The following is a 288,358-nucleotide window of genomic DNA, read 5'->3' as shown; positions in this document are numbered from 1 at the left end:
ACCCATAAATTCAAAGCTTAAACACAGGAAGAGAACACTGAATCAGATGTCCAGCAAATACTGATCTACATCATGGTGACTAAAAACTTGATTATATTCAATAAAACATCAACGACTAAATATCTGTTAATTCTCAACAAGAACTTTTGTACATGTATGAAAGAAATAATCATAAACTGGTTTGTAAACTGTTTTCACACTCTGTGGCTGGAAGTCAGTTGTAGTTCTTGTGTTTCTCTTTTTTTCTGTTCTTGTTTCTCTGTCCTTCAGTGATTCTGCTTATCAGGTGTTCATCAGTGTCTGAATTCACTCACTTCCTTTTATTCACTCTGTCAAGTGGACTATATTAATTAACTAATGTAGGGAATAGTGATTGAGGGTATAGGGTGTGATTGGGAAAACGTGTCGATTTTGAGCACTGTTGATTCACAGTATATTCCTGTAGGCTATTTTTGTTTTCTACGGTATATTACTGTTTTAATAGAAAATGGTATGAAATTGTCAGAATTAGGCCTTTTTTTTACAGCAAGGGTACGTGTGCGTAACCCGTACAGCAGTGTGCATAACACGAGAATGGACCTCATTGGTTCTTGCAGAAGATCAAACGTGCTCCGTAACACAAGAATAACTCTCACACATTCTCACACATCAAGCAAGCATGTCTAAGCTTCCGTTTAACATAACTGATGTGTGCGTAGATGAATTTAGAGTCAATTAAATCTGTCAATCATATAAAGTGATGTCTCTTCAGAATATCTGAATAAAACTAAATTCAAATAGATCAGTTTCACAATCTCTTTATGAACTTTTTGAAGCGTTGAAGTGGTAGCATTGTCAATGGAGGGACAGAAATATCTCAGATTTTATTAAAAATGTCTTCATTTCTGTTCTGAAAATGAATGAAAGTCTTACAGGTTTGGAATGATATGAGGGTGAGAAAATAATGAAAGAATTTTTTGTTCTAAAATAGTTATTGTTTGGTAACTAACCCTTTAAAAAAACAAAACCAATCACACTAAACAGGATTATTGTTATATTACTTAACATTAGGGGTGTAACGATTCATCAACTACATCGATGTATCGATTTATATTCCTACGATCCAACTGGATCGATCTGTGCTCGGCAAGTTGGCCTTCCGGACGACATATATCGATCTAATATCGTTTTAAAAGGTAATGAATCGATTATATCGATACTAGGAAATAGCGCATTGGATTTAAGCACGTCAGACTTTATATGGATGTTTTTTCTTTGCACTTTTAATGATAAAGGCGTTAAACGTGACTCGATTCAGTCTGCCTATCTTTGTCGTCGTCGCCATGCGTGACGCGCCAGCAGCAGCGCGAAGACAACAGTCAAGTGGCGCAAAGTCTCTCACTTCAGAAAAACAGATTTTCCTGTCCTCTCAGCCGCTGTACTGCAGGAGCGCGCAATCGCACGCGCAAATGCGCCGGCGCGCGCTGTATCACTTCACTAAAGTCATACGAGAATGCAACGTCGTAAATTAGTAAGTTAAGAAATAAAAGTAAAATACCAATAAATTGCGTTATTGGTACGTCTTGTGTTGCTATTTATCAGGAGCAGTTTCCATGTTTCTTTACCAGTTCTTCCGTTCTAAGTATTGTGTATCACCATGGTAGCCTAATTGTTGTTTGTTTCCATAACGAAATGCCACATACTGGTTATTTTGTATATTTTTATATGACTGTGGTGGCTCATACCAAGATTGTATTAACACAAACTAGTTTGGGACTGCTATTTAATAGCTTAACCTCGCAGTGCCTACTGTTTAGCAGTATTTGTCATATTCTTTTTTTTTTTTTTTTTTTTTTTTTGTTAAGTAAAGGGGGACAGAACTTGTGTGTCAACAATTTTTGTGTAAACAAATGTATTATAATAGGCCTATAAAATTCCTAAAAAGGTGGGTCGCGGCTTGATGACCATGGGGAAATGTGGGTCCCATAGCCAAACTATTCAAAACATCATTCAATGTTGTGATAATCGTAATTAATAATCACAATTACAATTTCAAGGGAATAATCAACAATTATCATTTTTGTCATAATTAGAGCCCGACCGATATATCGGCAGGCCGATATTATCGGCCGATATTAGGCATTTTCAAAACTATCGGTATCGGCATTTATAACGGCCGATAAATGAATATTTCAAAAATAAAATAAAAACGGACAAAACACCCTTCAACCATGTTATGAGTGTTGGTGTTGTATAGTTTGTCCACCAGAGGGCACTCTACACCGTCCCTGTTGGCAACACTCGTGTATAACGCGCCACACATTCTGCAACCTGCTGATCCAGCCCGAGTCGGCCAGAGAGAACCGCGAGTGAGATCAGCGGTGAAGTGTGTTCATGGTGAGTTGGTCACGACTCACGAGACATACATTGCTTGAATAACAATTAAAAGAACATCCCTATCAGTTCTCTTAACTCAAATAAGGATGACAAAATTCGTGACTATCATGTCCAGTTTTGCTGCGGTTAAATAAGCCGAGAGTGAAGCGGAACAACGTAGGCTATATTCACATAAAATGTTAACACTGCAGTTCACAAAAGTTCATAATGTGCATGTGCTTTAATGCTTTGTCGGTTAAACATTTAATTTTAAATGCTGATGTGCTGTTCTAACGTGTGCGTTTCTCAGGGCGTACATGTGAAGCTCACATGCACTAAAAGCCTTTCTACCAGCGCCTGGATACTGGAGTAAGTTATCTTTCGAGTATTATTGTGCTAATACTGTTAAATACACACAAGATTTACATAAACAAAGTCGGTTGTCTAAAGTAAAGGCAAAAATTGAGAGAAAATCTGCTTGTCAAATGCGTGTACATTAGACGTGTCGTGCTCAGCTCTTAAAGAGACAGTAGCAATTGTAAACACATTGCCGCTTGTCCTTAAAGGGATAGTTCACCCAATAATAAAAATGATCTCATTATTTACAGGCACTCTAATGTTGTTCCAACTGTATTAATTTCCTTCTAATATTTTTCTAATATTAATAGTTTGAAGAATGTGGGTAACCAAACAGTAGCTGGTCCCCATTGACTTCCAAAGGAGAAAAATATACTATGGAAGTCACTGGGGTACATCAACTGTTTTGTTACAAACAAAAAAACAACTTGAGAGAGTAAATTATGACAATTTGAATTTGTTGTCAATTTGAATGTGAAATTGTTGTTTTTGTTCAAAGGACTAAACGTTTAGTCTTAAAAAAAAAATCTTAAGTTTGTATTTTTATACATTTTATTTATCAGAACTTTAATATATTTTGATGTTCCTCTGTTCTGTTGTGACAATAAAAGAAACAAGTTTCTTTTTAAAATGCATTATCATATTATTTTAGTTAAAACTCATAAATAACTACAAATAACTAATGTTAGGGAAATTTGTTAATGTTTTGTTGCGCGTTTCTGAAAAATAAATAAAATAATTAAAACCAACAAATATTTGTACCGGTATCGGCCTTCAAAATCCTTTATCGGTCGGGCTCTAGTACCCATCAAAAGTTTGTACACACCAATTGTAAAGTGTGTCCAAACTTACTGTACTATAATACACATAAATAATATTGCTACTGTATTATAATATACACATAAATAATATCGGCCGATATATCGGTATCTGGCTTTTTTTTAATTGGTATCGGCATCGGCGCCCAAAAATCCATATCGGTCGGGCTCTAGTCATAATCGTTCAGTCCTACCTATTAAAATAAAATGTGAATGCATTTGACATTAATTTGTGTTTTACTTGTTTGTTTATATCCATAATTAATTGATACCTGATTACCTTACAAGAATTTTTGGCTAAAAAGTCACTGAATCGATTTCAAGTCAATGAATCGGATCGGATCGTATCGTTCTAAATTAACCAATATCGTCCTTGAATCGTATCGACAACCATGAATCGCGAATCGAATCGAATCGTTGTTAAAACGAATCGTTACACCCCTACTTAACATACTTGAGTTTGTCCAGATGGTTGAGAGTATCAGAGAGCAGCTTCAGTCCTGATTCTCCTGGGTGATTGTAGCTCAGATCCAGCTCTCTCAGGTGTGAAGGGTTTGAACTCAGAGCTGAAGCCAGAGCAGCACAACCTTCCTCTGTCACCAAACACTGAGATAATCTACAACAACAGTAAGGGTCCATGTTAGTGTGCTTCATCTACTGGTGGCATCCGACTGATTTTAATTAAATCACAGTGTTGTAAAATGTGCAAATTATCAGATACAAATTATCTAAAGGATCTAATTGTAAGTTATAATTTCAAAATAAAAAACTCTATTTTTACCCATAAAATCTAAAAGAATTAACCCTCTGGGGTCGACAGACATACCTGTACCTTTTGATAGATTTTTTCACATAATACAATACTAATTTATGTAATTTATGGTAATATGGTTATACAGCAATACATCATTCGAAACTGTAAAAAGTTTACTTTCAGTTGTGTCCACTTGCAATCAACACAAAACAAACAGGATGTTTTCTGCCGTCTCTGTGAACTTTTTTTCTGCAGTGCATCAAAAAAGGAAAACAAAATTCTGCTAATATTTGTCACACAGACAAGAGTAATATATCTGTAGATACATATAAGTGTCTACTTTTAAATGATCCTATTCAAAATGAAAACAAATATTCTCTGTTTATATAATCTGTATAAGAGAGAGAGATGTAACTGTCTCTCGTGTCAGCTTCCAGCAAATGTGAACATGCTAACAGAAAGCGCACGGTATTCATATGGTAATGATCTGAGGCAATTCATGCAAACAGAGTCAACACCCACATCAACTCAAACGCATCACATTTCATCAGAATGATCATATTCATTTACTTTAATTTTGGGATGCAGTGAGAAATAATTCTGGAATAAGAATAATTTCACAATAAGTTTGCCAGGATATGTCCTTGTGTGGTTATTTTTCACAGACCCTCAAATACCTCAGTATGTTGAGTAGACAGTTTAGACTCTTCAGTCCAGCACAGAGCAGATTCACTCCTGAATCCTGCAGGTCATTCTTACTCAGGTCCAGCTCTCTCAGAGAGGAGTTTGATGACTGTAGAACTGAAGACACAATTTCACAGCACTGATCGGTGAGCTTACAGCGTGCCAACCTAAACAGGGGACAAATAAGAAACAAATCATTACAAAAACAATAGTATTAATACAGACTGGTGTTTTAGAGCACTGTATGCATTGTCTGATGTTTTTGAGAAAGGTCTGCAAAGAACATGAATGTAAAGGCCCCGATATACTTCAATGGAAATCGTTCTCTTAAAAAAATATTTATTTAAATCAATAAAAATTTAAGTCACCACTACTTTTTTCTTAGTTCTCTTTCACACATACATAGAAATACATCAACAGTGAACCTGTGCAAATACGTCAGTTGGTAGTAACAGGGTTTCAGCAACAGTAGATTCACATGTCCACATTAACTCTAAAATTTGGAATGCGGTGAGAAATAATCCTGGAAGAATTTACCTCAGAAAAAGAGCAAAACTGTGGTGTCCGTTTCATTATGAGGGACTTGATACGTTTGAGGATATCATTTATGATGAGCAAGTTATTTATTTTTACATTAGAAAATATGCTATTTTTTTTTTACATAAACATGCACCATAAAAAAGAAAAGGGTAGTTGTTGCTTTAAGGAGGTATTTCTAACTGATTCTACCTATACATTGTAATTTTGTTGTTGTAACCTAATTCAATCAGGTTTATTTAACATAAAACAAGGGAATGCTGTTTTAACTAATGTAACTGAGTTACATTGACCCAATATACAATTTCCAATAAAGTTCAGGATGGGCACATTCGACACATGTGCACTATGACTGCACCAGACCTATAGAGGGCAGTATAGTCATGACTCGTTTCTGCAACAGGAAATCTGCTCTGAATGACAAAGAAGGAAAAAAGGTTTTGTTTGCTTTTCTTTGGAGTATTTGGCATTTGGAGTATAGATTGATGTGAAAAAAATAAAGCATTTCAGAATAAGTTTGCCACGATATGTCCCTCAAGTGACTTGACTTGACCTGCTCCTTGTAATCAGCAGATTTTGCTTCAATGAGAAATTGTGATTTGGGGTTATTATACACATTATGTTGCATCAAAGTGAAAATCACAACTGACATTATACAACAAACATACACTCAAAAAAAATTGTTTTGCCTCTTGTTCAGTTTAATTAAAATGAGCTAAAGTAAAACAATTTAACTTAAAGCATTGTAAGCCTAAATAGATCGTAGAGCCATTGCCGCCAACTTGGAAAAATATTTATTATTATTAATTATTAATATGATTAAAATATTTATTTATTTATAAAAATGTTTGCAACCTTATGCTGCCTGTAGTGTTTTAGGTTATTTTTTCGACATCAATCTACACTATATAATGACCAAAAAATTAAAAATAAAAAATAAACAGATTTGTGATACTGAAATATTTACTTTGCTTAAGTACACAGAGCCTTAACTAAGTACTTATTTAAAGCACCTAATCTGGTGCAGATTACAGTTTAAAGTCTTTTTGGGTATGATGTGGATTTTCTCCCATTCTTCTTTGCAGGTCCTCTCATGCTCTGTGAGGTTGGATGGGGACCGTCTCAGGCCACAGACAAGGGACACCCTGGACAGATGGCCAGTCCACCACAGGGCTCACACACAGACACATATATTCACACCTATGGGCAATTTACTGTCTCCAATTCACTTACTGTATTGTGGGGGAAAACCGGAGTGCAAGAAGGAAACCCACACCAACACAGAGAGAAAATGCAAACTCCAAACAGAAAGGCATTTAATTACATATGCATAATGGCATTTGGAGTATAGATTGATGTGAAAAAATAAAGCATTTCAGAATAAGTTTGCCAGGATATGTCCTTGTGTGGTTATTTTTCACAGACCCCCAAATACCTCAGTATGTTGAGTTGTTTAGTTCCAGTACAGAGCAGCTTCACTCCTGAATCCTGCAGGTCATTCTTACTAAGGTCCAGCTCTCTCAGGGACGAGTTTGATGACTGTAGAACTGAAGACACAATTTCACAGCACTGATTGGTGAGCTTACAGTGTGCCAACCTAAACAGGGGAGAAATAAGAAACAAATCATTACAAAAACAATATTAATACAGACTGGTGTTTTAGAGCACTGTATGCATTGTCTGATGTTTTTGAGAAAGGTCTGCAAAGAACATGAATGTAAAGACCCCGATATACTTCAATGGAAATCGTTCTCTTAAAAAAATGTTTTTATTTAAATCAATAATTTCAGTCACCACTACTTTTTTCTTAGTTCTCTTTTACACATACATAGAAATACATCAACAGTGAACCTGTGCAAATACGTCAGTTGGTAGTAACAGGGTTTATACAACAGTAGATTCACATGTCCACATTAACTCTAAAATTTGGAATGCGGTGAGAAATAATCCTGGAAGAATTTACCTCAGAAAAAAAACTGTGGTTTCCGTTTCATTATGAGGGACTTGACACATTTGAGGATATCATTTATGATGAGTTATTTATTTTTACATTAGAAAATATGCTTTTTTTTTTTTTACATAAACATGAAAGTGCAGTTGTTGCTTTAAGGAGGTATTTCTAACTGATTCTACCAATAAATTCTAATTTTGTTGTTGTAACCTAATTCAATCAAGTTTATTTAACAAAACAAAGGAATGCTGTTTTAACTTAACTGAGTTACATTGACCCAATATACAATTTCCAATAAAGTTCAGGATGTGCACATTCGACACATGTGCACTATGACTGCACCAGACCTATAGAGGGCAGTATAGTCATGACTCGTTTCTGCAACAGGAAATCTGCTCTGAATGACAAAGAAGGAAAAAAGGTTTTGTTTGCTTTTATTTGGAGTATTTGGCATTTGGAGTATAGATTGATGTGAAAAAATAAAGCATTTCAGAATAAGTTTGCCACGATATGTCCCTCAAGTGACTTGACTTGACTTTGCCTGCTCCTTGTAATCAGCAGATTTTGCTTCAATGAGAAATTGTGATTTGGGGTTATTATACACATTATGTTGCATCAAAGTGAAAATCACAACTGACATTATACAACAAACATACACTCAAAAAAATTTTTTTTGCCTCTTGTTCAGTTTAATTAATTAAAATGAGCTAAAGTAAAACAATTTAACTTAAAGCATTGTAAGCCTAAATAGATCGTAGAGCCATTGCCGCCAACTTGGAAAAATATTTATTATTATTAATATGATTAAAATATTTATTTATAAAAATGTTTGCAACCTTATGCTGCCTGTAGTGTTTTAGGTTATTTTTTTCGACATCAATCTACACTATATAATGACCAAAAAAAAAAATTTAAAAATAAACAGATTTGTGATACTGAAATATTTACTTTGCTTAAGTACACAGAGCCTTAACTCAGTACTTGTTTAAAGCACCTAATCTGGTGCAGATTACAGTCTTTTTGGGTATGATGTGTATTTTCTCCCATTCTTTTTTGCAGGTCCTCTCATGCTCTGTGAGGTTGGATGGGGACCGTCTAAGGCCACAGACAAGTGACACCCTGGAGAGATGGCCAGTCCACCACAGGGCTCACACACAGACACATATATTCACACCTATGGGCAATTTACTGTCTCCAATTCACTTATTGTATTGTGGGGGAAAACCGGAGTGCAAGAAGGAAACCCACACCAACACAGAGAGAAAATGCAAACTCCAAACAGAAAGGCATTTAATTACATATGCATAATGGCATTTGGAGTATAGATTGATGTGAAAAAATAAAGCATTTCAGAATAAGTTTGCCAGGATATGTCCTTGTGTGGTTATTTTTCACAGACCCTCAAATACCTCAGTATGCTGAGTTGACAGTTTAGACTCTTCAGTCCAGCACAGAGCAGATTCACTCCTGAATCCTGCAGATCATTGTTACTCAGGTCCAGCTCTCTCAGGGAGGAGTTTGATGACTGTAGAACTGAAGACACAATTTCACAGCACTGATTGGTGAGCTTACAGCGTGCCAACCTAAACAGGGGACAAATGAGAAACAAATCATTCAAAAAAGGTGTGTGACTGTTCAAGTCTCTCTTTTGAGATCAGTGTGCTCAATGTGCCTTTTTGTCCTTTGTTATGTATATTTGGATTGTGCTGTTCCAAAAAAAAAAAAAAGCCATTCTTTTAATCTCCCATTCAACTGATAGGGCTATTAAGGCCTTATTTCAGGGTCTTACATTTTTTGTTTTCACAAACCACACACAAACGTCATTTTCTGAAAACTACACACTTTTACAAACATGCTGCTCACATTTTATTGTAGCAGAGTTTGTGCTGAATACAGTGTAATCAGACTTTAGCCATGAAAATGTTATAAGTAACAGAAATAAGCACAAATGTCAGGGCATGTCAAAACACATCCAGGGCCCAGAGAGTTAAAATTACTCATATCTTAAAATAAGACTTTAATCATATTACCCACCAATAATCGTGTTAAATAATTGTGATTTCAATATTGACCAAAATATTCAGGATTATGATTTTTGCCATAGTCAAGCAGCCCTAATATATATATGTACAGGTGCGTCTCAAAAAATGTGAAAAAGTGCAATATTTTTCATCAGTTTTTTAAGAAAGTGAAAATGTAATATATTCTAGACTAATAGCATGTAAACCAAAATGTTTCAAACCTTTGTTTATGTAAATGTCAATAACTACAGACTACAGCTCAAAAAATAAAATAAAAACCCTTTTATCTCAAAATATTAAAATATTAAATTTCAAATGTGATTAAATTACCATTCATACAGTATAAATACAGGGTATCTCAATGTCTAGTTCAGTACTCTCAATCACAGTCATGGGATCACACCACTCACTCATAAGCTGAAAGCTGCTATCAAAACAACCTGGGCTTCAATAATGCCTCAGCAGTGCCACAGACTGATCGCATTTGTTTGTGGTCAAAATAAACGATGCACAGCAGGAAATGTGGAAGGAAGTGCTTTTGAGTACCAACATTTTTGGCATGTTTGGGGACACGGACACATTTAATTACTGAAGTAGGATTTTCTCCATCTCTGGAAAGATATTAATCATGATAATAAGTGTGTTCATTTTTTATTAGTTGTTAAATGTCTTTCTAGTTGGCTTTTTTCTAGGGCCCTATGATTTCTGCAATAAAGAAAACGCAGACAGAATGGTGGAACTATTCATAAAAATGGAATTTACTGTATAATGCGAAATTTCACAGAATTTGTAAAATTTTTGATGAATAAATAAAAAGCAGGTCAGTATACTTAAATCAAATCATGATATAGACTAGTGTCTGTGAATATTAAAATGCAAAAAGACCTGCACAGAATCCTGCATGTTCTGCGTGTCTCTGTGTGAATGAACGACAGAAGTTTTATTTACCACACACACACACACACGCTGAAGCACATGTGGTGCTTGCGGTGTTTTCAGCTTTTGCCGTCTCTCTATATGAGGACATGAATGCATGAACTTCATCTCCAGAGCCGCTCAGAGTCACTTCATGAGCATTTTACCGTTTCATTTGAGAAAAACTATCGTCATATCATAAACACACAGAAACAACCAGTCAAAATAAAAGTTTGGTTTAACTTGACAGAAATATATTACATTCACTTGTCTAAGATGACAACAGAGACTTTTGACCCAAACCAAGCTGTTTTTGGGCCACTTGTGGATGCAAACAGCAAATCGCAGGCTTAACCAGGGAGAAAGAAGCAGGCATACATCATTATCTACTATGTTATCTACTATTTCGGGAGAAAAGAAGATAGTGAGTGAGCAGTCAGGAGGAAAGTGATGATGACAGCTTGTAGGATAAGTGTGCCATAGGATAAGTGTAGGATCTATCATTTTTATTTTTCTATCTATCTGTTATTTTTCTTTTTTTGTAATTCCTATGTATGTCTGTACTTCCCTTCTGCACTGGAAGCTCCTGTCACCAAGACAATTCCTTGCGTGTGTAAACATACTTGGCAATAAAGCTCTTTCTGATTCTGATTCTAAAGAGATATATAAATTAACGTGACGTGATATGTGATTCTAAAGAGATATATAAATTAACGTGACGTGATATGACTTTACTGGAGTGCCGAACTGCAAAGCTTGTGCAAACATCCACATCACTGTGACCAAATGCTTTAACTACAGTTGCACTGCTGTCATTTTTGTTGTATGATTATTTTGTTATTGAGAGGAAAGTAAGCAGCACATATTTACATATTCATCTAAACACCACTCTCAGCAGTGTGGGCAGCGCCAGGATGTTGGCTAACAGTATTGCTGGACATGTATTTCAAACTTCTTTTTACCCCTAAATGAAGAACGGAAAAGAACTTTGCTGTGACTCGTGAGTATTTCAGGGGCTTAAAGGATTAGATCATGTTTTGATGCTCACAGCTATCTTGAATAAAGGTAATGATTACAACTTGTGGATGAAATAATGATGGATCATCGATAATGGCCACATTATCACTCTGTTTTCATCTTATTCATTCATTTTCATTAGCTTATGATCATAAATCTTTCATAAATCAGCATACTGTAACTAACTACAGGTGAAGGAAAATATCTATACACAGGACAATACATACAATTGTCTGCTTGTTATAATTATATGAGTTGAATATGTACATACATTATTATTACTCTTGTCTTCATCCGCCTCTTACCCTCATTCCTTCACTTAACTCTTGCTTCACTTTTTTCATTCAAAATGGCAAAAGGTCATCTTTGTCCTTTAACTGTGCTAAAGCTCTGATTTCTAAGTGAACAATTCGACAACTACTGTTTACAGCTGTGAGGAGTGGGTATTACTATTGGTGTAAAGAGCTTGGCATTTTGAAATAAGTTGCTTTCCAAAGAGACTAAAGAGATTTTATAGTAATTTTAAATGTTGTACTTCATGTAGAGAACTGTGTGGTTTTTTATATGATATACAACTGAAAACTGAGTGTAAAGCAGGAAATGTAGTGCCAATTTTGCAGCCTTGGTTTAAGGATTTGGTACATTAGAGTTTTTAAGTATTAGTAATTGTTCCAATTAAATATATCAACAATTGAGAAACTGTAATTAATAAATGTGAAACACAAACCTCAGTACATTGAGTTGACAGTGTGAACTCTTCAGTCCAATACAGAGCAGCTTCACTGAATCCTGCAGGTCATTGTTACTCAGGTCCAGCTCTCTCAGGGGGGAGTTTGATGATTGTAGAGCTGAAGACACAATTTCACAGTCCTGATCTGTGAGATTACAGTCTGCCAAACTGAAAAAAAGGAGAACTAATTAAAAGGCATGCTGGTGCCAAGACCAACTTCAACATATAACATCACACTGGTTGTCTTTTCAGCAGGATGATCCAGCAATTCTTCTACAAGAGGTAAAAGGAAACTGTTAATTTTAGGGGTGGAACGGATCACAGTTTATCCATGATCCGTACGGACCAGGCTCCACGGTTCGGCATGCATGTGATTTGTGGATTAACTGCTAAAATTTTACCATCATAGAGTAAGTTTATAATTTGAACGTGTTTTGTCTTGCCAGTTCACACATTCAACCAATTTTAAATGTGGAAGAAGAGGCGAAAATCGGGACTCGCGACTCGCACACGAAGTGTGCGCATGCAGAGAGAGAGAGAGAGAGAGGCGCGTTTCAGATAACGCTCGAACACCAAATTGATTCCTCTTACATGTTTCCTTGCCTTTGAACGGACAAAAAATGATGTCAAAATACCCGTCTAAATACCTGTCTCTGCAAGTATTCTGTCGGTTATGTCACAAGTGAACAGTCTAGAAAGAAACCAGCTGTTTTTCAGTTTTTTTCAGTCCATGCATTCGGTCTTAAAGGAATAGCACACACCTAATATTCCTACAGTTGTCTGTGTCATTAATGCTAATAAACTTTTACATTTGAACGAAATTGTCAATGTCAAAACACACTCACTCACTCTCTCACACATACTCCCTCACTCTCTCTCACACACTCTATCTCTCTCTCTCTCTCTCTCTCTCACACACACACATTCACACTCTCTCATACACACACTCTTTTGAACACATATTGATTTGAGAAGAAAAAAGCTTTATTGCCGTGACCCCAGCAATCTTGCCGGACTAATTTCATCTTGACCAAAACTGGACCGGAGCTCGGCTCACAGGACGCTGTCGGGGGTAAGTCATGGTCAATGCACCACACTGCTTATGGGGAAGCTATAGAGATTCATGTCTAAAATCCTGAACTATCCCTTTAAGCCTTCATCCATCTGTAACATTGGTGTTGTATTTGACTCAGCTCTTTTTGCTCTCATATTTCTTCTGTTGTTAAAAACTCTTTTTTCCATTTTCGTAATATTGCACATCTTTGAACTTCTCTATCTGATGCTGACACCTTAATTCATGCATCAATCGATTACAGTATGTTCTCACATCGACCAGACATTCTGCTCACGTTACTGCTCTGCTCAACACTGGATACCCGTGGCATTACGTATTCACTTTAAGATATTACTTCTACCATTTAAGGCATTAAATGGTCTTGCACCTCCATATCCATCTGATCTACTTTACTCCTACCACCCTGCCCGGTGATTATTTAAATGGTGATGAGTGTACTGTTCTGATGCATTTTAAAAAGATGAATGATATATATTCTTCAATCTTTATAATGTGAATTACAGTATGATCACTTAGATCAGCTGAACTTTTTTTTTTTTTGTCCACTGTAGGTGGAAGATCATTTAGTGTTAATGCTCCTAAATTATGGAATTCACTACCCCTTACACTTCGTTATATCTCATCTATGGCTACCTTCAAGACTCAGCTAAAAAACATATCTGTTTAACACGTACTTTGGATAATGTGGCTATATGTATCCTAATGGGTTTGCAGTGTGGATGTGTAAATGTATTGTAATGTACAATGTACAGCGACCTTGAGCTACAGAAAGGCGCTATATACATAAAACTTCTAAGTACCTCAAAATGTTGAGTTGACAGTTTGGATTCTTCAGTCCAGCAGAGAGCAGATTCACTCCTGAATCCTGCAGGTCATTGTTACTCAGGTCCAGCTCTCTCAGGGGTGAGTTTGATGATTGTAGAACTGAAGTCACAACTTCACAGTGCTGATCAGTTAGATTACAGGCTGCTAATCTGAAGAAAAAAAAGGAGTACTCTGGTTATAACCCTCATGGAATAAAAATATATTTTCATACATGTATGACCAATATATTAACTACTTCAAATATATTGAAAAATATATGAAATAATATATTGCGTTAATAAACTACAATATAGTATATACAATATATAAACTATATTTACTATGTTACACTAATGTGTATTCACCTGAGTTACTTTCACTCAGTTGAGTTGTTTCTGCCACACAAAGTAATGAGTTGAGTTTGTGTGTAAAGTTAATTACTTAAGGGTGCAATGCTGAAAACATGTAAAGTCTAATTGGTCAAAACAAATTGTTGAGTTCAAAACTCTAGGTTTGATTTTTTTCAACCACCCCTATTCATCAACCAATCAGATTCATGCATTCAACAGCCCCCCGTAGTGTACATTTATATAAAGCAGACATTATTATTAACATTAATTAATGAATGAAAGTCAAACTCAAACCTCAGTTTGTTGAGTTGACAGTTTGGACTCTTCAGTCCAGCACAAAGTAGCTTCTGTCCTGAATCCTGCAGGTCATTGTTACTCAGGTCCAGCTCTCTCAGGGAGTTTGATGATTGTAGAACTGAAGCCACAAATTCACAGTGCTGATCAGTTAGATTACAGGCTGCTAATCTGAAAAAAAAGGAGTACTCTGGTTATAACCCTCATGGAATAAAAATATATTTTCATACATTTATGATCAATATATTAACTAGTTTAAATCTGTTAATCTGAAAAAAGAGAGGACTCTTGTTAAAAGGTTATGATCAGTCAAGAGCTTGTTAATAATTGAGAAGCTTTTGCATACTGGAGAGACGTTAGAGAGCGGGAAGGCCTGGTTTGCACTTTTTGCACTTTTATTTTACATTACATGCACTTACATGTTCTTACAGTCTACTTACTTTAGAAAGTACTGGGTAATATAAGGTAACTGCATGGGTTAAGGTTAGGTTTAGGGGTAGGTTCATGGTTAGTACCTAGTTAGTACCCAGTTATTGTAATTACTATTATAACATAATAATTAGTTTATGTAATAAGTACATAGTACAAGAGGAAAAGGACTCTAAAATAAAGTGCTACCAAGGCCTGAAAACGGATGCCGAGGTTGCTTTGATTCCGCTCGATATGCAAATAACATTGTTTTTTAGCTGTTTTAAAGAAACAAGGTATGATGTTGTTGTTGCTGAAGCACAGCCGTTTCATCAATTTTTACTCAAACTGTCTCATGCACCAGCTGTTAGATGTTGCGTGTGTACGGTAACCAGATTTCTCTTGGCGGCATACAAGATGGGATGTTTTCTGGGCCCTGTAGGTGTTCTGACATGCTCTGACATTTGTGCTTATTTCTGTTACTTGTGACATTTTCATGGCTAAAGTCTGATTACACTGTATTCAGCACAAACTCTGTTACAATAATATGTCAGCAGCATGTATGTAAACGTTTGTAGTTCTGAGATAATGACGTTTATGTGTTGTTTGTGAAAAAATGTGGTTTGTGCAGACAACTTCAGTGTTTCTGACGAGAGTTTTAGTGAAAGTGCAGAACGCAGTAAGTAAGTGATGGCTTAAAGGGGAGCCCTATTGACGATCTAAATAATAGTTTTGTTTTTCATGCTTCTAGAGGACCAGTGGTTACGTTCACACTGTAAGTGATAACTGCATTTAAATGTGGGAGTGAATCCGCTAAATTTGAGTCCTGTGAGACATGAAATTGCGATGATTGACATAGTAACCATAGCAACAATATGGCTTCTAATAATGTTATGATTTTTGTTACATTTACACTTTAGTCATGTTTACAAAACACCTTGCAGAATGTAACAGAACGTTATAGAAATAGTTATTTTTATTTATTTTTTTAATAAGAAGGATCATAAAAACATTGATTCTATTTAGTACTGCCCTGAAAAAGCTTTTTCACATAACAGATGTTCAATAGCCTAGTCCACAAGACAAAATACAAATACAAAATACAAGACAAATTACATAGGCTTGATTTTTAATATTGTGTGTCATTACCTGAATGATCCACAACTGTTTTTTTTGTTTGTTGTTTTTTGTAATGGTTGTTCATGAGTCCCTTGTTTGTCCCGAACAGTTAAACTGCCCAATGGTCTTTAGAAAAAAATCCCCCAGTTCCTGCACATTCTTTGCTTTTCCAGCACCTTCTGCATATTTGACTCCTTAATAGCAGTGACTATGATTGTGAGATCCATTTTTTCACACTGGTGACAACTGAGGGACTCGTACACAACTATTACAAACGCTGCAGACATTTAGTGATGCTCAAGAAGGAAGCATCCGTTAAGAGCCAGGGGGTTCAACTTTTGAACTTTAGCGTTCGTGTAAATTGTTCTTATTTTGTTTAAAAGTTAATTAATTAATTTAGTCCTGCCCTTCAGAGGCTAAATAAGATATTAGCATGTAAAAAAATAAGAAAATTTAAACATCACCATCAAATTTAAACATCACCTTGCTCAAAAGTTTGCCCCTAGCTCTTAATGCATCGTGTTGCATTCTTCAGCATTACCTTGCAGATTCTGAAAGATGTATAATAGGTAAACGTATGACTGCAGCTATACACTGCAATCATTTTGTAAGGGTTAAAATATTAATTTAAGAGCTCAGTGTTGAGACCTTTCACCGGAATTTGATTGAGAGTCGACCTGACCAATCATAATGCAGATATCCGCCATTTTTGTCCAACAAACAAACCAAACCAGTTAGTAGATTAGTGGACTTGAACTTGAAAAATGGTGTATTGATTTCTTTTTGCAGTTTTGATGTTCATTCATGTTTAATTTGTGCTATAACTAGAAGAGATTATCAGTTCACGTGCTGCTTGAACTGAGGCGCTACATATTAAAGTGTCAGTCATGTTTGAAAGACTTTTTTTCACACCAAAAGTAACCTGCTCTGTCTTGTCTGTTGGCGCATTGTCAGTGTCCTCTTTTCTCTGCAATATATTTTTCACTGTGTGAGAACATGATGTGTGGCGTGAGTGCGGAATGGCTTGTCGGACGTAGCAACAGTAACTAAGAGGGGCGGGTCTTTGTTAAAGGTCAATTTCAAATTATTTAAATCTTTGTGGACTCGGCCGGACTCGACTCGGACGTTAAGGACTCGGACTCAAGTCCGACTTGGTCCTCTTTAGACTCGGACTTGGACTCGATTGTTAAGGACTTGGATTTGACTCGGACTCGACAAAGGTGGAATCGGACCCAATAAATTAACTACAATATAATTAAATATATAGAATGCGAAAAACTGTACGTTCAGAGCAGTATGTCTGAATACATAGTATTTGAAAAACAGTCTGCGAAAAAGTTGCCGGATAACCTAAAACTTCTGGCAAGATACTGAAGTGCGCATACGCTGGACACTTTACTATCCCATGAGACCAAGGAAGAGGTTTTATGAATGGCAGTGAAGCGACGTAACTGACGCTTGTAGGTCATATAATAATGACAACATGGCGGATGTAGTACGTCCAGATTCCATTCATACTAAACACATTCATACTAGGGCTACACAATGTATCGATTCAGCATCGATATTGCGATGTGCGCATCCGCGATAGTCATGGATTGATGGATAGCCTTGGATTATTTGCTAAATTTAACCATCATAGAGTAAAAGTTTATAATGTACAAGTTTTTTTAAGTCGAGTCAGGCATCAAGCGCAAGAGGACTTGCGTGCCATTTTCTTTGCGCACACACAAAGCAACGCAGACAGCATGTGAACACCGAATTCAGTTCCCTTTCTCTTTTTTCCAAGCTTAAACGGACACGTGCACGTAAAATTAGGTTAAAATGTCTGTCTCTGCGAGTATCCTCGTAAACACAGTCGGTTGTGTGCTGTAAACAATTGAGAAAGAAAACAGATGCGTGTCATTTATATTAGGTCTGGGCATTCGTCTTAAAGGGACAGCAGCTTAATGTACCCGCAGCTGTTTGTGATACCAATGGTGATCAAACAACAAAAAAGAAAGAGAAAATGACTTTTGTAGCTTTAACAAAAATAAATTGTATTAATTACGGTAATCAATTATATTAGTTATATTTTATTTATACATTGAAGACTGTTATTCAATTTCTGTACCTGAATACTGTTAGATTTACCTGAAAAACAAAGCTCATTTCAATTGTATCTTTCTTCTATTGTATTTTTCTATGCTCATAAATGATTATTTTCTATGCAGATTCACTTCCCTACAAAATCACCCGTATTATTCTAGACTGATTAATTCTATTCAAATAGAGCTATTCAAATCAACTGGTGAAATTGTTTATTTATACATTGCAATATCGGAGAAAAACTAAATATCGCGATGTAAGTTTTTTCCAATATCGTGCAGCCCTAATTCATACCATATATAACATAGATTTTTAACGGTCATGAAGGATGTTCTAATTCAAATGTAGTGCCTACTCGACAGTACGCAATTGCGGATGCACCATGAGCGTTGTAAAGTTATTTCAGCGTTTAACGGGAAACATTTTAAATGGCAACAGAAAACTCGTCAATTGGAGTGAAGAAGAGACCTTTTCGTTATTAACTTTACTGTCCAAAAAGTCCATAGAGAAAAAAAACTTGATAGTACTTAGCAATATAATATGAGGATGTGCAATGCAAGAGCCTTCATGTAAACAGGTTGCATGCAGCATTCGTCCAATCAATGGGTCTCATTCATGAAACACGAGCAGAACGAATTTTTGTGTAAATCGTGTGTAAAGTGGTTTTGGTGTAAATTTTCGGATTCATTAAAATGTTCGTATTTTCCAAATGTTAGTTGGTACGAAAGAAATCTACACCTGCTCCCAGCCACGCATAAATAGTGCGTTTAACATCCGAACGTTTTGCTCATTGTTAAGCCTGCATTTTAATTCACCTTAATCGGGTACATATTTACACAGCATTTTGAAAAAATATTATATATAGTAATTACATACGGTTTTTCTTTTTACTTTTATTACGAGAGCCAGTAATAGCATCTGCAAATGGAACACAAGTCCGCATTTTTTTTATTTTTTTTTTACAAGTCCGCAAGTCACAAGTGTTGCAGTCAAGCTTCATGTTGAACCATTTTATTTTCACTTCTGGGACTGTTCAATTAACAGATGAAACTCCATTAACTGCATCTGTAATATGCTGCCAAGCATTTTTACCTAAAGCATTTAGGTAAAAGCATTATTACCTAAAAAATCATTTTTTTAAGACCTGATACGCCACTACGCTTGAAAATAAAATGTGGCGTTTTGAATGAACTTCTGATAATAAAACTTTAATTTCTGCATCTGAGGAATTTATCTTCTTCATTCGCTTTTGAGAAGACATGTTAAAAACCTTCGTTTGGTGTCATAATATGATGCCCATATATAGTTCTCAGTCGGTTTTAATGGGCGGGATTTATGGTAATTGCGAATGAGCGTGCACGCGCCTCCCATTTACGACTGATTGGAATTCATTAACACACACACATTTCACTATCAAATCTGACGTTTACAAAGTATTTGTGAATCATGAGAAGAATTTTCGGGAATGTCTCTTTACGCGCAAATCACTCACATATTTACTCGTATATTTACGAATGTTTCATGAATGAGACCCAATGAATCTAACACCGCAAATACGCAAATAAGAACGTTAACCAAGGGTTTAGGAGTGTACAGCATGAAACATCAGTTTATAAATACCAAGGATTAATTGTTAACCCCGGGTAAATTATGATCAGTGTAAAGGTTTACAATGACCTCGGGTATATTTCAAGTGTGAAAAGCCCTCTAGTATGTCAATAAAACAGATAGTTCTGGACCTTGATTCTGAATGGTTGAGCCGTGTTCTAAGCCGTAGTAAATTACTCTACAAGGACTCAAGCCATCCAAGTCACATAACATTGTTTTATGCTCTTATCACGGTTACAGTACCATAGCATTAAGGCCCGGACTAGTAGGCTCAGAGACAGTTTCTGCTCAATCCTGTTCCTGGAGTACCCACAGCACTGCACATTTTCAAATTCAACTCATCAGCTAGTTAGTAACGACTCCAAGACCTCAAAAATGTGTGTTAGATAAGAGAGACATTAAAAATGTACAGTGCTGGTATTGAAAATCACTGACCTAAATCAAGATATTTCTTATTTTAATACATCATCATCGCAACTATGGAAGGCATTTTCTGCCAAATTTAAATAAATAAATTAAATGATTAAAATGAAAATGAAAACCAGATTAATGATTTCATTACAGAAAACTGTACGCAAAATATGTGACAAAATTGAGAATTAAAATTAAATGATTTAATTTTCACACCCGGCATTCAAACAGATTTTTTATTAAGATTATATAGGACTGACCTGAAGGAAAATGCTATATCTAGCCTAGTGTAAATGCAGGTACACTCACTTTCTCGCTTTTTCTTTTTTTTTCTTTTGGCTTTTAGTGATTTTACTTCATGAAAGTTGCATATATAGATACATATTTTTCAGGTTTAATTTGTATTGCGTGGTAACCGTTTTATAAAAGCAATAAGGTACTCTAGGCTAGTGCTGTATCTGAAAAAGTCACGGCTGAAGGGCGTTGTTAGGCACGATGCAAATATGAAACATTGGCTGAAGTCCTCGGTTAAAGCTAGCGGGTATTAATGTCTATATCTAGCTATAATTGTTGTAGAAATTGTGTTACTAAGACTTTTGTACACCCAAATAGTTGAACTTCCAAAACAGCCTAAGACATGAATGAACTTCATCGCAACTGAAGATGCCCGTGACTCAGGCCGAGGAACTGCAGTGTGCCGAGGGTTTGACGTATGCTGGTCCGGCTGGTTGTTTCCACTATGCTGCGGCAGCTTCCCGCAAAAGCTCACTAACAGATTTCGCCATATCTCATCGTCTCGATTACAATATAATCACATTTAAATAATTTCGTTTCACACATTCACTCATGCACACGGAACGTCGACGATTCCGCTTTACAAAAGGCGTGTCTCTAGCGCCGTTACTTGAATAAGCCACACCCACTCATTAACATAGAATTTGCATGCAGGTTGTGGTTGAAAATGAAAGCTGTGAAATAAAAGAGGAATTAAAATGACAACTAAAATTTACATTTGAATTTGAATTGTGTCACTATTATTGCGTGAGCATTAATAAAGAGCTTTGTAAAAACTGGATTTGTAGTTTCTTTTTCACGTTTGACTTTTCATTTTAATATTGGCAGTCTTGCCTCGAGACTGTGGTGAAAATGAAATGTGAAATCACTAGGGCTGTCACTTTTGAGAAAAATCAAATTCGAACGGATATCGAATATCAAGCAATGTATTCGAATATATTCGAATATCTACGAGTAGGCTAAAATGTAAAATGAAGTTAACGAACAACCTCGATCCATCAGGAAACGCCACATGGTCGCTGAATTTCACTGCGCTTCATGAAGAGTTTTTCTTTTGCGTGAAAAAGCCGTTCGTCGGAGATGTTAAAAGATAGCGGAGTGCAATCATGATTATTAGGCTACCGGTATAATAATCCTCATGGCGCCGGGTCTGAGTGAGTAATTTACTCTCTTACCTTTTTAATGACACTTTAAGACCAGCCGCTGCGACAGAGACGCGATCTGACATGCGTCGCATTTTCTCACATCTCTACGTTCATTTAAGACTTTATTTAAATAATTTAAAACTGCTCTTATGAGGACACTCGACAAAACGGACATTTGGCATAATTTGTGTGTTGTGGTTTGTTCAAGCCCGAAAGAGAACTCGATACTGTCACGCGTCTTTTCTGTGGGTCGTGTGTGTGTGTGTGTGTGTGTAATAGGCAGGAATTACAGCGCGGTCTCTTTAGTCTTGTCGTTATCTTCCATTTTCAAAACAAGCTGGCTATTGGCTATTATTCGCATGTTTTGGTCATAGGCCTACGCTACAATAGGTTTAGAGCGGCCGCTACTGGATGAGATGGCAAACAATAAAATAAAAAGCAAACCGGTCTAATAATAGACTGTAAAAGATGCGCAAAACATGGCACTTTAAAAACCGGATAATTTATTTATAGTTCGATTTCGGATATTTCACGTCATGTTCGAATGCATATTCGAATATCGAATAAAAAGTGACAGCCCTAGAAATCACCAATTGCATTTTATTTTTCAATTTGACAGGGATGATGCACTGTCACCGTGAAAATGAAATCATTTCATTTTAATTCTCAATTTTGTCACATATTTTGCGTACAGTTTTCTGTAATGAAATCGTTAATTTGGTTTTAATTTTAATCATTTAATTTATTTATTTAAATTTGGCAGAAAATGCCTTCCATACGCAACTAGATATAAGAGGTAGCCTAATTTTAAAAGTTTGATTTCTAGACCAGGAAAATGAATATATTTTTCTAAAAATACTTAATCCATATCCAGCAAATTATGAACAATGGAAAAGTCATGTAAATTCATTGGCTGAAAAGATATTCAGCTTTTAAAACTTCAGAAATGTAATTACTTGGATTTTGATTATAATTACAAATTAAAATAATTATTTTAAATATTTTAATCTGTAGATACTTCAAATTTATGTAAATAAAAAAGTAATTAAAGTGCATTTAGCTAAACTATTAGCCTACATGAGATGAAATATGTTCATATTTCAAATCAGTTGATATTATGTTCATATTTTCAGACTCACAGAGCTTTTCTGCAGTTCCTCAGAGCAGGTAACAGTCTCCTTCGACCCTCTTGTGATGATATGTTGTACTTTATAAGGTCAAACTCATCCATCACCTTTTCTGACATCAGGATCATGTTTGCCAAAGTTGAACATTGTGCAAGAGAAAGGTTTTGGTTACTTGTTCCAGATTGTAAAAATGCCTGCATTTCTTCAACAAGAGAACTATCCTTCATCTCAATCAAGCAGTGACACAGATTCATCCATCTTTCAGGGCTGACATTGTCTTCTGGACTTTCTGTGTTTTCGTGTTTTTTAAGGTTTTGGATTATTTTCTCTCTGCTCTTTGGGTTGTTCTCTGTGCGAATCAGCAGATCCTGTAAGAGCCTCTGATTGGACTTCAGTGAGATGCCATGAAGGAATCGAAGGAAAAGATCCAGGTGTCCATTTTTACTCTTCAAGGCTTTATTTACTGCTCCCTTCAGAAACACATCCAGAGAAACAGTCTTACTTGAGAGCAACTTGAAAGTTCTGGAAACATTCTTACACCAACTTCTGACCTTTCCAGATCGAGTTCTGGACTTTCCTGTCAGGAACATTTTCATAACTTCACTGTTCTTATGTAAATAGCAGAGAAACATATACAGTGCTGCAAAAAACTCCTGAAAGCTCAGATGTACAAAGCTGTAAACCTTCCTGTGATAAATCACAGATTCCTCCCTAAAGATCTCAGTGCAAATCCCAGAATACACTGAGGCGTCAGTGACGTCTATGCCGCTCTCAGTCAGGTCCTCCTTATAGAACATCACATTGCCCTTCATCAGCTGATTGAAAGCCAGTTCAGCAAGTTTCACAATCACTTCTCTGTTGGACTGCAGGAGATTCTCTGGATCTCTCTCTTCATACTTCTGGTTCCTCATGCTAGTCTGAATGAGGAGGAAGTGTATGTACATTTCAGTCAGAGTTTGAGGGATTTCTGCACTGAGATCTTGTTTCAGGATGTTTTGAAGCACAGTGGCTGAGATCCAGCAGAAGACGGGTATGTGGCACATGATGTGGAGGCTTTTTGCTCTTCTGATGTGTGAGATGATTCTGCTGGCTTGATCCACATCACTGATTCTCTTCCTGAAATATTCCTCCTTCTGAGGGTCATTGAATCCCTGAATTTCTGTCACACGGTTGATGTATTTGGAGGGGATCTGATTGGCTGCTGCTGGTCTGGTGGTGATCCAGATGAGAGCAGAGGGAAGCAGATCTCCTTTCATGAGGTTTGCCATCAACACACCCACTGATGAAGACTCAGTCACATCAGAAACTTTCTCACTGTCTGAAAACATCAGTGTAATTCTGCTCTCATCCAGACCATCAAAGATGAACACAACTGTACATTCATCATAAATCTTTGAATCCAGATCTTGAAGTTCAGGATGAAAGTCCAGCAGAAGTCTGTGAAGACTGTACCGATGATCTTTAATCAAGTTCAGCTCTCTAAATGGAAGCACAAACATGAAATCTACATCCTGATTGGCTTTTCCCTCGGCCCAGTCCAGAATGAACTTCTGCACAGAGACGGTTTTTCCGATTCCAGCGATGCCTTTAGTAAGAACAGTCTTGATTTTGTCCTTCTCTCTTCTCTTCTTCTCATATCCTAGTTCAGGTGAAGGATCAAAGATGTCATCGCAGTTGATTGGAGTGTCTTGGAGTGTCTTGTAACTTTTCTCCATCTGTAGCACCTCATGTTCTTCATTCACTCCTTCACTCTCTCCCTCTATGATGTACAGCTGTGTGTAAATCCTGTTCAGGAGGGTCTGATTCTCTTGTAGTTTGATTCCCTCAAATAAGCTCTCATACTTGTTCTTCATGCTGGTTTTGTGCTGGTCTTTGACTCTCTGCAGATCATCATGCACTGGCTGGTGAGAGTCGAGCTGCAGGGCTGCTTCTGTGTCATGATGACTGATGTGTTTCTGACAGGAGGAGGATGTGCTGGTCTGACAGGACACATCTCTGATCTGGTCAGCTCTCCCACCACTGAAAACACATTAAGATGAACAGAGACACAAAAACCTCTGTTAAAATAAATATACAAATCATACTACATGTAGAAACGGACTTCCTAATATCACACATGGAGATCCTCGCAAGTTCTCGCACAGATTTTATTTACCCATAAATCAGGCATTTGGGGGCAGATAATGACCTGCATAATTAAAAGTAATGAGACATCAATATTTCAGTAGTCAAAATGTACGAATAAAAGAGAAAGGTAGCTAAAATTCTTGACCAGATTTACCAGAAACCATTATTTTAAAATATCACAGAAACACTGACATGAAGAAAAAGCAGTGTTCATGTGAAATGATTACATGTAATTGATTTACTTAAAGGAGAACTTGGTAGCTTTTTTAACTTAATAAAACTGTCTAGAAATCATTTGGATGGTTAAACAACCTGTTCTGGTGAAATTAGTGACTTTCCCCGCTCCCCCCAGCGTTCCCAGGCGGAAAACCAACCTTGCAACTTGTTCACTACCGTCCCGGCAAGATAGAAATTGGAAGTCTCGTGAGAAGCGAAAGCGAGAACGAGAACGAGCGCGAAACACAAATTGCTTTACGGCAATTCGACATAAACACACACGCATGTATGATGTATTACCAGATTACCCACCTCGGTAGACATAGCTCCACACGATACAGTTGGCTTGCTCCGATCAAAACAAACGCACATGAGCAGCGGTAGAGAGGGGGAGGAGGCCGCCGCAAGTGAGTTTTTTACGACTGTGTTGTGAAATATACGCCCCACCACAGCTGTAGGGGGAGCTCGTGGGGAAAACATGCGACAACAAAAGGGAAAATCAGCGAAGAAGTGACTAGAGTTCGCTAGAGTTGCTGAGTTCGGCTTTAAATTGACAGTTCAGACAGGACCACTTGAGTCAAAAATAACAGACATTTGTCAAATATTCATATTTTATTGCATTATTGTTAAAGTTACATTTGGCGGTATGGCTCTGTTCTGAGTTACCCATCATTTTCATGAGCTCCATGAAAGCAAGTCAGGGAACAGCAGCAGCTTCTGGGGACATATCCCATTAACTGGGAAAGCAGCAAAAACAAATCCCCCATTGAGAACAGAGCATGCATCAATGACAACAGAATGACACTGATTAAGTTAAACAGAAGTTAAAGGAGGAGCTAGGGGAGGAGGTGGGTTGCAAGCATGCAGTGGAAGCAGCCAAGCAGGCACACTGAAAAATGACTTTAAATACGGCGCCCTGTTTGATAGGGACCAATTGAGTGCTTAGAAATCGGATCAGCTGTTAGGTCTGGATAGGTATCAGCTGATAGCTGAGCTTGACTACGCGGCCTGCCTGAACTGACGCTGAACGCTGTATTTCAGACAGGACCACTTGAGTCAAAAATAACAGACATTTGTCAAATATTCATATTTTATTGCATTATTGTTAAAGTTACATTTGGCGGTATGGCTCTGTTCTGAGTTACCCATCATTTTCATGAGCTCCATGAAAGCAAGTCAGGGAACAGCAGCAGCTTCTGGGGACATATCCCATTAACTGGGAAAGCAGCAAAAACAAATCCCCCCAAACAGACCATACCAGGCAATCATCCCTGGCTCTTCTGCTAATTGAAGAGCCAGTAGAGGATTAAACGAGCGTTTCAAAAAGCCAATCTTATTTAGTTGAAAAGAATGACCCAATAGATCTACGTGGAGCTAGCAAGAGGAAAGAAGCTAGAGCTAATAAGGCTGTAAAATTAAAAATAAGCCCATTAGTAATTGAAGCAGTGTTTATTTCAACTTCAGATCACAAGCATCACTCATAGCTTTCTGAGCCTCAAGAATGGCTCGAGTATCTGGCCGGAGGTACCGTTCATAAGCTGCCGAAGACCATCTCCCCATAGCTTTAAGGGTAGAAACGGGAGTAGAGGAAGCTGCAGTTGTAGCCGCCCCTATGCGCAATGAATGAGCCGAATAACGCTCTGGGGGAAGCCTGCAGTATTCACAAAGCAGGCGGAAACGGGATGCAAACCAAGCTCTAGACATAGACTTTCCCTCCTCCGTTGTAAATAATGGATCCTCCGGACGAGCTTGTGAACGACTCCTCAGATAAGCCAACATAGATGATAGAGGACAAAAAGCAGAGTTAGTTTCAGAAACATAAACAAAAGATCCTTCCTATTTCTATCGGTTTTTGAGTGTTTAAGAAATAGGGTGAAGTGGTGAGAAAAAATTGAAACATCAGATATAGTGAGGTCATGTGCCGGATTAAAGGAACCTGTGCGTGTTGAAAACTCGCCACCTCTGAGAAAGCCATAGAAAGCCGTAAGCAATACAGATTCTAATAACATGTCAGAATAAATCCCAAAACATCCCTCTCTCAGACGTGATATTAATTTTTTAAGAAGTGGAAGTGTGAGAGGGAGACGATGATCATTGCCTTTTGGTTTCTCTTTTTTGAGTCCATTAAGCAGGAGACGAATTGATGAATTTTCGAGCAAGCTGATGGTGGATGGATCCAAGCAGCGCAGGTGGAACTGAATGCCGGCGATTTTGCTTTTGATGGATGAAGGCTGCATTTTTTGGGACTCATAACAGTGTACTATAAAAGCACTAACATATGAAACATTGACAGGAAATACATCTACAGAGAAGGTGGCACAGAAAGAACTAAAATGAGACCAAGCAGTGTCGTACATTTTTAATGTTGATGTTGCTAAACCACTGCGCATGTACTTTGCTGCTGAATGTAAATAGGATTGAAAGGTCATGTCTAATCTATTACGGTTTGGCTGAAAGGAGGGCACACCAAGCTGGCTGACGCTGACCCTGGGCACAGGAGGTGGAATTTCTGAAATTCAAATCGAGAAAGAGAATCAGCAATTTGATTGTTTAAGCCTGGAATATGAGCAGCACGAAAAATGAAGTTATTCATGACCGATAACCAAGTAAGGCGCCTTACGAATCTGTTAATAAATGGAACTGATGAGCGACCTTTGTTAATGATATTAACAGTAGCTTCATTGTCGCAGAATTTGTTTTCTAGACCATTGTTTGCCCCACAGAATACAAGCTATCACTATGGGATATAATTCCAACAGAGCGGTGGACATGTTATTATCAGGCACTGATAGCAGCTCTTTTGGCCATTTACTAGCAAACCAATGACCATTAAAACCCCCCCCCCAAAACCGACGGAAGGCGCAGCATCTGTATACAATTTAAGGGCTGCAGAAGACTCAAGATCATCATAATGAAAAAAGGAAATGCCATTCCAATTTTCAAGGAGCAAAGACCAGAACCTGAGATCGGATCTGCAGCCTTCATCTAAGGTAACTATGTCCTTAAGATCTTTAACTGATTTGGATAGATCGAGGAGTCTGGCAATAAAAGACCTGCCTTGTGGAATTATACGCATCGCGAAATTAAGATGGCCTAGAAGAGAAAGCAAATCTCTTTTTGAAAAAGAAATTGACCTCTGAGCATTTCTCATGATTTCTCTAATGCGATTTAATTTCTCAAGGGGCAATGAGGCTTGCATTAGGTTAGAATCTAATGTAATGCCTAAAAACTCAATAACTTTAAGAGGGCCTAAAGTTTTTTCCTCCGAAAGGGGAACACCTAATTCGGTGAAAGTGTGTTTTAACACCGAAATGCATCTTTCTGGCTTTGCATTTTTATGATCCACAAGCAAAAAATTGTCTAAAAGATGGAGCACGTGCGGTAATTTGCAGTTATTAAGAAGAATCCAACATAGTGCCTCTGATAGTGTATCAAATATTTTTGGACTACTGCGACAACGAAAGTGAGCCTGACCGAAAAATATAATTTTTCCCTCCATTTAACGCCAAATAAATGCCACTGCGATGGATGTAAAGGCATGACTTTGAAGGCGTCTGAAATATCTGCCTTTGCGAGCCATGCACCCCTACCTGCTATTTTAATTAATTTAATAGCATCATCAACAGTTGCGTAAAACAGAGAGAACGGAGCTAGAGGAATAAGACTATTGATACTTTGAGCAGCGTCATTATGGGGGGCAGACAAGTCAATAATTAAGTGCTTCTTCCCTGAATATTTTCGGGTAGCAATCCCTATAGGATTAATCCGACAAGTTGAGAAAGGAGATTTATCAAAAGGCCCAATCATGAATCCTTTCTTAACTTTCTTTTCCAACAAAGAATCAACAATTTCAGGTTCCTTAACAGCAGAAAGCAAATTACTACAGAAAAAAGAATGATTAGGTAACCATAATAATCCTGCAAAAAAACCTTGAATAAGTCCCGTTAATAAATAATTGACGAAGCAGCGGTTAGGGTGATTTTTAGGATGATAGGATGATGAGGAGGAGGAGGAGGAAAATCTGCTGCTGGGACGTCAATTTTTTCACAGAGCAAAGCAAACAGTTCCTTATGCGTAGCTCCAGTCAGTGCCGGGATATCGTGTCTATACAAGGTTTCCAGTAACTTCGCCAGTGACCAGTCAATGATGCTGGGAGGACTATATGTTTTACTTGCCAGACGAGAGCTCCGACGGACAGAAGTGTTGCTTTCGTCTTGAAAGGCTTCCTCTGCTTGATTTATTTGTTGTTGGGTTTCTTCGATGGATTCAACTTGCCATTGGTCTTCCTCATTTGCGGCAGTAGTGTAATGGAAATTTTACATTTAGATGTGTTCTTTTACATTTAGGTGTGTGCAACTTGTTAACGTTGAACATTTATTTTTACTCATAAGCATTTAAAGAAATATAATCATATAGGCTTGCAGGGGCAAAATGTTCTGGGTAGCAAAGAGACTATGATTACTCAAAGTGACCTATTGTGTACTTCAAGTGTGAAAAGTATGTGCGCAGCTTTGATGAAAATAGAGATAGGCAAAATGTGTGAAATCGAGCAGCAGCTAATAACAGGAAACTTTTGCAGACATGGTATATTTTTGCAGACATGGTATTGTCCTGTCTAGATAGAATTTATGTTAGAAGAGATCTCGAACAAGACGTGTTGCCTTTTAAGGTAAACCAAGGCGATCTTTTGAGACAGACCAGGGTGTGTTAAGAGTATATAAGCTTGGCAAAAAGGAGAAGTCAGCGCCTTCTCATATCAGACTCTGACTGATGTGTGAACAGCCAATTTCTTGCAAGAAATAAAGATCTTTATAACTTTTGAAATCTCCAGCTGTCTTCCAATTATTATTTAAAGTTGAGAAAAGAATTTCCCCAACAGTAGACATGGTCAGCAGTTGGGTGAGTAACGTTTCAGCAAAATACACGAGTAATCGCATTTTTTATAGCAAGAAGTTGCGCTTTTGCAAGCATACAGTGGAAGCAGCCAAGCAGGCACACTGAAAAATGACTTTAAATACGGCGCCCTGATAGGGACCAATTGAGTGCTTAGAAATCGGATCAGCTGTTAGGTCTGGATAGGTATCAGCTGATAGCTGAGCTTGACTACGCGGCCTGCCTGAACTGACGCTGAACGCTGTATTTATTCTGCAGAATATGTAAAGTTTGCTGTTGAAGCTAAAGGCAAAATAATTAACATGATAATCAACAGCTGGCTTACTTTTCCATTTGTTTACATGACATGGTTTGATTCAGATGGTAAATATCATATTAAGTTGGGTGTCCAACTTAGAGATAATCACCATATTTATAATGAAACCATTATATTTAAAAAAATTATATTAATCATATAATAAAATATCACAATTATTGTTACTACTGTAAAGCCAATATAATTGTTTTATGGGATATCCTTCAAAGCTTTCAGAATCTTTTGTTTTGAAATATTTTTTTCTGTGTTTTTATAATGAACAGTTTAATTTTAATTACAGTATATTATTAAACAAATATGCATTTCCTTTATTTATTAAAATAAACAGAACTAAAGTGATTGTTTTGAACAAGTACTAACTTAGATATTATGCAAAACACATTACTTTATTGCTAATGTATTTGTATCAATACTGGGGGCCTTTTGCCCCATCCTGGTGAGTCTTTTAAATCTTATAAATGTATGAGGCGGCAATAAAGTTTTTTTTTTTTTACCCAGACTCTGGATAGTCGGCAGTAAAAGGTTTAAAGGTTATTGCTGCCTCATACATTTATACTATTTTTTTTATCAAAACAAACCACTTTAATGATTTATTTTCCCACAAAATGTGTTGATCCATTAATATTCAATAAAAACCTGTATTTTTTCTGCAATTATATACTATGCATAAAGAGCAAATGGCTCTGAATAGAGAGTGAGATTCCAGAGGCAGCCAGAAAAACATACTCCAGTTAATATTAGATCAATACTATTATTAAATCTACAACTGCAGACCTGAGTTCACCTTCACTGCACCACAGTTTGACAGTGTTCAGACCCTCAACATAACAATAATCTCAGACAGCAGCGTTTGATCAATATCATCAGCTCGGTCGGCCTAGAGAAGTTTTAGATGCTGCTCTGATCAGACTCTTCACTGATAGCAACATAATTTCTCTGAACCTCAAATAATATTGGCATTAATCAAAACAATTATACTGTTTTGTGCATAATGATACATACATTTTTTAAGTAGTAACTATTTAGATGGTTCACTTTAGACATGAAACTAACCTGAAGTAGTCTCGCGTAGCCAGACCTTCAGACTGACGGCTAAAGGTCTGGAATTCATAGCAGCTTTCTTTGGCCAAGGCCCGCCCATAAGGCCGTTTGACCGACATGTCAAACAACCAACTACAGTTCGTTTCGTTCAGCGTCACGTTTCGGGGCGTGGAAATGTCCCCACAACAACAGACCGGCGTGCAGCAAGACAGTCAGCATAGAAAATCAAAGAAGGATCTACTTCACTTGATCTTCCATAATAGATAGGAGGGGACACACAACTAGTAAAAATGGATCTGCTGGGAATCCTTCTAAATGCTGACAAAGGGTCGGCCAGGCTTGGAAAATAATACTCTTCCCAAATCCCGTCGGAAAACAGGCTAAAATATCTCTTTTTGTCTCCACTAAGTGCCTCAAAAAAAACTCCTGGACATCTCTTAAAGAGTCTATGCCGTGAACCTCGCATACTTTTGAGAATCCTACGTTTAGCTGATCTTGATAAATGCTTATTGTCACTCATGTAAACACAACAGTTTTTCTTCCGCAATCACACGTCTGCGCTTTGTTTCCCGGCGGACCGAAAATAAACGCGACACTCGCGCCCCCCGGAAATCCGATAAATTCAACCAATCAGATGATGACTTCGACATTCCTGAAGTGTTTCCAGTTAAGTGTACCATATGCATCAGACGTTTAGCCAACGTTCCGTGGGCGTGACGTCTGAGGCTGAGACTAAACCTGAAGTTACTTTGCAACTACATGTGAACTACAAATCATTAGAGTATGAGTAGACTGTTTAATATCTGCTAAGACTTTATTTTGATGATCCTCAACAGACATTTTACTGACTATAAGCAACTTTACAATTACTTCAACTTATTCTACTAACCCGAACCCTAACACCTCACCCAAAGACAAATGATCCTGCGGTGGCTGTTGATGACTATTTAAATCTGGCGGGTTTGGTGTCTCGTGTCGCAAATTCAAAGACGCTGCAGTGAAGATCCTCTCTGACCAAATTAGTGATCTGCAGTGTTTACACGTCACATTTTAGTCTCGGTGCGGCTCGCTTGGAACCTCAACCGAGGTGGTCCTAAAAAAAGTACCAGGTACTAGGAACTTTACACAGTGGAAACCCCCCAAAAGTGGGCCGTACTGAGCCGATCATGCAGTGGAAAAGCGGCATAAAGTGGACCATCAAAAAAAAGTGTAACCATAAACTTGACATGACTGGGTTCAGTAAAATTGAAGTTCAATCAACATTTGTGAGATAATGTTCATTACCACAAAAATGTATTAATACTCTTTTCAAAAAAAAAAAAAAAAAAAACCTTCAATTGTAAAGTGCCTCACCGTAACCTCGATTTTGCTTTTTGCAGAGAAAAAGAGTGACAGATCAAGAGTAATATTTGCTTTATGCTGAAAAATAACTGAATATGTTTAGATTTGGTTGACGGTAATTTGTCTGAGAAGTTTGAGAACCTCTGATGTTGTTTTTTAGGAGTGACAACTTATTATTGGAGCTTTTTGCAAATATTTTCCAGTTGCCGTTTCTCCTTTAGTCGAACTGACCTTCCTAGTTATAAGCTTTAATTTCAGAGGTCATACAGATGATTTTCAGCAGGCATCTGAAAGTTTAACTGGTTACGGCCCTCACAAGCACACTCAAACGAGTTGTTTTCTTATAGAAATGAAAATAATATAACTGGGTAAAGTTTACTAATTAAAAGTTGAGCAGAATAAAACCATTAATGCTTTTCAATGGTTTCTGAGATTAGTGGGTTTGTTGTTCAATAACAGAGCAGTTTACCAGTTATGAAGAGCTCAATTCAGCAACAGTTTAAGCAGATCAACAAAAGATAGTGTTGTTTTTCAGCTCAATTCAGTTCAATAACTGTGTCGATGTTCCAGAGATCATCAAATTCAGTTCACCTATAAAGCAGATTGTCAAAGACAAAGATTTCGGCTTCCAACGATTATGAAAACAAGATAATCAACGTGAATCGATTATTGTGAATCGAAAACGTGCAGTGTTGGGGGTCCTCCAGGACAGGTTTGAGAACCACTGCCCTAGACGGCCTCCTGTGCGCTCACTCTGAGACGGGGTTAAACATGCATAAGAAAAGTACACTGTGGCCTTCAGATACTCACCTAAATGTTCAAATAGCCTACACACAAATATCTCGAAATGGCATTTATGCAAGTATCCTTGTAAAGAGTCGGTAATGTCTTAGGGGCTGTTTACATGACACCGTTTTCAACTAAAATAGTAGCCTAAAACTTTTTATGCGTTTTGGCTGTTCATTTACACGACAACGGCGTTTTGGGTGGCTAAAAATGCAAACTTTTGAGAACGTGTTTCAAAATGCAAGTTTTTGAAAACTTTTCTATGTAAACAACAAAAACGCTAATCTCTGAAAATGATGAATGAATGAATGAATGAATTAGGCATTTATATAGCGCTTTCATATACAACTGTACATCCAAAGCACTTTACAATCATATCAGGGGATCTCTCCTCAACTACCGTTTGATAACGTCATGCACAAGCGTAGGCTATTACTCAGGGCTGCCAACTTTTGAGTTTAGTTTGTAGTGAGAATTATAGAAAAAAAACAACTTGTATCACAATAGAGGTGTAATTGGGATTGTCAAAACATTTGGTAACTAAACAGAATTGTATTAAGTTTAGTGACAACATGTTACAATGTTTATATGGTACAATGACTGGTAGGTACTGTTTGTATTATTGCTTAACACAATTTTCACGATTTCAGTTATATTCTTGGGATTTGATTTCAATTTTGATTCAATATTGACTAATCTGGATAAATATTAGGTAGGCAACAGTAGATGGCCTACATGTTAATTTTTCTCAAGAAACACATAATGCTGTAAACATACAGAGAGGCCTGATCTGGTATTATTAAAGGTTAAAAATAACAAATTAAATTATATATAATGTGGTTTTCATTATAATAACAATTATTTATTGACAAGTAATTGTTCTCCTGCTGTTTTATTGACCTCTTTCCGTGGTTGAAAAACACTGATTGATCGATATTATGTATGAGGCATATATACCTTTCGGTAAGTTGTACTGTATCTTTAAATAAAAAGTAACAGATGATCGGTTTACTTGAACTGAGGCGCTACAGCGATCGGTCACGTCACGTTTACAAGCGCCAAAAGCGTCGGTCTTCATGTCCTCTTTGCGCCACGATTTTTCTGTGCGTGAGAAAGTGGATGTGTGGCGTGAGAGCGTGTGAAAAGTGTCAATTGAGTGAGTCTCACGGTGAATGTGTGAGAGTTGGCAGCCCTGTATTACTTGATCAATAAATATCACAATTATCTTTACTACTGTAAAGCCAATATCATTTTTTATGGGATCTCCTTCAAAGCTTTACATCGCCATCTAGTGTTACATCACCATCTAATGGTCTGGCAGCAGAATACAGCGTTTTTAGTCGTTCTCGCGGATCCGTGTGAATGGCGATCATTTTGAAGATGTCATCAATATGTGAAAAACTCAAAGGAAAAACTTCTCTGCTTTAAGCATATCGTTTTCGTGTACACGTACCCTTAAGTGAATGTAAACACTGAGAAAGTGCGTGTGTGTAACAGTATATTGGATCCGTGCAGCTCTTAAAGTGACAGCAGCCTAATAAATCTGCTAAATCCAACAACAAAAGACAAAGATAAAATCACTCACTGCTCTTGAATTAATAAACTGTATAAAAGTATTAGTCTATATTTAATGTATACAGGAGTGTTATTTTATATTTGATTACTTTATTAGATTTCTGTTGTAGGCTATTACTTATCTGAATACCACAGTTAGCACATCTTCCTGTAAAACCTAAAGCAGTGTTTTTTAATTTGTATTTTTGTTCTGTTGTATTTTTTGTCGGTTTTGTTTATAATTTAGTTTCCCTCCAGGCTTATTCGTGGAATTGGTTATTTGTTAAATTTGTGAAAACAGAATAAACAAAACAGAATAAACCGACATATTGTTTAATTATAGTTTATGGGCTCTCACCTATACCACTCTCATTTGGCACGAATCCAAACGTTTCCATTGTCGCGATGTAACATTTGGTTGCCAACCTATCATTTATTTTGTAAACAAGGCTTTGTACTTCACTCGTGTCCTGATATCCAGGTAAAACAGCGTTCATGGGCACAAAAATGTGTTTTGGTTTAGCACTGCCGATGATACTCAGTTATCACACTGACCGACACAGCCCTTAACAAAAGTGGATAATTTTTAACTTAATTTACTATTCAGAGTAGATGCAGATAAATATCGAACATTTAATTTACATATTTTTAATTAAATGAATGTTCTAGAACTTCTGTGCCGCCCCCAGTCTGAGAGCCACTGACTTACATTAATTAACCTTGTATTAGTTTTTGCTGAAGTATTGATAATTGTGAAATTTCACTGACAAATTAAATTCTCATATCATGAAATAAGACTTTGATCATATCGCCCGCCTATAATCATGTTAAATAATCGTGATTTCAATATTGAGCAAAATAACTGTGATTATGATTTTTGCCATAATCAAGCAGCCCTAATAATACAATTAGAAACATTCTATAAACCCTCTGCACACAAAAGTATCATTTCTAAATTATAATTACAAACAGAGCATTAAATCTATGTATTAAAGGTGCATTGCGCAACATTTCATGTTAAAAATACCCGTTTTTCTAACCCATACATGCTTAAACAATTGCCTGATGGGCTGAATGAGCCCTTCTATGATCACTGCGATTGCCTCTATAATCCTGTACAGTAAAATAAATAAGAGGGATTCGGGACGGAATCGACTGGGCGTGACGTCATGCGCGTTCACGCTCACCTGGCTATGTCTGGCAGGTTTGTGTATTCGCCGCCATTATTCGCATCAGCGAAGACAACTCAAGCGACTTTTGCAAAAGTAGAAGATGGATTCAAAGAGACCGGCTTCTAGTTCATCCCAAACCCCAACGCAAACTCCACGTAACCGCGTGCATAACTCTGGTTGCAGTTTCGCGTGTCGCCAGAAGGGGGCATAGTTCTGCAAAAACTCAGAGACTTGCGCAATGCACCTTTAAAGTAAAATAGTAAAATAGACTTTCAATGTTGTTGCTTTATATATATATTTTTTTTCATATATGATGTAAGAATCATAACTACAATTTGTGTGAGTCGTTGATGTTTATTAAAGGGATACTTCACCTCTGGAAAACTGAATGTGTATTTAAAATAGGTCATTTATGTAGAAGAAATGTGAAGAAATTTTAGAATTTGGAGCTTTCTAGACTGAGAAAAGCCAGAAAATGTATTTTTGGCTTATGTGGATGAAAGACAACAACTCCCAGAATGCACTTGCTTCGCTGCCCTAGGAGGCCACTCCCAAGCCACGCCTACCGGTAAGAGAGCGCAGTTGAAAACAACAAGGTTAGGCTACTACTAGTGAGTCTCCGTGACGAGTTTGCCTGGGATTTCGAGATCGCTCAAAATGTCCGGGATTCGGCTTTTGTATTCTACAGTCGCCATTCATCATGTTTACTGTGGCGAGCAGGACGAGGCTGAGGGCCGCGGGAGAACGGCGCGAGGCCGGTGGCATCATTACAGAGACGCGCCGGGTCTCGCATCTCTCACGGAGGAGCGGGAATTTTTCTTAACAATGGTAAAACGCACATCAACCGATCACTTGTTTAGCGTTCATGTAAACACTACATTCAAATTCACCAATCGGAATGAATTCAGTTAGATTGAAACAAGAGGTGTGCATGTAAACAATGAATGGCGACCGCAGAAAGCAAAAGCCGAATCCCGGACATTTTGGACGATCTCGACGGCCGGACATGTCCGGGAAAAAGAGCATGGTAACCCCTAGTACTCAGCTTTCTCCTACTACTCAGCTTTCTCCACAGAACAAGAGCCTGCTAGCTTAGCTTACAAAGAAAGACGGCTGACACTGTGTACATTCTGTGAGTGAGATCCCTCTATGGGCGGGCTGAAAACATGCGGAACAACGCCTTCTACTGGCTGTAGTGTCTTTAGCCCAGACGTCAGCAACCTAAGGCACGCGTGCCAACACTGGCACGCGGAGGGTTAAGCGCTGTCACGCAAGCAAATGCGAGAGAAGTGTATGTATTTCATTCAGATAAAGTAGTCTACCTGCACACAGATCTACATTTTGATGTAATAATTCCTCATAGTAAAAAAAGTTTATTTTATTAAGTTAGAGATGCACCGATTGATCCGCTGGTGGCCGAAATCAGCCGATTTTCAGGTGATCGGCCATAACCGGCGACCGGCCGGTCAGTCTGACATATATGCCAATTTTATGCCGGTCAAATTGCACTCCGTCTCGGGCTCCCCATGATTAACGTTGCGCAACACCAGCTTCAAATGTGCACATGGAACGCACATGTAGGAAACCTCGTGAATTACGGCCATTTCACGCATATTTTTTTCGCCGTGCTTGTTAATCAATGAGTGCATTCACACCGGGAGCAGCGTGTGAGCGCCCAACAGGAGCGTCGCGTGAGCAGCAGTGAAGAGAGGGTTTCGCCGCCGCTTTTTTTGTCTGCGCTGCTCACGCTCAATTAAAGTGAAAGCACACATTTGATTGACAAAATAAATATGATTTCAAACAAAAGTGCCTAAAATGCACAGAATGTGCATCCTAGCGTGTTTTAAGAAGAACTGGATTAGGTTATGTCAGAAAAGAAAATGAAGACTCAAAAATATTTATATAAAATCTACCCATTTAAACTTGTTTTTATTATTCAGTTTGGGTAAAAGGATATGATATTTTATAAAAAAAATTATATATATATATATATATTCGGAAATCGGAATCGGCTAAAATCGGTATCGGCAGGTCAAACTCAATGAAAAATAGGAATCGGCCTAGAAAATTGTAATCGGTGCTGTCAGGCTTCTGGGGTGGATGAAGTAGGAGACGAACACGAAGATTATGAATTCCAAGATTTTAATTCTAAATATAAACAAATACAAACAAAAAGGGAGCGTGCGCTCAGAACAAAGATAAACCTAACATTAAACATTGACCGACAAGTGAAGACTGAAACACTCAGGGCTTAAATACAGGGGAGAACAGATCAGGGAACAAGACACAGCAGACAAGACTAACGAGGAACCACGTGATACAAATGAACTAATGAGGGTAACCATGGAAACCAAGGAGTGGCGGGAAAACAGAACAAAGGAAGACATGTGACCAGTGACAAAAACACTCAAACAGAACAGAACTGTGACAGGTGCATCTAGGAGTTATAAATACTATTAAATTGTCTATAGTCTAAATCTAAAACAAATTTCAAGAGAAATATTTACATTTCTGTACTATTTCTGTGTAAGACATTATGAAAATGTAAAATGTTTGTGTATTTATATGAGTGTGTATATGTATATGTATATATGCCTGTATTATATATATATTTATTACATGGCTTGGCTGAATTCCAATGTAGAATGCGGTCTGTTATTTCTTTATAACAGACCGCTGCGAAGTATAACAGACCGTTGCCATGAAAAACAGCGCGTTGCTATGGACGCGGAACGGACTATTTTCTTTGGCGGAAGCAATACAATCGTTTTTAAATCAATAAACTCCTTTTTAAATAAATAATTTGTGTCAAATTATTTATTTATTTTGTAGGTAGCCATGTAATAAGCGGGATAATGTATAGTGAGCCGGTTGTTATAGTGAATAACAACCCCTTCAGGCTGATTCAAGATCCCTCCGCTTCGCGTCGGGATCCCGTTCAGCCTGTCGGGGTTGTTATTCACTATAACAACCGGCTCACTATACATTATCCCTTACATATATGTGTATGTATGTATGTATGTATGTATGTATATATATATATATATATATATATATATATATATATATATAGGCTATGTGTGTGTTGTGGCACAGTGATGAACTCAGAAACTTAAAAATGGCACTTTATGACAAAAAGGTTGCCGACCCCTGCTTTAGAAAATCCTCCGATGGCGCAAAATGACGATTTTTGTGTCATCGGAGGATTTTTTCCAGACATAAAATACATAAATCTCTCGTCTCAGGGGGATATGAGGGTGGAAAGCACGGTAATTCGAAAATACTACAGGTTTTCTACTAATACAAAGCTTAATGCTAAATCCTGAAGTAACCCTTTAAATATTTTGAGTTACTTTAGAATATTTTAACTGGGACGGACCACTAGTGGAAACCTTTTCATTTTATCTACATTTAATGTAAGTTCGGTGTCAAACTTTATTTTTACTTCTGTTGGTGCTTGCTTTCACTTCAGCAATAAAACCCTATGTGTCTTTTATCAAAAGAGGCCAATGGTCCAAAGCATTCATGAAATTAAAACCCTTCAAGTTTTTAAATCACCAAATGGAGTTTGAATGTCACCTAGCGGCCATATTGGCTACTGCGCCTAAAACTCCCAGAGCATATTGATAGTTTGAGACAAATTTGAAAGACAACTTGGTTGGATTTACCGCTTTGACTTGCAGTTTTAGGTGCCCAGGCACAGGTTTTATATTAATAGAAAAGAAAAATAAATGTAAAGCAGCAGATTAAGTTCAGCATCCATTTAAGTTTGGATATGTCATTTTCCAGTCTATGTTTAAGAATAGGATCACCAGGTAAGAGGCGAATGAGGCTAACTAGTTATCTGGATTCCAAGACTATTTTCTATAAATATATACAATTTGGATATATATTTTATATAGTCTTTTTGCCCTTTATTTTAACAACTATTTGTGCAGCCATACACACACTTTTTTTTTTTTTTTTTTTTTGTCTGTCTGCATGGTAACATTTTTTAGAGGCGATGAACCAATATAATATCTTGACTGCCCAGACAGCCCTGAACTTCATGATACTCACACAGGGTCAGAGGTCACAGCAGGTCCATCACTGAGATCAGGGGGCTTATGCATGGAGATGTTACTCTTCATGGACACACAGCTGAATCCTGAAGATGGTCCATCACTGAGATCAGGGGGCTTATGCATGGAGATGTTACTCTTCATAGACACACAGCTGGATACTGGAGTGTGAACAGACGCCTCCTCCCCTCTCTCCTTACACACACTCATTTTACAGGCATGGTTCTCCTCTTCCTCCTTGATGTGACACTTTATTTAAAGGCCTGTATGTGGAGACAGAGGACATGCACAAAATACAACTGAATTTTGATACATTTTATTTAAATTGCATTTAATTCACTTTTTGTCTGTCTGTCACAGTTGTCTCAGTTTGTCTCATGTTGTTCTACAAGTGTGTGCTTGTAGAGCAACATGTCGGCCACACTTTCAAACACAGCGTTTAAACACTGGATTCACCTTCACTTTAATGACACTGCTGAACTCTTGCAGGTGTTTTTCACAATCCGTTTAGTCGTCTAGCATTCAGCAAATATTTTGTTTTTAAACGTAACCACACTTTCTTTCTCCAGCTGCGTCACTCAACACACATTATAATATAGATTATAAAAATAATAAAATACGTATTTAAAGCCAACCGAAGTTTTCAACATTAAACTAATATTCTCCTGTTAAAGGAAAAATAAAGTGTAAGTTTAACCATTTTATGAGTGTTACAGTTGACGTGTTGTGAAGTAGGCCTATAGCGAAAGTAACTTTCAACTTTATCATGTGTTTGAGTTGAGTTCGTCGTAAGGTCTGATTAGACGCAAATAGCCTACTCTATCGATATTACAGGTGTGAAAAGTTTAACGAACTTACTGTCACATATGAAGCGATTGCTGATTTTCTATCTTCCCAAATGGCGTCTTTACAGTCATCGACTGCTTTCGGTTTCACTTTAGGTGTGTTCGACATCGGCTGCGGCTGGATGCACCCGATCGGCGAGAGTAGCCGCGTGCAGGCGGGGAGGAGCTGCAAACGCTTTCTGGTTCCCGTAGTGACCGCTCACGTGGTGTTTGCATACTTTACCACAGCTGCAGTGAAATAAATGCAATATTTGCCAAATAATACACAGATGTTTCAGAGACATTTTCATTCAATACTTTTATGTACTGCTTCACACAGCGTCTGTTTGAACAAGAATAAAGTTCAACATAAGCTACTATCAATGAAGTGGAGTCTACGTTTTTTAAGCAGTTTTAATTTGATAAACATGACACAATATAACACGACAACGACATGAAAAGAGTGTTCACTGTTATAATAAACTGATTTGAGAGCTTTAGAGGAACAAAAGGCGTTCGAAAAAACATGAAACACACGTGATCGTTGTCATGTGGTGAATCCGGCCAATCGTGGAACAGCTGTGTCGTCATCAGCCCTCCTGCACATAGATATCAGGCTTGTTCGACTTCATGCAGCTCTGCGCAGACCGATCGGCGGCTGACTTAAAGCAGTGCATGCCGGTTAGAAATTTTGTCCGACTTGATACAGCGCCGACGCCACGTGACTGTGACGTATGCCATCAAAGTACCGCGAGAGCGATTTGAGAGTAGCCGGAGAACTCAGCCAGCGCAGCTTCTCAAGAGCGGCTGCACTGGGCTGCAGGAGGGCTGATGACGACACAGCTGTTCCACGATTGGCCGGATTCACTGCATGACAACGATCACGTGTGTTTCGTGTTTATTCGAACAGCTTTAGTTCCTCTAAAGCACCTATTCTTAACCATAGGGCCGCGGCCCACGCTTGGGCCGCGAGCGCCACCTGGAGGGCCGCAAAAAACTTTACGTTTTTCACCTGTGGGCCGCAAGGGCCGCGGGACCAAAAAGTTAGCAATTGAAGACACCAGAATGACCACTGTTATCTATGACTGTTATCCATGAGACAGTTACAATACACCATCCCACCACTAGTAGCAGTAATGCCTCAGTTAGTTGTTTAACAAGCGCTAATAAGCAGAAGAAGACACTCAGTCAACCGTAGCATGAACCGTAGCCTTAAGAAAAAGTTATGGAGAAATTTTTAAAGCGGAAAAGGGGAGACCAAAGTTGCGTCAACCTGCCCCAAAAGTCAAGATTTTGCCGCAAATACAATCCTGACTTCATTAAGTACGGATTTGTGAATGGAGGTGACGAGGCAGAGCCGAGAGCCCAGTGTGTGGAGTGTGGGCTAATGTTATCCAACGAAGCATTGAAGCCTTCGAAACTAAAGCGGCACCTAGAAACCAAACATCCATCGCTTGTGGGAAAGTCGGTGGAATTTTTCAAGAGAAAAGAAAATGGGCTTCAGATGCAGAAAAGGTCTGTTGTGTCACTGACTGGAAATTCTAAATGCGCTTTGAAAGCCAGCTACCTCGTAGCCAGACGAGTGGCACAGACTAAGAAAGCATTCACGATAGCGGAGGAGTTGGTTTTACCTGCCGCTGTGGATATGTGCCGTGAGATGATCGGAGAGACTGCTGCAAAAAAGCTGCTAACCATCCCACTCTCAAACGACACTGTTAGTCACCGTATCGCGGACATGGCCACAGACATACAGCATCAGTTGCTAGAAAGAATAAAAAGCAGCCCATTTTTCTCTTTGCAATTAGACGAATCTACTGACGTCACAAATGCTGCACTGCTACTGGTTTTTGTTCGGTATCGCTGGGACAGTAGTTTGCACGAAGACATACTGTTTTGTGGAGAGCTACCCACACGGACTACGGCTCAGGAATGTTTCCGCTGCATGGATAACTACTTCAAAGAGAACGGCCTAGACTGGCAGAACTGTGTTGGGGTGTGCAGCGATGGTGCCGCGTCAATGACAGGCAGGCATCACGGTGTCGTCAGGCAGATACTTGATCGTGCCCCAGAAGCTAAATGGACCCACTGTTTTCTTCACCGTGAAAGCCTTGCGGCAAAAAAAATGTCACCAGAGTTACATGAGGTGATGGATGTAAGTGTGAAAACCATAAACTTCATTAAAAATAATGCTGTGAACTCCAGATGTTTTTCCAAACTTTGTGAAGGCTTGGAAGCAGATCATGTCCAGCTGCTCTATCACAGTGAGGTGAGATGGCTCTCAAGAGGACTGGTCCTCAAGCGTTTGTTTGAACTGAGGAATGAAGTCCTATCTTTTCTCACTGAGAGAAATTCTCCTTTTGCACATTATTATGCCAATGCACAGTTCACAGCTAAACTTGCCTACCTCTGTGACATTTTTTCACTGCTGAACCAGCTGAATATCTCACTTCAAGGGAGAAATAGCAACATATTTTTTGTTGCAGATAAAGTTCAAGCTTTTAAGAGGAAACTTGCTTTGTGGATTAAGAGGGCTCAGGAAAAAAGGATGGACATGTTTCCCCTTTTGTCTGATATTTTGGAAAACTCCCCCCAGGTGAAGATTAGTGACTTAGTCTCACAGCACCTCTCACAACTGGCAGTGAAATTTGATGACTACTTTCCTGAGGATCCCAGAGAGGGACACATGTGGATTGCGGACCCATTTTCTGTGGATCCCACTAAAAATGATGTTGCTTTGCCCTCACATCTGGAATCCCAGCTTCTGGAAGTAGCCACTGACAGTACATTAAAGTTGCAGTGGGGCAAACTGGATCTTGGCTCCTTCTGGATTGCTGTCTCAAAAGAGTACCCATGTCTAGCACTGAGGGCTGTGAAACTACTCCTCGCATTCACAACTACATACCTGTGTGAATCAGGATTCTCCATTGTGGCCACAACTAAGACTAAGACCCGGAACAGACTCAAAGCAACACTGGAGGCTACTCTGAGAGTGAGCCTTTCCCCCATTCCACCCAGGCTGGATCTGATAATGTCTGCGATGCAGGCCCAAGTGTCTCATTAAGAGGGGAACATAAATAGGGAGTTGTAGCTTGTTCAAATTGGACTGTTGTGACTGTTATTGTTCATTTATAACAGATATGAAGAGCAACTTCAGGTTCTGCCATGCAAAAATGTAGACTGCTGAAACAATTATCAAATTATTTTGCAGATTATAAAGTTATATTTTTTTCATTTGCACTTTATTTCAATTTTCATTTACAACTAATTTAATTTGAAAAATATTATTTTGAATTTATTTATTTTAGCAACACATTTTGTTTTATTTTATTTATTATGTTTTGTAAGTAAGTATTTTGTCAAATCTAACTGTTTTTTGTTAATATACCTGACTTGAGCCTTTAAATTTGTTCTTGATGCAGATTGATTTGTTCCATGAATTGTTGTGTGTTTGGCATCTTGTTGTATGTGCAGGAAACTATATTTTTTCATTTGCACTTTATTTCACTTTTCATTTACAACTAATTTATTTAATTTGAAAAATATTATTTTGAATTTATTTATTTTAGCAACACATTTTATTGTTTTTATTTTATTTATTTTTATTTATATACATTTTCTATTTTTTTGTAAGTAAAATTTGTCAAATCTAACTGTTTTTTTGTGTTAATATGCCTGACTTGAGTCTTTAAATGTGTTCTTGATGCAGATTGATTTGTTCCATGAATTGTTGTATGTGCAGGTTTACATACACATTAATAAACTGTTAAACTGCAAGTGGATTTCATTTAGTTATTGAATACAAATCAAACCATGGGTGAGATCAATAAACCAATACAGTGCTAATATTTGAATGGGCCCTGGGCCACTTTGTACTGTAAAATTTGGGCCACGACATCAAAAAGGTTAAGAACCCCTGCTCTAAAGCTCTCAAATCAGTTTATTATAACAGTGAACACTCTTTTCATGTCGTTGTCATGTTATATTGTGTCATGTTTATCAAATTAAAACTGCTTAAAAAACGTAGACTCCACTTCATTGATAGTAGCTTATGTTGAACTTTATTCTTGTTCAAACAGACGCTGGATGAAGCAGTAGGCTACATAAAGTATTGAATGAAAATGTCTCTGAAACATCTGTGCATTATTTGGCAAATTACATTTATTTCACTGCAGCTGTGGTAAAGTATGCAAACACCACGTGAGCGGTCACTACGGGAACCAGAAAGTGTCCGACTTCACGTCTCCGTTTGCAGCTCCTCCCCGCCTGCATGCGGCTACTCTCGCCGATCGGTTGCATCCAGCCGCAGCCGATGTCGAACACACCTATCATCAGAGAATAGACGGGCTCTGATATCATATAAGGTGTGTTCGACATCGGCTGCGGCTGGATGCACCCGATCGGCGAGAGTAGCCGCGTGCAGGCGGGGAGGAGCTGCAAACGGAGACGTGAAGTCGGACACTTTCTGGTTCCCGTAGTGACCGCTCACGTGGTGTTTGCATACTTTACCACAGCTGAAGTGAAATAAATGCAATATTTGCCAAGTAATGCACAGATGTTTCAGAGACATTTTAATTCAATACTTTATGTAGCCTACTGCTTCATCCAGCGTCTGTTTGAACTGTTACCAATCAAATTAAATAAGTATCAACAAAATCTTTGCAATGGAGAGGAAACACAGAAGCTGCATTTGAAATGGCATTTAGATGCTTTTACACGACATAAATAATGTTTTGTTTAAAACATAAAAGGTTGAATATTGATATATAAAATGATTTAAAACATTAAATAATTTAAATTGTAAATTAAAACTGCCAGTAGGTGGCAGCAATTCATTGTTAATGAGTGAGTCATTGAGATTTAACTGATTCGTTCAAAAAGCTGATTCATAATTCAGTAAGGAAATACCTCGTGTGTTTCTCAGAGACATAAATACATGGCTTAGTTTTCAACTATTTTCGTTGCCGAAATAGAGTTAAAACAGGCAATATTGTCTAAAAGTAAACTTTTCATTTATCAATTTATTATATCACATTATCATGTTAATATCTGGTGAAAACTGCACTCTTTGTGTGATATTATATTAGATTAACTATATTAAATGAAATAAACTGACTAAATCACACAGTGAAAGTGTGAAAATAGAAATGCACACCTGCAGTTGTCAAAGTTCTACAAGACTACACATAGTGTATGCGTAGCCTACACTCTATGGGTGTGTGTGAGGGAACGGTCTTAAACAATCTAGGTAAACGCACATAAACAAGGTTATAATAATCGCCAACATAGCGTGGCTAACAAGTGGCTAAATGTGACTGTACAGAGTCTGTCGAGGAGATTAAACGTCATCACTCTGAACAGGTAAACTCAGTCCACTTTTACAGCATTGTTATGTGCTCTTACAAACTATTCTAACTGAAACAATCTGGGAAAATGTTTTTAGATAAAAACTGAAAGAGTTGATGGAAGTTTTGTGATGGTGACGTTAAAGTCGTAGGACTGTGGTGTAGAACGTTTACTATAGTCTACCGTTAGCTTTTTACTTCTGGCAGCTGCATTCAGGCTTCACAATTCATAACAATTGTATTCATCTGTGATAATTATCTTGATGGGCAATGATCTTGATTCTCTCCTTATAGCCTGCAGTGAGCAAGTTAATTTACTGCCTTCACCACGGGAGTTTATAATTAATATTATTATGCCACCATACATTTTGGCATACTTATAAAAAGAAATGCTTTAAAGACTCTCACGGTCAAGACTTGATGGCGGCATTTATCAAAATGTATAAAAAATATTACTTGTAATAAGTACGTCTGAACTAAGTATAATCTTACAAGATGCAGGCCCTGTCTGGTCAGGACTATGAAGATGAGATGCTTTTTCTTTGCACTGCATGTCTTTTGTACATTGGTTTCAAAAAGTGGTGGGGACATCATGAGGAAAAGTGTCCTTCTATTTCATTTAACTGAATAAACCTGTGTGGTATTTTTGATTTCTTTAGGTTGTAATGGTGGCGCAGTCATTTAACTTCTAACACATCGGGGAGATATGGAAGTCCATTTTTGCCATATAAGGAAAAAGACATGCTCTGGTAAGTCATAATTATAACATTGAAAGTTAAATTTATGAGATAAAAAGTTTAAATTATTACTTAAAATGTAAAAATGAAAATGAAAATTATGACATTAAAGGGATAGTTCACCCAAAAATGCAAATTAGCCCATGATTTACTCACCCTCAAGCCATCCTAGATGTATATAACATCATATAAGACATCGTCTTCTTTCAAATTAATACAATCGGAGTTATACAAAAAAATGTTCCAAGCTTTATTACAACAGTGAATGGCCGTTTCTGATTTGAAGACAATAAAAGTGCATCTGTTTGTCAAAAAAGTGCTCCAGGGGGTTAATAAAGGCCTTCTGAAGTGAAGCCATGTAAGAAAAATACCCATATTTAAATTTTTATCAACTAAAATAACTAGCTTCCGGCAGACGGTCTAGTAAATCGATGCATACGGCGTCTGCCGGAAACTAGAACATTTGTCAAAAGTACCATTTAATTCACAAGGTGCTAAAAATCTTGCCTCAATAGAGTACTTTAAAACTGCACAGTTTAACAGCCTCAATAACCAACCTTAGTTGTAACCGATCAAAGTGACAGGATTCAATGGCAGACAGGGGCGTAGAACCACTTATGTTATGGCTTGTTTCTGCTTCTTCTTTGCCTGTGTTTTGATCAGGAGATTTAGTACTCTTTCAGAAGAAGTGTCATAGCACCCCCTACCGTATAACAGTGGAAAGCCGGACAATTCTGTCAATGGAAAGAGTAAACCGAGTCCCTGATCGCATCCTTGGTATATTTGTTGGTTTTCAGTATTTTCCTGCGACTGCTTTGTAAACCAGGCCCAGTTTAATGCAGGTTGCGCTTGTTAAGGAATGAAGCAAAGCCAACTGTGTTGGATCCGACGACAAGCACTTCTCAAACCGTGAGGACTCAAAGGCTCATGAGTTTGAGGCACTTTTTTGTTTTTGTTAATCTTGTGTCGTGTTTTTGTTCATCCTGCTTTCCCACAACTTGTGTGCTTTTTCTGGGTGATTCGGAGTGAACTTCTACCTTTTCTACCTTTTTATATCCGACCAGATGAAGTCAAGCATAATAATGGCTGACTATATTCTTTTGTCCTGTGCTGTACAAATACTGGTCAAATAGTAAACACATGTTTGTTTTAAGGTCCACACAACCTGTGTCTGCCGTGTATAAGCTGTCCACTTTGTTCTTCCAGATGGACTCCTGGGATTAGAGACTTGCTTCAATACAGAGACTGGCCAGCAACCACCAGCTGCCAAATGCTGTTTAAGTTTGATCTGTCCACATCATTTGAGCAGATGAAATTAGCCAGCCCAGCTTTATCCCAACAAGCATTTCTCAGAACGCTTGAACATCGATGTCTTTGCACTGGTCGGGTAAGGGCTGGTTTTATTTCCAAAGTGTTTGAATTCCAGAATTCAAAATCTTTTATTAACCAAAATAATACCATCCTTCTTTCCAGACAGGTAGTGTTTGTGGTGATACCTTCTTCCACAGAGTCTTTCAGGAGTTTGCCTTCTGCAATTTTAAGAAAGAAGATCTGTGCCTGATGGAGCCTTTAAATGCCCAGCATGCACACCAGACACGCTGGCTATATCTGCAGACGCTAATAGAAAACATCACTTCAAGAAATCCAAAGGGGAAGTGTAATCTTTTCTTCTTTTCTTTTTTAATGTGGATATAGGGTGGTGCAGTGGTGTTTGTGTGTCCATGCTGCATCTCTCCTGTCACCCAGTGCTAGATGCGATGGGCTCTAGACCCCCCATGCCATGACCCTCTGAAGGAAAGGCAAGTATAGCTATTGGTTGAATGGACTGATAGTTATTTATAGAGAAACTGTACTTTACCTTATTTAGAACTCTTTTTAATTGAATGTTTTCTTGTCCTGGGATGACATGTAACATATTGTTTCTACTTTCAGAGGACAGGTCATGATGTCTGCGGACCGGCAACATTTGCAGCAGGCAGAGAAATAGCACAGAAGTCCAGGGCCAAGGTGGATGAAGAGGGCCTTGAAATAGCTGTGTGCAGACATGAGTCTCGCTGCAAGGCTTGAGCCTCTACCGTGGTGAAATATATGCCGACCCAATGTTCCTGCAGAAGGAGCGGCACACGCTGCAAATGACACACTCTTTTGTATGGACATTGCTTGCAGGGAGATAGCCATTGCCAAATGATAACTGAAGTTTTTACTGATGTTTTACCTTTATTAATATATGCCATGCATGGGAATAACACCATGACTAGCTAAAAATCACACATTTTTTATATTCTGGAATTAGAAAATGAATATGGCTACTACCTTATCAGTGCTGATATGATAAATTACCATACATATGACTACATACTGTAGTGTTACAGGAATTGTACTAGTCACTTAGATCCTGGTTTGTCTCCTTACCAGTTTTGGTAGTTTCCCCTTTACAGGCACTGGCCTTATTTGGAAAAGATGGCAGAAAAGTTATCCGAGCTCCAACCACTTCCCATGATGAAGCCTTTTCTATCTGTAATGCATGCCAAGGCAAATGTTAGGTACTGTGTGTGAGTTAAGTTTATGCTTTAATGTTTTAATGAAACATCCTTACAGCATCAGAAACATGTAGCTTGATTATTATCTCGGTAAATATGCATGTTTCATAAGTCAAAAGTAGTAAACATTATTGAAACACTTGAATGCAGTGGTTTTCAGACCTGTCCTGGAGGAGCCCAGCACTGCATTGTGTACAGTATGTCTCCCTTATCTCACACACACAATTCAGCTCTTGCAGTCTCTACTAATGAGCTGATGAGTTAATCAAGTGTGTCATATAAGTGAGATATACAACATGTGTAGTGCTGGGTATCCTCAAGGACAAGTTTAAAACCACTTATTTAGTGTCTGTGTGTGTTGGGTGTGTGTGTAGCCTATATATACAGTATATGCTTATGAACTTTTTAAACTAACTATTCTGTCAAGGCAAGGAAGAAACAGGTTTCTTTAAAGCTTCTCTGCATCACTGAGATCACTCACTGCTCCACAGCTAGATTCCACTAGATAAACCTCCATGTGTTTCTGCTTCTGCCTTTGTCTAGCAGCACATGGCTCTGGGATCTGATTTGCTGCACAAATGGTCCTGACAGCCTCATAAAGCATAGTAGCCTTTTCATCTGTGCGCATCTGCTTTAGAGAGTCACACACAGCTCTCTGTACTCAACAGCCTTAGCAAGGTCTACGGTTTCACACTGCAGATATTTGTGCAGGTTCTCAGTTACTGACAGAAAAGTCTTGAACATTACCAATAGGTATACTGTGGAGAATCTGCTAAGTTTGGCATGGAGTCCTACTGGAGTTGTTGATGCTGGAAAGACACTGAAGAACTGCAGGGAGATTCTCTAAGATGGCATTTACAGATCGCAACTGGCTTGACCAGCGGGTCTTTGAAAGCTGGACAAGTTCAGATGGCTGTAACCGCAGCTGACTTTGAACATCTCTAAATTTGTGATGGTTTACAAGTGAAAAATGAGTACACACTTTGCAGCAGGTCAAAGAGATCTCTGGCCTCCGGTAAGGCCTGACAGGTGTGACATAAGCTAGGTTGAGCTGATGTGCATTGCAGTGCACATAAATGGCCTCTGGATGGTTTGTTTTAGATCTGGCTTGTACACCACCTACAGCCCCACTCATACCTGCCGCGCCATCATATGATTGTGCTACACGCTTCAGCTTATCAATAGCATGATGAACTAGCTCTTCTATAGCAGCAGTTATGCTGTCTGCATCAAACTCTTTTAGTGTTGTCACTGCAAGCAAGCACTCCTTCACTGTATCTTCAGCAACATAGCGAACACACATGGCAAGCTGTTCAGTATTGCCGTCTCTGGCTTCATCTGCCAGAACTGAAAACATCCCTGCCTCTTTTAGCTCCCTGACAATATTAGCTGTAACTTCTTCAGCACAGACTCGATTATCTCACTCTGAGATGCAGGTGATCAGTAGGTGCTGTGTGAAGGGGCTGAATAGGGTTTCAGAAAAGGGTCAAACTGTTTTAGAAGATTCAGACACTCCAGAAAATCCCCCTGGTTGTGGCTGGAGCCGATCCCTCATCATGGCCACGGAAGGGAATATTTTGCTTGGCCAGGAATTGTGTCACAGCATCAATACGGGTAAGGTACTCCCGTCTGTACGATTGTTCAATTACACTGCCATGAACAGCACTTGTTTTACAGTTTTTCTCGATTGTTTACACACATTTTCTGGTACTTGAGACACAATGACCACAACATGTAACTCATTCACCAACCCCCTGAACCAATTCTGCTGAACTACAAGTACAATTCCTGCTTTACACTCAAATTGCAGATCTAAAACACACTTTTTTTACAGTAAAACACTACACACAATTCTCTGCTTTTGGCACAATTTTCATGCAGAAAATCTCTTGTTTTCACAAGGAACACACTGCCATTCAAATATGCACACTGACTCATCACATGGGCAAACACCCGTCACACAGTTTTACAATTAGCAATCAGAGCTTTAGCATAAAAGGGCAAAAGGTGAGCTTTTCACCTTTGAATTTTTGAATTTGAATTATTCAAATTATTAAAATTAAAAAATTAAAAAATTATTTGGTTTGAATTATTTGATATGCTATGTTTTAACTGTATGTGCATCCGTGTTGAGATTGTGAAGCACTTTGGTCAACATTCATGTTGTTTTAAGGTGCTATAGAAATAAACTTGACCTTGACCTTTTCAGCAATGGATGCCGACATTGGAATTTTTTTTTTTTTTTTACTGTAACTTTATACAGTAAATTCTTTTGTTGTTTTGTATGTAGACCACTGTATGAACAACTTTGTGTTGGTTGGGATGTACACTGTATACATTGTTTTTGTGGGAAAAATAAAATATATTTGTTACCGTGTATTTGTGTGTTCTGAGTATAAAACAATATTCTCAAATATTTTACAACACACTTATGTATGTACTGTCTGTAGTAAGTGTAACACTGAACAAAAAAAAGGCCTAAAGTCATTATGATGAATGGAGAAGAAGTGTTTTCCATTCATCATAGTGTTTTACATTGAGCACATCAGTGTTCAACTGGTTCTTATAAAAGTCTATTCATATGATGGTGTGTGTGTGTCATTTGAAAACAAAATACCATTTTGAGAAGAAATAACATTGTTTTGAATGTAAAGTTTCATTTTGCAGGAAAATTGAGGGGTTTTGCCCATTGTGTGTGTGTGTTTTTGGATTTGTGTGTAGAGTTCTGAGAATATGAGGCATGCTTTCAGAAAATGTGTGTAAACAATCGAGAAAAACTGTAAAGCTGTGCCAGGACAGCATGCTTGCTTTATGGGCCGGTGTTTTCTCCTGCTCTCTAAAGACATCTAGCGATTTTTTTCCAATTTGTTTGGCCAGTGCTAACAAAGGTGTCATGTTTCACATTTTTACCAAACATCCTACAGGAAAAACAAAAAGCTGCATCTCTAGATACAGAATATTCCAGCCAGGGAAAGTTTCCAAACCAATTAAAAGATCGCTTTTTTTAACCCAAAGTTGTGCTGGGGATATTGAGACAACTTAACCTGTTTTGGGCCACAATGGTCACTAATGTTTCCCTCTATATTGTGAGCAGTGGTTTTTGCCCTCGCCCCCTGTCTAATGTTCTCTGCTGCCACTGTGCTCATCTGTTCCTCAGTCTCCTCTCCATAGCTCTCCTGTCTTTGACCTGTCTCTCGCCTGTCCTTCTCCAATCTCTCACTTCGCCCTGCCTCCGACTGTTCATCCAGCTCCATCTCTCTTCCTTCTCCTGCACCTGCAGGGACATTTAGATTTAAGTTATATTATAATATTTTATTATTTTGTACTTTATAATTTTATACTATTCTATGTGTTCAAAGCTTTGGCAATATTGTAATATGTACAGTCATGCCAATAAAGCAATTTTGAATTGAATTGAGAGAGATAGAGAGAGAGAGCGAGAGAGAGAGAGAGAGAGAGAGAGAGAGAGAGAGAGAGAGAGAGATTGATCATATATTCATGTTGTTTCAATCCTGATGTAATTATGACTGTCGGAAAAAATAAACATAATGAGCATTTATTTGTATTTTTTTCTTATTTAAAATTATAATTGCAATATTTTTAACATAATTCAGATGTAGTCTCACATATAAAGGTGTTTAAGGACAATATGTACTATATTCTTTTAACTTAAACCAAATTACAGTTTTTAAACTTGTAGAAAATAATATAAAATTATTTTCGCTGCACTGTGGCGACCTGTGGAAGCAGTAGCGTCAAAGTAGTAACACGTTTGTTTGTTTGTTTGTTTGCTTGTTCGTCCTTTTTGGATTGGATTGTGTATACTGAACTATCATGATGATATATCGCACGTTTGTGAACCTGCTGATTATTTATCTATTCCTCGGCTATTTTGCGAGAGGACAGCGTGGGAACAGAGAGCGGCTTCAATACAGTCATGACTTCCTTGTGCAGTTCCGTGCTTCTGACTACGGCGTGTTGGATCAAATCCTCGACTGGCCTGCAGAAATCTTAAGGAGTGAGTTTCCCAGTGTGCGTACAGAAAAGACTGCTGGCCAGAAGGTGAGGAAACGGGGGAAGAAAGGGGGATTGCGGCAGAGATTACGTAAACAGCGATTGAATCGCATTCCACTCCCTTCAATAATCCTGGCCAACTGCCAGTCTCTCAGGAATAAACTGGACGAATTACAAGCAAATGTCCGGTTTCTTTCTGATTATAGAAATGCATGTGTTATTTCCCTGACTGAGACTTGGCTTAAAGAACATGACTTAGACTCTGATTTGGAAATCGATGGCTTCGGTGTTCCAGTGCGGTTGGACAGGGATGCCGCTGCAACGGGAAAATCCTTGGGTGGAGGGGTATGCATCTACGTTAACCAGCGTTGGTCAGGTCTGTGATTTTGAGAGAATCTGTGTGTACTCCCGATATTGAACTGTTGTCGATTTCACTCCGCCCCTTCTACTTGCCCCGGGAGTTTCCACAAATATTTATTTCTGTTGTATACATCCACCCAAAGGCTAATGTGGAAAATGCCTCGGACATTTTATGTAAAGTGGTACACCGGCTTCAAAGCATCTCCCCTGATGCACCTAATATTGTGATGGGAGATTTTAATCATTGTAAAATGAAGACATCACTTATACATTTTGAACAATATGTGGACTGTCCTACCAGATATGGAAAATGTTTGGATCTTTGTTATGGGTCTATTAAGGGGGCATATAAGTCGTCATTAAGAGCCCCTTTGGGCAAGTCTGACCATCATGTTGTTTATCTAGCCCCTACTTATAAACCTGTTTTAAAAAGGGAAAAAACAGAGAAGAAATTAGTTCCTATTTGGTCTGAAGACTCAATTCAAGAGTTGATGGGATGCTTTGAATGTACTGATTGGGACTTGTTCAAATCCGAATGTACTGACTTAGACGATCTTACTGAAACTGTGACTAGCTATATTGAATTTTGTGAAGACTTGGTAATTCATAAAAAAGCATGTATAGTTTTTCCAAACAATAAGCCTTGGATTACTAAACAAGTTAAAAATTCTATTAACTTAAGGAATATTTATTTTAAACAAGGCGATAGTATTCGGTACAAAGAGGCCAATAAACAAGTTAGAAATGAGGTGAAATTAGCAAAATTGCGGTACAAGGAAAAGATAGAAACTATGTTTACAAATGGAAAGTCTCATGTAGCTTGGGACGGAGTGAAGTCTATTATCGGAACTAAACAGAAGAGAAAATGTATTAGTTTTGGAGGGAAATCTGATTATGAATTAGCAGATGCTTTTAATTCGTTTTATGTACGTTTTGACAATCATGATTTTTCAAGAGAATTGTCTGAATATAGGGGGAATTCTGTGACTCAGAACACTCCTGTTAAAATTCAAATTAATGAGGCTGATGTACGTAGCTGTTTTAGTCAGGTCAAGGTTAGAAAGAGTCCAGGCCCTGACCACATTGGTGGTAGGTTGTTGAAAAACTGTGCAGAGCAGCTTTCAGGGATTTATTCATTTATTTTTAATGAATCATTAAAATTTTCTAAGGTCCCTCGTTTATGGAAAGATGCCATTGTGGTACCAATTGCGAAAAAAAGAAATTCTTCTTCTCTTAAAGACTACAGGCCTGTTGCATTAACCTCCTTGATTATGAAATCTTTTGAAAAAATAGTAAGGAAGGAGATTTTAACCCTAACACAGCCAGCACTTGATCCTATGCAGTTTGCATATAGATCTGGTAGAGGAGTTGATGATGCCACTTGTACCTTGTTGAATATGATTTTAGGACATTTAGAAGGCAAGAAAAGTCATGCACGTTTGCTTTTTATAGATTTTTCTTCTGCTTTTAATTGTGTTCAGCCTCACATTTTGGCAAATAAATTGATTGATACTTTTAAACTAGATCTAAATACTGTGTGCTGGTTGGTGGATTTTTTAACTAATAGATCCCAAAGAGTACGGGCCAATGGAGTGGTGTCGAATATTTTGATGTCCTCCACGGGTACGCCACAAGGTTGCGTTTTGTCTCCTCTTTTGTTTTCTTTATACACCGATGATTGTCGTAGTGTTTTTAATGGGAGACACATTGTTAAATTTGCGGACGACTCTGTGATTGTGTCTCTTCTCACTGAGTCTGAGCCAGATGTTGGGCCAGTGATCGATAAGTTTATTCAATGGTGTGATGATTCATTTTTAAATATTAATGCTTCAAAAACAAAAGAGATGCTTATCGACTTCCGTAAGAAGAGCTCTGCACCTGTGTTGCCTTCTATCATAAAGGGACAGCAGGTAGAAGTAGTCAAACAATATAAATATCTAGGGACTATAATTGACGATAAATTACAATTTGAGGAAAACACCGATATAATTAGAGGAAAAGCTCTTCAGCGTATGCATTTTTTAAGGAAACTTCGACTTTTTAACATGGATGTTTCTTTTATGAAAATGTTTTATTCATGCTTCATTGAAGCCATTTTAAGTTTTTCCATTGTCTGCTGGTATGGTAACCTTAATTTAAAGAACAGGAGGAAGCTGACAAGCATTGTGACAATGTGCAGTAAGATAGTGGGGACCGATTTAAGGACTATCTCACAGATTTATGAGTGCAGGACAATTAGGAAGGGCCAGGAAGTGCTTTCTGATGTTACTCATCCATTGTGTGCTGAATTTCAACTCCTTCCTTCAGGGCGGAGATTTAGACTCCCCTTGTGTAAATCAAATAGATATAGAAATTCTTTCATACCGGCGGCAATTAAGTTTTTAAACGATTTTTTGTAATTCAAGGTAATTGATGTGTTGTGTTGTGTTGTTAATATGTGTATGTGTATACTACTGCTCCTACTGCTGTCTATACAAAGAATTGCCTTTAAGGACAATAAAGTTTAACTAACTAAAAGTTTTCTAAAACTATATGAAACAAACACGAATACTGCGTACATTTATAAACACTGGATACATGTTTTGTTTTTACATGTTTTTGTTGGTAACACTATTTTACAGTGTCATTGTTACACGTTACATGTATTTACTATAGTAATAACTATAAATGAACCCTAACCCTATAGTACGTACATGTATATTACTCAGTACTTAAATATATAATTACACATTAAAATAAAGTGTTTTTTACTTTGACTTTGATTATTTGTCCCAGACTCATTTACTTTCCTGTTCAACAGTTCTTCTGTATTAGTCAAGTCAAGTCAAGTCATCTTCATTTATATAGCGCTTTTAACAATGTAGATTGTTTCAAAGCAGCTTTACAGAGATAAGCGTATAATGTAAGGTAACAGAGATTGTTTTGGCTTTATAGCAGAGTTAAGTTATTTTCAATCTAAAGTTAGTTTTGATTGATTTGCTTCCGTCGCAACGATCATATGTTATTAAATTAGGGGCCGCTAAGACGACACCATTCTCTCTACACAGACTTTAAACGCGAACCTGTGAGAAATGCTGATGGCGTTCACATGCGCATTTAGAATGGGTTCTATAGTTATGTGCGTTTGAATATACGCAGGTTTGGAATTCCCTACAAGCCAAGCCTAAACAAAGTACTTGTCTTTCCTTATAGATTTTGATAAAGAATTTTATTTTATTTTATTGCTTTGGGGTAGGAACGCGAAACGAATTTTCCCGACAACGCCTTATCTGTATAGTGGTAGAGGGATCCTCCATAGGGAGAGACTAGTTGGCACTTCAGCACTGCGTTGTCATCGGGTCCAGGCGCAGGTCCTTCGTCAGATCTGGATACGGCCTGGATCCGGCAGGCTGCAGGAAAACCTCGGGATAAACACAGACACTAAAATTAGCGTAGATGCCATTCTTCTCATGATGTAACTAGTACATCAGGATTTTATGGGAAGTGTTCCCGGTTCCAGCTGACCTAATCTATGCAGCCTAACATTAAATTATAGAAGTCTATAATGTATTATGTGAATGCTAGGTCAAAGAGATGTGTCTTTAATCTAACTTTGAACTGACAGAGTGTGTCTGCTTCCCGGACAATGGTAGGAAGACTGTTCCAGAGTTTTGGTGCTAAATAGGAGAAGGATCTACCGCCAGCAGTCGATTTTGATATTCTAGGTATTAGTAACTGGCCGGAATTTTGAGATCGCAATAGACGTGACGGACTATAATGCGTTAAGAGCTCGCTCAAGTACTGTGGAGCTAAACCATTTAGTGCTTTGTAAGTGATCAGCAATATTTTAAAATTTATGCGATGTTTAATAGGGAGCCAATGCAGTTTTGACAGAACCGGGCTAATATGGTCATACTTCCTGGTTCTGGTAAGAACTCGAGCTGCTGCGTTTTGAACTAGCTGTAGTTTGTTTATTAAGCGTGCATGGCAACCACCCAGTAGGGCATTACAATAATCTAGCCTTGAGGTCATGAACGCATGAACTAATTGTTCCGCATTTGTCAATGAGAGCATATGGCGTAATTTAGATATATTTTTAAGATGGAAAAATGCGGTTTTACAGATACTAGACACGTGACTTTCAAATGAAAGATTGGTATCAAAAAGCACACCCAGGTTCCTAACTGACGACGAAGACTTAACAGAGCAGCCATCAAGTGTTAGACAGTATTCTAGGTTATTACGTGAGGAAGTTTTTTGTCCAATAATTAGAAACTCTGTTTTTTCAGAATTTAGAAGTAGGAAATTACGAGTCATCCAATTTTTTATATCCGCTATGCATTCCGTTAATTTTGTGAATTGATAAGTTTCGTTAGGTTTTGAAGAAATATAGAGCTGAGTATCGTCAGCATAACAGTGAAAGCTAATTCCATGTTTCCTAATGATATCTCCTAATGGTAGCATGTACAGAGTGAACAGCAGCGGTCCTAGTACTGAGCCTTGTGGTACGCCATACTGAACTTGTGATCGATGAGACATCTCATCATTTACTGCTACAAACTGATAACGGTCAGATAAGTATGATTTAAACCATGCTAGTGCATTTCCCGTAATGCCAACATAATGTTCTAATCTATTTAAAAGAACGTTGTGGTCAATGGTGTCAAATGCAGCACTAAGATCGAGTAACACTAATAGCGAGACACAACCACGATCGGATGATAAGAGCAGATCATTTGTGACTCTAACGAGAGCTGTCTCGGTACTATGGTACGGTCTAAATCCGGACTGAAAATCCTCACAGATATCATTTCTTTCAAGAAAGGAACACAGTTGTGAAGATACTGCCTTTTCTAGTATCTTTGACAGAAAAGGTAGATTTGAGATCGGCCTGTAATTGACTAATTCTGTAGGATCAAGTTGCGTTTTTTTAACAAGCGGTTTAATCATAGCCAGCTTAAAGTTTTTTGGTACGTATCCTAGAGACAAAGATGAATTAATGATATAAAGAATAGGATCTGTGACCTCTGGAAGTATTTCTTTCAGTAGCTTAGTTGGTATAGGGTCTAACATACATGTTGTAGATTTAGATGATTTAATGAGTTTAGTCAATTCTTCCTCTCCTATAGCAACGAATGAATCAAATTTTTCCTCAGGGAGACTACAATGCACTGCCTGATGCGATACTGTAGCAGACGGTTGCATAGTTATAATTTTCTCCCTGATATTATCAATCTTATAAGTGAAGAAGTTCATAAAGTCATTACTGCTGTGTTGCTTGGAAACTTCGGTGCTTGAAGCTTTATTTTTCGTTAGTTTAGCCACCGTTTCAAATAAATACCTAGGATTATGTTTATTTTCTTCTAATAGTGTTGAAAAATAAGCAGATCTAGCAGCTTTTAAAGCTCTTTCCATGAAATCCGAAATACCTCTAGTTTTGTTTTCTTCCAGTTGCGCTCCATTTTTCTGGCTGCTCTCTTAAGGGCCCGAGTGTGCTCGTTGTACCACGGCGTTGGACTATTTTCTTTAATCTTCTTTAAGCGCAACGGAGCAACTGTGTCTAAAGTGCTGGAAAAGAGAGAGTTAAACATTTCTGTTGTAATATCTAGTTCTTCTAAGCTATCTGAGATGCTGAAACTGATCAGGAAGATTATTGATAAAGCAATCTTTAGTAGCAGAAGTGATAGGTCTCACATATTTGTAACACGGAGTCGGCTTTGCAGCTTTGGCTAAATGCAAATTACATGAGACTAGGTAATGATCTGAGATGTCGTCGCTCTGCTGCAGAATTTCAACGGCATCAACATCTATTCCGTGTGATAATATTAGATCTAGAGTATGATTACGACAATGAGTAAGTCCTGACACGTGTTGTCTAACTCCGATTGAATTTACAATGTCTTTAAATGCCAATCCCAATGCATCTTTTTCATTATCGATGTGTATATTAAAATCACCAACAATTAGTACTTTATCTGCAGTCAATATTAATTCTGATAGAAAGTCCGCAAATTCTTTGATAAAGTCTGTATGGTGCCCTGGTGGCCTGTATACAGTAGCCAACACAAATCTCAAACGTGATTTATCGTTTACACTATATATTTTTACTTTAAGCACCAATGCTTCAAAAGAATTATATTTAAAACTTGATTTCTTAGTGGTTTTGAAACTATTACTATAAATTACAGCAACACCTCCCCCTTTGCGTTTCAGACGAGGCTCATGTTTATAACAGTAATCTTGCGGCGTTGATTCATTTAAAGTAATGTAATCGTTTGGTTTTAGCCAGGTTTCTGTCAAACACAGCACATCTAGGTTATTATCTGAAATCATATCGTTAACAAAGAGTGCTTTTGAAGTAAGCGATCGAATATTCAGCAACCCAAGCTTTAGCATTTGCTCATCTGTAATATAGCTGTTTTTTATTTGTTGAACATCAATTAAATTTTTAACCTTAGATGGGTTTAAACGTTTTTTGGATTTCCAAATTCGGGGAACAGACACAGTCTCTATATGATGATAGCTAGGTGAAAGAGGCTCTATGTGATGGGATTTATCTGACCTGGGTGACATGAGGCCGCTAGCAGACGGTCGGTTTAGCCAGTCGGTCTGCTTCCTGACCTGAGCCCCAGATTGTCATGTTTGAGCTCTAAGACTATGTGCCATATTACTAGAGAGAAGAGCAGCACCATCCCAGGAGGGATGAATACCATCTCTTTTCAACAGGTCAGGTTTGCCCCAAAAACTTTTCCAATTGTCTATGAATTCTATATTATTAAGCGGACACCACTTCGACAGCCAACCGTTAAGCGAACACAATCTACTGACTATCTCATCACTCCTGCGAACAGGAAGGGGGCCAGAGCAAATTACAGTCCTTGACATCGTACTTGCAAGTTCACACACCTCTTTAATATTAATTTTGGTGATCTCCGACTGGCGGTATTAGATTCAGTCCAAACTCTCTTTTGATGAAGATTCATAAAGTGATTCAGTCAAAACTGGACATTAAAAAGCAAACGTGTAAAAACAGTGAAACTCAGGGTGACAAACGTTTATCATGAATGAAAATAACAGTCAAAGATCAACAACTGAAGAAACATGTTCAGACTGAAACAGGAACAAGCGTTTATTGACCATAAACTACAATAACATGATTAAACTGTAATAAAACATGTGAATTATTAAGTATTTATGTAATTTCACACTTCTGATAAAAATGAGAAAATGTTTTGAGACATTTTCTTTGTAATTTGTTTTACAGTCGTGTGTGTGTGTTTGTGTGTGTGTCAGTCAGTGTGTTTGTTGTTTAATGTGACACAGAGACACTGAAGAGTTAACACTATAAAATCTAAATCCAGCATAGAGGGGTTCAGTGAATGTGTGTGTGAATGTGTGTAAGTGTGTGAGTGTGTGTGTGTCAGAGACGCTGTAGAAGGACAGAGTGCCGGCCGACACGTCCACAAACACTCCTACTCTCTTACAGGATCCTGATCCAGCAGAAACATCAGTGAAGTTATTATTGTGACGGACAGTGAATCTGTGATCAGTGCAGCTCAGACTCCAGGACTTCTCATTATATCCAAACCCACAGTCAGAACTCCCTCCTTTCCTCTTGATTCTTTTATATGACACTGATATATCAGCATCTCCACTCCATTCAGCCTCCCAGTAACAGCGTCCAGTCAGACTCTCTCCACACAGAACCTGACACCACTCATCAAATCTCTCTGGATGATCAGGATACGACTGACTCTCAGACACACACATCACCTTTCTGTTCTCCTCAGACAGAGCGAGATGAGTGTATGCTGTGTTTGGATCCAGTGTGAGATCAACGGCATCTGAACACAAGAACACACACATTACAACAGCAACATTTACAACAACACACACTAAAACTGTGTTTGAGGACTTACATCTGTGTAGTCTTGATGTCATCATGAACTCTCCTCCGTGATCCACACTAGAAAACACACACACACACACACACAAATAATGAAACAAAACTTTAATTAAAGTACACCTATGAGTCGTATTCAATATTAATAAATTATAGATTTTCTTGTTGATCAAAATAAACTAAAATTCACACACTCTCACACACACACACACACACACACACACACACACACACACACACACTCCCTCACTCTCTCTCTCTCTCTCTCTCTCTCTCTCTCTCTGGCACGCGCATGCACACACACACACTCTCTCTCACACACACACTCTTTCTCTCTCTCTCTCTCTCTCTCTCTCTCTCTCTCTCTCTCTCTCTCTCGCTCTCTCACACACACACACACACACACACACACACACACACACACACATTTCACTCTCACACACACACACTTCCTCACTCACTCTCTCTCTCTCTCTCTCTCATACACACACACACACACACACAAAACACACTCACTCTCTCTCTCTCTCTCTCACACACACACACACACACACACACACACACACACACATACACACACACACTCTCTCTCGATGGCCAGGCTGTGCTCGCTGAGTCTGTACATCGTCAGGGTTTTCCTGAGCTTCACATCACTCACTGTGCTCAGGTAGCTCGCAACAGTGTACTCTCGATTTAGTGCTGAATAACATTCCAGTTTGTGTTGGTTTTGAATGGTGTTCGTCCAATGGGTGATGTACTTGTCTTGTTCTGTGCTGATAATTTGTGCAGGCCGAACGTGTGTGAGTGTGTGTGTGTGCTGAGGTGAGCTGATCTCTGCCGGAGAGAGCTCAGTCAGTCTCAGCACCAGCTGACACAGGGGACTCCTCTCTACGCTCAGCTCTTGGTGTGTGTGTGTGTGTGTGGCACAGGGGACTCCTCGCTACGCTCAGCTCTTGGTGTTTGAGGGCTTTGTAATGGTATGTGTTGGGGTCGCTTGTTTTCAGGTGTTTCCAGAATTTGATGGCTCTTTTTTGGATGTTTAGGAGGAGAGGGTATTGGCCTAATTCTGCCCTGCATCCGTTGTTTGGTGTTTTTCTTTGGACTTTGAGTATTCTTTTACAGAAATCTAATTGTAGAGTTTCAATCGGATGTTTTTCCCAATTTAAAAAGTCAAATTTTATAGAAGGACCCCACACTTCACTGCCATATAGAACAATTGGTTCAATTATTGATTTGAAACGTTTGAGCCAAATTTGGATTGGCATGTCAATTTTGATTGATCGTTTTTTGGCATAGAAAGCCCTTTGAGCTTTCTCTTTGAGTTCATTCACAGCCAAAGTAAAGTTACCAGTTGGAGTTATTTTCAGGCCGAGGTAAGTGTATGCTTTTGTGCTCTCAATGGTTCTGTGTGAGAGTGTGAATGTGTGTGTTGGTCCCTGAGATCTGGAGCGTTTCTGGAACATCATGACTCTAGTCTTCTGGAGGTTGACGCTCAGGGCCCAGGACTGACAGTAATCCTCCAGCAGATCCAGGCTGTCCTGAAGCCCCTCTTTAGTGGGCGACAGGAGCACCAGGTCGTCTGCGTAGAGAAGACACTTGATCTCTGTGTCGTGGAGAGTGAGACCTTGAAAGGGAGCGTGTTCTAACGTATTGGCCAATTGGTTGATGTAGATGTTGAAGAGGGTGGGGCTTAAACTGCATCCCTGTCTCACTCCGCGCCCCTGGGGGAAAAATTTGGTTCTTTGGTTTCCAATTTAAAAAAAGATTGGTTTAAAAAAGATTGATTAAGAAAAAAGGCTGGCTGTGTACATCGATTTGATCAAATCATAGAATTTCCCCCCTACTCCACTGTCGATAAGTTTTAGGTATAATCCTTCGTGCCAGATTGAATCAAATGCTTTCTTGAAATCAATGAAACAAGCAAAAATGTGTTCTTTGTTTTGATGTACATATTTGTCAATCAATGTGATCAGATGTGTGACATTTTGGAAGAAAGCCAATTTGGGATTTACTCAAGGCATTGTGCTTCATAAGGAAGTGTAGAAGTCTGGCATTTAAGATGCTGCAGAGAACCTTCCCCAGGTTACTGTTCACACAGATGCCTCGGTAGTTGTTGGGGTCTAGTTTGTCTCCGCTCTTGTGGATGGGGCTGATGAGGCCCTGGTTCCAGATCTCAGGGAAGAACCTGACACACAGAACATCATTGAACAGTTTGAGCATGGCCAGTCTGAAGCTTTGGTCTGTGTGTTTCAGCATCTCGTTCAGGATGCTGTCAACACCACAGGCTTTCTTGGACTCAAGGACTCCTAATTTTTCTTCCAATTCGGTCATTGTTATGGGGAAATCTAAAGGGTTTTGGTTTCTCTCTCTCTCTCTCTCTCAGTGCAGCTCGTCCTCTACAACTCCATCAGTGCAGTGTGAACACAGTCTGAGCTCTCTCTCTCTCTCTCTCTCTCTCTCTCTCTCTCTCTCTCTGTCTCTGTCTGTCTCAGTGCAGCTCGTCCTCTACGACTCCATCAGTGCAGTGTGAACACAGTCTGAGCTCTCTCTCTCTCTCTCTCTCTCTCTGTCTGTCTCAGTGCAGCTCGTCCTCTACGACTCCATCAGTGCAGTGTGAACACAGTCTGAGCTCTCTCTCTCTCTCTCTCTTTTTTTTTTTTTTTTTTTTTTTTTTTTTGGGCGCTGCCTTTTTAGGCTTGGTAGCTTTAGGTTTTGCCACCTTAGGTTTAGCAGTCTTTGCCTTTTTGGGACTCTTGGCTGCTTTCTTAGCGGCTGCTGGTTTCTTTGCCTTCTTGGGGCTCTTCGTCGCCTTCTTAGCGGCTGTGGCGGCGGGTTTCTTGGCCTTCTTGGGCGACTTCTTAGCGGCGGGTTTCTTAGGCGATTTCTTGGCGGCGGGCTTCTTTGCCGCAGCGCTCTTGGGCTTCTTGGCAGCAGCGGGTTTCTTGACCGCGGGCTTCTTCGCTTTAGGAGCCGCTTTCTTCTTGGTCTCGGCTTGCTGCTTGTTGAGCTTGAATGAGCCCGAGGCGCCGGTCCCTTTGACCTGCACCAGGGCGCCTTTGGTCACCAGGCTCTTGATGGCGATCTTGACGCGGGAGTTGTTCTTCTCCACATCGTAGCCGCCGGCAGCGAGCACTTTCTTCAGCGCGGCGAGGGACACGCCGCTCCTCTCCTTGGATGCGGACACAGCTTTGACGATGAGCTCGCCGACGCCTGGTCCTGCTTTCTTGGCTTTCGCAGCGGACTTCTTCTTGGGCACTTTGGCCAGGGCGACATCAGCGGGTGCGGGTGCGGTTTCTGCCATTTCTCTCTGTTCGGATCAACAGTGTTTCAAATGCTGTCTCTGGATTCTGCAATTCTCTCTCTCTCTCTCTCTCTCTCTCTGTCTCTCTTTGTCTCTCTCTGTCTCTCTCTGTCTCTCTCTGTCGCTCTCTGTCTCTGTCTCAGTGCAGCTCGTCCTCTACGACTCCATCAGTGCAGTGTGAACACAGTCCGAGATTGTGTCGGCCCGTCTCCACACACAGACTATGGTCACTAATGCGATACCTCGTCAGGAGCTTTCTCTGACCATAGTTACTGATATCGGTCAGGTATGGGGCCAATTTATAATCAGACTTTATTTTGTGGAAGTATTTTAATTTATTTACTTGTGTGACCTTTATCTGCCAATCTTGTATGTATTCTTCTTTGGTTATGTTCCCTATTTCTTTTACTTTTGCGTGTCTGAACTGAATTGTTGGATTAAGTTGGTGTTTTTCCACTAAATGTGTCATGGGGTCGCTCTCGGGGTGTCCTGCCCTGTGTCTGAGAGCGCAGTGATGGTAACTCTCTGTCTGCGCGTCTGATAGATGGAACCAGAACTTTGCGGCTCTCTTCTGGATCTCAGATAGGAGAGGGAATCTGCCTAATTCTGCCCGGCAACCCAGACTCTGAGCGTTTCTGTGAGTTCCCAGTATGTTCTTGCAGAACTCAAGGTGGAAAGTTTCCACAGGGGTTTTGTCCCAGGAATCGTAATTTAGTTTAAATTTGGGGCCCCAGATTTCACAGCCGTATAGGAGGATGGGTTTGATGATGCTGTCGAAGATTTTCAGCCACAGTTTAATGGGTGGGTTAAATTTGAACAGGGGTTTTCTTATACTATAATACGCCCTACGTGCTTTATCAGTCAGATCTTTCATTGCAGTGTCAAACTTTCCAGAAGCTGAGATTGTCAGACCCAAATAATTATAACAGGTGACATGATTAAGAATGGTTCCCCCAAGTGTAAATGTGTATTTGTTGTCAGTAAGGCGAGGTTTCTTCTGGAAGATCATGATTTTGGACTTCTCCATGTTTATGGGTACTCTCTCTCACACACACACACTTTACTCTCTCTCTCTCTCTCTCACACACACTCTCTCTCACACACACACTTTACTCTCTCTCCCTCTCTCACACACACACTCCCGCACTCACTCTCTTTCTCTCTCTCACGCACACACATACACACACTTGCTCTCTCATACACACACTCCCTCACTCACTCTCTCTCTCTCTCTCACACACACACACACACACACACACACACACACACACACCTTCACTAGTCCAGTTGGGTAGTGCACATATTAAATGATACCGTTACCGAGGTGATAAAAGCACCAAATTTGACATGAAGCTTCTTTAGGACCTCCTAATTGATTTCAGCCTAGGAGCCCAGCTGAAATATTGAAATTTAGTGTCAAATCACTTAAAAAACAATATTCATGAAAAACGTTTTTTATTTTTTTTCTCTCAAGTAAAACTTTCAGGGTAATGGCCTTTTAAGACCACTGAATAAGCTTCCTTTTGTTAATTTGTGCTCAGGCCAGTAGATCTTCCAAATTATAAGTGTAAAACAGAGTGCCAAGACACCTTATAAAAAAAAAAAACCCTCAAAAAGCCCTGTATAATATAGGCGGAATTATTAAAAAAGGCAGCAAAAATGCTTAAATGTTAAGAGATCTTGGTTTTCTCTTTTATTTTTCAATTAAACTAGGTCATTCATATAGCTGTCTACTGAGTTCATAGTTTGGTCATTAGTTTTATGTTAGGCTGCATCACATCACATTAAATCCTATTTGTGTGTGACAGTACATATCTAGATGTACTTTCAGTTATTTTGGTTGCCAATTGTAGACGTGTTGCAGGTCAGAATTTGTTTGTTCTTTTATGCTTAATATCCAACTAAGGAATACATTTGGAATACACTTGGCGACCTCTTAGAGTGCTCTGGTTGGACGACAGCACTCACTGACGCAGAAGTAGCATATTCTGGAAAGGCTGACTCATTTCTGAAAGCAGCACACCTAACTAGGCATGGTGCGAGTCATGGAGACCAAGTCACTCTACTGTCACTTCACAATCTACAGCAGGAAGCTTTTAGGCTTATTGCTGGCCCCAAAGATGAAGATACCTTTATCACTTGGAGAAATGACATGCTGAAGAAGAGTCCAACTTTCATGTATTGGGATCTAATACTAAGATATGAAACCCTCATTCTCATTTTTGTCAGAGCTCACACAGAGAAGAACTTCCTTCTATATGTAGAAGTTTTAGAAGAACTCATCCCACTATTTTTTTCCTTGGACCATACAAACTATGCAACATGGGTGTCTGTCCACATCAGGGACATGAAGGGCCCTATTTTAACGATCTGAAACGCAAGTATCAAGCGCAAAACGCAAGTAACTTTGTGGGCGGGTCTTGGGCGCTGTTGCTATTATACCGGCGGGATAAATGACTCTTGCGCCTGACGCAAATCTAAAATGGGTTGGTCTGAAGTAGCTTCATTATTCATAGGTGTGTTTTGGGCGTAACGTGAAATAAACCAATCAGAGCGTCATCTCACATTCCCTTTAAGAGCAGGCGCACTTGTTCTAAAGCGGATTCCTATTATAACGGCGGATTTGCCAGGCGAGCACCAGGAGCGGTTCACAGCCGAGGAGACCGACGTTCTCGCCAGGGACGTTGGGGATGGAGAAACACACCCAAATTAACTTTGGTTAAACAGGCGTATGATAATTTGGGTAAATGTGTAAGCTAGATGTATGCTTTTATAATAAACTATCTATCTATCTATCTATCTATCTATCTATCTATCTATCTATCTATCTTAATAATGTATGATTTGCAAAAATGAAAACTGCTGCGTCTGTGTGTATATGAGAGAATCAAAGTGTATGCGCGTTGTGCACACGCTACATTGATTAAGGCCAAGCATGCGCCCTTAAAATAGCATATGAATAACATGCGCAATGCGCCACTAACTTTAAACTGTTTTTTTTCCGGTCAGTGGCGGAATTGTTTTCTAAACCTGTAAAATAGCATGAGGGAACGTTTGTGCCAGAACACGCCTCCTCTTTGCGCTGAACCGCCCCGGGGAGCGCAAGTGTATTTCTTAGTTAACCGACGTGCGTCTGTGGAGGGAAAAGTCAGTTTTGCGCGGGTGCAAAATAGGAATGATACATGCGTCGGTGTACAAAGTCAATTGCGCTGGGTGCAAGATAGGGCCCGAAGTCTTTGCCCAGCACCATCAAGGAGGAGTTTAAAAAACATTCACACTGGGTTCTCTCAAAGACATACAACAAGTTCTCTGCAATACCTTTCGACCAAGCTCATGAACAAGAGAATAAGATTGTGAAAGGTTGCAGTGGTGCAGTTGGTCTCACAGAAAACCCAAATGCTTTCAGACGATGGATGATCTCTGGACCAGAGTTAGGAAGATTACTGAAAGAATTTGAAGAGGACTTTCTTCCTGAAAATGCCATAGATAATCCTAAGAACTTCCAGCATCATGAACAGTGTCTTTCCACACAGAAGACATTTCAAAGACATGTAGCCAACCTGTCTGAAACTATTAAAAGAATGGGCAACCCTTTCTTGGATGATTTTAAAGATCTAGTCACTCTTGACAGCCATAACTGTGCAGATGAATCTGTAGCTAAAACAGAGTTCATCTTAGAAGAGAGAATATCCTTTCTGGGCACAGACAGTCTATGACAGCACAGCTATCGCCACAGCGCAGACTGGACATTCAGCGCATGACGGAATCCTTCCGCTGCGGCACTATAGTCCCGCTCAGACAGTTTCAGAGAATGCTGGGTCTCATGGCCTCAGCGTCATCTGTACTCCAGTTGGGCCTGCTTCACATGCGCCCACTGCAGTTCTGGCTAAAAGCGCGAGTACCGCGCCGAGCATGGACTTCCGGTCTGTTCCGCCTCAAGGTCGATCAGAAATGCGTCTCGGCTCTGAAACCTTGGAGGGTGACCGATTGGTACCGGTCAGGTGTAAGCCTGGGGACTTCCTCGAGTGTGAAGGTGGTGTCTACTGCTTGGAAATGATGGCAGTCGACAATGTGCTGAGGCGATTTTGTCCCCAGATAAAAGGACACCACGTTCTGGTCCGTTCGGACAACACGTTGATGGCAGCCTATATAAATCACCAGGGAGGTATCAGAGACACAGACTGTCCAGGAACAATGTTCCGGCAGGAGAATGGTCTCTACACCCACAGACAGTCCAACTGCTGTGGAAGACATTCAGCAGAGAGAAGGTTGACCTGTTTGCGTCTCAGGAAAACGCTTACTGTCCGGAGTTTTTCTCCAAGAGCAGGGATGCGCTGGCCCATATCTGGCCCCGCTGCCCGCTCTATGCCTTTCCCCCCATCTCTCTCCTGCCTCAGGTATTAGAGCGAATCAGGGAAAACGGATGCTCGGAAAACTTGTGGCTCCGTTCTGGACGAACCAAGATTGGTTCCCGGTTCTGATGCAGCTGACGAGCACTGCCCCATGGCCAATACCAGTGAGGAAGGACCTCCTCTCTCAGGCCAAGGGCTCGATCTGGCATCCTCGCCCAGAGCTTTGGTCCCTACATGCGTGGGCCATCAACGGGTACCCGTTAACCTCCTGGTAGAAGTGTTAAACACGATCACGCAGGCTAGAGCCCCGTCTACTAGACGGCTCTACTCCTCGAATTGGTCTGTGTTCACTAGCTGGTGCACAGCTCATGGCTTTTCACCCTCAGACTGTGGGGTGACGGAGGTTCTCTCCTTCCTGCAAGAGCTACTGGATAAGGGCAGAACCCCATCCATGCTCAAGGTCTATGTGGCGGCCATAGCAGCGTTCACTAAACCGACGCTTGGCCAGTCACTGGGAAGGAACAATCTGGTCATTCGCTTCCTTAGAGGAGCTAAGAGGCTGAATCCTCCCAGACCTCCCTCAGTTCCCATGTGGGACCTTTCTACGGTCTTGGAAGCCATGAAAGGTGCCCCATTCGAGCCAATCCGATCAATAGATATCAAACACTTGTCTTTCAAGACAGCGTTTCTTCTGGCTCTCGCTTCAGTAAAGCGCGTAGGGGACTTGCATGCGCTCTCAGTAAGTGCGACGTTTATGGAGTTTGGGCCAAATGACTCAAAAGTCATACTCAAACCAAGGCACAGGTATGTTCCAAAATCCCTCAACACACCGATTAGGGCTCAGAAATCACTTCCCTGTCGGCCCTGCCGGTCTCCAACTAGGAGGAGGACGCAAGCTTCCTTTGCCCGGTCAGGGCAGTAAGGGCTTATCTGTCTCGCTCGACTGTCTTCAGACAGACGGAGCAGCTCTTTGTTTCGTTCAACGGACGTTCTAAGGGACTAGCTGCGTTGAAACAGAGCCTATCCAGGTGGATAGTTAATGCTATTGCGCTGGCTTACGTTTCTGCCTGCAGTGCCCGTTAGGTGTCAGAGCGCACTCCACAAGAGGCATGGCCTCTTCGTGGGCTTGGTCTAGTGGGTTTGCCTTGCAAGATATCTGTATGGCGGCAGGCTGGGCCTCCCCATCTACATTTATGAGGTTTTATAACCTAGAGGTTCCCGCCATCTGCCAGATGCTATCGGCTCGGAATACTGAAAATGGTTCGCTTCGGTGATGAAAAACCAGATTTCACAGCCTGTCGAGCTATATTTATAGGCCCAAGCCACGCCCGTTTCGGCAGGACGTGACTCATTGGATCTGACGTCACGAGGGGCCTCTTTCGATAGGCTGCTGCAGTTGCCGCAGGGCAGCCAATAGGCGCGCGAGCTGTCTCGCCTATGTCTGCATGCTGCTGCTGTTGCTGTAAGGGGGATTGTTCCACATGCAAATGTGGCAAAGCAAGTTTAGACTGCTCACCTCTTTGCAAATGCAACTGTAACGACTCATAATTATCAATTACAGGGCCAATAAAGGCCATATTGCTGATCCTTCAACATGTATTGAAGCTTTAGTTATGTAAAAGTTAATAAACATAAATAAACATATCAAAATGTTAACTTTGGGATTCATTTGAATACTTTATCTTGTGCAGGAAATTGAAAATCTCAGTGTTTTTAAGCATATTTCATTGATAATGATATACTTCTAATAAGACATGTTACAACATTTTTTTCCGAGGGCTCCTAGGCCAAAATTACACTATAGACCCTAAGGAAACACCATGCAAAATTTGGTGCTTTTATCACCTCGGTAACAGTATTTTCATTACGCCACCGGACTACACCTGGACTGTTCCTGCTGGGGAAATAACACACACACACACACACACACACACACTCTTCTCTCTCTCTCTCTCTCTCTCTCTCTCTCTCTCTCTCTCTCTCTCTCTCTCTCTCTCTCACACTCACTCTCTTGGTCTCTCTCTCTCTCTCTCTCTCTCTCATTTTAGAGCAGTGTTCTGGCATTCTCCACTTTGGAGGTAGGGAAGGGTTAATAAAATGTACATTTATTAACATCACATTTTAAAAACATAACATCAAATAACAGCATTACAAACTTTCAAATAGAGAAAATAAAAGTGCAATTATATTATCACTTTGCCTGAAATAAGATTTTGTTCAAAAGTAAATGATAATAATAAAGCAATTGTGTTTTGCCTATGATAACATCAAATTAAAATAAAATAGATAAGTGTGGACTAGTTGTGCTTTGCTTCATTTTGTCACTTTGCAAACTGCATGCAAAAAGAACAAACAAAATTGACAAAAAATCAATAATCTTATTCACTATTTTGTCAAAGGCGGCCGTTATTTAGAGCAGTGGGTCTCAGCCTTTTTTGGGCCAGCGCCCCCTATCCAATATCCAGGTCCCTTGCACTTAGCTTTTATTACGCATTTAGGAGAGTGCTGCAAGAAGCTGCTTACATTAACCTTACTTTAGGAAAAATAAATTAATACAGTTATGATTTTTCATGAAAATTATGTCAGAATTGTAGGCCTAAAATACCTTGGCATCAGCTTGTTTTCATCAATGGTATAATTAATACAATTACAATTAATTTGGTTTGTCGTGATTAATTTGTGTTCATAATCAGTAAAAAAAAAAAATCTTCCAACAAGAATAAACACATATGAACAATTCAGTTATTATTGTATTATTAATTATTTTTAGATCTTGAAACTACCCAAGCATGTTTCCGCTCAGATGTGACGGCGGGATGAATACATTACCAACATGTGACTGCAGGATATATTTAAATTATCCATCTAATTGTCATTTTCTCCTCACTGTCTTACTGCGAGTTAACAATAACTAAGTTAATGCCTAAAAATGTACCGGTAAAAGTTTTTAAAAGTTTGTAAAAGGCCCTTTTGAATAAGAAATAATATCAAGTCGTCAAGATACAACTCATCAAAACTCACAACAAGCGTATCGGTGAGAACACACATTTAAACAGCATACACACACACACCCGAACTCGACTGAACATCATATTTTTGACATTATTGACACTGCTTTCAATCGTAATGCAATAGAGATGAACACAGAAAACCTGCCTAGTGCCTCCAGCGCTGACGGTGGACTGCGGTCAGGAGTAGAGCGGCTGCGGACCAATGGTGTTTTTTTTAGCGCTTCTGACATATTCTTTCACGCGCACCATAGACGCGCGTGCACACACAATATGACATCACACTTTGCGCTAACACTTTGACATAGCCCTAACACTTTTTAAATAGCCCACTTAAAGTGTTTATTACAAATAAATTACTAACTGCTTGAATAAAAGTAAATGAACAAAAAATTGCGTTATATATTTAAACTCGTGAACATTAACACCTGAACGCCCCCCTTTCAAAACTCTTGCTTCCAACGCCCCCGTTGAGAACCACTAATTTAGAGCGCGTCACTTTATTGTTTCCATGGTGACGCATCATTGCTAGTCACGTGACCCACCGCAACCACAAACGCGCTGAATGACTGATGATCTGCTTTTCCCCCTTTTTTATTCAAAATATTCACAAATGTGTTAGCTATAGCATGACATATCTGATATTCCGATTGTCAAATATGTGCAGGTGGATGTGTTTTGTTGTTTAAACACCTCTACAACAATCGCGTTAGTTTGAGCTATAGCGTTATATGCAGTGGTGAAATGGGCAAAATTTACTGGGCCCAAAAAATTTGAATTTTTATATATATATATATATATATATATATAAAATAACTAAATTATATAAATAATTTATTTTATGTTTCATTTAACCCCTGGGGTCGGCTATTGCAAATGATAAAAACAAAACGTAAATATAAATAAACATGATGCGTTGTCCTGTCTCTCTGTCATAATATCATATAGGCTAGTGACAAATGGTCAAAAAGTGCTTTAGTTTTTGAGATACCCCTACCGGAGGTAGAACTAAACCCAACAATGTTTTTCCTCATCTCTAAGGTCTCCCATATATGAAATGGATTCTTGGCTCAAAATATTTTACTGCTAAGATTTTTAAATTAACAGATATTGTTATACACCCCAAAACTAAAAAAGGACTAAAATATTGCCTGTCCGTAATGGAGTTAAGGCATATAAACTAGTGCAGATCAGTCACACAAGCTCTGAGAGCTTTGAAACTTGCCATGTTTGTAGTCAGGAAGTTGCTTTACCTCCTAGAAAAGACTGGATGTGAATATCTTGATGTATGGAATAAATAGAGACATATAAACACATACCTAAAATAAGCGGAAATGCAAAAATTGAATATTTATGCAAAATGTTTTAATTTACTTTGTGGTTGGTTTGCCAGGGATTATCATAGAGACACATATGATGACTTGTTGGAAAGATGGGGTTGTGCTGAATCCAGCAATACCAAATATGTGAATATAGCACAACAAATCAGGGTGTTCTGTCACTCAATGTATGAGGTGTCTAAAATGAAGGAAAATGGAATGGAATGAAAACAAATGATATCGCTCAGTCTTTTTACAATTTAGTGGGCGTAACCACAGTCATTCCGGCCGACGGTGACATCACACGCATAACCTATTCTAGCATCTATGCTGTGAGTAAACCAGTTTTGTCAGTGGAATTATTTTTTTTCATTTTTTTTCACAGTTCGGCAGACAGAAGAGAACCTTTTGTAAAATAAATGATTTTTCAATAAATACTGTTAATAATTGCATCCTTTTCTTTCACCATTGCAACACACCAATGTCACTCATCCACATTATCATCAGTGACAAAGTGGATCATATTTGGACAGTCTGGGAAAGGGCAAGAGCAAAACTCTGTGCAGGTCAAGCCTACTGAAAGACACTGGCATTTGGTGGCATCGTTGCAGTTTCCATCTTTACAGTAGAGGTGGGTGATGTCTCTAACTTCTTTAGGTGCTGGTGCCTTCTGTAACATTACAGGTTCAATGCACCCATCTTCTCTGAGCCTCCATCCCCTACCAACTGGGTTCCAGAGAAGAGGTTTGACCAGGTGGCTGTGACGCTACACTGCTGTTTGGTACAAGGCTCTCAGCACATGTTGCTGGAAGGCATCTTCTGTTGGGGGTAGATTTGCTGCTGACAAATCTGTGGTAGACTCTAGTGTACCTCAGCTCATCCAGGTTGGTTCAAGGATGCCCATCCACCTTTTTCTTTTGGCCATACAGGAGGAGGGCACACCTTCTTGCCACAGGAAAAGCCTTTTCCATGCTACCAGAGAGTCCAAATTTGGTAATTTCCTGTAACTTACAAAGATGGGTCTTCAGTCTTGTGAAGTCAGTGGCCTTCCCAATTCTGTACAAACTGCTTGTGGTGTCACAACCCACGAGGGCGTGGCATGCAGGTAAACACTCACAAAGCACTGCTCCATGGTTCTGAGCAATCAAACAGATTGGGACAAATCTTTCCTTAAGGCAATGCCCAGAGTGCATAAATACTGCTGAGGATCCAAACATCCCTTTGCTTGAATAGTACAGAAGCAAAACTAGTACATCTGTATCCTTACATTTGACAATTAGACGAGAATGTGACTGTGCAAGATGTATTGCATGTAACACCAGCCCCGTGTCAGCCTCCTCCTGGTCACTGTAAAGATCTTTCAAGCAGTCAATGCCTGACTTGCTAACCCTCTTAACCTCCTGAGCATTTTCAAAGTCACCTGCCAAGATGAAAGTGTTCCCTGAAGAAATTCTCGTTGACCCAGTACTGACGATAAAAAAAAAAAAAAGAAAGAAAAAAAAGAAATGGCGCCGAGTATGGCTGCCGTGTCTCTCGCGCCTCCACGACCACGCAGCTTTTTAGTTATTTTATTATACTTTAGCTTAACATATGTATGTAAAGTTGTTAGCCTGCTAGCTTATGACAGAGACACTTTATTATAAATTCGAGACTCAGCGATCAACTGCCCCATTCCGGAGTATATTCATATTGACCCACTGGTTGCATTAACAGAGGAATACCCATATACCAACTCAGCGGAGAGACCAAGGCAAAGACGCAACAAACGGCGGAAAAGAGGACGCAGAGCCGGGATACTTGTGAGACTCAGGCGGCGAGCAACCTGACCTCCACTCCCCAGTATACTGCTGGCAAACGTTCAGTCTCTGGATAATAATCTGAGTGAACTCTGGGCTAGAACATCCTTTCAACGTGAGACAAGAGACTGTAATGTTATTTGCCTAACAGAAACCTGGCTATCACCGAGCGTGCCCGATCACGCAGTTGCCCCCCATGGCTTCTCTGTGTTTCGGGCGGAAAGATCAGCTGACCTCTCAGGTAAGAAGAAAGGCGGTGGAATCTGTTTCCTTACCAACAATGCGTGGTGTAATCCGGACAGTAGATGCATTATACGCTGAAACGTAGCAGGTGCGTTTCGCATCCCAAAAGCTAGAACCTGATATTGTAGGAAGCTGTCAGGCGTGACAAACGCTGAAACCTCAGAGGCACGTTGGCTGAGTGGCACTACCCCAAGGCTGTGTGCTTAGCCCTCTTCTTTACTCACTGTACACATATGACTGCACACCATTACACAAGTCAAACCTCATTATCAAGTTCGCTGATGACACCACGGTAGTGGGCCTGATTAGAGGTGACAACGAGTTGTTGTACAGGGAGGAAGTGGAGAATCTGGTACAATGGTGTCAGGATAACAATTTGTCACTAAATGTGGCAAAAACTAAAGAGCTGGTGGTGGACTTCAGGAAGCAGTGCAGTGTTAAGTTCCTTGGGATCAACATCACCAATAACCTCATCTGGGACCTACACATTACAGGAATAGTGGGGAAGGCCCAGCAACGCCTGTTCCACCTTAGGCGTCTGAGGAAATTTGGCATGGGCCCCAATGTTCTCTGTGCCTTCTATCGGGGCACAATTGAAAGTGTCCTCACAGGGGCCATAACCTCCTGGTATGGCAACTGCACTACAAACAGCTGCAGAGCAATACAAAGAGTGGTCAAAACTGCTCAGAAAATCTGTGGCTGTGAGCTTGCACCTATAGCAGACCTGTATCAGGAGAGGTGCAAGAAGAAGGCCCAAAGGATGGTCAAGGACCCATTCTCTTTCTCAGATGCAACCGGACCACTTGCAATGTTGATTAGTTCCTCAGGAATGCTATCAAGATCAGAGGGATTCTGCCTCTGCTCCACAGCTTCCATTATCTTCTGTATGTCTCTTTCATCTTGGTCCATTCTGGATGCTCCATGCTTTCGGGCTCTGATCATCAGTGTCACAAAGCTCTTTCATGACATCCACATATGCTGTGGTCACATGTCTTGTCATCAACCATCTTATCTGAGCTCCTTTTCATAATTTGAAGCCAACAACTCCACCCTGACTCTTGCCTTCTCGATTAATGGTTTGCTCCAGTGCCTGATCAGTAGCCAGACAGTTGAAGCTTCAATGCTCAGACCGGCGAATAACAAACCCACCTTGCTGCATGAATGTGTATGCTTCTGGTTGTTCATGTTCAAATGCTTTCATTTCTGCAACAAGCAGTTTGTACAGAATTGGGAAGACCACTGCCCCCACAAGAGGTTAAGAGGGTTAGCAAGTCAGGCATTGACTGCTTGAAAGATCTTTACAGTGACCAGGAGGAGGCTGACACAAGGCTGGTATCACTTGCAATACATCTTGCACAGTCACATTCTCGTCTAATTGTCAAATGTAAGGATACAGATGTACTAGTTTTGCTTCTGTACTATTCAAGCAAAGGGATGTTTGGATCATCAGCAGTGTTTTTGCCCTCTGGGCATTGCCTTAAGGAAAGATTCGTCCCAATCTGTTTGATTGCTCAGAAGCTTGGAGCAGTGCTTTGAGTGTTTACCTGCATGCCACGCCCTCACGGGTTGTGACACCACAAGCAGTTTGTACAGAATTGGGAAGGCCACTGACTTCACAAGACTTAAGACCCATCTTTGTAAGTTACAGGAAATTACCAAATTTGGACTCTCTGGTAGCCTGGAAAAGGCTTTGCATATGGCAAGAAGGTGTGCCCTCCTCCTGTATGGCCAAAAGAAAAAGGTGGATGGGCATCCTTGAACCAACCTGGATGAGCTGAGGTACACTAGAGTCTACCACAGATTTGTCAGCAGCAAATCTACCCCCAACAGAAGATGCCTTCCAGCAACATGTGCTGAGAGCCTTGTACCAAACAGCAGTGTAGCGTCACAGCCACCTGGTCAAACCTCTTCTCTGGAACCCAGTTGGTAGGGGATGGAGGCTCAGAGAAGATGGGTGCATTGAACCTGTAATGTTACAGAAGGCACCAGCACCTAAAGAAGTTAGAGACATCACCCACCTCTACTGTAAAGATGGAAACTGCAACGATGCCACCAAATGCCAGTGTCTTTCAGTAGGCTTGACCTGCACAGAGTTTTGCTCTTGCCCTTTCCCAGACTGTCCAAATATGACCCACTTTGTCATTGATGATAATGTGGATGAGTGACATTAGTCGCGTTTCCATTAAATATTTGCGCAAAACTTTCGCGATTTTTTTCTAAATATCGATACAAAACTATTGCGAAATGACGGCGTTTCCATTAACCGATGTTATGCGACTAAAATGTAATTTTTTCCTCTCGTGATATGTCATTCCAAAAATCATGGCAACAGACGTTGGTAAGTTTATATATATATCACAGCCACGTACCGCACTAAACATTATTATTAATGGAAGGAAACAGGCGTGTTATCCAAGCATTAATGGCAAGGAAAGTTATACTGTGTCTGTGAGCAGCACATATGAGGTGTTTCTCACTCATTTCTGCTCCGAGGTCTTGATTGTGGCATTTCTTTGAGGTTTAGAATCCAGTATTTCTGTCATTCTTTTGTCTTTTATGAATTCAGTAAAGAACTCTGTCTCGTATTCTGTCCAAACACACCGCGCCTTCTAAGTCAGATGACCTGTAAATGCGCAAAAACTGTCAAACTGCAATCCTGACTCCTGGTCTCCTGTTTGTGCTATGGTAAGGTGTTATCTTTCAATATCAATCTTTGTTTCCATATAGTGTGCCATATGAAATGTTTCATTATTAAATGTATCTTATATTAGAACTTCTCAACATTCTTCTCATCAGTGATAATGGGCTTTGGACTAAATTATGTCAGTGTTCCATTTTCCTTCATTTTAGACACCTCATACATTGAGTGACAGAACACCCTGATTTGTTGTGCTATATTCACATATTTGGTATTGCTGGATTCAGCACAACCCCATCTTTCCAACAAGTCATCATATGTGTTTCTATGATAATCCCTGGCAAACCAACCACAAAGTAAATTAAAACATTCTGCATAAATATTAAATTTTTGCATTTCCGCTTATTTTAGGTATGCGTTTATATGTCTCTATTTATTCCATACATCATGATATTCACATCCAGTCTTTTCTAGGAGGTAAAGCAACTTCCTGACTACAAACATGGCAAGTTTCAAAGCTCTCAGAGCTTGTGTGACTGATCTGCACTAGTTTATATGCCTTAACTCCATTACGGACAGGCAATATTTTAGTCCTTTTTTAGTTTTGGGGTGTATAACAATATCTGTTAATTTAACAATCTTAGCAGTAAAATATTTTGAGCCAAGAATCCATTTCATATATGGGAGACCTTAGAGATGAGGAAAAACATTGTTGGGTTTAGTTCTACCTCCGGTAGGGGTATCTCAAAAAATTTGGGGGCATTGTCACTAGCCTAATATACTGATTCTGATATTAATAATATGACAATATTTGCAGTCAATATTGATTAAATGGGAGGGGAAAACCCTGCCCATACCGCAGTTATGAAAAAATTATAAAAGCACTTATGTTCATCTACTTGAATAAATAAATTGAATAAAACAGCTAAATAACAACAACAACATTAAAGGGATACTTCACCTCTGGGAAGATGAATGTGTATTTAAAATAGGTCATTAAGTAGAAGAAATGTGAAGAAATTTTTGAATTTGGAGCTTTCTAGACTGAGAAAAGCCAGAAAATGTATTTTTGGCTTATGTGGATAAAAGACAACAACTCCCAGAATGCACTTGCTTCGCTGCCCTAGGAGGCCACGCCTACCGGTAAGAGTGTACAGTTGAAAACAAAAAGGCTAGCCTACGTGATGAGTTTGCCAGGGATTTAGAGATCGTTCAAAATGTCCGGGATTCGGCTTTTGCGTTCTACAGTCGCCATTCATCATGTTTACTGTGGCGAGCAGGAGCGAGGCCGGTGGCATGATTACTGAGATCTCTCACGGAGGAGCGGGAATTTTCTTAGCAATGGTAAAACGCACATCAACCGATCACTTGTTTAGCGTTCATGTAAACACTACATTCAGATTCACCGATCGGAATGAATTCAGTTAGATTGAAACAAAAGCGGTGTGCATGTAAACAATGAATAGCGACCGCAGAAAGCAAAAGCTGAATCCCGTACATTTTGAACGATCTCGCCCGCCGTACAAGTCCGGGAAAAGGAGGATGGTAACCCCTACTTACTCAGCTTTCTCCTAGTACTCAGCTTTCTCCTACTATTCAGTTTTCTCCACAGAACAAGATCCTGCTAGCTTAGCTTCCAAAGAAAGACAGCTGACACTGTGTACATTCTGAGTGAGATCCCACCCTCTATGGGCGGGCTGAAAACATGCGGAACAACGCCTTCTACTGGCTGTAGTCTTTAGCCTCTGGCCAGAAAATCCTCTGATGACGCAAAATGTAAAATGATTTTTGCGTCATCGGAGGATTTTTTTCCAGACAAAAAATGCATAAATCTCTCCTCTCAGGGGGATATGAGGGTGGAAAGCATGGTAATTTGAAAATACTACAGGTTTTCTACTAATACAAAGCTTAATGCTAAATCCTGAAGTATCCCTTTAAACATCTGTGATATTAATAATATGACAATAATATTTGCAGTCAATATTGATTAAATGGGAGGTGAAAACCCTGCCCATACCACAGCTATGAAAAAAATGATAAAAGCACTTATGTTCATCTACTTGAATAAATAAATTGAATAAAACAGCAAAATAACAACAACAACATTAAACATCTTCATAAAGCAAAAAAGAGATTACCTTAGATAAAGTTTGATTAATATGTACATACAGTACCGGTAAAAGTCTGGACCCATTACTATTTTTAATGTTTTTGAAAGAAGTTTCTTATTATGCTCTACAAGCCTGCATTTATTTGATCAAAAATACAGAAAGAAACAACTGTTAAATAATCAAAAAATCCTGAAAAAAAGTATCACAGGTTATAAAATAAATATTAAGCACCATTTCTAACATTTGATAATGAATCAGAATATTATAAAGTTTTCTGAAGGATCACGTGACACTAAATTCAGCTTTGCATCACAGAAATATATTTTAAAGTATAGAAAACCATTATTTTAAATTTTAATAATATTTCACTATATTATTTTTCTGTATGTTGATCAAATAAATCCAGGCTTGATGAGCATAAGAGACTTCTTTCAAAAACATAAAAAATAGTAATGTGTCCAAACTTATGCAGTGCTGTGTAAGTAAAAATATACTAAATTTAAAATTAAATGTTGTATAAATAAAAAGGTTAGGAATCATATTTTCTTCAAGTGTTTTTTATTGGGGGTGGGGGGCCTCCAACATGAGTTTTTATTGTTTCTATGGTGACGCGTCATTGCTAGTCACGTGACACTCGCAACCACAAACGCGATGAATGACTGATGACATGCTTTTTTCCCTTTTCTATTCAAAATATTCACAAATGTGTTAGCTATAGCATGACATATCTGATATTCCGACTGTTTAAACACCTTTACAGCAATCGCTGTATAGTCATTTTGAATGTACACAAATAAAAATATACATTTTACAGTTTCGAATGACAGAGTATGAAACTATAAAGTATTAAGTTATTTCCCCAACTGAGGAACAAATCCAAGTGATGGCGCCGGCGAATCGCGCTATTAACAACATCGGTTCACTTCTGGCATTAACTTGAAATCGCAGCCGTTTCATTATTAAATTATTATTAATTCCTGTTCAGTTTTAAACGTTGGACCGAACGAAAGATGCGCGAACCCAACTTTGCGGTATAGTTTCAGTTTCGATTCAAATAAATTCGTTTAGGCTTGGCGTTTAAAATAGGCTAAAAGTTGTTGGTAGGCTAATAAAGGGCACAATGTGCTATTTTTATAGACTACTATGCATTTATTATTATTATTATTATTATTATTATAAGTGGTTACTTATTTTTCATTTCTTGTTTTCTGATTCCATTCATTTAAGGATTTGGCTATGGGGAAGTAAAATACGCATATGTTATTAATAGTGTTTATAATGTTAATGTTATATTTTATTTACAAGTCTTTTACACTATTTCGGAATAGACTAGCCTAATAATATAATGCGTGTTTCCCTCTCAACATGACTGAGTGCGCCACGCACAAGCGCGCATCCTTGAGATATAAATTATAGGCCGATACATTTTAATAAAATAAGGCCTACATCATAAAACTCAGAAGAGTATGTATTTTAATATCTCTGATGTTCTCTGTTCTCTGGTTGTTAGACAGTAAGTCTGAATGACAGTTCATGAACGTTAGGATTATAGCCTACAGTCAATTATTACCTTTTTGTAGCTATTGTTTAAAATATTTAATTTACAACGAATTATATTGATTTAAATCTTAATTTATTATTATTATTATTATTTAAAACTTACTGGACGAGGGCGACCATGGTAGGCCAACAGTCGTCATTTACCCTGTATACAGTATATCTATACAGAAGAAAGACCTGTCTAGGCTCTTCGGTACCGGTTGTGTCGAACCATTCGTTAATCTGGTTGTTTGATGAGAAAAAGATGAAATGTAGTTGCAATAAACGCGTTAAGAATCCGTACAACTGCAGCAGAGGATGACTATTTTATTCTGCAGTGCGGAACTGAGGAAGAGCTGATGACGGAACAGTTTGATCAAGATAAATAGCAATCTTGTGAACTTTACTTCTTTAAAAAAAATTTTCCTTCATCTCAGTAGCAGAAGATTATTAGCCTGTTGTTTATTTTTTATCAATACACATACAAATACAAAGTTTATTAGCCTATATTCAAAGTTAATACAATTATTTGAATTGTGACTAAAATATGCCTCTAAGTCTTGTCTTTAATAGCACCTTGCTTGAGATTTTTGCTAAAATATACACTTCAAAACATGTCAAACAACAACATAAATGATATATACATCATCCATATTTCCACAATTGTATTAATGATGCTATAACGCAAACCGAAAGTTTCTCGTGCGCACGCGAAAGTTCTATTTTTTTTTTCACAGGTCCCCTCAGGGGCTCCGTACTTCTCTCCTTCAAAAACATTATTTTTTATCTGAATATTACTCTTCAGCTCACAGTCTGTAAATTCTACATTGTTATATGCTATTTGTTTGAATCCCTCTTTGTTTGTGTCTTTAACCTAACTTTGTTAGTGACCTCTGAATATTATGCCTACTTTCTGCCCTTGGTGTGTGTATCGTGCTTTGATGTTGATGTTTATTTTGTTCTATTCTTTAACCCAGTCCCAGTGGTTCTCAAACTTTTTAGAGTTGAACCCCATGAGGATTTTAACATCCTTCTGCGTACCCCACTCTTCACTCACACCTTTTTCAGTAAGGGACAATATATGCCCCCTTAAATCGATTTTTCCAGTGTATTTTTACCTTTACAAATACCTTTATAAAATAAATAATGCTTTAAATAATAAATGTTCATAATAAATGTTCAATGAAGAAATATGCAATGATGGTAAAAACAAAGTGATGCTTTTAAATAATAAATTAAAACCGCCAGTAGGTGGAGAGTCATCGAGTCATTCATTCAGAAATGAAGCAAGTGGCTGTATTTATGAATTAACATTGAATCATTGACTCTAATGATTCATTCACACACACTACTGTGTGCTGCAGTTCTGCTGTGGCTTTCGTTGGAGCTAATGGGGCGTCGCTAGACACCTTTTACTGGGGCACGTGCCCCAGTATAAATCTGCTGTGCCCCAGTAAATCTGAAGTTTGAGTTTAACAATTTATTTTATTTGTCAGTGTATTTAATAGAAATTATATTATAGGGTAATAGAAATTCTCTATTTGCAACGCAGTAATAAAACATGTATTTAATAGAAATTATATTATAGGGTAATAGAAATTCTCTATTTGCAACGCAGTAATAAAACAATCAACGCTTAAAAGCAACGCAGTTTAACCGAAAACAGAAACTGAACCGCGCGACAGAAATCCATATCCGCGTGCGTCTGTTTCCTAGCAACTGCAGTGAAGCGCGCACATATTTGAACACACTGAAGTCCGGTCAGGTGTTGGCACGCTACTAAGGTAGGCTATGAAAACATGACGAAACAAAAGTTTGTAAATAATACAAATAATCTTATTTTTATTCATTATTGGCTTCTGTAGATGGACATCAGATTTTTTTTTTTTTTGTACGAAGCAGGGACAGGGAAGCAGAAAGGAGAGATGATGATTGAGGGAGGTAAGACTTGATAAACAATTTACATCATCAGACATCAGATGCAAAAGCATCAAGCCATATGAAAAACCTCTGCCAAGAAATGGAATTGCACTTGGCAAAAAAACTTTTATACAGAAAAAGAGTGCACTAGTCTCGCATTAGCCTACAATGAATGAGAGAAAGTGCAACGAGCATTATGGCGGAATAAGTCCCGTATTGTTCCGATCAGACTCAGACTGTAAAAGAAGACGGCCGACGCCGTACTCTCTCTTCCATTGAAGAAAAGTGAAGCCGCCAAAGATTTCAGAGTCTGCGCAGTAGTGAGCGTGAAGTGAGAAACTTAGTTTTGAGAAAGAAAGAAATAATTTTTACCCCCTTGAATTTCTGTTTCTATGCATTCTGTTTACATACATACATACACACACACACACACGCACACACACACAGTGCTTTAGAAATAGAGTTGAGTTTCTGACTTGCCATTTTTGCATATTCAGTGTGTGTGTGTGTGTGTGTGTAGATCCGTATTTATATACATATATGAGCTACAATATATTGTTTCACAGCAGCTTCACAATAGTAACAAATTAAAACATCGCCTGAAAAGCAGCTTGGCCAACAAGCCAATAGTGTCAGTATTCAGTTAATGGTCACTTCAGTGTTGATTCAGTTCAGTTCAATAACTGTAACATTAATCAAACATCCTGTATAATATATACAGTGTTTTTGGGCACATACATGTACGTGTGACAAACTCTCATACACTTCCACTGCACACTGAACAAGCAAAAGACACAAGATAGTAGTGTTTTACATAATTCATGTGTGTATGTGGGCTAATCATTTTATGTTTGTGTGTAGAGTTACTACGCAAAAACAAAATTTTTGGAAGAGTTAAAATAGTTTTGAATGTTGACAATACACATTAACATTTTGTAGTGTGGATCATTCATTGCAACATTTATCCTTTGTTTAAGAATCTGTTATCTGCTTGATAAATAATTTATGCTATGCTGCCATTCTATTAAAGCTATTGTTATCCAATTTGTTTGCCTTTCAAACACCTTAAAATACACATATGTAGGTCTGAGAAATCCAAATTTTCTCGGGGGACCATACCCCCGAACCCCCCTAACTTACCCAACTACCCAGCCTGGTGTTTTTGGAAACAAACGCCCCTGCCTGCAGCACATATACAGAAAATACACACAATGTTGTGTTCTGTACTACTGTCTTTGATTGTTTGTGATAACAATGAATCATTCTTTCGGATATTAGATTTATATTTAATTGACCTATCGGTAAGCCACGGCCTCTTTAGTTACTTTTGCTATCTCAGACAAAAATGGGGGACCTGTGCCCCAGTAGAGCTTTATGTCTAGCAACGCCCCTATAATACTGACAACTGTGTTGAAAATAAACATCACTTAATATTAATATTTTGTTTGTTGAACTGTTGTATAAAATAAATGTCACATTTGCAATTGTGTGGATCTTCATATAATGTGATCAACATTAAACACAGGAACTCACACAGGGAATGTCTTTGTATCAAAGAGAGTTTGACTCTTATATGGATCTCCATGCACAGCCTGTGTCTATATTTGTTCTTCATGCTAGTAAGTGTTAAATACCTACTTTTACAAAGGTAATGTACATTGTCGAGAACGGTAGTATAGCGCGATCTGCACGAGACCTGTCATATTATAGCCTACACGCTGCTTAAACGCAGAAAGTTTTGACAGCAAAAGATGAGGTAATTTGATCGGATCGGATGTCATGTATTTACAGCATTTTACCTGATAGAAAAGCATGCTCAGTTTAAATCTCATTTTAAGGCAGTATTAAAGGAACGGCAAAATTCAGCATTTTGTTCCCGCACCCCCTTCTGTCACCTCACGTACCCCAGTTTGAGAACCACTGCATTTACTACATATCTTTGTAAAGCAACCTTGGGTGTTGGAAAGGCGCTATATAAATAAACATAATTATAATAATAATAATTATTAACCACCCAAACACAATTTACACCCATTTTTTTTTTTCTTTCAACTGGAATGCCGTTCCCACTCACTCGCCACACTCTCTTACACACACTCTGCCTCCTCTTTCAGTGAGAATTTAAAAACTATAGAACTTTATACACTATATATTTTCTTATTTTTGAAAAATTTAATGTATACATTTAATATACCTTGCGTTATTCTGCCCTGACATAAAATGACTAAATAAATAAATGACTAAATAAATAAAGTAACAGTAACTGGTGTTTCTAATAGTACTGCCAAGGGAGTGACAGTAAATTTGATGTTTCTCTATTCTGGCTGCCTTAATCCATTTCTCTATTTTTATTTTATATTGAAAAAATCATGGGAATTCAACAGTAGATTTGTTCTCTATTGGATAAAATGGTAAATTAATTTGCTCTGGCCTCCCATGCCACTAAGTTTACCCTGCTATTATTCCAATCAAGGAAATGTAAAAAGGCTTGTCACAGTTATGTGCTATTGGACAGCCCCAAACAAGGTTTGAATAAATAAATAAATAAATGCAATATCTGGCTGTATGTTGTTAAAGTCACACTCCGGATGTTCGGGGTCTTTTTTGACCCCATATAGGATCCATAATGCCCCACTAGACCATAAAACCGATAACTTGTCATGAAAATCACAAGGACAAGCTTCTCCACAGTTTTGAGATTCCACAAAGAATCTCAAGAGATCTCTCGCATATTGCCAGTGTTTTCTTGTTAGACTTGGTTGGACCAGAATGCACATTGCTGTGGAGAAACAGTTGTCGTACGTACGTTTAAGAACTTAAAAAAAAAAAAAATAATAATAATAATACACAGATATATAATTGTTTTGTTTACTTCTCATGTATACATTATTGCTGTGCTTTGGGAGATCTGAAGTACTTTTGTAGCCTACCTATTTACTGCAAAACCCCTCAGCTACACCATTAGCATGCATATGAAATATTACATTTTTAAGAAAGAAAAAAACACATTCATTAATAATGATCAAAATTAAATATGAGTTGTTTCTCGATCTATTTGTTAGATGCATAATTCTGCCATCTGGTCAGTTTGTTTAGCAGATAATATAGTTTTAGCCAGAAAGTGTAATTGCCCCATAGAGATCCACTCATTTTTCTGGATGTGACTAACTGCTCTTCTAACAGCTTTTGTTATGAATATATATTCAATCATTTTAAAATACATTAAATCAGTATTTTTGTCAAAGTTTTGATTTTTTTGTTTTTGTTTGAGGTCTTCTGAAGTGTCTTCTTATTGCAATAATGCCACATACATTTTGCCACTAAAATTGCCACTAAAAGAAAATACGTGATTGCAATTACATATTTCAATAATCCAAATGTATAAAATGATTAACTTTAGAATAAGAAAATTTTAGTAAATAAAACCAACAACAACAAAAAAACAGCAATATGCGGATAGGAACATGAGTGAAGTGTGTGTGTGTGTGTGTGTGTGTGTGTGTTCATTCCACACTGCATTAGTGCTCTAGTACCAGGCCTTCATTGAAGTCTGAATCTCTGTGGATTTTAAGAGATTTCAGCCCTGTTGCTCAGAGGTCTTTAAGAAGAGGAAGGTCTGTTTTAAGTCTCTGTTGTGTGATCAAACAACCTCTGGTGTTATCTTTGTGGGTTTCCTTGAGTGAATCACAATGTCTCGTACTTTCTTTGTTTTCCTCAGTCTTCTGTGTATGAACCTGGAACTATTCATCTTCACACTCCGGCTCTAAAATGCAGATCTCCTCTCATCTCTCTGCAGATTTCCCCTCTTAATGGACCTGCTTTAAAACTATTGCCTAGTTATTTCTTTTTTGTAAATGCTGTAACAAAACTGTGTGTTGTTCCATTTGTTCCTTTCTAAATACAACTTTTAAAGCCTGTTTTGTAATTGTATTGTCAGTCATTGTATTTAGTCTTGCCCAAAAGATTACAACTCAGAAATGTGTAATGGTAAAAACTAGACAAATCTTTCATATTTGCATAGTGTCTTATCTGACTGCCATGTGGTGCAGTGGTTTGAACACTGGGAACAGTTTCGTAATGTCTCGTCTCCAGGGTTTGGAAATTAACTTTTTCTCTCATCAGACAATTTGGCCACAAAATGTTTAAGTTACGGCCATTCAGAACTTCTACAGTGTTATCGCTAGTGTTGTCAAAGTACCGGCACTTCGGTACCAAGTCAGTGCTGAAAAATGTGTCGATACCAGCATTACTGTAGTACCGGGAATATTCGGTACCCACTAATAGGAGCTGCTTTAAGTCGCTTCTAGGGCTGCAACGATTCATCGAGTTACTCGATTTACTCGATTACAAAAGTTCCTCGAGGCAAAAACCCTGCCTCGAAGCCTCATTAAATTCCTATGACGCGCACTACACGGATCGTTGTTCAATGTTCAAGAAGCACACCATAGCGCGTGATACATTTTGAATTTAGTTGGCGCGATGGCGGAGAGTAAAGATGTACATATAAACGGCAGAGAATGTCTAAAGTTTGGGATCGCTTCCTTTCAGCGTTGCTGAAACAAGGTAATGATTCTGTCCCCCGCATTTTTTTTTTGACCCAGCGCCAATATTTCCGCCCGTGCCTAAGCCTATACAGGTTCGCTGATTTTAATCCCATACTGTAGTGATGTCGTGATGCGGTTTGACTAGATATGATGTTTAGCTTTGATGTTTTTAAGTAGTAACGTATTCACGTTCAATTGCAAGAGAGTATATAGCCCCTTCACACACACACACACGCACACGCACCCTCGTCTCTCTCACGCGCCAGTCAGACCAATTGCGGCAATGCATCACATATGCTTAAACTTTATGTAGCCACGCAACAATAATTTCAGCATGCATTACTGTATACACCGGGACGTGATGGAGGAACAAATATTGTATTGCAGTCTTTGCGAGACCTTGTTTGTAGGCTATGTCACGTCTGCCAAATAGTTACAGACAACTTCAAAAAAATGAAACTCCCCACCAGCCTGCTTCTCCAAATCCACTCGTACTTTTGGGGAAGACATAATCGGCTACCAAAGTAATTGAGCATAGAACATTTTCAATTAAAAAAAAAAAAATATATATATATATATATAATACTACAAAACGTGCTAATATACTTCGATAGCCTAAGTGAAAAACAAAATGCTGTTCTTTTTCTATTTAACAACATGCATATTTGCAATAAAACATTCCCCTTTTCAAAGCTACACTTATTTTTTTTTTATAAATTGTATACATTGTGTACCTGTTTGGCTTGATATTTTATATTCATTTTATTTATTTTTGTTCTCAGGTGGGTAATTTGCAGAGGGTGCATCCTTTTTTTGTAATGTTGTATTAAGAAGACAAAAAAACTAAGGCCAAATGGCCTTTACTATTTAAGTTTGTATTCATAGTTTTACATGTTATACATGTTTTACAATAAGTTGACTTAACTGTATTGTTATATAATTGTTGGCACTGGCACTTATAAACACTACATGGGTAAAAATTACAATAAATAGGCTTAGTTTTGGAACCAAATGTTGGAGATGGAATAAATTACTCCTTTTTTTCCCCTTTTCTTTTGAGAAATAAAAGCCAAATGCTTGATCATTTTACAGCCACATCATTTTCGTTATGCATTATTTGTTTTGGTTGTTTAAAAACACACTACATTTTTTATCCAATTACACGATTAATCGATCGATAAAGTGGTAGATTAATTGATTACAAAAAGAATCGATAGCTGCAGCCCTAGTCGCTTCTGTGTTTTTATCTAAGCGCAGGGCTCCAGACTAACTTTTTTACTTGGAGCACTGTCTGTAGTCGATATATACCACGTTATATAGTGTCTGTGTATATTAAACTGCAAAAAGACTATTTGAATATTAACCCTGCATGTTCTGCTTGTCTCTGTGTGAATGAATGGCACAGACGCGTGGTTTCATTTACCTCACACACACACACACACACACACACACACACACACACACACATGTGTGCACCGATACCAATACCGGTATCTGGTATCGGCCTCGATACCACATTTTCTAAAGTACTCGTTAAAAGTCCCTCGATACCGGGGACCGATACCACGCACGGTCTGAGAAATGTCTATGTTTGAACGGCGTGTAAGGGGTTAATCACAGGCACCGAGTGCCCGCCCCCCAGGCTCCGGCTGCAGCTCAGAGCGGGAAGAAGGCGAGGCGAGACATGTCGGCCGTGTGGAACTATTTCAAAGTGAATGAAGGCAACAAAACAAAGGCGGACTGCAAATTGTGCTCAGCAAAATTGTCCAGAGGAGGCTCAAAAGGTAGCGCATTTAACACAAGTAATTTAATCAAGCACCTAAAATCCCAACACGACAACGAGTACAAAGAGTTTACCCACGCTTCTAAATCAACACAACCCACGCTGCAGCAAACTCTTGCAAGACGAGAGAAAATGTCCAGAGACAATCCACGTGCTGTGAAAATAACACAGGCAATTATCGAGTACATTGCATTGAGTGACCAGCCACTCTCGGAGGTAGAAAATGTGGGATTCCTGCGTCTCCTCCATGTTCTGGAGCCCAGATATGATGTCCCAAGCCGCCGCTACATGACTGACACGGAGCTGCCTAAACTTCACGACTCCGTGAAAAAACATATCCACAGCCTACTGCAAGCCTCCTCTGCGTTTAGTTTCACCACGGATATTTGGACAAGCAGTGTTAGCCCCGTGTCGCTAATTAGCCTAACCTCCCAGAGGATAGACGAGAGTTTCACGCCGCAACGAGCCATATTACATGCAAAACAATTCCGTGGCTCGCACACCAGCCAGGCTATAGCGCATGTATTTGAGGAAATGCTCCAGACATGGGGTATACCTAAAACATCAGTACATGTTGTGCTTCGTGACAATGCCAAAAACATGATTAAAGCCATGAATGACGCAGGGCTCCCAAGTCTACTGTGTGTCGCGCACACGATCCAACTGGCTGTTCACGAGGGCTTATTAGCAAAGAGGAGCATAGCTGATGCTATAGCAGTGGGGCGGGAAAATATTTGGGCATTTTAAACATTCCGCCTTAGCCTACTCCCGCCTCGACGACATTCAGGGACAGCTCAACCAGCCAATAAAGAGACTGCAGCAGGACGTACAGACGCGCTGGAACAGCACGTATTACATGCTCCAGTCCCTCATTGAGCAAAAGCGAGTGCTGGGGGTGTATGTGTCCGAGCATGAACTCCCTGACTATCTCACCGCTCACCAATGGGCTCTTATGGAGAAGACTGTTGCCATCCTCACCCCCTTTGAGGAACTAACTAAAAAAGTGAGCAGCTACGACGCACTAGCCTCTGATGTCATCCCAGCTGTGACTGTGCTAGTGAGACTTCTAAACAGAGAAACAGATGAGGACCACGGCGTCAAGACAATGAAAGCAACCTTACTGGCAGCTGTCAAGAAGTGCTTCAGTGACGTCGAGACCAACCCCCTGTACTTCATCTCCACCATACTTGACCCAAGGTAAAGTCTGTGTGCTATAGGTATTCAATGATAGACTACAGTACTAAATGTAAGATTAATTTCCATCTGAAATATTATATTATATTCTTGTAACTAAAATACACAAATACAAATGTATGCAATATATTTAATAATATTAAATATATTTCCCTTATTACTACCAGAAAGCCAAATGGCTGGCATTTGTGACAGTGGTTTAGGGGAAACTAAAATCTGTCCTATTTTTCCACATATTAATACATTCATGAATTTTGTTCAGGTATAAAGATCGCTTCTTCTCCAACAACACTGCCCCGGAGGCCAAGCTGCACCTGAAGCAGGAGCTGCAGATGATGTCCAGAGCTGAGGCAGAGGGGAGTCGGGCAGAAGCTGCAGAACCTCCTGCTAAACTGTTCCCCAAGGCCCAGGCCAGCACTAGCAGCAGTCTGGACACTGTATTTGAAGAAATCGCTAAGGAGCAGCCATTGAGCTCGACACATACCTCGGAGAGGCCCCAAGCCCTCGTGAAGACAGTCCTCTGAAGTGCGGGGGTGTCAACAAAATCAGGTTCCCCACTTTGGCTAAAATGGCCCATAAATACCTCTCAGCCTCATGTAGCAGTGTGGAAAGTGAAAGTCACACATTATAGATGAAAACAGAAACAGGCTGACTGCTGATAATGCAGAAAAGCTACTTTTCTTAAAAAAAAAACCTGCCACTCACTTTTTCTAAATAGGCTCCATTAAGTGAGTCATCTTAGACTTGATGTTAATACCTACCTCAGTTGCACTGACTGCCACAGTTCTATGTTGGTGGATTCGGTGGATGTTGTTAGTTTATTCAAATATTGTACACTAAATAGCAAAGATGTTTATTAATGCCCCTTGTGTTGTCCAAAGCGGCAGAGTTTACAACAAACTGAAAAAAAATACTTGAGTTGCACTGTCACTGTTTAAATCTTTTTTATAATTATTTATTCTGTAATATGTTGCATACAACATGCTTTTCATTTTAAATAAATGTTCTTAATTCTAAACTAGTCCCTTATTTTTTTGTTAAATTATATGACTAAAGCTGTTACCTGTAAATTTAAATCATGTTTTTTTTTATTAAGTACTCGGTATCGGTATCGGCGAGTACTGAAATGCAAGTACTCATACTCGTTTTCCAAAAAAGTGTTATCGGTGCATCCCTAGTCAAAATAAAAGTTCGGTTTAACTTGAAGAAATTGACAGAAATAATTATATTAAGGTCCCATGACATGAAATTTTCACTTTCTGAGGTTTTTTAACATTAATATGAGTTCCCCTAGCCTGTATATGGTCCCCAATTTTCTAGAAATTTCAATCGGTGTAAATCGAGCTTTTGGTATCTTTCTCTGCCTTTGAGAAAATGGAAGCTCAATCGCGCTGATCTTGAATCTCCTCCTTGTGACGTTATAAGGAGGAATGTTACCTCCCCTTTCTCTGCTTTGCCCGCCCAGGCGCCCAGAGAATATTTCCTGCCCATGTGAAAATGTGATAGGAAGTAGGAACGCGCGCGCGATTTTAGTTTGTCTACGAGAGATATCATGGCTTTTGAGCGAGCGAAGCATAACAATTGCTCAATAATTGGATGTATAAATGAACACCGAAGGGTCAATACAGAGCTGGGCTTGCTGAATGTCTGAAACTAAAGTCTGGATCACTCTCTTTGGCTCAGCTACACACCTCGGACAAGTAAGTCAACTAATGATAAGTGTGTTGCTTTACTGTTTATGGTTACCTAGATTGTTACACGTAGAATGTGGCTGTAACATTAGCTATGCAGTTTATGTGTGTGAATACACACATTGTAACGCGAGTGTTTTACACTTCTTTGTTATTTGGATAACCGTTTTCCTGTAGGTTATGGCGCTCGCGATATCTGCATTTCAAGATCGCAGAGCTTGATGTAATTGTAATAAGATAAATACAGACGTTACAGATCTCTCATGAAAAGGCAACAGTAGGTTAGTGTTAGCTACATGATAATAACTATAAACCATCCGAATAAAGTACCGTATCCAGACTATCCATTTTAAACTAACCATTCGGAAACGTCCTGCTGGAGCCGCTGAGTTGCAACTTCTTCATCCGTTGCTTCTCCATCCGGATCAGATTCTGGGTCAAACTGAAATGCTTGAAAGACTGCTTGTCTTCGTGCCATTGCTATATCCAACGTAAACATCCACGCCATGCTACCGTTGCGCAAGATGGTCAAGGCCACACCCACCCACCACCTTGCGCCGCCTTTCTCCTCCTTATTAGTATTTAAAGCTACAGACACCGAAACGGCCTGTCTGAAGGAAGCTCATTCTGGGACTGGCTTGTAGTGGCTATAATTCTGCACCGAGGCTGAATTTTTGGAAAGAGATTTCAGATACAGTACTAGGGACCACTAAGGCCTATATTAAAGCCTACAAAAAGTAGCATGTCATGGGACCTTTAGGCTACTGTACAGTAGATTTAGCTACGTCTCCATGGGATTTTATTTTGTAAGCAATATTTACGTTTTAACAGCATGTAGCCTTTAATGCTTATGTATTATTTACTTATGATTAAAGTAATTGACGTCATAATGTAATTGAATTCTATTTAATATTTTTTTAAAATAGTTAAAATAGAAAAATAGTTCCAACAAATTTTGCTGTGGTACCGAAATTGGTACCGGGAACCGTAAAATTTTAATGGTATCGGTACCGCTCGACCTGCCACTCGTCCAGTCACTGTTATATGCACCTGCCGTTATATGCGCCTGCCACTCGACCAGTCACGGATATATGTGCCTGTCACCGCGCCTGTCACAGATGTAACCAGTCTTGCCACCTAAGAGCCACAAGATCTCTCACTGTTTTCATCTACCAGACACTCCGATTGATACACGAGAGCAAACAGTGCATTCCTGCTCTTATTTACCTATTTCTCATCTTATCTTATATTTTATTCGCTTTTTTTGCCCGTAGTTAGCCTTTCGCCGAGCCCCGCCCCCCTTAGTTACTGTTGCTACGTCCGACAAACAAATGGTCAAACACGACCAGCGCGACAAGAAGAGGTATACCCGTGCGTGTCAGTGACCTTTTTTGGAGCAATACCTCCGCGATATCCTCCAGATCGACGCAAAAGGGGTTACAGTATGCAGTGGAGGGATATATTCAAAATATAAAAATACGCAATGAAGGAGAGACAACTACTATCGAGGCTAATGCTTACCGGTCTCAAGCGAAATCTGAGAAACCCCATGACAATCGCAAAAAAATATCTAATACCCATGCAATCGACATAAACAACCAGCATCCGTAGGCATCGTAGACCTCTTCTTCTGTCTTGATTTTCTCCGATTTGTTGCAGACAATCGCAGTTATCTGAGCTGTTAGCTATGTTTTGCTCATTTTTATTAGCAAATTTGATTTTAATTTTTTTTGTTCCGGTTCAGCCCTGCTAACGTTGTGTGCTTTGTTCTTGGGGAAGGGGAAAAACTAACGTTAGGGTTGCCAAATGTCCCGTATTTGGGGCAATAATTTATTTGTCATAATTAATAATGCATAATTTATATCTCCCTTGTCCTGTTTTTTTGACTGCAAAGCTGATCTAACCACTGACTGATACAGCAGCAGTGCTGATCACGACACCAGTTATCATCCTATCAATAATAATAATAATATATCATTATTTAGAGACAAATCATTGTTTGATTTACCGCTCCGAGCGGGACTTTCAATGTCAGCATTTTGATTTCGGCAAATCAGTTTAGGCAAATGCAAACAACGTGATTATTGATTCCAACATCCACCCACGCAAGAAAATGTGCAACCTACCTGAGGGAATAATACGCTGATTTACTGCTCAATAAATATTTCTGATTATCAATGTAGAAAACTGTTTTTTTTTTTTTTTTTCAGGATTCTTTGATGAATAGAAAGTTTCAGAGTTTTCTGAAATAGAAAGCTTTTGTAACGTTATAAATGTCTATACTGTCACTTTTGATCAATTGAATGCATCCTTGCCTATTACTTTTCTTAATTTCTTAAAAAATCTTACTGACTGCAAATTACTTTTACCGGTTCTTTGTGGCAAGCTTTATGTGTGCAGTTGAGTGTGGCTATATTACGTAAACGGTCATTATCCTGTAGGCTATATAGCCTATTTAAGTAATTCAATTAATATAAAGGGACGATTTGTCCACTAATGGCTTAAATGAATAACTATAGTCGACTAGAAAATGTATTTTTTTTGTCGGAGGCAGCCCTTATTCCACATATTTACAAACGCCGTGGGCGCACCGCTTCACCATCTTGCTTGGAGAATGTTTGTCGGACCTGCTCACATAGTAACGGTTGCTATGATGTGTGATTGGACAATGGCCGTTTTGGGGGAGGGGCTGGCGAGAGGTCAATTGAGTGCATCTCGTGGCTCTTACTAAGTGTTACACCTGCCACAAGATCTTTCACTGTTTACATCTACCAGACACTCCGATTGATACACTAGAGCAGTGGTTCCCAAACCTGTCCTGAAGGCACCCCAACACTGCACATTTTCTTTGTCTCCCTAATCAAACACACCTGATTCAACTCAACAGCTCATTAACCCATGTGATAAAAAATCAACACCGGTACGGCAAATCCAACACAAATGGACTCGTATACTGAATTTAGAGTGTGAAACTGACAGTATTTTAATGATTAATCTAAAATATTAAAATAAAAGAGAGGACACGGCAATATTTTGCACTTAGTTGTTATTTTGCCAGTTTTTCACACAAACATCTAATGCGAAAGATGGGAGTTATGTAAGGGATAATGTATAGTGAGCCGGTTGTTATAGTGAATAACAACCCCGACATGCTGAACGGGATCCCGACTCGAAGCGGAGGGATCTTGAATCAGCCTGAAGGGGTTGTTATTCACTATAACAACCGGCTCACTATACATTATCCCGCTTATTACATGGCTACCTACAAAATAAAAAAATAATTTGACACAAATTATTTATTCAAAAAGGAGTTTATTGATTTAAAAACGATTGTATTGCTTCCGCTAAAGAAAATAGTCCGTTCCACGTCCATTGCAACGCGCTGTTTTTCATGGCAACGGTCTGTCTGTTATACTTCGCAGCGGTCTGTTATCAAGAAATAACAGACCACATTCTACATTGGAATTCAGCCAAGCCAATCCTATATTCATAAAAGAAAAAAAAAAGAACAGCGACGACAGATCTTGTGGTCTAGCCAGCAAACAAGGGTCTTTATATCTGTATTTTGTTTTTTTCTTTGTTAGTTGTTGTCTGTTTTGTTTAATTTCGATCCCTGGATGGTATGTTCGTTATTACTGTGACGTCTGTTGTGAGTGAGTGAATAAATAGATTTGAGCGATTTCGCCATTTACTCGTTCTTGTTTATGTTACGTAGATCTTCTCTTAGAGCTGATATTTTTTATGAGAAGTCTATTTGATCATATGCATCAGTGCCTGGTAGTAGCTGTAAGGCAGGTGAAAAGCATTTAGTTAATGTTGAATATTGGGTGAATATTGACCTATTGTGTGTACCGTTCTGGCTCCCGCTGGCTACAGGGGATCCGCGCTGCAGTTTGTTTAAAACACACCTTATATATTGTGTAAGATCCCGAGGCAGGCGCATATATCCATGACGGGTCCCGAGGCAGGCGCATATATCCATGACGGGTCGAGTGGCAGACACATATATCCATGACGTGTCCCGAGGCAGGCGCATATATCCATGACGGGTCCCGAGGCAGGCGCATATATCCATGACGGGTCGAGTGGCAGACACATATATCCATGACGGGTCCCGAGGCAGGCGCATATATCCATGACGAGTCGAGTGGTAGGCACATATATCTGTGGCAAGCCAAAGTATTCATAAACGCCTGGTCAGGCGTCTGATTGCACACTGACACGTCAAAAGCGTGTGTTTCGACAGCCAAACGCGCGTCCCTGATGGGCGATTTGGCATAAAAGCATGCATAAAAGCGTGCGTCAGGACGTGTGATCTGCCATTTAAAACGCACGTTCTCGACGTGCGCTTTGGGGTCACCGAAAACGCACGTTTTTGAAAATTTGACAGAGGAGAGGATTATAATTGGTGAGTTATTATAATCCAATAGTTATCATTTAGGTTAAAGGTCCCGTTTTTCCTGTGTTTTTGAAGCTTTGATTGTGTTTACAGTGTGCAATATAACATGTGTTCATGTTTCGCGTGTAAAAAAACTGTATTTTTCACACAATTTACTTATCTGTATACCGCTGTTTTCACTGTCCTAAGAACGGGTTGAACAACATCCTTGTTCTATGAAGTCCCTCCTTCAGAAATACGCAACGAGTTCTGATTGTGTCAGCGGTTCCTGTGTTGTGATTCAACAGCAGCTTAGCGCACATTGCCCGGAAAGGTCACGCCTCTTACCATAACGTGGAGATGCATGCACTCAGTGTTATTGTAAACATGTCTTTAATATTACCTTATCAATTCGAGCCGGAATCAGACCCGGAGAACATAGATGAAGAGGATCGAGTAAAGCCTTTTCAAGCACGACTTTTGCAGGATGTTTTACAATGGTAAGCTGTTTATTTAGTAGTTGTCATACCTTTACGTTTGACTGTTACCTTGAATTGGTTAAATTGTAATGTTAAATGTTACAAACTGTTATGAAAGCTTGTGGTATATGGTTTTGTCCGTCTGTCGAATTAACAATGGTGTTGTTGAATTTTTAAAATAAGTGCATTGTTTATTCCTACCTTAGTTACACGTGAGCATGAGTTTTGATTAGTAATATATGTTTTATAGGTGTACATGTGGTAACTGTGACAAAATGCCAACGGAGGTTGAAAATATCTGCTGCAAAGAAATACAAAAAGTACTGTACCACCTCCTAATTAAATAATTAAATAATGTATAGTTCTTTTGAAATTGTTTTCATCCAAACAACTTTATATAAATACACTTTATTTTCACCATGAATATAGCCTTAAAAGCTGCCATGTTGTGTAAAAGAAATCGTTGCCATGCATTATAATAATTATTTATTAAAAGTTGAATATTACGTGACTGCACATTAAATTATGGATGAAAATAACAGCGTCTCGACGACATGGCGACAAACACACTCTACAAACGCAACTCTTCCTCTTCTCCGTGGGAGCGCAACAAGACCACGCCCCCTGTTTTTGTGTATTCTTGTGGGCGGAGGTTAGTCAAAAAACTGTTCTAGTGACGTCATTAAAGCAGGAAGTAGAGGGATGTAGTCCAAACCGGCCGTTCGATGTAGGCTTTGAAAGGGGACTTCTGTTAAATAAAATATCTCGCTTGGCATTGAACTTTGAGCTTTATAATTTTACAGATATTATTTATGCTCTAACAGCAACATTACACACTAACTAAAGTTTGATAAATGGGATCACGAAGAACAGGACCTTTAAAAAAAAAATTCTAAAACTTAAACTTCATAACTTTTTTAAACTTTACTTTAACAACTTTGTTTAACTTCTTTACTAATCTGGGAAGTGTACCCTTTTAGTACCCTGATAGTTCGCAGTGCATTAATGTAAACAAATGCATCTTTTGATTTTAATAATTATTAGTCAAAAAAAAAAAAAAGATCAATAAATGCTGTAGAAGTGCAGTTCATTATTAGTTCATGTGAACTAATGTAGTTAAATAATGTATGAAACCTTGTTGTAAATTGCTACCGAAACTACAACTGTCCGAGGTGCTGAAATAAAAAACTGTCTGGTTTGTCTCTTTCTTCTTCTCCTTTTTTTTTTTTTTTTACCTAAATGATAACTATTGGATTATAATAACTCACCAATTATAATCCTCTGTCAAATTTGCAATCGACAATTCCATGCTGTTCTGCTTGGGTTTAATGATAATACAAGAGTCCTAAACCACATACAGGGACTAAAGCATGACAGACTCGAGCAATGACGCCTTCAGCGTGCGATTTCGAGAACACTATAGGGAACGAGCACGTTCTTTTCGCCTGTTTGGACACTTTACACACGTTTGCACTGCCTGTTTGGTTTACCTATTTACACGTTCATAACGTGCTTTTTGTCCTACTCAAAACATACGTTTTAGACGCCCATTTTTGTTAAGATAAACACACGTCAAAAACGTGCGTTTTCGGTGACCCCAAAGCACACGTTGAGAATGTGCGTTTTAAATAGCAGATCACACGTCGAGAATGTGCATTTTAAATAGCAGATCACACGTTGAGGATGCACGTTTTGATCCGTGACCACAAAGTGCATGTTAAGAACGCATGTGTTTATGGCAAATCGTGTGTTTGGCTGTCGAAACACACGCTTTTGACGTGTCAGTGTGTAACCAGACGCCTGACCAAGCGTTTATGAATACTTTGGCTTGCCATAGTGCACGGCTCGAGCACGCTCGTAACCGTGCACTCAGACAAAGACGAGACAAAACCGAGAGTGTCAGAGCTCTGTCACAAAACCAATAATTGAACTAGACAGAAGTGACAGAACCCTGACATTTTGTTGTTTATGATGGGATAATTCTCGAGTTTCAGTCAGAGAAAGCGTGCACTTCGGTTCAGCGATGACTAATCTGAACGCCACTGATTGGCCATCACACTCAAACTCAACAGAAACGTGTGTGATTGGTTATAAATGATTAAAAATGCTTCGTCACAGTTTTTAATAAATGTGATAAGTGATACTGTTCGAAGGCAAATGCTTGGATGGGTGAAAAAAAGAAGAAAAGTCTGAAAATTGCTTTCCAAAACAACAATTGTGGCTGTTCATGCGTTTATGTCTAGGATTGTTGTTGATCTTTAAAATTATAGTAATGAACAATATGACATATTTTGAAATGCAGTGCTGTTATAATAACATTTTCTCTGTACTTTTATGGGGGATTTAATTTTTGTATTTTATTTATTTGTAAATTGACTGTGAAATAAAGTTTTAAACATATATATAAAATAACCTCTCTCACACACATGCCGTGCCATAAATGGGTTCACAGACATGTTGGAGAAGGTTATCTGTTTGGGTGATCAGTATAAGATAGAGGTCTCTTAAAGAGTATGTTGGGAAATGAAGGAGGAAGTTCCAGTACTATGTCTTTGTGAGGTTTCTACAGCTTCTATAGTATCAGAGTCTATACATTATTTTCTCAACACATTCTCACTAACAACTCGTCTGGATGCTTTGTCAGGACTGCTTGGTGTCACTTTTTAACACACTGGGACCCCTTCAGTGTTCAAAAACTATTATAAACTCTCAGTCTCACATACACACCAGCCAGGATGATTCTTACTGATCCACTTACTTGAGTTTGTCCAGTGTGCAGTCTGGATGCTTCATTGCATCAGAGAGCAGCTTCAGTCCTGATTCTCCTGGGTGATTGTAGCTCAGATCCAGCTCTCTCAGGTGTGAAGGGTTTGAACTCAGAGCTGAAGCCAGAGCAGCACAACCTTCTTCTGTCACCAAACACTGAGATAATCTACAACAGGTAAGTAGTAAGTGTTCATATCAGTGTGCTTCATTTTTAGAGAATATACACTACAATAAACAACACGGCTCTTCAACCCATCAATTATCTTTACAAGGACCTCTGATTGATTGCAATTAGTGATGTTGAGATTACCAGATTTCAAAATTGGCCGTGATTACAATGGTCACGTTATTAAACAGTAAGAATTTGGAAGCTATGTTTAAAAAAATAAATAAATAAATAAAATAAAATAAATAAATAAATAAATAAATAAATAAATAAATTTGTCTTTCAGACTTGTGTGTGGCATGACTCTGCAGTGGCGGAGCCAGGAATTTGTCATAGGGGTGCAAGGGCCAGCAACCAAAGGGTGGGGTGGCACAGAAATCTTAATTATTAATCATCTCAGTATCTGTGCATCTCTGCACCTGAACTGATCATCTCTGTATCTGTGGATCTCTGGACCTGAACTGATCATCTTTTCATCTGTGCATCTCTGCACCTGAACTGATCATCTCTGCATCTGTGCATCTCTGCACCTGAACTGATCATCTCTGCATCTGTACATCTCTGCACCTGAACTGATCATCTCTGCATCTGTACATCTCTGCACATGAACTGATCATCTCTGTATCTGTGCATATCTGCACCTGAACTGATCATCTCTGTATCTGTGCATCTCTGCACCTGAACTGATCATCTCTGTATCTGTGCATCTCTGCACCTGAACTGATCGCTGTACTTCTAGATTGTTACAAACACTACCTTTGAAAATCCTCCCGTCTGCCACAGGAGGTCTCCCTCATCTGAGTATTAACAGTATTAACTGAGTATTGACTACAAATCCCAGAACTCGCATACCTGGACTGATTGCAAAAACACCTGATCCCTGTTTCATGGACTATTTAAGAACTGAGCACATTAGGCTCAGTGCAAAGTCTTGTTTTGCCATGACTAACATTTCTGAGCATTTTTCTCACAACTGATCAATTCATCGATTTAGTGATCCGTATTGACTATCTCATTCACTTTCGGAGAACAAACAGATTCTCTAACCCTCTGCACTAAGCAAACTTCTCTATGGATGACACTGAACCCATGCAGGATGAACTCGTCTGTCCACAGAGGAGCAAGAACGCTGCATCAGGGAACATCTATGTCTGTATTGCAGTCAAGCAGGACATCTGAGAGCAAACTGCCCAATTTGATCACAACAGTATACTCTGAGGATGAGTACTAGGGATGGAGAAACAAAGCTTCTTGAATCTTTGAAGCTTTTCTTTGATTGTTTCGGAAAAAGATTCGAAGAAAATCTATTACAGAAATGATAAGATGTTCAGGCAGAATTTGTAGCAGAATGATCATTTAAATGTTATTTCTCTTAATTGCATTTACACTCGTAGGTAAGACACTTGCGATTGCATTTTCATTAAATGTCAATGAATGTAGAAAAATTCAATGTGCAAACTGAAAATGCATTCCGAGCCAATCACGTCCCCACCCCGTCCCGCCCTGTCAATCACTGCATCAAGGGCTCGGCAACAGGTAAACATAGGCAAATGTTCATGTGGGAGCGCGCAGATGTTAGTGCAGAGAGGAGACCCTGAAGCGGAATGAATGATCATCGTCAGAAGAGCCGAGTGGTGCTGTGAAAGAGGTTTGTTTTAAAGAAAAGCGTCCATTGGACAAGCTAGATATTGTGGGGAGCATGCAAATGCCTGTATGGAGCAGAAATGAAACAATGCTGTGCTGTTGTTGTCTGATGCTGGACTGTGTAAATGATGGTTTCGTTTTTATATAAAATATTCTCATTGTTTGATGTATGCTTATCTTTATTTAGGCCAAATTAAGGACATTTAGGCCAAAGTGGGCAAAGATAAAAATCTTAAATCAGTCAAGAGTAGTGAGTGATTTTCTCTTTTGTTGTTTTATTAACATTAAAGGGATGACATTAATGTAGAAATGTTTACCCGGCAAAGCTTTAAAGCACGAGCAAATAATTTGAGACAACTTTTGTGATTGCGAATAAGTGCAGTGTCCTGTGAGTGTAACTCTACCGCTGCATTAACATGTGATGTGAATGTATGTTGAGTTTTACAGTATTGGGACTGAGGCGCCAGAATTGCAGCTGATAGAATGTGCGCTGTAGCACGATACTATCATATTTCTTCAAAAGCAGATCGTGGAGACATTATGTCGTATGACATGTCACTGTCATGTGGCATATGTCGCACTATAGGCCTACAGCCCTGCTTATGCTAATGCAAAGCCTCATTGATGTAATATTTATTTATTGCAATATTTTATGCCTCATTCTCTCACAACTTTTTATGTTCATTTAAGACTTTATTTAACTCATTTATGACTCATTTATGACTGCTCAGTCTGCTCTTATGAGGATACTCGACAAAACGGACATTTTGGCATAATTGCACGTGTTAGTGTTCGTTCAATTTCAAGCCGAAAGAGAACTCGATTCTGGTCTTTCTGTTTGTCGTGTGCGTGTCTTGAATGGTTTAAAAGCATTTGCATGAATAAGAGCGCATCATATAATGTGACGCCAACCAAAGGATGACTGAAAAAAAAATGGATGCTGCGTTAACTGCGTTAAACATTTACCACTGAGTCTTCTCCTCCCATTTCTACCAGTGACGCTTATCCTACTTCCCAACTACTACCTGCGCAGACGTCAACAGCGCAACTGGGTTGTAGGTTGCCAGGCTGAGCTCACAAATGGGTTGAAATGTGTATGAAGTGTTGATTGTGTGAGTAGGATACGTTTAATAAAAGATCTGGCAATCAGACAACCTTGGAATAATAAATTGATGTGGTTATTCATATAACGAGGTTTGGGCCATACAAATTATGGGAGTTTGACGGGAGAAATAACAAAACGGGAGGGGGGTGGGAGATGGGTATGAAATACAGGAGACTCCAGGGGGAAACAGGAGTGTTGATAGGTATGCACGTTAGCTTGTTTGAATTGGAAACTGTTTACCTGCCGCCTGCTTTCTGCGCATGTTGCTAGCGCGTGGTCACACACTTGCGCACATCATAGAATTACCGCGAGAGCGTTTAGAGAACAGACTGCTTTGTAAGCTTTCGAATCGCTCTTGCTGTAATTTGATGCCCCTATGGATCGGGCCCATTGTTACCGATGCCCAATCTAAAATGTTATTCCATATCGGAGCCGATACCCGAAACAAATATCAGATCGGAGCATCCCTACTATTGACATGCACTGCCTTTAGAAAAATTGGGCACACAATGTTAACATTTAGTAGCCTGACTTCGTCATACTCATATTCTAGTCAGAATGTGAGTCTGATACTGCTCCATAGAGATTTGATTATGGGGCGTGTCTCAACCGAACCAGAAAAAAAAAAAAACCCTGCACTCAATTGGATAGACCTATTTTCAACCAACAAAATGTCGCGGCTCACTGTTCCTCTTTTAAAATGAATGCACTGTGGATATCTTCAATAACGGACGCGATGGCGGAATCTACACATGATGTTTCATAAACAAAGTTCGGGAGGAGCACGTACAAATAATCAATCCAATATCAACTTGTCATCAAACAATACCATGTCTAACGTTACCCTATATCAGCATGAGGAAGCATATTCACTCTGTCAACTTACCTAACACTCCTTGACAGTTTTTCAGCATCCCTCCACCACCCCGAATCCTCACTCTTGTCTTGTTCTCTCACAACCAGGAACACGGGGGGAGTATGGCTACCGAGCCCACAGCCTTAGGACAGCACGTCATATACGCATTTAGTCTATCTGACTTATTTGTGTGAACTCGTGAAATCTTATACGCATTTATTCTATCTGACTTGTTTGTAAATGTGAACTCGTGAAATCTCAATTCTCCAGCTGCACTCGTCTTTGTTGTAAACTAATTCAAATCAAGCGCTCTTTGGTGACGTGGGTGATTACGTTACCGTTGCTCATCTGTCAATCATCGTATAAAGCCCGCCCTGACATTGTGATTGGTCCGAACAATTTTTGTTCGGGCATAATAGATCCTCAACGGAGCGAGTCCAGACCGAACTTCCCGACCAAAAAATATTGTGGGCGGGGTTCGGGCTGGCACCCAGGCTAAACATTTAGCCTACTTTGCTTAAATCTGATGCAATAATAGAAGCCTACATTTGTTTCAGTTCTAAAGTTTCAATGTAATTTCAGTTTTGTGATTATGAATTTGTTTAACTACAATGTTTTACTTGAATTTATCTGCTACCAGCTCTCAATCGCTCTCAATGAGCCGCAGTGCAGCGTCAGATTACGTAATAGAGATAATAAACTGACACTTTTCAAAGTCTGTGATTATAGTGTCACTTAGAGGTAAAAGGCAGCAAATACACATCCCCAATTTTACCGCTGCGGGAATGGCGTATTATTCTGGTTGAGTAACAACTGTACTTTTAAGAATTCCTTGTGCACGCCCAAATCACTCTTTGCTATAGTTAACAATCTCACTAATCCACCACAACATGTTATTTCTGGCTCTGCAGTGCTTGTGAATAGCTTTTCTCAATTCTTTTCAGACAAATTGAAGTCAACTGAATCCATTACCAAAGACATCAAAGTGACTCAAATGTTCATTTGATGTAAGCTGATTCAGCTCATTCAACAAACTCTCTCTGCTTTCACTCTGACTACCTCTGCTGCCACAAGGGATCTAATTATGAAGTCTAATTCCACATCCTGCCAGCTTATATCTAATATCTAATTTACCATTCTTAAGCAAAATACTTGAAAAAGTTGTGGCTTCACAACTGAGATCATACTTAGATCCTAATGGTCTTTTTGAACCTTTTCAGTCAGGATTTCGCCCATCTCATAGCACTGAAACTGATCTCCTTGGGGTGGTTAATGACATTCTTCTGTCCATGGATTCAGGGTTAATTAAAGGGATACTTCACCTCTGGGAAGATGAATGTGTATTTAAAATAGGTCATTTAAGTAGAAGAAATGTGAAGAAAATTTTGAATTTGGAGCTTTCTAGACTGAGAAAAGACAGAAAATGTATTTTTGGCTTATGTGGATGAAAGAAAAGCAACTCCCAGAATGCACTTGCTTTACTGCCTTAGGAGGCCACGCCTACCGGTAAGAGTGCGCAGTTTAAAACAACAAAGCTAGCCTACGTGATGAGTTTGCAAGGGATTTAGAGATCGTCCAAAATGTGCGGGATTCAGTCGCCATTCATCATGTTTACTGTGGCGAGCAGGACGAGGCTGACGGCCGCGGGAGAACAGCGCGAGGCCGGTGGCATGATTACTGAGACGCGCCGGGTCTCGCATCTCTCACGGAGGAGCGGGAATTTTTCTTAGCAATGGTAAAACGCACATCAACCGATCACTTGTTTAGCGTTCATGTAAACACTATATTCAAATTCACCGATCGGAATGAATTCAGTTAGATTGAAACAAAAGGTGTGCATGTAAACAATGAATAGCGACCGCAGAAAGCAAAAGCTGAATCCCGTACATTTTGAACGATCATTCTGCTCACATTACTCCTCTGCTCATCACTGGTTACCCGTGGCATCACGTATTCACTTTAACCCCCAATTTCCACCAGATGCAGAACGGCTGCGGAACGGCTCCGCTGCGTGACAGCTCCGTGTTCCGTAGTCCGTCAATACCCACCAGGTCCGTATTTGTTGCGGAACGGCTGCGGCCATGACTGACAGCTGAAAGCACGAGGACCCACGAGATCTCGCGAATTCACGTAAGATCGCGCGATATAAGTGCTGAATTGCTGCGGAGCTCTCCGGCATCCGGCAAAAATAGAAGCTCTGCGTATCTGCTCCGGAGGGCTGCGGATCGCCGGAGTCGGAACGCAGCTGTACCGCATTCAGTGGAAATACACTCATTGACTTTAATGGAAACCTATTGACTCCGCCGCCGTGCCGGAGCTGTAACGCAACCGTTACGCATCTGGTGGAAATTGGGGGTAAGATATTACTTCTAACATTTAAGGCATTAAATGGTCTTGCACCTCCATATCCATCTGAACTACTTTACTCCTACCACCCTCCCCCTGGTCCCTTAGATCAGCTGAACTTGTTTTTTTTTTTTTGTCCACTGTAGGTGGAAATTCATTTAGTGTTAATGCTCCTAAATTATGGAATTCACTACCCCTTACACTTCATTATATCTCATCTATGGCTACCTTCAAGACTCAGCTAAAAACATATCTATTTAACATAATGTTGGATAATGTGGCTATATGTATCCTTATGTGTTTGGAATGTGTGTGTGTGTGTGTGTGTGTGTGTGTGTGTGTGTGTGTGTGTGTGTGTGTGTGTGTGTGTGTGTAAATGTATTGTAATGCACAATGTAAAGCGACCTTGAGCTACGGAAAGGCACTGTATACAGTACCAGTCAAAAGTTTGGAAACATTACTATTTTTAATGTTTTTGAAAGAAGTCTCTTATGCTCATCAAGCCTGCAGTTTAAAAAAACAAAAAAAAACAAAAAAAAAACAGTAATATTATGAAATATTATTACAATTTAAAATAATGGTTGTCTTTTTTAATATACTTTAAAATGTAATTTATTTTTGTGATGCAAAGCTGAATTTTCATCAGCAAGTACTCCAGTCTTTGGTGTCTTATGATCCTTCAGAAATCATTCTAATATGCTGATTTATGATCAATGTTGGAAACAGTTGTGCTGCTAAATATTTTTTTTATAACCTGAGATACTTTTTTCAGGATTATTTGATGAATAAAAAGTTAAAAAGAACTGTATTTATTTCAGGGCTTAAAGTGAAAAAAAAATCCTGAGCCTGAACTTTCTGTGGCTCAACCAGGACTTTTACCAAGCCGGTTTTTTCTATTAACCAATTCTATGAGCAACAGCACAGTCATATTTTCAACGCATTAACAACTATTGTGCCAAAATAACAAACTTTTGCAGTACTAGGCTTACTGTGTCAAGAAAATAACAACTCCAAAAAAATTTAGTAACTAAACTGAATTTTATTAGGCTTAGTGACAACATGTTACAATGTTTAGCCTAGGCTACATGGTACAATTTCTGGTTTTCAATTCAATTCAATTATTGTGATTTGATTTAATATTGACTCAATTAAATAAATATTAGGTAGGCTAAACAAGATAGGCATTAATTTTTAGAAAAAAAACATCTCACCTAATGATGTAAACATGGAGAGAGATGTATAATGCGTTTTTTAATTATAATAACAACTATATTTAATGATATAAGTAAAAATATAATAAATATGTAATATAGTACACATATTTAGCAAAATACTCTCTATAGCTCTTTTTTTCTAGCCAACTAACGTGCTATAGCCTATATTATGGTCATTAAATGGCTTTCCTGAGGTAAATGTTATGTGACATACTTGTTCTCCAGTTGTTTTATTGACCCCTTTGTTTGATTGATTGGTCGATATTATGTTTGAGGAATATACATTTCGGTAAGTTTTACAGTATCTTTCAACATTGTTCATTCGTGTTTATTTACTAGCTAGAGATGATCGGTTCACCTGCCGCTAGGGATCTGTCGTGTCCACTGATCTATATAATGTCATTCATCAGATAGATCACACATAGAGCAGTGGTCGCATCACATTTACAAGCGCCAAAACGGTATTTATTGTTTGAGTTTCGTAATAAAAGTGACAGAATCTGAGAGCTGAGATTTTTTTATATCATAACTAACCTGCTCTGTCTAGTCTGTCGGTCTCCGTGTCCTCTTTGCTTCGCGATTTTTCTGTGCATGAGAAAATGGATGTGTGTCATGAGAGCGTGTGAAGTGTCAATTGCGTGTGTCTCACGGTGAATGCGTGAGAGTTGGCAGCTCTAGCTAACAGCGAACTAGTTCCTACACAAGACCCGCCCTCCTCTCTAGCAATTGGCTAAGACAACCTAATATCATGCTCCCATTGGCTGTGACAACTGTGCGCGCTGACTCTTGAATCAAGGTGGTAGGTTGAAGGGGACCGGTGTGTTATTCAAGTCAGATTAGGGCCTGTTCAAATATCGCGTCTTTTACGCGCTCAAGTTCGTTATTTCAAATGTAGCCGCGCGGTATGCGCGCTCATAATGGAAGCGACGCGCTCGTTTTTTTACAAGCGAAAGTGCCTCCGCTCGACTGTAATTTGCAGCCTGATAATAAAATTTTGCCTGCGCCGGATGCCGGACCTGCCCTCAAGCCGGAAATCCGGCCCCCGGCCGGAGTACTTTAAGCCCTGTTATTTAGAATAGAAATCTTTTGTAACAATATACGATAATATTACATAACAATAACAATAATATTTTTCAGGATTATTTGATGAATAAAAAGTTAAAAAGAACTGTATTTATTTCAGGGCTTAAAGTGAAAAAAAAAATCCTGAGCCTGAACTTTCTGTGGCTCAACCAGGACTTGTACCAAGCCGTTTTTTTCTATTAACCAATTCTATGAGCAACAGCACTGTCATATTTTCAACGCATTAACAACTATTGTGCCAAAATAACAAACTTTTGCAGTACTAGGCTTACTGTGTCAAGAAAATAACAACTCCATTCTCCATAGCGTGTGTACAAGCTACATAGCTGCCAACTTTTGAGTTTTGCTTGGAGTGAGATTTATGGCGGTGGGGGGGTGAGAGATGTTGGGGGGGGGGGGGGTTGTAAAAAAAATTTAGTAACTAAACTGAATTTTATTAGGCTTAGTGACAACATGTTACAATGTTTAGCCTAGGCTACATGGTACAATTTCTGGTTTTCAATTCAATTCAATTATTGTGATTTGATTTAATATTGACTCAATTAAATAAATATTAGGTAGGCTACACAAGATAGGCATTAATTTTTAGAAAAAAACATCTCACCTAATGATGTAAACATGGAGAGAGATGTATAATGCGTTTTTTAATTATAATAACAACTATATTTAATGATATAAGTAAAAATATAATAAATATGTAATATAGTACACATATTTAGCAAAATACTCTCTATAGCTCTTTTTTTCTAGCCAACTAACGTGCTATAGCCTATATTATGGTCATTAAATGGCTTTCCTGAGGTAAATGTTATGTGACATACTTGTTCTCCAGTTGTTTTATTGACCCCTTTGTTTGATTGATTGGTCGATATTATGTATGAGGAATATACATTTCGGTAAGTTGTACTGTATCTTTCAACATTGTTCATTCGGGTTTATTTACTAGCTAGAGATGATCGGTTCACCTGCCGCTAGGGATCTGTCGTGTCCACTGATCTATATAATGTCATTCATCAGATAGATCACACATAGAGCAGTGGTCGCGTCACATTTACAAGCGCCAAAACGGTATTTATTGTTTGAGTTTCGTAATAAAAGTGACAGAATCTGAGAGCTGAGATTTTTTTATATCATAACTAATCTGCTCTGTCTAGTCTGTTGGTCTCCGTGTCCTCTTTGCTTCGCGATTTTTCTGTGCGTGAGAAAATGGATGTGTGTCATGAGAGCGTGTGAAGTGTCAATTGCGTGTGTCTCACGGTGAATGCGTGAGAGTTGGCAGCTCTAGCTAACAGCGAACTAGTTCCTGCACAAGACCCGCCCTCCTCTCTAGCAATTGGCTAAGACAACCTAATATCATGCTCCCATTGGCTGTGACAACTGTGCGCGCTGACTCTTGAATCAAGGTGGTAGGTTGAAGGGGACCGGTGTGTTATTCAAGTCAGATTAGGGCCTGTTCAAATATCGCGTCTTTTACGCGCTCAAGTTCGTTATTTCAAATGTAGCCGCGCGGTATGCGCGCTCATAATGGAAGCGACGCGCTCGTTTTTTTACAAGCGAAAGTGCCTCCGACTGTAATTTGCAGCCTGATAATAAAATTTTGCCTGCGCCGGATGCCGGACCTGCCCTCAAGCCGGAAATCCGGCCCCTGGCCGGAGTACTTTAAGCCCTGTTATTTAGAATAGAAATCTTTTGTAACAATATACACTACCGTTCAAAAGTTTGGGAACAATAACTATTTTTTTTTTAAGAAATTAGTACTTTAATTCAACAAGGATGCGTTAAATTGATAAAAGATGATGGTAACGATTTAATATTGTTAGAAATGTCTTTATTTTGAATAAATGCTGTTTTTATGTTTTTATTTATTATGCTGTTAACGTTTTACTCATCAATGAATCCTGAAAAAAGTATTCCAAAAAAATATATTAAACAGCACAACTGTTTCCATCATTGATAATAACTGAGTATCAAATCAGCATATTAGAATGATTCCTGAAGGATCATAAGACACCAAAGACTGGAATACTTGCTGATGAAAATTCAGCTTTGCATCACAAAAATAAATTACATTTTAAAATATATTAAAAAAGAGAACCATTATTTTAAATTGTAATAATATTTCATAATATACTGTTTTTGTTTTTTGTTTTTTAACTGCAGGCTTGATGAGCATAAGAGACTTCTTTCAAAAACATTAAAAATAGTAATGTTTCTAGGGCTGCAACTAACGATTATTTTGATAATCGATTAATCGGTCGACTATTTTTACGATTAATCAATTAATCGGTTTATGTACTTATATTTTAGTTTTGCCCATTTTTTCCCAAGTAAATTATTAACAAAGGGTCTTTATCATTCAACTTAGACTTTTTAGAGATTTTAACCATTTTGCATTGTCATATCCTCATCAAAAACATACCTGGAGTTGTTTTATTATGTGTTAGTAATCCTTTGTCGAACTCTTCTGCAATCAAAACACTGACCCATACGTACTCTAGCAAATTTCACAAGGAGATTTCAAATAATGTTTTCACCATGGCTGTCCTTAGGGCTACTAAAGTAGTTTAACATCCCGAACAAAGCTTATTAAGGAATCTTTCAGAACATATTTTCACGGAGGATAAGAATAAAACATAATAAAATTGCAGTAAATGGCATTTTATAATTTTTTTCCTGTAAACACACAGCTTATACCTGGGAAACAGCTTTATAGCTTTATAGCTTATGCTGTGAAATTGTAAACAATGCTTTGAATAAAGTGCCAATGGCATGAAACCTGAATAGAACTCACATTTTAAAGTAAAATTTAAAGTACAATCCATCAGAAGGTTGTCCAGAAAAAAATTGGACACACACAAAAACCTGCTGTGTGAAAAAGAGCAGTGAATACTTAGAAAAAAAGTGCATTTCAAATACATTTATACTCTCTCATTCAGTCATAATTAGGCTGCAAGACTGAATTATGAACTGGTAAACGACAAACTGATCACAAAACATGTTTGTAAAGCTTTAAACAGCAATGTTATCAGCTTTTACGACTAAACATTTGCAAACAACATTGCACTGCAGAATCTGCGTATCGATTTTGATTAATATGCGCGAGTGAGAGAGAGCAAGACAGCGCTCGGGTGAGTGCGCGCGCGCGGCCGTGGCTCGCTCTCTCTCTCTCTCTCTGCTCGTTCATATGCCCTGTCAAGCGCGCCCTGTTAAACTGGCAGGACTTAAAAGCACATGGAAATGATACACTTTCACTCTATGATGGTTAGACTGTGCAATTAATTATTTTTTCTGAGAGAAGCCAGCTTCCATTGAAAATGAATGACTTCCGATAACTTTGGAAGCTCAAGTCGGCAGCGGTGTGAACGTACAGTTACTCCACTGCCGCTTGCCTCCGCCATCTCGCTGAATGCTGCAGAGACGCTGTGCGGGAAGCACATGACATAAAACGAGGCCAGCTATTGGCTATTCGCTCCTTCTCCTGCTGTACTAGCTGAGTAAAACCTCCGGTGGCTCATTACTGCCACACTTTGGTCACCGCAGATTTAAAATATGCACGAAATGAGCCGCTTATGGTAAATAAAAGTTATTTAGCAACTAATCGATGACTAAATTAGTTGACAACTATTTTAATAATCAATTTTAATCAATTAAATCGATTAGTTGTTTCAGCTCTAAATGTTTCCAAACTTTTGACTGGTACTGTACATAAAACTTCTAAGTACCTCAAAATGTTGAGTTGACAGTTTGGATTCTTCAGTCCAGCACTGAGCAGCTTCACTCCTGAATCCTGCAGATCATTTTTACTCATGTCCAGCTCTCTCAGGGAGTTTGATGACTGTAGAACTGAAGACACAACTTCACAGTGCTGATCAGTGAGATTACAGGCTGTTAATCTGAAAAAAAGACAGGACTCTTGTTAAAAGGTTATGATCAGTCAAGAGCTAATAATGGAGAAGCTTTTGCATACTGGAGAGACGTTAGAGAGCTGGAAGGCCTGGGTTGCACTTTTATTTTACATTACATGCACTTATATGTTCTTACAGTGTACTTACTCTAGAAAGTACTGGGTAATATAAGGTAACTGCATGGGTTAAGGTTAGGTTTAGGTTCATGGTTAGTATAGTTACCTAGTTAGTACCCAGTTATTGTAATTACTATTATAACATATTAATTAGTTTATGTAATAAGTACATAGTATGTACAAGAGGAAAAGGACTCTAAAATAAAGTGCTACCAAGGACTGAAAATGGATGCCGAGGTTACTTTGTTTCTGGTCGATAGGCAAATAACATTGTTTTTTTGCTGTTTTAAAGAACCAAGGTATGATGTTGTTGTTGCTGAAGCACAGCAGTTTCATCCATTTTTACTCAAACTGTCTGATGCACCAGCTGTTAGATGTTGCGTGTGTAATCTGTGTATGGTAACCAGATTTCTCTTGGCGGCATACAAGATGGGATGGAAAGGTACAGTATGTAAAAGTTTGTAGTTTTGAAATAATGATGTTTATGCATGGTTTGTGAAAAAATGTGGTTTGTGCAGACAACTTTAGTGTTTCTGATGAGAGTTTTAGTGAGAGTGCAGAACGCGGTAAGTAAGTGATGGCTGAAAAGGGAGCCCTATTGACGATCTAAATAATAGTTTTGTTTTTCATGCTTCTAGAGGACCAGTGGTTACGTTCACACTGTAAGTGATAACTGTATTTAAATGTGGGAGTGAATCTGCTAAATTTTAGTCCTGTGAGTCATGAAATTGCGATGATTGACACAGTAACCATAGCAACATTATGGCTTCTAATTAGGGATGCACCGATACCGATACCAGTATCGGGTATCGGGCCGATACTGAGCTCATGTACTCGTACTCGTACTCATAAAAATGTCCCGATACCAACAACCGATACCAGGCAGCGCGTGTACAGTGTTTGTGTCCAGACAAAGAAACACTGACAACAGAAATTATAATGGGGATAAAAAAGAAGGCTGTCTATCAGGGCCGTGCAGAGACCTCTGGAGGGGCAGGTGCTCAACGTATAAAAGGGGGCACATGGAACAAGGCTTTAAATAGGTCTGTGATCAAAATACAGTAGGGTTTTTCCAGCCTCAAAATGAGGCGGAGGTGGTAAAATCCTAATAATGTATTTTAATAATAAGATAATTAAATTAGTATTTTATTGTAGATCATCATATAGCCTAATGTGTTTCCCACATTATTTATGTGGGAGGAGTTTGGTATCTCTAGGGGGGTCCGGGGGCATGCCCCCCCGGAGGAAAATTCTGTACATTTTAAAGATAAATTCATTAATCTGGTGCACTTTGAGTCACCCGAATCCACTGTTAAAAATAAATAATCCACCCGCAAAACCGCCCATATTCTTTGATTTTGATATCTGCATCTGATCATCACATTACAATTATTCAAATTCTCAGTGTTAAGCATGATAATATGGTAACATCATACTGAAATAGGCTGATTTAAAATGAACATTTATTTAAAATAAAAGTTCTTCTTTTGGCAATTAAAATTACATTTCCTTAATAGCCTAAACAGAGGCTTTTCTCCCTTCAAACTTAAATTGTCAATGTTTCATTACATCACTGTTTGAAAACACAAATTTTTTGTACCTTTTATAAAAGGCATTTTTCCCTAATTTTATTAAATGTATGCTCCATCTTTCATTTCAAATTCTCAAATTTGATCAATATTCAATTAAAATAATAAGACACTTGGCTGTTACCAATCAAATTAAATAATTAACATTGAAAAATTATAACTGTATTAAATTAGATTATTTTAAATATTTTTGAATATACAAATAAGGAATGTTGAAAAGAATGATACTTTATTAAACTAAACCGCCAGTAGGAGGCGGCAGGCGACCGTCTTAATGAGCGAGTCATTGAGTCATTCATTCAAACGATTCATTCAAACGGCTGATTTATTCAGAATGAGGCAGTTTATGAATGGGTAATTGAATCTTTGACTCAACCGATTCGTTCAAAATGCTGAATCATTCAGTAATGCAACAAGTGTTGCTGTGAGATGGCGATGGTTCTGCTTTGATCTTTGTTTGAAACTATTTTCGTTGCTGAAACAGAACAAAAATAGTCATTGCGTCTCAAATGTAAGTGACTTAATTTGAACTATTTGTTTATTGACCTGCTTTGAAATCAGTCTCGGTTTCAATCTTGATGGCATTCAGGAAAACAGTTACTTCTATAGCCTAACGTTCCACACAGCAATTTAAACAACATCTCTGCATGCTCTCTTCACGTCGTCCTTGTAAAATAATTATAATAAGTAAACGAACATCAAAATCACTTCGCTGAGAATGAAACGCCACTTACCAGCAGCCGCAGATTTGAAGATATCCTCTGGTAGTGCGCATAGCCGCGCGAAATTAAAAAAAAAATGTGCGTGCAGCGTGAGGAATGAGTTAGTCAGGTGAAAGATCATCATGTGGGTCATTTTATCTACGGCTAAATTATTATTAATTAATTTTACTAATAGTTAGATTGGGCAGGCATCCACAAAAGGGCCTTTAATTACAAAAAAAGTAGAGGAAATTTTGCCTTGACAAAAGGGCACTTTGGGCACCAAGGGGCAAAGGGGCAGGTGCTCAAGCACCCAACGCCCCCTCCCCCCCTCCCCTCCCCTCCCCTCCCCTCCCCTCTGCACGTGCCTGCTGTCTATGAGATAAATATATCTTATTAGTGAAACATTAAACAGAATATAGTAACGCCTGTGGTGCGCGAGCTGATCAAAGAAAAACGCAGATTGAGCGCGCAAGCGGCACAGACGCGCGAGCTGGTCGAGCGCATCAGACGTCAGTGGAAAGTTTGTAGTTCAGTCGGATGTCAATGGCAAAGAAAGTAAAACGAGGCATGTAGCTTATTATTAACGTTAACTGACCAGAGAGAGAGAGAGAGAGAGAGAGAGAGAGAGAGAGAGAGAGAGAGAGAGAGAGAGAAAGCACTTCTGAATGCTCTTGATTGCTGATCGTTCACTCAGCACGTGTTATTTGGATTAAAACTAAATCGTATATGTAAGTAAAACATAAACTGTTACCTTATTTGTGTTTAACGAGTGGTTGCCTACATTATTACAGGACATTTGCAGGTCAAGAAGTTACAGGAACTTCAAACATCCAAAGCGCGCGCCCCGAAAACCACCCAGCAAACACAGAACGTTGGCGCAACGTAGCCAACCTTCTAACAACGTTTTAACAACATGGCCAAAAGGTTGCTATAACTACGTTGTGTAGTGAAGGTTGTTACAGCGTTGTCACAATGTTGGGATTAAACCACCGTTCAGGGCCATTGCTTAAGGTTGTGCCAACGGTGTCAGGACAACCACTGGACTACATTATGTACTCGTCACTGCCCTGAAGCGGGAAAATCAGCCTTTAATTCCAACCACCTGTTGTTGGGCTCGTTGTGTTCTCATTCATCATCGAGCAAGGATACGTGAGTATTGCGTTTAGCTATCAAACACAATCTACAACTTTAATTTCTAATGTGATTGATGTAGCATCGCTCGCACTGTTAAGTTTGTCATTTGATTTTTCCGCTATTTAATTGATATTGATTTTCTTTGCTCCTCTGGATTTGTGGATGTTTCCCCAGTGACACCGGCTTTCGGCCACTGTCTGCCAAACAGACCCGGTTTTGTTCATTAAATGTTCTGATCTGCCTTTGCTTTTTATGTTTTATTTATTATACTTAAAATAAATATGTATATTCGTTTTTCGTTTTTTTTTTTTTTTCACAAATGTATGACTTTTGGAAGTGCAATTTGATTAAATGCAGTTTTAATAAAGTTGAATTAACGAAACTTTGTCATTTTTACTCTTCAAAGTGTAGGCTACACTTGCAGGTGTTGATAGCCCTATTAAATAAAAATATAGATAAACAATAAACTATAAAAGTATATAATTATCTAACAAAATGCAGCATATAAAAATATTGTCAGAACGTCGTCTCACAGTTGCTGAATGTCGCGCAACAACGTTGCTACAGCCCTGTCGCGTCTTACAATTCTACGTTGTTACAATGTTGCGAGCACGTAGACAGCGACGTTGCCATAGCAGAAATGCAACGTGCCAGAGACGTTGCCACAACGTAAATGTGTTTGCTGGGCATCGCCTCAGACAGCGCGCGATACTGAATTGTCTTTCACGTCTTGCGCTTGTACGGATGAATTCACTTTTCAGTGTTGGCGAGTATCCTAGTAAACAAAGTCTGTTAGGCTATATCTCAAGTGAACGTAGACAGTATAATTCAAACTAGATTAAAAAGTTCGTCGAGACAAACTTTAAGTTGGCTTGAGAAAGCCGGACCAGAAAGTTTGAAGAAGTTTGAAGTTTAAATTAGTTTAAAGTAGTTTGAAGTTTAAAGTAGTTTAAGTTTAAAGTAGTTTAAGTTTAAAGTAGTTTAAAGATTAAAGGAGTTTAAAGATTAAAGTAGTTTGAAGTTGAAAGTAGATTGAAGTCAAAAGTAGTTTAAATTAGTTTGAAGTTTAAATTAGATTAAGGTTTTAATTAGTTTAAAGTTTAATGTAGTTTAAAGTTTAAATTAGTTTGAAGTTTAAATTAGATTAAGGTTTTAATTAGTTTAAAGTTTAATGTAGTTTAAAGTTTAAATTAGTTTGAAGTTTAAATTAGCTTAAAGTTTAAATTAGTTTAAAGTTTAAAGTAGTTTAAAGTTAAAAAGTTGTTGGGGGTTTTCTAGTTAGTTGCTAGGGTGTTCTGGGTGGTTGCTAGGCGGTTGCTAGGGTGTTATGGGTGGTTGCTATGCTGTTGCTAGGCGGTTGCTAGGGTATTCTGGGTGGTTGCTAGGCGGTTGCTAGGTTGTTTTGGGTGGTTGCTAGGCGGTTGCTAGGGTGTTCTGGGTGGTTGCTATGGTGTTGCTAGGCGGTTGCTAAGTTATTCTGGGTGGTTGCTAGGCAGTTGCTAGGGTGTTCTGGGTGGTTGCTATGGTGTTACTAGGTGGTTGCTATGGTGTTCTGGGTGGTTGCTAGGCGGTTGCTAGGGTATTCTGGGTGGTTGCTAGGTGGTTGGTAGGGTGTTCTAGGTGGTTGCTATGGTGTTGCTAAGCGGTTGCTAGGGTGTTCTGGGTGGTTGCTAGGGTGTTGCTAGGTGGTTGCTAGGGTGTTCTGGGTGGTTGCTATGATGTTGTTAGGCGGTTGCTAGGGTGTTTTGGTGGTTGCTATGGTGTTGCTAGGCGGTTGCTAGGGTGTTCTGGGTGGTTGCTATGATGTTGCTAGGCGGTTGCTAGAGTGTTTTGGTGGTTGCTATGGTGTTGCTAGGCGGTTGCTAGGGTATTCTGGGTGGTTGCTAGGGTGTTGCTAGGCGGTTGCTAGGGTATTCTAGGTGGTTGCTAGGGTGTTGCTAGGCGGTTACTAGGTTGTTCTGGGTGGTTGCTATGCTGTTGCTAGGCGGTTGCTAGGGAGTTTTGGTGGTTGCTATGGTGTTGCTAGGTGGTTGCTAGGGTGTTCTGGGTGGTTTCTATGATGTTGCTAGGTGGTTGCTTGGGTGTTTTGGTGGTTGCTATGGTGTTGCTAGGCGGTTGCTAAGGTATTCTGGGTGGTTGCTAGGTGGTTGCTAGGGTGTTCTTGGTGGTTGCTATGATGTTGCTAGGTGGTTGCTAGGGTGTTCTGGGTGGTTGCTAGGGTGTTTCTAGGCGGTTGCTAAGGTATTCTGGGTGGTTGATAGGTGGTTGCTAGGGTGTCCTGGGTGGTTGGTAGGAGTCACATATGGTTACTATGGAGTTTTTATAGAGTTCTTTTCATGATCTTGGCATGATTTAGCATTTAACTAATCGCTATTAGCATGTAGCTATTCACTGCTAGCATGTGTAGCATGTTGGAAGTGCTGTTTGCTAGCATGAGTCAAAATAGCCAAACCTCATCTCCATACGATGTTCTGATACAGAGATATAGGTCTTGCAAAACGGTTGCTAGGGTACTCAAGTTTGGTTGCTATGGAGTTGCTTGGGAGCTGGAAGCTTTAAACTTAAGAAGTTTAAAGTGGTTTGAAGTTTAAAGTAGTTTACGAGTTTTGAGTTTACAAGTTTAAATGAGTTTAGTGTGTGTGTGTGTGTGTGTGTGTGTGTGTGTGTGTGTGTGTGTGTGTGTTCACACACACACACACACACACACACACCCAGAGTTTATGAGTTTAGAGTTTATAAGTGTATAAATTGATGAGTTTATAAGTGTTAGAGTTTTTGAGTTTAGAGTTTATAAGTTTTAAATGAGTTTAGAGTTTATAAGTTTAAATGAGTTTAGAGTTTATAAGTTTAAATGAGTTTAAGAGTTCAGAGTTTATTAATTTATGAGTTTAAGAGTTCATAAGTCTATGAATTCATGAGTTTATAAGTTAATTAGTTAATAAGTGTATGAGTTTAGAGTTCATTAGTTTAAATGAGTCTCATTGGCTAATATAGTATATAGAACGACAGTTTGGTTTAGTCTTCAAGGTATTTTGATTTGAATTTTCGTCGGTTGGTCAGTTTGAATCTGGATTTGAATTTTTTAGAACTCCCCAATGCAAGTCAATGGGAGTTTTTCCGAGTTTTGATCGTCATTTTTAGGAAAACCGTAAGTCCGATCAGTCTGAAAAGATATAGCACACTTGGTCAGATCAGTTTGAGTGTCTGAGCCGAGTTTGGAGTATGTGGAGTTAAAGCTCTAGGAGGAGTTTCATATAGAAATTTTAGTCTCGGAATAATAATAATAACTAGATTAAAAAGTTCGTCGAGACAAACTTTAAGTTGGCTTGAGAAAGTTTGTACTGGAAAGTTTGAAGTTTAAAGTAGTTTGAAGATTAAAGTAGTTTGAAGTTTAATTTAGTTTAAAGTTTAATTTAGTTTAAAGTTTAAATTAGTCTAAAGTTTAAATTAGTTTGAAGTTTAAATTAGTTTAAAGTTTAAATTAGTCTAAAGTTTAAATTAGTTTGAAGTAAATTAGTTTAAAGTTTAAAGTAGTTGAAAGTTTAAATTAGTTTGAAGTTAAAATTAGCTTAAAGTTTTAATTAGTTTAAAGTTTAAAGTAGTTTAAAGATAAAAAGTTGTTGGGGGTTTTCTAGTGGGTTGCTAAGGTGTTCTGGGTGGTTGCTAGGCGGTTGCTAGGGTGTTCTGGGTGGTTGCTATGGTGTTGCTATGCGGTTGCTAAGGTTTTTGGGTGGTTGTTAGGGTGTTCTGGGTTGTTGGTAGGGTGTTGCTTGGTGGTTGCTAGGGTGTTTTGGGTGGTTGCTAGGGTGTTTTGGATGGTTGCTAGGTGGTTGCTAGGGTGTTCTGGGTGGTTGCTAGGCGGTTGCTATGGTATTTTTGGTGGTTGCTAGGGTTTTCTGGGTGGTTGCTAGGGTGTTCTGGGTGGTTGTTAGGGTGTTGCTAAGCGGTTGCTAGGGTATTTTTGGTGGTTGCTAGGGTGTTGCTAGGCAGTTGCTAAGGTATGTTGGTGGTTGCTAGGTGGTTGCTAGGGTGTTCTGGGTGGTTGCCATGGTGTTGCTAGGCGGTTGCTAAGGTATTTTGGGTGGTTGCTAGGGTGTTGCTGGACGGTTGATAGGGTGTTCTGGGTGGTTGCTAGGGTGTTGCTAGGCAGTTGCTAGGGTATTCTGGGTGGTTGCTAGGGTGTTCTGGGTGGTTGCTAGGCGGTTGCTAGGGTGTTTTAGGTGGTTGCTAGGCGGTTTCTAGGGTGTTCTGGGTGGTTGCTATGCTGTTGCTAGGCGGTTGCTAGGGTATTCTGGGTGGTTGCTAGGCGGTTGCTAGGGTATTCTGGGTGGTTGCTAGGCAGTTGCTAGGGTGTTTTGGGTGGTTGCTATGGTGTTGTTAGGCGGTTGCTAGGGTGTTCTGGGTGGTTGCTATGCTGTTGCTAGGCGGTTGCTAGGGTATTCTGGGTGGTTGCTAGGCGGTTGCTAGGGTGTTCTGGGTGGTTGCTATGCTGTTGCTAGGCGGTTGCTAGGGTATTCTGAGTGGTTGCTAGGCGGTTGCTAGGGTATTCTGGGTGGTTGCTATGCTGTTGCTAGGCGGTTGCTAGGGTATTCTGGGTGGTTGCTAGGCGGTTGCTAGGGTGTTCTGGGTGGTTGCTAGGCGGTTGCTAGGGTGTTTTGGTGGTTGCTATGGTGATGCTAGGCGGTTACTAAGGTATTCTGGGTGGTTGCTAGGCGGTTTCTAGGGTGTTCTGGGTGGTTGCTATGGTGTTGCTAGGCGGTTACTAAGGTATTCTGGGTGGTTGCTAGGCGGTTGCTAGGGTGTTCTGGGCTGTTGCTATGGTGTTACTAGGTGGTTGGTAGTTGTCACAGATGGTTACTATGGAGTCTTTACAGAGTTCTTAGCATGATCTTGGCATGATATAGCACTTAACTAATCGCTATTAGCATGTAGCTATTTACTGCTAGCATGTGTAGCATGTTGGAAGTGCTGTTTGCTAGCATGAGTCAAAAGAGCCAAACCTCATCTCTATACAATGTTCTGATACAGAGATATAGGTCTTGCAAAACGGTTGCTAGGGTACTCAAGTTTGGTTGCTATGGAGTTGCTTGGGAGCTGGAAGCTTTAAACTTAAGAAGTTTAAAGTGGTTTGAAGTTTAAAGTAGTTTACGAGTTTTTGAGTTTTGAGTTTATAAGTTTAAATGAGTTTAGAGTGAGTGTGTGTGTGTGTGTGTGTGTGTGTGTGTGTGTGTGTGTGTGTGTGTGTTCACACACACACACACACACACACACACACACACACACACACACACACACACACACTCAGAGTTTATGAGTTTAGAGTTTATAAGTGTATAAATTGATGAGTTTATAAGTGTTAGAGTTTTTGAGTTTAGAGTTTATAAGTTTTAAATGAGTTTAGAGTTTATAAGTTTAAATGAGTTTAAGAGTTCAGAGTTTATTAATTTATGAGTTTAAGAGTTCATAAGTCTATGAATTCATGAGTTTATAAGTTAATTAGTTAATAAGTGTATGAGTTTAGAGTTCATTAGTTTAAATGAGTCTCAATGGCTAATATAGTATATAGAACGGCAGTTTGGTTTAGTCTTCAAGGTATTTTGATTTGAATTTTCGTCGGTTGGTCAGTTTGAATCTGGATTTGAATTTTTTAGAACTCCCCAATGCAAGTCAATGGGAGTTTTTCCGAGTTTTGATCGTCATTTTTAGGAAAACCGTAAGTCCGATCAGTCTGAAAAGATATAGCACACTTGGTCAGATCAGTTTGAGTGTCTGAGCCGAGTTTGGAGTATGTGGAGTTAAAGCTCTAGGAGGAGTTTCATATAGAAATTTTAGTCTCGGAATAATAATAATAATAAGTTTAAATAGGATTTCAGTAAGTTGGCTCTCTCAAGCCAACTTAACTAGATGCAAAAGTTCGTCGAGACAAACTTTAAGTTGGCTTGAGAAAGTTTGGACCAGAAAGTTTTTTGCTAGGTGGTTGCTAGGGTGTTCTGGGTGGTTGCTAGGCGGTTGCTAGGGTGTTCTGGGTGGTTGCTATGGTGTTGCTAGGCGGTTGCTAGGGTATTCTGGGTGGTTGCTATGCTGTTGCTAGGCAGTTGCTAGGGTGTTTTGGGTGGTTGCTAGGCGGTTGCTAGGGTGTTCTGGGTGGTTGCTATGCTGTTGCTAGGCGGTTGCTAGGGTATTCTGGGTGGTTGCTAGGCAGTTGCTAGGGTGTTCTGGGTGGTTGCTATGATGTTGCTAGGCGGTTGCTAGAGTGTTTTGGGTGGCTGCTAGGCGGTTGCTAGGGTGTTCTGGCTGGTTGCTATGTTGTTGCTAGGTGGTTGCTAGGGTATTCTGGGTGGTTGCTAGGCAGTTGCTAGGGTGTTCTGGGTGGTTGCTATGATGTTGCTAGGCGGTTGCTAGGGCGTTGCTAGGCGGTTGCTAGGGCGTTGTTAGTCGGTTGCTAGGGTACTCTGGGTGGTTGCTATGGTGTTGCTAGGCGGTTGCTAGGGTGTTTTGGGTGGTTGCTAGGTGGTTGCTAGGGTGTTCTGGGTGGTTGCTATGCTGTTGCTAGGTGGTTGCTAGGCAGTTGCTAGGGTGTTCTGGGTGGTTGCTATGATGTTGCTAGGCGGTTGCTAGGGTGTTTTGGTGGTTGCTATGGTGTTGCTAGGCGGTTGCTAGGGTATTCTGGGTGGTTGCTATGCTGTTGCTAGGCGGTTGCTAGGGTGTTCTGGGTGGTTACTATGATGTTGCTAGGTGGTTGCTAGGGTATTCCGGGTGGTTGCTAGGGTGTTGCTAGGTGGTTGCTAGGGTATTCTGGGTGGTTGCTTTGGTGTTACTAGGTGATTGGTAGTTGTCACATATGGTTACTATGGGGTTTTTATAGAGTTCTTAGCATGATCTTGGCATGATTTAGCATTTAACTAATCGCTATTAGCATGTAGCTATTCACTGCTAGCATGTGTAGCATGTTGGAAGTGCTGTTTGCTAGCATGAGTCAAAAGAGCCAAACCTCATCTCTATACGATGTTCTGATACAGAGATATAGGTCTTGCAAAACGGTTGCTAGGGTACTCAAGTTTGGTTGCTATGGAGTTGCTTGGGAGCTGGGAGCTTTATACGTAAGAAGTTTAAAGTGGTTTGAAGTTTAAAGTAGTTTATGAGTTTTTGAGTTTTGAGTTTATAAGTTTAAATAAGTTTTCAGAGTGTGTGTGTGTGTGTGTGTGTGTGAGTGTGTATACACACACACACACACACACACACACACACACACACACAGACAGAGTTTATGAGTTTAGAGTTTATAAGTGTATAAATGGATGAGTTTATAAGTGTAAGAGTTTTTGAGTTTAGAGTTTATAAGTTTTAAATGAGTTTAGAGTTTATAAGTTTAAATGAGTTTAAGAGTTCAGAGTTTATTAATTTATGAGTTTAAGAGTTCATAAGTCTATGAATTCATGAGTTTATAAGTTAATTAGTTAGTAAAGTGTATGAGTTTAGAGTTCATTAGTTTAAATGAGTCTCATTGGCTAATATAGTATATAGAATGGCAGTTTGGTTTAGTCTTCAAGGTATTTTGATTTGAATTTTTGTCGGTTGGTCAGTTTGAATCTAAATTTGAATTTTTTAGAACTCCCCAATGTAAGTCAATGGGAGTTTTTGAATGAGTTTTTTCGAGTTTTGATCGTCATTTTTAGGAAAACCGTAAGTCCGATCAGTCTGAAAAGATATAGCACACTTGGTCAGATCAGTTTGAGTGTCTGAGCCGAGTTTGGAGTATGTAGAGTTAAAGCTCTAGGAGGAGTTTCATATAGAAATTTTTAGTCTCAGAAGAATAATAATAATAATAATAATAATAATAAGTTTAAGTACAATATCAGTAAGTTGGCTCTCTCAAGCCAACTTAACTAGATTAAAAAGTTCGTCGAGACAAACTTTAAGTTGGCTTGAGAAAGCCGGACCAGAAAGTTTGAAGAAGTTTGAAGTTTAAATTAGTTTAAAGTTTAAAGTAGTTTGAAGTTTAATTTAGTTTAAAGTTTAAATTAGTTTGAAGTTTAATTTAGTTTAAAGTTTAAAGTAGTTTGAAGTTTAATTTAGTTTAAAGTTTAAAGTAGTTTGAAGTTTAATTTAGTTTAAATTAATTAGGGTGTTCTGGGTGGTTGCTATGGTGTTGCTAGGTGGTTGCTAAGGTATTCTGGGTGGTTGCTAGGCGGTTGCTAGGGTGTTCTGGGTGGTTGCTAGGGTGTTGCTAGGCGGTTGCTAGGGTATTCTGGGTGGTTGCTAGGCGGTTGCTAGGTTGTTCTGGGTGGTTGCTATGGTGTTGCTAGGCGGTTGCTAGGGTATTCTGGGTGGTTGCTAGGCGGTTGCTAGGGAGTTCTGGGTGGTTGCTATGCTGTTGCTAGGCGGTTGCTAGGGTATTCTGGGTGGTTGCTAGGCGGTTGCTAGGGTGCTTTGGGTGGTTGCTATGCTGTTGCTAGGGTGTTCTGGGTGGTTGCTATGGTGTTGCTAAACGGTTGCTAGGGTGTTCTGGGTGGTTGCTATGATGTTGCTAGGCGGTTGCTAGGGTGTTTTGGTTGTCGCTATGGTGTTGCTAGGCGGTTGCTAGGGTGTTCTGGGTGGTTGCTATGATGTTGCTAGGCGGTTGCTAGGGTATTCTGGGTGGTTGCTATGATGTTGCTAGGTGGTTGCTAGGGTGTTTTGGTGGTTGCTATGCTGTTGCTAGGGTATTCTGGGTGGTTGCTAGGGTGTTGCTAGGCGGTTTCTAGGGTGTTCTGGGCGGTTGCTATAGTGTTACTAGGTGATTAGTAGTTGTCACAGATGGTTACTATGGAGTTTTTATAGTTCTTAGCATGATCTTGGCATGATTTAGCACTCAACTAATCGCTATTAGCATGTAGCTATTCACTGCTAGCATGTGTAGCATGTTGGAAGTGCTGTTTGCTAGCATGAGTCAAAAGAGCCAAACCTCATCTCTATACGATGTTCTGATACAGAGATATAGGTCTTGCAAAACGGTTGCTAGGGTACTCAAGTTTGGTTGCTATGGAGTTGCTTGGGAGCTGGAAGCTTTAAACTTAAGAAGTTTAAAGTAGTTTACGAGTTTTGAGTTTATAAGTTTAAATGAGTTTAGAGTTTAAGTTTAAATGAGTTTAGTGTGTGTGTGTGTATGTGTGTGTGTGTGTGTGTGTGTTCACACACACACACACACACACACACACACTCAGAGTTTATGAGTTTAGAGTTTATAAGTGTATAAATTGATAAGTTTATAAGTGTTAGAGTTTTTGAGTTTAGAGTTTATAAGTTTTAAATGAGTTTAGAGTTTATAAGTTTAAATGAGTTTAAGAGTTCAGAGTTTATTAATTTATGAGTTTAAGAGTTCATAAGTCTATGAATTCATGAGTTTATAAGTTAATTAGTTAATAAGTGTATGAGTTTAGAGTTCATTAGTTTAAATGAGTCTCAATGGCTAATATAGTATATAGAACGGCAGTTTGGTTTAGTCTTCAAGGTATTTTGATTTGAATTTTCGTCGGTTGGTCAGTTTGAATCTGGATTTGAATTTTTTAGAACTCCCCAATGCAAGTCAATGGGAGTTTTTCCGAGTTTTGATCGTCATTTTTAGGAAAACCGTAAGTCCGATCAGTCTGAAAAGATATAGCACACTTGGTCAGATCAGTTTGAGTGTCTGAGCCGAGTTTGGAGTATGTGGAGTTAAAGCTCTAGGAGGAGTTTCATATAGAAATTTTAGTCTCGGAATAATAATAATAACTAGATGCAAAAGTTCGTCGAGACAAACTTTAAGTTGGCTTGAGAAAGTTTGTACTGGAAAGTTTGAAGTTTAAAGTAGTTTGAAGATTAAAGTGGTTTGAAGTTTAATTTAGTTTAAAGTTTAATTTAGTTTAAAGTTTAAATGAGTCTAAAGTTTAAATTAGTTTGAAGTTTAAATTAGTTTAAAGTTTAAATTAGTCTAAAGTTTAAATTAGTTTGAAGTAAATTACTTTAAAGTTGAAAGTAGTTTAAAGTTAAAATTAGTTTGAAGTTTAAATTAGCTTAAAGTTTGAATTAGTTTAAAGTTTAAAGTAGTTTAAAGTTAAAAAGTTGTTGGGGGTTTTCTAGTGGGTTGCTAAGGTGTTCTGGGTGGTTGCTAGGCGGTTGCTAGGGTGTTCTGGGTGGTTGCTATGGTGTTGCTAGGCGGTTGCTAAGGTATTTTGGCTGGTTGCTAGGGTGTTCGGGGTGGTTGCTAGGGTATTCTGGTTGGTTGCTATGGTGTTGCTAGGGTGTTGCTAAGCGGTTGCTAGGGTATTTTGGGTGGTTGCTATGGTGTTGCTAGGCGGTTGCTAAGGTATTTTGGCTGGTTGCTAGGGTGTTCGGGGTGGTTGCTATGGTGTTGCTAGGTGGTTGCTAGGGTGTTCTGGGTGGTTGCTATGGTGTTGCTAGGTGGTTGCTAGGGTATTCTTGGTGGTTGCTAGGCGGTTGCTAGGGTGTTCTGGTTGGTTGCTATGGTGTTGCTAGGCGGTTGCTAGGGTATTCTGGGTGGTTGCTAGGTGGTTGCTAGGTGGTTGCTAGGGTGTTTTGGGTGGTTGCTAGGCGGTTGCTAGGGTGTTCTGGGTGGTTGCTATGGTGTTGCTAGGCGGTTGCTAGGGTGTTCTGGGTGGTTGCTATGGTGTTGCTAGGCGGTTGCTAGGGTATTCTTGGTGGTTGCTAGGCGGTTGCTAGGGTGTTGCTAGGCGGTTGCTAGGGTATTCTGGGTGGTTGCTAGGTGGTTGCTAGGGTGTTCTGGTTGGTTGCTATGGTGTTGCTAGGCGGTTGCTAGGGTATTCTGGGTGGTTGCTATGCTGTTGCTAGGGTGTTCTGGGTGGTTGCTAGGCGGTTGCTAGGGTGTTTTGGGTGGTTGCTATGGTGTTGCTAGGCGGTTGCTAGGGTATTCTGGGTGGTTGCTAGGCGGTTGCTAGGGTGTTCTGGGTGGTTGCTATGGTGTTGCTAGGCGGTTGCTAGGGTATTCTGAGTGGTTGCTAGGCGGTTGCTAGGGTGTTATGGGTGGTTGCTATGGTGTTGCTAGGCGGTTGCTAGGTATTCTGGGCGGTTGCTAGGCGGTTGCTAGGGTGTTCTGGGCGGTTGCTATGGTGTTGCTAGGTGGTTGGTAGTTGTCACAGATGGTTACTATGGAGTCTTTATAGAGTTCTTAGCATGATCTTGGCATGATATAGCACTTAACTAATCGCTATTAGCATGTAGCTATTCACTGCTAGCATGTGTAGCATGTTGGAAGTGCTGTTTGCTAGCATGAGTCAAAAGAGCCAAACCTCATCTCTATACGATGTTCTGATACAGAGATATAGGTCTTGCAAAACGGTTGCTAGGGTACTCAAGTTTGGTTGCTATGGAGTTGCTTGGGAGCTGGAAGCTTTAAACTTAAGAAGTTTAAAGTGGTTTGAAGTTTAAAGTAGTTTACGAGTTTTGAGTTTATAAGTTTAAATGAGTTTAGAGTTTAAGTTTAAATGAGTTTAGTGTGTGTGTGTGTGTGTGTGTGTGTGTGTGTGTGTGTGTGTGAACATAAGTGTATAAATTGATGAGTTTATAAGTGTTAGAGTTTTTGAGTTTAGAGTTTATAAGTTTTAAATGAGTTTAGAGTTTATAAGTTTAAATGAGTTTAAGAGTTCAGAGTTTATTAATTTATGAGTTTAAGAGTTCATAAGTCTATGAATTCATGAGTTTATAAGTTAATTAGTTAATAAGTGTATGAGTTTAGAGTTCATTAGTTTAAATGAGTCTCAATGGCTAATATAGTATATAGAACGGCAGTTTGGTTTAGTCTTCAAGGTATTTTGATTTGAATTTTCGTCGGTTGGTCAGTTTGAATCTGGATTTGAATTTTTTAGAACTCCCCAATGCAAGTCAATGGGAGTTTTTCCGAGTTTTGATCGTCATTTTTAGGAAAACCGTAAGTCCGATCAGTCTGAAAAGATATAGCACACTTGGTCAGATCAGTTTGAGTGTCTGAGCCGAGTTTGGAGTATGTGGAGTTAAAGCTCTAGGAGGAGTTTCATATAGAAATTTTAGTCTCGGAATAATAATAATAACTAGATTAAAAAGTTCGTCGAGACAAACTTTAAGTTGGCTTGAGAAAGTTTGTACTGGAAAGTTTGAAGTTTAAAGTAGTTTGAAGTTTAATTTAGTTTAAAGTTTAATTTAGTTTAAAGTTTAAATTAGTCTAAAGTTTATATTAGTTTGAAGTTTAAATTAGTTTAAAGTTTAAATTAGTCTAAAGTTTAAATTAGTTTGAAGTAAATTAGTTTAAAGTTTAAAGTAGTTTAAAGTTTAAATTAGTTTGAAGTTAAAATTAGCTTAAAGTTTTAATTAGTTTAAAGTTTAAAGTAGTTTAAAGTTAAAAAGTTGTTGGGGGTTTTCTAGTGGGTTGCTAAGGTGTTCTGGGTGGTTGCTAGGCGGTTGCTAGGGTGTTCTGGGTGGTTGCTATGGTGTTGCTATGCGGTTGCTAAGGTTTTTGGGTGGTTGTTAGGGTGTTCTGGGTTGTTGCTAGGGTGTTGCTTGGTGGTTGCTAGGGTGTTTTGGGTGGTTGCTAGGGTGTTTTGGATGGTTGCTAGGTGGTTGCTAGGGTGTTCTGGGTGGTTGCTATGGTGTTGCTAGGCGGTTGCTAAGGTATTTTTGGTGGTTGCTAGGGTTTTCTGGGTGGTTGCTAGGGTGTTCTGGGTGGTTGTTAGGGTGTTGCTAAGCGGTTGCTAGGGTATTTTTGGTGGTTGCTAGGGTGTTGCTAGGCAGTTGCTAAGGTATGTTGGTGGTTGCTAGGCGGTTGCTAGGGTGTTCTGGGTGGTTGCTATGGTGTTGCTAGGCGGTTGCTAAGGTATTTTGGGTGGTTGCTAGGGTGTTGCTGGGCGGTTGCTATGGTGTTGCTAGGCGGTTGCTAAGGTATTTTTGGTGGTTGCTAGGGTTTTCTGGGTGGTTGCTAGGGTGTTCTGGGTGGTTGTTAGGGTGTTGCTAAGCGGTTGCTAGGGTATTTTTGGTGGTTGCTAGGGTGTTGCTAGGCAGTTGCTAAGGTATGTTGGTGGTTGCTAGGCGGTTGCTAGGGTGTTCTGGGTGGTTGCTATGGTGTTGCTAGGCGGTTGCTAAGGTATTTTGGGTGGTTGCTAGGGTGTTGCTGGGCGGTTGCTAGGGTGTTCTGGGTGGTTGCTAGGGTGTTGCTAGGCAGTTGCTAGGGTATTCTGGGTGGTTGCTAGGGTGTTCTGGGTGGTTGCTAGGCGGTTGCTAGGGTGTTTTAGGTGGTTGCTAGGCGGTTGCTAGGGTGTTCTGGGTGGTTGCTATGCTGTTGCTAGGCGGTTGCTAGGGTATTCTGGGTGGTTGCTAGGCAGTTGCTAGGGTGTTTTGGGTGGTTGCTATGGTGTTGCTAGGCGGTTGCTTGGGTATTCTGGGTGGTTGCTAGGCGGTTGCTAGGGTGTTTTGGGTGGTTGCTATGGTGTTGCTAGGCGGTTGCTAGGGTGTTCTGGGTGGTTGCTATGCTGTTGCTAGGCGGTTGCTAGGGTATTCTGGGTGGTTGCTATGGTGTTGCTAGGCGGTTGCTAGGGTATTCTGAGTGGTTGCTATGCTGTTGCTAGGCGCTTGCTAGGGTATTCTGGGTGGTTGCTAGGCGGTTGCTAGGGTGTTCTGGGTGGTTGCTAGGCGGTTGCTAGGGTGTTTTGGTGGTTGCTATGGTGATGCTAGGCGGTTACTAAGGTATTCTGGGTGGTTGCTAGGCGGTTTCTAGGGTGTTCTGGGTGGTTGCTATGGTGTTGCTAGGCGGTTACTAAGGTATTCTGGGTGGTTGCTAGGCGGTTGCTAGGGTGTTCTGGGCTGTTGCTATGGTGTTACTAGGTGGTTGGTAGTTGTCACAGATGGTTACTGTGGAGTCTTTACAGAGTTCTTAGCATGATCTTGGCATGATATAGCACTTAACTAATCGCTATTAGCATGTAGCTATTTACTGCTAGCATGTGTAGCATGTTGGAAGTGCTGTTTGCTAGCATGAGTCAAAAGAGCCAAACCTCATCTCTATACAATGTTCTGATACAGAGATATAGGTCTTGCAAAACGGTTGCTAGGGTACTCAAGTTTGGTTGCTATGGAGTTGCTTGGGAGCTGGAAGCTTTAAACTTAAGAAGTTTAAAGTGGTTTGAAGTTTAAAGTAGTTTACGAGTTTTTGAGTTTTGAGTTTATAAGTTTAAATGAGTTTAGAGTTTAAGTTTAAATGAGTTTAGAGTGAGTGTGTGTGTGTGTGTGTGTGTGTGTGTGTGTGTGTGTGTGTGTGTGTGTGTGTGTGTGTGTTCACACACACACACACACACACACACACACACTCAGAGTTTATGAGTTTAGAGTTTATAAGTGTATAAATGCATGAGTTTATAAGTGTACAAGTTTTTGAGTTTAGTTTATAAGTTTAATTGAGTTTTGAGTTTATAAGTTTAAATGAGTTTAGAGTTTATATGTGTAAATGAGTTTAAAGAGTTCAGAGTTTATTAATTTATGAGTTTAAGAGTTCATAAGTCTATGAATTCATGAGTTTATAAGTTAATTAGTTTATAAGTGTATGAGTTTAGAGTTCATTAGTTTAAATGTGTCTCAATGGCTCTTATAGTATATAGAATGGCAGTTTGGTTTAGTCTTCAAGGTGTTTAGATTTAAATTTTTGTCGGTTGGTGAGTTTGAATCTAAATTTGAATTTTTTAGAACTCCCCAATGCAAGTCAATGGGAGTTTTTCCGAGTTTTGATCGTCATTTTTAGGAAAACCGTAAGTCCGATCAGTCTGAAAAGATATAGCACACTTGGTCAGATCAGTTTGAGTGTCTGAGCCGAGTTTGGAGTATGTAGAGTTAAAGCTCTAGGAGGAGTTTCATATAGAAATTTTAGTCTCGGAATAATAATAATAATAATAATAATAAGTTTAAATAGGATTTCAGTAAGTTGGCTCTCTCAAGCCAACTTAACTAGATGCAAAAGTTCGTCGAGACAAACTTTAAGTTGGCTTGAGAAAGTTTGTACTGGAAAGTTTGAAGTTTAAAGTAGTTTGAAGATTAAAGTGGTTTGAAGTTTAATTTAGTTTAAAGTTTAATTTAGTTTAAAGTTTAAATGAGTCTAAAGTTTAAATTAGTTTGAAGTTTAAATTAGTTTAAAGTTTAAATTAGTCTAAAGTTTAAATTAGTTTGAAGTAAATTACTTTAAAGTTGAAAGTAGTTTAAAGTTAAAATTAGTTTGAAGTTTAAATTAGCTTAAAGTTTGAATTAGTTTAAAGTTGAAAGTAGTTTAAAGTTAAAAAGTTGTTGGGGGTTTTCTAGTGGGTTGCTAAGGTGTTCTGGGTGGTTGCTAGGCGGTTGCTAGGGTGTTCTGGGTGGTTGCTATGGTGTTGCTAGGCGGTTGCTAAGGTATTTTGGCTGGTTGCTAGGGTGTTCGGGGTGGTTGCTAGGGTATTCTGGTTGGTTGCTATGGTGTTGCTAGGGTGTTGCTAAGCGGTTGCTAGGGTATTTTGGGTGGTTGCTATGGTGTTGCTAGGCGGTTGCTAAGGTATTTTGGCTGGTTGCTAGGGTGTTCGGGGTGGTTGCTAGGCGGTTGCTAGGGTGTTCTGGGTGGTTGCTATGGTGTTGCTAGGTGGTTGCTAGGGTGTTCTGGGTGGTTGCTATGGTGTTGCTAGGGTATTCTTGGTGGTTGCTAGGCGGTTGCTAGGGTGTTCTGGTTGGTTGCTATGGTGTTGCTAGGCGGTTGCTAGGGTATTCTGGGTGGTTGCTAGGTGGTTGCTAGGTGGTTGCTAGGGTGTTTTGGGTGGTTGCTAGGCGGTTGCTAGGGTGTTCTGGGTGGTTGCTATGGTGTTGCTAGGCGGTTGCTAGGGTGTTCTGGGTGGTTGCTATGGTGTTGCTAGGCGGTTGCTAGGGTATTCTTGGTGGTTGCTAGGCGGTTGCTAGGGTGTTCTGGTTGGTTGCTATGGTGTTGCTAGGCGGTTGCTAGGGTATTCTGGGTGGTTGCTAGGTGGTTGCTAGGGTGTTCTGGTTGGTTGCTATGGTGTTGCTAGGCGGTTGCTAGGGTATTCTGGGTGGTTGCTATGCTGTTGCTAGGGTGTTCTGGGTGGTTGCTAGGCGGTTGCTAGGGTGTTTTGGGTGGTTGCTATGGTGTTGCTAGGCGGTTGCTAGGGTATTCTGGGTGGTTGCTAGGTGGTTGCTAGGGTGTTTTGGGTGGTTGCTAGGCGGTTGCTAGGGTGTTCTGGGTGGTTGCTATGGTGTTGCTAGGCGGTTGCTAGGGTGTTCTGGGTGGTTGCTATGGTGTTGCTAGGCGGTTGCTAGGGTATTCTTGGTGGTTGCTAGGCGGTTGCTAGGGTGTTCTGGTTGGTTGCTATGGTGTTGCTAGGCGGTTGCTAGGGTATTCTGGGTGGTTGCTAGGTGGTTGCTAGGGTGTTCTGGTTGGTTGCTATGGTGTTGCTAGGCGGTTGCTAGGGTATTCTGGGTGGTTGCTATGCTGTTGCTAGGGTGTTCTGGGTGGTTGCTAGGCGGTTGCTAGGGTGTTTTGGGTGGTTGCTATGGTGTTGCTAGGCGGTTGCTAGGGTATTCTGGGTGGTTGCTAGGCGGTTGCTAGGGTGTTCTGGGTGGTTGCTATGGTGTTGCTAGGCGGTTGCTAGGGTATTCTGAGTGGTTGCTAGGCGGTTGCTAGGGTGTTATGGGTGGTTGCTATGGTGTTGCTAGGCGGTTGCTAGGTATTCTGGGCGGTTGCTAGGCGGTTGCTAGGGTGTTCTGGGCGGTTGCTATGGTGTTGCTAGGTGGTTGGTAGTTGTCACAGATGGTTACTATGGAGTCTTTATAGAGTTCTTAGCATGATCTTGGCATGATATAGCACTTAACTAATCGCTATTAGCATGTAGCTATTCACTGCTAGCATGTGTAGCATGTTGGAAGTGCTGTTTGCTAGCATGAGTCAAAAGAGCCAAACCTCATCTCTATACGATGTTCTGATACAGAGATATAGGTCTTGCAAAACGGTTGCTAGGGTACTCAAGTTTGGTTGCTATGGAGTTGCTTGGGAGCTGGAAGCTTTAAACTTAAGAAGTTTAAAGTGGTTTGAAGTTTAAAGTAGTTTACGAGTTTTGAGTTTATAAGTTTAAATGAGTTTAGAGTTTAAGTTTAAATGAGTTTAGTGTGTGTGTGTGTGTGTGTGTGTGTGTGTGTGTGTGTGTGTGTCACACACACACACACACACACACTCAGAGTTTATGAGTTTAGAGTTTATAAGTGTATAAATTGATGAGTTTATAAGTGTTAGAGTTTTTGAGTTTAGAGTTTATAAGTTTTAAATGAGTTTAGAGTTTATAAGTTTAAATGAGTTTAAGAGTTCAGAGTTTATTAATTTATGAGTTTAAGAGTTCATAAGTCTATGAATTCATGAGTTTATAAGTTAATTAGTTAATAAGTGTATGAGTTTAGAGTTCATTAGTTTAAATGAGTCTCAATGGCTAATATAGTATATAGAACGGCAGTTTGGTTTAGTCTTCAAGGTATTTTGATTTGAATTTTCGTCGGTTGGTCAGTTTGAATCTGGATTTGAATTTTTTAGAACTCCCCAATGCAAGTCAATGGGAGTTTTTCCGAGTTTTGATCGTCATTTTTAGGAAAACCGTAAGTCCGATCAGTCTGAAAAGATATAGCACACTTGGTCAGATCAGTTTGAGTGTCTGAGCCGAGTTTGGAGTATGTGGAGTTAAAGCTCTAGGAGGAGTTTCATATAGAAATTTTAGTCTCGGAATAATAATAATAACTAGATTAAAAAGTTCGTCGAGACAAACTTTAAGTTGGCTTGAGAAAGTTTGTACTGGAAAGTTTGAAGTTTAAAGTAGTTTGAAGATTAAAGTAGTTTGAAGTTTAATTTAGTTTAAAGTTTAATTTAGTTTAAAGTTTAATTTAGTTTAAAGTTTAAATTAGTCTAAAGTTTAAATTAGTTTGAAGTTTAAATTAGTTTAAAGTTTAAATTAGTCTAAAGTTTAAATTAGTTTGAAGTAAATTACTTTAAAGTTGAAAGTAGTTTAAAGTTTAAATTAGTTTGAAGTTTAAATTAGCTTAAAGTTTTAATTAGTTTAAAGTTTAAAGTAGTTTAAAGTTAAAAAGTTGTTGGGGGTTTTCTAGTGGGTTGCTAAGGTGTTCTGGGTGGTTGCTAGGCGGTTGCTAGGGTGTTCTGGGTGGTTGCTATGGTGTTGCTAGGCGGTTGCTAAGGTATTTTGGCTGGTTGCTAGGGTGTTCGGGGTGGTTGCTAGGGTATTCTGGTTGGTTGCTATGGTGTTGCTAGGGTGTTGCTAAGCGGTTGCTAGGGTATTTTGGGTGGTTGCTATGGTGTTGCTAGGCGGTTGCTAAGGTATTTTGGCTGGTTGCTAGGGTGTTCGGGGTGGTTGCTAGGCGGTTGCTAGGGTGTTCTGGGTGGTTGCTATGGTGTTGCTAGGCGGTTGCTAGGGTGTTCTGGGTGGTTGCTATGGTGTTGCTAGGTGGTTGCTAGGGTATTCTTGGTGGTTGCTAGGCGGTTGCTAGGGTGTTCTGGTTGGTTGCTATGGTGTTGCCAGGCGGTTGCTAGGGTATTCTGGGTGGTTGCTAGGTGGTTGCTAGGGTGTTTTGGGTGGTTGCTAGGTGGTTGCTAGGGTGTTCTGGGTGGTTGCTATGGTGTTGCTAGGCGGTTGCTAGGGTGTTCTGGGTGGTTGCTATGGTGTTGCTAGGCGGTTGCTAGGGTATTCTTGGTGGTTGCTAGGCGGTTGCTAGGGTGTTCTGGTTGGTTGCTATGGTGTTGCTAGGCGGTTGCTAAGGTATTCTGGGTGGTTGCTAGGTGGTTGCTAGGGTGTTCTGGTTGGTTGCTATGGTGTTGCTAGGCGGTTGCTAAGGTATTTTGGCTGGTTGCTAGGGTGTTCGGGGTGGTTGCTAGGCGGTTGCTAGGGTGTTCTGGGTGGTTGCTATGGTGTTGCTAGGCGGTTGCTAGGGTGTTCTGGGTGGTTGCTATGGTGTTGCTAGGTGGTTGCTAGGGTATTCTTGGTGGTTGCTAGGCGGTTGCTAGGGTGTTCTGGTTGGTTGCTATGGTGTTGCCAGGCGGTTGCTAGGGTATTCTGGGTGGTTGCTAGGTGGTTGCTAGGGTGTTTTGGGTGGTTGCTAGGTGGTTGCTAGGGTGTTCTGGGTGGTTGCTATGGTGTTGCTAGGCGGTTGCTAGGGTGTTCTGGGTGGTTGCTATGGTGTTGCTAGGCGGTTGCTAGGGTATTCTTGGTGGTTGCTAGGCGGTTGCTAGGGTGTTCTGGTTGGTTGCTATGGTGTTGCTAGGCGGTTGCTAAGGTATTCTGGGTGGTTGCTAGGTGGTTGCTAGGGTGTTCTGGTTGGTTGCTATGGTGTTGCTAGGCGGTTGCTAGGGTATTCTGGGTGGTTGGTAGGCGGTTGCTAGGGTGTTCTGAGTGGTTGCTATGCTGTTGCTAGGGTGTTCTGGGTGGTTGCTAGGCGGTTGCTAGGGTGTTTTGGGTGGTTGCTATGGTGTTGCTAGGCGGTTGCTAGGGTATTCTGGGTGGTTGCTAGGCGGTTGCTAGGGTGTTCTGGGTGGTTGCTATGGTGTTGCTAGGCGGTTGCTAGGGTATTCTGAGTGGTTGCTAGGCGGTTGCTAGGGTGTTCTGGGTGGTTGCTATGGTGTTGCTAGGCGGTTGCTAGGTATTCTGGGCGGTTGCTAGGTGGTTGCTAGGGTGTTCTGGGCGGTTGCTATGGTATTGCTAGGTGGTTGGTAGTTGTCACAGATGGTTACTATGGAGTCTTTATAGAGTTCTTAGCATGATCTTGGCATGATATAGCACTTAACTAATCGCTATTAGCATGTAGCTATTCACTGCTAGCATGTGTAGCATGTTGGAAGTGCTGTTTGCTAGCATGAGTCAAAAGAGCCAAACCTCATCTCTATACGATGTTCTGATACAGAGATATAGGTCTTGCAAAACGGTTGCTAGGGTACTCAAGTTTGGTTGCTATGGAGTTGCTTGGGAGCTGGAAGTTTTAAACTTAAGAAGTTTAAAGTGGTTTGAAGTTTAAAGTAGTTTACAAGTAAGGAGTTTTGAGTTTACAAGTTTAAATGAGTTTAGAGTTTAAGTTTAAATGAGTTTAGAGTGTGTGTGTGTGTGTGTGTGTGTGTGTGTGTGTGTGTGTGTGTGTGTGTGTGTGTGTGTGTGTGTGTGTGTGTGTGTGTGTGTTCACACACACACACACACACACACACACACACACTCAGAGTGTATGTGTTTAGAGTTTATAAGTGTATAAATTGATGAGTTTATAAGTGTAAGAGTTTTTGAGTTTAGAGTTTATAAGTTTTAAATGAGTTTAGAGTTTATAAGTTTAAATGAGTTTAAGAGTTCAAAGTTTATTAATTTATGAGTTTAAGAGTTCATAAGTCTATGAATTCATGAGTTTATAAGTTAATTAGTTTATAAGTGTATGAGTTTAGAGTGCATTAGTTTAAATGAGTCTCAATGGCTCATATAGTATATAGAATGGCAGTTTGGTTTAGTCTTCAAGGTGTTTAGATTTAAATTTTTGTCGGTTTGAATTTTTTAGAACTCCCAATGTAAGTCAATGGGAGTTTTTGAATGAGTTTTTTCGAGTTTTGATCGTCATTTTTAGGAAAACCGTAAGTCCGATCAGTCTGAAAAGATATAGCACACCGAGTCAGATCAGTTTGAGTGTCTGTGCCGAGTTTGGAGTATGTGGAGTTAAAGCTCTAGGAGGAGTTTGAGTTGTAAATTTTTGCGCTCAGAAGAATAATAATAATAATAATAATAATAAGTTTAAATAGGATTTCAATATGTTGGCTCTCTCAAGCCAACTTAATAAGTTTAAATAGGATTTCAGTAAGTTGGCTCTCTCAAGCCAACTTAATAAGTTTAAATAGGATTTCAGTAAGTTGGCTCTCTCAAGCCAACTTAATAAGTTTAAATAGGATTTCAGTAAGTTGGCTCTCTCAAGCCAACTTAACTAGAATGTACATTTCCTGAAGAAAATGTGAAGTGGTGCTTGCAGTGGCAAAACTCTCCACTTGGTTGCTATGGTGTTGTACATGATTGCATTCGAGCCAACAACTATGTCTGTACGATGTTGTGGAGCTGAAATATGGCTTCTATATGTTGCAATATGGTTGCTAGGTGGCTCTAAACGGTTGCTAGGGTGTGAATTCAGTTACCATGGTGATAGTTACAGACTGTTTCCCAACCAAAACAAAACAGCCAAACCCCATCTCTATACGATGTTCTGACGCAGAGACATGGGTCTTGATAAACGGTTGTTAGGGTCCTCTGTTTGGTTGCTAAGGAGTGGCTTGGCAGCTGCCAATCATGAAACTCCAAAGGCTGCTTGTCAGTATGAATGATTCAAACCAAATCCCATGCCTCTGTGACATTCAGAATGGAAGATATCCCTCTTTGGATTCGGTTGCTAGGGTACTCTGTTTGGTTGCCATGGAGTTGCTTGGCAGCTGCCAATGATGAAACTGCAAAGGCTTCTTGTCACTGTGAATGATATAAACCAACTCACATGCCTCTGTGACATTCAGAATGGAAGATATCCCTCTTTAGATTTTGGTTGCTAGGGTTCTCTGTTTGGTTGCTATGGATTTGCTTGACAGCTGCCAATGATGAAACTGCAAAGGCTTCTTGTCACTATGAATGATATAAACCAACTCCCATGCCTCTGTGACTTTCAGAATGGAAGATATCCCTCTTTGTATTTTGGTTGCTAGGGTTCTCTGTTTGGTTGCTATGGATTTGCTTGACAGCTGCCAATGATGAAACTGCAAAGTCTGCTTGTCAGTATGAATGATATAAACCAACTCCCATGCCTCTGTGACATTCAGAATGGAAGATATCCCTCTATGGTTTTGGCTGCTAAGGTGCTCGACAATGGTTGCTAAGGAGTGGCTTGGCAGCTGCCAATGATGAAACTGCAAAGGCTTCTTGTCACTATGAATGATATAATCCAACTCCCATGCCTCTGTGACATTCAGAATGGAAGATATCCCTCTTTGGATTTTGGTTGCTAGGGTTGTCTGTTTGGTTGCTATGGAGTTGATTGGCAGCTGCTAATGATGAAACTGCAAAGGCTTCTTGTCAGTATTAATGATATAAACCAACCCCCATCTCTATACGATGTTCTGACGCAGAGATATAGGTCTTGCAAAACGGTTGCTAGGGAACTCTGTTTGGTTGTTAGGGAGTGGCTTGGCAGCTGCCAATCATGAAACCCCAAAGGCTTCTTGTCACTATAAATGATATAAACCAACCCCCATCTCTATACAATGTTCTGATACAGAGATAGAGGTATTGCTAAATAGTTGCTAGGGTACTCTGTTTGGTTGCTATGGAGTGGTTTGGCAGCTGCCAATGATGAAACTCCAAAGGCTGCTTGTCAGTATGTAGGGTATAAACCAGCTCCCATGCCTCTGTGACATTCAGAATAGAAGATATCCCTCTTTGGAATTTGGTTGCTAGGGTACTCTGTTTGGTTGCTATGGAGTTACTTGACAGCTGCCAATGATGAAACTGCAAAGGCTTCTTGTCACTATGAATGATATAAACCAACTCCCATGCCTCTGTGACATTCAGAATGGAAGATATTCCTCTAGGATTTTGGTTGCTAAGGTGCTCGACAATGATTGCTAGGGAGGGGCTAGGAAGAGTGAAGGTGATTCATGATTGGCTGTTTGCTGCCCCAAGTCAAACGAGACCACCCTCAAGTTTCTATGACAATTCAGTCCGGAGATATCCCTTTGAACTCTTTCAATGGAAGTCTATGGGACTTGTTGCTAAGGTGCTCTAAATGGTTGCTAGGGCGTGGCTTGATAGCTTCACAATGATCCTGAGAGACTGATTGGTCGTCTGAATAAAATGAGCCCACCCCCTTGTCTCTATGACACTGTGATCCAGAGCTACGTTCATTACAAAATCCCTATGCAATTTACCATAGTAGGAAAAGCATGTGTGTTTCACGGGACATTCCTTCCCCATAGTAAGTCAATGGGGCAACTTTGGGACGCTCCTGCCCCCCAGGGGTGCAACTTTTACCCCATTGTGAGGTATGTTCTTACAGAGCCTGTCAACCTCTTCAAATGTGGCAAATCACACGTTTCTGCGAAATCCTCGCTCCGAGTGCTCAAAGTTCGTTGCAATGTTAAGTCAATGGAACTTTTTGGGCCGCTTTTTCGACCCTGGGGTGAACACCGCACCCCCGATCGCTTATAAAAGTCATAGCACACCTCTCCTCAATAAGCCGGTCGATTTGACACCTCATTCATGGGTCTGTGACAAACGGTGCGGGGCGAGTTACGCGCCAAACTTTTGTGTGGAAGAATAATAATAAAAAGAATAATAAGTATGAGCAATAACAATAGTGATGCCTTGCTTTCAGCAAGCACCACTAACTAGATTAAAAAGTTCGTCGAGACAAACTTTAAGTTGGCTTGAGAAAGCTGGACCAGAAAGTTTGAAGAAGTTTAAAGTAATTTGGAGTTTAAAGTAGTTTGAACTTTAAATTAGTTAGAAGTTTAAAATAGTTTAAAGTTTAAAATAGTTTGAAGCTTAATTTAGTTTAAAGTTTAAAATAATCTAAAGTTTAAATTAGTTTGAAGTTTAAATTAGTTTAAAGTTTAAATTAGTTTAAATTTTAAATTAGTTTAAAGTTTAAATTAGTTTAATGTTTAAATTAGTTTAAAGTTTAAATTAGTTTAATGTTTAAATTAGTTTAAAGTTTGAATTAGTTTAAAGTTTAAATTAGTTTAAATTTTAAATTAGTTTAAAGTTTAAATTAGTTTAATGTTTAAATTAGTTTAAAGTTTAAAGTATTTTAAAGTTAAAAAGTTGTTGGGGGTTTTCTAGTGGGTTGCTAAGGTGTTCTGGGTGGTTGCTAGGCGGTTGCAAGGGTATTCTGGGTGGTTGCTAGGCGGTTGCTAGGGTGTTCTGGGTGGTTGCTATGGTGTTGCTAGGCGGTTGCTAAGGTATTCTGGGTGGTTGTTATGCAGTTGCTAGGGTGTTCTGAGTGGTTGCTATGCTGTTGCTAAGGTGTTCTAGGTGGTTGCTAGGCGGTTGCTAGGGTGTTCTGGGTGGTTGCTATGGTGTTTCTAGGCGGTTGCTAGGGTATTCTGGGTGGTTGCTAGGTGGTTGCTAGGGTGTTCTGGGTGGTTGCTATGGTGTTGCTAGGCGGTTGCTAGGGTGTTCTGGGTGGTTGCTATGATGTTGCTAGGCGGTTGCTAAGGTATTCTGGGCGGTTGCTAGGCAGTTGCTAGGGTGTTCTGGGCGGTTGCTATGGTGTTGCTAGGTGGTTGGTAGTTGTCACAGATGGTTACTATGGAGTTTTTATAGAGTCCTTAGCATGATCTTGGTATGATTTAGCACTTAACTAATTGATATTAGCATGTAGCTATTCACTGCTAGCATGTGTAGCATGTTGGAAGTGCTGTTTGCTAGCATGAGTCAAAAGAGCCAAACCTCATCTCTATACGATGTTCTGATACTGAGATATAGGTCTTGCAAAACGGTTGCTAGGGTACTCAAGTTTGGTTGCTATGGAGTTGCTTGGGAGCTTGAAGCTTTAAACTTAAGTTTAAAGTGGTTTGAAGTTTAAAGTAGTTTACGAGTTTTGAGTTTACAAGTTTAAATGAGTTTAGAGTTTAAATGAGTTTAGTGTGTGTGTGTGTGTGTGTGTGTGTGTGTGTGTGTGTGTATACACACACACACACACACACACACACACAGACAGAGTTTATGAGTTTAGAGTTTATAAGTGTATAAATGGATGAGTTTATAAGTGTAAGAGTTTTTGAGTTTAGAGTTTAGAAGTTTTAAATGAGTTTAGAGTTTATAAGTTTAAATGAGTTTAGAGTTTATAAGTTTAAATGAGTTTATGAGTTCAGAGTTTATTAATTTATGAGTTTAAGAGGTCATAAGTCTATGAATTCATGAGTTTATAAGTTAATTAGTTTATAAGTGTATGAGTTTAGAGTGCATTAGTTTAAATTAGTCTCAATGGCTCATATAGTATATAGAATGGCAGTTTGGTTTAGTCTTCAAGGTGTTTAGATTTAAATTTTTGTCGGTTTGAATTTTTTAGAACTCCCAATGTAAGTCAATGGGAGTTTTTGAATGAGTTTTTCCGAGTTTTGATCGTCATTTTTAGGAAAACCGTAAGTCCGATCAGTCTGAAAAGATATAGCACACCGAGTCAGATCAGTTTGAGTGTCTGTGCCGAGTTTGGAGTATGTGGAGTTAAAGCTCTAGGAGGAGTTTGAGTTGTAAATTTTTACGCTCAGAAGAATAATAATAATAATAATAACTAGATTAAAAAGTTCGTCGAGACAAACTTTAAGTTGGCTTGAGAAAGTTTGTACTGGAAAGTTTGAAGTTTAAAGTAGTTTGAAGATTAAAGTAGTTTGAAGTTTAATTTAGTTTAAAGTTTAAATTAGTCTAAAGTTTAAATTAGTTTGAAGTAAATTAGTTTAAAGTTGAAAGTAGTTTAAAGTTTAAATTAGTTTGAAGTTTAAATTAGCTTAAAGTTTTAATTAGTTTAAAGTTTAAAGTAGTTTAAAGTTAAAAAGTTGTTGGGGGTTTTCTAGTGGGTTGCTAAGGTGTTCTGGGTGGTTGCTAGGCGGTTGCTAGGGTGTTCTGGGTGGTTGCTATGGTGTTTCTAGGCGGTTGCTAAGGTATTTTGGCTGGTTGCTAGGGTGTTCTGGGTGGTTGCTATGGTGTTGCTAGGTGGTTGCTAAGGTATTTTGGGTGGTTGCTAGGGTGTTCTGGGTGGTTGCTATGCTGTTGCTAGGTGGTAGCTAAGGTATTCTGGTTGGTTGCTAGGGTGTTGCTAAGCGGTTGCTAGGGTATTTTGGGTGGTTGCTATGGTGTTGCTAGGTGGTTGCTAAGGTATTTTGGCTAGTTGCTAGGGTGTTCGGGGTGGTTGCTATGGTGTTGCTAGGTGGTTGCTAGGGTGTTCTGGGTGGTTGCTATGGTGTTGCTAGGTGGTTGCTAGGGTATTCTGGTTGGTTGCTAGGCGGTTGCTAGGGTGTTCTGGGTGGTTGCTAGGGTGTTGCTAAGCGGTTGCTAGGGTATTTTGGGTGGTTGCTAGGGTGTTGCTAGGTGGTTGCTAAGGTATTTTGGGTGGTTGCTAGGGTGTTCTGGGTGGTTGCTATGGTGTTGCTAGGTGGTTGCTAAGGTATTTTGGGTGGTTGCTAGGGTGTTGCTAGGCGGTTGCTAGGGTGTTCTGGGTGGTTGCTATGCTGTTGCTAGGTGGTTGCTAGGGTATTCTGGGTGGTTGCTAGGGTGTTGCTAGGGTGTTTTGGGTGGTTGCTAGGCGGTTTCTAGGGTGTTCTGGGTGGTTGCTAGGGTGTTGCTAGATGGTTGCTAAGGTACTTTGTGTGGTTGCTAGGGTGTTCTGGGTGGTTGCTAGGCGGTTGCTAGGGTGTTCTGGGTGGTTGATAGGTTGTTGCTAGTGTGTTTTGGGTGGTTGCTATGGTGTTGCTAGGCGGTTGCTAGGGCATTCGGGGTGGTTGCTATGGTGTTACTAGGTGGTAGGTAGTTGTCACAGATGGTTACTATGGAGTTTTTATAGAGTTCTTAGAATGATTTAGCACTTAACTAATCGCTATTAGCATTTAGCTATTCACTGCTAGCATGTGTAGCATGTTGGAAGTGCTGTTTGCTAGCATGAGTCAAAAGAGCCAAACCTCATCTCTATACGATGTTCTGATACAGAGATATAGGTCTTGCAAAACGGTTGCTAGGGTACTCAAGTTTGGTTGCTATGGAGTTGCTTGGGAGCTGGAAGTTTTAAACTTAAGAAGTTTAAAGTGGTTTGAAGTTTAAAGTAGTTTACAAGTAAGGAGTTTTGAGTTTACAAGTTTAAATGAGTTTAGAGAGTGTGTGTGTGTGTGTGTGTGTGTGTGTGTGTGTGTGTGTGTGTGTGTGTGTGTGTGTGTGTGAGTGTGTGAAACACGGACACACACACACACACACACACACACACACACACACTCAGAGTTTATGAGTTTAGAGTTTATAAGTGTATAAATTGATGAGTTTATAAGTGTAAGAGTTTTTGAGTTTAGAGTTTATAAGTTTTAAATGAGTTTAGAGTTTATAAGTTTAAATGAGTTTAAGGCGAGACACTACAGGTGAATAGGGTAAAATTTTAAAATAATAGATATCACCATGAAACTTCCTCAGTTGATTACTTTCACAAGTATATAAAAAAAATGTATTACAAGTTTTAGAAATTTGTATGTTTAATTATGCAAATTAGGCATTATCTCATTAAATATGCACGATTTTGCATATATTTTCGGTAGATAGATCTGAACATATGATAAAGCCAGGTGAAAAATTATTTTTTCATTTTGTTTACACACAAGATGAAAATAAAAACTCAGAGGGATTTCAGGATATATGCTTTCATTACCTAGGGAATCAAAATATACTGTCCATAGCCATAAAAAATAGATTTTCACCATATTTTATTTGATTAAAATGTCACATAAATCAGGCCAGGAATGATTTATTAACAAATCCCTCTGAAAATATCTTCAGAATACTGCTAAGTATATAACTGGAAAGTTTGGTGTACATAGGTGCTACATAGGCTGAGATATTTCTACTGGAGAATGACAAAAACTCATTTTGAGAAAACGGCAGTTAAAGATTTAAAAAGCTCTAAATGAGAAATCGTCCTAGCTTTAAATCCCCCTTTGGACATTCACGATTGGTTACTGATAGAAAGGAAATGCCCATATTTGGGTTACATAGCGTTGTGCAGGAGACTCAGAGCTTCACAGTGATACCGGTCATGACAGACTTCAGTAAACAGACGGAGCTCGGCGTGTCGCGTTGTAATGCTAACTTCCTGGTAAATTCGGGAGAAACTTACTGCCGCAAGTAAACAAAATGTAATAAAATAACATCTTAATGTATATTTTCAACGTTTTCTTTATAACAGCTTGAAAGAACACATATTGAAGGAGTAAACTAGCCCAAAATCTCAAAATTGACCACTGCATGAAAATCTATGTTTTTGCCTGCCGTGTCTCGCCTTAAGAGTTCAAAGTTTATTAATTTATGAGTTTAAGAGTTCATAAGTCTATGAATTCATGAGTTTATAAGTTAATTAGTTTATAAGTGTATGAGTTTAGAGTGCATTAGTTTAAATTAGTCTCAATGGCTCATATAGTATATAGAATGGCAGTTTGGTTTAGTCTTCAAGGTGTTTAGATTTAAATTTTTGTCGGTTGGTGAGTTTAGAACTCCCCAATGTAAGTCAATGGGAGTTTTTGAATGAGTTTTTCCGAGTTTTGATCGTCATTTTTAGGAAAACCGTAAGTCCGATCAGTCTGAAAAGATATAGCACACTTGGTCAGATCAGTTTGAGTGTCTGAGCCGAGTTTGGAGTATGTAGAGTTAAAGCTCTAGGAGGAGTTTGAGTCAGATTTTTTTCCGTCAAGAAGAATAATAATAACTAGATTAAAAAGTTCGTCGAGACAAACTTTAAGTTGGCTTGAGAAAGCCGGACCAGAAAGTTTAAAGAAGTTTAAAATAGTTTGGAGTTTAAATTAGTTTAAAGTTTAAAGTAGTTTAAAGTTTAAATTAGTTTGAAGTTTAAAGTAGTTTAAAGTTTAAATTAGTTTAAAGTTTAAAGTAGTTTAAAGTTTAAATTAGTTTGAAGTTTAAAGTAGTTTAAAGTTTAAATTAGTTTGAAGTTTAAATTAGCTTAAAGTTTAAATTAGTTTGAAGTTTAAATTAGTTTAAAGTTTAAATTAGTTTGAAGTTTAAAGTAGTTTAAAGTTTAAATTAGGTAGTTTAAAGTTAAAAAGTTGTTGGGGGTTTTCTAGTGGGTTGCTAAGGTGTTCTCGGTGGTTGCTAGGCGGTTGCTAGGGTGTTCTGGGTGGTTGCTATTGTGTTGCTAGATGGTTGCTAAGGTATTTTGGGTGGTTGCTAGGTGGTTGCTAGGGTGTTCTGGGTGGTTGCTATGGTGTTGCTAGGCAGATGCTAAGGTATTTTGGGTGGTTGCTAGGCGGTTTCTAGGGTGTTCTGGGTGGTTGCTAGGGTGTTGCTAAGCGGTTGCTAGGGTATTTTGGGTGGTTGCTAGGGTGTTGCTAGGCGGTTGCTAGGGTGTTCTGGGTGGTTGCTAGGGTGTTGCTAAGCGGTTGCTAGGGTATTTTGGGTGGTTGCTAGGCGGTTGCTAGGGTGTTCTGGGTGGTTGCTAAGGTATTTTGGGTGGTTGCTAGGTGGTTGCTAGGGTGTTCTGGGTGGTTGCTATGGTGTTGATAGGCGGTTGCTAAGGTATTTTGGGTGGTTGCTAGGATGTTGCTAGGCGGTTGCTAGGGTGTTCTGGGTGGTTGCTATGGTGTTGCTAGGCGGTTGCTAGGGTATTCTGGGTGGTTGCTAGGCGGTTGCTAGGCGGTTGCTAGGGTGTTCTGGGTGGTTGCTAGGCGGTTGCTATGGTATTTTGGGTGGTTGCTAGGGTGTTCTGGGTGGTTGCTAGGGTGTTCTGGGTAGTTGCTAGGCGGTTGCTAGGGTGTTTTAGTGGTTGCTATGGTGTTGCTAGGCGGTTGCTAGGGTGTTCTGGGTGGTTGCTAGGGTGTTGCTAGGCGGTTGCTAGGGTATTCTGGGTGGTTGCTAGGCGGTTGCTAGGGTGTTCTGGGTGGTTGCTATGCTGTTGCTAGACGGTTGCTAGGGTATTCTGGGTGGTTGCTAAGTGGTTGCTAGGGTGTTTTGGGTGGTTGCTAGGCGGTTGCTAGGGTGTTCTGGGTGGTTGCTATGGTGTTGCTAGGCGGTTGCTAAGGTATTCTGGGTGGTTGCTAGGCAGTTGCTAGGGTGTTCTGAGTGGTTGCTATGCTGTTCTGGGGGGTTGCTATGGTGTTTCTAGGCGGTTGCTAGGGTATTCTGGGTGGTTGCTAGGCGGTTGCTAGGGTGTTCTGGGTGGTTGCTATGGTGTTGCTAGGCGGTTGCTAGGGTGTTCTGGGTGGTTGCTATGATGTTGCTAGGCGGTTGCTAAGGTATTCTGGGCGGTTGCTAGGCAGTTGCTAGGGTGTTCTGGGCGGTTGCTATGGTGTTGCTAGGTGGTTGGTAGTTGTCACAGATGGTTACTATGGAGTTTTTATAGAGTCCTTAGCATGATCTTGGTATGATTTAGCACTTAACTAAATGATATTAGCATGTAGCTATTCACTGCTAGCATGTGTAGCATGTTGGAAGTGCTGTTTGCTAGCATGAGTCAAAAGAGCCAAACCTCATCTCTATACGATGTTCTGATACTGAGATATAGGTCTTGCAAAACGGTTGCTAGGGTACTCAAGTTTGGTTGCTATGGAGTTGCTTGGGAGCTTGAAGCTTTAAACTTAAGAAGTTTAAAGTGGTTTGAAGTTTAAAGTAGTTTACGAGTTTTGAGTTTACAAGTTTAAATGAGTTTAGAGTTTAAGTTTAAATGAGTTTAGTGTGTGTGTGTGTGTGTGTGTGTGTGTGTTCACACACACACACACACACACACACACACACTCAGAGCTTATGAGTTTAGAGTTTATAAGTGTATAAATTGATGAGTTTATAAGTGTTAGAGTTTTTGAGTTTAGAGTTTATAAGTTTTAAATGAGTTTAGAGTTTATAAGTTTTAATGAGTTTAGAGTTTATAAGTTTAAATGAGTTTAAGAGTTTAAGAGTTCAGAGTTTATTAATTTATGAGTTAAAGAGTTAATAAGTCTATGAATTCATGAGTTTATAAGTTAATTAGTTTATAAGTGTATGAGTTTAGAGTTTATTAGTTTAAATTAGTCTCATTGGCTAATATAGTATATAGAACGGCAGTTTGGTTTAGTCTTCAAGGTGTTTAGATTTGAATTTTCGTCGGTTGGTGAGTTTGAATGTAAATTTGAATTTTTTAGAACTCCCCAATGTAAGTCAATGGGAGTTTTTCCGAGTTTTGATCGGCATTTTTAGGAAAACCGTAAGTCCGATCAGTCTAAAAAGATATAGCAACTAACTTCAGATCAGTTTGAGTGTCTGAGCCGAGTTTGGAGTATGTAGTGTTAAAGCTCTAGGACGAGTTTGAGTCAACAGTTTTTAACAGAAGAATAATAATAATAATAAGTTTAAGTACAATATCAGTAAGTTGGCTCTCTCAAGCCAACTTAATAATAAGTTTAAATAGGATTTCAATATGTTGGCTCTCTCAAGCCAACTTAATAATAATAATAATAAGTTTAAATAGGATTTCAATATGTTGGCTCTCTCAAGCCAACTTAATAAGTTTAAATAGGATTTCAGTAAGTTGGCTCTCTCAAGCCAACTTAATAAGTTTAAATAGGATTTCAGTAAGTTGGCTCTCTCAAGCCAACTTAATGAGGTCCGTGCGTTCGGTCTTAAAGGTGCAGCAGTTTAATTAATCTGCTGCTGTGTTTTAATGTTAATCAAACAAAGGACAAATAAATTACTCACTGCTCTTGACTAAATAGGCTACCTTTTTTTAACTTTACAAAAATATTCATCTATATTTAATTTATACAGTAATGAATATGCAGTGCATTAAATATATATTTGATGAACAAATTGAGTTTAAATTTAATAAACAACTAATATGATTGATATTCTTTTGGTTTCTCTACCAATATATTTAAAAATTACAAATGCATTAATGAAAAATTTATTGAAAATTAAAAATACAGGTATCGGTTACGGTATCGGTATCGGCGAGTACCAAAAATGAAAGTATCGGTATCGGACTCGGTCTGGAAAAAGTGGTATCGGTGCATCCCTACTTCTAATAATGTTATGATTTTAGTTACATTTACACTTTAGTCATACGTTTACAAAACACCTTGCAGAATGTAACAGAACGTTATAGAAATAGTTATTTTTATTTATTTTTTTAATAAGAAGGATCATAAAAACATTGATTCTATTTAGTACTGCCCTTAAAAAGCTTTTTCACATAACAGATGTTCAATAGCCAAGTCCACAAGACAAAATACAAACACAAATACAAGACAAATTACATAGGCTTGATTTTTAATATTGTGTCATTACCTGAATGATCCACAACTGTTTTTTTGTTTTGTTTTTTGTAATGGTTGTGCATGAGTCCCTTGTTTGTCCCGAACAGTTAAACTGCCCAATGGTTTTTAGTAAAAATCCCTCAGCTCCTGCACATTCTTTGCTTTTCCAGCCTCTTCTGCATATTGACTCCTTACTAGCAGTGACAATGATTGAGAGATCCATTTATTCACACTGGTGACAACTTTTTACGAGTATCCTCAAAATATAAGAGCAGTCTTATGATGAACGTGAAGAGATGTGAGAGAATGAGGCGTGTGTGAGATCGGCGTCTCTGTCAGCAGCGGCTGGTCTTAAAGAGACAGCAGCCAATAAAGCTTTCTGTCAGTAAAGTTAATCAAAGAACAAAAAGAACAGAGACAATTACTCACTGCTCTTGACTAAACAACATGTTTAGCTTTAAGAAGGATTAGTCTATATTTAATTTATAATTTATGCAGTGCAGACTGTTTGATAACTGGGCACTGGTAAATATGACTTTTATTTTTTACAATTCTATTATTGAGTCAAATAACAAGTTTGCAAATATGTCAATATTTATTTTATTTATTTTAATTTGAAAACAATGCATTTAGTTGTTGTTGCTAGTTTGAGTCGAGAAATACACATTTCAGCATTATCACTAATCTGTGTGTGCATTTTACTTGAGAACCAAGCAAGTTGACTCATGAAACCATTTATTTATTATATCGCAATCGCATATCGCAATAGCAATATTGAGCACAATAATCGCAATATGACATTTTCCCCAAATCCCACACCTGGTGTGTGTGTGTGTGTGTATGTGTGTGTGTGTGTGTGTGTGTGTGTGTGTGTGTGCGTGTGTTCCTTTTTGAGAGTGTGGTTGTCAGGTGGGGTAGGGGGGCCCATGAGCTTCAGTGCCCAGGGGCCCCTGGGGGTACTAATCCGGCTCTGATGTCAATAATTAGTTATAAAACAGATAGTTCTGGACCTTGATTCTGAATGGTTGAGCCGTGTTCTAAACCGTAGTAAATTACTCTACAAGGACTCAAGCCGCCCAAGCAACATAACGTTTTCGGTGCTCTTATCACGGTTACAGTACCATAGCATTAAGGCCCGGACTAGTAGGCTCACAGACTTCTGCTCAATCCTGTTCCTGGAGTACCCACAGCACTGCACATTTTCAAATTCAACTCATCAGCTAGTTAGTAAAGACTCCAAGACCTCTAATATGTGTGTTAGATAAGAGAGACATCAAACATGTACATGAAAACCACTGACCTAAATCAAGATATTTCTTATTTTAATACATCATCACCACAACTAGATACATGAGGTAACCTCATTTTAAAAGTGTGATTTCTAGACCAGGAAAATTTATATATTTTTTCTAAAAATGCTTAATCCTTATCCAGTAAATTATGAAAAATGGAAAAGTCATGTAAATTCATTGGTTGAAAAGATATTCAGCTTATGATTACAAATTAAAATAATTATTTTAAGTATTTTAATCTGTAGACACTTCAAATTTATGTAAATAAAAAAGTAATTAAAGTGCATTCAGCTAAACTATTAGCCTACATGAGATGTATTATGTTCATATTTCAAATTAGTTGATATTATGTTCATTTTTTCACACTCACAGAGCTTTTCTGCAGTTCCTCAGAGCAGGTAACAATCTCCTTTGACCCTCTTGTGATGATGTGATGCTGTACTTTTTAAGGTCAAACTCATTCATCACCTTTTCTGACATCAAGATCATGTTTGCCAAAGTTGAACATTGTGCAAGAGAAAGGTTTTGTTTACTTGTTCGAGATTGTAAAAATGCCTGCATTTCGTCAACAAGAGAACTATCCTTCATCTCAATCAAGCAGTGACACAGATTCATCCATCTTTCAGGGCTGACACTGTCTTCTGGACTTTCTGTGTTTTCGTGTATTTTAAGGTTTTGGATTATTTTCTTGATGCTCTTTGGGTTGTTCTTTGTGTGAATCAGCAGATCCTGTAAGAGTCTCTGATTGGACTCCAGCGAGATGCCATGAAGGAATCGAAGGAAAAGATCTAGGTGTCCATTTTTACTCTTCAAGGCTTTATTCATTACTCCCTTCAGAAACACATCCAGAGAAACAGTCTTACTTAAGAAAAACTTGAAAGTTCTGGACTTTCCTGTGAGGAACATTTTCATAACTTCACTCTTCTTGTGTAAATAGCAGAAAAACACATACAGTGCTGCAAAAAACTCCTGAAAGCTGAGATGTACAAAGCTGTAAACCTTCCTGTGATAAATCACAGATTCCTCCCTAAAGATCTCAGTGCAAATCCCAGAATACACTGAGGCGTCAGTGACGTCTATGCCGCTCTCAATCAGGTCCTCCTCATAGAACATCACATTGCCCTTCATCAGCTGATTGAAAGCCAGTTCAGCAAGTTTCACAATCACTCCTCTGTTGGACTGCAGGAGCTTCTCTGGATCTCTCTCTTCATACTTCTGGTTCCTCATACTAGTCTGAATGAGGAGGAAGTGTATGTACATTTCAGTCAGAGTTTGAGGGATTTCTGCACTGAGATCTTGTTTCAGGATGTTTTGAAGCACAGTGGCTGAGATCCAGCAGAAGACAGGTATGTGGCACATGATGTGGAGGCTTCTTGCTCTTCTGATGTGTGAGATGATTCTGCTGGCTTGATGCTTATCACTGATTCTCTTCCTGAAATATTCCTCCTTCTGAGGGTCATTGAATCCCTGAATTTCTGTCACACGGTTGATGTATTTGGAGGGGATCTGATTGGCTGCTGCTGGTCTGGTGGTGATCCAGATGAGAGCAGAGGGAAGCAGATCTCCTTTCATGAGGTTTGACATCAACACACCCACTGATGAAGACTCAGTCACATCAGAAACTTTCTCACTGTCTGAAAACATCAGTGTAATTCTGCTTTCATCCAGACCATCAAAGATCAACACAACTGTACATTCATCATAAATCTTTGAGTCCAGATCTTGAAGTTCAGGATGAAAGTCAAGCAGAAGTCTGTGAAGACTGTACTGGTGATCTTTAATCAAGTTCAGCTCTCTAAATGGAAGAACAAACATGAAATCTACATCCTGATTGGCTTTTCCCTCGGCCCAGTCCAGAATGAACTTCTGCACAGAGACGGTTTTTCCAATTCCAGCGATGCCTTTAGTAAGAACAGTCCTGATTTTGTCCTTCTCTCTTCTCTTCTCCTCATGTTCAGGTGAAGGGTCAAAGATGTCATTGCAGTTGATTGGAGTGTCTTGGAGGGTCTTGTAACTTTTCTCCATCTGTAGCACCTCATGTTCTTCATTCACTCCTTCACTCTCTCCCTCTATGATGTACAGCTGTGTGTAAATCCTGTTCAGGAGGGTCTGATTCTCTTGTAGTTTGATTCCCTCAAATAAGCTCTCATACTTGTTCTTCATGCTGGTTTTGTGCTGGTCTTTGACTCTCTGCAGATCATCATGCACTGGCTGGTGAGAGTCGAGCTGCAGGGCTGCTTCTGTGTCATGATGACTGATGTGTTTCTGACAGGAGGAGGATGTGCTGGTCTGACAGGACACATCTCTGATCTGGTCAGCTCTCACACCACTGAAAACACATTAACGTGTAAGTTGCAGGTTAAATTTTTCAAGATGATAATGCAATGTGTTTATTAAACATAAAGATAAGAACCGCCCACCATTCTTTTTTTATACCAAAATGCTGATATAATATGAAAAGTTGGCACTTTTAACAGTGGTTTTAACCGCTCCCGCTCCCTTCCACTAGATGGGGCGTGACGTCATAAGAGGAACTCACTAGTAGAGTTACCGTACGCTAGCAGCTATAGATGCCTTACATAACTTCAGAAAAGTTGGTTGTATGTTTTATTTGATAAAAAAAATTATGGATAAAATAACTCAATTGTAAACATACTCGTGTGTGCTGACTTCAAGGGGAACGTGATCCTGCCTGAAATGAGAATAAGCTATTCGCAAAAAAAACGGGTTCAGGCACGTCAGATCAGCCGGTCGCAGGTCGAGCTGTTCCACTAAACTCCAAAACGCGTTCACCTCACGGCAGCACATACTCTCCACTGCGCTGATTCAGCCCACACAAACAGTGATGGGGACATCGATCTCTCTTTTTCTTTTCTGACAATAAACATCGCTAATTAAATCGTGAGAAATTGAGAACGCGTGGATTGAGGAAGGTTTTACATGACGTTTGAGTCTATGAGACTAGCGATTGATGCCTGTGCAGTGTGTGCATCTCTAACCTTCCAGCTCTGATTTGGACCGACTTACTGTAAGTAAATAATGTCTTCAGTTCAGTTGTTGTCCCTCCTTGCTATTCTACATGACAGCAATATTTTGAAAAGTCTTGCTTGTTCCCTTATATTATCCGGGTTAAGTTTGCACCAGGCTAGACTAGCTCTAACGTAGCTAACGTTACTCACCAGGACACCTGGCCAACCCTCCACTCATTCTCCTCACACCAAGCATTAATAACTCTTTGAGTGCCATGGCACCCCTCTCTCACGCCTGACCGGTTAAAAATTGTAGGGCTGTGGTCCATAAAGAATTTGATGGTTTCCCGCATCCTCAGTCGTTCTCCAAATAGCCATAATACAGTAAGAATCTAGCAGAGTATGGGTTGCGAGTTCCTCTTGTGACGTCATCACCCAGTAACTGAAAAAACACGCTACCTTCAAATAAACCCCAATAAATGTTATTTTAACACATTTTAAGACAGAAATAATTAAATATATACATATAGAGCACTTTAATTTACACATTAATTGCCTGTGGTGGTTAACCTGCAACTTACACTTTAAGAAGACAGAGACACAAACCTCTGTTAAAATAAATATGAAAATCATACTACATGTAGAAACTGATTTCCTAATATCACACACGGAGATCCTCGCAAGTTCTCGCATAGATTTTATATACCCATGTTGCCAACAAACTGTAAATTAATTATGCAACATCAGGCATTTGGGGGCAGATAATGACCTGCATATTAAAAGTTATGAGACGTCAATATTTCAGTAGTCAAAATGTTCTAATAAAAGAGAAAGGCGGCTAAAATTCTTGACCAGATTTACCAGAAACCATTATTTTAAAATATTACAGAAACACTGACATGAAGAAAAAGCAGTGTTCATGTGAAATGACTACATGCAATTGATTTACTTGTAAATGGTGACAGATGATCCTTAAATCATCATTTATTCTGAAGAATATGTAAAGTTTGCTGTTGAAGCTAAAGGCAAAAATAATTAACATGATAATCAACAGCTGATAATCAACAGCTGGCTTACTTTTCCATTTGTTGACATGACATGGTTTGATTCAGATGGTAAATATCATAAATATTGCATTAAGTTGGGTGTCCACCTTAGAGATAATCATATTTATAACCATTATAGATCATCAGATATCAGCGAGAGCGTGACTCACGGCAAAAACTCATGGAGAGAATGTGCTTTTGTTCGGTTGGTAACATAGGCGTAGGCGGGACTTGTGGGTAGGACATGTCCTCACCACTTTTTGTGCATGGAGTGTGGGCACCGGCTGAAACATAAATCGGTGCCTATGGCTGGGATTATAGACTGATCGTTATAGTTGTGCCGCCACCTCGTCTACTGACCACAAAACAGACATTTCTTTTTTCAAGTTGCGTGTGACGTCGTTTAAAAAAGTTGTGCGGACAAATGATCCTGCATTGACTGTTGCTGACTATTTAAATCCGCCGGGTTTGGTGTCTCATGTCGCAAATTCAATGTGTGAAGAACCTCTCTGACCAAATTAGTGACCTGCAGTGTTTACACATCACATTTTAGTCTCGGTACGGCTCGCTTGGAACCTCAACTGAGGTGGTACTAAAAAAGTACCAGGTACCAGGAACTTTACATAGTGGAAACTGACCTTCCTAGTTCTAAGCTTTAATTTCAGAGGTCATACAGATGATTTTCAGCAGGCATCTGAAAGTTTAACTGGTTAAGGCCCTCAGAAGCACATTCTGAATTTGACATGTTTTCTTATAGAAATGAAAATAAGTTTACCAATTAAAAGTTGAGCAGTTGTTCAATGGTTTCTGAGATTAGTGGGTTTGTTGTTCAATAACAGAACAGTTTATCAGTTATGAAGAGCTCAATTCAGCAACAGAATAAGCAGCTCAACAAAAGATAGTATTGTTTTTCAGCTAAGTCAGTTAAATGTTGATTCAATTCAGTTCAATAACTGTGTCAATGTTCCAGAGATTATCAAATTCAATTCACCTATAAAGCAGTATTGTCATCATCCAGCTCAATTTAGTTCAAGCTTTTGACACTGCAATTAAATAAATAATTCTATCATTTAGGGATGTACAATTAATCATAATTGATTTTTCGATTACGGCTTCCAACCATGTGTAAAGCCAAACATGATTGGTTGTAGTGAGAACCAGGCATTAAAACAGGTCAGGGGTAAAAAAGAATAAGGAGAAGGATGCGGCAGCAAAAAATCCAATCCAATCAACTTTTTTGCGTTATCCTTCTTTTTCGACGACAACTCACAACTCGTTTCTGCTCACTCAGCGCTCACGGCGCCCGCTGTATTATCCGGCCCTCTTCTATGTCAAAATAATGACATTGGCAACATTGCTGTCTGTATATGACAGGACCGTTAACATTGTAAGCTAACTTACCTCAGGCTTGCTTTCCGATGTGCGGTACTTTGTTTGGCAGTGTGTTCAGTTGTCAGACACGCGGTGTAAAACAGTGGTTCTCAACTCCAGTCCTCGGGACCCGTTGCTCTGCACATTTTGTATGTCTCTCTTATCTGACACACTCAGTTCAGTTCATGGAGTCTCTCTTAACGAGCTGATGATCTGATTCAGGTGTGTTAAATAAGGGAGACATACAAAATGTGCAGAGCAGCGGGTCCCGAGGACTGGAGTTGAGAACCACTGGTGTAAAAGACTTTGAAAACAATTCTGCCCTACTCTGAGTCGGATTGGCTGTCAGGTTTCGGCATTGGGAATGATGATTGGTTTTTTAAAGCTGTGAAGATTATGGTAACTATAGAGATATAGCGGGTAAATGCTGGCCACGACCACGACGTGCGTTATTAAAGCGTTATAAATATTTAACTCAAACAAACCATAACACACACAGATTATGCCAAAATGTCCTTTTTGTCGAGTGTCTTCATAAGAGCAGTCTTAAATGATTTAAATAAAGTCTTAAATGAACGTAGAGATTTGTGAGAAAATGGGACGTGTGTCAGATCGCGTTTCTGTCAGCAGCGGCTGGTCTTAAAGTGTCATTAATAGCTGCTTTCCGACCGGAGGAACCTTTTCACAGTTCCTAGAACTATTGGCTAAAGTACCCGGATGTTCCTGCAGTGCGAACACGCCGACTAGGAACGATTTTAGTTCTAGGAACTCCATTTGTAGGAACTAATTTAGGTCCTACTTCAGAGTATGGTCTAAATCAGTACTATAGGAACTATCCGTGACGTTAGTGTACGCTGATTGACCGAACGCACGCGGAACACCAGCACCCGCCATTTTTAAAACAGCTATATGTAAACACACAGATTATAGCCTATATATTTACTGCAGAAACTAACTATACAAACATGGAAAACAGTGATAGATTGGCATCTAAACCTTTATGCTGAAGAGAAAATCCAACGCAACTTTGAGGGGACCAAGTCAAACATGATTATGTATTTCTGCTCCGCTAGCAACACTGGACATCAACCACACGGCATAGGCTAATAACCTTTTTTTCATATAAAGTCTACTTTCTATAACAGTTCTATCTAATAACATGTTAAACAGTACTGTTAGACAGATCGCTAACTAATGAACACAGAGAATGCGAGCATTGTTTGCTCTGGCATTCTCAGCGCCACCAAAATAAAGGTCCGTCGCCGTGTTTGCGTCACTCCCTTACCCCTCCTACCAGTTCCTATGGCCACTTGGCCAATGCAAACGCAAACAGCAAACCCGAGTTTGGGGGAGAGTAGTTCCTAGAACTGTTTAGAAGTGGACAGTTCATATACTGTAACCAAGTTCCAGTAACTACTTGGTCGGAAAGCGGCTAATGTTAATCAAAGAAAAAAGGTAAGAGAGTAAATTAGGATTTACGTAAAAAAAATTAAGAATTTTTAGTAGATCTACAATGCTAATAACCATGGAAATGCATCATTACAGTCTGTAAATATCTCTTAACACAATGCAATCACTAGTAAGATTTCCTGTTAATAAAGTATTTGTAATAAAACAAATTAAGTGATGTCTCATGTCTGAAGTCAAGGACATGCAACCATTTGAGGTTATTAAAACAGTAAGTCCTGCCCCTCGACTGCCAAAAAATAAAAGTGTTCGAGTGAGCAAAAGCAGCAGGCGAGAGATCATCAAGCGCGAGAGCAAGGGGAATGATCATGCGTGCGCGAGGGCTTGTATTGTGTGCAGAGATGTCATGCGCGCACGGAGAGTTTGAATGAGCTCGTGAGGTCCCATTTCCTCGCGTGTAGATCTGTTATCCTGTGTCATTTACTGCGCGCGTCAGTTGTGCACTCCGTTAATTTTGTCATTGATTTGCCGCCATAAAACGGGCATAGTTCAAATGACTCTGTACGCAATTGGATAGTCCTTCAACCAATCAGCGACACAAAAACTCCAGGCAGGAAACGTGTTAACAAACGTGTTGGTTTGTAGCATTGATCAGCGGTTTGCAAAAGCAGCAAGTACAGAGCGATTTTTGCAGGTTGTGCAAATAAAACATGAAAGTGATATTTACAGTGGTATTTACAGCCACTCGAGCGATTTGTGTGCTAAACTAAATGAGCCATTGAGCATTGTTGAGGGGTTAAACAGAATTGGATTGACGGTTGTGCGAGAGACGGGTAAATCAGAGTGTGTTTGCTGTCGCTTCTCTATTGTCATTGGGTTAAACCCGCCAATAGCACGCCATGTGGATAAGCCAGTTTGTGATTGGTTCCCGCAAATTTGTAACTAAAGCAGCAGAGATAATAGTACAGGTTTCCAGCCTGAGCTCCAGGGTGAAATCAAAACGCCCCAGATCAGGCTGGGTTTACCCAGTCTAACTGCTTTCTCCATTTCTGTAAATCCGTTTTTTGAATGAATGAGTCTCTTACTGTTGCTCTATTGTTTTTTTTCTCATCAACATCCGCTTGCACCCCCAGCTGGTGAGGTCGACTAACAGCAGATGGAGATTATCAATCGGCAAACTACTGATATTCCTGCCGCGACTGGATGTCAAATGTTGAATTTTCTGTCAAATCTGAACCACTGAATTTGTAGAAGCGAATTGGTAAAGCAAAATAAAATGGACTGAAAATTGCCAGTTAAATATTATTGGTTGTATTTTTAAACAGAATGAACATTTTGGAAGTGAAATATGAAAGGTGAATATGGATTATTTAATTTTTTATAATGAAAACGTGTGAAATGTTTTGAATTGAAATATTCACAGCTTAAATATACAACCATGTTGAATTCCAGCCCATAAAAATGCAAGCCCTAAAAATACAATGCAATAAAATGCAAGCAGGGTTTAAAGCAATGCATATTTTTTCAAGTAGTGCATATCAACAAGCTTTTTTGTTTCAAAAACATTTGCCATTATTTTACTTCCATACTAATGAGGCTAACTAGTTATCTGGATTCCAAGACTATCATCTATAAATATATTCAATTTGGATCCATATTTTATATCGTCTTTTTGCCCTTTATTTGAACAACTATTTGTGCAACCATACGCACACTTGTTTTTGTCTGTATGGGTGTTATTAACAGTTTTTAGAGGCGATGAACCAATATAATATCTTGACTGCCAAGAAAGCCCTGAACTTCATGATACTCACACAGGGTCAGAGGTCACAGCAGGTCCATCACTGAGATCAGGGGGATCTATCATGGAGCTGCTACTCTTCATGGACACACAGCTGAATCCTGGAGATGGTCCATCACTGAGTTTAGGGGGATCTATCATGGAGCTGTTACTCTTCATGGACACACAGCTGAATCCTGGAGATGGTCCATCACGGAGTTTAGGGGGATCTATCATGGAGCTGTTACTCTTCATGGACACACAGCTGAATCCTGGAGATGGTCCATCACGGAGTTTAGGGGGATCTATCATGGAGCTGTTACTCTTCATGGACACACAGCTGGATACTGAAGATGGTCCATCACTGAGTTTAGGGGGATCTATCATGGAGCTGTTACTCTTCATGGACACACAGCTGAATCCTGGAGATGGTCCATCACGGAGTTTAGGGGGATCTATCATGGAGCTGTTACTCTTCATGGACACACAGCTGAATCCTGGAGATGGTCCATCACGGAGTTTAGGGGGATCTATCATGGAGCTGTTACTCTTCATGGACACACAGCTGAATCCTGGAGATGGTCCATCACGGAGTTTAGGGGGATCTATCATGGAGATGTTACTCTTCATAGACACACAGCTGAATCCTGGAGATGCTGCTCTCTGAGTGTGAACAGACGCCTCCTCCTCTCTCTCCTCACACACACTCATTTTACAGGAAGTTTCTCCTCTTCCTCCTTGATGTAAAACTTTATTTAAAGGCCTGTATGTGAACACAGAAAACACGCACAAAACACAATTGAATTTTGACACATTTAAATATTTGACATATTTAAATGGCATTTAATTCATTTTAACTTAACGCCAACAGTTTTTCTGCAGTTAATAGTATGTTTATAGAGCAACATGTCGGTAAACACTGGATTCACCTTCAATTTCACACTGCTGAAGGTGTTTTTCACAATCCGTCTCGCATTAAGCAAATATGGTGTTACTTTTAATGTTTATCCTACGGCCACACTTTCCTTCCCCAGTCTCACTGCGTCACTGAACACGCATTACGATATTATAAAAAATAATTAAATACGTATTTAAAGTCAACCGAAGATTTCAACATTAAACTAATATTCTCCTGTTAAAGAAAAAAGCAAGTGTAAGTTTTTTCTGACATTTTATGAATGTTACAGTTGACGTGTCGTGAAATAGGACTAGATAACGAAAGTAACCTTAAACACTTATCATGTGTTTGAGTTTGAGTTCGTCATAAGGTCTGTTGAGACACAAATACTTTATCGATATTACAGCTATGAAAAGTTTAATGAACTTACTGTCACATGTGAAGAGATTGCTGATTTTCTGTCTTCCGAAATGTCGTCTTTACAGTCATCGACTGCTTTCGATTTCACCGTGAGACAGGTAAATGTCACAGGTAAACATCCAGCAGCTCCTCCTCGAATGGATTCTTTTCTCACTTCCGGGTTTGGAACGAGGAAATAAATTAAAGCTGTGCCATATAAATGCGAGACTATATTAAAAGAAAATGCGTCCCCACTTCCACAATTTGTATTAGGCTATATATATATAAAAAAAAAAAATTGGGGATTCATTTGTTTGGACATGTTAAATGGAAATATTGGACATTTTAATGGAAATTCAAAGAAAATGCCACAATTTACAATTTTGCTAATTACCAAACTACTACTTTTGAACATTCTGTCATAGTTCGGCCAAAAATGATATTAACCCCTTCAGACCTGAATTATGTTTTAGGTTTCTGAAAAATATAAAAGTACATTTTCCCAGCTCATGAGGCTTCTATAAATGAGACCAAATTAAAAAAAAATTAAAAATGTTTTGCTTTAATTGTACTTTTTTTTTGTCCATTTCAATGGACGTCAGGTCAAAACAGGTGTACTTCACAAAAATGTACCAACATAAAATTAAATAATAAACATACAAATTGTTAGTATATACTTAAAGCTTTTTCTCAAGGTCAAAAACTTTTCAACAGTATACCATTTCAACTTTAATTTTGAGGTTTTTGTTTTACAGATTGCACATTGTTTGTAACAAACTAAATATCTTAGTATCAATCAATATGGTCATGTTAGAGTCATTTTCTTTGCGCATCTTTCTTTTTTAGATCAAAAACTTGAACATTACAACATTTCAACTTTAATTGTAAGGTTTTTGCTTTATAGATCGCCCATTTGTTTATTCATAACAAAATAAACCTAGGAATCAATCAATGCATTCACGTTAGAGTAATTTACTGTGTGCATCTTTGAAACAATTTCTCTGTTAACGATTTTCTTGTATTTCTACAGTACATTACTGGCAGCACGGTTGCCATGCATGATGCATGTATTTGGATTTCCAGTAACTGTACTGTAATTCACTTTACAGTACACAAGATCAGTACTGTAAACTACCAAATAGTACTTTACTGTATTTGTACTGTATTTCGTCATTTGATCTGCTTTTGCTGTAAATTATACGGTGTTGTACTGTAATATCTATATTGATAAATTACTGATAAATATTATTATAATTTTCAAAATAATTACTAATAATGATAATATTATATCATAATAATATAATATGTAGTTATTAGGAAATATAGGCTATAGTGGGAAAAAATATGGAAATCAATGGCTATACTGTCAACTGTCTAGTTACTGACATTCTTCAAAATATCTTCTTTTGTGTTCAGCCGAATAAAGAAACTCATACAGATTTGGAACAACATGAGGATGAGTAAGTGATGACAAATATTAATTTTTGGGTGTACTATACCGATAAAGGGATAGTTCACCCAAAAATTTAAATTGGCCCATGATTTACTCACCCTCAAGCCATCCTAAGTACATCTACGGATGGAGCCGTCAACACAGACGACCCACAGTAATCCCAGGTCAAAGCTCACATGCTTGTAGTGATGGCCAGATCGAGGCCTCGTGAAGCAATGAAACAGTTGAACCAAATGTGCCATATTGTTTCGAAGCTTCGAATCAATCCGACACCCGTCTCAACGGTGACACCTAGTGGTCACTTGCAGGTGTTGATCTGAAACAACCTTGACGAGCCATTAAAGAAATGTGTTGTTTTTTTATTATTATAATTTTCTAATATGTGAAGCTTGTAACCTATAGGCTCCTCACTGTGCATAATGTTATTTTGGTCATGAAAAATGAACATTAATAAAAGAAATCAAGCCACAATGTCTCACTTTTTTTTAGAGATTTTTATTCAAAAATATTAATTTCTCTGCTGTGGAAGGACTTAGCCTACTTTTTTTTACAGATAATTTCTCCAGCCTTTGAAAAAATCCTCTCTCAAGGGACACTTGTTGCTGGCATACAAAGATATTTTTTAGCAAGGACATACAAATGAGGAAAGATTACTGCTCTCTCTTTCCAGTAAGTTAGTGGATCATGAGTTCTGGGCAAATATGCATCGTTGATGTATTTTTTTCACTTCCACTGTGGCATCAGCTGTAGCATTGTGTATAATCTTGGTTTGATGGATGCGAGTGTAGCCGGTCAATTTAGGCATTTGAGTTTTTTATTTAATTTAATTTTTTTTATGTGTAATAAGAAATGTATATACTGTTAACTTCAGCAAAACTTGTTTTCAATGCACTGTTCTCAATGGTTCCGATCGAGAGTTCCTATCAATTGTTGTATGTGGGGCTTTAATTAGTGGGACACCTACGGAAACTATATCGCTTCTCCTTTAAGTGTTCGCGCTCAGACATGGTGTATGCAGACGGGGAAGCGGAGGTAGTTTTTCTCTCTTCTATTTGTCTTGTATTGACTGATTTTCGGTAATGAAATCACTTTATTTATGATGTCAAAACACTGTTAAGAGGTTATGTCATAATGTGTATAAGTGTGATTCGATTATTTTTTTTGTAAGTTGCTCTTTTAACCGTGTTAAAGTTAGTGCCTCATTTTCACGTGCGTCTTTCAATGCAGGAATGAGAGAGTAGGCCTTCTCGAATGTCCCTAATTGTGCCTCACTACTCTGTTTAAGGTATGTTTTTCCAATTTGTGAACTTTCATTTGACTGTTTACTATGTAAAGTGTGAGTTAAACTTGATAGTTGTGTAACGTTACCTCCAGTATATACTAGGGCTAATTTCATACTAAAATGCCTTGTGTATATCTTCATGCAATGAGACTGTTTGTGTAAAAAAGGAACTTTATTATACATACAGTAGTTCAACAATCAGTTTAAAGAACATTTATATGTGCATTTAAGTGAATTTAACGTGTGTATGTTAACCTTCTCAAATGTTTTATTTTATTTCCATTTATTTTCCCTGTGAGTGCTGTCCTGTTATGTGGGGTAATTCAGCACCATTGTTTACATGTTAAATGCTATATAATGCCTTTGTGAAGTGTTCGCGCTCAGACGCATGGTGTATGCAGACGGGGAAGCGGAGGAATGAGAGAGTAGGCCTTCTCGAATGTCCCTAATTGTGCCTCACTACTCTGTTTAAGGTGAATAAATATCCCAGGGTATCATCACTTCAATCGTTGTGTGGTCGTGTTTCCATGGTGTCCTGTGGTTACCACTTGAAGTCTGCTACATAAAACTGGTGCCGTGACCCGGATCCACTTGGTCAGCTGCAGCCGATCGCCGGGGTCTAGCAGTGTGCTGTGACGTGTTCTGCGTGGCCAGAGGATCTACACAGCAGATATTCAAGTGAAGTTATTCGGACATTTGCACACACACACACACGCGTTTACCTGTCCACCGTGAAGTTCCACTTAATCCCAGACTGTGCCGTACACTTTACACGCAAGCGTACATCGGACATTTGCACATATTGGACGTTGACGTTCACCTTTACATTCCTTTGAAGACTGAGTTCATCTCAAATTATATATTTTCATTGAGTTTTTTTTCTGTAACCACTGCATATTTGCATATTTCACAAATTTCTGTTAATTTATTTGGGTTTCATTTTTGTCTTACCATTCAGAATGGCCGGAAGAGGTCGAGACGCTTCTGATATATTCACCCCATTAGCTGGGAGGGGTAGGGGTCTGTATAGTGTAAGGGAGAGTACAGGGGCCATACCAAAACTGTTATTTCCAAGTACCTTGTCAGAGCCAAAAGTAAATTCCCATCCAGAGTTAGCACAGCCAACGTGTTCCACTCCATCTGACCCCAGCCCCAACGTCACACAGCAGCTACGAGAGTTAATAGGAGAGCTGGGTAGTCAGATTGGTGAGTCCATAATCAGCCATTTGCTAGCCAGTCAGAGTGTAGTCAACCCGTTACCTACAAGTCCACCAGAGCTAACCAAGAATGTGCTCCAACCTGAATCCCCCAAAGTCAACTTTATAGTGAGGTCTGACATCAAAGAGCCACCCATGTTCAAGGGAGACCAGAGTGACAAGTACACAGTACAAGAGTGGATAGATGTTATGGAACTGTACTTGCAGAAAAGCAGTTGCCCCGAAGCAGAGAAAGCCGATACCGTCATGAGTCACCTCCTAGGAAGGGCTAAAAACATAATCAAAGTGGGACTAAAAAGCACAGCTTCTTCCAGTCCAGCTAGTGTTGAGAAAATTTATGACATGTTGAGACACTACTTTAGCGATCACCCAGTGTCACTGTTGCCATTGGCAGATTTCTACGCAACACAGCCTAAAGCTAAGGAAAGCCCCGTCGACTATTGGGTGAGATTGAACTCCGCAGCTGAACGAGCCAATGGTCACTTAGAACACAGTGGGAGTAACATGGAGAACATGAGTGTGGAAGTAGCCATGATGTTCATACGAAACTGCCCTGACCCAGAACTGTCCAGTGTGTTTAAATGTAAGCCTATGAGCAAATGGTCAGTCGTAGAGATACAGGAGGCTATTGATGAACATCAGAGGGAAAGTCGGTTTTGCAGAGCACCCAGTACAGTTATACCTCGCACCCTTCAAGTATCGACAGCTACAGCAATCTCTAACGTTGAAGTCGTGGAAAGTGAAATAACTGCTATCAATGCAGCAGCATGCACTCCAAGTAGCCGTCCTAAGACAGGTGATGCAGTCAATCCTGATGCATTAGAACGTGTCCTCAGCATGTTAGAGAGAGTGCTTGAACGGACTAGTCAGCCGGCGTATGGTCCTTCAAGGCCCGTCCAAACACATGGAGCTCGCTTTCTGTCTTGCCGCATTTGTGGGGACACAGCACACTCCACTCGCTCACACTGCATGCGAGAGAGACGGTGTCTTGTCTGCATGAGGGTTGGACACCAGCGTAAAGACTGTCCTAGTGTTACAGAACCAGCCTCCCAGCCGAACATGGTGCCTCACACTCAGGAAAACTATCCTGCTCACATTGGGGAGGGGACTATGTGAGCGGGAAAAGTGAAACCCTCAACAGCAAAGATGACCTTCGGGTGTATGAAGAAAGCTGCAAAGCAATTCCTGATAAAAGTGTTCTATATCAAAATGTAATGAAGTTGGAAAGAGCTGACAGCCTGTTTTACACTGATGTTGTGGTTTCAGGGGCCCAAGTTACATTACGTGCACTGCTCGATAGTGGGTCCATGGCCTGTACTATGAATGTGGAGGCTGAACGCAAGTTGAAGAGTGCAGGAGTTGCGCTCACCCCCAGTGAAATGTGCCCCGATATCGTCCTTGTTGGTTGCGGTGGTGTTAGCATTCGACCAGAGAGTATTTACCAGCTTGAAATGGAAGTGTATGGACATGAGGTTAGTGTTCCCACTCTTGTCGTACCTGGTCAGCGAGATGAAATGATCTTGGGCACTAATGTTATCAAGTACATCATCAGCCAGATGAAGAGTACACATGGGTACTGGCGTGTCCTAAATCGACCTGAAAGTTCAGGAAATGAAGATATTATGCAGTTTCTGGACATGTTGTCTGGCCTCCACAGGTGGAAAGGCACTGAAATGCCCAGCAAGATAGGAACGGCCAAACTCACCCAGGCTGTAGTGCTGTGTCCTCAGCAAGAACACCTCGTCTGGGGACGCCTACCTGCTACCACACCTGTTTCTGAGGGAAGTGCTGTCCTTGTGGAACCTGCAAAGTCTCAGTCACATAAGAACATTGTCATTGGGCGGGTGGTAGCATCCATGAGTGGTGACAGATGGGTGCCAGTCAAGGTGCTAAATGCTACAGAAAAGCCCATAACATTGCGGAGGAACACCAAGTTGGCTGACGTATACCCTTGTGTAGCTTTGGAGGACTTGGATATCAGTCCCCAGCATCTAGCCAGTAATGAGCTGAAAGTCATGAACCAAACTATAGGTGTTTCAGTCGCTGACAGTGGGTTCCCTGATTCAAGTCTCTGCGATAGACTGCGCAAACTCGGTTTAAGCGACCTTGATGTTGAATCTTGCGAGGTGTCACCGCATTGGAAGGAACAACTTGTGCAGCTGATATGCAAATACGAGGATGTGTTCTCAAAGAGTAAATTAGACTGTGGCAAAGCGAAGGGTTTCTCTCACCGAATACATCTTGCAGATAGTCGCCCCTTCAGACTGCCTTACCGACGTGTGCCACCAGCCCATTACCACAAGCTCAGACATGTTCTTTCAGAAATGGAGGAGCTTGAGATAATCCGTAAATCCTCAAGTGAGTGGGCCTCCCCGCTAGTGCTCGTCTGGAAGAAAAGCGGAGACTTACGCATCTGTGTCGACTATCGATGGCTGAATGCCCGAACTACTAAAGACGCCCATCCTTTGCCACATCAGGCAGATTGTCTAGCTGCGCTTGGCGGCAATGCCATATTCAGTGCTATGGATCTTACCTCAGGATTCTACAATATAGAGATGGCGGAGGAAGATAAAACATTCACTGCATTCACAACGCCAATGGGACTCTATGAGTTCAACCGACTCCCTCAAGGTTTGTGCAACAGTCCTGCAAGTTTTATGCGTCTCATGATGGGCATATTCGGGGACCAGAACTTTCTTACTATTCTCTGTTACCTAGACGACCTCCTAGTATTTGCACCAAATGAGAGTGTGATGATGGAAAGGCTCGAGCTGGTGTTCAGCCGCCTGAGAACCCATGGTCTAAAACTTGCCCCGAAAAAGTGCCACCTGCTACGTCGGAGTGTACGGTTCCTAGGTCATGTGATTGATGAGAGAGGGGTAACGGCCGACCCCGACAAAGTTCAAGCCATTACAGCGATAACCGAAACAGACCTTATGATGGAAGATGGGGTTACGCCGTCTCAAAAAAAGATAAAATCGTTTCTGGGCATGGTTATGTTTTATCAGCGATTCATACAGAACTGCTCTAGCATAGCTAAACCCTTGTTCGCACTGACCACTGCACCGAGGGGACAAAAGAATAGCGGAACAAAGCCATCTGCCTTCAGGAGGCTGAACTCAAGCGATTGGAAAAGGGAACAGCGTGACTCCTTCAGTCATCTAAAGTCAGCCCTTTTGGAGTCAGTAGTGCTTGCGCACCCAGATTTCAACCGCCCTTTCATCCTGTCAACAGACGCCTCTCTGGATGGATTGGGCGCTGTACTTTCTCAAGTCTCGGAAGGCGAAACTAGAGCACGTCCTGTCGCTTTCGCTAGTAAGGCTCTCTCGCGTGCACAAAGCAATTACCCTGCCCACCGCTTGGAGTTCCTGGCTTTAAAGTGGTCTGTCTGTGACAAATTCAGCCACTGGCTGAAAGGCCATTCCTTCACCGTCTGGACGGATAATAATCCGCTAACCTACATCCTGACGAAGCCAAAGCTCGATGCGTGTGAGCAGAGGTGGGTTGCCAAGTTGGCACCATATGACTTTAGTATCCAGTACATCCCCGGGAGCAAGAACGTGGTGGCAGATGCCATGAGTCGACAACCTTTTGTCCAAGCACGTGCAAGTCGGAGGTTGGTAACAGAACCTTACGCGAGACTGCTGGAGGAGGCCAATCACTTCAAAGAGGACGTAGTACAGCACGCTTTCAGAATCAGTGCTAAGTGTCAAAGTGTTGAACCCCCTGTCTCTGACCAAGAGCCAAATGGTTTATCGTTCTCCTCAGATGAAGTGTCGGCCATACTGATGAACCAGGTAGAGTGGAGTGCAGGGCCAAAGGGAGAAGTGCATTATTGGCTGGCTCAGGATGTGCACAATTTGGTTCCAGCTGGTCAAAGTGCGCTGCCAGTATTTACACTGAAAGAGCTTCAGGATAAACAGTCAGAAGATCCTGTTTTGGCACGAGTTCTTTCTTATGTCTCCCGTGGCAGGAGGCCATCAAGACGCGAGAGGACAAAAGATTCGCTGAAGATCCTGAAGACTCTTAAACAGTGGGAGAGATTGAAAATGTTGGATGGGGTTTTGTATCGTGTGTGCAAAGATCAGCTAACAGGGAAGAAACGTTGGCAGTACGTCGTCCCAGCTTCACTCACCCAACCAGTCTTGCGGGGAGTACATGACGATGCTGGTCATCAGGGCCAGGCCAGAACACTTCACTTGACCAGGGAAAGATTCTTTTGGGTAGGCATGGAGCGAGATGTCAGGGAGCATGTCAGATGCTGTAAGCGCTGCGTGGTGAGCAAGACACCTGAGCCAGAAGCAAGAGCCCCACTCGAGAGTGTTAAGACAACCAGGCCTCTAGAGCTGGTGTGTATAGACTTTTGGTCTGCAGAAGATCGCAGAGGTGGAAGTGTTGATGTGTTGGTGATTACAGACCATTTCACCAAAATGGCACACGCCTTTGCATGTAAAAACCAAACAGCCAAGCAAGTAGCTCGCCAACTGTGGGACAGATATTTCTGCATCTATGGATTCCCAGAGAGGATCCATTCAGATCAGGGTGCGAACTTCGAGAGTGAACTGATCCAGGAGTTGATGCAGATTGCAGGTGTCAAGAGGTCGAGAACGACGGCTTATCATCCTATGGGGAATGGTCACACTGAGCGGTTTAATCGCACACTAGGCAGTATGATACGAGCCTTACCCCCAAGAGTTAAGCAAAAGTGGCCTCAGATGTTACAAACACTGACATTCACCTATAATTGCACCGCTCATGAATCAACGGGTTACGCACCATTCTATCTGATGTATGGAAGGATCCCTCGTCTGCCAATAGATGTTATGTTCCATAGTGTTGGAAGAGATGACGACATCACAGACTATGGCAGCTACGTTGCAAAAATGAGAGATGATCTCAAGGAGGCACTTAACCTTGCTCAGGCTAATGCTAGCGCAAGTCAGCAACGACAGACTGAATTCTACAATAAGAGAGTAAAGGGATGCGACATTGAGGAAGGAGACAGAGTGCTGTTAGCCAACAAGGGTGAAAGAGGACGGAGAAAACTGGCTGATAAGTGGGAATCAGTGCCCTATGTGGTGGTTTCTAAAGACCCCAGATGCCACACTTATCGTGTTAAGAATATCAGTACGGGTCAAGAGAAGGTAGTACACCGTAACCTTATGTTGCAAGCCAACTTTCTGCCTCTTGAGGAAGGAGAACATGAAGATGAGTCTTTCCACGATGACTCATTAGCCAGCCAGGAGCAGTCAGGTGAAGCTTTGGCACATAATTCTGCACTGGGGAGTGACCTTCCTGAAACGGAGCGTACTGCTGAGTGGGTGGCTTCATTACCTGACACAGATAATTCGGTGGAAGGGCGATTAGATGCAGGAGATCAGGAGAGTGTAATGGATCCTGGAAAGCCTGGGAGTAAACCAGACGATTCTGACCCAGGGTCTGAAATTAATTTCCCTCAGTCCGACTCCCAAATCATCCCATCAAATCTTACAGACTCTCAAGACCAAGTGCGTGCAGTTGAAGCAATGCCCAGTGCGAGAGAGCAGTTGAGATCCACCAGCACCCTGTCCATCTCTAGCGCACCCCCTAATGTATCTGAAATAGTGACCCAGGTACGAACACGGGTTGGTAGGTTAGTTAGACCGGTAAACAGACTGATTCAAAATATGACTCAGAGAACAACTCACAACGCAGTTAAAGATGTTTCTAAGTCTCTTTTATTTTAAGAGGATTTAAGTGATGTGGGCCCAGTAATAAGAATGTGAGGCAACAAAAAAAGTGTAAATTAAGTCACATTGAGTGGTGTATAAGGCACCTCTTGAGCAAAAGAATATCTGAGAGCCTGATCAACTTTCTTATGTTCTTTTTCCTGTGAGTGTCGGGAAACATGAATGTTGTATGACAGAATGATGTTGTCAAGTAACAATCTAATTGCCCTATTTGCTCCCTTATTCAACACAAAGGTGCAAGCTCAAGTTTTGTGAAGTTAAGGGGGAAGTATGTAGCCGGTCAATTTAGGCATTTGAGTTTTTTATTTAATTTAATTTTTTTTATGTGTAATAAGAAATGTATATACTGTTAACTTCAGCAAAACTTGTTTTCAATGTACTGTTCTCAATGGTTCCGATCGAGAGTTCCTATCAATTGTTGTATGTGGGGCTTTAATTAGCAGAGGTGTAAAATACTTGAGTAATTTTACTTGATTACTGTACTTAAGTATTATTTTGGGGGATTTTTACTTTACTTGAGTACAATTAAAAATCAGTACTTTTACTTTTACTTAATTACATTTTTTAAGAAAAAAAAGTACTTTTTACTCCTTACAATTTTATTTACAGTCAAAAAGTACTTCTTTTTTGGAGATCACTTCATTCTATTTTTCCTTGCTATTACCAAACCAATTGATTTGCGCTGATGCCTAGATTAATTAAGCTTAGTGTCTAGTCTAGTTTAATGAGATTTGTTTTCACATTTAACCAAATTGGTCAGACATGTTCATTGGTCCTTTGGAAGTGACGTCATGTCGCATCTATTACCACAATGCACAGCACCTTGACCTAGAAATTAGAGAAATTATAACAGTCATTCTTAGGGGGACAATCCAGCAGCCGAAGAGCGTACCACCCCCGGGGGCCGCCATTGGCTAACAAGCCATCACCTGCTGTTAGCATTCCATTGACTCCCAGTCATTTTGGTAGGGGTGTAACGGTTCACAAAATTCACGGTTCGGTTCGATACGATACACTTGTGTCACGGTTCGGTACGGTACGGTTCGATACAGCAAAAAGAAAGAAATGCCAGAGAAATTTCCTTGATTACATTTTTTTTTTTTTTTATTAAAACTAACATCATAAAGTATGATATTTTTGTACTTTGAGCAATTCTGGAGCTATAATTGACTCTTCTTAGGAGCATATAAAACAAAAAAGCTCCTTGGAAAAAATTAAATTTAATAGTAGTATAGTAGTTAAAATAGTAAAATAATAGTAGTTAAAAACAAAGGTTTATTTTAGTTCAGATTAACATTTGAGGGCAGCAATTGTATTCATAATGTTAAAATAAAACTGACGTAATGTTACTTGAAGGCATTATAGCCACTATTCCTGCCAAACTTACATGGTTGCAGTTTGTGTTACTACAGTAAATCCATGGTGAATGTTGCTGATCTGTGGACACTGGATAGTTCATTCATGGCACAAAGTTTCTTCCTGGTTTCCACGTCAGCGCTGTTTGATCCGTTAATAACGGAGAAATGTGAATGTTTCTCACTAGATCTCGCAGCGATGTTGTTACTTCTGTGGCGAATTCAAATGCTTTCTTTACTGGATCTCTTATTAGCGCTGTGTAGTAACAGTGTCGCTTGATCAAGATCGGCTCGCGCTGCACTGGTCCAAACTGATAAACGGCCCTTCAACCACACAATAACGAGCAGTTTCGTTCCTCTTGCATTACATTTGCCATTTGATGTTGGGAATTGTTGTGGTCGCGCCGGATTCTCTTACATTATGAGCACGCTTGCCACGTGCAACACGCCTACATTTGAAATAACGAAATTTTGGTCGGCAGGAAAAATGGTCCAACGAACCGAACCGTTCTACGAATACGTGTATCGTTACACCCCTACTGTACATTTTGGCGTCACTTTGACAGCGAATAACTTTACATGTGAGGCGTTTGAAGACTCTATTTGTCCATTGTTTGTGGTCCAAAATCAGCCACAGGATCAAGAGCACCAGTGGCTGTACCTTAGCTAATTCTTTTCTTTTAGTGGTAAAATCATGTTTAGTGGATTGTTTAAAGAATGTTGCATACAGGCATTAGATAGTAGTATTATAGTTTGATAAATAAATACAATTAAATACAAACAGTTCTAAAGCAGGATAAAACCTTGTATGTGGTTCATTCACTTCATGTTTTTAGAGATTAAAATCTTAAACAAGAATCTCTAGTTTTCATTCTTGCTGTTACTTTTACTTCTTTAATACTCAAGTACAATTTTAATGTGGTACTTTTTTACTTTTACTCGAGTACGAATCTGGCCAGATACTTTTACTTTTAATTGAGTAAAATTTTCCCTCATTACTTGTACTTTCACTTGAGTAACATTTTTTAGTACTTTTTACAACTCTGTTAATTAGTGGGACACCTACGGAAACTATATCGCTTCTCCTTTAAGTGTTCGCGCTCAGATGCATGGTGTATGCAGACGGGGAAGCGGAGGTAGTTTTTCTCTCTTCTATTTGTCTTGTATTGACTGATTTTCGGTAATGAAATCACTTTATTTATGATGTCAAAACACTGTTAAGAGGTTATGTCATAATGTGTATAAGTGTGATTCGATTATTTTTTTTGTAAGTTGCTCTTTTAACCGTGTTAAAGTTAGTGCCTCATTTTCACGTGCGTCTTTCAATGCAGGAATGAGAGAGTAGGCCTTCTCGAATGTCCCTAATTGTGCCTCACTACTCTGTTTAAGGTATGTTTTTCCAATTTGTGAACTTTCATTTGACTGTTTACTATGTAAAGTGTGAGTTAAACTTGATAGTTGTGTAACGTTACCTCCAGTATATATTAGGGCTAATTTCATACTAAAATGCCTTGTGTATATCTTCATGCAATGAGACTGTTTGTGTAAAAAAGGAACTTTATTATACATACAGTAGTTCAACAATCAGTTTAAAGAACATTTATATGTGCATTTAAGTGAATTTAACGTGTGTATGTTAACCTTCTCAAATGTTTTATTTTATTTCCATTTATTTTCCCTGTGAGTGCTGTCCTGTTATGTGGGGTAATTCAGCACCATTGTTTACATGTTAAATGCTATATAATGCCTTTGTGAAGTGTTCGCGCTCAGACGCATGGTGTATGCAGACGGGGAAGCGGAGGAATGAGAGAGTAGGCCTTCTCGAATGTCCCTAATTGTGCCTCACTACTCTGTTTAAGGTGAATAAATATCCCAGGGTATCATCACTTCAATCGTTGTGTGGTCGTGTTTCCATGGTGTCCTGTGGTTACCACTTGAAGTCTTCTACACGAGTATCAAAAAGTTCCCATAAACTGTCCTGTGTTTCTACTGGTGTTGATGTGGCATCTCTTCTGGGGAGCCTCCATTTTATCTATCTATCTATCTATCTATCTATCTATATGAATCTATCTATGTATCTAGATATGTATCTATAATGTATCTATCTATAATATATGTATTTATATAGCCTATGTATCTATAATCTATCTATATATGTATCTAACTATAATATATGTATTTATATATGTATCTGTAATCTATCTATATATGTATCTATCTATTAATCTAGCTGTCTATATATATTTATATCTATGTATCTATTAATGTGTCACTATATACTCTGTCTGTCTCTAGCCTATCAGTCAATGTGTTGTTTGTAAATTTAAATGTAAGCCTATTGCCTATAGGCCTAACTAATCAAATCGCACTGTCACTATATCACCAAAAATCCGCTATCTCAAAGTCAAACTCCTCTCACAAAAACCCACGAGGTCAAAATGCGTTTATTTCACTTTTATACAGATGTGCGATTGTGTGGTCTGTTCCCGACCGTGTCAATCAAACGCTGATTCGGCGGACCACACCTGATGAAACACTAATGCCGAGTTCAGACTGCACGATTTTCAAAGTAGTCGGGTCACTGTTCTTTTTCACACTGCATGACTATCCAGGGTAACATTCAGTTGCTGGTGTGTTCACACTGCACGATGCATCGGCGACAGGAGGTTTCACACTGCATGACTTTCAGGAGGAAGAATCGTCGACAACTTCTGTCTGGTCCGCAAACTACGTTTCGCAACCAAACACACGCGAGAAGTGATAAGGAAATAACGCAAAATCCCGCGTGCGTAAGACCGCAGTTCTCGCGCGAGTTTGAAATTGTTATTAAAAATGATAGCCTGCAAGAACCTTGCGATCCAAATTGTCTGTGCACTGATTTGCAGCGAAAAGGAGAAAAAGAAAAACATTATGCGTGAGGAAATGGCTGGGATGACAAGGGGAGCAAGGACTGTGTGTTCTGCAAAGAGAGTTTGGGGCAGTGGTGGACAGTAACAAAGTAAATGTAATTCGTTACTGTACTTAAGTAGTTTTTTCGTGTATCTGTACTTTACTTGAGTATTTAAATTTGGGAAGACTTTTACTTTAACTTCACTACATTTCAAAGTCAAATATCTTACTTTTTACTCTACTACATTTTCAAAATCAGTCGTTCCTTTTTATTTATGAGTGGATAAAAACTTAACTGGTCAAACGAGCCACCAATCACTAGCCTACAACGTGCGTGCTTTGTTTTGAACTTGCCTTGGCGCTATCTGCGTGAACCAGAGCTGTTAAATAAGAGAGTTGCAACTGATTATGACCGATCAGTTTATGACATCGCGAGAGTGATTGAAAAGCATACAGAGCCGTCTACACTAGTACACTCTAATCGATCTCGCAGTATTTTAATATCATTCACTGAATGGTCTGTGCAGTGTGCAGCCGCTGTGATCTCGCCGCCGCGCGGTCACGTGATTCGTGTAGCTCTCAATAGTTCCAAACAAATCGCGTTGCCAATGATTTTAAGCGGGGCAGAGAGCAGCAGCTATTATTGCAGCAATTATCGGTAAATATTGATGCATAATGAGCATTGCTTATTACGTTGACACTAAAATTACTAGCATATAATAGCTTTTTTTTTTTCTGGGGAGTAGCAGAAACACTGCATTAATACGTTTTGGTGTTTAAAGGTGCATAACGCAAGTCTCTGAGTTTTTGCAGAACTATGCCCCCCTCTGGCGACAAATGAAACTGCAGCACTGCAACTGAACGCGCATGACGTCACGGCCAGTCTCAGATTCCGACCCGAATCCCTCTTATTTATTTTACTGTACAGGATTATAGAGGCAATCGCATTGATCAGAGAAGGGCTCATTCAGCCCATCAGGCAATTGTTTAAGCATGTATGGGTTAGAATAACGGGTATTTTTAACTTTAAAAGTTGCATAATGCACCTTTAATTTTGGAAGGAAATAGGCTGCTCCCATAACGTAGAAAAAAAAGATATATATATATATATATATATATATATATATATATGTGTGTGTGTATAAATTTTAGCCATAACAAAATCATAGTACTTGGATACTTAAGTACATTTGAAGGCAAATACTTTTGTACTTTTACTCAAGTGAATGTTTAAAGGCAGTACTTCTACTTTTACTTGAGTAATATTTTACCTTGAGTATCTTTACTTTTACTCAAGTACATGGTATGTGTAGGCTACTTCGTCCACCACTGGTTTGGGGTAAATAAATAATGTTGCAATGTGCTGCTGTTGCTGCTGGTCAAGCAAATGTTTGTGCTTTGTTTCTGTTTGATATAATTGTAAATATATCTATTAAAATACTGATATTGTGGTCTATAAATCCTCCCCGAACTCCCCGCTGCTCTGTATCTTGCTCTCTCATTGGCTATCGGTCATCGCTGATGTAGTTTTCAGTCAGAACACTTTTCACACAGCAGGATTTTGAATCGCCGACAGGTCCAGATATTTAGCATGCCAAATATCTCACGGGCGTCGGCGACTCGTCGGTGATTCTCTCAGATCGCGTCTTTGCTCATTCACACTGCGTGATTGTCACTCGCGTGAACGAGCACCGATTTGCCTGTGATTTCAGGCATTTGTCGGCGATTTCTCAAAACCTGTCGGCGAGCCAAAATCGGGGCTAAAATCATGCAGTCTGAACTCGGCATTAGTGAAACACTTCGAGGCTTCGTTTGGTCATAGTCACGTGACATGGGTGTTTCGAATCCAGTGTTGCCAACTATTTTCACAGGAAAGTAGCTAACGCCTCCCCTAAAAGTCGCTAAATGTCGCTAGATGACGTCATACGTCAATTTGCATATTCATGACGTCATCGCGGCGTACTTGCGTTCTGCCTGCCTAATGTTTTTTCTCATTAAAATCATGCTCACATACTGTATTTTAATATAACATATTAATATAATATAATATAGCTGAATGTCCAATAAAGCTGTTTTCATTTACTATATTTTTTTGTCAGACAATAGAACGAGTAGATAAAAATTGTGTAAAATTATCTGAATTGAGAGAGTTTGGGAACTGGGTGAACTAAAGCACTGTGATAGTATTACAAGTGATAAGCACAAGAAAAGAAAGGAAAATAAAATGGTCAAACTAAATTCTTTAAATATAAAACAAAAGATAAGTGATAAGTCCGTGGAAAAAACACTGCTCATTCACGTCTGTTAGCTGCCGTGCTGCTGCTCTCAGCCATTCACAGACCAGGGTAGACGCAGATGTGTGTGTGACGGCAAGGAGAAAGCAAATCTCGCGCTCGCAGGACTCATGCTGGCAACATTTGGAGGTTACTGAGGTTTGTTCAAAAAGTAGCTAGATTTGTCGCTAGTCGCTTTTTTCAAAAAATGTCGCTAAAGGGGTCTGAAAAGTCGCTAAAGATAGCGACAAAGGCGCTAAGTTGGCAACACTGTTCGAATCACGCTTCGGATCAGTGTTTCGACACATCTGCGCTTCGGGATCTCGCAAAGCTTCGGAACGACTGTTTCGCGTCAGCCATCCTTACATGCTTGTGGTTATTGGGACAGGCAACCATCGGGATCCAGTCTGTGCCAGCGGGGTTGGATTGAGTGACGCCAGTTCTGCAAAATAACCACTTTAATGTAGCATTTGATTTATATCAGAAAATTAATCACTTTTGTTCATACGATGTTAAAAATGATGAAGGTTCTAATCACCTTTGGTATAAGTTCCCTTGAGAGTTGACACCAAAGACACTGCCATCAGTTGCTACTTCAATCATGGACAGAAGTCCAGGAATATTCACAAAGCTGGACCCGGAACAGGAATTACTCGTCACATCCTGCACCAGACCCAAAGAGACACAAACCAGTCAACCATCATAAAGTCACATGAAATAACTGCCTTTGCTGCTTCCACACCAGTTTCTTTATTTCTTTAGTTATGTCAGAAAATCAAACGTGTGTGAGGTCTAGTTTGTTAAAAACCTGGTTTATTTAAACTTGAACTCATGCCCTTGTATTTAACATAATGACATTACCTTCAAGATGTAGATTTGGTCAGCGCTGTTCACTCCCCAACAGCTGTACGGGCCACAGCTGAAATGCTTCAGCTTTCCATTAATTGTAACCCAAGAAATATTGCTGGATGGCCAATTGTTATTAGCATCCATATTTAAGCAGAATATGTCATCATTCACATTGACACCTGAAATGATCTGATCACCTCCAGCATCCACCTGTTTGAGGAGGCCTAACAGTACAATCAACAGGTTGGATGAAAGATTAATTTGAGAATAACGATAAGATAATGTCTTAAAAACAAATTAATGACCGATTAAGCATGTATTGGTTTCTGTAATTTCCCTTTTCACCTGGAATCTGCACAAAGGTACCACCCTGCAACTTGAAGACCTTGTCAGCTGCATCCACCCCGAGCAGACCAGCAGGACCAACACTGAGGTGCTTTAGAGACATGCCAAGCTTTATGAAGACATTATAATTTAGGATAAACGCTTCATTTTGATCATTCACTCCAACCACTAAACCAGATCCAGTGTCTATCTGCTTCAGTGTGCCATTCATCACACTACAGATTAAAGCTGTGAAAACATGGAGCAAAATGAGTACAAATAGACACTTTCACAAATGAATTACATACGGTTATATAAAACACCATCAATTATTTATTTTTTTTATGGATTTATAATATATTGATGTTATCAAATCACATTATAGCTTACCCAGAGTGGGAAGGAACTGGCAGCTGAAGAGTAGCAGGACGCTCTGAAAAACCTTCATTGCTCTGTTCATAACCATAAATCATTTATATAAGGGAGTTCAATATGAGTAAGGATAAAACATAATGAATATTAAATTAACATTAAATAAATGAAGAGAACCTTCTCTTGATAGACCAGAATTCAGCAGTCAATGTGGATTTTTCTCTTCTGTGATACAAGTACTAGAAATTTGCATCCAATGATGACAAATGCTATTGAGGGGTCATTTAAATAGCTGAACTATGTTGCCTGATTAGACTGGGGGCTGATATGTTGCCTGATTATGCCGTTTGTTTCTATAGTTACATATTGCTGTCACCTGCTCCTAGTTTAGTTCATTTGTTTGCCCAGTGTATTTATACCCCCAGCTTAGCTCAATCTCTTGTAGGTTCTTGTTTGGACATGTAAACCTGGCCCAATGGAGGTATCTGGTCAGCGGGTGAAGGTTTTTGCGCATTACTGTCTTTCCTCGTGGCAAAGTAATTTGATTAAGTGAAATACATTTTCTCATATGCATTAACTCGTTATTTCATCTGACTCCATAAATGAAAAGGTTTTAATGATATGTGCTCATCATTAAATGTAAGCGAACCCATATGAAAAAAACCTGCATGCTTCATATACAGCAACCATACACTCACCTAAAGGATTATTAGGAGCACCATACTAATACTGTGTTTGACCCCCTTTCGCCTTCAGAACTGCCTTAATTCTACGTGACATTGATTCAACAAGGTGCTGAAAGCATTCTTTAGAAATGTTGGCCCATATTGATAGGATAGCATCTTGCAGTTGATGGAGATTTGTGGGATGCACATCCAGGATTCAAGAGTCTTTATTGTCGTTTAAGCTCACACATAACGAAATTTTGTATGAGACTCTCAGCTTTAAACATTATCAAAAGCAGAAGAAAATAACATAAACAATTTTATAAACACTAGCAATTATATAGACAAGCAATTTTAAACCCAACTTTTTAATAAAAATATAAAAATATAAGATAAAAATGTCAACTCTAACACCTCAAGTATTAGATAGCAGCGGAGTGAATATAAACTAAAGTATAAATGTAAATAAAGTCAAAATAAAAATAAAAATAAAGAGCGAAATGCAAAAAACAGTCAGAGTTATGTATTTTAATGTCCTTTTTCATCAGTAGGGATAAGTGTACGTGTGAGCAAGTGAAGTATGTGGCTGTGTAGGTAGGTTACATGTGTGTATGCCTGCGAGGGAGTGGGTGATGGCTTTCACAGCTCTAGGGAAGAAGCTGTTTTTGAATCTGGTTGTGGTGGTCTTAATGTTTCTGTATCGTTTTCCTGAAGGAAGCGGTACAAACAGTCCATTTCCCGGGTGAATGGGATCCGCCACGATGCGGCTGGCCTTCTTCTTGACCCGGACAGCATATAATGTGTCCAGGGGTCTCATTTATAAAACTGTGCGTAGGAACCTTACTAAAAGTGTACGTGCGCCCGAAAGCCAAAAATGGCGTACGCAAAAAAATATTCAGATTTATAAAACCGTTCGTATATGGAGCTAAAATACATTTCAGAGAAAGTTTTTCTCAATCTTTTCCACTGGTCGAATTGTATTTTTAATTGATTTATATTTTTAATGGAAACAAATAGGCCTTGGGCATTATTTGCACGAAACTATTTTCTCAGACAATCTGGTATTATCATGATAAGCAATTATCTCTGTGGTTAAAACATTAAAACACAGCATGCCAGAGGAAAAGTGTTCAAAAACATCGCATCCACAACAAATATTTCTATTGATTGAATTTGAATATAAAAATGTTGTAACTTCTCAATAATGATTTCATGTTTAAGTGCTTAACTCCATTAATTTGAATGGCATATTTAATCTAAATGTTTATATCAGAAGTAAAACATAGTTTAAATCATTATTTTATTTATTTAAACTGTTATTTGCGTCAGTTTCACTAAACGGCCCAAAGCGCTCGCTGGCGCGGACATTTAAGAAGGGATTGATATTTGCTTCATACCACACCGTTGCACTAAAACAAAGGATGCTTTCTATTGTGGCACTGTAGAAGTTCTTGAGCAACTGACAGGAGAGTCCAGTACATTTTAAATTCCTGAGAAAGAAAAGGCGTTGTTGCGCCTTCTTCACCAGGTATGATGTGTTGACAGACCAGGACAGGTCAGATGAAATGTGGACGCCCAGGAACTTAATACTACCCACCCGCTCCACTGCGTCCCCCTGTATACAAAGAGGAGCGTGCTTCGTCTTCCTGGACCTCCTAAAGTCCACTATGACCTCCTTGGTCTTGCTGGTGTTCAAAATAAGATTATTAGTTGAACACCAGTATATCAGGTGCTGGATCTCCTCTCTGTATTGAGTCTCATCATTGTTGGATATGTGACCCACCACGGTGGTGTCGTCCGCAAACTTCACGAGCGTATTTGTGGAATGAATAGCAAGACAGTCATGAGTAAAAAGGCTGAATAGGGCCGGGCTAAGCACACAGCCCTGCGGTGTTCCAGTATTTAGGATCAGGGTGGTAGATGTAAAGTTCCCTATCCTCACCATCTGTGGTCGGTTTGTGAGAAAATCACTGATCCAAGAACACAGTGAAGTTGATAGTCCCAGGTTGTGGAGCTTCAGCACCACAAGAACCGGAAGAACAGTGTTAAAAGCTGAGCTGAAGTCCACGAATAGCATCCTAACATAAGTGTTGGGGTGTTGCAGGTGTGTCATGGCTGTATGGAGTGCTAGCGAGACAGCATCCTCCGTAGAGCGGTTCTTCCTGTAGGCGAACTGAAGGCTGTCCAGACCGGCAGGGATAGCATCTCTGATGTGATTAAGGAGGATCCTCTCGAAGCACTTCATGATTAATGGTGTCAAGGCAACTGGACGATAGTCGTTGAGGCAGGTGGCGACTGATTTTTTTGGCACAGGCACAATGATAGAGGTCTTGAGACAGACAGGGACCATAGCGAGCTGCAGGGACAGGTTGAAAATGTCCATGAAAACTCCTGCCAGCTGGTCAGCACATGATTTCAGGGTCCGACCCGACACCTTATCCGGTCCTGCAGCCTTGTTGATATTGATGTTCTTTAGGGTAGAACACGCTTGGTGCCGCTGCAGGACGAGGGGCTGGTGCTGCTCCTCTGGTTGGGGAAGATGTACAGCAGGGCTATTCAATTAGCTTCATTCGAGGGCCGGATTATCAAATCGAAAAGTTGAGGTGGGCCGGTGGGTTGGTTTGGGGGTTTATCTTATTTATTTAAACATAACAGTTTCAATAAATAAGTTAAAGTAACCCTAAAAAAGTATGGTATTTACTTGGAAATGTGGTGACCAACAGTATGCAGATATATAAAACCATAATAAATAAAAACTTGATAATTTACAGCTGTGTACAACTATTTTCCTTGGAACAAATTAATTAATTATACAAACTTGTAGCTGTTGGTGAGAAATAATAATTATTTTATTTATAATTGTTATGTTTAAATGAAAATATTCTGACAGTGAGACTTGATAACCACATGCTACTCACTCCCACTGTATAAAAGTGCCTAAACACAAGTTAAAACTATACTCAGTACGCACCTTTACAAAGAAACTGCCATAATTTCATAACAAACATTAATTATATATTCCTCTACCCACCTAATAAATCTAATGCAATATAAATCACTATATTTACTATTATACTGTATAATTTTATAGTAAATATATATATTTATTTATTACTACATAGTATTCAATATAAATATTGCACATTTCTGCCCAACCATGGTAAATTACTACAGTACATGCATGGTAAATGTTTGTAAGGGTGATTAGGGGATTTAAAGTCTTCTAATTTCGTTCATGCCACAATGTTTCTCCTGCTTTCCTCACCAGTCTTGTTGGGAATGTTGAGGCTGTTTCATCCGATTTAATACTAATTAAATCATCGAGTGATTTGTGGTTTGTAACAGAGAGGTTTCTGTCGAACTGTAACGCTTTCCACTGGTTGTCGCAACGCTGTTTAATAATAGTGTCCGGGACCGGGAGTAAACGCAACTATTTGTTGTTACTGACCGAGAAACCGCTTCAGATGATTCAGTGACGGAGCGGTCCGAATGAGTCCGAATAGTTTTAGACCGTTACTGACCGGCCACTTTGACGATCTCGTCGGTGGACGAGTTATGCAAGCGCGTTTAGAAAGGATCGAACCAAAAGAATGATTCATTCACGAATGTTTGGTATCGCTGGTTCAGTCAACATAAATTCGGGACACATAATAACTGCTGAAATATTCCCACATAAAACGTTTCTCAGGTCAATCGGAGCGAGTATCAAATTCAAACTAAATTAGCCGCACCGCCAGGAAAAGAGGAGGAGGGAGGTTGGTGCCGTCGGGCTGGATGGAGATGATTGGCGGGCCGCATTTGGCCCGCGGGCCGCCAATTGAATAGCCCGGATGTACAGTCTCTCTGCTGCTCAATGAATCAAAGCGTGCAAAGAAGCTGTTCAGGGTATCTGGCAGAGTGGGTCCTGGCTGATCTGCCGGTCACTGTGCTTGTAGTCCTTAATGGTCCTTATACCTTTCCACATATTACGTGGGTTGTTGTTATTAAAGTGCTCCTCAATGCGCTGTTTGTATCTGAGTTTTGCCAGCTGGATACCCTTTTCCAGTTCTTTCCGGGCCCTACTGTAAGCCAGCCTGTCTCCTGACCTGTAAGCTACGTCCCGGGCTTTGAGCAAGGGCCACACTGTGCCATCCATCCATCCATGGCTTCTGATTGGGAAAAACCGTGATGGTCTTTGTGGGCAGGACCGCATCAGTGCAGAAATGAACATAGGACAGAACAGCAGAAGTGTTTGAACACATTGAACGTTTGAATGCCCTGTTTGAACACATCCCAGTCTGTATGCTCAAAACAGTTTTGTAGTGCTGAGGAGGCCTCCTCGGTCCAGATCTGCACGGTTCTAGTGGTGGGTTTAGTCCTGCAGATCAAAGGTTTATAAGCAGGGATCAGCTTCACTGTGATGTGGTCTGACATACCCAAGTGTAGAGCTGCATGAGCTTTGTATGCTCCCGGAATGTTGCAATAAACCTGATCCAGTGTGTTATTTTCTCTGGTTGGAAAATCAACAAATCTGTAAAATTTAGAAAGCACTGATTTCAGTTCTACATGGTTAAAGTCCCCAGCTACAATCACAGCCGCCTCTGGATTAGCGTTCATCTGCGTGCTTATCAAACAGTACAGCTCCTCCAGTGCTAATTTAGCATTAGCTCTCGGTGGTAAGTGAGCTGCTATGATTATAACAGAGCCGAGTTCTCTAACCAGTTTGACCGGTCTGCACTTCACTGCCAGATATTCCAGATCAGGGGCGCAAAATGTTCCGATAAGATTGGTAGCAGTACACCACATATTATTAATGTAAAGCACCAAACCTCCGCCTTTGTTCTTGCCTGAAGCTGCGTTCCTGTCGGCCCGGAACAGAGAGCGCCCCGCTAGCTCCACCGCAGCGTCGGGTATGTTGTTATTCAGCCAGGTCTCAGTGACGATCGCCACACAGCTGTCCATCCTCCGCGAGGCGAACCTCAAGCGGATCTCGTCCAACTTATTGGTAAGAGACCTGGCGTTCGCGAGGAGAATGCTAGGCAGCGCTGGTCCGTGTGGATTAGCATATAGCCTAGCTAACCCTCTGGGGTCTGAGGTTTTTTCTGGGTCCTGGAGGTGTTCTGACATGCTCTGACATTTGTGCTTATTTCTGTTACTTGTGACATTTTCATGGCTAAAATCTGATTACACTGTTTTCAGCACAAACTCTGCTACAATAATATATCAGCAGCATGTGTGTACAAGTTTGTAGAAACCAATTTGAAATGATTCGAGCTTTGTGACATGTTGATTTGATGTCACAATTGTTGATTGTGCTCTCCCCTGCATTTTTTTGTCAGGGGCAATTGTGGTTAATTTTGCAGTGATACTATGTTTTCTGTCATTTTTTAAAATCTTTTTAAATAGACTACACAGAGAGCAGAAGTGGAAGCAGCCGATCTTGAGAGTCTCAAGCAGGAGTTGAACATCTCTATGGAGGATGCAGATCGGTGGCTGTGTGATGGCAAGCAATGGGCAGCCACTGGTATGTAATATAGTCGCTGGTGTATACATTTCCATATATATTTGTCTACATTTTTGCAGTGATACTGTGTTTTCTGTAATGGTCGACTTTGCTTATTTCTGGTCTTCAAGAGAGACACAGTACTCACAGTAGCCAGGAAGAGCTCCAGAGTGAAATCCATGAGATTATTTACTCCATCCGAAGAAAGAAGCATGATCTGTATCGACAAAATGGTATTTGATACTTCATCACTCAACTTGCATTTTGTAATTGTTATTTTTTTTCTAATATTTTTATTTTTAAACTTACAGACAGCAACCAAACAAGGCAACGCAAACGGAGAAGACTTGGTGAGCTCAGAAAGACACTCAGAGAGAAGATAGTGCTGTACAACACCATTCCTGGCTGTGAAGAGAAAACTGACAGCGAAGCAGCGTGCAGTCTCTCTGATGACTTTATTCTGCCTTGGGAAGCACAAGGAGATGCTAATTAATGTGTTTTATTTTTGTGCTTTTTTGAATTCACAAAATTCAGTTGATTGTTAATACAAGTAATAACAATAGCAATTTAACACTGCCACCCAGTAAAAAAGGTGCAACATACAGTAAAGAATAACACATTATATATTCTGTTGCTATCTGAGAAATGATCTGTAATGTTCCCATATGAAGACATAGTGATAATCTGATAGTTATTGTCACTCCTGTACCACACACTCTATACTAGTAGTGGTCATCACTTTTCTTTTATATATAAGAGCTGCAATAGCCAAACACATTTAAGAAGAAAACCATATCTATTCTGAAATGGCTAAATCCAACCCAAGCATGAAATAACTCTGCCTACCAATTAGATATCCTTTCAATATGTCTTTAATAAAAATAAAAAATCTTAATACTGGGATGAGCATTTCTTTAACTTTCTGTTATATTGTAGTGTGATGTTTCAGTTGTTGTCAATTATGTGTATTGGCTGCATTATTATATGCATACTTAAGGGATGATACAGTTAGGATATTGTTATATTATTACCCTTATAAAGTTCTTCATCAATATTATTCTCAAGGCCCTCAGAATGACCAGTGAAGAACACTGTGCTAGACGTAAAGCTGAATATGTTGTGTGTTAGTGTTTGAAGTTTTTTCCCCTCCACTTTTATTTTCAGTAATAGTGGCGAGTCTCGGCTTGAAGAGGCGACTGTTTGACCAAGTCCTGCTGGTCAGGCGCATGGAGGAGGAGAAGATGATCATTGTAAAAGAGATGACTCAGCATTAGCAACATCTGAAAAAAACATTGGACAAACTGGACAGTCTTCTTCGGGAGACTAAAGAGGACATCAAGATCCATAGTATGTACGATAAATGTGTTTTATTTAATGTGCAAAAATATGGTGATGCCACTAACCAGGATGTTATAGTTTCCTGTAAATATTGCTTCAAAAAAATCACAATACTTGTTAGCTGTTATTTTTTTTATGAAATGCTGCTTAATTATCAATGTCAATTTTCTTCAGTTTTTCCCTGAAGATCCGCCTAGAGAGCTGACCGAAGAGGGACACAGGGGCTCTACTGCTGTATCTTACACAAGCGGCACATTCTCCAGCAGAAACTTGCAGCATCACCAGCACCGATGGCAGTGTCAACACACACCCTTCCTTCTTCTCGCTGGAGGAAGATGTTGAAGAGGAGAGTGAGGACAACTGCAGTCCACAACTTTCTGAAGAAGAGCTTTAAAGTTTTAGCACAAACATTGGAAGCGTTGGATTCATCATCTTCCCAAAATCAGATTTTGAGTTTTGAGTCTGGAAATGAAATATTTTTCAGATGAATTAAAATAAATAAATAAATAAGTAAAAGTCATTCTTACCCTGAGCTACTGTGTCACATCTACATTTTCTAACTCTTTGCAGATTTGAATAACAGAAGGGTCTACATTATCCATAAGCCTCTGTCACCATTGTTATAGAGGCATCGCTTGCTTACTTGTTACTTTTATATTCCATATTTTACACGTGGCATTACATTACACCTACAACTGTTAAAAATTATTGTTATTATTTATTGCACATTTAATAAATATATTAACATATACGTTTTGGTCGTTGAGGCAATATATTTAATATTACATTTAGCGTATGCATATTAATTTGTATGCACAGACTTAATAATTAATCTCAAGTTTTATATCCCATTTTAAAACTAATTAATTTGAATAAAACTGACAAATACTCTTTATTTTCTATCAAATGTACAAAATACAAGTCAGTTTTTAGAGTGCCAAAATTGACTCAAAATGTTGCACTGAATGTTGATACCTATATGGATTGAAAATATATAAGAGAGAGAGAGGAGGAAGAGTGCGTGTAAGAAGTGCTGAACAAGGAGGAAGAGGATGAGGATGATGAAGAGCATGTGTGGAGAACACTGTCAAGGCTGGATCTGGCTTTAGGGTTTTTCTCTTTGCCTCCAGAGATGACAGTGTCTGTGATGTGGACAAACTCCTCCGCCAGAACATGAAGACGCGATGCTGAAGCAGAATACATGTAAAATCTCTCTCACTGACCTTGATTTTGCAGTTGCACAACTCTTTTGAGTGACTGTAACATGCTTTTCATTTAGAGTTTTTTTACTGTAACCTTTATGGCTTTTGCAGTTGGTCACTGTATTTTCACAGTATGCAAGTGCTGAATATACAGACATTCGATACTATACAATATTCAGTACAATACTATACTTGCAGTGCATACAGTAATTTATTCACCTTACTAATGTTAGTAGTCATTACTATACATTTTACGTAATTGCAAATTGTGTTTACTTTGTGTAACCCTGTTAATTTTGCCCCAATAAAGTCCTGAAATGACCTTTAATGCAAACACTCAAAACTAGAGTAAAGTTCAATATCTAGTTCGCCACTAGGTGGCAGGGCACAATGAAACGTTCCTCTTCTGCTGTTTTTCTGCCATTCGCCTTGCCTTAAAAAAGCCTGGAAAAAACGGGAGCCAGAGCAGAAGTAAATATTAGGATTGAAACTGATTTAGAAAACGAAATATATCCTCGAGGTTGAACTACATTGAAAATTAGATGACACCTGTTGTAAAACAAAGTTATCTCGGTGAGTAAAAATTATCATTTTGTGTTGATTAGCTTGAAGTTAAAATGGTGAAATGACTAAAAAGTTTACATTTCAACGTTACAGTGGATTTAAAAAAACAGTCTGGCTATCTACAATAGCAGTGGATGTTACCACACAGGTACATTTTGTTGTATATTTTAGTTGTACATCTGTTGTATATTTTGGTACAATGAAAAATGCATTTTGAAAGGAAATAATTTTGTTTTGAGTTAAGTATGTCAATTTTGAGTTACTATGCTATACTGTACTTTTGTTTGTCCAATTCCATTTTATTGATTTTAATTTTAAGTTGTATTATTGAGCATATGGACTTTTACAGTTTTTACCAACTGCTTACACACAAAATCTTTTCATGTCACACGATTTTTGAAACCTCTCACTCAAAGTGCAAAACTACATGCCAAATCTCCAAAACCATAAGCTATTTCTCAGCCTTTGACTCAGTTTTCAATTGCATTAAACACTTTTTGCAAAACAATACACACAATTCTCTACCTAAAACACAAAAATCTATCAGGAAGTAATTTGCTTTCCTTTTCCAAACACAACCAATCAAAATGCTACACTTATTCACCAGGTCACACAGACACACTCATCACATGTGCAAACACTAATTGCTTAACTGATCACTAACCAATCACTACTTTACTGTAGTGTAGGCCTAAATAGGTCAACGGTCAGATGATCTGTTTTGAACAATGGATTCCTGGGACCCCCCGTGACTATTTTGTTTTCAAATGACACATACAAACCATCATATGAAGAACCAGTTGAACACTGATGTGCTCAATGTAAAACACTATGATGAGTGGAAAACACTTCTTCTCCATTCATCATAATGACTTAGGCCTTTTTTTGTTCAGTGTTACACTTACTACAGACAGTACATACATAAGTGTGTTGTAAAATATTTGAGAATATTGTTTTTATACTCCGAACACACAAAAACACGGTAACAGATATATTTTATTTTTCCCACAAAAACAATGTACACAGTGTACATCCCAACCAACACACAGTTGGACATACAGTGGTCTACATACAAAACAACAGAAGAATTGACTGTATACATTTACAGTAAAAAACAAAACAAAACAAAAACCAATGTTGGCATCCATTGCTCCACTGAAGATCTCACCTGTTGCCCTTTTATGCTAAAGCTCTGATTGCTGATTGTAAAACTGTGTGACGGGTGTTTGCCCATGTGAAGAGTCAGTGTGCATATTTGAATGGCAGTGTGTTCCTTGTGAAAACAAGAGATTTTCTGCATGAAAATTGTGCCAAAAGCAGAGAATTGTGTGTAGTGTTTTGAAAAAAGTGTGTTTTAGAACTGCAATCTGAGTGTAAAGCAGGAATTGTGCTTATAGTTTAGCAGAATTGGTTCAGGGGGTTGGTGAATGAGTTACATGTTGTGGTCATTGTGTCTCAAGTATCAGGATTTGTGTGTAAACAATTGAGCAAAAATAAATATTTTTATTTATTGTAAATATTTTCTGTTTCTACATTGCATTGGTGTTTACAGTGTACTTGTTACATCAGATTACTTTCACTGTAGAGCATTATATTGAAATGTAGATATAGCCTAAGCCTATGAAAGACCAAAGGGCTTTAGATTTAGAACAGCAGTGTTTACATGGTATATACAAAAATGTACTATTATGAAAGAAGTGTTTGCCATTTGATGCAAATGCTTCATTCTGACATGTGTTTATGGCATTTTGAATGTAGTGTTGCATTTTGAAGGAGATGTGAGGCATTTTGCATTTTGTGTGTGCAGTTTTGAGAATTGTGTGTAGAGTTTTGAAAAAAGGAGACTTAGTTTTGAAAACGTGTGTAAGCAATTGGTAAAAACTGTAAATGATGAAAAGATGGAAAAATGACATTTAGTTGAACATTAGTTAATTTTCTGCACATTTTTGTGTAGACTGGGGTTTTTTTAGGCTTCTTCTGGTCCCGGATCCCTGGTGTTCTTCCCACCGAAGCTGGATTCCTCTCTGTTCGCCCGGCGCCTGGTTCCCTGGTCCACTGCCTCAACTAACAGCGCTGCAACGGCTCCATTGGGTGGTTTGATATGGACGCTAAGTATTGAAGGGGTGGTTGGACAGTTAAAATATTTTGAGTGCACTCAAGGGTAACACTTTTTTTTCTTTGAAAGATTTTTCCTTTTGTTTTGTTTCATGAGATCTCAAAGTTGTGGCCGATTTGTTAACATCAATGGTACTAATGCTGTGTGAACTGAACTAAATATTGAATTTTGAATAAGAAAATAAGAAAAATAATTTGAATAAGAACTACATTTAAACTTTATTCTATTGTCCTGTGCTTCCTTTGGAGTGGAATCTATGAGTCCTTTGACCATATGATTAGTACATAACCAGCCTCCTCATCGAATCTAGATTTAGATAACTCCTACAATAGATCCTTAGCCTGAACTACCACCGTAGGGTTACATCTGTTACAATATACTTTTTTCCTGTAACTGCATGCTTTGGATTCTGTGTTCTCCATTTTTTGATGTAGTGTCTAATGAATGATCTGTAGTGTTTGTAATATTGACTTGTTGTGTGTATGATCTGAAAGCATTGTTTGATTTTGAGCAAAGATAAAATGGTTTTGAGGCAATTGTTGTATTTTGCCATAAGAGTCAGAGGTTCTCTGAATGTGGTGTGAAAATTTGGTTTTGTGTTTAAGGTTTTGAGAAAGTGAGTGATAGTTTCAAGAAATGTGTTTTAGCAATTCAGAAAAACTGTAATTTGAATAAAACTGACAAATACTCTTTATTTTCTTCCTCACTTTACATTAACATTAACTACAATACTACTCATGAAGAACAATACAAACTACAGTGTATTTATATTTTATATATTATAAATATATATTCATTATTATTTTGCACCATGATCTATATCCTTAACGATAATTAACGTGATCATAGTGTCCCGAATGCTGATACTGATGTTCTTCATTTTATAACCTATTTTTGCATTTTGCTCACAAGTGGCCAAAGCAGGATATTAGTTCATAACAATACATACAAGTTAATGTACACATCATTCATATTACTTTTGCTTTATTTGCTACCAATAATTACACAGAGACAAGCATATGCAAATATAATGCCTGAGAAACATTGTGTTGAAGGATTTTACTCCTTTAATTTATTACAGCAATAAAAAATCCTGTATATAGATGGATATGTGGGGTTAGAGTTAGATACATTCGTGTGTGTGTGTGTGTGTGTGTGTGTGTGAGTGAGAGAGGGAGAGAGAAAGTGTGTCTGTGTGTGAGACATGTGTGCATGTGAGAGAGAGAGTGTGTCTGTCTGTGTGTGAGAGTTTGTATATGTGAGAGACGTGTTAGAAAGTGTGTGTGCCTACAGTATGTTTCTGAATGTGAGTGTGTGAGATAGTGTCTGTGTGTGTGCATGTGAGAGAGTATATATGTGTGAGAGATTGTATGTCTGTGTTTGTGTGAGAGTGTGTCTGTTTGTGTGTGAGAGAGAAAGTGTGTGTGTGTGAGAGTTTGTATGTGTGTGAGAGAGAGAGTGTGTGCCTGTGTTTGTGTGAGAGAGTGTGTGTGCCTGTGTTTGTGTGAGAGAGTGTGTCTCTCACAAAATCATGATTAATTTGATAAATTCTGCCATTTGTAGTTGTTAAATGTGCAGCAAAGACAGGGGTTTCCCATGGCAATGATTATATCTCTCAGGCCAATAACAAGTTTTGCAATGAATGGGCGATTTCATAACAGGATAAATCTGGACTACATTACCCAATTATCTCAAAGCCCAGTGGCGGGTGGGCGTGGCATGGGCCGTCGTTTAAAAGCATTGTTCTCGTATTAATAGTATTCAGTCACTGTCTTCCTTGTGTTCTTCCTGCAGAGAAAGGAAGTACCAGCTTCAGATGCTTCTAACCCAAGGCCCAAAAGTATCTTGGTCTATCCTCCCATACACACATTATAGATTTAAAAAAAACATCTTGACTGTGGGCTAATAGGTCCTTAAGGGTAATGAATGATAAAAAAATAAAAATAATAATAATTACGTGGCTTTCTGAAAATTTCAGCAGTAAACACATCATTAAATGAATATGAAGGATAAGAGCCAGTGACATATTTCAAAACATTTTATGAGTCCACTCATCAAACACAGAGAACAGATAATGTTCTGTACAAAGCAGCAACAGAAGCAGAACACAAGAATAAACCAGAACTGCTGTGTCTGAAGTCTGAACACTGAAAGACAACATTGCAAGTCATACAAGGCATCTATTTTACAACATAGCAACAAAAAATACATCGGAATACACACACACACACACACACACACACACACACACACACACACACACATCTTCAGGATGAACTTTGAATATTTTCTCTTGGCTCCCAGGAGTTTTTCCACTTTTTCCCACTGTAAGACAGCAAACAGTGTTAGTAACAATGCTCATTACTGGAATATAAATACTATCTTGGTTATGTACAATAAGACATAGTTTTCAGGCATGTAATCAATATAATGTAATTGTTTGAAAATATGCATTCAGCAGATGATTTAATTATTCACACTGCACTTAGAGTGTGTCAGACAGTAACACATGTTCACTCATGTGTGTTTACAATCAATTTTAATCTCATTGTTCAAGACAAAAAAAATGCAGTTCTCAACAAAGACTTGATAAAAAAATAAAAACTTGAAACTAAGAGTGGTTGAAAACATTAAAGAATAGATAAAAAATAAAAAGCACACCACATTTCAAATGATATTTTAATTACATTTAAGTCTGAAGTCCTGATCAAACTGAATAAATGTTTATTTTTTGTCTCTAATGTTTTTATAAACATTTTTTTTCTTAGTTTCGTCAATTTTCTGCAGTACAGCAAATAAACTTCAGATAATACGCAGCCCATCCAGAGCAAGGATGCCACTGCAGCAACACCTCCGCATGACCCTTAGCAGAAACAGAAAGAAACATGGGTTAATGTTAATGACATTTACTTACAACACATGAAGTTACAGTCATACATCTGCTGAACGGCAAATACAAAATTAAATCCAAGTGAAAATAAACAAAGTGAAATTAATAGTTAGTTGGACTAAAACTATCATAAGAAGCATAATAAAACTTGAATTAATAATTATTAGCACAATTCACTTTATTACTATATTATCAATACAATTGTGTAATATATGGAACTGCAGTTTTTATTGTTGTCACACCACCATTGCTATGGTTAAGGTTTTAAATTTGCACAACTTAAATTGTGAAGTAAAATATTTCTTATTAAAATCCAGGGTTTAACATTATAACACGAATTATATAAATACCTAAACCTTACATTAATTATTTTGTATATTTTGTAATGTTTTTTGGCAAATACATTGCAATTACAACATACAAAAGTACATTTCAGTATTTTGCTTTTTGAAACAAACCTCCCTGATTCTTTTCTTCAAAATGTTTTGTAGGGGAAACTGGTTGAGTCTTTATGGGGCATTCTGAAACAAATAAAAATATGGTTACAATTTGACATAAGTAAAATTAAAAGTACAACAAACACAACTCTTGGTTTGGGTACGTTATGGTCACAACACTGAATAGCTTACTATAAATATGTTGCAATATGTGCAAAAGAAAATATTACAATATGTACATTTGTAGAATTCTAACCCAGTCTTTAAAAAAAAAAACAATGAGAAAGGCCCTGTTCTTTCAGCTCTAAAACTCATATGTTAAAATAAAAAACAAAACAAATACACACATGCCTTTATTGTCTGCTTTCCTCTTTCTTTTCCTGAGGAAGACACTGGAGCTGGACTGCCAAGCTCAGTGGACAGTGTAGAAGAGGAAGAAAGAGTTGAGGCTGGTGGCAGAGGAGAGTCAAGTCACCTTTATTTATATAGCACTTTTTACAATACAGATTGTATCAAAGCAGCTTCACATTGATAACATGAAAATAATACAACAAAGTTTGTTTCTAGAAGAAAATTGCATCATCGTCCACCCTTAATAAGGCAGATCAATAATACTGTTGAATATTCAATGTCCCCAACTAATCAAGCCAAAAGCCAAGGCGACAGTGGCAAGGAACCAAAACTCCATCAGTGACAGAATGGAGAAATAAACCTGGGAGAACCCAGGCTCAGTCGCTCAGTTCTCCTCTGGCCAACGAGCGAACAGTGTATGATTATGATCCAGGCAGCGTTACAGGTCAGAGGTCACTTGTTTTAAAGCTGTGCCAGGACAGCATGCTTGCTTTATGGGCCGGTGTTTTCTCGTGCTCTCTAAAGAGATCTAGCGATTTTTTTCAATTTGTTTGGCCAGTGCTAACAAAGGTGTCATGTTTCACATTTTTACCAAACATCCTACAGGAAAAACAAAAAGCTGCATCTCTAGATACAGAATATTCCAACCAGGGAAAGTTTCCAAACCAGTTTGAATTAAAAGATCGCTTTTTTAACCCAAAGTTGTGCTGGGGATATTGAGACAACTTAACCTGTTTTGGGCCACAGTGCTTTTCCCCCAGGTCACTGATGTTTCCCTCTATATTGTGAGCAGTGGTTTTTGCCCTCGCCCCCTGTCTAATGTTCTCTGCTGCCACTGTGCTCATCTGTTCCTCAGTTTTCTTCTCAATAGCTCTCCTGTCTTTGACCTGTCTCTCGCCTGTCCTTCTCCACTCTCTCACTTTGCCCTGCCTCCGACTGTTCATCCAGCTCCATCTCTCTTCCTTCTCCTGCACCTGCAGGGTCCCAGTCAAACATTAGACAACAAATCCTTGAACGCAGATGAGCCAATGTCAGTTGAGTATCAGTTGCACGGCGACCGAACTCAGACAAGTAACTAGATAAGACAGCTTGGGGTGTGAGTGTGTGTTGTAGAACATATGTACAAGTTGTGCATTTTTGTGGAATGTGCTTTACTGTGGAAAAAGCGTGAATATGTCTATTAGCTGCAAAAAAAAAAAAAAAAAAAACTACATTAAAAATTACACTAAGAACTTAATTCTAATTTAATACATATTTAATTAATTAAAAGTAGCCCTATATGTATTTTGTACCATGATTCATTAAAAAGCAATATATCAACATCATTGGGCACACAGTAGTTGGCACAACACTTCATGTTTTATTTTAATTAAACAACATACAATATAACAAAATATTTATAATTACATTAATCATTTTGTCTTTATTTATTAAAGTGCATAATGTCAGCGTCATATGCTTACATGCAGTTGTAATAGTCATTACAATTCAAGTCTTATCATCATAACTGGTAAAACCTAAAAAGCCAAAGAAACTTTGTTTTACAATATAATATCACTCTTTAATTTAATATATTATAATATATAATATCACTTTTTTAATATCACTCAATATTACTATTAAATACTATGATAATGACGGAATGAGTCCTGCCTGTCACGTCATTATCTTATCTGCCTTCCCTTATAAAATAACCTTTTTAACATAGTAAAATCTAAATATAGTTCCCAACAAAAGTATTTTTAGCGTAAAACATGTTCAAGATTAGCGAACAGACTGTGTCGATACAAAGTCAATGGAGACGGTTGGATTGTTTCCCCCTCGGTGGGCGTGGTCTGCAGATTATGACGCGTGTCGCTCGTGTGCAGTGGAAAGGCGGCTTATGATTTTGGCGAGACCTTGATATCGCGGCTCCACTTCATGCTCACTACTGCGCAGACTCGGACACTTCGGCGGCTTCACTTGAGAAGAGAGGGGCGTCGTCCATCTTCTTTTACAGTCTGATCGGAACAAATATGGTAATTCCGCCATATTGTACATTGCACATTCTCTAATTCATAGTAGGCTAATGCGAGACTAGTGCACTGTTTTTCTGTATAAAAAGTATTTGCCTATAGTAAAGTGCAATTCCATTTCTTGGCAGAGGTTTTTCATATGGGTTTTTCTGAGGCTTGATGTCTGATTATGTAAATCGTTTATCAACTCTTACCTCCCTCAAACTCATCATCTCTCCTTTCTGCTTCCCTGTCCCTGCTTCGTAGAAAAACAATTCTGATGTCCATCTACAGAGGCCAGCAATGAAGAAAAATTGTATCATTTGTATTATTTGCAAACTTTTGTTTCGTCATGTTTTCATAGCCTACCTCTATATAGAGCTGGTAAATCCCGCCCATCCGTAAAACCCCACTGGACCTCTAGGTTGAAAAATCATCAATGCAAGTGAATGTGGAAAATAATAATTTTCTGGTCCCGTTTGAATTGTGCCATGAATGTGAACATATGTTGTCTGTGAATTTTTTATATAATTTTTCATGTTACGAGTTTGACAGTATATTGTACGATTCTTTGACTAGCAGTTGTGGAAAAGACATAACGAGAAAGACTACATGTCACCTATGTGACGTCACCCCATAACACATTTTCCCTCCACTTATCAAATCACGGTGCTAATGCTGCGATAATCTATGGAGACAGATCGAGATGCCTGTGTGTTTTGTACCCAAATGTCACCATTTAAACCAAATGGGCTGTTCTTTCTTCAGATTCCCGCGTCTGAAAGCAGCGAAGAGTTGTAGTCCAGAAAGTGCTCTCACACAAAGTCTAACCGTATCAAACTTCTACCCGCTAAATTGTAGCATTCTTCACACGAAAAATTATATAAAAAATTGTATGCAATTACACACTTCTGATAAAAATGAGAAATGTGTTAAATGGTTCCACATTTTCTTTGTTTTCTTTTACAGTGTGTGTGTGTGTGTGTGTGTGTGTCAGTCAGTGTGTGTGTTGTTGTTTAATGTGACACAGAGACACTGAAGAGTCATAATAATTCAATCTAAATCCAGCACAGAGGGGTTCAGTGAATGTGTGTGTGAATGTGTGTAAGTGTGTGAGTGTGTGTGTGTCAGAGACGCTGTAGAAGGACAGAGTGCCGGCCGACACGTCCACAAACACTCCTACTCTCTTACAGGATCCTGAACCAGCAGGAACAGCAGTGGAGTTACTATTGTGCCAGACAGTGAATCCGTGATTAGAGCAGTACAGACTCCAGGACTTCTCATTACGTCCAAACACACAGTCACGACTCCATCCTCCTTTCCTCTTGATTCCTTTATATGACACTGATATTTCAGTATCTCCACTCCATTCAGCCTCCCAGTAACAGCGTCCAGTCAGACTCTCTCCACACAGAACCTGATGATCATACTCAAATCTCTCTGGATGATCAAGATACGACTGCCTCTCTCTCACACTCGTCACCTTTCTGTTCTCCTCAGACAGAGCGAGACGAGTGTGTGCTGTGTTTGGATCCAGTGTGAGATCAACGGCATCTGAACACAAGAACACACACATTACAACAGCAACATTTACAACAACACACACTAAAACTGTGTTTGAGGACTTACATCTGTGTAGTCTTGATGTCATCATGAACTCTCCACAGTGATCCACACTAGAAAACACACACACACACACACACACACACACACACACACACACACACACAAAATAATGAAACAAAACTTTAATTAAAGTACACCTATGAGTCGTATTCAATATTAATAAATTAGAGATGTTCTTGTTGATCAAAGGCTTAAAGGTGCCATGTGTCAGAATTGAGGTAAAAATATCTAAAAAATGAGAAAAGAATGAGAAGAAATAAGGGCGATAATGTCATTAAAAAAAATGACAAGTTATAGTGCTGCAGAGATATCAACCTGAATTAGCATTAGCATTACTAGCCACGGCCCGACGTCGTAATAGTCAAGTCAAGTCAAGTCAACTTTATTTATATAGCGCTTTTCACAATACAGATTGTATCAAAGCAGCTTCACAGTATTAAATAAAATAATACATCAGTGTTTGTTTCTGGTGTAAAACATCCACGTTTGGTAATGCTGATCAATAGTATTGTTGAATTGATTAATTAAATTAAGTATCCCCAACTGAGCAAGCCAAAGGCAACAGTGGCAAGGAACCGAAAAACTCCATCAGGTGACCTAATGGAGAAAAAAAAACCTTGGGAGACCCCAGGCTCAGTCGGGGGCCAGTTCTCCTCTGGCGTTTATAAACTAGAGACCGGATTTAACTGTAAGATTAAAAATATTATATAAATGCCTGGCTGAAGAGAAGCGTCTTTAATCTAGTTTTAAACTGGGAGAGCGAGTCTGAGCAACGAACAGTATCAGGAAGGCTATTCCAGAGTTTTGGAGCTAAATGTGAAAATGATCTCCCTCCTTTGGTTGATCTGGATATCCTAGGTATGACCAAAAGCCTCGAATTTAGTGACCTTAACCCTCTATTGCACGCATTATTAATTAGACATTGTAAAAAATGTTTTGCATGTTTTTATTACTTAACATGAGCTAAATAACAGATATATATAAAAAAAATCTAAAAAAAAGTTTAAAGGGGGGTCGTTGGTAAATTGTTGCCATATGGCAACAATATGCAATCGTGGAAAGTACCATAAAATAAAAAAAAAAATAAAAAAAATAATTTTATTTAAAACAAGACTCAACAAATCCATCTCATACTTAGTGAAATGTTTAAACAAACATTTATACAGTAAAAACATTATATCATTTCAACAGTTATCTGAAATGTCTGGTAATAATAACCAGGAACCTGGAACCTGTCTCACTGAAATACACTATTCATTCGTTTCATTTCATTTAGTCATTTTTTTTGCCGTTTCATTTCATTTAATTCTCTTCATGACTTGTGAAAGTCAGTGAAGCAGAGGAAAACTAAACACTTGGAGCACTTGCTTCTTACAATGCCCTTGCATCCTGGCATTTTGCATCTGCCCTTCTCAGATGCATGCAAGGGCCAGTGGTCTGTGCGGTCTCTGCGGACAGGATCTGGCGGGACAAAGCTTTGGGGCCCTCTTTTATTTTTCCCCACCACAACAGCTTGTGAAGGTCTAATGTTTTTACCTTTAAAATATAAGCAAAAGTTGTAAACATAGTCTCAGAGTAGTTTCATGCTATGTAAGTCAATGGGACTCCATTAGGTTGAATGCACCAGGACGTTTCCATATTTGCATATAGTTGCCATATGGCAACAAATGTATTTTAGCATATTACAAAAAACTTATAAAATCAAAACTGAATTTAATGTTAAAAAATTAAAGTTTACTTACCCCAGATACTGATTAAATTTTTTTATTTGATGAAAATTTTCCAAAATTCTGAATAAAAGGCTATCTTCAGGAGCCCCAGACAGTGATGTTTGCATGTCAATGTCCATGAGCAAAAAGGACTGGCAAACAGGATATCCTGGTCATGTGACCTCATAAATTGTATTTTCTTAAAAGTTAAAGCCCCCTTTTCACAACTAACTGTAAAAACATAGATTTTATATCACAGCTTTAAAAAAAAATTAAGATAAATTAATTGTTGCCATATGGCAACGCTATGCAATAGAGGGTTAAAGAGCGCGATGGATTATAGGGCGATAGAAGATCCGTTAAATAAACTGGAGCTAAGCCGTTTAGGGCTTTATAAGTCAGTAGCAATACCTTGTAATTAATACGGAACTTTATAGGTAACCAATGTAGTGATGATAAAATTGGTGTTATATGATCATATTTTCTTGATCTAGTAAGAACTCTAGCAACGGCATTTTGGACTAACTGTAGCTTGTTTATTGAGGATGCAGGACAACCAGCTAATAAAGAATTACAGTAATCTAATCTCGAGGTCATGAACGCATGAACTAACTTTTCTGCATCAGAAACTGATAGCATGTTACGTAGCTTAGCAATGTTTCTAAGGTGGAAAAAGGCTGTTTTTGTAACATATGAAATATGATTTTCAAAAGACAAGTTACAATCTAATATAACACCCAGGTCTTTTACTGTAGAGGATAAAGTAACAGGACACCCTACTATGTTAAAGTTGTATTGTAAGAGGTTTTGTGGGCGGTTTTTTGAACCGATAAGTAGTACCTCTGTCTTGTCTGGATTTAATAAAAGAAAATTGCGCGTCATGCAATCTTTTATATCTTTAACACACTCTGTCAATTTGGATAATTTAGTGTTTTCATCCGGCCGTGATGAAATATATTTAAGTGTCATCAGCATAAAAATGGAAACTAATTCCATGTTTCCTTATAATATTTCCAAGTGGCAGCATATATATTGAGAATAATAGAGGGCCTAACACAGATCCTTGCGGCACTCCATAGTTTACTGGAGTTATGATCGATTTTTCTCCATTTAAATAGACAAAATGGTATCGGTCAGATAGGTATGATCTGAACCAGCTTAATGCTTGTCCTTGAACACCGGTATAGTTTTGTAGTCGATCTAAGAGTATTGTGTGATCTATAGCAGTGATTCCCAACCCCCGGTCCCCGGACCGGTGCCGGTCCGTGGACCCGTTAGTACCGGGCCTTGAAATATTCCCAGAATAATGTTTCTTTTTTTCTTTTTTCTTTTTTTTTTATAATAATAATAATTTTCTTTTTTATATGCTTTTTTAAGTGACGTCATGTTATTTAATCCAAAACCTAAACAATAAATAGATTAAAATGTGTTTCTTTGAGCGCCTTGCGATTGCTTAGCAACACGTCATATCTGAATGGACTGCAAAAAAGCGCGCTGCACCTGAAGTGACAGGGAAGTGGAGAGATGAGCGGGCCGCGATATTTTTTTCAATGGCTAATTTCATTGCGGACAGTTCTGGTAAAAGGAAAGGCGATGACCAACTCGAAAATAGCGAGAGAGAAAAAGTCACGCTTCATAAATACGATACCTCATACATTAGGTATGGATTTATGACAACAGGCGATTCCGTGGCGCCAAATCCGTTGTGTATTATTTGTGGTGAAAAATAACGTTAAGCTGGTTTTCGTTCATATTTGTAAAGCAGACCTTTTTAAATTTCGTTTTATTGTATCCTGGAATTTGTGTGCATTGTTTTGGATGCATATGTTTTTTATGGATGCTCAGGAAGAACAGCTTGTCTTGTGCACAGCTACAAATATAGTAATATCAATAAGCAGTTCATGCTCACATTAAAATAGTTTTGTTCTCATTGGTCTGATTTGGTATTTTTTGTTAAAGGTTAAAGTTTAATCTCTAATTTTATACTTTTAAAAATGATTGGCTGAAATCACTAAGTTATGTGTTTGCTATTGTATTCTGAAACTGTCTGATTGTTGAAACTGGCACTTATTTTCATACAATTAAAAAGGCCCGTTCACACCAAGCACGATAACTATAAAGATAACGACAAAGATAACTATATATGCGTCCACATCAACGAACGATAACGGTCTTTTTATTCTAAGCACGCGCTCGCGCGCCCCATTTTAAATGCGCGAGACCTTTAAATTAGAATGGATTCTGATTGACTGTCAGTGTTTTATCGTTTGACAGCTGAAAAAAATCGTTCTGAAAGTGATCCCAACGATATCGTTGCTGTCAAACGATAAAACACTGACAGTCAATCAGAATCCATTCTAATTTAAAGGTCTCGCGCATTTAAAATGGGGCGCGCGAGCGCGTGCTTAGAATAAAAAGACCGTTATCGTTCGTTGGTGTGGACGCATATAATCTTTGTCGTTATCTTTATAGTTATCGTGCTTGGTGTGAACGGGCCTTTAGCCTTTGTTGTCACCTGTTGGTGTGAAAACACTAAGTTGCTGTTGAAGTGATTGTCTTTAGTGGTTCTGGAGAGATTTGACAGGTGAAATGGACTGGTATTTTCATACAATTTGCCATTACTGCCACCTGCTAGTGAGTGAGTGCTGTGTGAGTTGCTTTTGAAGTAGACCTAATTGTATGGCAGTAAAGGGAAATATTTTGTGAACTGGTCTGGTATGGGGCGCCGTTTGTAAAGCGACTCACGCTGAAAATAACAGCAACATTTTGTCACATTTAGCTTCAAACAATGTTTAAAAAACTGGTATGAATTTTTGACGTCACTTTTTACCACATTTACAACAATATTTGTCAACTTAAATAGTATTTTAAATAGTTAAATCTAAATATTAAATGTTACACCTTAATGTTAAATGTTAAATCTAAATGCTAAATATAAATCTAAATGTTAAATCTAAATCTAAATGTTAAATCTAAATGCTAAATATAAATATAAATATAAATGTTAAATATAAATATTAAATCTAAATCTAAATGTTAAATATAAATGTTAAATGTTAAATCTAAATCGAAATGTTAAATCTAAATGTTAAATCTAAATCTAAATGTTAAATCTAAATGTTAAATCTAAATCTAAATCTAAATGTTGAATTTAAATCTAAATGTTAAATCTAAATCTAAATGTTGAATCTAAATGTTTCGGGTGAAACTAAATATTTAACTAATATGCAAATTCAAAATGCTGGTAACCGGAAGTGCCAAAATAAAAGCTCGAGGTGGTCAGTGTGTGTTTATAGCATGGTTTATAGTGTCAAATAACGAATAAAAAACATCTCATCCGAGGAAATGGACTCTTGGACATGGATTATCGTGATAATAACTACCTAAAATAATAAACACGTTTGGAGAAACTTTATTTGAAGAGTAGGCTAGTGTCACTTTTATGAAAAGTGCGGGACTTATGACCTGTAGCCATAATAGCCAGCTATGGCCACTAGGGGGCTCACTTTGACTGAATGTCATGTCATTACTCTCATCACGAAACTCTACAGTTTCTCCAAACGTGTTTATTATTTTAGGTAGTTATTATCGTTATATTATAGTTATTATTATGAGATGGTTTTTATTCGTTATTTGACACTATAAACCATGCTATAAACACACACTGACCACCTTTTGGCACTTCCGCTTACAGGCATTTTGAATTTGCATATTAGTTAAATATTTAGTTTCACCCGAAACATTTAGATTCAACATTTAGATTTAGATTTAGATTTAACATTTAGATTTAGATTTAACATTTAGATTTAACATTTAGATTTAGATTTAACATTTAGATTTAGATTTAATATTTAGATTTAACATTTAGATTTATATTTAACATTTAACATTTAGATTTAACATTTAGATTTAACATTTAGATTTAGATTTAATATTTAGATTTAACATTTAGATTTAACATTTAGATTTAGATTTAGATTTAACATTTAGATTTAACATTTAGATTTAGATTTAACATTTAGATTTAGATTTAGCATTTAGATTTAATATTTAACATTTAGGTGTAACATTTAATATTTAGATTTAACTATTTAAAATATCTCTAAGTTGACAAATATTGTTGTAAATGTGGTAAAAAGTGACCGTCAAAAATTCATACCAGTTTTTTAAACATTGTTTGAAGCTAAATGTGACAAAATGTTGCTGTTATTTTCAGCGTGAGCCTCTTTACAAACGGCGCCCCATAGTCTGAAAGTTTAAAAAGATTGGTATATTCATACAAGTAGCCTTTGTTGCCATCTAGTTCATTATGCAAATAAATGCTGTTACTGTTTTACACAGTGATATGTTCCAAACGATGCATCTTAAAATTGACAACTGGTCCCTGGAATTTTTTTTATGAATATGCTGGTCCCTGGCACAAAAAAGGTTGGGAACCCCTGACCTATAGTATCGAACGCAGCACTAAGATCAAGTAAAACTAGTATTGAGATACAGCCTTGGTCAGAAGCTAAGAGTAAATCATTTGTGATTTTAACGAGCGCAGTTTCAGTGCTATGGTGCGGCCTTAATCCAGACTGAAACTTTTCATAGATGTCATTTTCTTGTAAGAAAGAGCCCAGTTGGGCAGACACAACTTTTTCTAGTATTTTGGACATAAAAGGAAGATTTGAAATGGGTCTATAATTTGCTAGATTATGTGGATCTAATTGTGGTTTCTTAATGAGTGGTTTTATAACTGCCAGTTTAAATGTTCTTGGAACATGACCTAAAGATAAAGACGAGTTAATAATATTGAGGAGAGGCTCTTCCACTATAGGTAACACTTCTTTCAGTAGTTTAGTTGGTATAGGATCTAATAAACATGTTGTTGTTTTAGAGGAAGTGATAAGTTTATTTAACTCTATTTGTTCTATAGTTGTAAAGCACTGTTATTGTTCTTGCGGGGTGATAATCGAGGCTGAATTATAAGGCGCGATTGAGGATTGAACGTTTATAATTGTGGATCTGATGTTTTCTATTTTCTCAGTGAAAAAATTCATGAAATCATTACTACTAAACTGTAACGGAATATTTTGTTCAGGTGACGCTTGTTTATTTGTTAGTCTAGCCACGGTGTTAAATAAAAATCTTGGATTGTTTTGGTTATTTTCTATTAGTTTGCGGAGGTGCTCAGCCCTGGCTACTTTTAGGGCCTTTTTATAACGTGACGTACTGTCTTTCCAAGCGATTCTAAAAACCTCTAAATTAGTTTGTTTCCATTTACGCTCTAAATTACGGGTTTCTCTCTTTAGAACACGCGTAGTATTATTGTACCATGGTGCTTTAATTTTCTCTCTGACCTTTTTTAGTTTCATAGGTGCAACAATATCCAATTTTCCAGAGAGAATGGTGCTCATAGTGATAGTTAGTTCCTCTAGTTCATCTGTTTGTTTAGGTTCAGGCAGCAGCTGAGACAGATCCAATAAGCAATTTGAAAAATTATCTATGGTGGATGGAAGGATTGTTCTACCTAATCGATAACGCGGCGCAGCATGATATATTACCGGGGTACGTAATATGCAAGTTACCATGTAATGGTCAGTTACATCATCACTTTGTGGAATGATATCTATATCGGTTGGATCGGTTCCATGTGATATAATTAAATCGAGTGTATGATTAAAACTACGAGTTGGTCCGGTAACGTTTTGCTTGACCCCAAAGGAGTTTAATAAATCTATAAACACAGCCCCTAACGTATCATTTTGATTATCTACGTGTATGTTAAAATCTCCAACAATTAATACTTTATCGACATTGACCAATAGATCTGAGAGAAAATCTGCAAATTCTTTTAGGAAATCAGCGTAAGGCCCAGGCGGTCTATATACGGTAGCCAAGGCTAGAGATAATAGGGATGTTTTTCTATCATCTAAGAGCGTAACATTTAGTACAAGTACTTCAAATGAAATAAACTTATAACCCGTTTTCTGAGTAACACTAAGAAAATCTCTATAGATAGTTGCAATACCGCCGCCACGACCAATCAGACGGGGCTCGTGCTTATAGGAGTATCCAGATGGAGTAGACTCATTTAGACTGAAATAATCATTTGGTTTAAGCCAGGTTTCAGTAAGACAAAGTACATCGATGCTATTATCTGTGACTATTTCATTTACAATAACTGCCTTAGGTATGAGTGATCTAATGTTTAGAAGACCTAGCTTTAGAAATTGTTTTTGTTAACTAATAGCAACATTTTCTGTTTTAATAACAACTAAATTTTTCCTAGATCCTGCAGTAGATTTATTATTTGATCGCACTAAACGAGGAATAGACACAATTTCTATGCAATGTTCTACACTAGTATTTATATCAGTTAATTTGGTGCAGCAGAGACTATGATTTGGACTTTTGGTTACTAGTCAAAAGGTATTTAACATTTTGGAGATGTTATCCGACAGAAGATCCGCTCCGAATCTGCTTGGGTGTAAGCCATCAGCACGGTAAAGCCTAGGACGCTCCCAAAACAGATTCCAATTATTTACAAAGAGCAGTTTCTGCTCATTGCACCATGACGTTAACCATTCATTTAGTGCGAATAATCTACTAAACTTGTCATGTCCTAGACGGTACGTGGGAAGCGGTCCTGACACAATGATCATTATATCAGGCGATGTGCTGCGTACCGTATCGATCAGATTCCTGAAGTCTTTCTTCAGAACTTCCGTCTGGCGCAGCCTGATGTCGTTCACTCCCGCGTGCAATACCAAAGTTCCGACGCGCTCGTTATTGTTCAGAATCTCGGGAACGCGAGCAGCGATTTCAGAAACACGAGCACCAGGAAAGCAGTGACTGTGCACCTTATTTTTACCTAATGTAGCGTGTACGTGTCGAACGATGGAATCACCGATGATCACAGCATCGCGTTCTGTTTCTCGAAGAGGGGAGAAGCGGTTTTGTGTGGATAACTCGAAAACCGGGAGGGTTGGAGAGGGTCTTGGTCTAGACCTGACTCGCGTCTTCCGCTGCGGAACCATCCAGGCTTCGTGGTGGCGTGTTGGAGCCGGAGTGAACGAGACCATGGCTGATCGCGACTTTGGCGCTCGGGACCGATGTTGAGAAACGCACGGAGTAGACGAGGTCGGAGTCAGCGGGTTAGTAACATTAATCTCTGATTTGTGAGCATCGCTGCGTGATGTTTCAAGAGCTAACCGCCGGTCTATTAGCTCGGCTTGTCTCACTAAAAGGTCGTGGATCTGTTTCTCAACAGCTTCCAGCTCAGACTGTACCGCGTGCAGCTCAAATGTGTCCTCGCCTGCACCAAAAGGTAGACTACTTACATCTGATATATTCGCCATTTTAACAGATGGACAGTAAGTTAGCAACGACACTACCAGTGATGCTATCAATATTAATACTAATTTCTGACTAACGTCTTAGATATAATCCGTCTTTTTAGTGGTACGGGTGTAGAGTAGACGCACGATAGGCGAAAAAATGTTTGTGAGTGTTGAGAAGACGCGTTCAGCCCTGATTCCCGGGAGTAACCTATAAGAGTATCCAGCGTTGGATCACTAACAGGCTTGAGACACGTCTGCTCAACAGTCCGCGTTGTAACTATGAGGTTTGAGCAGTAGTGCTTCTCAGTGAGGAAAAGTAGAAAATGTTTGTTGTAAGTTTAAAAAGTAAAATCAAGAATTATAAATCAAATCGATGGAGCTCCAAAGACAACAACGCGTTCAGACGCGACGCATGCGCATTCGACAACAGGAAGCGGTAAAAAGAAAACTGGTAATACCAGTTTCGGCCATGGGAGGCGGTATGCGGGCAACATAACCACCAGCCAAACATGCAATACACGAATAACTCGCACGGCTTGTGGGCGTACTTGAACCTGATGTCAATCGTGTGGAAAGTATAGCCCACAACTACATTTCAGTTCAGGGAAGAGAGCGGAAGAATTGGCAAGAGACCCTTACCACCACCACAACCACCCTGCAGGGAAAAAAACGCAAATAAAATCTGATAAAAAAAGGAACAGAACCAGAGTAAACATTGGCACTGCTTTCCATCGCTGGAGACAACTGATGGACATGAAAGAAATGAGGTTGGACTCCGAACTTGCAACATTTCTTTTGGATTGGTAAATAAGATGCTGTTAGTATTTCGTTACTAGTTTGTTTTATATGTTTGTGTAGTTTTTTCGGGAAGTTATAACATAAAAATGTATCGAAGGCTTTTCGATAAACGTATATATAACGTACATAAATATAGTATTATAATATAGTACACATGATAGCACAATCTCTATAGCTTATTTTTTCTTGCCAACTACGTGACCTATATATTATGTTTATTAAATGGCTTTCCTGAGGTAAATCTGACATAATTGTTCTCCAGCTGTGTTATTGACCTCTTCACGCTGATAAAAAAACACTGATTGGTCGATATTATGTATGAGGAATACATTTTGGTAAGTCGTAGCCTACTGTATCTTTCAACAGTGTTTGTGTTTTTTTACTATTAGTAGAGATGATCGGTTCACGTGCGCTAGGGATCTGTCGCGTTACAAGCGCCAAAACGTAATAAAATTGACAGAATCTGAGAGCTGAGATTTTTTTATATCATAACTAACCTGCTCTGTCTAGTCTGTCGGTCTCCGTGTCCTCTTTGCTTCGCGATTTTTGGCAGCTGAGTTGGCAGCTCTGTTAAGTTATGTTGGCACTAGCTTGGTCAACATCAGCGAATGCTGTCTGTCAAATTAATGTAATTCAAACTAACAATAAAAATGTAATATGAACAAAACGAATATGAACATATTCACTGGTAAAGGTGAAGGGGAGTAGCTTGAAGATGTCATATTTTACCTTTTATAGCCTACTACAGTTGAATCAGATTGAATGCATTAATATTATGAACAGCAGCTACGCTAATTATTTCCCATCTGCTTTTCTGTTGTTATCTCGGGACGCTAGTCCCAAAATACAGATCGTCAGCTCCAGTTTGTATTCAGCCTCCCATGGAAACTACAGATTCTCCAACACCCGTGCAGAGACGACTCGATGCTGGCGATATGTTTATGCCCTAAATCAATACATGATTAACTAACTGTATTTCTCTATGTACATTTCTGAAATGCACTTTCTGTAAAGCTGCTTTGAAACAATGTATTGTGAAAAGCGCTATACAAATAAATTTGAATTGAATTGAATTGAATAGAATATTTCAAAATCACTGTGAAGGTAGGGGCGGAGCATAGAGACTATGCCGTTTCTCGGTTGTTACTCTAGAGTAGACCAACTCACTTTCTGGAGCTATACTGCCCCCATCTGGTATGGAATGTGGAGTATGAATTGATTTTTTGGCGGACATTACACAAGGCACCTTTAAATAAACTAATTAAAATTCAAACACACACACACTCTCTCCCTCTCTCTTACACACACTCCCTCACTCACTCACTCTCTCTCACACACACTCTCTCCCTCTCTCTCTGTCTGTCACACATACACACACTCACACACACACACACACACACACACAAACACTCCCTTCTCTGTCTCTCTCTCACACACACACACACACACACTCCCTCTCTCACTCACTCTCTCTCTGTCTCTCTCTCTTACACACACTCCCTCACTCTCTCTCTCTCTCTCTCTCTCTCTCTCACACACACACACACACACACTCACTCACTCACTCACACACACACACACTCCCTCTCTGTCTCTCACTCTCTCTGTCTCTCTCTCTTACACACACTCCCTCACTCACTCTCTCTCTCACACACACACTCACTCACACACAGACACAAACACTCACTCTCTCTCACACACTCTCTCTCTCTCTCTCTCTCTCTCTCTCTCTCTCTCTCTCATACACACACACACACACACTCACTCACTCACTCACTCACTCACACACACACTCCCTCTCTGTCTCTCACTCTCTCTCTGTCTCTCTCTCTTACACACACTCCCTCACTCACTCTCTCTCTCACACACACACACTCACTCACACACAGACACAAACACTCACTCTCTCTCACACACACACTCTCTCTCTCTCTCTCTCTCTCTCTCTCTCAATTCAATTCAATTCAATTCAAATGAGCTTTATTGGCATGACTGTGTAAAATAGCACAATATTGCCAAAGCAATAGACATATACAAACATATACTCACAGGTAGATAAAAAAAAAGTGAACAATAAAACATAACATTTCCATATGCATAAATATATCACAATGAAAAAAAATAAATAAATAACAAAAATAAGTACAGAGAGCAGTTTAAGGGAAGAGGGTTCAGCCGTTGTCCCTCATATGATGGCAGGAAGACACACACTGCGCTGCCAGGAGAACACACTCTTCTTTCTCTCCCAGAATATAAGACAGTTTGTCTATGAGGCTCGCTTGTTGGAATTGGGGTAAAATCTGAGCTATTAGTGTGAAATAAGTGTCTCTGATGAGTTTATACTTGCTGCACTCGGTGAGGAATACACACTCTCTCTCTCTCTCTCATACACACACACACACACTCTCTCTCTCCGTCTCTCTCTTACACACACTCCCTCACTCTCTCTCTCACTCACACACACACTCACTCACTCACTCTCTTACACACACTCCCTCACTCTCTCTCTCACTCACTCCCACTCTCTCTCTCTCACACGGGCACTCTCTCTCTCTCACACGCGCACTCACTCTCTCTCTCTCAAACACACTCCCTCACTCTCTCTCACACACGCGCACTCTCTCTCTCTCTCTCTCTCTCTCACACACACACACTCACTCACTCTCTCACACATACTCTCTCACTCACTCCCTCACTCTCACACACACACACACACACACACACACACACACACACACACACACACACACACACACACACACACACACACACACACACACACACAGTCTATTACAGTTTGTAATCAAACAGACACACAGAATCTCACTCTCTCTCACACACACACTCCCTCACACACACACACCCTCCCACACACTCTCTCTCTCTCTCTCTCACACACACACACACACTATCTCTCTCTCTCTCTCATACACACACAACACACACTCACTCTCTCTCTCTCTCTCTCTCTCTCTCTCACACACACACACACACACACACACACACACACACACACACACACACTTCTCTCTGTCACACACACTCCCTCACTCACTCTCTGTCTCTCTCTCTCTCTCACACACACACTCACTCACTCACTCACTCTCTCACACGCACACACAGACTCCCTCACACACACACACACACGCTGCAGCTCGAGTGTGTTTATCGAGCCGAAGAGACTCACGTCTCTAAATTTTTACATTATTCCTATAACAAATACTAATCAAGTTTTATAATCATTAACTATACTCACGAGTGATTCATATATGGTTTTAATCCTATTTTGTTGCCAGCATTTCTGCTCATATATTTTTTAAGTGCATTATGGTGTCTGTGACTAATCTTTATTGCCCTAGACGAGGTCCTTGAGAACAGGTCCTTTGTATTGGGAAAACAGCTAATAACTAATAGAAGAGGGCAAGCCTGAAGGCCCATCAGATGGCTCTGTGTCTGTTTTCTGCTGACCAAGTTAAAGGGGGGGTGAATTGCTGTTTCATGCATACTGAGTTTTTTACACTGTTAAAGAGTTGGATTCCCATGCTAAACATGGACAAAGTTTCAAAAGTTAAGTTGTACGTTTGAAGGAGTATTTTTGTTCCAAAAATACTCCTTCCGGTTTGTCACAAGTTTCGGAAAGTTTTTTTCGAGTATGGCTCTGTCTTACGTAAGATAGAGCGGAATTTCCTTATATGGGTCCTAAGGGCACTTCTCCGCGGCCGCGCGCGCACTCGCAGACCAGAGAGAGAAGAGAGCGAAAGCAGTACGTTACCTCAAAGCGCTATGCTCGGCTTTTAGGGAAGTCAATGTCACCAAAGAAGTGGGTTTTTGGTTGGCAGGGCAAGACAACCCTGCACAGATTCCCAAAGAACCCAGCGTTAAGGGAATAGTGGATGGAGTTTGTTTTTTCGAAGCATCAACGGAGGTTGTGCAAGACTGTTTGTTCCCTGCATTTCGACGATGATTGTTTTATAAACAAAGCCCAGATCGACTTATTTGCAGATCGTCTAATGCTTAAAGATCGAGCAGTCACGGTGAGTAAACTACTTTAAATGTCTCTCTGTGTTGTTGTTAGATCAGTTAGCACAGCTATAGCACACCGCCCACACGGCCCGCCCCCAGCCGCTCGGTTTTTTCCGGAAAGACTCGGTACAGCCAATCTTTAACTTATAAATATAATAAAACTAAAGACGTTTTGGAGATATGAAGGATGCAATACTACTCTATAGGTACTCAAGATTAACAGGAGATTGAGTGAAAATGAGCATTTCACCCCCCCTTTAAGGTTACAGGGGTCAACTTCTACGTGACTTATATGATCTATTTCACAGTTAGTTCACATAATTGTATTTCTTTCATGTGTATTTCTCTAGAGAATAAAGTGAATATTATCTATACTTCTTTCTGAGGAGGGAAGGTGTTATCAGTATGTTTTGGGTAGTCTGTCCTGATAACAATGAGCTCAGGCTCTCTACAACCTTGTTAGAACTGTTATGCTCTTTGTGCTTTTGTGTATGCGTTGCATATTCTGTGCAGGTCTCGTGATATGTAGCAGCAGATCTCGGGACCCTTCTCGACGACCTCCGAGGTCAACATCGAACCTTCAGGGACTCGGACGTTGGGTTGTAACGGTATGAGATTTTCACGGTATGATAATCGTCTCAGAAAATATCACGGTTTCACGGTATACGATATTAAACTATCATTATTATTATAATCATCAGCTACAATGACCCTTAAATGAATGAAAACAGATATGGTTTTTGGCTGAACATGGTTTATTGTAACAAACTTTTTTTTATGAAAATAAGAAAACTTTATTGAAGTATGAATCTACCTTTTGGAAGAAAAATAAAAATAAAGCTGCACATCTCCCATTTGAACAAAATAAGGAATAAGTTATTTCTCTTTATATTAGACAACAATAAAACAAACTGTCCTTCCTCTTTAATATGGGAGAGAAAAATGTGCAGGGTCATGTTTGTTATATTGTCCTGAGATTATCATAGCAGCATGCATTTCTCTGCTTTTTTTCAGGTCAGGTTATGATGAAGAAATGTAAGCATGTTGAGATTTCCAGAGCTCATTCTTGACCGCTGAGGTGAGAGAATGTGTCCACTTGTACTAAACATCCTCTCCGAAGGTACACTCGTGGCAGGGACACAAAGATACTTTCTGGCCACATTTGCCATAAGAGGCATTTCATCAGCATGCATTTTCCACCATGCCAGTGGGTCAGTGTCCGCGCTGATGCTTGGAAGAGACTTGTACATCGTCATTTCAGACAGCACCTTATCACTGACATTCTCATTTCCTGAGGTTGCCTTGTTCTGCCTAGATGAAGTGATTCGCTGTAGGTAGTACTGCTGCTTCCCGCTTCTGCCCAATTTTCTCCTCTTTCTGCTTGAGGATGTTCTCTATCCAAAGGAACTGCTTTTGCAAGATTCACAGCTTCTTCCACACATGCCTCAACTGTGTCATCCAGGTTTTTACTGAAGCTTCCCTTAAATCGGGCATCCACAAAGCTGGAGATTTGTAGCACTCGTTCCACCTTCTCTGTGTATCTCCCTTGCAAGTTTTCTCTCATTACTTGCTTCATCTGTCTGATTAGTAGATTGTCTTCAGCTTGCTCAGAGAGGATTTTGCTGCAAATGTGCTCCAGTACCGGTGTGAGTGAGGACAGTGTGACCCGTTTCTCCGATGCCAGGGCATCAGTGAGGTCATAGAGTGGTTGAAGGAGCTGATTGACATTCTCAAGAGTGGCAATGTCATTATCTTTTGGCATGAAATGCCATGTACTTCTGTCACTAGCCAGGACTGCACAGACAGCCTGTTGTTGCTCCAGGAACCTGGAGATCATCTCATAAGTTGATCCCCACCTTGTTACCACGTCATGGATGAGGGCATGCTCAGGGAGTTCCAGGTCTGCCTGTTTTTTTTTTTTAAATTCTCTTTTCCTTTTCCAACTCCATGAAAATCCTTGAATCAAGTGCCCTTGATGCAGATTCAACACTTTGGATCTTCAAGGCTTTGCTAATGGCCAGATTTAAATTGTGACCAAAACAAGTGAGCCAAACACAAGGGAACTCTGCAAAGGCCTTCTTCATATTGCTTGCATTGTCTGTGGTAATTCCGCACAGACTTTCTTTTGAAATCTTCCATTCCTGGAGCATATTATCAAACATCTCGGAGATGTTTTCTGAGGTGTGGTCTTCAGGAAAAAAATGAGACTCCAAACAATGGCACTTAAAGGAGAACTTTTGTAAATTTGGAGTACTGTTAATACAGAGAACAACGACAAAAATCGGTGTTGCCTACACCGTGTTATCCTCTTTTTAAAATTTGCACCCTGTTGACTTCAATGGGGCAAGTTTTAAACCTGATTTTAGCCTCTTAACATCCTTGATGTGTCATTACAAGTGCACAGAAAATGTGAGTGATTCCTTCAGAGTGAACACGAGTGAATCTGACTGCAGTAGATGTGAAAGATATGTATAAAAATGATGTTTATTCAGCCAGTGCACATACCTGTATTGAAGTCCATAGTAATCGATTGTCAAGTTCACGCGCGTGATCATAGGTACTAAACCAATGTGCGTGAACTCGACAATCGATTACTATGGACTTCCACCGAAAACAGGAAGAAAATACAGGTATGTGCGCTGGCTGAATAAACATCATTTTTATTCATATCTTTCACATCTACTGCAGTCAGATTCACCCGTGTTCACTCTGAAGGAATCACTCACATTTTCTGTGCACTTGTAATGACACATCAAGGATGTTAAGAGGCTAAAAGCAGGTTTAATACTTGCCCCATTGAAGTCAACAGGGTGCAAATTTTAAAAAGAGGATAACATGGTGTAGGCAAAACCGATTTTTGTCGTTGTTCTCTGTATTGACAGCACTCCAAATGTACAAAAAAATGTTCTCCTTTAAGCTGCCAATCTGAGGAGAGGTAGTGGACTGTAAAACTTATGAATGGCTCCCCACCTCCACTACTGCTGGTCCACAGGTCTGTGGTGGCTGAAATCCACACAGCTTCCTTCAGCTGTTCTTCAACACTGGCCCTTACCTCTTTGTACATGCGAGGGATTTCATTGGTGGAAAAGTATGTTTTTGATGGTACCTTGTACATTGGGACTGCCTTCTACATCAGGTGAAGAAAGCCAGGTTTTTCCACTACTCTAAAGGGCATCATGTCTTTAGCAATGAAATAAGCTACAGCATGATTCAATTATTTCGCTTGTTTGGATGTAGGATCTAACTTGATTCCTTTTGCAAGTGACTGTGTGACAGTTGGTTGAGCTGGACCAGGAAGCGTCTTTGCAGAGGTAGTTTGACCCTAAAGAATTAACAGAATTATTAACATGATTAGCATGTAAACAATTAGCATGTAACTACATATAAACACATAATGAACCAACAACATGGATTTAAATAGGAAATTTAAATAACTTGGATGGGGCAAACTAATTCAAAATTTTAAAATACTGAAACATGTCTAATAAATTGTATTAAAAAAAACATTTTTAATTTATTAATTATTATTTAAGAACAATAGAGTCTTTATGAAATGTATTTTATTTCCTCAGAAATTCTGGGTTGTCTGATATAACTGGTCTGGATTCTGTGATTTTGTTTGTCTACACAAGAGAGGTTTACTAAATTAAAACATGGACAAAAAACTATACACAATAGTAATATATTTCAGTCATTATTTCTTCAGGCTAAACCAAACTTTTTTTGACAGGTTGTACTGAACACCTATGAGTTTCAGTCAGTGTATTTGATGATTATTCTTTAAAAAATTTTTATAAAATGCTCATTAAATGTTCTCTGTCTGGATATGTTCATGTGTTCACGTCTTCACATACATAGTGAGTGAGACAGCAGACGCTTTAAAAACCATGAGCATCATGCTTACTTGAGTGTGTACTAGATCTACTAGACGAAACGGCGCTGCTCATTCATACAGAGACACGCTGGATATAGACTTAAGGGGGTCGCACACCAGTCTTTTTGCGCTGTATATTCACAGACACGCACATCGCAATTTGATTTACTGCACAGCTATATTTTGATTTATTCATCCATCTATCTATCAAATCGCACATTTTACGTGGCATCTGTATTGTAACGCAAAAAGACTGGTGTGCGTCTTTTTGACAGACCGGGATTCCCTCTGCATGACAGAAATAATATGGCCTTAAGTTATAAAATGTATGAATTACCTTTATCTTCACGGAGGGATGGTGTTCCCGAATATGGGAGAACATGTTCAACGTGTTGCAGCCACTCTTCGTCCACATATCTTGCAAACTGGACATCCATCTTCAAGGACAACACCATGATCGTTTTTCGGATATCCAAAATATTCCCATACTGCAGATTTAAAAAAGAAAATTTGGCGGGAGATAGAGATTCGCAGCCTCTGTCTCGGACATTTTCAGCGCTGTACAGGTATGGGCGGAGTCTAAACAGTCAAGCTGAAAGAAGTTGCATGCGGCAGCGCGGGTGAAATCTGGTTTCGAAGGACCACATGTCTTGCTATGCAATGTGGAAGGAGAGGGAGATGCGCCGTAATACGGGGAATGAGGTATCAACCCTTGTGAATGCAGATCAACTAAGGAAAAAACGGTATTATGTGTCTTCATTAATAGATGTGGTTGGGTTCTTGGTTGAAAACCAGTTGCCACTACAGGGGAAGATTGACGCTTTTGATGACATGTCGGAGGGGGGGTCTGGACTTTTCCTTTCCATGCTTTATTACACCATCCAAAAGGATCATGAATTGGCTAATGTTGTGAAGACAATCCCTCGCAATGCCACTTACACCTGTCATGATATGCAAAATGAACTTATAAGAACACTCAGTAATGTGGTGACAGAGGCTATAGTGGAGGAAGTTGGTGACTCTTATTACACTCTGAAAGTTGATGGGACCCCAGAGGATGTGAAAATATATCGATTGTGCTTCGATTTGTGAATGAGTCTTACGAAGTGACAGAACGTCTACGGTGCATCGCTATGGCACAGAAAGGTGACGCACAGACATTAACTGACACCATTCTGACTGAGCTTAACAAAGTTGGCCTGGATAGCTAAAAAATTCTGAGTCAGGTATATGACGGAGCTGCGCTTATGTCGGGGAAACGTGGTGGTGTTCAGAAAATTCTACAGGACAGACTTGGACGTGAGATACCATACGTGCACTGCCTAAACCATCAGTTGCATTTGGTTGTGGTTCATACCGTGTCTGCAGAGTCCGCACTTTTGGAGTTTTTTGAGGTGTGCGATTCCCTCTACAAGTTCTGTAGAAAGCCAACGGTTGCTATGCATTATAAAGGTGCGCATCTTAAGCGTCTTCTGGAGCAGAGATGGACAGGGCATCTTGCCACTGTCTCAGTCATTCTTAAGTCATTTAATGACATAAAATCGATTCTGACCGATGCTGACACTGTGCTGAACTATGGCGCAGAGACGAGAATGGAAGCTACAGGCCTGCTGCGCGAGATATCTTAGCCCAGTTTCATGTTCCTTGCCAACTTAACCCACAGAGTCCTTTCTCTATTGGACCCACCGAACAAGCTTCTTCAGAGAGAGGACACTGACTTGTTGACTGGTTTAAGTGTTGTGGCGAGTGCAACAGCATGCGTTAAAAAACTCCAGTGTGATGAAGAGTTTAAGCAGATGCTGGATACTGCCACGCCCACCAGCAAGTCACTGAGACCCGGGCCCAAACAGAGACGCATAGAGAGCACACGGATGGATGGTTTCATCGTTACAGGACCTACAGGAGGACACAGAGGTGATGATGACTTGGAAACTGAACTTCGGAGAGTGTACTACAGCACTATTGATTCGGTGGTTGGGGAACTGGAGCGCAGATACAGCGAGCGCAACTCACAACTGGCAAGTGCACTTGCAGCACTAAATCCAGAGGCCGATAACTTCCTTGATGTGAAAGCTGTGAAGCATATTCTCGACCTGTCACAATCGATTATGACTGACGCCGAGTTTGAAGTTGCTAAAGAATTTTTAATGTCACAAAAGCAAGCAATGCAGGGAGACTGGACCATACAGCACATCATCTCAACGTACCACAACCATCTGATTGCAATGCCCAGTGTGCTGACTGCTTTCAAACATGCGTTAACATTTGGCGCATCCACAGCAATGTGTGAGAATTCATTCTCCACTCTGAAAAATGTTTTTTTTCGGAAACAGACGCACAATGCTACACGAGAGAAAAGCCAGGTTGGTGCAGCTTGCATTCGAGAAAGACTTGACACGCAAATGCACAAGCGAATGGAAGGACACAGTATTTAGACGGTTCAGCAGCAACACTCGTCGTCTGCAACTTTTCTGAGAGTAAGTCGTTTGTTCATTTCACTTATTGAAGCCAGCCCTGGCTTTCATGATAAGGCCTACTAAGCAGGTGAATTGTTGATGAATGTTTGCTGGTTTTATCTGCATTTGTGTTTTATACTTGGCTGCCTGTAAGATATTTAAGTAGAGCGAGGCGGTTGCATTACATGGCTACCTACAACATAAATCAATAATTTGACACAAAATATTGATTTAAAAAGGAGTTTATTTATTTAAAAACGATTGTATTGCTTCCGCTAAAGAAAATGGTCTGTTCCGTCTCTACGGTTAGAATCCTGCGTCCATAGCAACGCTCTGTTTTTCATGGCAACGGTGTGTTATACTTAGCAGCGGCTGTTATCAAGAAATAACAGACCGCATTATACATTAGAATTCAACCAAGCCATGTAATAATTAATAATAATAATAATAATAATAATAATAAACGTGTTTAGTTTTATTTAGGATTTCTGCTGTGTTGGACAATGATGTCGCCACTGCGTCAAAATATTTGTCAAACGTCAGTGCCCCCCCGCCGATTACCCAATGCCTCTCCAGTAGATCTGCCCTGGCGCCGACTCTGACAGACACATATGGCTGCTGTCACTGTAAGAGCCAGTGCACGGATCCTGTTTTCATTATACGGTCATGTGCGATTTATGCTTATTTAAGACATAACCGACTGTGTTTAGAGGATACTCACCAAGACCGAAAATTTACATAATTTTCGCATGTTTTTGACTGTTAAAGCGATATAATCCACGAAAAATAACTTTTGTTACCCGCGAGCTGTTTGTGAGGCGGCTTTACTCTATGTATGTGTGCAGAGAAAAAAAACATCTCTCAGACAGCGCGCAAGTACCGAAGAGTTTAAAATCGCGTGAATGTTTAAACTGGTAAGACTTAAAAAGATGTGCAAATGGTAAACTTTAGTTACTCATGATGCAATGCTGGCCCGATTATGCAAGTGACAATTCCGTCTATCCCGACTCCCGAAACGCGAGAGTGTATTATCGCTTAACGATTGCCTTCTGCAACCCATTTTGAGAGACGAGAGAGAGAAGACGCAGCACCGCTGAATCACTCGCACTGTTTGTGAAATTGCGTCTCGCAGACAGTTTTAAAATAACTGATTTGATTTTATAATCTGTGTGGATTAATTTACCAATACAAAATACATGCTAAAGTGAATCAATGTTTGCGGGAATTTCCCGCATTATAAGTGGGAGACCTGTGGGAATGATTAAAATTATGCGCAATACCCACGCCGAAATTCGAGCCCTGCTGTATTTAAATTTCATATACATTTTCTAACCGAAGACAGATGGACAGGTGTCTGCAGCTGGGATAGAGCGCCTGTAGTTGAAGGGTGATCCTCGCTCCGATGCCGTAACTCTCTTGATGAATGCTCGATCAACATCAGCCATCTTGCAAACAGACAAGTGGATTTCGCCTCAGACGCGCGTCAATTTCGCTTCAAACTTTTGCTTTTGCGAACGGATTCAAAATGTTCAAGCGTCCAACTAGACGCGGTAGACGCGAATTTCATTCATTCATTTCATTTATTATACAGGAAAATTTAAAACAACAATTAAGTTACAATAAACGGGCCTGATTCAGTTTAAAAACTGGTTTACAGCAGGTTCCTGTTCTGCAGCAACTTAGAACAATGATCACAATTTCAGCACATTTATACAGGACATTATTATTGACTAAACAGATACAAACAAATAAAATATTAAATACAGAAAAACAAGACTGAAAACAATACATGAACAATCAGTGCGTGCATGTATGACTATCAAGAAGAAACAGTTTATATGACTTTTTGAAATATGTAATGGATGATAATGTTCGAATATGATAGGGAATGTCATTCCAAATTTTAGTATAAATATAGAAAAAAGATTTCTGACCGTAGTTATTTTTGTATGGGGGAACTGGAATGAATGCCTGTGAGACTGACCTAGTGAAACGTAATCGTCTCACATTGTGTGTCGGAAGAAGAACTGGTAAGTGCTGGTGAAGAGCTATTTTTGATCTGAAAATAAAATGCAATGGCATGACTGTTTACGTTGTTCTGGTAAGTCAAAGCGTTTGTGCGTGTGAGCACACTACAATGATGAGACCACCTTGGTAGATTACTGTGGATCTTAAGTGCTCGGTAATATAGTCGTGCTATTGGTTCAGTAATGTCCTTAGTGGTTAAAGACCAGATAGGAAGACAGTAGGACATTGTTGAGAACACAATGGCATGCAAGTAGGTTTCAGAGACTGAAAAGGAAAGATATGATCTAATCTTATATACACAGAGTTTCTGATTCAACTTTTTTGTTAATTTAGAAATGTGTTCCCGATATGTAAGGTGTGAATCAAGTAGCACACCAAGGTAGTTATAGGTTTTTGTGACAACAAGATCTTGATTTGCAAAAGTAATAAAATCAGTAAAAGAAAAACTTTTTCTTTGTGAATGAAAATACATACATTCAGTTTTCTTTACATTGATGGTCAGATGGTTCTTTTAGAACCAATCATGTATGAGGTGAAGATCAGATGATAGTTTGGAATTTATGACATTAGGATTTACATCAAAGAGAAAAATCACAGTATCATCAGCGTACAGTAAACAATTTGAGTGTTTACACACTCGAGGAAAATCGTTGATGTATAAAAGAAAAAGTAAGGGTCCAAGAATGCTGCCTTGCGGACCATAAATATCATGGGCATGGGAATTTTTGAGCAGGTGTAATATTTGTATCACCTCGTTCTGTGAGATCTCAGAAAATGAGAACTGATCAGATGTTGAAAAAAGAACAGGTGAGGACAAAGAGGGAATGTCAAAATGCATAGCCAATTTTTTAACAGATGATACAAAATAATCATTAAAAGCACTTGCAATCTTTTCTGAATCTGAGATAAGTGTACCCCATAGGAAAATTTGAATATTAACATTATTTTTCTTCTTATTTTCATTTTCACCGATGATGACCTTAAGGGTCTGCCACAATGTCTTTGGGTTATTTGCAGATTGAGTAATCTGCTGTTGGAAATAGACCGCCTTAGCCTCACGCAGTTCCAAAGTACATTTATTTCTAATTTGTATAAAATTATTCTTACTCTCAGATGTTCGACTTAACCTATATAATTTAAGAAAAGAGGACTTCAATTTAAGTAGTTGAAGTATTTCAGAATTTATCCAAGGTAATTTACTTTTTCTTGATCTAATCTTGCTGGCAGTGGTATATTTATTCTGTATTTTATGTAATTTAGTATGAAATTGCGTTAAAATTTGTTCTGGATCTTCTAGTGACAGTTCATCACTCCAATTAATAGCACTAAAATCAGCATCGGCTCTTTCAGTGATAATTTAAAAACTATATAACTTTATACAGTTCATATATTTTCTTATTTTTTGAAAAATGTAATGTATACATTTAATATCCCTTGCGTTATTCTACCCTGACATAAAATAAATAAATAAATAAATAAATAAAGTAACAGTAACTGGTGTTTCTAATAGCGCTGCCGAGGGAGTGACAGTAAATTTGACGTTTCTCTATTCTGGCTGCCTTAATCCATTTCTCTATTTTTATTTTATATTGAAAAAATCGTGGGAATTCAATAGTGGATTTGATCTTTCACTATTAGATAAAATGGTAAATTAATTTGCTCTGGCCTCCCATGCCACTAAGTTTACCCTGCTATTATTCCAATCAAGGAAATGTAAAAAGGCTTGTCACAGTTATGTGCTATTGGACAACCCTAAACAAGGTTTGAATAATAAATGCAATATCTGGCTGTATGTTGTTAAAGTCACGCTCCGGATGTTCGGGGTCTTTTTTGACCCCATATAGGATCCATAATGCCCCACTAGACCATAAAACCGATAACTTGTCATGAAAATCACAGAAATTATGTTGCAAAACTATTACAAGCACAATGTTAAATGTGCACACCAACACACACACACACACCACCATCCCCCCAACACCTGCAATAGTGAGCATCTGCTGGAAATTGTACACAAGGAAAGCTTCTCCACAGTTCTCTGCACTGTAGCACAAAGCATCTCAAGAGATCTCTCGCATATTGCCAGTGTTTCCTTGTTAGACTTGGTTGGACCAGAATGCACATTGCTGTGGAGAAACAGTTGTCGTACTGCTTTTGTTTAAGAACTTTAAAAAAAAAAAAAAAAAAAAAAAAAAAATGTAAGAATACAAATATATAATTGTTTTGTTTACTTCTCATCTATACATTAATGCTGTGTTTTGGGAGATCTGAAGTAATTTTGTAGCCTTCCTATTTACTGCAAAACTCCTCAGCTACACCATTAGCATGCATATGAAATATTACATTTTTAAGAAAAAAAAAAAAAAAAAAAAAAAAAACACATTCATTAATAATGATCAAAATTCAATATGAGTTGTTTCTGGATATTGATCCATTTGTTAGATGCATAATTCTGCCATCTGGTCAGAATTTGTTTTGCAGATAATATAGTTTTAGCCAGAAAGTGTAATTGCCCCATAGAGATCCACTCATCTTTATGTGACTAACTGCTCTTTTAACAGCTTTTGTAATGAATATATATTTAATCATTTTAAAATACATTAAATCAGTATTTTTGTCAAAGTTTAGATTTTTTTGTTTTTGTTTGAGGTCTTTTGAAGTGTCTTCTTATTCCAATAATGCCACATACATTTGCATTTCTCTTTCTGGTACTGACAGCATAGCCTCTATGGGACTGACAGGAAGAGCGAAAGACTCGGACCCGGCCGAACCCGAACTCGAGACTCGAAAGATGAACTAATCATTTCTGTTTCCAGCCCTGCTGTATCACGCACGGCCCAGCAGACAGATCTGAGTCAGACACTGACGAGTCGACAACTAACGTCTCGAGACACGAGAGGAGGAGAACAAACGTGATAAATATGAAGTTGCAAAGGAAAGAACGTCTCGGATCAGGAGGTGAGGTGAACTAACAGAGTCAGACTGCAATAGCCTGAACTTAAGACCCAACAACTAATCAATTAATAAAACATTTCGGTTTCTTATAATTTGGCTTTGGCTGCATTACCCTATAGTTTATTTTTATTCTTTTTACAAATGTAATCAACATTTCCGTAAGTACTAGATATGTTGGGATATTTAACATGCCATTTTATTTATATTATGCTGAAATGAAAAAAAAATGAACGAAATGACTCGAAAAAAGATTCGTTCATTTTGCTGAACGAGACTCAAAGATCCGAGTCAGTAAAATGATCCGAACTTGCACAGACAGTGCAATCCTGCTCTTATTTACCTATTTCTCATCTCTTATGTTTTATTCGCTTGTTTTGCCTGTAATTGAGCGCGTCTCGTGGCTCTTACTAAGCGTCACGCCAGCCACTAGCATCACACCTACCACAAGATCTCTCACTGTTTTCATCTACCAGACACTTCGACTGATACACGAGAGCACACAGACAGTGCAATCCTGCTGTTATTTACCTATTTTTCATCTTATCTATAGTTTATTCGCCCTTTTTGTCCATAATGGAGCGCGTGTCACGTCACCTATCAGCGCAGTTCTCACAGTTTAAATCTACCAGACTCTCCGATTGATGCACATGTGCAAACAGACAGTAAAATACTGCTCTTATTTCCCATCTTATCTTACATTTTATTCGCTCTTTTTGTTCATAAGTAAGCGCGCTTGTTGGCTCCTAAAGCGTCGCGCCAGCCTCAAGATCTCCCACTGATTTACTGCCTCATACTTCGATTGACACGCTGAAGCGAAAAGCAGACGAAGAGTCTTCACTACATCGATTTGTTTGTTTTATAGGCTATTTTATTTCATTTTATTTAGAATATTACAGAATATCAACATTTAAGGATGAGGTCTTTGAATTGCATCAGTGAGAACTGCAAAACAAACAAAAAAACTTGTTCAGGCAAAGAACAAAATTTTATTTTAATAATTAAAATAAATAGAAATTAGTGCATCGGGTTTTACCAATCAGCGACTCTACCAGTGGCCGTTAAAAAATCAACACCGGTACGGCAAATCCAACACAAATGGACTCATATACCGAATTTAGAGTGTGAAATTAACAGCATTTTAATGATTAATCTAAAATATTAAAATAAAAGAGAGGACACGGCAATATTTTGCACTTAGTTGTTATTTTGCCAGTTTTTCACAAAAACATCTAATGCGAAAGATGGGAGCTATAGGACATTAATTACTTGGTTGACACAACCGTAATTTCTACATAGACCTTTATCAGAATATCGATCACAAGTAACCTAATAATTATGATCTACCATAACAACAATTTGCAAAAAAAAAAAGTAAAATAAATTAAAATAGATGGGCCTAGGCTATAAAACAAACAAACTGATGTAGTGAGGAATCTTCATCTGCTTTTCCCTTCAGTAAAGTATCAGGCAGTAAAAGTTTTGTTTTATGAACAAAAAGAGGAATAAATATAAGATAAGATGGCAAATAAGAGCAGTATTTTGCTGGGTGTTTATACGCATACATTAATCGGAGTGTCTGGTAAGTGAGAGATCTTGAGGCAGGTGTGACGCTAAGGTGATGTGACACGCGCTCTATTATGGAAAATAAGAGCAAATAAAATATAAGATGGAGCAGTATTTTACTGTCTGTTTGCACATGTGCATCAAATTGAGATCTGGTAGATTTAAAAAGTGAGAGATCTTGAGGCAGGCGCGACGCTAGGTTGTTGCTGGTGCGACGCGTAGGTGTCAAGACTCATGCTCCGGATTAAACGGCGGAAAGAATATAAAGTAAGGTGAATGGTGTATAGCAAATGGGTAGGCTAAATAAAAGTAGAAGTAAACGCAGGATGCATGTCTAATAGGGCTGGGTATTGATTCAGATGTTACAATTCGATTCGATTTCGATTCACAAACTCTCAATTCGATTCGATTTCAATTCTAAATTGGATTTCGATTCGATTCGACTCAATGAATATACATTTAATACAAATCCTATATTTAAAAAAAAAAAAAAAAAAAAGAGAACAGCGACGACAGATCTTGTGGTCTAGCCAGCAAACAAGAGTCTTTATATCTGTATTTTTTTTTTTCTTTGTTAGTTGTTGTATGTTTTCTTTAATTTCGAACCCTGGTTGGTATGTTCGTTATTATTGTGACGTCTGTTGTGAGTGAATAAATAGATTTGAGCAATTCCGCCATTTACTCGTTCTTGTTTGTTACGTAGATCTCTTCTCTTAGAGCTGATCATTTTTATGAGAGGTCGTAACAGTCTATTTGATCATATGCATCAGTCGGAGTGCCTGGTAGTAGCTGTAAGGCAGGTGAAAAGCGTTTAGTTAATGTTGAATATTGGGTGAATATTGACCTATTGTGCGTACCATTCTGGCTCCCGCTGGCTACAGGGGATCCGCCCTGCATTTTGTTTAAAAAAACACCTTATATATTGTGTAAGGTCCCGAGGCAGGCGGATATATCCGTGACTGGTCGAGTGGCAGGCGCATATATCCGTGACTGGTCGAGTGGCAGATGCATATATCCATGACGGGTTGAGTGGCAGGCGCATATATCCATGACGGGTCGAGTGGCAGGCGCATATATCTATAGCAAGCCAAAGTATTCATAAATGCCTGGTCAGGCGTCTGATTGCACACTGACAAGTCAAAAGCGTGCGTTTCGACAGCCAAACGCGTGTCCCTGATGGGCGATTTGCCATAAAAGCGTGCGTTCTTAACGTGCGCTTTGTGGTCACGGAAAATGCACGTCAGGACGTGTGATCTGCCATTTAAAACGCACGTTCTCGACGTGCGCTTTGGGGTCACCGAAAACGCACGTTTTTGAAAATTTGACAGAGGAGAGGATTATAATTGGTGCGTTATTATAATCCAATAGTTATCATTTAGGTTAAAGGTCCCGTTTTTCCTGTGTTTTTGAAGCTCTGATTGTGTTTACTGTGTGCAATATAACATGTGTTCATGTTTTTGTCGTGTAAAAAAACACAGCATTTTTCACACAATTTACATATCTGTATACCTCTGTTTTCACTGTCATAAAAACGGGCTGATGACTTCTATGAAGTCCCTCCTTCAGAAATACGTAACGAGTTCTGATTGTGCCAGCGGTTCCTGTGTTGTGATTCGACAGCAGCTTAGCGCACGTTGCCCGGAAAGGTCACGCCTCTTACCATAACGTGGAGATGCATGCGCTCAGTGTTATTGTAAACATGTCTTTAATATTACCTTATCAATTTGAGCCGGAATCAGACCCGGAGAACATAGATGAAGAAGATTGATTAGAACCTGTTCAAGCACGACTTTTGCAGGATGTTTTACAATGGTAAGCTGTTTATTTAGTAGTTGTCATACTTTTACGTTTGACTGTTACCTTGAATTGGTTAAATTGTAATGTTAAATGTTACAAACTGTTATGAAAGCTTGTCTGTCGAATTAACAATGGTGATGTTGAATTTTTAAAATAAGTGCATTGTTTATTCCTACCTTAGTTACACGTGAGCACGAGTTTTGATTAGTAATATATGTTTTATAGGTGTACATGTGGTAACTGTGACAAAATGCCAACGGAGGTTGAAAATATCTGCAGCAAAGAAATACAAAAAGTACTGTAACACCTCCTAATTAAATAATTAAATAATTTTTTAAATAAATAATTTTTTGTTGTGTATAGTTCTTTTGAAATTGTTTTCATACAAACAACTTTATATAAATACACTTTATTTTCACCATGAATATAGCCTTAACCCTCTGAGGTCTGAGCTGTTTTCTGGGCCCTGGAGGTGTTCTGACATGCTCTGACATTTCTGGTTATTTCTGTTACTTGTGACATTTTCATGGCTAAAGTCTAATTACACTGTATTCAGCACAAACTCTGCTACAATAATATATCAGCAGCATGTATGTAAAAGTTTGTAGTTTTGAGATAATGACATTTATGCGGGGTTTGTGAAAATACAAAAAAAAATTCTCACTGAAATAAGGCCATGAAACCCATACTGATTATTTCTTCACAAGACTTTTGAAAATTGTATGACGTAGCCTAAAATATTTGCTGCAAAACTATGTGAAAATCACCCTGACTGCTCATTCAGATAAGACAATATATTGATTTAAAAAATGTACGACATGTTTTGTGTGAAAAAGCTTTATGCGGGAGCTCATTAATATGTAAGCTTGTCACACCTGAGAAAGACAAAGAACCTCCCCAAACGGCCCTATTAGGAGCTATCAGGCCCTGTCATTCTGAGCAACCTTGCACAATACTGTAAATGAGGCGATTTAAAAAAGAATGGCTTTTAAATTGTTTGGATTTATTTACAACACAACACAACATAATCCAAAGATACACAACAAATGGCAAAAAAGCACTTATTGAAAGACAGATACCTTTGTGCCATTCCTAAAAACATTGTACATACCTTTCATTTCCAAGATTTTCACTTTACCATGTTCACGTACGAGACTCATGTGAATGTTGAAGTCCTTAGTGGCATCTGGGCCCTGAAAAAAAAAGTGAACATACTGATATCAAGAGAAAGGCCTGCACGATTTTGGAAATAAATATTAGATTTTTCTGGTTAAAATTGCTTTTTAAAATTCCTTTTTAAAATTCACAGAACACACACACACACACACACACAAATGTTTCCAACAATATATAATATAATGAACACCAGGTTTGTTGTGCCTTGTAGGCATAAGGTATATGCGCAGTGCCGGATAAAATAATAATAACAATAAATAACCTATAGCAGTATAAATCTTCCAAAAGATTTCAGTAACAACTAAGCTAGAGAAAAATATATTGATTATCATGTTACTTCAAATGTTTCCATCCGTTATGATGATATGAAATGAGATAATAATAAAAACATGAAGCCGTTTGGTAACGTTTTGCTTTCATCCAAAATATGATACATTCAAACGTTAATGTTTTATATTTGAGCACGATCACGTTTGAATGTATCATATTTTGCAGCGCGATCGCGTTTGAATGTATCATATTTTGCAGCGCGATCACGCTGCAAAATATGATACATTCAAACGCGATCGCGCTGCAAAATATGATACATTCAAACGCGATCGTGCTCAAATATAAAACATTATGGTTACCATATACATATCTACGTTTGAGCAGATATCCACAAACACAGTAACAGTAAACACGGGTCTAAATATTATAATATTCCCCATATATCTAGCAACAGTTCAACTGCAACGTGACATTTATGCAACAATAACAAACTAATATGTAAGAATTTCTTACCTTACATCTTTCTTGTCTTCAAATCGCGTTCTTCTTCTTCTGAGGTAGCCTAAATCCAATGTAAGCTCAGGCACGTCTTTCAAACTCGACGAAAAGTGAAGTGAAGTGTTTTGTTGTTGAGGTAATGAGTGAGTTCGCGTTCCATGTGGAGATTTGCATGTGAATATCTTTTGCGCGAGTGGGCGTAGCCAAATTAACTGTAATGAGCAAGCGTTTGAGAATTACTTAATTACTTAATAGGGGTGCGCCGATCCGATATTTGGTATCGGTATTAGTCCGATACTGGCCAAAATCACTGGATCGGATATTGCATGAATCGCGGGAGTATAACCCGATCCGATACGATCACGTCCCTTAGTCCTAAATTGTCATACAAATGCTTAACAACACCTGAGAGACATGCCGTAAAGAGAGATGAGCAACACGCGTCACGCAGGGTTGCCAGATTTTCACATACAAATCCCGCCCGCGTTTCGGGGTGGGAGAGACCGCGACTTCATCTGGCTGGAGTTTCACGGTACTTTCTCCCGGATGCCTGTTAGATCACAACACTGGAGTAGAGAGCACTACTGTTCAGAAATTAAAACTGTTAAAAGGCTCAAACTAATTGCATAATATAACACTACGCATCAATATCTCTTCCCTTTGTGCTTTGAACTTTTCAATGCGAAGTGCTGTCGCTGTGCACTGTGACTCCATGTCGCTTCAAGCGCATCATTCTGCGCACGAAATGCGCATAAGCGTTTCGTGCCGCTTGGAGCCTTTCATATTACAATACTTTTGAGCAACGAAAGTTTATTGATAGCTTTAGTTGTTCTGTCCTATCTATCATGTGTTGCTGCTTCATTAAAAAGCTGCGCTTAAAATTTTAAAAGAAATGTTTTTTAATTATATAGTAGCCTATATATTTTGTCCGTTTTTTGTTTTACAAAGTTAGGAAAATAATGTTTAAGTCAAGCTTAAAAGCCTTTCTCAAAAGAATAATCACAGTCTCTTCCCCACAGTCAAGCATACAGATACAGTTTATTAGGTAATTCAGCACTTTTTTGAATTATTATTATTTTAGTATCGGATTGGTACTCGGTATCGGCCAATACTGAATCCCAGGTATCGGAATCGGTATCGGAGGCAAAAAAGGCGGATCGTGCCACCTCTATTACTTAAACAGAGAATATTTGTTTTCGTTTTGAATCCGATCATTTAAAAGTACACACTTAAATGTTTATAAAGGTATATGGCTCATAAATGTGTGACAAGTATTCACTGAGTTTTGTTTCAGTTTATAGACGTGCTCAAGAAAAAAAAGTTCACCGTGACGGAGAGGCAGAACTATAAATAAACCCTGTTTATTTTCTTTATTTTACAAAAGCACAATGTTTTGATTTGATTGTAAGTGGACACATACAAAAGGAGAAATATCACAGATTCTTTTTTTATATTTCTTTTTTCTGTATGACCATAAATGACGGAGTAATTTAAGTTTATAGTGCTACAATGTGGAGAAAATCCGGCAAAACGCGCCGGCGCGTTTGCCGACCTCAGAGGGTTAAAAGCTGCCATGTTGTGTAAAAGAAATCGTTGCCATGCATTACAATAATTTATTTATTAAAAGTTGAATGTTACGTGACTGCACATTAAATTATGGATGAAAATAACAGCGTCTCGACGACATGGCGCCAAACACACTCTACAAACGCAACTCTTCCTCTTCTCCGTGGGAGCGCAACAAGACCACGCCCCCTTTTTTTGTGTATTCCTGTGGGCGGAGGTTAGTCAAAAAACTGTTCTAGTGACGTCATTAAAGAAGGAAGTAGAGGGATGTAGTCCAAACCGGCCGTTCGCTGTAGGCTTTGAAAGGAGACTTCTGTTAAAGGGCACCTATTATGCCCCTTTTTAGAAGATGTAATATTGGTCTTGGGTGTCCCCAGAATGTATTTGTGAAGTTTCAGCACAAAATACCCCACAGTTAATTTATTATAACCATTTGAAAATGTCATTTTTGGGGCCTGTTTTAAAAAGAGCTGTTTTGGCGTCTACCACTTTAAATGTAAATGAGCTGCATATCCCCGCCCTGCTGCTGGACCCAGATGATGAAGAGACTCCGGCACAGAATAAACACGAATGAGAATGGACTAAACGTCTCGGAATGGTTATTTGATACATTTATGTACTTATAAAAAGTTTTAATCACGTCCCTTTTGCCATTATGGATGTGCAACACACACACACACACACATACGAACTGTGATAACGTTCGCGCAATTTTTTGAAACTACACACACACACACACACACACACACACACACACACACACACACACACACACACACACACACACACTACTGTGAAGTACAAACAAATTTTTTTATTTATTTCTTAAGGGGAGGGAGATAGACGTTTATATAGCCTACTGTCTATGGAGATAGAGCAGACCTTAATTTATTTACATTTGTTATTGCTGCAAAAAAAATGATACGTGACATTGTCTGACATTGTCAAACTGTCTGACCTTGTTTGTTGAGACATCCTATGACGACGACAATAAATAGCAGACGCATTTGTTGTTGAACTGGCTGACATCGATTGAAATGACTATTTGCTCAAAAATCATAAAATGCACTTACTTTTTCTGGAGGTGACGTTGGATTGCGAACAGTAGGCAACGATCCACACTCTAGGATTAACTTTGACCCTCGTTAACAGTCAGTCAGAAAATGAATCTCGTATTTAGGACGTTTAAGTGGTGCCTTTTCTTCATAAATAAAATCCATCCGCTGCGTTTTCAGTGGCTCTGATGTCAGTGAAGACTAGTATGTCCATTCTTACATCCCACAACACACTTCTTAGGAGACATTACCGGCTGTCGTTGAAACAATGGAGGATGCAGATCACCGAGGGCGGGGTCTATGCCAAAACCAGATGTCAATCAAATCACGTCGGCGGGGCTTAGCTCATTTCTACGTCACAGTGAGGAAAATCTAGAACAGCTCGTTCTGAGACAGTGCTTATGATTTATTGAGATAGTAAAAAAACTACTGGGTGGATTTTTATCATTCTAGGGTGGTTTTGCTCACACACTGCCAACACACATTTATGTTCAAACACCATGTAAAAGTGAATTTTGCATAATAGGTGCCCTTTAAATAAAATATCTCGCTTGGCATTGAACTTAATAATTTTACAGGTATTATTTATGCTCTAACAGCAACATTACACACTAACTAAAGTTTGAAAAATGGGATCACGAAAAACAGGACCTTTAAAAAAAAATTTCTAAAACTTAAACTTCATAACTTTTTTAAACTTTACTTTAACAACTTTGTTTTACTTCTTTACTAATCTGAGAAGTGTACCCTTTTAGTACCCTGATAGTTTGCAGTGCATTAAGTAATGTAAACAAATGCAACTTTTGATTTTAATAATTATTAGTCAATAAAAAAGATCAATAAATGATGCAGAAGTGCAGTTCATTATTAGTTCATGTGAACTAATATAGTTAAATAATGTATGAAACCTTATTGTAAATTGTTACCGAAATTACAAATGGCAAATTTGCGAGATGTGTCTCGAACGAAGGGATTAGGGGACTGTCCGAGGTGTTGAAATAAAAAACGGTCTGTTTTCTCTCCTTTTTTCTTTTTTTTCTTTTACCTAAATGATAACTATTGGATTATAATAACTCACCAATTATAATCCTCTCCTCTGTCAAATTTGCCATCGACAATTCCATGCTGTTTTGCTTGGGTTTAACACTAGAACTCCCAAGACGGTCATTTTGACCGTTTTTAAATTTTACAATGTAATAACTTTGTTAAAATAAAATAAATGTGGCTGTAGGACTCTGACTTTTCCTAAATATGTGTATATTTTATTCTGACACTGTTATTTTATTAAAATCATAAAACACACAACAGTTCTGACTATTTCTACCTAGAATGACCATAACGGTCATTTTGACCGCACGCGTTATAGATATCATAAGTCCGCTACATTGCAAGTTTCGCAGAGGGACTTTATCATACGACTGGCGAGCGAACTTCACTCCGACCACATGGAATCAAAAGCCATACAACTGGAGGAACTGCAAACAAAATAAAACCAAGGAGACATGTGCCAAATGTCACAAAGTGTGTGTGAGCTGCACGCGAAAGGCGGTGTTTACCTTTGTGGAATGTGCGTAAGCGTCAATGATGCGGGATGTTTGCGCCGTTCAAATTGGCAGTTAACCTGATTTTGTTCGTTAATATTTTTTGTTCACTGAAACTAATCGTTCTGAAGCAGTTCGTTTTCTTGTTTAGCTAATGTTCATGTTTTTTTCTTAGCCTGTTTGTGTGTGTGTACATTTTCACATACATTTGAATTAAAATTGTGTGTCCTGTTTATCACCTATCATTGCAGATCCATTTATTTTTAGATTTTGTATTGATTATTGAACTTATTTACAAACAGGGCTGTACAACGGTATGAAGCTTTGACGTTTCCTAACTTTTGCGCATGTCTATTCACGTGGTGAGTGCGGTGAAAAAAAAAATATTATTTTGACGCAAAATGTTCCTCAAATAGAGGCAGCGGCTGTCTTGGGCAATCTTTCTTTTGTGCTTGTTTTAAGGGCTATGACGACAGGAATTAAAAGCTCCATTGGAAAAGAGAAGGTTAACATGTACAATAGATATTACATGACGAAAATGAGGTTCAGTACGGCCATATGAACGTCAAAGTATGAACGGTCAGAATGACCGCTATGGTCGTTCTAGTAGTTATGGAATTCCGGTAGTTCTAGTGTTAATGATAATATAAGAGTCCTAAACCACATACAGGGACAAAAGCATGACAGACTTCGACGTGCAATTTCGAGAACACTATAGGGGACGAGCATGTTCTTTTCACCTGTTTGGACACTTTACACATGTTTGCACTGCCTGTTTGTTTACACGTTCATAATGTGCGTTTTGTCCTACTCAAAACACACATTTTCTACGCCCATTTTTGTTAAGATAAACACACGTCAAAAAACGTGCGTTTTCGGTGACCCCAAAGCGCACGTCGAGAACATGCGTTTTAAATAGCAGATCACACATCAAGAACGCGCGTTTTGATGACCACAAAGTGCACGTTAAGAACGCACGCTTTTATGGCAAATCGCGCATCAGGGACGTGCGTTTGGCTGTCGAAACGCATGCTTTTGACGTGTCAGTGTGCAATCAGACGCCTGACCAGGCGTTTTTGAATACTTTGGCTTGCCATAGTGCACGGCTCGAGCACGCTCGTAACTGTGCACTCAGACAAAGACGAGACAAAACCGAGAGTGTCAGAGCTCTGTCACAAAACCAATAATTGAACTAGACAGAAGTGACAGAACCCTGACACTTTGTTGTTTATGATGGGATAATTCTCGAGTTTCAGTCTGAATTCAGCCAGAGAAAGCGCGCACTTCGGTTCAGCGATGACTAATCTGAACGCCACTGATTGGCCATCACACTCAAACTCAACAGAAACGTGTGTGATTGGTTATACATGATTAAAAATGCTTTGTCACAGTTTTTAATAAATGTGATAAGTGAAACTGTTTGAGGGCAAATGCTTGGATGGGTGAAAAAAAGAAGAAAAGTCTGAAAATTGCTTTCCAAAACAACAATTGTGGCTGTTCATGCGTTTATGTCTAGGATTGTTGTTGATCTTTAACCCTCTGGGGTCTGAGGTGTTTTTGGGGCCCTAGAGATGTTTTGACATGACCTGACATTTGTGCTTATTTCAGCTACTTACAACATACTATTGGCCAACATGTAATTTTGTTGTATTCAGCACAAACTCTGCTACAATAATATGTAAGCAAAATGGATGTACATGTTTGCATTTTATAGAAAAAAAAAAATTATGCGTGGTTAGTATGTTTTGGGAAAAACATTGTTACTGCAATAAGGCCATTTTACACATACTGAATAGTTGTCCACAAGATTTTTTTTCTACAAAATGATGTGAAAATCATTCTGACCACTCTTTCACAAACAACATAACGTTTTTAATTTTGCATGTCAGTTTTTGTGTCAGCACTGCTGTATGCGTCGGTCCATGAATATTAATGTGATTCACACCAGGGGTGTGACTAAAGACACTCCCCCATGGCTAATGGGCCATCAAGGTGCTGTGAGGCAGCCTGAACAAAGAATGATGAACTAAGAATGATTCACTGATGAATAAAAAGTTAAAAAGAACAGCATTTTTTCAAAATAGAAATATTTTCTAACACTGGAAAGACTTTAAGTTATTACTATTACTTAATACATCTTTTCCAAAAAAATAAAGAAAAAAAGACCAAACTTTTTTATTTATTTTTTTATTCAAAGAATCCTGAAAAAGCTATCACAGCTTATAAAAAAATATATTAAGCAGCACAACGGTTTCCAACACCGATTTAAAAATCATTGCCGTTTTCTGTGACACACCACAGAGCTCTGTTATAAGTTGCTCCATAAACTCTTTATGGGACAAGTTACCATGTAGCTCTTTGTGCACAATGAAAGAGTTGGTGGAAGCAATGTCCAAGAAGTGTAGAAAAATCTTACTGTACCACTTCATGGTTATGTGCTGTGTTGTGTAGTACTGTAACAGCTGATCAGACAGGTCAACACCCCCCATGTGTTTGTTGTAGGCAGTCACAGGTGCAGGACATGGAAATGTCTTTGTCCTCCATGTATCTTGTGTTTTTCACCCTCCTCTGCACAGTGTCCCCTGTATAAGCAGAATGGATGGTTTTTGTCATTTCACACAAGAATAGGTAGGCTACTTTTATATTATGACGATGTAAACAATCGTCACCGCGAGTATCTGTTGATGGGTATCCCCACGCATTTAGTGACACGCAATGAACGGATCGTTCGCGAACGACACACATCACTACATTTCAAACATTTACACCTGTATTCACAAACATCTGTGCATAAGGCAGTATTGAAGCGTGTCATAGGCTAACCAAAACCGAACATTTATATAAAAATCTAATGTAGACAGTATCACATATTTTACCGGAGGCTGAAATATATTTGCACTAAATCACATTATATAACCTAAGCAGATATTCACAAACAAGCTACATTACGCATAAGGAAATATTTTAGCATTATAATCAGTGTCATAAGCTAATCAAAACTGAGTGAAATATATATGAAGTATATAGCCTATATACATTTAGCACTGAAAGGTTGCCTACCAGTCTAGTTCACATTTCAACATGTTTCTGTATATTTATAGATGCATAGCCTATATACATGTACGATATTAGGCTTAGTTCATGTTTTTACTCCAAACTCATTTCATAACATACATTTTAATCTGGCACGACCAGTTTAACATGTCTTACCTTAAAAATCTTCTCATCTTCAAATCGCGCTCTTCTGAGGTAAATCCAAGGTAAACAGCACAGCACAGCACAAACACAGTCATCCAAACTCGATGAAAAGCAGAGAGGAGTAAGTTACCGAAGTCTCTGGTTCTTTGTTTTGAGGTGATGAGGGAGGTTTACAGGTCTGCGTTCTGCCGCGTGGATCATTTGCATGTCAATCGCTCGTGCGCGCGTGGGTGTGGTCACATTATAGTTAATTAGGACGCGTTTGAGAAACTGTACATGCCGCTGCTTTCTTACGGATTACTTAAACAGAGAATATTTGCTTTTTTATATAATTTACATATTTTAAAAATAGAGACTCCAAGCGTTGTATAGACATGTGTTTTAAGTCTGTGTGACAAACATTCGCTGAGTTACAGGTCATTTTCTGTCATGTTTCAGAATGAGTTTCACATTGAGAGAGAGGGCAGAACGCGCATCAGGTTTATTTTTCTGGTGATCGGTGTAAGATGGAGGTCTCTTAAAGAGTATGTTGGGAAATGAAGGAGGAAGTTCCAGTACTATGTCTTTGTGAGATTTCTACAGCTTCTATAGTATCAGAGTCTATACATTATTTTCTCAACACATTCTCACTAACAACTCATCTGGATGCTTTGTCAGGACTGCTTGGTGTCACTTTTTAACACACTGGGACCCCTTCAGTGTTCAAAAACTATTAAAAACTCAGTCTCTCTCACATACACACAAGCCAGGATGATTCTTACTGGTCCACTTACTTGAGTTTGTCCAGTGTGCAGTCTGGATGGTTCATTGTATCAGAGAGCAGCTTCACTCCTGATTCTCCTGGGTGATTGTAGCTCAGATCCAGCTCTCTCAGGTGTGAAGGGTTTGAACTCAGAGCTGAAGCCAGAGCAGCACAACCTTCCTCTGTCACCAAGCACTGAGACAATCTAAACAACAATAAGTGTTCATGTCAGTGTGCTTCATTTTTAGAGAATATACACAACAATAAACAACACGGCTCTTCAAACCATCAATTATCTTTACAAGGACCTCTGATTGATAACAATTAGTGATGTTGAGATTACCCAATTTCAAAATTGGCCGTGATTACAATGGTCACGTTATTAAACAGTAAGAATTTGGAAGCTATGTTTGAAAATAAATAAATAAATAAATAATTTAGTCTTTCAGACTTGTGTGTGGCTTGACTCTGCAGTGGCGGAGCCAGGACTTTTTCATAGGGGTGCAAGGGCCAGCAACCAGTCTGGGGTGGCACAGAAATCTTAATTATTAATCATCTCAGTATCTGTGCATCTCTGCACCTGAACTGATCATCTCTGCATCTGTGCATCTCTTAACCTGAACTGATCATCTCTGCATCTGTGCATTTCTGCACCTGAACTGATCAGCTCTGCATCTGTGCATCTCTGCACCTGAACTAATCATCTCAGTATCTGTGCATCTCTGCACCTGAACTGATCGCTGTACTTCTAGATTGTTACAAACACTACCTTTGAAAATCCTCCCGTCTGCCACAGGTCTCCCTCATCTGAGTATTAACAGTATTAACCCTCTGAGGTTGGCAAACGCGCCGGCGCGTTTTGCTGGATTTTCTCCACATTGTAGCACTATAAACTTAAATTACTCCGTCATTTATGGTCATACAGAAAAAAGAAATATAAAAAAAGAATCTGTGATATTTCTACTTTTGTATGTGTCCACTTACAATCAAATCAAAACATTGTGCTTTTGTAAAATAAAGAATATAAACAGGGTGTGCGTTCTGCCTCTCCGTCGCGGTGAACTTTTTTTTCTTGAGCACGTCTATAAACTGAAACAAAACTCAGCGAATACTTGTCACACATTTATGAGCCATACACCTTTATAAACATTTAAGTGTGTACTTTTAAATGATCGGGTTCAAAACGAAAACAAATATTTTCTGTTTAAGTAATTTGTATAAAACCAACAAGATGTCCAGCTTCTCAAACGCTTGCTCATTACAGTTAATTTGGCCACGCCCACTCGCGCAAAAGATATTCACATGCAAATCTCCACATGGAACGCGAACGCGCTCGTTACCTCAACAACAAAACACCAAAACACTTCACTTCACTTTTCGTCGAGTTTGAAAGACGCGCCTGAGCTTACATTGGATTTAGGCTACCTCAGAAGAAGAAGAACGCAATTTGAAGACAAGAAAGATTTAAGGTAAGAAATTCTTACATGTTTGTTATTGTTGCATAAATGTCACGTTGCAGTTGAACTGTTGCTAGATATATGGGGAATATTATAATATTTAGACCCGTGTTTACTGTTAGGCCTACTGTGTTTGTGGATATCTGGTCAAACGTAGATATGTATATGGTAACCATAATGTTTTATATTTGAGCGCGATCGCGTTTGAATGTATCAGATTTTGCAGCGCGATCGCGTTTGAATGTATCATTTGAAAATTTGAAAAGCAAAACACACCAAACGGCTTCATGTTTTTACTATTATCTCATTTCATATCATCATAATGAATGGAAACATTTGAAGTAACATGATAATCAATATATTTTTCTCTAGCTTGGTTGTTACTGAAATATTTTTATTATTATTTTACCCAGCACTGCGCATAGCCTATGCCTACAAGGCACAACAAACCTGGTGTTCATTTACTATATATTGTTGGAAACATTTTGTGTGTGTGTGTGTGTGTGTGTGTATTTTGTGAACTTTAAAAAGCAATTTTAACCAGAAAAATCTAAAATTTATTTCCAAAATTGTGCAGACCTTTCTCTTGATATCAGTATGTTCACTTTTTTTTCAGGGCCCAGATGAGTCCTGCCGACTTCAACATTCACATGAGTCTCTGGAACATGAACATGGTAAAGTGAAAATCAAACACCTTGGAAATTGAAGGTATGTACAATGTTTTTAGGAATGGCACAAAGGTCTCTGTCTTTCAATAAGTGCTTTTTTTCCATTTGTTGTATCTATTTGGATTATGTTGTGTAAATAAATCCAAACAATTTAAAAGCCATTCTTTTTTAAATCTCCTCATTCACAGTATTGTGCAAGGTTGCTCAGAATGAAAGGGGCCTGATAGCTCCTAATAGGGCCGTTAGGGGAGGTTCTTTGTCTTTCTCAGGTGAGAAAAGCCTTACATATTAATGAGGTGATCCGCCCCTTCGCATAAGGCTTATTCACACAAAACACGTCGTAAAAATTTTTAATCAATATATTGTCTTCTCTGAATGAGCAGTCAGGGTGATTTTCACATAGTTTTGCAGCAAATATTCTAGGCTACGTCATACAATTTTCAAAAGTCTTGTGAAGAAATAATCAGTAGGGGTTTCATGACCTTATTTCAGTGAGAATTGTTTTTGGTATTTTCACAAACCACGCATAAATGTCATTATCTCAAAACTACAAACTTTTACATACATGCTGTTGATATATTTTTGTAGCAGAGTTTGTGCTGAATACAGTGTAATTAGACTTTAGCCATGAAAATGTCACAAGTAACAGAAATAACCAGAAATGTCAGAGCATGTCAGAACACCTCCAGGGCCCAGAAAACAGCTCAGACCTCAGAGGGTTAACTGAGTATTGACTACAAATCCCAGAACTCGCATACCTGGACTGATTGCACAAACACCTGTTCCCTGTTTCATGGACTATTTAAGCTCTGAGCAGGCTAGGCTAAGTGCAAAGTCTTGTTTGCCAGTTTTGTTTTCTCACAACTGATCAATTCATCGATTTAGCGATCCGTATTGACTATCTCATTCGCTCTCGGAGAACAAACAGATTCTCTAACCCTCTGCACTAAGCAAACTTCCCTATGGATGACACTGACCCCATGCAGGATGAACTCGTCTGTCCAGAGAGGAGCAAGAACGCTGCATCAGGGAATATCTATGTCTGTATTGCAGTCAAGCAGGACATCTGAGAGCAAACTGCCCAACTTGATCACAACAGTATACTCTGAGGATGAGTACTAGGGATGGAGAAACAAAGCTTCTTGAATCTTTGAAGCATTTCTTTGATTGTTTCAGAAAAAGATTCGAAGAAAATCTATTACAGAAATGATAAGATTTGTTTAACATGTTCAGGCAGAATTTGTAGCAGCATGATCATTTAAATGTGATTTCTCTTAATTGCATTTACACTCGTAGGTAAGACACTTGCGATTGCATTTTCATTAAATGTCAATGAATGTAGAAAAATTCAATGTGCAAATTGCCGTCCCGCCCTGTCAATCACTGCATCAAGGCGGAGCTCGGCAACAGGTAAATATAGGCAAATGTTCATGTGGGAGCGTGCAGACGTTAGTGCAGAGAGGAGACCCTGAAGCGGAATGAATGATCATTGTCAGAAGAACCGAGTGGTGCTGTAAAAGAGGTTTATGTTTTAAAGAAAAACGTCCATTGGACAAGCTAGATATTGTGGGGAGCATACAAATGCCTGTATGGAGCAGAAATTAAACATTAAAGGAGAACTCCGGTCAATTTTTAACATTGAGCTCATTTTTTTGTACATTTGGAGTGCTGTCAATACAGAGAACAACGACAAAAATCGGTGTTGCCTACACCGAGTTATTCTATTTTTAAAATTTGCACCCTGTTGACTTCAATGGGGCAAGTACTAAACCTGCTTTTAGCCTCTTAACATCCTTGATGTGTCATTACAAGTGCACAGAAAATGTGAGTGATTCCTTCTGAGTGAACACGAGTGAATCTGACTGCAGTAGATGTGAAAGATATGTATAAAAATGATGTTATTTAAGCCAGCGCACATACCTGTGTTTACATGCTGTTTTCGGTGGAAGACCAAAGTAGTCGATTGCCGAGTTCACGCGCATAGGTTTAGTTACCTATGATCACGCGCGTGTTTATATACTGAGTGCATCTATTTTGGATTATATTAAGACAGTCCATGTTATATTGAGAGGATATTGCATTCTTATATGGTTACACGTGAGTTTCGTGTTGATTGACTGTTGGAACATCGCCTTGCAATCAATATGGATTACAAAAGACTTTTCTGGTCATTGGTCTTTTTGCGTTTTCTGGAGAACGTTTTTGGTCTGCCAACTGGATATGATCTCCCGGATAATTTGCGACTTGTATATCCAAGGGATCTTCTGCTGCAGCTGCAATTCCACCCTCACAGGTTATTGTTACAGAAAGGATTCCAGAGGAAATAACACATAAGAGATCTACCCAGAGGGATTCTTCTCAAATAAAGAAGGTAACGAGAAGGGGGAAGAAAAAGGGAGGAATACGAGCTAGACTTAAGCGGGAGAAATGTAAACATCGATCGCACCCATCAGTCATTATGGCTAACGTCCGCTCTCTTCGCAACAAAATTGATGAACTGCAAGCTAACGTGAACTATATGCATCAGTATAGGACTGCTTCCATTTTAGCATTTACTGAAACATGGCTAAATAAGAACGATAATGATGACTCTTTATGTATAGATGGCTTTGGAACTCCCTTGAGACTTGACCGGGACAGTGAGTCTACGGGTAAACAGCTTGGAGGCGGTGTTTGTTTTTATGTGAATGCACGCTGGTGCCCAACGATTGTTGTAAGGGAGAAGTTGTGCACCTCTGACATTGAACTTTTGGCTGTATCTTTACGCCCTTTTTATTTGCCCAGGGAATTTCCGCAGCTTTTTTTTATATTGGTTTATATACACCCGAGAGCAAATGCTGCCACAGCCATAGAGCATATTAAGAATACCTTAGATAGACTGGAATTAATATCTCCAGATTCTCCCAAATTCATTCTGGGTGATTTTAATCACTGTGAGGTAGAAAAACCTCTGAAAGGTTTCCAACAGTATGTTACATGTACTACTCGTCTGGGGAAAATACTAGATAAATGCTATGGCTCAATTTTAGGTGCATATAAATCTATTGCTCTCCCACCACTGGGCTCTTCTGATCACTACTCTGTATTACTCGCACCAGCCTATTTGCCAGTCATTAGGAGGACAGAGAAGGTTGTAAAGGTTATTAAACAATGGACTAATGACAGCATCGATAGATTAAAGGGATGCTTTGAAATAACTGATTGGAATATGCTCATAGCTTCGTCAAGTGATATTAATGAGCAAGGGGACATAGTGACATCATATATCTCCTTTTGTGTGGATAACATCATTCCCACTAAGACGGTTACCATCTTTCCCAATAATAAGCCCTGGGTAACCAAAGAACTCAAGGAAATTTTAAATAAGAAAAATAGTTTTTTACACTGGTTCTGAGTTTGAGAAAAAGGAAGTTAATAGAGAGGTTAAACGTGCCATTAAATCTGCTAAATTGAGATATAAAAACAAGATTGAGCAAACATTTACTCAGGGGAACCTACATACAGCCTGGCAGGGTCTTAAGAGTATGGCGGCAGTTAATATTGCTCCCACTGCCCGTAAGCACATTCAGGTTGCAGGTAGCAGTTCAACATCTCTTGCTAATGACCTAAATTCTTTTTACACCAGATTTGAGATTGATAATACCACTCAAGTGGAAACAATAACTTCTACTTTAAAATCAGGTGATTCTGCCTTCACTATAAGTATAGAGGAGGTGGTGCAAGCTTTTAAAAAGACCAAAGTTAAGTCTGCACCTGGGCCAGATAATATGGCCGAACCTTAAAATTTTGTGCGGAACAGTTGGGGGGGGGGGGGGGGGGTTGTGTTTCAGACCTTGTTTCAGAACTCCATGGCTAGTGGTGTAGTCCCTCACTTATGGAAACATTCCACAGTTATTCCAATACCTAAAAAGAGTTCCATAAAAGCCCTAAACGATCTGAGGCCTGTTGCACTCACCTCTCTTGTGATTAAGGCATTGGAGAGGATTATTAAAAACTATATTACTAAAGTAACCGACTCACAGTTGGATCCACTTCAGTTCGCCTATCGCACGGGTAGAGGGGTTGATGATGCAAAGGTATTTATTACAGACCTTGTTCATAAGCATCTTGAGTCTCCTAATACCGCAGCCAGAATTTTGTTCGCTGATTTTTCTTCGGCATTCAATACCTTACAGCCACATATTCTCGCTGAGAAACTTATTAGTCGTTTTCATCTGGAGGACCAATTGATTTTATGGATAATTGATTTTTTGACCAATAGGTCTCAAAGAGTGCTGGTCAATAACATCTTTTCTGACCTCCTATTTACTTCAACTGGCTCTCCCCAGGGTTGTATCCTTTCACCACTGCTCTTCATTTTGTATACTGATGATTGCAGATCTAACCTACCTGATTGTCATCTAATTAAGTTTGCTGATGACACCGTTTTACTGTCTCTGCTCTCAGGCCCTTCACAGCATCATGGCCCAACACTTCAGAAATTTGTTGAGTGGTGTGACATCTCTTGTTTGGAAATTAATGTGAATAAGACCAAAGAGATGGTGGTAATCTTTTCTAATAAGCAGAGGCAGATGGCTATGGCAGCCCCTACTGTTATTCATGGAAAACCAATTGAGATTGTTAAGGAGTACAAGTACCTGGGGACAATTTTTGATAGCCTGTTTAACCCTTGTGCATCCTTGAGGACATTTTTGGCTTTTTCAGTTTTGTTTTTTTGATCACTTTGCCTGTGTTAATGCTAACTGCATAAAATTTGGCAAGGGTGTGTATTTTTATTGGAATTTTACTATTTCATCATCATTTTCTTTAAAAAATCTATTTTGCACTAGTTACACAAAATACTTCCTCTCAGGACCTTAAGGACAAAAATGTCCCCATTGAAACCCATTAACACTGCATTTTTTAATCCCTGTGCCGTTTAACTATAAAATGATGCAATCTTTTTTAATAGGCTTTCATTCTGTTGGCAAGGCTTCAAAATTGACATTTTTACCATTTTTTATCAGATGGTGCCATTTTTTCAGGTTAGGCCTATAAAGCAAATACTCGCTTTATTCCTGTTTTCTGCTTCGGCATATTATAGAGCCAACTGGATAAATTATGCAACGATAATTGTGTGGGTTTGTTGGTATGGATGTCTAAGTGTGGTTGGTATGTGTGTTATAAAAAAAAATGTGTTTGTGTGCATGTGTGTGCTTGTAATATTTGAGAGAGAAAAACTCAACTGCAAATCGAAAATCCAATCACTGTGTTCACCAGTGGAGTTTTGCTGGCATCCAATGGGGAAAGTCTGGTACTGCGCCCAAACAAAATCTTATTGAAAGCTCATTTTTTGAGATATCATCCTCAAATTTGGAACACAACCTGTTTAGATTTATGGCTTTGAATTTATATCAGTTTTAGAGTTCCAAATGTTTCATAAAATATATATTTTATATAAAATATTGATTATAATGTTCATAAATATTTTTCATAAACTTAAACTTCTATAACATTTTTTTGGTTGCACTTTTTTTCAATTTTTTCACTTCAACAACAATCTGCCAAGGGTCTTCTTTAAAATGAGACCAAACTTAAGTATTTGCTCCCAAGCATAACATTTTTATGAGAGTTTTTTGACTTGGACATTTTTGTCCCTTTTGGACCTATGAGTAAGTTTTTTTATTTTTTTTATGTTAACTGCATTAATTTTGGCACAGGTGTCTATTTTTATTGTAATTTTACTATTTCACCCCCATTTAATTTGAAAAAAAAAATGTTGCACTAGTTACACAAAATACTTATATATATTTTATATAAAATATTGATTATAATGTTCATAAATATTTTTCATAAACTTAAACTTCTATAAAAAAAATTTGGTTGCACGTTTTTCACTTTTTTCACTTCAACAACAATCTGCCAAGGGTCTTCTTTAAAATGAGACCAAACTTAAGTATTTGCTCCCAAGCATAAGATTTTTATGAGAGTTTTTTGACTTGGACATTTTTGTCCCTTTTGGACCTATGAGTAAGTTTTTGTTTTTTTGTTTCTGTTAACTGCATGAATTTTGAGCTATTATAGAGCCAGTTGGATAAATTATGCAATGATAATTGTGTGGGTGTGTTGGTATGGATGTCAGAGTGTGGTTGGTATGTGTGTTATATAAAAAAAAATTTGTTTGTGTGCATGTGTGTGTTTGTAGTATTGATAGAGAAAAACTCAACTGCAAATAACAAAGCCAATCGCTGTGTGACCAGAGGAGTTTTGCTGGGATCCAATGGGGAAAGTCTGGTACTGCGCCCAAACAAAATCTTACTGAAAGCTCATTTTTTGAGATATCAACCTCAAATTTGGAACACAACTTATTTAGATTTATGGCTTTGATTTTCTAGCCGTTTTAGAGTTCAACTTGTTTCATAAAATATATATTTTATATAAAATAATATTCATAAATAATTTTCATAAACTTAAACCTATATAACTTTTTTTTGGATTTACTTATAAAAAAATTTTAACTTCAGCAATAATCTGCCAAGGGTATTCTTTAAAATGATACCAAAGTTAAGTCTGTGCTCCCAAGCTTCAACTTTTTATGACCGTTTTTTGACATGGACATTTTTGTCCTCTTTGGACCTATGAGTAACTTTTTTAAATTGATGCACAAGGGTTAAATTTGCTTCTAATACAGAGGAGATATTGAGGACATTTCAGCAGCGGCAGTACCTTTTAAGGAAGCTTAATTCCTTTGGAGTTAGTAAGAACATTCTTATCATGTTCTACTACTCCTACATTGAAAGTGTCACTACATTTTCTATTGTCTGCTGGTTTCATTCTATTAGCCTTCATAATAGAAATAGTCTGGAGCGTACAGTTAAAGTCTGTTCAAAAATAATTGGACTCCCTATTAGGGCTCTTTCTACTGTAAGTGATCAACAAACATTGAGATTGGCTGGAAAGATTTTACAAGACACTTCACATGTCATGTTCTCTGTTTTTGAGTGGCTTTCTTCAGGGCGACGGCTTCGTTGCCCATGTTGTAGGACTCAAAGGAGGAAGGCAACTTTTGTTCCAAAATCAGTGCAGCTTTTAAACTCTCAACCATTACTGGCCCCCTGGGTTACCAAGTCGAAATCTTAGAGAATTTTTTTTTTTTTTTTGTACTCCGTATACATATAATTACGTATTTATTTATTCTTATTTATGGTATGGACTAGTTGTGTTTTTAAGGTATCCACTTGTAGTGGACTTTTATTAATATGTACTTTGTGTAGGCCCTACACTGTTATTATTTATTTAATGTTGATGTTTTTTATGTATATTGTTTACGTGACTCTACATGGCCTCAATAATTGCCCCTTGGGGACAAATAAAGTGTTATGAAATGAAATGAAATCTTCATTCATTCACACAGAGACGCAATTTAACCTGTTAACCGTTGCCAGTGCGCCCGCGCACTGAAGCGTTTTTTATTTATTTAATTCAAAATTACTATCAGATTTAATGTTATACCTTGACAAACTATACATAATTAAAAAGATATAATACTCAAGTTTCAGTATTTGACCACAATTGTATTCTGAGAAACTCATAGTGACAGTTATTTCTTAATTTGTGTCAGGAGTTATGCAATGAAAAAATGAGTCGATACCTTTAATATGAATTATGCGCGTCAGCCGCTTTCATTCATAAAAAACTCTGTGCTGTCGTCATGACAGCGATACACAAAACAACGTCCTTTAGGGCTTTTAGCTAAAAAATGTGCAGATTTGGAGAAATATTGATAGATTCTCATAGATGTACATCATATTTCTATAGACAGGAATAATATTTATTGAATTTATACCCAAATGCGTCGATGTAATCTTTATGAGCGTTTTGTACTCTGATACTGTGTTATAAATTCATACCAATAGCCTGAGGGCGCTATTATGCACAATAATAGTCCATATATGGAACATGAAGAAGAGCCATGATCATGTGACATTCCAGGACGTCACAGATACACACAAAGCTACAGAGATCGCGCTGTTACATGCAGATACAGACGTTTTGAAGATAATAAACATGTTTGCAATGATATTTGAGTTACCTGTGTTTTTCAAGCCATGCCAGGTATTTCCATAATAATAGATTATACTTATAATGTAATGCTAATCTATATAGACTGTCATTGTGCAGAATACCATACAATAGAATATTTTCTGTCTGATTTTTTTTTATCTGAAGCCAAATTAGATCACAGAAGATTATTTAAAATACTCACTTCCGTTATAAAAGTAAGTTTGGAGCACAAACATGGTTTTAATCTCATAAATTGTCGTGTATTGATGGTGTGCTAAGCTAACATGCTAGCTAGCCCAGGTGCACCTGCCACTAGCAGTTATACTTTTATAATTTTTTGAATGCTTACTGAACTGTTTCTTTATTCAAGAAATGCATTTGATACAGGATAAAATGTGAGGTTAACTTTGAGAAAAGAAATTAGGGACTGAAACCCTATGAATAGCCTGTGAATAGCCATTCGTTAGCAACTATAATGCAGACAAAAGAAAAGCATATTTAGAGCCATAACCAGGCTGGAGAGGTGTGAATGTGTGCAGGGGGAGACTGAGACTGAATGGGGCTCATCTGCACCACAAAACAATAGAGACAAAAGACTGCATAGATGGTTAGAAGAGGACAATAAACATCAGAAGCATTTTAGTGTCAAATCAAAATAAAGTAATTTGACATGGTCTTGAAAAACATTTAACTAAATACAGAGTTTTGGACTTATTATCTTCAGATTTTAAACATAAAATGTTTAGACATGTGGCTTTAGCTGTAGTGCATTTCTAGATTGCTACAGTGCCAACTTCAATTTTATTTTCATGAGAATATTTCATAAAAAAAATATTAGTACAAAGGATTCATGAACTGTATCTGTTTCAGTTTGGGTATGCCATTTCTGGGGATTTTTCAAAAGTGGGGTTGCAGCTTAACAGGTTAAATTTAAACTGTCTTTTTGCGAGCTGTGATAAACAGCGCACATCTCTGCGGCTGCCGTTCATTCATTCACAGAAACGCGATTAACTTGAGAAGGAAAAAAAACGTACTACATATTCGGATCCTCTCTCCTGCAATACCCGCACTCTGAGGTAGATTTTCCATTATTATTATTCCTCACAGCGCTGCCAGATGGTGTAAACAACATATGATTAAACTTGTGTTTTCTCGAGCTGATATGGGGGCGTTCACAGGTTTGCTTGGATTGCCTCAGTAATTTGCGTTTGAATAGCACGCGCTCTCCGTGGGCGGAGTCACATTACATTTGAATTAGCTCTAATGAGCTCGACTGGAATCGCTCTCTTTTAATACAGATTTCACAAGATGAGAATATTTGTTTTTTATATAAATTACCTCATTTAAAAGAAGAGAATTCAAGCTTCATGCCTGTGTGACTGTATGCCTGTTTGACTGAGTATTCGCTGAGTTACAGTTCATTTTCGGACGCGTTTCAGAATGGTCTTCACTGACAGAGAGAAGGCAGAACTCGCATCACGTTTATTTTTCTTTATTTGGCAAAAAGCACAACACTTTGTTTTTATTGTGAGTATACACAAAAATAATACACATTTAACAGAATCGATTGATGTATGAAACTTGCTTGTAATATCAAAGTCCACAGAGCAAAATTAATTTCTTTTGAACTGAACTGAAAAAAAGCGAGCTGGTATCGCCGGCGATACCGTCGACCCCAGGGGGTTAATAGGTTAAAAACTCCTTTTTTCCATTTTTGTAATATTGCACATCTTCAATCTTTTCTAGCTGATGCTGACACCTTAATTCATGCATCAATCGAATACAGTGTGTGTTCTCACATCGACCAGGCATTCTGCTCACATTACTCCTCTGCTCATCACAGGTTACCCGTGGCATCACGTATTCATTTATAGATATTACTTCTAACATTTAAGGCATTAAATGGTCTTGCACCTCCATATCCATCTGATCTACTTTACTCCTACCACCCTGCCCGGTCCCTTAGATCAGCTGAACTTGTTTTTTGTTTGTTTTTTTTGTCCACTGTAGGTGGAAGTTCATTTAGAGTTAATGCTCCTAAATTATGGAATCCACTACCCCTTACACTTCGTTATATCTCATCTATGGCTACCTTCAAGACTCAGCTAAAAACATATCTATTTAACATGTACTTTGGATAATGTGGCTATATGTATCCTTATGTGTATGTAATGTGTGTGTGGGTGTGTAAATGTATTGTAATGTACAATGTAAAGTGACCTTGAGCTACGAAAAGGCGCTATATACATAAAACTTCTAAGTACCTCAAAATGTTGAGTTGACAGTTTGGATTCTTCAGTCCAGCACTGAGCAGCTTCACTCCTGAATCCTGCAGGTCATTGTTACTCAGGTCCAGCTCTCTCAGGGAGGAGTTTGATGACTGTATAACTGAAGCCACAGTTTCACAGTGCTGATCAGTGAGATTACAGGCTGTTAATCTGAAAAAAGAGAGGACTCTTGTTAAAAGGTTATGATCAGTCAAGAGTGTGTTAATGATGGAGAAGCTTCTGAGCACTGGAGAGACGTTAGAGAGCGGGAAGGCCTGGGTTGCACTCTTACAGTGTAATTACTTTAGAAAGTACTGGGTAATATAAGGTAACTGCATGGGTTAAGGTTAGGTTTAGGGGTAGGTTAATGGTTAGTACCTAGTTAGTACCCAGTTATTGTAATTACTATTATAACATATTAATTTGTTTATGTATTAAGTACATAGTATGTACAAGAGGAAAAGGACTCTAAAATAAAGTGCTACCAAGGCCTGAAAACGGATGCCGAGGTTGCTTTGTTTCTGCTCGATATGCAAATAACATTGTTTTTGATGTTTTAAAGAACCAAGGTATGATGTTGTTGTTGCTGAAGCACAGCCGTTTCATACATTTTTACTCAAACTGTCTGATGTACCAGCTGTTAGATGTTGCGTGTGTACGGTAACCAGATTTCTCTTGGCGGTATACAAGATGGGATGGACAGGCAACCCCCCAAATATTTTTTATTTTTATCTATTTTTTTAATAAAAAGGATCATAAAGACATTGATTCTATTTAGTACTGCCCTGAAAAAGCTTTTTCACATAACAGATGTCCAATAGCCTAGTCCACAAGACAAAATACAAACACAAAATACAAGACAAATTACATAGGCTTGATTTTTAATATTGTGTGTCATTACCTGAATTATCGACAACTGTTTTTTTGTTTGTTTTTTGTAATGGTTGTTTTCATGAGTCCCTTGTTTGTCCTGAACAGTTAAACTGCCCAATGGTCTTTAGAAAAAATCCTCAGTTCCTGCACATTCTTTGCTTTTCCAGAACCTTCTACATATTTGACTCCTTACTAGCAGTGACTATAATTGTGAGATCCATTTTTTCACACTAGTGACAACTGAGGAACTCGTACATAAATATTACAAACGCTGCAGACATTTAGTGATGCTCAAGAAGGAAGCATCTGTTAAGAGCCAGGGGGTTAAACTTTTGAACTTGATCGTTCGTGTAAATTGTTCTTATTTTGTTTAAAAGTTAATTAATTCATTTAGTCCTGCCCTTCAGAGGCTAAATAAGATATTAGCATTTAAAAAATAATAATAATAATTAAACATCACAATTTAAAGCATTACCTTGCAGATTCTGAAAGATGTATAATAGGTAAATGTATGACTGCAACTATACATTGCAATCATTTTGTAAGGGTTAAAATATTCATTTAAGAGCTCAGTGTTGAGACCTTTCACCGGAATTTAATTGAGAGGCGACCTGACCAATCATAATGCAGATATCCGCCATTTTTGTCCAACAAACAAACCAAACCAGTTAGTAGATTAAAGTCTAGTGGACTTGAACTTGAAAAATGGTGTGTATTGATTTCTTTTTGCAGTTTTGATGTTCATTCATGTTTAATTTGTGCTATAACTAGAAGAGATAATCAGTTCACGTGCTGCTTGAACTGAGGCGCTACACATTAAAGTGTCAGTCATGTTTGAAATTACTGAGACATTATTTCACACCAAAAGTATCCTGCTCTGTCTTGTCTGTTGGCGCATTGTCAGTGTCCTCTTTGCTCTGCAAAATATTTTTTACTGTGTGAGAACATGATGTGCGGCATGAGAGCGGAATGGCTTGTCGGACGTAGCAACAGTAACTAAGAGGGGCGGGTCTTTGTTAAAGTTCAATTTCAAATTATTTAAATCTTTGTGGACTTGGCCGGACTCGACTCAGACTCGGGTGTTAAGGACTCTGACTCAAGTCCAACTCGGCCCTCTTTGGACTCGGACTTGGATTCGATTGTTAAGGACTTGGACTTGACTCTGACTCGACAAAGGTGGACCTAATTTTTCTATGCTCATAAATTATTATTTTCTATGCAGATTCACTTCCCTACAAAATCACCCCAATTATTCTAGACTGATTAAGTCTATTCAAATAGAGCATTCAAATCAACTGGTGAAACTGTTTATTTATATATTGCAATATATATAGGAGAAAAACTAAATATCGTAATGTACGTTTTTTCCAATATCATGCAGCCCTAATTCATACTATATATATCATATATTTTTAACGGTTGCGAAGGATATTCTAATTCAAATGTAGTGCCTCCTCGAAAGGTACACAATTGCGGACCCACCATGAGTGTTGTGTAAACAGTTATTTCAGCGTTTAATGGGAAACATTTTAAATGGCAACAGAAAACTAGGCAATCGGAGTGAAGAAGAGACCTTTTCATTATTAACTTTACTGTCCAAAAAGTCCATATAGAGAAAAAAAACTTGACAGTACTTGGCAATATAATATGAGGATGCGCAATGCAAGAGTCTTCATGTAAACAGGTTGCATGCAGCGTTCATCCAAATAATGAATCTAACACCGCAAATGTGAAAATACGAATGTTAACCGAGGGTTTAGGAGTGTACAGCATGAAACATCAGTTTATAAATACCCAGGATTGATTGTTAACCCCAGGTAAATTATTATCAGTGTAAAGGTTTACAATGACCCAGGGTTAACTATTATTATTAGTGTGAAAAGCCCTCTTGTATGTCAATAATTAGTTATAAAACAGATAGGTCTGGACCTTGATTCTGAATGGTTGAACCGAGTTTTAAGCCATGGTAAATTACTCAACAAGGACTCAAGCCATCCGTCACATAACATTTTCAGTGCTCTTATCACGGTTACGTTACAGTACCATAGCATTAAGGCCCGGACTAGTAGGCTCAGAGACAGTTTCTGGTCAATCCTGTTCCTGGAGTACCCACAGCACTGCACATTTTCAAATTCAACTCATCAGCTAGTTAGTAAAGACTCCAAGACCTCTAATATGTGTGTTAGATAAAAGAGACATCAAAAATGTACAGTGCTGGGATTGAAAACCACTGACCTAAATCAAAATATTTCTTATTTTAATACATCATCACCACAACTAGATATATGAGGTAGCCTAATTTTAAAAGTGTGATTTCTAGACCAGGAAAATGAATATATTTTTCTAAAAATGCTTAATCCTTATCCAGCAAATTATGAACAATGGAAAAGTCATGTAAATTCATTGGTTGAAAAGATATTCAGCTTTTAAAACTTCAGAAATTTAATTACTTTGATTTCAATTATAATTACAAATGAAAATAATTATTTTAAATATTTTAATCTGTAGACACTTCAAATTGAAGCGCATTCAGCTAAACTATTAGCCTACATGAGAGGTATTATGTTCATATTTAAAATCAGTTGATATTATGTTCATTTTTCACACTCACAGAGCTTTTCTGCAATTCCTCAGAGCAGGTAACAGTCTCCTTCGACCCTCTTGTGATGATATGATGTTTTTAAAGTCAAACTCATCCATCACCTTTTCTGACATTAAGATCAAGTTTGCCAAAGTTGAACATTGTGCAAGAGAAAGGTTTTGGTTACTTGTTCCAGATTGTAAAAATGCCTGCATTTCTTCAACAAGAGAACTATCCTTCATCTCAATCAAGCAGTGACACAGATTCATCCATCTTTCAGGGCTGACATTGTCTTTTGGACTTTCTGTGTTTTCATGTTTTTTAAGGTTTTGGATTATTTTCTCTCTGCTCTCTGGGTTGTTCTCTGTGTGAATCAGCAGATCCTGTAAGAGCCTCTGATTGGACTCCAGCGAGATGCCATGAAGGAATCGAAGGAAAAGATCCAGGTGTCCATTTTTACTCTTCAAGGCTTTATTCATTGCTCCCTTCAGAAACACATCCAGAGAAACAGTCTCACACTGAGTTCTGGACTTTCCTGTCAGGACAGTCTTACTTGAGAGCAACTTGAAAGTTCTGGAAACATTCTTACACCAACTTCTGACCTTTCCAGATCGAGTTCTGGAATTTCCTGTCAGGAACGTGTCTGTTAGGAATATTTCCAGAACTTCACTGTTCTTGTGTAAATAGCAGAGAAACACATACAGTGCTGCAAAAAACTCCTGAAAGCTGAGATGTACAAAGCTGTAAACCTTCCTGTGATAAATCACAGATTCCTCCCTAAAGATCTCAGTGCAAATCCCAGAATACACTGAGGCGTCAGTGACGTCTATGCCGCTCTCAATCAGGTCCTCCTCATAGAACATCACATTGCCCTTCATCAGCTGATTGAAAGCCAGTTCAGCAAGTTTCACAATCACTTCTCTGTTGGACTGCAGGAGTTTCTCTGGATCTCTCTCTTCATATTTCTGGTTCCTCATACTAGTTTGAATGAGGAGGAAGTGTATGTACATCTCAGTCAGAGTTTGAGGGATTTCTGCACTGAGATCTTGTTTCAGGATGTTTTGAAGCACAGTGGCTGAGATCCAGCAGAAGACGGGTATGTGACACATGATGTGGAGGCTTCTTGCTCTTCTGATGTGTGAGATGATTCTGCTGGCTTGATCCTCATCACTGATTCTCTTCCTGAAATATTCATCCTTCTGAGGCTCATTGAATCCCTGAATTTCTGTCACACGGTTGATGTATTTGGAGGGGATCTGATTGGCTGCTGCTGGTCTGGTGGTGATCCAGATGAGAGCAGAGGGAAGCAGATCTCCTTTCATGAGGTTTGACATCAACACACCCACTGATGAAGACTCAGTCACATCAGAAACTTTCTCACTGTCTGAAAACATCAGTGTAATTCTGCTTTCATCCAGACCATCAAAGATGAACACAACTGTGCATTCATCATAAATCTTTGAGTCCAGATCTTGAAGTTCAGGATGAAAGTCCAGCAGAAGTCTGTGAAGACTGTACTGATGATCTCGAATCAAGTTCAGCTCTCTAAATGGAAGAACAAACATGAAATCTACGTCCTGATTGGCTTTTCCCTCGGCCCAGTCCAGAATGAACTTCTGCACAGAGACGGTTTTTCCAATTCCAGCGATGCCTTTAGTAAGAACAGTCTTGATTTTGTCCTTCTTCTCTCTTCTCTTCTCCTCATATCCTAGTTCAAGTGAAGGATCAAAGATGTCATTGCAGTATATTGGAGTGTCTTGGAGGGTCTTGTAACTTTTCTCCATCTGTAGCACCTCATGTTCCTCATTCACTCCTTCACTCTCTCCCTCTATGATGTACAGCTGTGTGTAAATCCTGTTCAGGAGGGTCTGATTCTCTTGTAGTTTGATTCCCTCAAATAAGTTCTCATACTTGTTCTTCATGCTGGTTTTGTGCTGGTCTTTGACTCTCTGCAGATCATCATGCACTGGCTGGTGAGAGTCGAGCTGCAGGGCTGCTTCTGTGTCATGATGACTGATGTGTTTCTGACAGGAGGAGGATGTGCTGGTCTGACAGGACACATCTCTGATCTGGTCAGCTCTCACACCACTGAAAACACATCAAGAAGACAAAGACACAAAAACCTCTGTTAAAATAAATATACAAATCTGAAAAATGTATAAACTGACTTCCTAATATCACACATGGAGATCCTCACACAGATTTTATTTACCCATGTTGCTAAATACAATAAACTGTAAATGAATTATGCACATCAGGCATTTGGGGACAGATAATGACCTGCATATTAAAAGTAATGAGACATCAATATTTCAGTAGTCAAAATGTTCGAATAAAAGAGAAAGGCGGCTACAATTCTTGACCAGATTTACCATAAACCATTATTTTAAAATATCACAGAAACACTGACATGAAGAAAAAGCAGTGTTCATGTGAAATGATTACATGTAATTGATTTACTTGTAAATGGTGACAGATGATAATTAAAGGCAGGGTAGGTAGGATTTTTCTAAAAAAAAACATTCCAAATTTGTTTAAACTGTCTTTATATACCAATGCATAACTAAAATGTAAGTACTCTGAAAAAGAGAGTATAAAAATCGAGTGTCTGTAGACCTCTCACGACTGTTGTAAACACAGCTAATTATTTCCATTCACTCCCACCCCCTCCCTTCTGAGCTCCTTCCAAAGCCACACCCCCAAAACACATGAACGCGTGACGCTAAACGCTCAGGCTCAGTTGGAAGACGCATTTATTTACCTGAGACGAGTGGAGAGGAAGGAGCGCAGTGCATTCAGTGACATCATGTCAGAATAATAAAATACCTAACTTTATCACTATAAATATAAACAAATAAGATGGCCTTTAGTACTCACTATCAAGCTAGCATATCGATACTGGTAAAGTTTAAAATATATTTTGTTTGATTCGGTAACAAGCTATTTTTAGGCTATAGGTAACAATCTAGGCTATATTTATAAGGCAAAGCTAAAAACATGTTGCATTGATACACGTTTTTCCATTACCATCAGTTAAACTGTGATGAAGGTGAATTTCGTGTAAGATTCATAACATATACGGTGTTTTGCATGTAAGAGTTTCCATGATGATAACATTGTTGACTCTGATGAGGACTAACGTTACACTCCGGTGACAAGTACCGCATCGTCGGTTCGAGGACAGGTCCAGGGTCGAGGGCGAAACAGAGGAGGTCATTCAATATTGCGGGCAACCAGGGTCCGAGGAAGTAGTTTTTGCCTTGTTTGCCTTTGCTGACTGCATATGCAGGTGCTTTGAATTTTGAATGCTCTTTCTCTGCCATAATTTTACACTTCGTAGGTTCCGCGCCTCTTGCACTCCTCAAATCAAACGGGTGCGCGCGCATATGGGCAGATCTTGTAGCAACAGTGGTGGTAGCCATGGTTGCGAGAGTGAGTGACAGTCGCCCAAACCAATCAATTGTTTCGTCCCGAATGGAAATAATTAGCTGCGTTTATTGCAGATTAAAAGGTCTACAGTCACTCGATTTTTATACTCTCTTTTTCAGAGCACTTACATTTTAATTATGTATTGGTATATAAAGACAGTTTAGACAAATTTAAAAAAATAGTTTTTTTATAAAAATCCTACCTACCCTACCTTTAAATCAACAGTTATTCTGAAGAATATGTAAAGTTTGCTGTTGAAGCTAAAGGCAAAAATAATTAACATGATAATCAACAGCTGGCTTACTTTTCCATTTGTTGACATGACATGGTTTGATTCAGATGGTAAATATCGTATTAGGTTGGGTGTCCAAATTAGAGATAATCACCATATTTATAATGAAACCATTATATTTAAAAATATATATATATTAATCATATAATAAAATATCACAATTATTGTTACTACTGTAAAGCCAATATAATTTATGGGATCTCCTTCAAAGCTTTCAGAATCTTTAGTTTTTAAATATTTATTCTGTGTTTTTAAAATGAACAGTTTATTGACAGTATATTATTAAACAAAAATGCATTTACTTTATTAAAATAAACAGAACTAAAGTGATTGTTTTGAACAAGTACTAACTTGGATATAATGCAAAACACATTACTTTATTGCTAATGTATTTGTATCAACACTGGGGGCCTTTTGCCCCATTCTGGTGAGTCTTTTAAATGTTATAACTGTATGAGGCGGCAATAAGGATTTTTTATTATTTTTTTTTCCCAGACTCTGGATAGTCGGGGGTAAAAGGCTTAAAGGTTATTGCCGCCTCATACATTTATACGATTTTTTACCAAAACAAACCCCTTTAATGATTTATTTTTTTCCACAAAATGTATTAATCCATCAATATTCAATAAAAACATGTATTTTTTCTGCAATCATATACTATGCATAAAGAGCAAATGGCTTTGAATAAAGAGTGAGATTCCAGAGGCAGCCAGAAAAACATACTCAGTTAATATTAGATCAATACTATTATTAAAACTGACCTGAGTTCACCTTCACTGCACAACAGTTTGACAGTGTTTAGACCCTAAACATAACAATAATCTCAGACAGCAGCGTTTGATCAATATCATCAGCTCTGTCGGCCTAGAGAAGTTTTAGATGCTGCTCTGGTCAGACTCTTCACTGATAGCAACATCATTCCTATGAACCTCAAATAATATTGGCATTAATCAAAATAATGATGCTGTTTTGTGCATATATGATACGTACATATTCTGTTAAGCTGCTTTTAAACAGTTTATATTCCAAAAAGTGCTAAACAAATAAACTGTAGTAACTATTTCAATGGTTCACTTTAGACATTCTACTAACCAGAAGTAACTTTGCAACAACGTGAACTACAACTCATTAGAGTATCAGTAGACTGTTTAATTTCTGCTAAGACTTTATTTTGATGATCCTCAAAAGACATTTTACTGACTATAAGCAACTTTACAATTACATGTCAACTTATCCTACTAACCCGAACCCTAACACATTACCCTAACGGTACCTAACAGTCTACTAATACTCTAATGAGAGTTAGTTGACATGTAGTTGCGATTTACTTATAGTTAGTAGAATGTCTAAAGGCACTTTTCCACTGCGTGGTTCTGCTCGGCACGACTGGGCTCAGCTCGGCTCTCTTTATTTTTTTAGTTTAGCACCGCTTCTAAGTGATCATAGGCGCCGATCTCATGATCAAGCACCCAAAGAAAAATACGAGATATATTGTATTGATTTTAACCAATAAAAAATATATTGCAGTTTTCAGACACGATTATCTTCACCTTTTTATAGTTTATTTGAGGCCGTTTCTATGGCGTTATTTTAATGTCAAATGTCGAGAGCACATCGAAGTAATGCGCGAGCACAAATCTCTCAACTCACAGGCGGATCTCCTTCACTCTCACACAGAACTGGACGATCGTTCTCAAATATAGTCTCAGGCTCTTGTCTGCTCTCGCTCAGATATTACGTGTGCATGCTCAAACTCAAAATCTCTACTTGCTCTTTCTCTAGAATGATAAATTCTAGAATAAAGCAGAAAACATAAATCGGTGCCTATGGGTGGGATTATAGACTGATCGTTATAGTTGTGCCGCCACCTCGTCTACTGACCACAAAACAGACATTTCTTTTTTCAAGTTGCGTGTGACGTCGTTTAAAAAAGTTGTGTGGACAAATGATCCTGCGGTGGCTGTTGCTGACTATTTAAATCTGGTGGTTTTTGGTGTCTCATGTCGCAAATTCAATGACGCTGCAGTGAAGATCCTCTCTGACAAAATTAGTGATCTGCAGTGTTTACACGTCACATTTTAGTCTCGGTACGGCTCGCTTGGAACCTCAACTGAGGTGGTACAAAAAAAAAGTACCAGGTACTAACTTTACACAGTGGAAACTGACCTTCCTAGTCCAAAGCTTTAATTTCAGAGGTCATACAGATGATTTTCAGCAGGCATCTGAAAGTTTAACTGGTTAGGGCCCTCACAAGCACACTCTGAGTTTGACGTGTTTTCTTATAGAAATGAAAATAAGTTTACTAATTAAAAGTTGAGCAGTTGTTTAATGGTTTCTGAGATTAGTGGGTTTGTTGTTCAATAACAGAGCAGTTTACCAGTTAAGAAGAGCTCAATTCAGCAACAGAATAAGCAGCTCAACAAAAGATAGTGTTGTTTTTCAGCTCAAGTCAGTTAAATGTTGATTCAATTCAGTTCAATAACTGTGTCAATGTTCCAGAGATTATCAAATTCAATTCACCTATAAAGCAGATTGTCAAAGACAATATTGCCATCATCCAGCTCAATTTAGTTCAAGCTTTTCTCACTGCAATTAAATCAATAATTCTATTATTTAGGGCTGTGCAATTAATCAATTGATTTTTCGATTTCGGCTTTATTTCATGAGATAGCATTTTCAAGCTAATTTTAGTCAGCCAGTTCTCAAGTTATTTTATTATTTAATAGTTATTTTTGAGTTATTTTTGTTTCAAAATCCACAGATGCCTGAGGGGATTTACAAATGCACAAGAAGTGATTCACAAATGTGTGCAGAGATTTACAAATGCACAGAAAGCGGTTCATAAATAATAGGCTTGCTGCGATAGTCGGTGTTACCGGTGTTACACGGTGTTCAGTCTCAACACAGGTTTCATCACTTGCCCACCGCGGTACCGCAAAAAAAAAAAAGTTTAAAGCGTTATAAATATTTAACGCAATTATGCAGTATCCGTTTTTTTCTGTCACCCGTTGACAAGCGTTGTATGATCAGGCTCTTATTAATGTGAATGCTTTTAAACCATTCAAGCGTGACAAGACTAAAGAGGCCGCGCTGTAAGTCCTGCCTATTACACACACACACACACACGACCCACAAAAAAGACGCGCGTAAGTATCGAGTTCTCTTTCGGGCTTGAACAATCCGTAACACACACAGATTATGCCAAAATGTCCGTTTTGTCGAGTGTCTTCATAAGAGCAGTCTTAAATGATTTAAATAAAGTCTTAAATGAATGTAGAGATTTGTGATAAAACGCGCGCATGTCAGCAGCGGCTGGTTCTTAAAGTGTCATTAAAGGGATAGTTCACCCAAAAATGAAAATTCTGTCAGTAATTACTCACCCTCATGATGTTCCAACCCCGTAAGACCTTCGTTCATCTTCAGAACACAAATTAAGATATTTTTGATTAAATCTGAGAGCTGGATCACTCCTTCATAGGCTTCTAAGGGATTGGACCTTGCTGGCCCAGAAATTGTATTAAAGACATGGTTAATTTAGTCCATGTGACTACAGTGGCTCAATCTTAAGTTTATCAAGCGACGAGAATACTTTTTGTGTGCAAAAAAAAAAAAAAAAAAAACGACTTTATTCCACTATTCATTTCCTTCTCTCTGGGCCTCGAGTGAATTCACGTAGCGTAACAACGGTGTGTGGGTTGCACGTCACACACATGACCAGCGTCGGCCAATAGTGAGCCTACGTGTGACGTATAACACAGAAGCGCTGCGTTGTTACACTACGTGAACGAAGGTCTTACGGGGTTGGAACAACATGAGGGTGAGTAATTACTGACAGAATTTTCATTTTTGGGTAAACTAACCCTTTAATGTTAATCAAAGAACAAAGGTAAGAGAGTAAATTAGGATTTACGTAAAAATGTATACGAATTTTTGGTAGATTTACAATGCTAATAACCATGGAAATGCATCATTACAGTCTGAAAATATCTCTTAACACAATGCAATCACTAGTAAGACTTCCTGTTAATAAAGTATCTGGTAAGAATCTGTTCCATATTAACAATGCATTAAATCACATTACATGTTAATATAAATAAAATAAAACAAATTAAGTGATGTCTCATGTCTGAAGTCAAGGAGGCTTCCAATCACATTGTAACCAATGACATTTGAGGTTATTAAAACAGTAAGCCCCGCCCCTCGACTGCCAAAAAATAAAAGTGTTCGAGCAAGCAGATCAAGTGCCAGAGCGTGGGGAACTAACTCGCGAGCTCATTCAAACCCTGCGCGCGAGCATGACATGTCCTCTGCACACAATACAAACCCTCGCGCAGGGTTTGAATGAGCTTGCGAGTTCCCGTTTCCTCGCGTGTAGATCTGTTATCCTCTCGCGAATGTCATTTACTGCGCGCGTCAGTTGTGCGCTCCGTTAATTTTGTCATTGATTTTTCGCCATACAACGGGCATTGTTCAAATGACTCTGTACCAGTTGGATAGTCCTTCAACCATTTAGCGACACGAAAACTCCAGGCAGGAAACGTGTTAACAAACATGTTGGTTTGTAGCATTGAACAGCGGTTTGCAAAAGCAGCAAGTGCAGAGCGATTTTTGCAGGTTGTGCAAATAAAACATGAAAGTGATTGGTATTTACAGCCACTCGAGCGATTTGTTTGCTAAACTAAATAAGCCATTGAGCATTGTTGAGAGGTTAAACGTAATTGGATTGTTGGTTGCGCGAGAGACGGGTAAATCAGAGTGTGCTTGCTGTCGCTTCTCTATCGTCATTGGGTTAAACCTGCCAATAGCGCGCCATGTGGATAAGCCAGTTTGTGATTGGTTCCCGCAAATTTGTAACCAAAGCAGCAGAGATAAATGTACAGGTTTCCAGCCTGAGCTACAGGACGAAATCAAAACGCCCAAGATCAAGCTGGGTTTACCCAGTCTAACTGCTTTCTCCATTTCTGTAAATCCGTTTTTATGAATGAATGAGTCTCTCACCCGTTGCTCTATAGTTTTTTTTTTTCATTAACAGCCGCTTGCACCCCCAGCTGGTGAGGTCGACTAACAGCAGATGGAGATTATCAATCAGCAATCTACTGATATTCCTGCAGTTCCCGGATATCAAATGTTGAATTTTCTGTCGAATTTAAACCACTGAATTTGTAGAAGCAAATTTGTAAAGCAAAATAAAATGGACCGAAAATTGCCTGTTAAATATTATGGGTTGCATTTTTAAACAGAATGAACATTTTGGAAGTGAAATATGAAAGGTGAAAATGGATTATTTAATTTTTAATAATGAAAATGAGTGAAATGTTTTGAATTGAAATATCACAGCATAAATATACAACCATGTTGAATTTCAGCCCAAAAAAATGCAAGCCCTGAAAATACAATGCATTAAAATTCAAGCAGGGTTTAATGCAATGCATATTTTTTCAAGTAGTGCATATCAACAAGCTTTTTTGTTTCAAAAACATTTGTCATTATTTTACTTCCATACTAATGAGACTAACTAGTTATCTGGATTCCAAGACTATCATCTATAAATATATTCAATTTGGATCCATATTTTATATAGTCTTTTTGCCCTTTATTTGAACAACTATTTGTGCAACCATACGACACTCGTTTTTGTCTGTATGCGTGTTATTAACAGTTTTTAGAGGTGATGAACCAATATAATATCTTGACTGCCCAGACAGCCCTGAACTTCATGATACTCACACAGGGGCAGAGGTCACAGCAGGTCCATCACTGAGATCAGGGGGCTCATGCTTGGAGATGTTAATCTTCATGGACACACAGCTGAATCCTGAAGATGGTCCATCACTGAGTCTAGGGGGATCCATCATGGAGGTGTTACTCTTCATGGACACACAGCTGAATCCTGAAGATGGTCCATCACTGAGTCTAGGGGGATCCATCATGGAGTTGTTACTCTTCATGGACACACAGCTGAATCCTGAAGATGGTCCATCACTGAGTCTAGGGGGATCCATCATGGAGTTGTTACTCTTCATGGACACACAGCTGGATACTGGAGATGCTGCTCTCTGGGTGTGAACAGACGCCTCCTCCTCTCTATCCTCACACACACTCATTTTACATGTACGGTTATCCTCCTCTCTCTCCTCAAACACACTCATTTTACAGGAAGTTTCTCCTCTTCCTCCTTGACGTGACACTTTACTTAAAGGCCTGTATATGAACACAGAAAACATGCACAAAACACAATTGAATTTTGACACATTTTATTTAAATGGCATTTAATTAATTTTAACTTAACGTCAACAGTTTTTCTGCAGTTAATAGTATGTTTGTAGAGCAACATGTCCGACATGTCGGCGTTTAAACACAGGATTCACCTTCACTTTAATGACACTGCTGAACTCTAGCAGGTGTTTTTCACAATCCGTTTAGTCGTCTCGCATTAAGCAAATATGATGTTACTTTTAATGTTTATGCTACGGCCACACTTTCTTTCCCCAGTCTTACTGCGTCACTCAACACACATTACAATATTATAAAAAAAAAATAATTAAATACGTATTTAAAGTCAACCGAAGATTTTAACACTAAACTAATTTTCTCCTGTTAAAGAAAAAAGTAAGTGTAAGTTTTTTCTGCCATTTGATGAGTGTTACAGTTGACGTGTCTTGAAGTAGGACTATATAACGAAAGTAGCCTAACCTTAAACACTTATCATGTATTTGAGTTTGAGTTCGTCAAGGTGTGTTGAGACACAAATACTTTATTGACATTGCAGATATGAAAAGTTTAACGAACTTACTGTCACATGTGAAGCGATTGCTGATTTTCTATCTTCCGAAATGGCGTTTTTACTGTCATCGACTGCTTTCGGTTTCACCGTGAGACAGGTAAATGTCACAGGTAAACATCCAACAGCTCCTCCTCGAATGGATTCTTTTCTCACTTCCGGGTTTGAAACGAGGAAATAAATTATAGCTGTGCCTGTGCCATATAAATGCGAGACCATATTAAAAGAAAATGCGTCCCCACTTCCACAATTTGTATTAGGCTATACAAAATAGAAAAGTAAAAGAAGAAAAAAAATTGGGGATTCATTTGTTTGGACATGCTAAATGGAAATATTGGACATTTTAATGGAAATACAAAAAAAAAAAAGCCACAATTTATAATTTTGCTAATTACCAAACTACTACTTTTGAACATTCTGTTGATTAACTTTGCAACTCCACATCAGTCATTAGATTAGATATTAGTAGACAGTCTTAATATCTTCTAACACTTTATTGTGATGGTCCTCCAACAGACATTCTACTGAATATAGGCTATGTAAAAAATAAAAGGGAATAAATAAAAAGAGTCAAAAATCTTATTCTCTAGCGTCTTCTGTCAACAAAACCATAAAGTTTGGTATTAGTAAACATGCATTTGAAATCGTTCATGTTAAAATTGTAAACCTTCATGCAGGGTTCTCAAGTTTTATCAAAAGCTTGGAGTGAGATCACATGCGGTTAGGGGAGGAGCCCTAATGGAGCCCCGCCCCCTAATTTTGCCCATTGTTCATAATTAACCAGCACAAATTGAAATTATAACAATTGGTAAATCTGATAAATGACAGCGCAATTCATCACATCAAATATACTCTTTAATGTTATATTTCAAAATTACAAATATACAAAAATTACAAAAATATAACAAAATGCTCCAAACAGTTTGGAAAAACAAATCTTTTTGCATTTTGAATGTGTCTAGTCGAAATGGTATACTGATTTATTGTGTGGTGGGACACTGAACAAATTACATATTGGAGTATTAAGGTGTGTGTGTGTGTGTGTGTGTGTGTGTGTGTGTGTGTGTGTGTGTGTGTGTGTGTGTGTGTGTGTGCAATGGCAATGATTAATGTATGTTTTGACCAAGGTTATAATCGTTAACGAAAACTAACGAAAAAAAGAAAACTAGGTGGGAAAAAACGTACTCGGTTACTAATGTAACCTCGGTTCTCTCTAGAAGAGGGAACGAGTATTGCGTAAGGTTAGCTTACGCATCGGGAAAGTCTTCTTTCTTCGAGATCTGAAGCCAAAAAATTATCCTTAATTTTGTATACATTGTCAACGCAGTGCAGCAGCCGACAGACCTAGGCAGGCTGTATAAGCGTGCTCATTGGCTGCTCGGCGGCAACTGCTTAAGCCTATCGGTGAGCGCTCTGAACGCGGAAACCAATGAGGGCGCTTTGCGCCCTCCACACCCTTCTAACCGTCAGAATGGGTGTGGCCAGCGTGTATATATTCAGCGCTCATAGGCTAAAATTCTGGTTTTCGCAGTCTGAAGCGCAAAAGCTCGTGGCGCGACACGGCAGGTTACGCAATACTCGTTCCCTCTTCTAGAGAGAACCGAGGTTACATTAGTAACCGAGTACGTTCTCTTACGAGAGGTCTCTCGTATTGCGTAAGGTTAGCTTACGCATCGGGAACCCTTTGTCAACACCGTGTGCGCCGAGCATCCAGCCCATGAATCCCAGGGAAACCGGGGAAAACACTCTGCTGGGAAATGTGGCCGGTCGGAGAGACGGGCCAGCGCAGTACAGGCACTTCATGCAGCATATGAAATAGAGCGGCGCGGCCGGTCTATAAACATATAACAGTACAAACAGTAGGGCCGGCAGAGCGAGCCCATACAGTACATAAGCACTCATAAGGGTAGGAGAAAAACGACATAGTCGGTCTCACATGAAGGGAAAAATTCCCGCGCGACAGAGAATAATACGGGCGGCCAGCAGCGCGGGCCAGCACCGACAACAGCGCGTAACGGGAAATAGGAAACAGAGCGGATCAGCCGGTCTGAGTCAAACACTTCACCCTGAGTATAGTACCAGAATAGCGCCAGCATATGAACGTAGTCTGCACACGAGAAATGGGCAGAGCATACATGTCACTTATGCTGACAGTATTTTTGCCTGTAGGGCAGGAACTTCCAGGTTATAAAACCTCACGAATGTTGACGGGGAGGCCCAGCCCGCCGCCATACAAATACCGTGATTGGAAATTCCGCTGGACCAGGCCCACGACGAGGCCATGCCTCTAGTGGAGTGGGCTCTGATGCCCAGAGGGCACTGCAGGTGTCTGGAGGCATAAGCTGCTGCTATCGCGTCCACTATCCACCTGGACAAGCTCTGTTTCGAGGCGGCAAGACCCTTGGTGCGTCCGCCGAAGGAAACAAAGAGCTGCTCTGAACGCCTGAAAGCGGCGGAGCGCGTGATGTAGGGGTGCAACGGATCAAAAAACTCACGGTTCGGATCGTTTCTCGGATCAGAGTCACGGATCGGATCATTTTTCGGATCAGCAAAAAAAAAAAAAAAAAAAAAACTAGACAAGACAAGACAAATAAACACAAGTTTTGTCTTTTTATTTATTAACACTTTTAAAATATTAAAATATTAATTCGTTTTCACTCCTGTCAGTGAAACACCGGGTTGATGTCGCTTCAAATGCGTGTGTTTCCACGGATGTCCCGATACCACTTTTTCACTTCCGATACGATACCGATGCCGCAGTTTTGGCTATTTGCCGATACCGATATCAATCCGATATTTTTATTTTATTCTTGAACTAATACTACTAATAATAAAATATATGGAAGCACTTTGCTCAATTAGCCACATAAAAACATCTCACTCAAATGGAGAACAAATACTTCTCCAGTATATAGTCCACAACAACAGTTGATAATGAAAGACTGCCACCCTTTATTCAAAAGACCTTGAGATATGTTTGGTAATTGTAGGCTACCTGAATGAATTTAAAATTAATTTGCTATATTTCAGATCAATATATTTGTTTCCTTAAAATTTTACTTAACTTTAACGTTATTCTCATCTGAATTATAAATCATTTATTTCTGTATAAAATGATACTACCATTAAAAACACATTTGATTTTCTTTTTTAATCAATGTAGAATGTGTAACTTCAAAATAAACAGATTACTCTGTTTGAGGACAAGAAATGAAAACCAATGCAATGATGAATGTCCAAAAGATGAGATAATTTTTGCTTTTAAACAGCATGTGTGTGTGTGTGTGTGTGTGTGTGTGTGTGTGTGTGTGTGTGTGTGATTGTTCGATCGCGCCCGTGCCTCTCTCTCTCTCTCTCTCTCTCTCTCTCTCTCTCTCTCTCTCTCTCTCTCTCTCTCTCTCTGACACACACACTCCAGCATACATCGCAGCCTGTTCATTTTGCTGCGTTCACACCATACGCGAATAGAGCGTCAAATGCTTGAACAGTTTGAATCCTTTCGCGCGTCCAAAGCAAATATGACGCGCCGCGCGCGTATAATGATAAAGCGAGCGTTTGAAGCGAAATAGACGCGTGTTCCAGGGAAGCCAAAATGCTCCCATACAGGGGATTTCAATGACGCGGGTCGTTCAAGCTCCTCCGTTCCTCCGCTCGCCATGACCACGCTGTGTGTGGACTGAACATGCGCACAACTTTGTTTTTTTTTCATAAATCAATCCGCGGATCACGTGTGTGCCGAACCGAAGATATTGATCCGAACGGATCACGGATCAGTGATGATCCGTTGCACCACTAGCGTGATGTAAACTCTCAGCGCCCGGACAGGGCATAGGAGGTTATCACTGTCCCCACTGTCGGATGTTGGCAGAGCCGAGAGGGACATAACTTGTGCCCTAAACGGGGTTCCAATCGCTTTGGGGATGTAACCGTGTCTCGGTCTGAGAATGACTTTCGAGTCATTCGGCCCGAACTCAAGACATGCAGGGCTAACAGATAGCGCGTGCAAATCACCCACTCGTTTGACTGAAGACAGAGCTATCAGAAAAATGGTTTTAAGCGACAGATACTTTAGATCCGCGGATTCAAGCGGTTCAAAGGGAAAAGCCTCTAGGGCCGCTAGGACCAAGGACAGATCCCACGAGGGAACCGAGGGGGGCCGCGGGGGATTCATCCGTCTAGCTCCTCTGAGGAAGCGGATAATGAGCTCATTCCTTCCCATTGCCCGGCCGCGCGTCATCTCAGCGAACGCTGCAATAGCGGCCACATATACTTTGAGCGTGGAAGGGGATCTGCCCTTTTCCAACAGCTCTTGTAAGAAGGAGAGCACCCGCGGGACCCCGCATGCGCGCGGATCCAAGTTTTTAGTAGCGCACCATTTAGAAAACACCGACCATTTAGACGCGTAGAGCCGTCTCGTGGAGGGGGCTCTCGACTGTGTGATCGTGTTCACGACCCCTTCTGACAGGTCAACGGGTATCCGTTGATCACCCATGCATGCAGCGACCAGCGCTCTGGATGGGGATTTTCCCATCGCGGGGCTATAAGCAGCACTGAGTGGTGCGTTTTTCTGATCCTCGAAATGACCTGTGGCAACAGGGAGATCGGAGGAAAAGCATACAGCGGGAGGCTGGGCCATGCCTGGGACAGCGCGTCCTCGCTCTTCGAATAAATCTTCGGGCATTGAGCATTGTCTTTCGACGCAAAGAGGTCGATTTCCGCTCTGCTGAATAGGCGCCAGAGAAACTGGACTGTCTGGGGGTGCAGAGACCATTCTCCCGGGGGAATGTTGTCCCTGGACAGTCTTCTGAACCGACATTCAGGTGGCCCGGCACGTGCGCGGCTCTCAGCGAGCGCAGCGAGCGGTAAGCCCACACGAGAAGGCGTTCTGTCAGCCTGCACAGATTCCTGGATCTGACACCGCCCTGTCGGTTCTCATAGGATACCATGGACGTGTTGTCCGAGCGGACTAGCACATGGTGATCCCGTATGAATGGGAGGAAGCGCCTGAGCGCGTTCTCGACCGCTATCATCTCCAAACAGTTTACTGTATGTGGAGGCATTTTTCCCGGTCTGACCACAGGCCAAAAGCCGGTTTGCCCTCGAACAGAGCGCCCCAGCCTGAGGTGGAAGCGTCCGTCGAGATAACTTTGCGGTGTGAGATAGCTCCCATTGTCACTCCCCGCTGGTACCAGTCGGCCGCTAACCAGGGCTTCAGAGCTGAAACGCAGCTCTGAGTCACTCTGATGCGAATACCGCCGGAAGCCCATGCTCTGTGAGGCACTCGGGCATTCAGCCAGCGTTGTAGCGGGTGCATTCGTAAAAGACCCAGCCGAAGCACTGCTGCGGCTGAGGCCATACAACCCAGTAACCTCTGAAATGTTTTGAGAGGTACGGTGCTGCCCGGCCGGAGGGACGCGGCCAGGCGTCGAATGCAGCGCGCGCGCTGTGTCGACAGGCGGGCCGTGTACTGATATACCTGACCGTCGAAGGCGAATCTCAAGAATGGCCTGTGACGGGGTATTATCTGGATCTGAAAAGCACGCGTCTTTTAGATCGAGAGATATAAACCAGTCCCTCGGGCGAATTTGCGCGAGAATTTGTCTGGTTGTGAGCATTTTGAACGGTCTTCTCATAAGAGCCTTGTTCAAACGTCTCAGATCCAAAATTGGTCTGAGAGCTCCGTCCTTCTTGGGAACGAGGAAATAACGGCTGTAAAAGCCCGACTCGCTCATGGAAGGGGAAACCGGTTCTATAGCCCTTTTGCACAGAAGTGTAGCTATTTCTGCTCGAAGTAGATGTGCTACTTCCCCATTCACTCTGGTCTCGATACGCGCTTGAAAGCGCGGAGGGCGGCGAGCGAACTGCAGAGTATAGCCCTGTTTTACTGTGCTTAGCACCCGTTCTGATGCGCCTGGAATAGCTTTCCATGCTTTTGCGTGTGCAGCCAGGGGCAGAATGGCCTCCGGGCTCCGATCGCCGCGCATCGCGGGCTCGAGAGCTCGAAACGGAGGGTCGGGCGCGGCGCGCGCGCTCTTGGTGCTTAGATACGGCGGATCGCACGCAGCGATAGCTGGCCGTTTTACACACAGTGTCCCGGTGGCTTTAGACGGGGAACATTAAGTGTGAGGCGCGACGCGCGATGGCGGCGTCAGGGGCGAAAATGTTCGTTAGTATGTGTGAGCGCTCGAGGGCGGGCACAGGACTTACATTCAGGGGCGGGCGCGGTGCGCGCGCTCTTGGTGGTTAGATACGGCGGATCGCACGTAGCGATAGCTGGCCGTTTTACACACAGTGTCCCGGTGGCTTTGGACGGGGAACATATAGTGTGAGGCGCGATGTCGGCGTCGGGGCGAAAATATTAGTTAGTATGTGTGAGCGCTCGAGGGCGGGCACAGGACTTACATTTAAAACATGACCGGTCGTGCGAGGCCGTGTGACAGAGCGGGCAGTGAGTAGGTGTGGGCACGGAGAAGTGGACACGTGACCTACTTTTAACACTAAAGCGGCTTTTGCCTGCTTCATGAGAGTGGGCTCTGTGAGAGACACGGGATGTATAGTGCTTGTGTACAGGGGTGAGCACAGAACGTGGGCACATTCACTGTACTAGAAACACATACGGCGTCAGCCGTGTAACCAGACATTATGCTCTTTTGAAATTTTTCTGGGTTGCCGTGAGAACGGCGGATGCGCGCAGGCGAGCGGGTAGATATACCGGCTCGTTGACTGCGGGGTAAACAGCTGCAGTAGCCGTGGCAACGGGGACTGACAGAGCGCTAAGCTTCGACGGTGGTCCCGCAGGGCTGCGGGATTTAACCGTCTTTTCTTCTCTCGTGTTTAGACGCTCAAAAATACTCGAGCACCCTGAGAAGGTGTGGTGCGAGAGGCGGGTTCGCTTTCTGTAAGTAAGAAAGACTGGCCGCGAGCTCGGAGAAGCAAGCAGCATAAATTTTTATCTTCCCCGAGAGCTGGGATCGGACGCGGATCTCTCGCATGAAAGCGTATGATTCTGCCACTGAGCCACAGGGGAAAACACATAAGCTTTCAGTTAGCGCGAGCATATAAAAAGCGACCTCATGTGTCGCGTCGGCGTTTGTTTGCAGGCGTGCGTGTGTTTAAAACAGGCTCGTTTACTGCAATAGTAATATTTCCAGTCGCCTGAACTTAAGAGGGGACTGAGAAATGTGTGAGGATTGGCGGTTGTCCAGCCGTAGCGAGACTAACACACTCTCTTCTCTTTTCGCCGGTGAGTGAGGCGCGCATGCTGAACGCTGCTCGTGACCGTCCGCTGCTCGTGACAGTCCGCTTTGTCATCCCTTGAACGGCGCAATCTGCGCGGCCCAACGAGGGAGAGAGCGGGCTTGTTTTCTGTATGTAAGAAAAACTGGCCGCGAGCTCGGAGAAGCGAACAGCATAAACTTTATCTGCCGCGAGAGCGGGGACCGAACCCCGGTCTCTAGCTTGACAGTCTAGGATTCCGCCACTGAGCCACAGGGGAGAATACATTAGTACTCGGTTAGCGTCATCATGTCTTGTGACGGCGTTTGCTTGCAGGCGAGCGTGTATTTATAACAGGCTCGTATACTGCAATAGTAACAATTCCAGTCGCCTGAACTTAAGAGGGGACTGAGAAATGTGTGAGAAATGGAGGTTATAGTCCAGGCCACGGCGGGACGAAAACACTCTGTTCCCCTTTCACCGGTGAGTGACGCACGAGGACGGAGTAGCTTTCTTGTAACGTAAAGAGAGCTCCAAGACCATCCGCTCCTGCCATCCCTTGTGAGCGGCGCAGTTTGCGCGGCTCGAACAGAGGGAGAGGAAACTCGCTCCGAGACCGTCCGCTTCTGCCATCCCTCGTGAGTGGCTCAGTTTGCGCGGCTCGAACAGAGGGAGAGTACGGGTATCTATCACATTCGCCTCATCTCCAGACGCGGCGGCGGCGCGGGGAGTTCGCACTCGGAGAGTGCGGTGGCGGCGTGCCCGCGGCCCAGGCGGAGAGCGCAGAGAGGTGGCGGTCTCTGTTGCTGAGCGGGGCGCAAAAAGAATACACACAGAATACACTTTTTAGAATACACACAGAAACAGTAATAATGTAAAGGATATGTCGCCGGATAGCGTAGCAGGCACGGATGGCTGAAGGCGGCGAAGACGGCCGGCTTCTTCAGGCGCTGTCCTAAGCTTGCTGGTCGCTGGTTTCAACGGCGGCGGCTCTCAAGATCCAGCGATGCGAAGAGCGTCGCTGAAGACAAGAAAATCAGAATTTTAGCCTATGAGCACTGAATATATACACGCTGGCCACACCCATTCTGACGGTTAGAAGGGTGTGGAGGGCGCGAAGCGCCCTCATTGGTTGCCGCGTTCAGAGCATTCACCGATAGGCTTAAGCAGTTGCCGCCGAGCAGCCAATGAGCACGCTTATACAGCCTGCCTAGGTCTGTCGGCTGCTGCACTGCGTTGACAATGTATACAAAATTAAGGATAATTTTTTGGCTTCAGATCTCGAAGAAAGAAGACTTTCCCGATGCGTAAGCTAACCTTACGCAATACGAGAGACCTCTCGTAAGAGAACATTGTCGTTAACTGAAATAAAAATAAAAACGAGGCATTACAAAAAAACGATAACTAACTAAAACTGTAATGTGTGTTTGGCAAAACTAACTAAAATAAAATAAAATTATAGAGTAAATGTCCTTAGTTTTCGTCTTTGTCAAGGTCTTTCATTTTTTAACGCTATTTAAAACACACAGCGTATTCGTTCAGCTGCATTTCCTTTCCCTGCTTTCCCTCTGTCTCTCTGTCACTCATACGTCTCTCACATGGCGCGCGCGCGCACACACACACACACACACACACACAGCCCCTCCCCTCCGTGCACACCGCGTCTCCATGAGAACGAGTGTTCGTTCGACGTTGAAAGCAAGTTCGCTAAAGGTTAGTATGTCTATCTCGTGAACACCTTACAATCACACATTAAAAAGTGGTATCAAAATATTTTAAATTCTGAATATAATTTTGTCAGTGTGTTAATGTCGACCCGAGAAGCGATTGCGCTTTTTTTAGAAAGTTAACTAGTCGCAAGCAGCGGCGGTTTCTTCATTAGGGCGATCGGGCGACGCACCACCAAAGTGTGTAAGGGAGTAAGGGACTTTTTCAATCACTATCTCATTCAACCACAGCCCAGATAGCACACGATTTGATGTGAAACTTACATCTGGAAGACGTATTTTAAAGAGTGTTTGCTCATCTGGAATACGTCTATTGGACGTTTCCTGTCAGATGTCAAATAGACGTTTAGAAGATGTCAGTTTAACATACATTCTAAATCATTCTAAATCATTACATCTTAAAGACATCTTCTAAACGTCTATTTGACATCTGACAGGAACGTCCTATAGACGTATTGCAGATGAGCAAACACTCTTTAAAATACGTCTTCCAGATGTAAGTTTCACATCAAATAGTCGTGTGCTATCTGGGAGAGTTACGCTAGCAGTCACTCACTGTTGTTCTGCCTCTGGATATAGTCCAATCAGCGCCGAGTTACGTTCTGTGGAGTACCGCCTCTTTTTGGGCGATTTCACTCTGGCTGAGAATCGCCCAGAGTCTTCCCATAGACTTACATTCAAAGATTTTTTTTTTCGAACTGCAGGCACTGCAATGCATTCTCTATGGGTTCCGGGAGGGCTCGCCCTAACGTGCTTTCGTCATCATACGTAACCTCATCTTGTGCAGCGATTGGTGGAAACAAATGTTCCTCTAATAGTATTTAGCCATAAGCTGAAGTGACATCCAATAATTTCCTCAGTGCATAACTTACATTTCACGGACATATTCTCCATCTGTAAATGTTAGAAAGTCCAGTTTGCTGTCATGAGTGGGCGAGCTTTCTGCAAGCTATACTTCCGTGAACGAGCGCCCCCGCGTACATGCGCGCCAAACAGACGGAGCGCAATAGAATAGGAGCGCAATTATTCTGACTAAAATATACATTAGCACTAAATTATAAATATATTTAGCTAAAACATTTGTTGTTGAATATTTGTTGTTGTTGGTGAACATAAATGTGCTTGAGAATTTCAAACCTACATGTGTATTTTTATGATATTAGCTTTTTTTTTTTTTTTTTTGGTTTAGTAAATTTAACTACTTCTTTAAAAAACATTATTTTGTTTTTAGATTGTAATGTTGCAATGTTAGAATGTAATGTGATTTGACCCCTTTTTTGGATAGACTGCAGATAGACAGCAAGGTTACACTATGTTTGTTTTTATAACCTTCAATATAAACATTGTTTGTAGGACAATATCGATCAGGATATTAAATATTTTAAAAAAAATAATTAAATACAGGTTTTTTTTATTCAAATAGAAAAATAATAATTAAATACTCAGATTATACTATACATCGCCATTTAGCCCAAAAATTCAGATTTATTTGGCAATTGGCTACCCTACCGGCTGAAGTTTTAGCTAAACTTTAGGCTAATGATAGCTACATTATTATCACTGTTAAATTGTTATTTAACAATAAGCCTACATTCAGTCCTGAATTAAAAATTCAGTTTGTTGTGCCCCCCCAAAATTTTTTAGCACCAGCCGCCACTGGTCGCAAGTTTGAGGTAAAATGCACTTTTTGGTTGTGGTTGTCGATGTCAAAACACTATATAAGCTTTGATTCAGATATTAAATAATATTATGTCATTTTTTTACTTTTACACTTAATGTTTGCTGCTTCAATCCAGATGAGTAGGCTATTGACTGTAGAGAAAGTGGGGTGAGTTGTGCCAGTTTTTACTCAAAGTGACTTTAAAGTGAGGCCATGGCAGTAATGCCTTCAACTTAACGATGTACATATATTTCAGGATGTGGTGCATCCCTGAGAACAATAACTTTGGATCTGAAATAAATTGTTTCAGAAATATAGCTTTTGGGGAAAAAATGGTCTCATGGCACAACTTGCCCCTGGTGCGGGGGAAGTTGTGCCTTTGGGGGAATACATTGGGGTAAATTGTGCTAGTGATTTCTTAAGTAAAACAGAACATTTTAATGTTATGAACTGTAATGCTATATGAAAGCAAGACAAATTCAATACAAAATTACTCATTTAAGGTTTATTTAGATATTGTCACCCTGGAATACCATAGCATGCGTTTTTCCTACTATGGTCAATTGCACATGGATTTTGTATTGAACATAACTCTGGATCACAGTGTCATAGAGACAAGGGGGCGGGCTCATTTTACTCAGACGACCAATCAGTCTCTCAGGATCATTGTGAAGCTATCAAGCTACGCCCTAGCAACCATTTAGAGCACCATAGCAACACAATTCATTAAATTCATTCACGTCAACTGAACATTATGTTGAAGCTTAAATAAAATTGTAACTTTTACGTTGGATTTATGTGATTAAATTGGATGGAAAATTGACATGTAATTGAAATGCATAAGTTTTAACTTTTGGGGTTAAATATTTTTTCTTCCATGGAAGTTAAATTGTTCTTTTTTACTATCTGACTCATATTGTCCGGGGTTAGGAAAATCGCGGACAATCTGATATCTCGGACTAATATCTCGGCCATTTCTAAATGGGAACTTTTTAAATACGAATGTAGAACATTTTCTATAAAATTTGGAAAGAATAGAGTGAGGAAAGAATAGAAATAAGGAGATTACAGAGTTGATTAGAAAGATGAGTGAGATTTTAAGGAATCCTAAAACCCGGGAGAGGATGACAATGAATCTCTTTATTCTTTACAAAGCAGTCTGGATGATTTATTTTTAGAGAAAGCAAGGGGCGCATTCATTAGATCAAGAGAAAAAAAAATCAACCTAGAGAAAAAGTCATTAGAGGATCTCTTCTCTATATATTAATGATACATTATCTAATGACCCCTCTGCGATCTCTTCTCACGTTTTTAATTTTTTATCAAAATCTATACACCTCTTCTTTTGATCTTAATGCTTCATCCTTGTTTTTCCATAAGATTGACTCGATTCCTAAAATGAATGACCAGAATAGAGAACTTTGTGGGTATCAGGCTAAAGCGTGTAATACACACGCTGGTCCACTAGCGGATGCGTGTTAATGTCACGCTTTGCCTCCTCTAGGCGTGAAAATGACACGCATGAATGAAGGTTGATTACCAGCAGGGGGCGATGATTTCCTCAATGCCAACAACTCCCCACGGACCAAAGAGACAAGCGATATATTGCATTCTCCAAAATTCCCGCGTCAGGTCGGTCAAAGCCATACATTTTTGTTATGGTTCTGTAATTTAAGAAATCCTAACCTTGCTGTAGCCTAACGTTATATTTGTGTGTGTGTGTGTGTGTGTGTGTGTGTGTGTGTGTGTGTGTGTACTGTCAAAGTCCTTTTAGGCAAGTCGTGCCACTCGGCCGCCATCTTGGCAACGCCTCCGGGCAGCTATTTCAGACTAACAAGACCAGGGCCCGTATCCCTAAAGAATTTTTGTGCAAAAAGTGGCTCCTAGCGGCCAAATTCTAAGAAAATTCTCAGAGTCATGACGTTTTCTTAGAATTTCCCCTAAAAGTGACACGAAAATCCCAGTTAATATAAAAGCTATTCCTCAAGATTCCTAGCGCTTAAAAGGGCTCCTAAGGCGAGATCTGCTAAGAGCAGGGAAGAGGACTTTTAGTGGCTTAGGAGTTCCCCTAAGCAGCTGCACAAAATGGCCAACAGAGGAGGCAGGAGAGATGTCCTGCAAACACTGGATGACATTCCTTTTTTTTCTCCATTTTCTGTGTTTGTAGGATATTTGTTAACAAGCCTTCATAAATAGACCAGCCAGCAATCACAGACGTTGATAAAAGCTGAGCCGTGTTAGCCTCGTTAAGACCACACTGAGTTGTAACGTTGCAATTTCTACTTCATTAAGGACAGCCCCTTGAGATAGGCCATCTTGTTTTCAATGGGGTCCATATGAGAGTGAAAGTACAAAATATGCCAGCTAGGATATTAATATGAGCAAATAAGACACAAATCATTATTTGAACAGGGTGTAATGAGCTTAAGTTTTCACATAATTTAGATTCTAATGTTAGGCAATAACCCCTACAGCTTACTATTCATTTTCCAGATATTTTCTTGAATGTGAAATATTATTTACAATTACAGTCTGCATAAGATTAGAGTGTATAATTATGTTTATTGATTTGAGGGTACATCCTTTGCTCATTATCACCAAAAGTTCATTTTCATCAAACTTGTAGGATCAACCAATCACGGCTTTTGAAATGATGACTCATACCTAGCAACGGGGTCAACCACACCTCCTCACTAAGATAGGATTTTCCATCCATTCCTTGCTCAGAGTTCACTGAAAATGTTCTGGAATCACTTCTAAGCTAAAACTCCTGGCAAGGAATTTTTAGGTTAAGTTAGGAGCTCTCTGAGAGGATTCTCAGAATCTTTAGGGATACGGGCCCAGGCTCCTATCTAAATGAATGGGCAGAGAGTCAGAACTGCACTTTCACTGGTCACCGGGACATAAAAACTGCATGTATAGAAACCGCAGTAAAATATGATAAAAATCGCTGAAAAAATTTGATGACTTTGCCCCAAAATAAGTTTTAAAACGCCTTTTTCCCCACAGGTTATACTTTTACTACGCATGCGCAAGGATTCACGTTCACGACACCAACTTCATTCACGTCTCTATCCAGAATGCCGGTGTTGTGCCAAGCACTTAAACAATTATATGTATTTAAATGTCTGAAACCTAAAATAAACATTATGTGGTTAAAAACACTGAACAGTTGTGATATAGCCTATGACAATAAGCGCTGAGCGCGTCCGTCTTTGGCTCAGCGCCAGCCACAGCGCGCAAGCACAGGTTGAATATGGCAGTTATGTCACGTCACTGTACATTCGCTCCTTAGTGGTCAGCAGCTGACTGTTAAAAGCAGATGATTGGCTTTCCAGCGGGAGGGGCGGGACATGTGCATACAACCGCCATCTTTGCCGTTACGGGTTTTCCTTATATAGTTGTATTGAGGATTGAGGAAGTGGCATGTCTCATATAAATTGTCTCTGGTACTGTGGAGCTTTTTAATCTATGGTGTTAACGTTACCGTGGTCAAGTTAATGGACATTGATATTAATTGGCTAACGTTAATTAATTAATCACGGAAAGCTGCAATGACTGCATATTATGTTATATTAACATTATAAAAAGTTGTTATTAGTCCATGAGCCAGGGGGGTCCATCGGTATCAACGGGGGGGCAAATGCTATCATTGTTTTTTGGCAAGGTATACACCCCTAGTATTAGAAAAATATGGTCGTGATGATGATGATGATGATGATAATATATGCGCGAATTTCGATCCTGAAATATCGATAGGCCTAAACGTTACTGATGTTGTATCTATTCTAAATGATCCACACATAAAAAATATCGATCCTAGGTGTTTTTTTTAAACCAGTAATTTGATTTATTTTTTAGCACGAATTTATTTTATTCATAAAGTATGCATTAAATTGATTAAACGTGACAGTAAAGGCTTTTACATTGTTACACAAATAATATTTGTAGAATATATTATATATATTTCATGTAAATGCTGTCCTAATAATTATGATGCTGAAAATTTAGCTTTTGATTACAGGAATAAATTACATTTTAACATTTTCAAGTGGAAAACAGATCACCTGTTTTAAATTGCAGTAATATTTCACAATATTTGTTTTTACAAAGATTTACTGTATTTTTGATCAAATAAATGCAGCCTTGGTAAGCAGATTAGACTTCTTTCAACATTAAACATCTTACCGACCCCAAACTTTTGAAAAGTAGCGCACATGTAACATTTTCTATAATTATGCTAGTTTGTGTAATTAAATTTATTTGGATTGATCGTTAAAGTTCAAATGGATTGTGTTATGTTCTGTAATTGTTGTTAATAAATCTGTCAGAAGAAAATGTGCAAAAGTTTTACCTATTGGGGTACAACAGTGGCAGTCCTTTAAAAATTAACAATGGTTTTTACTACGGTAACCATACACACAACTAATTACAGGCGCATCGAGAGCACAAATCACAAATTATTTTAGAGGTCATGAAAATGTATTCATATTTAGCATACTAATGATGCATTGACCACCTCATATCACACACACTCTCTGTTTCTAATTCTCTCTCTCTCTCTCTCTCTCTCTCTCTCTCTCTCTCTCTCTCTCTCTCTCTCTCTCTCTCTCTCTCTCTCTCTCTCTCTCTCTCTCTCTCTCTCTCTCTCTCTCTCTCTCTCTTTCTCTCTCTCACACACACTCTCTCTGTTTCTAATTCTCTCTCTCTCTCTATCTCCATTTCTTTCTTCTAAAGCTTCACTGTCTTCAAGTAAGTATTGTTACTCTATTCTTTATTTTTCTTTTACCTTACTCTCTCTCTTACATTTTTGATGTAAAAATTAAAAGATGTTCAAAGTAAAAAGTATCGGTATCAGCGTTATTGAACCCTTTATTTACTTGGTATCGGATCAATACCAAATTTTGCAGTATCCAGTGTAGTCTACTTCCTGTTCTGTGGTGTGCAATCTCCACTCTCTCTTTCTCATATCTTATGCAGTCCTACAACAAGCTGTCGTTAATAACATTGTCACATTGTCTTCCTCTCTTCCAGAAGCCTGGTGTCTTCAAGTAAGCATTGCTTTTTATTTATTTAAGTCTCGTCCTGTTTTGTTTGTGTGAAAGAAGTACTTCTCAAAATCTTTTTGTGTCTTTGTCACTCTCTCCCGCTTACTCTATCTATGATAGAAATGCCAGGCCAAGGGTCAACAAGGCGAAATTGTATGGTTTGCCATGCAGAAATGAATGTGGCCTGCAAAACTTGCAACACATGCCAGGAAGAACAGCCACATAAGCTGAGGCTAAAAAAACACTAAAACAATGTGATCAGAAGAGGGAGAGCTGGGTGGATATGCAGAAACAACATCGCACCACCTCTCATATCCAGGCTGAAGCTGTGTTGTTGGTATGCGATTGCTTTCATTGTTTTTATGCAGGTTACGCAGGTTATTTTCCAAATGTTGCTATATATATTTTCAAATAATACATGTTACTTTGTATGTGTGTGTCCTTGTAGTTTTAGCTTGAAGAATTGCAGGCACTGGGATTAAGGGGGTTTTACTTTTGTCCAAGCCTGGAAAACAGCCGAATGCTTGGGTGTCTGAGGTTTTGGCACCCCGCTCTCAGCTGAATGTGACATCACATACATGCCTCCAAAGAATTAAGGGCCTGTATGATATTGTTATTCAAGGTAAGAATATTCTGTTATTTTATTTTTTTAATTGTCCTGTATTTGATGCTGTCACAGGTAAGGCTGTGGTTGCCTTCTCTTGACTAATAGATCATTCAGATTATCATTGATTGTTTTTGCTTACAATTAAAACTGGTTCTAGCAGAGTAACTTCACGATAGCCTATATTTTATTATTTGTTTGTTTATAACAAACTATGACATTGAATTGGAAGACAAGGTAATTAGCCATGCTATAATTTTAATTACAAAATTCCAGTAGAAAAAAATGGCACAATTGGTCAACCACCAGACTAACTCAAACATCCATCACATGTCTTAAGAACATTCACCTATTAAATCAATACTGCTTGGTAGAAGTAGTTTGGTAGAACAGCACTTGTTAGATCTATTCACAATACATCTCTTTTTGCTACTACGGCTGCAACCAACGATTATTTCTACTGTCGTTTTTTTACCCTTAAATTAATCGATTAGATGTTTGTTCTATAAAATGACGTAAATTTGTGAAAAAGGTCGATCAATGTTTTCTAAATAATTCTGTACTTCTACAATGTAGGCTGGACCACACAAGTTGCTGCAGAACAACTCAATGAACCTTCATCAGCAGCCCCAGTTGATCCCCCAACAGGACCACCAATGGTCACACCAGATCAACAGGAAACAGTGGCCGTGCTTAATCCCCCAACAGCTCCAACGGGACCCCCAGCAGCACTTATTGGACCACCAAAGTCCCCAATTGGACAGTCAGTGTCCCTTTTAGCACCACCACAGCATCTATCCCAGAACCTGGGGAAAATACCCCGCTCCCCAGAAGAACCTTCAGCAGCCTCCCCAGTTTCTCTTGATAAAGGTAAGCAAAATTGAAATTGTATTGAAAATAAGTTGTAAGCCCCACAAAACCATTCTCTTACTTTGTGTAATGTGAAACTGTTAACAAATTCAGAGTCCAGAAACATTTATTATTATTATTATAATCCTAAAAAAAAATTACACAACTGTTTTCAACATTGATAATGTTAATAAATTACACAGTGTGTCCGTGAGCAAGGCAGTGAAGGCACTTTACTCCAGGGGCTCCAGGGGGATTGTCCCTGTAAGTGCACTGTAAGTTGCTTCGGATAAAAGCTTCTGCCAAATGCATATATATATATATATATATATATATATATATATATATATATATATATATATATATATATATATATGGGGAACAGTATATCAAATATCAAATATCAAATATATATATATATATTTGATGCTCGAGAAATATATATATAAATGTTTCTTGAGCATCAAATCATGATATTAGAATGATTTCTGAAGGATCATGTGACACTGAAGGCTAATGATGATGAAAATGCAGCTTTGATCACAGAAATAAATTACGTTTAAAAATATAATCAAATAGAAAACAGTTTTTTTTTTTTGTAAAAATATTTCACAATATTGCTGTTTTTTTGCTGTATTTTGGATCAAATAAATCCTTGGAGACCGGAAGTCTTCTTTTAAAACCCCTTCCCAGTCACCCCCAATTTTGGCAAGTGCTGCATACATGAAATGCCCAAAATAAAAAGGTTACTGCTCATAAGTAATTCTGAATAGAAACATAACACACATACATTTAGAAAGCCAACACTTGAGAGTTTATAGTTCAAGACTCAAAATTAACCAGACTGTTATTAATATTGAGATATATAAGCTCAAACATATTTTGAACTAAAATAATCTGGGATCACCAGTGATCCCTGACTGGTAAGGGGTTAAAACATCTAACCGTTCTAATGATTTTGGCCACCACTGAATATACATTTTAAAGCGATTATATGATCAGAACCTCTCATCAGATTCCATGAACTGCTGCAGTTCATTACTTCAATAATGCCTGTGTTTGCCCATATTTTAGGACATTGTTTGGGTGTTTTGGTGTCTTCCTATTCCTGGTGCACAATATATTCACTCAGTATCATTATTGCAATATCATATGAAAATGTTGCAGAAAGTATGCAGTATTTCGTTTATTTTGTGGAGAGATGCGTCCGTTGACTGTGTGGCTTAGTTGTATTCGATTTAGAGTAATCGTTTCATTGGCCAGTTGCATACCCTATAGAGCACCACATGATGAGTGCGGCTCTGGGACACAACAAAACAATGGAGATCGGAGGCGAAAAATATCAGAAATGGGGCCAATCAATTTTTGTGTTTTTACATATGTTTAAGAATATCTAAATTAATATCGTTATCACAATATTCATGATCAATATTCCAATATCACATTTTGTCAATTTCGTGCAACCCTAATTAGGCATTTTGATGGAAATTGATTTGCAAGATCTAACTGTCTATTCAAGGTTATAAAGTTGTTGAATGATAGGCTATTTTCAGCTGTGATTACTTCACTGTGATGACATTATTCCAAACTGATTGTACAAGTCCTTCAGCGGCTTTAGCCTGCTAATGGCAGGACCTGGTTATCCTTAAAGGAATAATTCACCCATAATGCATCATTTATGTATCAAGTGCTCACCGTGTGCTGCCTTCAATCCCTGAAACAAAGTTTTAGTTGTTCATGGAAAGACATTTGGACAAATAAAGCCCAGTCTTCATTATAAACTGTGCTTAAATATCTTTTACATGTTTTAAATGTTTCCCTGTGTTTAACAGATGAAGTTGTGGAAGGAGGCTGCCCTGCTCCCGCTACTGTGCGGCCAAATAAAAGGAAAGGTGTGTTGATGTACTGCTTGTCCAGCTTTCTGTATAGGAGTGTGGACTGAATGCCACAAAATGGATGAGTATGAGCTGCAGTATCTAGCTACAGTCTTCTGGCAATTATCTGGCAACGTAACAGCATACATAGTCAGAAAGTAACATACATTTTTTTGGTTTTGGTTTTCACAGTCAAAAGCATGTTAGTCTCTGCTATGAGAAAGCGATTAACGACTCCCAGGCAGCACAATAGAGATTCATTTGAATTCATGGATTTAACTTGTCTTTGTTTGCCAATATATTTGTCACAACTGCCCGACCCTACAGTTTGTTGATTACAGTAAATTACCAGTGTTCAATACAACTTCTGTACCATAATAACTACAATATGAAAACTATAACTAAGTACAACCCATGCTAGCTTAATTATCATTCTATAATGGCTTGTTTATTGTAGTGTTAAGCTTTGTGTGAATAATATTTTTTCCTTTCAGAATGCCGACATACAGTGACAGGGAGCCAGGATTATTACCCTGTGAAGAGGGTTGCCAAATACAGAGTTATCAAGGTTAAATACCACTAAAACACTATACAGGCTACATAATGGTCATTTATTGGTGTAATGGTCTTGAAAAAGTATTGGTGATTGGTATAACTGCTAAACATGGCAAATATTTGAAACTGAAAAGGTCTCACTATTTTTAGGGCCACAAATGGAAGCAAGTGGAGTGGGAGCCATGCAAACTCTGGTATGTACGACTTCTCATGGGTAACACATAGCCAATTCATTTGAACATGCACAAACTATTGACATATGTTAGGTAAGATTAAGGTAAGATTTGTCTATATAGTTCATAAATATATTATTATTACCAACACAAAGTGTCTTAATAAGGTGTTGGGCTAGTACGTGCCACCAGAAGAGTTTCATGTTCTTTGGCATAGATTCTCTAAGTCTCTGAAATCTGGGGAGCTCCATTCGTCCAAAATATATGCTTTCATTTGGTGTTTTGATGACGGTGGTGTCCAAAACCATAACAGCTTCAGTCCAGAAAGTTAATATGGTGGCTCTTGGTGGCCCAACACCTTTTTTGTCTTTTTTTTTTTACTGATTAAGATGTTATGCCCAAACTACTCAGCCTGCATTATGTGAAAGTCTTTTTTTTTTTTTTTTTTTTGGAGCTTCAAGAGAGAAGCAAAGGAGACATGACCTGTTGCCTCAAAACATTGAATTCACTGTTACCTTGCGGATGGCTTATATGCCCCATGTAGTTACATTGGAGCTCATTTTTAATTAAGTTTCTCAAAAGTAATGTAATCGGTGACATTTTTCATTTTAGGACCTCATTCTCATAAATCTACAATACAGAGATAAAGAAATTGTCTGTTACAACATTACTGCCTTACTTAATACCTGGATCAATATATTTAGTGTCAGCTCGTGATCTTCATTTGTCACATATGTTGTCTTACAGTAAAATGTGGACTTCACATTCCTCATTTCTGAGTTACTAAGAAAACAAACAGTATTTTTTTTTAATAGAATTGTCTCTAAAACGGAGCAGTTGGCTCAGTCAGTCTTCATAAGTGAAGATAAACCTACCAAACATGTAAAACACTTTGGAGTATTGTGCACACCAAACAGTGATGCATGTCACACATATAACAGATTATAGGATTTTATTGTCTTAACAATTAAGGCTTTCCTTGCATTGTAGTTGACTAGCATTAGAAACCCCACTAAAACACAGCGATTGGAAAACAGCTACAGGGGTCTTAATGTGTGTCTTTGTGTCTACAGTTCATCTGCAGAACCAAAACATCTAATTGCATATTTCCTTATTGTGTTACAGTGGAAAGAAGTGGCCATTGGAGTGGGTGGCGGATATGGACACTTGTTAGTGATCCCATCAGGTTCCCAAGAAGGTGCTGGAGCACTGTTATGTTTTTTTGGTGTAATAGTTTGCCTTTCTTTCTTTCTTTCTTTCTTTCGTTCTTTCTTTCTTCTTACTGTTGTGAACATAAACGCTTCTTGCGACTGGACCCTTTCATTGCCTCTTTCAGGTGTATTTAATTTTGCACTTTATATTGGGTATTAATACTTTCATGTTTTGCACTCCAATTATTGTCAGTTATGAGCGAGTTTAGTTATGATTTGTCGTTGTTTACTGTGCTTTCATCAATAAAACATTGAGGAATGAATTTGTTCTTTACTTTCAGACACACTATTTATTGAATTGTACACTTCATTATATGAGCATCCAAGACAACATAAAATATATATGGGAATTTATTCAGAGAACAGTTTTATAAAAAATAAAATAAACATTTGTAGCTTTTGATCCTTAACTTTTCTCTATATAGAAACCATACTGTCTCCTATGAATAACACATGATGTCCTGTCAGTGTTGGGCTATCGAAACATATCAATCATCCACACTAATTAATTGATCACATATTTTGCCTACACATTTCATCTGTCAAACAGTGGAAATGCCTTCGCATACAGCACCATGATTATAAATGGCAACCTGTTATACAACTATACAAAGCTTTTTTACATAAAGATTGACAAATTTGGGAAATAACAAATTTTTTTTTTTGAAATATATGTAAAACTACATTACATAATGTGTTGAGTAATCGTACCATAATTAAAAGTAATGTGAACTGTTGTCCTACCAATCACATTGTGAAGTTTTGCTCAATAAAAATGGTTTTAAAAGTGTGCCGGTGACCTCATAAAGCATTGCACATATGTGTCGTGTCATTATGACGTACAGTTTGTGACTTTACTTTGTCCTGGATGGAGCTGTCCCTGGATTCCCCTTCCTCTTCAGATGGCACTGTTATTACCAACAGTGTATAGATTACTTTCACTAAGATTACTGCAAACAGATGTCTTTCATTAACAAGGTAATGTACAGGAATACATTTATAATCTTAGCAATTACATTACAATTACTATTGTAATCAAATTATCTTTACTTCAGTTACTTGAGCACTGGACTTTTGAAAGATATCATGAGAGCTGAGGTGTCTTTTGGTAAAGGACCAGGTTTTAATATGTGTTGTTTTTTTGTGAAACTGACCCTGAATCAGACCTCATGATGTGGTGTCTTGCTCTGCTTGTGGTATAGGCTGGACTCAGTGAGATTTCAAAGTAACACAAAAGTAATTAGTAAATCTAATTACTGTATTGCTCTTGGAGATATGGGAAGTGTAATATAATGTCATATGTAAGGTAAATTAGATGACGATTGTCTATGTAGCCACTTAGCCATATGACCACAGCATAAAAACACTTAATTATGAACTATAAAAGTATGGACTGGGAGGATGGACACTGGATATCTATAATGATTTTTAATGTAATTATTTTAATTCATATTGAATCAGATCACTCTGAAACACCTTTTTATCAGGTTAGGGTTTGTGAAAAAGAAACGTTCCAAGAGGCCCACAGTGACATCTGTGATTCAAATAAGTCAAAATAAACTCTGATCATATTTTGAGCTATTTTTAAACATTCTCAGTGGTCTTTAAATTATGAATATGCCGTTTTTAGCCAAAATCACAAAACCTGTTTTCTGGGATTTCGCTTCAGCAGAGCGGCAGTAGCTCATTAGCAATTCGCCTCTGCGTTGTGGGCGAAGCCTAGCCTGGATGCCAGCCGAACTTAGCCCCGCCCACAAAATTTTTAGGTCGGGAAGTTCGGTCTGGACTCGTTCCGTTGAGGAGCTATTATGCCCGAACAAAAATTGTTCGGACCAATCAAATTGTCAGGGCGGGCTTTATACGATGATGGACAGATGAGCAACGGTAACGTAATCATCCACGTCATTAACGAGCGCTTGGGTTGAATTCAAATGACTGCCGCTGAAGAATTGAGATTTCACGAGTTCACGCTTACAAATAAGTCAGATAGAATAAATGCATATTTGGCGTGCTGTCCGAGGAGAGGCTCCGGGCTCGGTATTCGGCCCGAACCCAAAGTATTCCCCCGTATTCCTGGCTGTGGAAGAACAAGCCGAGAGTGAGTGGAGGGATGCTGAAAACTGTCAAGGAATGTTAGGTGAGTTGACAGAGTGAATAAATATATGCTTCCTCTCATGCTGATAGTGTAGACCGTAGACGGTTGATTGGATTGATTATTTGAATGTGCTCCTCCTGAACTTTGTTTATAAAACATCATGTGTAGATTCCGCCATGGCGTCTGTTATAGAAGATATCGACAGCGCATTAATTTTAAAAGAGGAACAGAGAACCGCAATCGGAAACATGAATGAAAAACATACGTCACTTACTCCGTTGCTCTGATTGGTTGTAGGTCTATCCAATTGAGTGCAGAGGCATTTTTTTTTCCTGGTTCGGTTGAAACACGCCCCATAATCAAAGCCCAATGGAGCAGTATCAGACTCACATTCTGACTAGAATCTGAGTATGACGACGTCAGGCTAGGCGAAGCCGTTGGCACGGAGGTGTCACAGGGTGTCTGGGATCCTCAGTTCCTGAACAGTGAATTTTGCTGGTTCATGCAGCACCTCGTCGAAGAAGACGCGCATTAGGTTGTCCACATAGGCTGGGAAGAAAAGATAATCATTAATCTGTATGTACCAAAAAATAAATAAAAATAAAACAATTATTGATTTGTCTTTAATCCACCATATGATGTTTTTTCTTCAGTGGCTGGATCGTGTGTTTTCCTTTCTTGTGCTTGGGGTATTTGATCTTGTATGCTGGTGTTCCGTCTCTAGACGTCAGCTGGTCCCTGTTTCCATTTTCATTAAAATGCAGCGAAGCGAGATACAACCTGAAATCACAAATATATAAAATGGCCATCCAAAAAAAACAAATGAATAAATTCCAACCTGGATTCAACTAAGAATATAGATGAGAGACAGGTGTGTGCTTTTCCAAATAACAAATAAATGGACTATTCTGTTTACCTGCATAGCATTCCCCTGTAGGAGAAGACGACATTTTTGGGGGCAAATCGCAGAATGACGCTGTGGAAACCCTCAATGGCCGATGTTTGGTGCCTTGGGCTGAGTTTTGCCACACCTTTTAAGAGGTATTTGTTTGACACAATCCTCTCTAGTTTAAACAAAGCCGTTGATTCTGCAATTAAAATATTGATAGCATTAATATTAGAATATTCTTTTTCCCTACACATATCCAATATCACTTTTAGGAAAGTTGTGCAATAGCACAAAACAAGTTGGCAAATTAATGTTGATCTGTATTATTTATAGCAAACAAAGGTATGGATACCAGTACACTACATGATCTTGAGATTTACATGCCTGATTTCAACCACTTTTTGGGGCGGCTTCCATCCAAGGCAGGGTGCAGACACTCAGGGAAGAGGACGTTGTCATGGCTGTGGATGTTCTGGACATGATTACTGAACGATGTCCACTTAGCTACAGCTTCTTCACTCGATGAGGAAGAGATGGCACACCAGTACAGATGGTTTACCAGGCTCTGCTGCCATCTCTTTAACTCATTGCAGTCCTTCATCTTTGCCAGAGCCTCTACTTTCTTCGAAACACCTGAATGGCGAGAATGAGCAAATGGAAGTCTGTTACTTGGGACGTGTATATCACAGTTCAAGAACCATGTGAATAACAATTTTTAAAATTTACCTCACCTTTGGCAACATGCCAAACATCATAAAAGTGCTCAATATCGTTCCTCTCAATTCTCAAAAACTTCTGGATTTGAGAGTGTCTGTCAGTGACAATTGATGCAACTTTCACAGCAGATTTTTCCAGGAAATCGAGACTCCTAATCAGGCCCTCTTTCTCCATTTTGGCACTGCCGCCACATTCGGGACTCTGTGGGGTTAGAGAAAACAATATTGCATAAACACATGATTTTTTTTCTATTTCACATCAATATTCTGTCATAGGTGAGATATTAAAATAAATGATTAATGCAGAAGGTCAGAATGTCATATTCACCATGTGACATTTATTTTCATAGATTTATTTTAAACTATGTGAATTATTCAGGTTTTGCACATGAGCATAAATGAATAAAATCTAATTCAGAAATAAATTAAATGTTTTTATTGGGCTCCTAGACTTCTGGGGGAAATCAAACTTTACCATTTCTATGTGAGCATGTAGTCCAAACGGGCTCAACCCTCAAAAAGTGTGAATGGGTGCTCAATCCTCAAGCAATTAAATGACAAAAAATGCACAAAAGTACAGGACAATATCCTGTACCTTTTGGACTAAGTGGGCATGTGCCATAATCTCACCTGCACCAACTGGACATCAATAATTTTTCCCGTGTTGAGGTCCATCAGTGAGTAAGAGCCATATTTTGCACAGTGTCCCGGGCTGTCGGCTCTCATGTCACCCCCAAGCTCGGCTCCCCCAGGCCTACTCTTTGTTTCCTGGATCAGGTCTGCTTGGGTCCGCTTCCACACAGCGAAAACACATGGCTCCATAAATGATGAGGCATGGAGGAAATATGTGCTCTCTTCTATGTTGCAGACTTTGAGTGCAGACAGAACCTGTAACACAACCAAATCTTGATGAGTTGATTATGTTTTGAAATTAGACATTAGAAATTACACACACATACTTCCATTAATGCTGTATATTTTTATCCACTTCTTGCTACATTTATGCACATTTATGTACTGTTACTTACTTTGCTGATCTGTCTAAATGACGTGCCAGTAAAGTGTACTGCAGCAGATAACTGCAGGTTGCCTGCTGGGGTGCTGCCGATGATCGGCTGACTTTTCCACTGCCTGGAGTAGTCACAGAAAGGACATTTCTGTCTGATTGACAAAAATGTTCCCCTGACATACTTCTCCAGCTCACATGTCCGCTGACAGATTGGACAGTCATGGAACAGAGCAAGGAGGCAATCTTCATATACAAGATATTTTACAATATCTTGTATTGGTGCTGGACGGCTGTGGGGTGGGTGGAGGATGAAATATATTATATTACTTCATCTCTCTTTTCATAAAACATAATACATAATACAGCAATTCGACTACAAAGTCATTTAAAAAAGAATATTTAAAGAATTGTATTATAAAATAAAGGAATTCACATCAGCAATATCAATCCATTTTCTGAGATCACAAAATGAGTAGATTGTGAAGATTATTCGTATTTGTAGTTAGTGTGTAAACCAGGAAAAAAGTTTTTTTGAAAATATGTAAAAGATGCAGATTGTTGTCTAATTGGCAGTGAGTGATCACCTGACAATGGTTGAGTCACTCAAAGAAGACATGCTGGGGTGATATGTTGACTGAGAACTGTCAACTGGTTCTTCCTCAGCATCATCCAGATCCTCTGTGTCATCCAGCAATGTCTCAAGGCGTCTCCTTTTCAAAGGTGGGGGCCTTGTCTTGTCCGGTGTTGAAGTAAAGCCTCCAAACTCTGCTTTCACCTCAGTATTGGTTCCAAAGGAACTGGTGGATGGATTGACTTGGATAGCTGTAATATGACAATTTTAAATATGAACAGACATGTATTACTATGACTACATATTATAGTCCAGGGGTCAATACACATCCGGTGACACTATGCCAATCATGTAGGACAGATAATGACAGAGCAGCTTTAATTTCAGCAAGTACCGGTAGTAGAGTTGTACATAACTTAATTCATGTAGTTCCTAACACACAACAGCCTGCATACAGACACGTATATGGGAATAAACAAAGAATTATACTAAGACATCACCAATGAACACTAGCACAGATATTTCATTCTAAAAATATTAAAGACAATAGAAATCATTAGATCATGTCATTACACAAATCAACACTAACCTTTACTTCGAATGGATTTTGAGAGT

At 39.2% G+C, this 288,358-nt stretch overlaps 5 protein-coding genes and 1 pseudogene across 6 annotated transcripts in view; 1 reads left to right on the top strand and 5 right to left on the bottom strand.

Annotated features, from left to right (window-relative positions):
• LOC308688297 (NACHT, LRR and PYD domains-containing protein 3-like) overlaps positions 1–41,330 on the bottom strand; it is a 49,457-nt pseudogene extending 8,127 nt beyond the window's left edge. The window contains exons 1-10 of the transcript XR_014032277.1: positions 41,228–41,330; positions 40,368–40,632; positions 22,875–24,881; positions 14,663–14,833; positions 14,015–14,188; positions 12,137–12,307; positions 8,866–9,039; positions 6,941–7,102; positions 4,962–5,135; positions 3,985–4,146 (exon numbers count right to left, since the gene is read on the bottom strand). The product of XR_014032277.1 is annotated as an NACHT, LRR and PYD domains-containing protein 3-like (transcript). The remainder of the gene's footprint in view (positions 1–3,984; positions 4,147–4,961; positions 5,136–6,940; positions 7,103–8,865; positions 9,040–12,136; positions 12,308–14,014; positions 14,189–14,662; positions 14,834–22,874; positions 24,882–40,367; positions 40,633–41,227) is intronic.
• Positions 41,331–42,418: 1,088 nt separating this feature from the next.
• Positions 42,419–44,254, top strand: LOC308696568 (SCAN domain-containing protein 3-like; the record flags this gene model as incomplete). Its single annotated transcript, XM_081375379.1, has 1 exon — positions 42,419–44,254. The coding sequence occupies one exon, from the start codon at positions 42,419–42,421 to the stop codon at positions 44,252–44,254; it is 1,836 nt and encodes a 611-aa protein (XP_081231505.1).
• Positions 44,255–61,273: 17,019 nt separating this feature from the next.
• LOC308696562 (NACHT, LRR and PYD domains-containing protein 3-like) lies at positions 61,274–159,588 on the bottom strand (the record flags this gene model as incomplete). Its single annotated transcript, XM_081375366.1, has 6 exons — positions 61,274–62,009; positions 62,085–62,131; positions 101,123–101,296; positions 113,267–113,437; positions 150,675–152,633; positions 158,912–159,588. 6 exons carry the CDS (start codon positions 159,586–159,588, stop codon positions 61,459–61,461), a joined length of 3,579 nt encoding a protein of 1,192 aa, XP_081231492.1. The 3' UTR covers positions 61,274–61,458.
• On the bottom strand, positions 64,644–65,369 carry LOC308687213 (uncharacterized protein; the record flags this gene model as incomplete). The annotated part of the gene is made up of 1 exon (XM_081359571.1): positions 64,644–65,369. One exon carries the CDS (start codon positions 65,367–65,369, stop codon positions 64,644–64,646), a length of 726 nt encoding a protein of 241 aa, XP_081215697.1.
• A 2,149-nt stretch (positions 159,589–161,737) lies between the features above and the next one.
• Positions 161,738–177,993, bottom strand: LOC308688250 (fish-egg lectin-like; the record flags this gene model as incomplete). Its single annotated transcript, XM_081361200.1, has 6 exons — positions 161,738–161,806; positions 176,742–176,814; positions 176,911–177,035; positions 177,234–177,445; positions 177,567–177,794; positions 177,936–177,993. The coding sequence occupies 6 exons, from the start codon at positions 177,991–177,993 to the stop codon at positions 161,738–161,740; spliced, it is 765 nt and encodes a 254-aa protein (XP_081217326.1).
• A 17,960-nt stretch (positions 177,994–195,953) lies between these two features.
• On the bottom strand, positions 195,954–261,109 carry LOC308696553 (NACHT, LRR and PYD domains-containing protein 3-like; the record flags this gene model as incomplete). Its single annotated transcript, XM_081375352.1, has 7 exons — positions 195,954–196,510; positions 196,586–196,632; positions 235,188–235,361; positions 247,589–247,762; positions 251,076–253,133; positions 260,494–260,967; positions 261,051–261,109. The coding sequence occupies 7 exons, from the start codon at positions 261,107–261,109 to the stop codon at positions 195,954–195,956; spliced, it is 3,543 nt and encodes a 1,180-aa protein (XP_081231478.1).
• Positions 261,110–288,358: the final 27,249 nt, after the last annotated feature.

This window comes from Scardinius erythrophthalmus (genome assembly GCF_964197995.2).
Source record: "Scardinius erythrophthalmus genome assembly, chromosome: 1".
Lineage (NCBI taxonomy): Eukaryota > Metazoa > Chordata > Actinopteri > Cypriniformes > Leuciscidae > Scardinius > Scardinius erythrophthalmus.
The sequence above is the reverse complement of the archived record's forward strand: the minus strand, read 5'-3'. Positions and strand labels throughout refer to the sequence as shown.